The sequence below is a fragment of the Oncorhynchus mykiss genome, chromosome 30 (assembly GCF_057628025.1).
Source record: "Oncorhynchus mykiss isolate SJ-2025 chromosome 30, ASM5762802v1, whole genome shotgun sequence".
Taxonomy (NCBI): Eukaryota; Metazoa; Chordata; class Actinopteri; order Salmoniformes; family Salmonidae; genus Oncorhynchus; species Oncorhynchus mykiss.
Window position 1 is genome coordinate 37,816,240 of NC_143051.1, and position 288,358 is coordinate 38,104,597.

The window sequence follows — 288,358 nt, forward strand, 5'->3', positions numbered from 1 at the left end:
CAGTCCTCAACCATTACAAGCATACCCATAACATGATGCAGCCACCACTATGCGTTGTATTGGTCTTGCTTCAAACATAACGCATTGCCACATTTTTACAGAATTACTTTCGTGCCTTATAATTTTTATTATGTACAGGCTTCACCACAATCAAAGAGATGGGATCTTCGTGGTTGAATCTGTTTGAAATTCATTGCTCAACTGAGGGACCTTAGAGACGAGGTAGTCATTCAAAACTCATGTTTAACACTAACAGTGACATGCTTACCCCATAATTTATTTAGGCTTTCCATAACAGAGGAGTTGAATACTTAATGACTTGAAAAACAACTCTACTTGACATTATTGGGGTATTGTGTATAAGCCAATGACAAAATCTCTATAATACATTTTTAATGCAGGCTGTAATAAAACGTGGAAAAAGTTGAGGGATGCGAACACTTTTGGTCCCCTAAAATTGGGGGATCAAATCAAATCAAATCAAATTTTATTTGTCACATTACACATGGTTAGCAGATGTTAATGCGAGTGTAGCGAAATGCTTGTGCTTCTAGTTCCGACAATGCAGTAATAACAAGTAATCTAACTAACAATTCCAAAACTACTGTCTTGTACACAGTGTAAGGGGATAAAGAATATGTACATAAGGATATATGAATGAGTGATGGTACAGAGCAGCATAGGCAAGATACAGTAGATGGTATCGGGTACAGTATGTACAAATGAGATGAGTATGTAAACAAAGTGGCATAGTTAAAGTGGCTAGTGATACATGTATTACATAAGGATACAATGTGCAAAAAGTGCTGTCATCTCTAAAAGTTTCACCCAAAATGTATGAGAATACCCTCAAATTAAAGTTGACGGTCTGCACTTTAACCTCAGTCGTTATATCATTTCAAATCCAAAATGCTGGATTAGGAGAGCCAAAACAAACAAAAAATGTCAGTCCCAATACTTTTGGAGATCACTAACTAATATCTAAAACAAGTGTCATTTATATTTACAATTCCCTTGTCCAAATGGATTACTCAGTTTATTAATATATCTTATCAAATTGTAAATTACAGTGCATGGAGAATGGTGTAATTTCTAATCAGGGAAAAAAATTAAGTAGATGCTTTTTCTACTTGGAACCGGTAGGTTTGATAGACCTTATTCGTGGTTTCCTCACGCTTAAAGGTGGTAGAATTAAGTTAAGATCAGAATACGATTTGTCTGTAGACATACACTACCGGTCAAAACTTTTACAACACCTACTCATTCAAGTTATTTTATTTTATTTGGACTTTCCTACATTGTAGAATAATAGTGAAGACAAACTATGAAATAGCACATATGGAATCATGTAGTAACCAAAAAATGTTTAAAAAAATCTAAATACATTATATTTAAAATTCAACAAATAGCCACCCTTTGCCTTGATGACAACTTTGCACACTCTCAACCAGCTTCACCTGGAATGCTTTTCCAACCGTCTTGAAGGAGTTCCCACAAATGCTGAACACTTCTTGGCTGCTTTTCCTTCACTCTGTGGTCCAACTCATCCCAAACGTTCTCAATTTGGTTGATGTTGGGGGATTGTGGAGGCCAGGTCATCTGATGCAGCACTCCATCTTGGTAAAATAGCCCTTACCCAGCCTGGAGGTGTGTTGGGTCATTGTCCTGTTGAAAAACAAATGATAGTCCCACTAAGTACAAACCAAACTGGGATGGCGTGTTGCTGCAGAATGCTGTGGTAGCCATGCTGGTTAATCGTGCCTTGATTTCTAAATAAGTCAGCGTCACCAGCAAAGCACCCCCACACCACCTCCTCCGAATGTATATTTCCAACTGTATGGAGCATGGAGATCTGTTCACCCACGTGTCTCATAAAGACAAGGATGTTGGAACCAAAAATCTCCAATTTGGACTCCAGACCAAAGGACAAATTTCCACTGGTCTAATGTCCATTGCTCGTGTTTCTTGGCCCAAGCAAGTCTCTTCATCTTATTGGTGTCCTTTAGTAGTGGTTTCTTTTGTAGCAATTCAACCATGAAGGCCTGATTGACAGTCTCCTCTGAACAGTTGATGTTGAGATGCGTCTGTTACTTGAACTCTGTGAAGCTGGTAACTTTAATGAACTTATCCTCTGCAGCAGAGAACTCTGGTTCTTCCATTCCTGTGGCGGTCCTCATGAGAGACAGTTTCATCATAGCGCTTGATGGTTTTTGCGACTGCACTTGAAGAAATGTTAAGTTCTTGACATTTTTCGTATGGACTTTCGTTTCGCAATGCTTATTTGAGCTGTTCTTGCCACAAGACTGACTTGGTCTTTTACCAAACTGAAATGCATTCCAGGTGACTACCTCATGAAGCTGGTTGAGAGAATGCCTTGATGACAGCTTTGCACACTCTTGGCAAAGGGTGGCTACTTGAAGAATCTAAAATATATTTTGATTTGTTTAACACATGTAATCAGTGTTATTTCATAGATTTGAAATCACTATTGTTCTAGAAAATAGTAAAAATAAAGAAAAACCCTTTTGACTGATAGTGTACCTCCGCTTTTTCGATCTCCACCCCAAATGAATAGCAGGTGAATAGAAAGCTAGTCTAATACTTAAGTTCAAGGTCAGAATACACAAAGTGCATAAAAAAGAATTACGTTCCATTCACAAGCGCTTAATTAACTTGGGTCAGAATCGGGCCCCAATTTGTGTTCTTGAATTACTAGGGATCGTGACCAGAACTACTGGAAATAATCCGATGCATGATTTTGATTAGAGTCCCCAGCACACCGAACTCAAGACAAGCGCAGGTATTGCTACAGTCAATATACATGATCACTGTCTGATGGGACTGGCGTTTCCAAAACAGGATAGTGACTGGCTTATTTGGAAGGATCTGCTCACAAATAGATATTATGAATGTGTGTACATTAATAAACATTTCACTGCAATGTATCCAAGAGCTTGAACCAAACTTCACTTGGGTAAAAAAAAACCTATGCAACACCATTTTATAACATACACGACATGGACAAAATGATGTGGATTTGGCTCTTTCAGCCAAACCCGTTGCTGACTGGTGTATAAAATTGAGCACACAGCCACGCAATCTCTATAGACAAGCATAGGCAGTAGTAGAATGGCCTGTACTCAGTGACTTTCAACGTGGTACCGTCGTAGGATGCCACCTTTCCAACAAGTCAGTTCATCAAATTTCTGCCCTGCTAGAGCCGTCCCGGTGAAGTGGAAACGTCTAGGAGCAACAACGGCTCAGCCGCAAAGTGGTAGGCCACACAAGCTCCCTCCTTGGTCGCAACACACACTACAGAGTTCCAAACGGTCTCTGGATGCAATGTCAGCACAAGAACTGTTCGTCGGGAGCTTCATGGTTTCCATGGCCTAGCAGCCGCACACAAGTCTAAGATCACCATGCGCAATGCCAAACGTCGGCTGGAGGGGTGTAAAGCTTGCCACCATTGGACTCTGGAGTGATGAATCACGTTTCTCTATCTGGCAGTGCGACAGACGAATCTGGGTTTGCCAGGAGAATGCATAGTGTCAACTGTAAAGTTTGGTGGGGGTGTTATTCTTGGTTCGAGCTAGTTCTTCCAGCGAAGGGAAATCTTAACGCTACAGAATACATTGACATTCTAAATGATTCTGTGCTTCCAACTTTGTGGCAACAGTTTGGGAAAGGTCCTTTCCTGTTTCACCATGACAATGCCTCCGTGCACAAAGCGAGGTCCATACAGAAATGGTTGTCGAGATCAATGTAGAAGAACTTGTGGCCTGCACAGAGCCCTGACCTCAATCCCATTGAACACCTTTAGGATGAATTGGAACGCTGACTGCGAGCCACGCCTAATATCAGTGCCTGACCTCACTAATGCTCGTGGCTTAAGTCCCCGCAGCAATGCTACAACATCTAGTGAGGAAAAAAATCCTTGAGGCTGTTATAGCAGCAAAGGGAGGGGAGTCCATATTAATGCCCATGATTTTGGATTGAGATGTTCGATGAGCACCTGTCCACATACTGTTGGCCATTTAGTGTAGGTTGAATAGGGTAGGGATTGGGACATTGCCAGGGCACATTTTTTTAGAACAAGACCAATCACAGTAAGCCTCGTCATAAAACGTTAAAACGCTCCCAAGTAACGAGTCAGTAAATGAAAATACAGAACAGCTGTAATTTGAAAGCTAGTGCTGCCATCGTGTGGTACATTTACATTCTCTGAACCCTCAGTTTACAGCGCCCTCCACTAATATATACCCTTGGTAAATATGTCTGCTGTTTATCCGCTTGGTCTTTCATTCAAAATATTCACAAAATCTAACCTTTTAATTGAAGTAGAAGGGTAGAGAAATATTTATTTTATTTCACAATTTTTCTCCAAAACATGTGCCACAATTATTGGCACCCATAGAAATCGTTGAGTAAAATCTAACTGAAGCGTATTTGTATTTTACTTTAAGTTCACCTGTGTGATAAGCCATTACTTTGTTTCAGTGGGGTATAAATGTGACACACAGGCCAAGTTCCCATCCATCACTATGGGAATGACACGAGAATACAGTAAATGTGACAAAAGGCTACGATCAGACGCCACCTACATAACCACAAGCTGCTTGGGATGGTTGCCATAAAAAAAATCCTTAGCTGTCAAACAAACTCAAGTACCTGCGGAACGTTACTGGAACTTTCAATGGGACAGGGTTCTATGGTCAGATGAGAACAGAGCGTAGGCAGAAAGATGGCCATGCAGAAAAGTACCTCATCCCCACTGAAGTATGTTGGTGGATTGGATGTTGTAGGGCTGTTTTTCTTTCCAAAGACCCTAGACAATGTGTTAGGATACATGATATCATGGCAGATATTAAAACAAAACCTGACTGCCCCTGCTAGGAAGCTTAAACTGGGCCTTGGCGGGAGCTTCCAGCAGGACAATGATCCAACGCACACCTCAAAATCAACACAAAAATGGTTCACTGACCACAGAATCAAGGTTTTGCCATGGTCGTCCCAGTCCGTTGACCTAAACGCCATAGAAAACCTGTGGGATGAGCTGAAGATGAGGCCACAAGCGTGGACCTTGGAATCTGAAGGACCTGGAGAGATTCTGCATGGAGGGATGGTCTCATATCTTGCCATGTGTTCACCAACCTCATTACACATTATAGGAGAAGACTCAGAGCGGTCATCTTGGCAAAGAGAGGTTGCACAAAGTATTAAATTAATAATTGTGGCACGCATATATTTGGGAAATTTGTTTTATGATAATAAAAAATAAAAAAATCCTTTCAATTGGTTTACTTTAATTAAAAAAGGTTCAATTTTTTTTGTTGAATGAAAGACCAAGAGGATAAACAAAGGTATTTGATCATATTTACCAAAGGGTGCCAATATTAGTGGAGGGCACTGTATACCCAGGCCTTTGACTGTTATAGATGAGAGAATTCCATGTAAAAAGGTGTTATGTGCTTTAGAATGCATTTCTATTGTATTGCACTTTAAAAAGTGGCCTTGTAATTCCCGTCTCACTGAATACATGCGTTTCCTGGAATTGCCTGAAGCCTCTGATCAACTTTAGTAAAACCAACCTGCCTAAAAAAATAAAAAAAAAAACCTAAGATACTATCATTGTAAGGTGTTTGCCTGAAGTAACACAATCGGGATAGTGAATAATTTGAGGACCAATTCTTCTTACAAAGTTGAATCTTTTATTTACTCTACATTTAAACATGTTAACTTGGAAGGTGAGGGGGACCAGGGTTGTTAGATTTAAAATAAAAAATAAAAATCAATGTAGTGGTGTGGCAGAGCGAGGAAGAGAAGGCGTTGAGAACCCAGAAGAGAAGTCCACCATCAACAATAAAACCAGACATAATAAACAAGGTAACAAGAGGGCGAACAACCTGTACACTTTCTATATCACATTAAGGCTCAATCCAATCCCTTCGTCTCCTCACACACATTGAAAATCTCTGATATAAGCAGTTTAACATAAGAGTTTCTCGAGTGTGTGTTTGAGCAAGGTCGATATGACGTATGGAGGGCCATTAAGTGAAAGCAGTGACACAATGCAGTCTTTCTCAGAGAAGCTCAAGACACGAACAACGCCATTTTTAATATCCAAAAAGGTGAAATGACATCACTTCTGTGTTTAAAGGAAACGCAAAATAAGTATCAAACAAGAGGTAAACTGTTGAGTGATTGAAGACGTCAATTAAATAACTCTGTATTCCTAGAAAGTTTGTGTGTAGACTGTCTGATCCCCCCCCTCCCCCAAACGATCCTTCAGTGTTCAACACAGGTTTTTAACAACAGGCCCAGTAGTGTTAACAGAGGGCACCACTGCTTTGTCCACTCACTGGCAGCCATCTTCAGCACTTCCCTGCATTACCCTACTCTTGGCTACATAAACTCAACAGCATAAACATGTGTATGTGGACAGGCAAAAATGACTATGAGAAGACAGATGGGCATACTAACGTGGTGATGAAGAGACCAGCAACGAGGCAATAGTCTCGCGGGGTGGAGGCCTCTTTATTAAATCACAACTTTTTTTATATATAGAATTGCTTACATTTTTAAACCTAGCAGCAGAATATACAATCTAAGCAATTTTTCAGGGGGGGGGGTTCTTAAATTCACATTCATTTTAAACAAAATCTCAAGTCCCTCCTAACGAGAATTATTGCATTCACTGTTCTAGCTGCTGCCATAAAAAAACATCAAAGTAAAGAGAAGAAATCTGCGTATTTAAAAAAAAATTACCACAAGAATCCAATATATTACAACCCTATCAGACATTATCTTTACATAACATATTTACATATTAGGCCTTTTACTTCCTAAAGAATTGTCTCGGTAACGACAAATTAGGGCCAAAACAAAATAATGATTAAAAGTAACCATCATCAGAAGTAAATCAGCTGGGCCTAGACAGTGGAATTCCTCCGTACGCGTGTCAGGAACATGTCCTCAATTCCCATGCTTCCTCACCCTCACAAAACACGTTTACATGTGCCAAGGAGCTAAATCAAGGGCTCTTTGGTGCAATTGCTCCCAGCCTCCTCAGTTTCCTTTCTTTGTTTTGTCCCCCTCTCTAGAATAACAGTTAAATGTACCACAAAATGTACGCTCACCCCGGTTTCAGCAGCTCAGTGCCTTGCCACACATTCAAGTACAAAGAAGAAGAAAAGAGCATGACAAAAGATCCTCTGGATAAAAACGGACAAAGGTTCTGGGGCTAGCCAGACATGACACTTCACCCTCCCCACCACAGGGGGTGCTGCACTCAGAGGACTAGCCCTTGAGGCTAAGTGCTCACATTCCATACAATGGGCATTCTTTTTCATTGGTAGTTTTCTTAGCTAGTTATTTTTTTTGTATTTTGTGTTGTGTCCGTCTTCATTGTTTCTTGTTTAGTTTCTTGCCTTTCTTCAGGACCAGCTTATTCCTGATGTGTCCTCGCTTCCTCTTAGCAGTCTGTGCAATAAAACAAACTTGATTTACAAATCCATTTTCAATTTGCAACTTGTTCCTACATATCTACTCATCTGAATTGGAGCACACATTAACAGTATGAAATAAAAGTGAGTCGGCTCACATTTTATGAACATTTCCTTTTGGTGGCTAAAATTTGAGAACAAATAGTCATATGTAAACTCACTCCGCCAGTATCAGATGTCTTACATTCATTAGCACAATGAATGCTGAGAGACATGGAAGCCTTGTACCTTTTTGGAGGTGTACTTCTGCCTGGGCACGATGCTGCGGAGCTTGTGCTCCAGCGGCTCCCTGTTCTCCAGCTTCTTCACCTTGTAGATGCGCACCAGCCAGTGCTCCGAGGTGAACGCCTCCTCAAGGTGCTTGAACTTGATGTCCTTGTTGCCGATCTCGGCGTTGCGGGTGCGGTCGAACCCAGGCGGTGTCCGGAAGTCCAGCTGAGAGATAAGGACAGCAGTAGGTGGGGTTGAGGGTGTTGACGAGGTCAGCTACTGACTGAGCAAAAGTGAGTATGGCGCTTGTGTAAAGGTTGATTCTACCTTCAAACAAGTGCTGTTTTTCCTCTTACTTCATTATCAGGCTCTTTCCCTGCTCTTTTAAAATCTGTGCATCACCTATCCCTCCCTCCACCTTCTGATATCTAATTCTGTCTTTCCAGTCTTGTCCTAGTCACTTCCTCAAAACCAACCTCTTTCCTTACCTTTATCCTGCTCTAAACCAGTCTCTCCATCTCCTCCATGGGTTAAGCCATGAGACAGAACTCTGCTTGCCTGGCTGTCTCTGGACACAACTGAAGCAGCCCACTGATCCTTCCTCCTCTTCACTGAGCTGCTGGCCAGGCAACACGCAGCTCCCTTTAAGTACCTGGCAGCTCATCTCGCTCATATCTCGCCTGTACCTGCCAAAGCCTGTGCATCTGAGCACTTTCCCTCCCACGCTTCTGTCAGCGCGTCCTTAAGCCCCTCTCGTCCGTTAGTGCTTACTGTAGCCTACTTTAGCTTCAGGTATTTCCCCACCGCTCACCTGCATCTCGCCGAAGCGGTAGTAGGACATCTTGTACATAAGGCAGTTGAGCAGGACAGGCGAGCCGGCCTTGTCCACGCGGAACTCTCCCTGAGGGGTGAAGTAGTCACTCTCCTGAAGGGCACAAGGAGGGAAGGCAGTGAGCGTGAGACACTTGGGGGGGTTCAGACCAAATCCCACATTTCTTTGAGGATACTTATTGATCTCATCAAATATGCACTTAATAGGGAATAAAAACTGAAACACTTTGCCAAATTGCCATCTACGATATGACGCAGTCTTACAACCCTCAATAGTTCAGTTCATCTCTGACATTCAAACTCGCATGGGGAAATAAATACATTTACAAATCTGCATTGGATATCGGACAATTTGTCCAACGACAAAGGGTCATTGACTAAAATAAACATTGCTAGGAACTGCAATGTCCTTGGGTTTGCCCCAGACAGATAGAGTGAAGTGTTTACCCAGGTTCCTCAGCATAACAAGGATCATAAATAGGAGTGAATGAAGGGCCCTTCTGTATCGTGTTGCAGTCTCAACCAGGCACTCACCCGAATGTCCTTGGGATGCTCTCCCTCCGCTATCCTGACCATCCACAGGAACTTGTTGATGTCGTCGCCCGAGTAACCAATCACGCCCCCGAAGATGATCAGCACGTAGTCCACGTCCAGACTCCTCATGATCTCGTACGCGGCACTCTCATTGGACGACATGGCTTTGCCCACCTACAGAAGAGAGAGGGAAGAACGGGAGTTTGTACAGAGGAGAGAGTAGAGGAAAGAAGAGATGCAGGTAGATAGAGTTGGTGGGAAAATGAGAGGGTGGTGTAAGTACTTGCTTTTCAAAGTCGTTGCCGGCTCTGGGAAAATCAATCAAGTCATAAGAGCAAAAATAATCCCACACATTACTGCAGCTCCTACAAGTGAATGTATTGAATTAATTGAGAAAGGTGAGAGCCAAGAAGCTGATCTACTTTGGAGCATGAGGTCTGCGTTGACTCGAAAACCCTCAAATCTTCAAACCTCCCCAATGCCCCCTTTTGATGTTGTGTGGCTCACCAGTGCTATATGACTGTTATTCCATGTGTTGTTGTCCACTAGGGTGGTTCGATTAGCCATGCCTGCTATCTGGTAGCCATAGTCCCACCAAGACATAACCCTCGCGTGCTCGTCTGTGTTCTGCCTCAGCCAATAGTAGGCCTCCCTGAAGTCATCCAGGATGTTCCTCGTCCTGTGGGGAGTGACAGAGTTGACGAGTTACGGAAAGGACAGTAACGGGAAGGACAGCCAGGCAAACATCGGTTCGGTAACTTAGGTGATCTATGAGACAGGGATGACGCAAATTGTATCCACCAATGTTCCCTTGAATATTTTCAGCATTTTCAGCTGAGAGAACGTGAACATTGTGAAAAGTCTGTGCAACTTCCAGCGTGTGTATACTGTGAACACTGAGGCTGTACCCGCTTTAAATTAGTTTTAACAGTTGCCAAGTAGGCTACTCTGGCTATCTGATCATAACGTAGACCTACCAGAGTGGCCTACCATCAAAAACAAATCCCATAACATTTGAACATCTGTCATTCAGTCTACAGTAGCAGCCAATGTGTGGTGTCCAATGTAGGCCTACATTCCATGAGACTTTTGGAAAAAAAACACCACTAGGGCTCGGCATTAAAACTTCTTATGGCTTGAATCCCGCTAACGGGATCGATATGACAACAGCCAGTGAAAGTACAGGGCGCCAAATTCAAAACAACAGAAATCTCATAATTAAAATTCCTCAAACATACAAGTATTTTAAAGATAAACTTGCTGTTAATCGCACCACAGTGTCCGATTTCAAAAAGGCTTTACGACGAAAGCACACCAAATGATTGACAGGTCTGCACAGTCACAGAAAAAGCCATTTTTCCAGCCAAAGAAAGGAGTCACAAAAGGCAGAAATAGAGATAAAATGAATCACAAACCTTTGATGGTCATCAGATGACACTCATAGGACAACATGTATGTTTTGTTCGATGAAGTTCATATTTATTTACAAAAATCTGAGTTTACATTGGCGCGTTCCAAAACATCCGGTGATTTTGCAGAGAGCCACATCAATTTACAGAAATACTCATAATAAACATTGATAAAAGATACAACTATTATGCATGGAATTATAGATACACTTCTCCTTGTTGCAACTGCTGTGTCAGATTTAAAAAAAAATATTTACCGAAAAAGCACAGCATGCAATAATCTGAGTACAGCGCTCAGATGACAAATCAAGACATACAGATATCCTCCATGTTGTGGAGTCAACAGAAGTCAGAAATAACATTATAAATATTCACTTACCTTTGATGATCTTCATCAGAATGCACTTGATAAAGTCCATCATTTATGTCCAAATACCTCCTTTTTGTTCGCGCGTTTAGCCCAGTAATCCAAATTCATGACGCGCAGGCCAGACGAAAGGTCAAAAAGTTCCGTTACAGTCCGTAGAAACATGTCAAACGATGTATAGAATCAATCTTTAGGATGTTTTTATCATAAATCTTCAATAATGTTCCAACCGGAGAATTCCTTTGTCTTCAGAAATGCAATGGAACGCAAGCTAACTCGCACGTGACCAGCTCATGCCACTGCCAGACCACTGACTCATTCAGCTCCCATTCCCCCCTCTGTCACAGTAGAAGCATCAAACGGTTCTAAGGTTCTAAAGACTGTTGACATCTAGTGGAAGCCTTAGGAAGTGCAATATGACCCCATAGACACTGTATATTCGATAGGCAAAGAGTTGTCAAACTACAAACCTCAGATTTCCCACTTCCTGGTTGGATTTTTTTCTCTCAGGTTTTTGCCTGCCATATGAGTTCTGTTATACTCAGACATCATTCTATCCAAATCTACTAATACTATGCATATATTAGCAACTGGGCCTGAGTAGCAGGCAGTTTACTCTGGGCACCTTAATTATCCAAGCTACTCAATACTGCCCCCAGCCATAAGAAGTTAACCTGTTATCCACTTGTACTTCAGACAAGGTGACTGAAAATGTTGTTTGATGTAAGAAACCATTTCACAAAATAAAATGCATTATTATTATTCTCATACCATTATTACAGAGAATAGGCCAAAGTATGCTACACTCTGCTTATTCAAGCCTGTCTCAAAATACAACACTGCCCCTTTAAGGCAAAAATAAATATCTTATTTTCAAAGACATCTAGAAATGTACACGTTTTGTGCTCTTGTAAGCAGCAATCACTCCCCCATTGCTGACTACAAATTATTTATAACTCAGCTAATAACTCACTAACTAGCAAAAGATATGAACAAAATGTGCACATGTTGCTATATGCAGTTCTTGATTTGATCTCAAAACAAGCACATCTACTCACGACCACAGCTTTAAACACAGTCCGGTTCAAAGTAAATGGCACTGATCCATATATGGCAATGTTGTATTTGCATATAGGCCTACTGCATCTCCAATTGGCTATGCCGCAGTGATCTGTGTAGAGTACGGCCTGAGTCATGCGCAATAGAATCCTAATCCTATGCGTACTGCCTACACATTTTTTTTACTTGTATGTTTGTTTTGTTTCAGTAAGTTGCATCGAAAGTGGCTAATATTGTGTTGATCATAATTTCCACAGTAAAAGGGAAACGTTGATAGTGTTAACTAACAGGGAAAACTCCAGGACGTGGAGTGAAGTTCAATCTCTCTGTGGGCTGATATTTCTGCACTCTGAGCAGAGGTCCTGGGGAGCTGTGTGGCAGTCTCGGGGATACTTTGCGCCCGCGCGCAGCTTCGAGGGAACATTGGTACCCAAATAAATATATGTATGAGGACTTAAGAGTCGAAGAGTTAGACTTTCTCCTACTTACGTGTCACTTCAATGTCTAAATCTCTAATTGGAAAATAAACAGCACACAAAGTCTTGCAAGCGCACACGTCATCTTCACATTGAAAGCATCGTACATTACACTTGGTAAATTATTGAAGACCGCTGTTAAGAGTTATGGGACAAGATGCAATAAAACAATGCAGAGTTACACAACAACACTCCGAGCTCATCAACATCACAGCTTTTACCTGATGCAATACGACTGTGGGCATTTCTGTGGGTATATGCGAGTGAGAAAGTGTGTGCCTGTGCCTTTGTGTTCCCCAATGCGTGCGAATGTACGCTGCTGTCAGAAATATGTGGAGCTACGCTTGTATGCGTGGAGTGTAATGTGTGCCTTAGTCTACATAACTGCATGGTAGTTTGAACATGTGTGGCTCAAAACAAAAATCGGTAGAGCAACGGCGCTTGCAACACCAAAGGTTGCGGGTTCGATTCCCATTGGGGCTCAGTGTCTGGCATGTAATTATTACATTGTTAGTCCTTACCCATCGTTGTTGTAGGAGGCCAGCACCACACTAGGACTGGAGTAGGCGTTGCTGGTGACCCATGTGCAGTGGACAGCGAACATCATAAGCAGCATCAACATCAGCATGGTCACGATACTCTTTATGTTGGGGCCCAGGCCCTCCTCTGCCTTCTCCTGCTCAGACACGTGCTTACGCACCTTTCCTGCCTGCAGAGGGAGACAAACGCACACCACATCAACACACTGGCCCACTAAAAACAGACGTATCAGAGTTGCAATACAAACAGAGTGAAATTGGACATTACTTTGTACCTCCTTACAGGAATATGTATATTGGCTGTTTACAGGTAACTGACAAAATAAAGGAGACACCAACATAGTGTGTGTTAATAGGGCGTTGGGCCACCAGGAGCCAGAACAGCTTCAAATAGATTCTACAAGTGTCTGGAACTTTAGTGGAGGGATGAGACACCAGTCTCCCCATGAGAAATCCATCATTTGTTGTTTTTTTTGTTGGTGGTGGAAAACACTCAGGCGCCGCTCCAGAATCTCCCATAAGTGTTCAATTGGTTTGAGATCTGGAGACAGCCACGGCATATGGTTTACATCAAACTAGTCAATGACCACTCGTGCATGTTTTCCCTCCTTTGAGAAAACTGAATTAAAAAAGGGGAGGGGGGAGATTTAGAAACACTTCTGCGCAATCACTTCGTTCCCACATTTTCTTGGGGGGGGGGGGTGCTAACTAACTGCTAACTAAATGGGAATCACAAAAACAGACAACTTCAGAAGTACAGGCCACTGAGGTACAATAAGAATTAGAAACTGCGTCTAAGATGTCCAACCGTTGTTCGAGGTAACTTACTCACGTTCGCAGACGCTGATTCATGTACGTCTATATCACGTCATCCAAAAAGATGGCAGACATCATAGGATGAATATAAAATGTTAATATCTTCATCTGTGATTGATCAAAACTAATATCAGCCTCAGCAACAATTTGAATAATTCAATGGATATTTTGTGCACCCTGGCCCCTTGATACAGACCCAGAAATCACCCTCTAGTGGCAAAAGTAAGAACTTCTGAAAATGCAGTCCGAGGAATATATATATATATATTTTGTAGAGGCATACTATGGCAAATGTGTGTAAACACAGTGCAGGAAATGGATTAAAATACTGAAAGTGAATGCTGGAATTAAACAATTAACTATGCACATCAGCAAAAACTGTGTGCATTAAGGAAATAGAAGCCTGGTTTGAATAGAAGCCCGTCTCTAATAAGTGCCTATTATGTTCAGTGATTTAAGCAAATGCCTGGGCTATTAATTGGAAGTTTTAGGGTACTTCAGTCACTAGAAGATGTGCGTACGCATGGTCTAAAGTTGGCATGGAGGAAAGGACATTTTCACTGCAAGTTCAGTTTTGATAACATTTCTGCAAGTACATATGCATAGCTGGCGCTGGATATAATTTATTTGACACATCTTCAATTTCTTATCGGCGTAGCACGCACCTCCGTGAGGAAAGGGTGCCCGCAACCCCCCCCAAAAAAGACCACCCCCCCGTTTTTTTTACAGTATTGAAAAGCATAATCGTCGGTATTTCAAAATATACAGTTTACACCATACCGGGGTATCGCCCAAGCCTATTAATGAATACGGGCCCTGGACTGTGACTCCTCCTGACCTTGTCATAGAGGTTCCCTGAGCTCCTTTTGTCATCCTCGTCACTGCTGTCCTCTACGGGAGGGTTCTCCCTCTTCATGTCATCCCCCAGGTAGTGCTCGAACACACTGGAGAAGGCAATGGCCGACAGCATGCACACCACCGGCGTCAAGGTCAGCATCAGGCGCACCATCACCCCGGCAAAGTAGACCGCGCTGATGGCATAGAGAGCCACTAGGGGGGGGGGGGGGCAGAGAGGCAAGAAAGATGAATTCAAATTAAAACAGCGTTTAACCCATGTCAAAAGTACACAGTGCACAACTCAGGTCTTCGGGGGTGTTTTTTTATACATTTATCTGAGACAGACTGATTTAGAGCTTGGTTATCAGTTGTGCAGGCTCTCGGGACAATCAATGACAATTGATCAATTAAAGGAAAACTAAATTTGGCATTTGTTTCATTAGTCCATTGTTGACATAAGCAAAACATTTTGGGACTTGTCAACAATTGACTAATGAAACAAATACCAATGGATGGTTTTTGGGTGGAGTTTTCCTTCCAGTTCAAGGGAAAAACAGAAACCACCTCAAGCGTAGCCCCTAATGCACTGGAGCAGTGGGATTCTGTTCAGAATTCCCTCTTCCACTCCAACTCCTAGGAACAGGTGTGTACAGTATATCAACAACATGGAGGATGCCCTTGCTTCAATGCATATTCCTCTCAAATCCCCAGATTCCCCTCCCAAATATTCCGATGTATTCAAATGATGTGTATGCATGTTGAGTATCGGTGTGTTTTAACGAGACCCGGTTTACCGAAGACGCGCTCGTCGTTGACATTCTTGATGCAGAACCAGAGGCCTGCTGGGAAGGTGCAGACCAGGATGTGGAGGTCAAAGAAGAATGACACCCAGGTGGTGGGTTGGTGCTCCGACACCGACGCGATGATGGGGATATGGATCTTAGCGTAGCTGGAAGAATAGAGGAGACAAACATCTGGTAATTCAGGGAATATGAAGATTCAAGAAACCAACTCAAAAAAGGGAACGGAAACGGAGAGCTAGAGTGCTGCTGTCAGCAAACAAACCGATTTATCATTGCTTAATGCAGAAATCAGACACGCTGCAGTTCATGTACAGAATGTAGCCTAAGTGTGTTTGGGAAGAAAAAGACAATGCTAGCATTTCCTTTGAGACTATGTATGGCGTAAGCCCTTTTGCAGACACACACGCACACACACACGTTCAATTCAACAACTGTTTCGTCGATAGGAAAGGTTAGCCGTGCTTACCCGGTGTCCCACAGAGAGTAGAATCGCCCACTCCACGGAGCGATGTAACCTAAATGAACCAACAATCAATCAATACACAGGACTGGGGAACTTGAACACACACATTATTGGTTATGACAGACTTTTTTTAGCATATGGTTGAAACTGGTGGGTGTCTGACAGTATGAGACAGTTTGCGTAGTGTACAAATATAATGACAAAGTGAAGAGGCCCTTGGGTGTAGGGCCATTCAATTATGGTCCTCAAGTTCCCAAAACGCTTCAGGTTTTCACTATCATCCATTCTAACCAGGGACTGATTCCAACCTGGGACACTCAATAAGCACAACTAACTACGAGGTAGAGAACCAATAATACATTTTATCCCCTCAGGACCGGAATTAAAATCGCCCTGTTTTAGTGGGTCAGGTATCTGTTCAGTAGTAGGGCATATGTGGGTCGGGACTCGAGTGGAATGTTGACCAGCGGAAAGTTAGCAATATGTTTATTGGGCAAGGGACATGAGTAACAAAGGGCACTCAACAGTACAAGCTAAAACGTGAAAGAGATAAAAACACTTCGCTATTATGGTATGAGGACTAGCTTGTGTAGTTGTACGTGTTAGTTGTTTATACCTGATCTACATGTACACAGGCATGTGCAACTATACAGGATACAGGGACCTGTTTGTGATAGTCAGGTGTATGAGTAACAGTGAGATATATATATATATATATAAGACACATCTGTGGTACACCTGATCTACATGTACACTATATACAAGTATGTGAGACACCCCTTCAAATTTGTGGATTCGGCTATTTCAGCCACACCCGTTGGAGTCAGCTGTATAAAATCGAGCACACAGCCATGCAATCTCCATAGACAAACATTGTCAGTAGAATGGCCTTACTGAAGCGCTCAGTGACTTTCAACATGGCACAGTCATATGATGCCACCTTTCCAACAAGTCAGTTCGTCAAATTTCTGCCCTGCTAGAGCTGCCCCCGGTCAACTGGAAGTGCTGTTATTGTGAAGGGGAAACGTCTAGGTGAAACAACGGCTCAGCCGCGAAGTGGTCGGCCACAAGCTCACAGAACGGGACCGCCGAGTGCTGAAGCGCATAGAGTATAAAAATAGTCTGACCTCGGTTGCAACACTCACTAGAGTTCCAGACTGATACTGGAAGCAACTTCAGCACAAAAACTGCTCGTCTGGAGCTTCATGAAATGGGTTTCCACGGCAGAGCAGCCGCACACAAGCCTAAGGTCACCATGCGCAATGCCATGGAGTAGTGTAAAGCTAGCTCGCTGCCATTGGACTCTGGAGCAGTAGAAACGCTTTCTCTGGAGTGATGAATCACACTTCATCATCTGGCAGTCTGACGAATGAATCTGGGTTTGGCGGATGCCAGGAGAACGCTACCTGCCCTAATGCATAGTGCCAACTGTAAAGTTTGGTAGAGGAGGAGGAATAATGGTCTGGGACTGTTTTTCATGGTTCGGGTCAAGCCCCTCAGATCCAGTGAAAGGAAATCTTAACGCTACACCATACAATGACATTCTAGATGATTCTGTGCTTCCAACTTTGGTGCAGGTCCTTTCCTGTTTCAGCATGAAAATGCCTCCGTGCACAAAGTGAGGTCCATACAGGAATGGTTTGTTGAGATCGGTGTGGAAAAACTTGACTGACCTGCACAGAGTCCTGACCTCAACCCTATCAAACACTGCCTGGATGAATTGGAACACCTGCAAGCCAAGTCTAATCACCCAACATCAGTGCCTGACCTCACTAATGCTCTTGTGGCTGAATGGAAGCAGGTCTCCACATCAATGTCCCAACATCTAGTGGAAAGCCTTCCCAGAAGAGTGGGAGCAATTCTATTAATGCCCATGATTGTGGAATGAGATGTTTGGCGAGCAGTCCACATGTCCACATACTTTTGGTCATGTAGTGTATGTTACTATATGGTATAGAAGAACTGGAACTTGTAGGTCAGGTGTATGTGTAAGTATATGGTATATGAGGATTTGGTTTTGAAAGCAAGGTGTATGTGCAATGTTGAGATATAGGGACTCACCTGTATATACCTGATACTACAGTATATATTGAGGAAGTCAGGTGTACGTGTAACTAACTACAGTGCCTTCAGAAAGTATTTATAGCTCCTTAACCTTTTCCACCTTTTTTGGTGTTCCAGCCTGAATTTAAAATGGATTACATTTAAATTTAGTGTCACTGGCCTACACACAATGCCTCTTCCTTTCAAAGTGGAATTATGTTTAGAACTGTTTCCAAGTTAACTAAAAATTTAAAGCTGAAATTCCTGGGGTCAATAAGTATTCAACCCCTTTGTTAAGGCAAGCCTAAAGTTCAGGCGTAAAAATGTGCTTAAGTCAAATAATAAATTGCATGGACTCACTGTGTGTAACAAGTGTTTAACAGGCTTTGAATGACTACCTCATCTCTGTACCCCACACATATAATTATAAAGTCCCTCAGTTGAGCAGTGAATTTCAAACACAGATTCAACCACAAAGACCAGGGAGGTTTTCCAATGCCTCGCAAAGGGCACCTATTAGTAGATGGGTAAAAAAAATAAAATAAAAAATAAAAAAAATATTACTGACAGAATATGCCTTTGAGCATGGTGACGTTATTAATTACACTTTGGATGGTGTATCAATACACCCAGTCACTACAAAGATACAGGGGTCCTTCTTAACCACTCAGGGATTTCATCACGAGGCCAATGATGAATTTAAAACAGAGTTTAATAATGGCTGTGATAGGAGAAAACTGAGGATGGATCAACATTGTAGTTACTAACCTGAGTGATAAAAGGAAGCTTGTACAGAATACAGATATTCCAAATCATGTATGACTTGCATAACATGACTTGCCTAGTTAAATAAAAGGTATCCTTTTTGCAATAAGGCATTAAAGTAAAACTCCCGAAAAATGTATAATCTAAGAAATTTACTTTATGTCCTGAATACAAAGCGTTATGTTTCAGACAAATCCAACATTGAGTACCACGCTTCATATTTTCAAGCATGGTGGTGGCTGCATCATGTTATGGGTATGCTTGTCATCTGCAAGGACTATTTTCTTTTTTTTATAAAAAGAAACAGCGCTAAGCACAGGCAACATCCTAGAGGAAAACCTGGCTCAGCCTGCTTTCCAAAAGACACCAGCAGACAAATTCACCTTTCAGCAGGAAATGAACCTAAAACACAAGGCCAAATCTACACTGGAGTTGCTTACCAAAACTACATTGAATGTTCGAGTGGCATAGTTAGTTTTGACTTAAAAATCGGCTTGAACATTTATGGCAAGACTTGAAAATGATTGTCTAGCAATGACCAACAACCAACTTGACAGAGCTTGAAGAATAATGTACAAATTTAGTACAATCCAGGTGTGCAAAGCCCTTACACAGAAAGACTCAACTGCAATCGCTGCCAAAAGGTGAGTCTAACATGTATTGACTCAGGAGTGTGATAGCTTATGTAAATATCTGTATTTAAATGTAATACATTTGCAAAAAAAAAATCTAAAAACATGTGTAGATGGGTGAGAAAACCCCCCAGATTTAATTCATTTTGAATTCAGACTAACAACAAAAAGTGGAACAAGTTTGAATACTTTCTGAAGGCCATGTGGTATAGGAGGACATGCTGCTCTGTAAGTCACGTGCATGTGTAATGGCATAGGAACTCACCGGTGTAGGTGAGATAGATGACGGTGAGGAACACCACCCCAGCAGCTAGCGACACCCCCAGGAAGAACAGGGTCTGGAACTCCTGCTTGGTGAGCCTGTCCTTCAGGTACTGCAGCAACGCATATGCCTGGAGCAGGGCAAACACGCCTGCAATCACAGAATCTCGGAGTTAGCACAGTATTACAACAACCTTAACCATTTGGGTCTCATGCGAGCAGGTTTGACGGTTGTCTTACTATAGATGTGCTTACACACTGATGCTGCAAATAACACAATATACCGGAATTGCAGGAACTGTTAAGACTGAAATGGGATCTCTGTTCTGTTATCTGATGTCGCTCTCTTGTGGAACTTCATGCTAATTGAACAAAGCCCTAGTTTCACAGGCAAAACAGAGGGGCACTTCCGATGTACGACCCCCCCCCAGCATTCCAAGGTCACAACTCCACCAGAACAATGTAAAAAAAAAAGCCCATCGCTCTGATGCTTTATTCTTCCCTTCCTGTCCCCGTCACGCTGGCTGTCGCTGTAGACACCGCCAGATGTTGCAAGCAGCTGCTGCCCGAAGCCAAACACGCCCAGACCTTTGAGAGAGTGACGGTGCTTTCCATTCCTCAAAGCCCACGTCGCTGCCGTGCTGTGCTGCCCCGGTCACCCGCATAACAAACACCACTTCAGAAATCAGACTGAAGCTACGTTAGACTAAGAGGAAGATAAAATGCATGCTTTAGAGGTACATCATCTTGTTACTAGTGATGTGACAAATTAAACGATAAGACAAATCCAGAAAAAGAAACATTAATTCACAATTCTGTTGCACTGCTGCAGGCAACAGTTTGGGTCGCATGGTGCGTCCCTTTCAGATGATTAAGCATTGCACCTGTACTACCAATGTGGTACCTAAATTCCACCTCCATAAAGTTTGCATTTCCCCACCTAATCACATGTCTTCCATACAGGACTTCACTGCTATCGCTTGACTTTCTCTGCCATTTTTCCAAGACTTTGTTCCAAAATAACTGATTCCTCGACTCCCATTTCTAAAAGCACGCAGAATCGACGCCTCAAATCCTCCGATTCAGTATTTTTTTAACAGACGAGACTGATAGGGGCACAATATAGGCAGGTCGGCCACCAGGCACTAGGCCTATCTATCGGCAATCAAAAGCTGTAGCTTCAGTAAAGCAGGGCCTATCATCAATGTGTATGCTAGCATATTCTACACGCAACAGACCGAAGGACGGAACACACGCTTGTCATTAGTGACGAGAAAGACCAGGCAAGCTAGCATGAGGGGGGAAAAGGGGCAGGCAGAAAGAACCGTGCACATATGTTTTGGAAATCTGTACATCGCAATGTCTTGTCGCCTGGCAAATACACCAAAGTATCATGAAGTTAATCTCTTCCTCTCTGGTTTTAAAGTGCAACACATAAATCGTTTTATTTGCGCATTGTAATTACGGAAAAATGTCCATAACATAGCTGGTGCAAATAGTGGAATGATGGTGTTTCACGCTTTAACTATTATTTTACCCGCCAGTGTTGTGATAGTCGTCTGTTGTCATCAATCCACTATTAGCGCCAGCTATGTGGACATTTTCTGAAATTAAAATGCAAAAATAAAACCCAGTGTAGCACATTAATAAACCCAGAGAGTAAGAGGCTAACTCTATGCTGCTTTGGTGAATTTGTGGTAATAGTGGAATGTTTCAGTCAAAATAAAGTTACTTTTGGTTCACCAGCTGGGACCGTTGGCGAGATGGGAACACAAACTGCATCAACGAAAATGATACAAAGGCACTGCCAATACAAGAGAACAACTGCTTGGTCATGGCCCAAGGTCTCTGTTGGAAATGTTTTTATTTTTTATTTTTTCTCTCAACGAGGTCATACCTGGTTAAAAAAATAAATAATTATAGAGCGGTTTGCGTCTCATAGCGAGTCGCGTCGCGAAGATCGCCCAGTAGACTAAAAGCGGGTGGGTGGGGCTTACCTGCTGCAGCCATGTGCTCACTGGTTCGAATTGGCTGGAAGCCCACAAAGGGGATCTGCATGGATAGCACCAGGCCCACGATGTAGAAAGTGCTATAAGCTGAAAGAGAGAAACAGAAAGAGGGAGATGAGATCAAACAAACAAAGTTGAACACAGATACGGTCCCATTCAAAAACCCAATCTCACTTCAGTTTGGGTTGTTAAGGAAAAGCGCCTTCTCTCTTTAGAGGTATTTAATGTGCATTGAGACTGAGTGGGAGTAAATACTAACGCCTCATCTGGAGAAATTTACTGAGAACATAGAAGTGGGCAAAGAAAAGTGCGGGGGGAGCCTAATGTGAGCCGACGGTGCAGTAAAACTACAGAACTCCCACCTTTGTAGCTGATCTGATCCTAAGGCATGTGCCCTAATTAAGATTTCATACTTTTCTGAACACTGGGGCTTTTGAAGTGACTGGCGAGCCCTGAGCACTCCTGACTCTGATTCATTTTTGCCTTATGACTGATGGAGGTAAGAGACGAAGAGATGAACTGTGTGAATTAGAGTTGTGAGTAACACTGACAACGCACTTTTGTTCAAGGACTCATTGTGCCAGCGCCGATGCCAATGAGGCATCTAGTTTTTTTTAGAAGAGCTTTCTCTATGGTATAACGAAGGAGAAAGGTTCAAACTAGATCAAAACGAGATGGTTGTGAAGCAAGGACTTACACAAGATGTCTGCTTGAAAATCAACGCAAATCCCTAATCTATTAAAGGGTGCTTGAAGTTGACAGCTTCTGCGAAGCATAAATATTTCGGAACAATTATTATTATTTTTTTTAAATGGAGAAAATGTTCTGCATTAACAAATGGTTCTTGTGGCAATATCTTTGCATTTTCCTCAAAGGATAATGGCAGTGCTTTAGTAGGCACTGCCAATATCCTTTGAGGAAAATGCAAAGAGATTGCGTATAACAGGGGGGTCAATGCCCTAAATTTTAAATAGGGACGTAATTTATTTTCAAAGCACCCAAGAACGGGGTACTGTTTACCTTGAGTAATATATATAATCAAGTGTAAACGATGCTTGATGCTAAACCATTTATCTTAACCCACCTAGCCTGCTGTTCCTTCAGCTTAGCTAAATATGTACTGCCTACGACGCTGCAGCATTTCTGCCTGTCTGACAATGATGTGATCTGTGTGAGCCTCAAGGACGAAAATAAGTCTGGTTCTTTTGATCATTGGTTTACTCAGAAATAGAAGCAATTTACAGTACGATATACGCAGTCAAATTCATAATTAAGCTCAGTTCTCAGTCACATTCCGGAGAGCAAACAAGTATTTGTGGCTGTTTTGAGGAAAACAGGTGTGTGGGGTCACATCTCTTTAGCAGATAGTTTATCTGATCGCAAACCTTGTGCGTGTACAAAACATCAGGAACACCTTCCTAATATTGATTTGCACCCCCCTTTGCCCTCAGGCCATGGACTCAACAAGGTGTTGAAAGCATTCCACAGGTACAGTGCCTTGCGAAAGTATTCGGCCCCCTTGAACTTTGCGACCTTTTGCCACATTTCAGGCTTCAAACATAAAGATATAAAACTGTATTTTTTTGTGAAGAATCAACAACAAGTGGGACACAATCATGAAGTGGAACGACATTTATTGGATATTTCAAACTTTTTTTAACAAATCAAAAACTGAAAAATTGGGCGTGCAAAATTATTCAGCCCCCTTAAGTTAATACTTTGTAGCGCCACCTTTTGCTGCGATTACAGCTGTAAGTCGCTTGGGGTATGTCTCTATCAGTTTTGCACATCGAGAGACTGAAATTTTTTCCCATTCCTCCTTGCAAAACAGCTCGAGCTCAGTGAGGTTGGATGGAGAGCATTTGTGAACAGCAGTTCAGTTCTTTCCACAGATTCTCGATTGGATTCAGGTCTGGACTTTGACTTGGCCATTCTAACACCTGGATATGTTTATTTTTGAACCATTCCATTGTAGATTTTCCTTTATGTTTTGGATCGTTGTCTTGTTGGAAGACAAATCTCCGTCCCAGTCTCAGGTCTTTTGCAGACTCCATCAGGTTTTCTTCCAGAATGGTCCTGTATTTGGCTCCATCCATCTTCCCATCAATTTTAACCATCTTCCCTGTCCCTGCTGAAGAAAAGCAGGCCCAAACCATGATGCTGCCACCACCATGTTTGACAGTGGGGATGGTGTGTTCAGCTGCGTTGCTTTTACGCCAAACATAACGTTTTGCATTGTTGCCAAAAAGTTCAATTTTGGTTACATCTGACCAGAGCACCTTCTTCCACATGTTTGGTGTGTCTCCCAGGTGTCTTGTGGCAAACTTTAAACAACACTTTTTATGGATATCTTTAAGAAATGGCTTTCTTCTTGCCACTCTTCCATAAAGGCCAGATTTGTGCAATATACGACTGATTGTTGTCCTATGGACAGAGTCTCCCACCTCAGCTGTAGATCTCTGCAGTTCATCCAGAGTGATCATGGGCCTCTTGGCTGCATCTCTGATCAGTCTTCTCCTTGTATGAGCTGAAAGTTTAGAGGGACGGCCAGGTCTTGGTAGATTTGCAGTGGTCTGATACTCCTTCCATTTCAATATTATCGCTTGCACAGTGCTCCTTGGGATGTTTAAAGCTTGGGAAATCTTTTTGTATCCAAATCCGGCTTTAAACTTCTTCACAACAGTATCTCGGACCTGCCTGGTGTGTTCCTTGTTCTTCACGACGCGCTCTGTGCTTTTAACGGACCTCAGACTATCACAGTGCAGGTGCATTTATACGGAGACTTGATTACACACAGGTGGATTGTATTTATCATCATTAGTCATTTAGGTCAACATTGGATCATTCAGAGATCCTCACTGAACTTCTGGAGAGAGTTTGCTGCACTGAAAGTAAAGGGGCTGAATAATTTTGCACGCCCAATTTTTCAGTTTTTGATTTGTTAAAAAAGTTTGAAATATCCAATAAATGTCGTTCCACTTCATGATTGTGTCCCACTTGTTGTTGATTCTTCACAAAAAAATACAGTTTTATATCTTTATGTTTGAAGCCTGAAATGTGGCAAAAGGTCGCAAAGTTCAAGGGGGCCGAATACTTTCGCAAGGCACTGTATGCTGGCCCATGTTGACTCCAATATTTCCCATAGTGGTGTCAAGTTGGCTGGATGTCCTTTGGGTGATGGACTATCCTTGATACACACAGGAAACTGTTGAGCGTGAAAAACCCAAGAGCGTTGCAGTTCTTTACAAACTCAACCCGGTTCGCCTGGCACCCACTACCATATCCCGTTCAAAGACACTCAAATCTTTTCTTGCCCATTCACCCTCCGAATGGCACAAATACACAATCCATGTCTCAAGGCTTAAAAATCCTTCTTTAACCCCTCTCCATCTACACCAGGTATTCCCAAACCGGGGTACGCATTACCCCCAGGGGTACGCGTAATGCCGTCGGGGGGGTACTCCAAACAAACATGTGATTCACATTTCCAAACCGTCCATTTAAGTTTTCCATCAGGGCTATATATATGATGTTTTTTTTCCTCGTCTGAGTAGCCTCGTTTCACTGCCAAAAACAATTAAACCATCTAGAGTTCAACGAAACAATGTCAAATACAGGTAGCCTAGTCAAATAATTGACATCCAATCACATTAACGCAGCTGCTGCTCATGTTGGTATTTGTACTGATGGCGCAAAAGACGGAGACATGGTGGAGTGGTAATGCGCATGCAAGCAGTTGCTCCCGACGCCACTTGGGTACACTGCAGCGTCCAAGAGGCTCTTGCTGCCAAGGGAATGCCTGACAGCTTGAAAGACGTTTTGGACACTACAGTGAAAATGGTTAACTTTGTTAAAGCAAGGCCCCTGAACGCTCGTGTATTTTCTGCACTATGCAATGATATGGACAGCGACCATGTAACGCTTTAATGACATGCTGGTTATCAAGGGGCAATGTATGGACATGTTTTTTGGAATTGAGTAACGAGCTTAACGTTTTTACTGACCATCATTTACACTTGTTTGACTGCTTTCATGATGAGTTTCTCACACGACTGGCCTATCTGGATGATGCCCCTCCCCCTCGCCCGAATGATCTGAATCTAGGATTACAGGGTCTCTCCGCAACTATATTCAATGTGCGGGACAAAATTGAGTCTATGATTAAGAAGTTGGAGCTCTATGTCTGCATTAGCAAGGACAACACAGGTCTGTCCATCATTGTAGGATTTTTTTGTGTGCAAATGAACTCAAGCTTACAGACAATGTCAAATGTAATATAGCGAAGCAGCTGAGTTGGGTGCGCAATTATGCAGGTACTTTCCTGAAACGGATGACAAACAGCTAGATTCGTTATCCCTTTCATGCCCTGCCTCCAGTCCACTTACCGATATCTGAACAAGGGAGCCTCATCGAAATTGCAACAAGCCGTTCTGTGAAAATGTTATTTAAATCAGAAGCAACTGCCAGATTTCTGGATTGGGCTGCGTTCTGAATATCCTGCCTTGGCAAATCGCGCTGTTAAGACACTGATGCCCTTTGCAACCACGTACCTATGTGAGAGTGGATTCTCGGCCCTCACTAGCATGAAAACTAAATACAGGCACAGACTGTGGAAAAAGATTTAAGACGGAGACTCTCCAATACAACATTGCAGTTATGTGCATCCTTTCAAGCACAACCTTCTCATTAACCTGTGGTGAGTTATTCCCCCATTTTCAATGAACAAATCAGGTTTTATATGTAAGACGGTTAAGAGCTAAATTATTGATGATTATTATTATATTATTATTTGTGCACTGGTTCTATAAGAGCTCTGTCACTTCCCACAAGCCGGGTTGTGACAAACTCACTCATTCTTATGTTTAATACATTTATTGTATGGTGTGTGTGTGGCAGGCTTACAGTGACAAAAAAAGAGAAAAACATTTGAAAGTGCTCTGACCCTGGTGCTAGAGGGGGGTACGCAGCTGGAGGTTGAACGTTTGAAGGGGTACGGGACTATAAAAAGTTTGGGAACCACTGATCGAAGTGAATTTAAACAAGTGACATCAATAAGGGAACTTCGCCTGGATTCACCTGGTCAGTTCATGTAATGTTCTTAATGGTTTTGTACACTCAGTGTAGGGGAGAGGGGGGGGGGGGTGTTTATGATCACATCTCTTTGGCAGATGAAAGTGTTTTGTGGTCACTCACCGATGTAGACCCTCCTGCTGTAGCGCTGCATGAGCAGCAGCACAAAGACATGCAAAGGGATCAGGTTGATGATGAAGACATATCCTCCCCATGCTGACACCTGCAACAAACACAGCCATCAGCAAAACACACTCGCACGCCACCAGGAACGCATGGGAATACGCAGTGGACCAATAGAAAACCAATGCAATCATGTTTAAACACTATGACCGCAAGGTAAAAATGCATCAATAACTTTAAAAGCTCCATGAAATGATGCGTCGACACTTTGTCTGACTTGGAACGTGAAACAAGGGGCCTATAAAATACTCTACAAAAAAACATCAACTCCAGTACGTAGGATGTGCAGAGCAGTCGGAGAGAGAAAGTACTCACACACACCTGCTTAGCCACACAATCACACATTTCATTCACAAATCACTCATCTACGATAAAAAATATGTTTTGCAATTACTGCTAATTGCGGGGGGGAGAGAGAGAGACTCAAGTTTGTTCAGGAGTGGTTAAGCGAAATTATCTTTTCAGCCATTTACATCTTTAGCTTCAGATGGTGAGAGCTAAATTAGGTGCAGTTGAAGCCTAACCTGAATGAATACGGAGACGACTCCCATTTTGAGCTACTTTTCTGTGATGACACAGCCGCAGTGGTTCTCTGTGAGAAGAGGTTGTTCATTGAAAACAACGCTGACGCAGAGGGACTGCTGGGGGGGTATCAGTGAGGAGAGAGTGAGGTTAGTATCAATGTGCGAGGGTCGCTTGACGCAGCCTCCCAGCCACAAAGTGTAATTTGACCAAACATCTCACACATGTACTGCTAATGACCTCATTGTTGTGTGTGTGTGTGTGTGTGTGTTACTGCCCCCACATGATTTTGAGGGTTGAATAAGCAACGAGCAATCTTCTGGAGTCACCGAGCCATATCAAACACAAAGCTTGAACCAACTCTTCACTCAGACTGAAATCTCTGCACCACCAAGCACAAAATATCTTGTTTACTACCAAAAAAGTCTGTTAACTTCTTGAGTGTAGGGGGCAGTATTTTGATGTTGGGATGAATAACGTACCCAAATGAAACTTCTCAGGCCCAGAATATGCATCTAATTGTCAGATTAGGATAGAAAACACTAAAGTTTCCAAAACTGTCAAAATATTGTCTGTGAGTATAACAGAACTGATATTGCAGACGAAAACCTGAGGAAAATCCAAAGAGGAAGTGCCTTCTATTTTGAAAGCTCCCTGTTCCATTGCATGCCTTCCCTCCATTTAAAGGGATATCAACCAGGCTCCTTTTCCTATGGCTTCCACATGGTCCGAACAGTCTTTAGACAGTTTGAGGCTTTTATTCTGAAAAATGAGCGAGAAATATCACATCACTGGATGGTGGATGGCTGGGTGCCAGAGTTTTACATGCGCGAGCAGCTTGGAGCAGACATTTTCTCGCTCTCCCTCTCTCTCCTATTGAAAAAGCTAGGGTCTAAATATTATCAATTATTTATTGTAAAAACAACCTGAGGATTGATTTTTTAAAAACTGACATGTTTCTACGAACTTTACGGATACTATTTGGAATTTGTCTGCCCCGTCGTGACCGCTTGAGCCTGTGGATTTCTGAACATAACACGCCAACCAAATGGAGGTATTTTGGATATAAAAATATTTTTTATGGAACAAAAGGAACATTTGTAACTGGGAGTCTCGTGAGTGCAAACATCCGAAGATCATCAAAAGTAAGCGATTCATTTTATTGCTCTTCTGACCAATCTACTTTGATGCTAGCTGTTTGTAATGTTTTGTCTGCTGAGCGAGATGTCCTTACATAAACGCTTGGTTTGCTTTCGCCTTTAAAAAAAAATATATATCTGACACGCCAGGTGGATTTACAACGAGATAAGCTATGTTTTGCTATATTGCACTTGTGATTTCATGAAAATTAAATATTTTTAGTAATTTCATTTGAATTTGGTGCTTTGCAATTCAGCGGATGTTGACGGAAATGATCCTGCTAAAGGGATCGGTGCACCACGAAGCTAAGAGACTGAGGTAGCTGAAAGAGCTGGTGCATACACTATCAATATGCCTGTTAGAGTAAATAAACTCAGCAAAAACTAAACTTCCGCACTGTCAACTGGAAATATTTTCAGCAAACAAAAATGTGTAAATATTTGTATGAACATAAATTTCAACAGACAAACTGAACAAGTCAAATCAAAAGTAAGTATCTGGTGTGGCCAACAGCTGCATCAAGTGCATCTCCTCCTCATGGACTGCACCACACCACATTTGCCAGTTCTTGCTGTGACATGTTGACCCACACTTCCACCAAGGCATCTGCAAGTTCCCGGACATTTGAGGGGAATGGCCCTAGCCCTCACCCTCTGGTCCAACAGGTCCCAGACGTGCTCAATGGGATTGAGATCCGGGCTCTTCACTGGCCATGGCAGAACACTGACATTCCTGTCTTGCAGGAAATCACACACAGAGCAAGCAGTATGGCTGGTGGGATTGTCATGAGGGTCATGTCAGGATGAGCCTGCAGGAAGGGTACCACATGAGGGAGGAGGATGTCTTCCCTGTAATGCACGGCGTTGAGATTGCCTGTTATGACAACAAGCTCAGTCCGATGATGCTGTGGCACACTGCCCCAGACCATGACGGACCGTCCACCTCCAAATCAATCCCGCTCCAGAGTACAGGCTTCGATGTAACGCTCATTCCTTCGACGATAAAAGCAAATCCGACCATCACCCCTGGTGAGACAAAATTGCAACTAGTCAGCGAAGAGCACTTTTTGCCAGTCCTGTCTGGTCCAGCGACAGCGGGTTTGTGCCCATAGGCAACGTTGTTGCCGGTGATGTCTGCCTTATACAACAGGCCTACAAGCCCTCAGTCCAGCCTCTCTCAGCCTATTGCAGACAGTCTGAGCACTGATGGAGGGATTGTGCATTCCTAGTGTAACTCGGGCAGTTGTTGCCATCCTGTACCTGTCCCGCAAGTGTGATGTTCGGATGTACCGATCCTGTGCAGGTGTTGTTACACGTGATCTGCCACTGCGAGGAAGATCAGCTGTCCATCCTGTCTCTCTGTAGCGCTGTCTTAGGCGTCTCACAGTACGTTACAATTTATTGCCCTGGCCACATCTGCAGTCCTCATGTCTCCTTGCAGCATGCCTAAGGCTTGTTCACACAGATGAGCAGGGACCCTGGGCATCTTTCTTTTTGTGTTTTTCCAGAGTCAGTAAAAAGGCCTCTTTAGGGCCCTAACTTTTCTCAACTGTGACCTTAATTGCCTACCGTCTGTAAGTTGTTAGTGTCTTAATGACCGTTCCACAAGTGTATGTTCATTAATTGTTTATGGTTCATTGAACAAGCATGGGAAACAGTGTTCAAACCCTTTACAATGAAGATCTGTGAAGTTATTTGGATTTCTACAAATTATCTTTGAAAGACAGGGTCCTGAAAAAGGGACGCTTCTTTTTACTGAGTTTATAATGTACTTATCGATATAGTTCAACTTTTAGCTGGAAACTTCACTTATCACAAAAAAGGCCACATCCTCATATCATCTGGGTGTATTGAAACATCTGAGTGACATCCTTGTAAGGCTTTCATGCCATGTTCTGACAGGATTTCTGAGAAGGGCAGTTGTCCTTCGAGAAGAGTCCCTTACAATTCAATGAGGAATAACTTTCTCAGTATGTTACAATACAACCAGGTGGACGAGCAGTTTGTTACAATACAACGAGGAGGAAGGGCTGTTACACTATGTTAGGGCTTCCTATGGGCCCAACGCTAACCTGTTAGTACATGTACTACAACAAGTGCATCTCAAGGTAGCATTTGGCCCTGTGACCCTAATGGACAGGTCTAACTGCTGTCATAATGGGGTCAGCAAAGAACCAGACACCATTCGACTTTAGCCATTCTCCTTTACTCACGCTCCACTGGTCTTATTTCTATCAAGCAGCATAGGGGGATGGAGGGTATTGCAGTGATAAAAGGGCATAGGGGTCTTGCTACGGGGCTAAATTCGATTGCCTCAGAAGGCGGCATAAAGAGGCTCAGGGACCTCTGCGGGGGGGGGGGGGGTAGAATGCGGGAAACAGAATAACCTGAGATGCTGTTGGTCACCTAAGGGGGTATCAGATAACATGAGTGAAGGATATAAGCTGGGACTGGAGCCTCAACTGAGAAAGAATGTTATTTGTGGGAGAAAGTTGTCTTGTTGAAAGTCAGGTGGGGCCCGGGTAGGTAGGTAAACCACTGCAAAGCTCTGCATAGGTTTCTTCACTGTATAGAAAAAGGGCCTCGAGTTGTGATTTTATCGCTCGACTTCTAATAATAACCTCCAGAAAGCAGTACGTCTTGCAATAATCACCTGAAGAGCTGAGTTGTGCTGCTGAGAATGCCTCATAAATACTTTATGAGTGAAAAGAACTTCAGAAGTGCTCCCATGATGCTCGTGGTTGGAGAGGGAGAAAGGGAGGTTCTGGCAGGGTAGGAGGCAGTCGTCACAGGAACTTAGGGAAAACACGATCTCTCCCGGGAGACATGAGAGGGAACGTCACGCAGCTCTCACAGTAGGGGTTTTCGCAGGTCTTGTCCATCATGACGTTTCAACTGAGCTTCCCCTCTCCCTCCCTGGCCTGATGACAGAGCTGAGCAGGGAATTTCTCACTGGGCATTGCAAATGTGTCATGTTCAATTAAGCCTCATGGATGAGTGAGTATCCTTAAAATCAACAGTGGGAGGGGAGAAACGATGGAGGGGGTAGATATTGCAGCTTGGTACTACTATCAAGTATTATTTGAAAAGGTCGGGTCATACAAATTTCCAAGGTGGCAAAGGTCCAGATGAATAATGTCATTTAAAAATTGGCGTACTAACAAACCCCCACCCCCGAAACTGTTCACACCCCTCTTGTTGGCGGGGGGAAAATGTTAGTTTTAAAGCCAGATTTCACACAGTTGAACACATTAAGCAGACAATTTGCTGTTTTAAAAGCTCATTTTTTGCAATTATACATATTGTTCCACGTCTTCTGTTTATATGATACCAGGTGTTGAAGCCGCGGTCCGTATTGACCCTCTTCTGGGTCCGGTTCCGGTTCGCTAGTTGAGTATGGAGGCCCAAGAGGGTAGTGAGAGTGTGAAAAAGTTGGGCTTGTCGTCTCACCAACAAACCCTGCAAACCCTGTTGGTGGGAGGGTAGAGCGGGGTTGTGACTAGAGGGAGTACACCTACAACCGGAAGTTAATTTTTGTAAAAGGTTATGATAGCATTTTAGCTTACCGTAACCGTAAATATTTTCCTAGCCTGCCATGTTAATGATTCTAACAAGCTACAAAAAAAAGTAACTTCCGGTCGTAGCTGTACTCCCTCTACTCAGAACCGTATGGAGGGGAAGGTCGAAATAGTCTCACTCCAGATCTTTGAGGAGCGAGAGAGAACGAGAGGGGCTTATAAAAATTGGTGTGGTTTCTCGCTGTAGAAAATCTCCCCGCTCTCATCTCTTTTCAAATGTGGTCATTAGTGGCTTGTGGCTTTCCCCTTCTCTCTTCCTGCGGAGCTTGGATGCTGGGCCTCGACATGATCGATGGGAGCTGGATGTCTATAATCCATTTCATTTGACATCTGTCTCTTCCCGAGCTGAGGGGAGATTTAACTGAAGATGCTGGAAGCAGAAGATAATTGCAGGCACTCAACATCACCAATCGTACACAAAAGAGACCTGTCTGGGAGGCAGTTGGCGCAGTTTCTCTTCTCTCTCTCCATCGACCAAAAGGTTTAACGCGCCGGTGCAGACTCCATTTTCATGTCAAAAGCGGTAACGAGCAGCGTCTACGATCGTACTCAACGCTATCTTAATGTAATCATGACTTCCAATTCCCAGAGATGGGATGCTACGTTAATGTAAATCAATGACACTGTTTGTGTGTTTCCGACTAACAATTAAGGCTCTTTGGACACTCACCATGTAGAAGTAGGAGAGGCAGCAGCCAATGGACCAGAACACCGAGCCGGTTTTGATCGACTTCACCTATGAGGGAGAGAACAGACAAACGGTTAAGGACTAGTAAACTGACAAAGCAAAAAACAGTTTAGAAATGTTTGCAAATGTCTCAAAACACTGAAAAGTTATATTTACATAAGTATTCAGACCCTTTATTCAGTACTTTGTGGAAGCACCTTTATGCAGCAATTACAGCCTGGAGTCTTCGTGGGTATGAAGCTACAAACTTGGCACACCTGTATTTGGGGAGTTTCTCCCATTCTTCTGTGCAGATCCTCTCAAGCTCTGTCAGGTTGGATGGGTGTGTCGCTACACAGCAATTTTCAGGTCTCTCCAGAGATGTTCCATCAGATTCAAGTCCGGGCTCTGGCTGAGCCACTCAAGGACATTGAGACTTGTCCCGAAGCCTCGTACTACTTTGTCTTGGCTGTGTGCTAAAGGGTCTTTGTCCTGTTGGAAGGTGAACCTTCGCCCCAATCTGAGGTCCTGAGCAGGTTGTTTTCATCAAGGATCTCTGTACTTTGCTCCATTGATCTTTCCCTCAATCCTGACTAATCTCCCAGTCCCTGCTGCTGAAAAACATCCCCACAGCATGCTGCCAATACCATGCATCACTATAGGGCTGGTGCCAGGTTTCTTCCAGACGTGACGCTTGGCATTCAGGCCAAAGAGTTCAATCTTGGTTTCATCAGACGAGAGAAACTAGTTTCTCATGGTCTGACAGTCTTGGTGCCATTTGGCAAACGCCAAGCGGGTTGTCATGGGCCTGATTTGTAGAGTGCTGCAGAGATGGGAAAACCTTCCTGAAGGACAACCATCTCCACAAAGGAACTCAGTGACCATTGGGTTTTTGGTTAACTCCCTGACCAAGGCCCTTCTACCCCAATTGCTCAGTTTGGCTGGGCAGCCAACTCTAGGAATAGTCTTGGTGGCTCCAAACCTCTTCCGTTTAAGAATGATAGAGGCCACTGTGTTCTTGAGGACCTTCAACGCTGCAGAAATATTTTGGTACCATTCCTCAGATCTGTGCCTCGGCACAATCCTGTCTCTGAGCTCTACAGACAATTCCTTCAACCTCATGGCTTGATTTTTGCACTAATATGCACAGTCAACTGTTGGATCTTATAGTCAGGTGTGTGCCTTTCCAAATCATTTCCAATCAATTGAATTTACCACAGGTGGCTTCCAATCAAGTTGTAGAAACATCAGGGATGCTCAATGGAAACAGGATGCACCTGAGCTCAATTTTGAGTCTCATAGAAAGGGTCTGAATACCTATGTAAATAAGGTTCCTGTTCATTTGTAATACATTTGTAAAAAAAAAAAAAGTAATTTTCACTTTGTCATTATGGGCTATTGTATGTAGATTTGTAGTCACGCATGAGTCACTGAATGTAATTTGAAAGAGGAAGTACTTTAAGGATATGTTTTCGTTTGTCTCCTCCATCTCCACTAACCCAAGCGAATTGTATGGATTTCTTTCCTAATAATAATGTAAAATTAACATCTGTACAGAAAGACTCATGTGAAGGCCAAATTCCAGAGGAGGAACTTCTTGATGGAATTAAAGCCTTTAAGGCTGGGAAAACTCCGGGGCTGGATGGCATACCCGTGTAAGTACACCAAACATTTTTTGATATACTCAGAGGACCATTATTAGCATGTTTTAACAACTCCTATATAAAATGGTAGATTATTGAACACACAAGGACATTCTCACTTGAAACAGGACCCAAGTGGTGTATATATAAAGATCCAGTCCATTTTAAAAAAGTGGGGGCCTCTTACACTTCAGTGTTGTGATGCAAAAAATCCTAGCAAAATGCTTGCCACATAGAATTTAAAAAATATTGTCAGATATTATTCCTCCTAATCAGACAGTTTTTTTTTTTTACATGGACAATACATTGGAGATAATAAAAGACAAGTAATGGAAACAATAGAATACTATGAAATATCAGGAACACCAGGCCTGGTTTTCATAGCTGATTTTGAAAAAGCTTTTGATAAAGTACGACTGGAGTTTATACAGTGGGGCAAAAAAGTATTTAGTCAGCCACCAATTGTGCAAGTTCTCCCACTTAAAAAGATGAGGCTTGTAATTTATCATCATAGGTACACTTCAACTATGACAGACAAAATGAGAAAAAAAAAATCCAGAAAATTACATTGTAGGATTTTTAATGAATTTATTTGCAAATTATGGTGTAAAATAAGTATATATGTAGATATCTACATAAAGGCAGGGTAAAATGACGAGGCATCAGGATAGATGAGTAAAATACAGAGTAGCAGCAGCATATGAGTGTGAAAGTGTGTGTATGTAGTGTGAGAGTTTGTGAGCGTGTCAGTGTATTGTGTGAGTGTTATACTGTATATGCACTTGCGAGTGTGCAGAGTCAGTTCAAGATTGGGTCACAATGCAGATAGTCTGGGTAATCAATTACAGTGCCTTCAGAAAGTATTAATACCCATTGACATATTCCTATGTTTCAGCCTGAAGTCAAAATTGATTAAATAGATTATTCCCCCACAAGTTAGCTTGGGTGCTTTGACTGCTGTTAGGGCAGTCAGATCAACCCTTAAAGAGATGGGTGGGGCTAAAGCTTAAGAGGGTGTGAACGATGCTAAATGGGTGTAGACCGAAGAGCTCTCCAGTAGGTTTACCAAAACATTCAAAGACCATTTTCTTAAAAGTGAGGTTACAAGTTATCAACTTTCAATGCAAAATTACTTTCCCATTGTTCCTCAAATGCCGTGTATAATATACAATTGTGTAGCTCGGTCTCCACTTTTATCAAATGTAATTAACACAATTTCAAATTTTGCTACATAAGACCAAATTAAGTAGGTCGGTCACATATGGAGAGTGGTACTCAGTAATGTGTTGTAACGGATTTGTCCAAAACATAACACTTTGTATGCAAGACAAAATGTATTGCTTTGCCACATTTTTTTGTAGTATTACTTTACTGACTTGTTGCAAACAGGATGCATGTTTTGGAATATTTTATTGTGTACAGGAGTCATTCTTTTCACTCAATTAGGTTAGTATTGTGGAGTAACTACAATGTTAATCCATCCTCAGTTTTGTCCCATCACAGCCATTATTAAACTCTGTTCTAAATTCACCATGGTGAAATCCCTGAGCGGTTGCCTTCCCTCTCTGGCAACAGAGTTAGGAAGGACGACTGTATCTTTGTAGTGACTGGGTGTATCGATACACCCTCCAAAGTGTAATTTAATAACTTTGCTGTGCTCAAAGGGATATTACATTTTTACCCATCTACTAACAGGTACCCTTCTTTGCGAGGCATTGGAAGCAAATTCTTACTCCTGAACTTATTTAGGCTTGACATAAAGGGATTGAATACTAATTGACTTGGTGTTTCAAATGTAATTCATTTGTAAAAATGTCACTAACAGCAGGTAGTGTGTGTAGTCCAGTGGACCCCCCCACAAAAATAATCAAGATGTATTCCATTTCCAATTCAGGCTAACAAAATGTGCACAAAAAAAAAAATCAAGGGGGTGTGAATACTTTGAAGGCACTGTAATTAACTCTTTAGCGGTCTTCTGGCTTGGAGTAAGAAGCCGTCTTGGAGCCTGTTGGTCCGAGAGTTGATGCACCAGTACCGTTTGCCGGACAGTAGCAGAGTGAACAGTCTTATGGCTTGGATGGCTGAAGTCTTTGGCAATGTATCAGACCTTCCTCTGATACCGCCTGATGGAGGTACTGGATGACCGGGAGTGATTTACTGATCCGTCCGTAACACCCTCTGTAGCGCTTTGAGTTAAAGGGCGGTGCATTTGCCATATCAAGCGGTGATTCGGCCAGTTAAGGTGCTCTCGATGGTGCAGCTGTACAACTTAGGATCTGAGGGCCCATGCCAAATCTTTTCAGCCTCCTGAAGGGGAAAAGTCACTCCACTACAGCCCCGTCGACGTGGATGAGGGTGGCCAATGGTGGCCAGTTTGAAACATGTTGGGATTACAGACTGGGACAAGGAGAGATTGAAAATGTCCGTGAAGACACTTGCCAGCTGGTCTGCCCATGCTCTGAGAATGCACCCTGTTATTGACTCAAGCCAAGTGGCCTTGCTAGTGTTTAAAGAGAGGGCTACCTAGCATATTAGTCTGCTCCTGACACACTAGCCGGGACTTCTGGATACCTGGTCTCATCCCACAGCCTGAGTCAACACATTAAAAAAGGGACCATGTCTGACAGATAGCCCCATTTTACCTTTCATGACACTGTGGGAAAGTGATGGAAGGGGTGCAGGGCAGGTGGGGGCACAGACTGTTTTATCGAACGCCGTCTGAGAGACACATTACAGTCACTTGACCTGCTGACGAGGATTGATTGATCAGCGGGGGAAAGCAGGCATGGTTCCGAATACCCACCAGAGCCTCAGCCGACCAGCGAAAGCCTCCATCCTCCCATCGATTTTTAAAACCAACCCAAAACAGTTACCATGTCACGCGCCGACGAGGCGCCATCTGGTTTTGACCCAAGTGTGAAACTACACATCTCCTCACAGGTAATATTGAGGGAACTGATAAAGATGTAGGCAACTGAGGAACACTAGAAGCCTTTTTTTAGCCTTCTCAGTGCCACAGACAATTAAAAGGGAGCTAGCATAGAACCTACCAGGGCCCGAGACTACCACGCAGAGCATTTGCATGTCAGGTCGAAATACGTCTCTACTCCTCACACGGCCATGTGATCGCTCATGTTCAAATACATCTCTCGTTTACTTCCCTCACACAGCGATACAGGCGGGGCTAATTAAATGTGAGCCTGGAGAAACTGTGAAATTAGTGTGACAACAATGTAAGCACAGTGGAGAGGGGTTAGGGGAGGGTAGCGGGGAGTGCTAGTGTTAAAAGGGGCAGGTCTCTGGGGTGCGAGAGGATTCAATTATAGATTAGGGAGGGAGGGGGGGGGGGCAGATTAAGCAGCTGGAGTTGAATGGGTTATTAGCAGATAAAATGAAGGAGAGGGATAATGAAGATTGGAGAAGAAGCCTGGGAGAGGCTCCTATTTCAGCCTGCGAGGAGGGATCGGCTAAAGAGAAAGAGAGAGAGGGTGAAAGCACTAAGATAAAAGTGGGTAAATGAGACTTATAATGGAAAGCAGTGACGCGTAGCCAGGATGATAGTTTTTTCGGGGCTCTTGCCGGTGGGGGCCACTTGGAACACTCATTGTCTGCATTCCAAATCATGGCACCCTATTCCCTATAGTGCGCACTACTTTTGCCCAGGGCCCATAGGGCTCTGGTTAACAAAAGTGCACTATATAGGAAGTAGGATGCCATTTGGGATGCACTTGTCGTGTTGGTTCGTTTTAAAGACAGACGTGGTCCATGTGAAATGACAATTAAAAGCCCTTAAGACACTGCAGATGCAAAAGCTCTGCCTAAACCAAATAGAAAAATGATCCGTATCTAATCATTGTGAAATTATGACAGAGAAGGCGGCTTATGACAAGGAAAACACTTCATCACAAGCAGACACTGCAGGTTCCCAAGTAAATCATACTAGCATTAAAAAGACAATGTCCCCAGTAGCGTTTTAGCAGTACGCAAGTAAATGCATAATATTGAGCAAACTAATAAATATTGAGCAAATTATACATTGTCTGTCTGCGTTTCATATCACAACAGTGGTGGAGCCCCCCTGGGTCAGGAGCCAGTCATGACTGACAATCACACCAATAATGTGGGAGGTTCTCTGTGGCACAACTCCAGGGTGTGTGGCTGGTTGATGAAAGCCGAGGCTCTTCAAACCAAGTGGAGTTGTCAGCTCAGTCACACTCGCTTGAGTTAACGTGACACTCCAGAGGCATGACATGGAAGCAACCTTTGGGGTCTTAAGTCCCCTCGGGAGTTCAATATGTCCGTACTTCGTTGGTCAAGTGTCAAGCTGAAAGAAATCTACTGACTGATAAATGCAGAGACGGAGAAGTTCAGGAACAACACACAGAGTCCTGCAGAGCTTGCCACTGGTGACAAAAAAAACAAGTGAAGCATGGTGGGAGAGAGCACGCGCCACATTTACCTGAGTGAATGCCGGTGTGTCCTTGGGAGGAGGGAAGGAAAAAATTAAAATAAATAAAAAGTCGCTCCCCGTTTGTTAGGAGCGCTGTTCAGTTTTAACCCTGAAAAATCCTTGAGGATGACTTGGTGTGGAGGGGATCCTTACGATTCTCAGCTTGTCTGGAGAGGCTTAAATGCCACCCGAGTGAAATTAATCGAGGGAACTGATGGGGAGCCAGGCGCCCCCTGCCAAGGTCGACTTTGATAAGGGGGGGAAACAAATGCTGATTAATGCCGAATTTGCCCATTTACAATGCACTTCAATTTAATCTGTGGGTATAAGTTGCACGCACCTGCCTCGGCCTCAAGTCATCAGGGAGCATAATGTACAAAATGTGGGAGGGAGTAGAGCGGTGTGTGTGAGGCTGTGACTATATTGTGATTGAAGGGAGAGGACATGCACTGAGGGCAAATAATGTGAATATGGGAGATTCTTTTGCCTAGAATCCTCCTACAGCAGATGGTCCATTTCCATGGTGTCTTAAGCCATTGTGCTCATAATCCTTTCACCTCGTGTACGTTAGCTTATCCAATGTCTGGTCATATTCTCCGACATTCCGCTAAGCCTATCAGGGCAGTTTTTTGGGTGATGAGAGAAAATAAAAAAAGGGGTTACTGTTCAAGTGAATGGACTGTTCAAGTATGGTAAATAAATGCATTTCACCTCCAACCTTAAATATCTCTGTATTTTTAAGATCACCGGCAGCGACTGAAACCAGACAGTCAGGAGACTGAGTGAAGGTTCACAGTGTAGCAATAATTTAACCACGCCAAAGCAGCTATTAGCGCATTGACTGCAAATCTTGTCAAATAGAACGTCCCTCTTCACATCAAATGGGCCATGGGTATACAAAATCGAAAAACACACTGAGAAACATCAAGAGACAGTTTTCCCAGACACAGATGTAGCCTAGTTCTGGACTAAAAACATATTTATTATGGAGATCCTCCATTGAACTTGTTTTTTATAGTCCAGGACTAGGCTTAATCTGTGCCTGGGAAACCGACCGCTAAATGTAGGACGTTTCTCTAAATGCATACTATCTTTCTCCGAGCACGCAAATTTAGTCAGAGTACGAGTCCAAATCAAAGTAGGTGAAACGGAGCACGCTTCACGAATGCGCACTCCGTTTGTACATATTTTGAAACAAATATGACGTAACCACGTCAAATTACGCAACATTTTTGGGAAATTAATGGTGGCCATTATTTGAGCTGAAAGCGAGAGAAAATACACTCCGACTTTGGAATGAAATGTTGCCTATTCACATCTCATATATTTATCTTGATATGTTAATACATGCTGTGTGAATTTTGGGATGCTTTTTGGGATGCTTATCTGTCTACAATACCTACTGTAGTGTGTGTAGATTGCAAGTCAATAGCTAGCTAGTTACCCACGAAGAATCAACCTTGCATAATTCGTTTTAGGACATTTTTTGCCTGTTAATCTGGTTAGTTACATTATTATGATTCACATATAGCTAGCTAACTGATAGTATTGAAGTCAAACGTTTGCTTTGTGTATATCTCCTCTATTGCCATTGCCCTGGCTGGGAAAAAATGCTCAGTGAACGGGGCGGAGCAGCGTGAGGTAATACAGTATGGGGAGTGCGAGTGCATCTCAAATGCAATGTTTTACGCATTCTCCACACTGTCGTCCTCACAAGAACGTACTCAAGAGAACAGCCTCAGAGAGCATGAGAGTGGGGCACACGGTAGTACCCATATTGAGAAACACCCACAGCCATAAAGGATCTCAAAGGGGTTTCTAAAGGATGGAAGTTCAAACCGGAAGAGGCAGGCTTACCCAAAGGTAGTAGGTGAACTGGAGGGCGAAGATGGCAATGCCCTCGTTGTCAAAGGAGCCGGCCACCGAGCGGGAGATGTACCCGGGAACAATGGCGATAAAGCAGGCAGCCAGAAGCCCCGCCCCCTGGTTCCACAGTTCCCGCGTCAGCAGAAAGGTGGAGATGGATGTCAGGCCACTGAACACGGGCGCCAGGAAGACGCACACATCCCGGATGTGCACCGTCAAGTGGAGCAGGTTCAGTACGTAGTGTATAAGGCCTGCGGTGACCATCAAACCTGGATATACCTAGAGAGAGAGAGAGAGAGAGAGACAAGATAAGAGGGGCTGTAATGGAACATTTATGGCACCTTCACGCATATGGATGGGATACTTGCATTTTATATCCAGGATAAGACAACACACTGGGAATAAACTTTTAAAATCAACCATAATGTACTGTAACTTATCCATCGAGCAGTTAGTTGGAACTCCACAGGTCAGGCAGGAGAGTGATACGTCAAGTAAGTGTTGGCTTGCTGCATCCACATGCTTGAAATACCACAAGAGTGAGTCAAGTTAATTGAATCTGCTCTGGATTTACAATTGGGAAAACCAGGTAAGGCGATCTTCTCCACCGAAATACTGACTAATTGCCCAGTTCAAAGCTTACAGCTCTCTGCCTATAAACTCATGAGACCCGGGCCTAATTAGGCTCGTGTGAAACCTTTCTGAAGTCAGAGGGGCTGTGTCTAAGTGTGAGTGATGCCCTGATGTATGCTATACGCCAGGCAGAGACAAGTCCAGCGGACTTTGGCTCGTCTCTGCCTGACGTGCTTCTCGTTTTTAATTAGCTAGTCGTAGCCTAGGCGTGCTAAACTTTATCGACCATAGTCTTATTGCACCTCTCTCCCAAATCATCCAACCCAGTTTCCCTGACCTGGAGATTGAGCTAGAGCCTCGGCTAACTCTACTTCGGTTAAAACAAACGCTGAAGTAATCACTGTTTGGTTGCCCCCAGAACAGATGCTGGGCTCTCTGTAGTCTGCACCCCCCCGCCCCCCCCCCACCCCACCCCACATATAGCGTCACATTTAGGCCCGTCAGCGTAAAAAAATGTGCCTGGTCCATTTCTCTACAGTAACAAAGGGCAGTTTATTGGCTTGACAGAGCCCTATGGTTAAGCAGTGTCACATTTATTCAGCCCTCAAAATCTTATCTACGACTCTGGAGAGGGAGCGGCTGGCAGATATCCCCCTTGAGAGTGGGAGAGAAAAGACAAGGGATCCGCAGAGAGGCACTCACTGACGACATTTACCGAGACCTGCTCCTCCCTCTCCAAACGGTGTGACCCATCATGTGCAAAAGGGGGACCTGTGTTATCATACACAATTAATGAGGGCTGTCAAGACTCATTTGAAGCCGACTGAAGAGGGGAGAGAAGGCGAGCTGATGATGGCGGGGTGGGATAAAGGAGACAGAGGTGGGGCGCGGCACACTGCTTAGGATCCCTGTTCGGAGACTCGGAGAGGTGCTACAATTACTGCAGACTAGCGAAAATGTTTTTTGTTGTTGTTGAATACCACTGAAGAAAAAGGCAGAGTGACACACTATTCAGGTGTTGAAGTGGTTCTGGAATGCCTGCGAAAGTCAGGAAACCCTTGGGTGAGCTTCACCAACTGCACGGAATGGATTCCATTTGATATTGTCAAGATGCACGACATGATCCAAATCATTAGGAGATTGTAATGTAACTCAGTTATTCCTTCCGGGGATTTGTCATGCATAGGGGCTGTGGCAGTCATGAAACTATCAGCCGGTTATTGTCATGCAATTGACTTCCAGTCTTACGGTAACTAACAGACACGTTGAGCATCTCCAGGCCGCCACACACATGGAACATATACATTTGAAAAAGTCTAATAAACAGCACAACACTGCAGCCATTATTTATTTTAGGCAGGTCTAAAGAAACAAACAGTCTGAAGATTTTTTTTCTACGGAAGAACAGAATACGAGTCGACCAACTATGTTCTCTGGCCTATGCTCCATGCTTGTTCATTTATGCTTAAATCCAGTGCTATTATTTTATAGTAAGAAGAATAAAAACAGAAAGGATACTTTTTCCCCTGTGTCAGCTAGAGAGTGTGCATATGAAGTGGCTATGTTGAGCACAAAAGTGATTATTTGAAACAGATCCTATACGCTAGATTTAGAGTTATTTGGCAACTTTAGGTGGGAATGAGACAAACCCTTAGAATGTCTTAGAAATCAAAAACACATGGGCTGCATGGTGCGACTATAGTCGATTGTTTATTTGAGAAAGTAGCTAAAAAAAGTTTGCGCTCTGTTCCTTGCCTCAGGTTGCACACGTTCTCTCATCAAGTGATCATGTTTTCACCCAATCAAACGAGTCTACATTTTCTTGTCTTTACTAATATGTAACATTTGTTTAGATATTGAATGGCCCATCAAATGTGCAGGAACAGGGTCAAAATGAGTTGTTAGCCGTATGCACTTGAATAGCGAATGGAGGCCACTTTCCCACAATTCATTTGTCAACCATGCCAGGTAGGCTACTCCGGTTTTACAGCCAAGCATGTTCTTAATATCAGCAGCAGAGAAATATAGTAGCAGCTGGGATCCTCTTTGTTAGTGACAACTATCAAAACTCTGCTTTCACACAGGATTGCATATAGAAATGTCTCAACTTATAAAGAACACTTCTTTCAACTCACACGTCAACCACTGAGGAGCAGGCAACCTCTCGCTGCGCAACAAGTGGTATTCCACCCAAACTCACTATGCCATGGCTCTCCAACCCCGTTCTGGTTTTTCACAACAAAACCAGTCATGAAATTGTTGAACACCCCTCTGCGCATTCAGGAACACTCAGGAACTCCAGCGTGGTCTTGGCTGTGTGCTTAGGGTCGCTGTCCTGTTGGAAGGTGAACCTTCACACCAGTCGGAGGTCCTGAGCGCTCTGGAGCAGGATCTCTATTTCTCTGCTCATCTTTACATCGAACCTGACTAGTCTCCCAGTTCCTGCCGCTGACAAAACATCCACACAGCATGATGCCGCCACCACCACCTCCACCGAGGAAGTCTGGAGCTCTGTCAGACTGACCATCGGGTTCTTGTTCACTTCCCTGACCAAGGCCCTTCTCCCCCGATTGTTCAGTTTGGCCGGGCGGCCAGCTCTAGGAAGAGTCTTGGTTTCAAACTTCTTCAATTTAAGAACAATGGATGCCACTGTGTTCTTGGGACCTTCAATGCTGCAGAAAGGTTTTTGCTACCCTTCCCCAGATCTGTGCCTTGACACAATCCTGTCTGAGCTCTACGGACAATTCCTTCAAACTCATTGCTTTGTTTTTTTGCTCTGGCATGCACTGTCAACTGTGGGGGGGGGGGGGGGGTCTGTATACTTTCCAAATTAAATGTATAGGCCTAATAGAGCTCTCTCTAATATGTCTATGGGTGTTCTGAATTAAATCACCTTAGAACGCGCTGTCCATTTCTTTGTTTGGCTTTGAAACCTCCAATGTTTTCCACTCAGTTTCAACCTGTTCAAATTGATTGATCACAGTGAGCTGAGTTTTAAAATGATTACAATGTACAGTACATTATGGCATGATACTCTTGCATTTGCATTGTTGTCAGTGTTGAGGGACAATAGCGCGCTGAGCACAAGGACATTAGCGAGTTGGGTCCTGCCAACGCTTGTCCAGAGCGCAAGAGCAGATGACCGTGACCCGCCGTTCACGTACAATTTGACTGCGGTCATGACTCATGGACTGCCGGTATGGCTGTAATACGGTCACCGCAAAAGCAATAGCCATGCATTGTGTAGGACTGCATTCCCTATATTCTCTTTAACTGTCATAGACAAAGAGTGTGAGCTTATTTGCTTCTACTCTACAGTATTCCCACAACTGGTGTGATTTCTGACAAGGACTTCATAGACCAGTGTGTTCAGAAGAGGTGATTTGTAACATTCCATTAGCGATCCAGGTTTGAGGACCATTAAGGCTGCCTGATAAAATTCAAAGGCCCTTCATACCTCATAGCCTGTAAGTATTATCAGGACAGCTGAGAGAAGCACTTCACCTTCTTTGCGTAATCATGTGGTGATGGTGGTGGGGGCGGGGGTCTAGAGATAAAAACAGAATTTGAGCCAGGTAGCTGACACATGGCAAAAATTTTGCAGCAGCAGAGGCACTGTACCTGGATCTTCCCTCGCTTTGCATGTTGCTGGGCATTTGTATTCTGTGTACCCAGCATCTGACACACCTGCTGGCTAAACCCTGGCACACGGAGCAGCAGTACTGTCCACTGCCTACAGATATAGACATGTTAGGATGTAGGTTAGGAAGTTCGGATCCCTTGTGCAGATTGACTGAATCCATTGCTGCTAAACAGCAACACCTGCAACTGCTGCTAGCCTATTTTCCGACAGGGCAATATCTGCTGCTGCTAAAACGACTGACGACAGTACTGAGTGCAGGCATGTCTGGCTGTCTTAAATGCTCTGTGCTTCTCTCCCACCACCCTGGACTAAGTACACAACAGGGAACAGAGTGAAACTTCAGATGCCAACCTAGGTGGGAAAGTGACGAGATAACACAGGGAGCCATTTTAAAAGGTTTTCCTGTAACAAGGCTGGTAAAAAAAAAAATTGCCCCATTAAGCATCTGATTACAGTACAGAGAGATATGTCGGGAGCTGTGAGGAAGAGCAGGGTAGTATTTTATTCACAGCACTTCAGTGCACAGTTTACAGGGCGGGCAGCCCCCCCCCCCCCCCCAAAGAATGAGGCTCCGCCGAGAGAGGAGCGTGGGCGATAAATCTTACAGAATCGGCAGGTAGTAACTCACGGTGAAAGAGGTTGTGATTTCAACAGCAGGTCCTGTTGGTAAACCGTATGATCATTGGCAGTCATGTGGAATCCCTCAAGTTAAAAGCACACTGGTTGCTGCCGATGCATGACAGACCGGAGAGCGCTGGGGAGGCTTATGAAACGGTACGGTCCATGGTGCTTTCTCATCTAACCCCCCAACCACTAGAACACCAGAGTCTAGGCCTATATCTACAGTGCATTCAGAAAGCATTCAGATCCCTTCCCATTTTCCACATTTAATTACAGCCTTATTCTACAACGGATTAAATAAAAAAAAAAGAGAAGCAATGAGGTCTAAGAAATTGTCCATAGCGCTCCAAGACAGGATTGCGTTGAGACACAGATCTGGGGAAGGGTACCATGAAGTGTCGGCAGCATTTTAGGTCCCCAAGAACACAGTGGCCTCCATTATATTTAAACTGAAAAAGTTTGGAACCACCAAGACACTTCCTAGAGCTGGCCGCTCATACAAACAGCCATCCAGGGAGAAGAGCCTTGGTCAGGGAGCTAGCCAAGAACCCAATGGTCACTGACAGAGCTCCAGAGTTCATCTGTGGAGATGGAGAACCTTCCAGAAGGACAACCATCTCTACAGAACTCCACCAATTAAGCCTTTTTCGTAGATTGGCCAGACAGAAGCCACTCAAAGTAAAAGACACAACACAGCCCGACTGGAGTTTGCTGAAAGTCACAGAGAGATCCTTGATGGAAACCTGCACCAGAGCTCTTAGGACCTCAGACTGGGGTGAAGGTTCAGCTTCCAACAGGACAATGACCCTAAGCACATAGCCAAGACACAGGAGTAGCTTCGGGACAAGTCTCTAAATGTCCTTCAGTGGCCTAGCCAGAGCCCAGACTTGAACCCGATCGAACATCTCTGGAGAGACCTGAAAATACCTGTACAGCGACACGCCAAGTCCAACCTGACAGATTAAGAGGATCTACAGGCAAGAATGGGAGAAACTCCCCAAATACAGGTGTGCCAAGCTTGTAGTGTCATACCCAAGAAGTATGAGTACTAAGTAAAGGGTCAGAATACTTAAGTAATCCTGATATTTCTGGGGGGGGGGGGGGCAACGACTATTTAATCCATTGTAGAATAAGGATGTAATGTAACAAAATGTGTAAAAGGTCAAGGGGTCTGAATACTTTCCGAAAGCACTGTATATGCAATGTGTTTTTCCCACCTGGTTGGTTTTCAAATTGGGATGATTTAAGCTTGATCACAGCAGGGAATATGTTAAACTTACTGTGCCCCCCACGATCCTCCCCAAGGGGTACCATGACCGCTCGTCAAACCAGTTGAGGAACTCGTAAAACCCATTTGTGGTCAGGTGATGTGTTGACCTGTAGTTGAACCTGTGGAGAGAGAAGATGGCTTAAGTTGGTACCAAGGCAAATAACAGTGGCACAAAGCAGGCAGCTAGTACAAATATCTCAGACATTTGTTGAATGTGCAAACAAATATTCATTTTGAAAGAATAGCCTTATTATTTCCATATTCTACAAAAAAAGGCAGCCAATGTCCCAGCCCAAAGAGTTAAGTGACAACAGAAAGCAGGTAGGCCTAGACCTACCTGTTACATCCTTGAAGAGTCCACTGCTAGTACAAGAATGGACAATTCCCAACCATCTGACACTACCGAGACATCCCAAACATCCAACCAGAACATAGTTGGATTGGTTTGCTTGACATCTCAACTCTTGAAACATCTAGTTCACATTTAATTCTCCCAAAAAAAAGGATGGTGAAATGTCTGCTCAAAGCCACGTTTCGTGCATACAGATTAATACGTGGTTGCTTGCTTAGATTCCATGCTAGGCCATGAGTTAGAATAATATCTGAAATCTATCTATGGCTCAGCGTGATAGTGCAAGGCAGTGGTTTTAGATGAAGTGAAAAACAAAAACTGTTTTATATGTAGGGGACAGTTGATGTAACCAGAGTGAAATACACTTCATGAGTCATTGTTGTGCAATCAATGTGATGCACCCGTGGCTCTGAAATAAGCACATCCATCCTTGTGATAGATCACGCTTGTCTGCAGAAACAGCCCTGACACGGGTATGTCAGCAATCCCCAAGCACAATAAATAGCAGCATCCTTCCCTAATACTGCCTCCATAGCAGATGATTCAAGAGGCAAGAGATTTGAGTGGAGGGGGGAGGATGATGGCCAGCACACAGTCACTGAACTGTTGGGAGACACGAGCAGCTCACAGACTCACACAAATGTCTGGCGTGTGGAGAAGCTCATTAAAATCACTGCAAGGTGCGTTTTCCTTTTACACAACTCACCTGAAGGACATGTATCTGCAGGTGAGGAAAGGAGAAGGCCAACATCATTTCCTTTAATAAAGCACTTGGTGGCCTAATTCTAGGTTCCCATGCAACCTTTCTACGCAAGTAAAGTTAATGTCGGACATAAATGTCATTACAGGGCTAATGGAAACAGAGCAAACGTTGGTATAATTGTCAAAAAAGCGACAAAAAACAAAATACACGACACAAGGTGGGATATCAAAGTAAATCATCATAGCAAAGTAAACTTGGGAGTCACACAACGACGTGTAGTCCTCCCACTATGACTTGACAGGAAAGCATGCAGTTTATTAGGTTACAGATTTAATCAAATTACGATGAACTTTACAGGGTGGTGAAAGTGCAAGGTTATGAGCTTGATGCTCCTTTCCAATAAATATCGAGGGTCTTATTCTGGTGACATGATGTCCATAACAATCTCATGTAGGCTACACATGCGCTGTTGGCTAGACTGTACATGCCAATAGCAAGGTGGGCACACTCGCTACATAACGCAATAAGTGTGAGGGAACTTTCAGTAGAGTTGAAAATGCGATTGAAACCCATTTAACTTAAATAATATTTCGGTACATGGAACTGTAACCGCAAAGGGTATTTTTGTGCACAACATCGTCACACACAGCCTTTTATCTGCAACAAGTCAATTTGAAGGAAACATAGCTAGCGTATTTTCTGGGTTTGTGTTTTAAAAAAATCTTTTATCATCTTCTCTGTTTGGACACATGGGAGATTTAACGTTTTGGCGCTTCTACATGGATTTCTGGTATTGAGGAAAGAGGCTTTGAACAGTATGACAAAAGCCAGTGAGGAACAAAGAAGAAAAAGGATGTAAACGAACACTATTCATACTCGCAGGGCTGGTGCACTCCCTGTCGCAGCTTCACTTTCAAGTAGAATATGACATGCCCTCGCTTATGGCTCATTCACATCACTCACTGACTGACAAGTTCAGTGAGACCAAGCTACTGGTGCGCACGCACACACACACACACACACACACCTATTGCAGTGAACGTAATGACCATTGACAAGCTGGCTCATTCACAGTGAGGAACTAAGACTGCTTGAGCCACAGGGATAAACATTCCGATCACATTACTCCATAACCCGGACTCGTGAGGTCTAAGACCCGACACGAGCAGCTCACACAAACATCCCAAAATGGCTGGCATGTGGAGGAGCTCAAAAATCGCTCCGTGGCGCTTTTTCTTCTACACGATTCACCTGAATGTCTGCAGATGGGGAAAGGAGGCGCCAAAATCCTTTGCTAAAAGTGCCTGGTGGCCAAATTCTAGTTAATAACCAGGTTTCCGTGCAACCTTTTTTTTGTGTGGCTCAAGCATTCAGATCACATTACTCGATAACCTTGAACTCAGCGTGAGGTCCGAGACCAGACTTCTTCACAAGTTTGTCCAGCTGGAACAAAAATCACAACACTGAGCAATAGCCAGCAAAACCAGTGTTTCTTTCTCCAACGTTGGTGCAGGGAGAGACCAGAATGGGTCAAATGCAGCCAGGTAAAAAGAGCAACCCAGCAGAGAGCCCGTATCGCCGCAAGTTAACCACTCATTCCCCACTCAGAAAACCTATTGTTTGTCAACTGTCAAAGCGCAGAGGCGGAAATAAAGAGAACCACAGAAAGCACTTAAAATACTTCACCCGCTGCCTCGCCTTCGTCACAAAAACACATTTTCCAATGAGCTCATTGAGAGCAGATCCGAGCTTGTCACTTTGATGAGGATAATGTGGCCGGCCAAGCGCATTAGCAATTTAATGCATAATTGCCTAGTCGGTCCCGGCTGACAGAACATCACTGCATCACAAACTAGTGAGCAGGTGAGCGTCAAAAAACACCTACCATTTAAATTCCTTCTGGCCTCAGGATTTTGTCTAACGTGTCAACTCTGGAGCAAATCTCATTGTAAAATGAAAATTACTCACAGCATCTTGTGCATTTGAGGATGCCCTCAAGGGTCAAAACTCATTTTGAGGTTACCCATTGTTACAAAGCCCCCATTCACTGCAAGAAAAACATGGAATCCTTTGTGATTTATGACCCGGTAATGCCTCGCACTTTGGTAACCACAATCAAATGCATCATTGGTTTTCCTGCCCTGCTCCTGGGTAAATGACCAAACTGACTTTAGTTCCAGGAGTGCACTTGCCACCTTGTCTAGGCCTAGTGTGACAGTTTAGGGAATTAACCACACAGTGGTACCAAATACCAACTTCACACACCTATGGCAGGTATTTTGTAATTTCAGATAGACAGAAAGGGGGGGGGCATTGTATTGGGTGAGAAATGCAAATAAATGCCCCATAGAATTCATATGGACCAACAAATCCATACTTGTATTCTGACTCCTGCATAAGAGTGACAGGCCTTCAAAACAGATAGAGAAAATGAGGTTAGGAGTAATATTCTGAGAGTTGCCACCTAAAGTTGCCACCTAAAGTAGCCAGGGTGCCTGGCCCACCATCATTTGAATAACAGAATTACAACTATGTACAGTTGAAGTCAGAAGATTACATACACCTTAGCCAAATACATTTAAACTCAGTTTCACAATTCCTGACATTTAATCCTAGTACAAATTCCTGTCTCAGGTCAGTGAGGGTCACCACTATTTTAAGAATGTGAAATGTCAGAAAAATTGTAGAATGATTTCAGCTTTTATTTCTTTCATCACATTCCCAGTGGGTCAGAAGTTTACGTTGAGTGTTTGGTAGCACTGCCTTTAAATTGTTTAACTTGGGTCAAACGTTTTGAGTAGCCTTCCACAAGCTTTCCACAATAAGTTGGGTGAATTTTGGCCCATTCCTCGTGACAGAGCTGGTGTAATTGAGTCAGGTTTGTAGGCCTCCTTGCTCGCACATGCTTTTTCAGTTCTGCCCACAAATGTTCTATTGGATTGAGGTCAGGGCTTTGTGATGGCCACGCCAATACCTTGACTGTTGTCCTTAAGCCATTTTGCCACAACTTTGGAAGTATGCATGGGGTCATTGTCCATTTGGAAGACCCATTTGCGACCAAGCTTTTAACTTCCTAAATCAAATCAAATCAAATTTTATTTGTCACATACACATGGTTAGCAGATGTTAATGCGAGTGTAGCGAAATGCTTGTGCTTCTAGTTCCGACAATGCAGTAATAACAAGTAATCTAACTAACAATTCCAAAACTACTGTCTTGTACACAGTGTAAGGGGATAAAGAATATGTACATAAGGATATATGAATGAGTGATGGTACAGAGCAGCATAGGCAAGATACAGTAGATGGTATCGGGTACAGTATGTACAAATGAGATGAGTATGTAAACAAAGTGGCATAGTATAGTATAAAGTGGCTAGTGATACATGTATTACATAAGGATACCGTCGATGATATAGAGTACAGTATATACGTATGCATATGAGATGAATAATGTAGGGTAAGTAACATTTATATAAGGTAGCATTGTTTAAAGTGGCTAGTGATATATTTACATCATTTCCCATCAATTCCCATTATTAAAGTGGCTGGAGTTGAGTCAGTGTCAGTGTGTTGGCAGCAGCCACTCAGTGTTAGTGGTGGCTGTTTAACAGTCTGATGGCCTTGAGATAGAAGCTGTTTTTCAGTCTCTCGGTCCCAGCTTTGATGCACCTGTACTGACCTCGCCTTCTGGATGATAGCGGGGTGAACAGGCAGTGGCTCGGGTGGTTGATGTCCTTGATGATCTTTATGGCCTTCCTGTGACATCGGGTGGTGTAGGTGTCCTGGAGGGCAGGTAGTTTGCCCCCGGTGATGCGTTGTGCAGACCTCACTACCCTCTGGAGAGCCTTACGGTTGAGGAATTTCTTCAGCCTCCTGAGGTTGAAGAGGCGCTGCTGCGCCTTCTTCACGATGCTGTCTGTGTGAGTGGACCAATTCAGTTTGTCTGTGATGTGTATGCCGAGGAACTTAAAACTTGCTACCCTCTCCACTACTGTTCCATCGATGTGGATAGGGGGGTGTTCCCTCTGCTGTTTCCTGAAGTCCACAATCATCTCCTTAGTTTTGTTGACGTTGAGTGTGAGGTTGTTTTCCTGACACCACACTCCGAGGGCCCTCACCTCCTCCCTGTAGGCCGTCTCATCGTTGTTGGTAATCAAGCCTACCACTGTTGTGTCGTCCGCAAACTTGATGATTGAGTTGGAGGCGTGCGTGGCCACGCAGTCGTGGGTGAACAGGGAGTACAGGAGAGGGCTCAGAACGCAACCTTGTGGGGCCCCAGTGTTGAGGATCAGCGGGGAGGAGATGTTGTTGCCTACCCTCACCACCTGGGGGCGGCCCGTCAGGAAGTCCAGTACCCAGTTGCACAGGGCGGGGTCGAGACCCAGGGTCTCGAGCTTGATGACGAGCTTGGAGGGTACTATGGTGTTGAATGCCGAGCTGTAGTCGATGAACAGCATTCTCACATAGGTATTCCTCTTGTCCAGATGGGTTAGGGCAGTGTGCAGTGTGGTTGAGATTGCATCGTCTGTGGACCTATTTGGGCGGTAAGCAAATTGGAGTGGGTCTAGGGTGTCAGGTAGGGTGGAGGTGATATGGTCCTTGACTAGTCTCTCAAAGCACTTCATGATGACGGATGTGAGTGCTACGGGGCGGTAGTCATTTAGCTCAGTTACCTTAGCTTTCTTGGGAACAGGAACAATGGTGGCCCTCTTGAAGCATGTGGGAACAGCAGACTGGTATAGGGATTGATTGAATATGTCCGTAAACACACCGGCCAGCTGGTCTGCGCATGCTCTGAGGGCGCGGCTGGGGATGCCATCTGGGCCTGCAGCCTTGCGAGGGTTAACACGTTTAAATGTCTTACTCACCTCGGCTGCAGTGAAGGAGAGACCGCATGTTTTCGTTGCAGGCCGTGTCAGTGGCACTGTATTGTCCTCAAAGCGGGCAAAAAAGTTATTTAGTCTGCCTGGGAGCAAGACATCCTGGTCCGTGACTGGGCTGGGTTTCTTCCTGTAGTCCGTGATTGACTGTAGACCCTGCCACATGCCTCTTGTGTCTGAGCCGTTGAATTGAGATTCTACTTTGTCTCTGTACTGGCGCTTAGCTTGTTTGATAGCCTTGCGGAGGGAATAGCTGCACTGTTTGTATTCGGTCATGTTACCAGACACCTTGCCCTGATTAAAAGCAGTGGTTCGCGCTTTCAGTTTCACACGAATGCTGCCATCAATCCACGGTTTCTGGTTAGGGAATGTTTTAATCGTTGCTATGGGAACGACATCTTCAACGCACGTTCTAATGAACTCGCACACCGAATCAGCGTATTCGTCAATGTTGTTATCTGACGCAATACGAAACATCTCCCAGTCCACGTGATGGAAGCAGTCTTGGAGTGTGGAGTCAGCTTGGTCGGACCAGCGTTGGACAGACCTCAGCGTGGGAGCCTCTTGTTTTAGTTTCTGTCTGTAGGCAGGGATCAACAAAATGGAGTCGTGGTCAGCTTTTCCGAAAGGGGGGCGGGGCAGGGCCTTATATGCGTCGCGGAAGTTAGAGTAACAATGGTCCAAGGTCTTTCCTCCCCTGGTTGCGCAATCGATATGCTGATAAAATTTGGGGAGTCTTGTTTTCAGATTAGCCTTGTTAAAATCCCCAGCTACAATGAATGCAGCCTCCGGATAAATTGTTTCCAGTTTGCAGAGAGTTAAATAAAGTTCGTTCAGAGCCATCGATGTGTCTGCTTGGGGGGGGATATATACGGCTGTGATTATAATCGAAGAGAATTCTCTTGGTAGATAATGCGGTCTACATTTGATTGTGAGGAATTCTAAATCAGGTGAACAGAAGGATTTGAGTTCCTGTATGTTTCTTTCATCGCACCATGTCACGTTAGTCATAAGGCATACGCCCCCGCCCCTCTTTTTACCAGAAAGATGTTTTTTCCTGTCTGCGCGATGCGTGGAGAAACCTGTTGGCTGCACCACTTCGGATAGCGTCTCTCCAGTAAGCCACGTTTCCGTGAAGCAAAGAACGTTACAGTCTCTGATGTCCCTCTGGAATGCTACCCTTGCTCGGATTTCATCAACCTTGTTGTCAAGAGACTGGACATTGGCAAGAAGAATGCTAGGGAGTGGTGCGCGCTGTGCCCGTCTCCGGAGTCTGACCAGAAGACCGCCTCGTTTCCCTCTCTTTCGGAGTCGTTTTTTTGGGTCGCTGCATAGGATCCACTCCGTTGTCCTGTTTGTAAGGCAGAACACAGGATCCGCGTCGCGAAAAACATATTCTTGGTCGTACTGATGGTGAGTTGATGCTGATCTTATATTCAGTAGTTCTTCTCGACTGTATGTAATGAAACCTAAGATGACCTGGGGTACTAATGTAAGAAATAACACGTAAAAAAACAAAAAACTGCATAGTTTCCTAGGAACGCGAAGCGAGGCGGCCATCTCTGTCGGCGCCGGAAGTCAGTTACTGACTAATGTCTTGAGATATTGTGGATATATATTGAAGCAACTTCTCTCCCTCATGATGCCATCTATTTTGTGAAGTGCACCATTCCGTCCTGCAGCAAAGCACCCCCACAACATGATGCTGCCACCCCCATGCTTCACGGTTGGGATGGTGTTCTTCGGCTTGCAAGCTGCCCCCTTTTTCCTCCAAACATAACGATGGTCATTACGCCAAAGAGTTCTATTTTTGTTTCATCAGACCAGAGGACATTTCTCCAAAGTACAATATTTGTCCCCATGTGCAGTTGCAAACTGTAGTCAGGATTTTTTTTAATGGTGGTTTTGGAGCAGTGGCTTCTTCCTTGCTGAGCGGCCTTTCAGTCAGTGTATGTCAATATAGGACTCGTTTTACTGTGGATATATATACTTTTGTACCCGTTTCCTCCAGCATCTTCACAAGGTCCTTTGCTGTTGCTCTGGGATTGATTTGCACTTTGCGCACCAAAGTACGTTCATCTCTAGGAGGCGAAACGCATCTCCTTCCTGAGCGGTATGACGGCTGCGTGGTCCCATGGTGTTTATACTTGCGTACCATTGTTTGTACAGATGAACGTGGTACCTTCAGGCATTTGGAAATTGCTCCCAAGAATGAACCAGACTCTGAGGTCAATTTCTTTTTCCTGAGGTCTTAGCTGATTTCTTTTGATTGTGGAATCCTTACAGTAGGCTCTAAGAGACCCATGGGCGATTAAGGACCGCCAGGCAAGGCTCATGCAGTGGACCCAGTCTTGGCTACTTTCCATCCGACTCAATGGCACTCGGGGATGCCCCACCCGCTAGTCAGGACTGTGCACATACAGCCTGTTCCCCTTCTGACCGCATGCTCACATGACCATGCTGGTGGAAGAGGGTGGCACTGGTTTACTGGACAAGAGCCAAAACTAATAATACTGTAGTGTCCAACAGATACGACAGAAGCAGGACAAGAAGACGTTTTGGTGAATGATGAGGGATATTCCTATAGTTTCACATGACATGGTTAAATTACTGAGCTCCGTGCTCTTTGACCGATTAAATAATTGCATTGTGGAAGTTTGATGGCAATATCGTGCAGATGCTACAAGAAATTAGTTAATTCTGGATTTAAAATGTTAGCTGTAATTACTTAATCAAGCCTGTATACTGGTGAGCAAGTTAAGTCACTGCTGATGTAGTGGTGTTTACATGAACAAGAGCAGGAAAGAAAAAAATATTACGAGGGCTCGACAATAGTCAGACAAGAATATAGGTAAAAGTTGTCAGAATGGCCAAGTCATTTTAAATAAAATTCACAAACAAATTAGGCTACTCGGATCTGAATTGCCGGTTGTAAAACTGTACATCTCAAGCGCTCAGAATTAGTTAGGCTTCTCCTCTATCATATACTGGCCATGTAAAATATTCCTAGAAATGTGTTTACATCCCTGTTAGTGATTATTTCTTCTTTGCCAAGATAATCCAGCGACCTGACAGGTGTGGCATATCAAGCTGATTAAACGGCATTAACATTATAGGTGCACCTTGTGCTGGGAACAATTCTAAAATGTGCAATTGCTTGCAATAGGCATGCTGACTGCAGAAATGTCCAGAAAATGTAATGTTCATTTCTCAAACAAGTCGCCTCAAACATTTTTTTTTGTTCCGGAATAGGCAGTACATTCAACCATCCTCACAACCACAGACCACGTGTATGGCATCGTGTGGGCGTGTTTTCTGATGTCAACGTTGTGAAAAGAGCGGCCCATGGTAGAGGTGGGGTTACGGTATGGGCCAGCATAAGCTACGAACACCACAACTGCATTTTACTGATGGCAAATTGAACGCAGAGATACCATGACACGATCCTGGGGCCCATTGTCGTGCCATTCATCTGCCGCCATCACCTCATGTTTCAGCATGATAATGCAAGGCCCCATGTTGTAAGGATAACCCACTGAGCATGTTTGGAATGCTTTGGATCGACGTATACGACAGGGTGTCCGAGTTCCCGCCAATATCCAGCAACTTCGCACAGCCATTGAAGAGGAGTGGGACAACATTCCACAGGCCCCAATCAACAGCCTGATCAAATCTATGCAAAGGAGAGATCGCACCGCATGAGGCAAATGGTGGTCACATCAGGTACTGACCGGTTTTCTGATCCACGCGTTAACCTATTTTTAAAATCTGTGACCAACAGATGCATATCTGTATTCCCAGTAATGTGAAATCCATAGATTAGGGCCTAATGAATTTGAATGACTTCCATACATGAACTCAGTAAAATCTTTGAAAATGTTGTGTTGACATTTTTGTTCAGTATAGATAATCTTAGCTACATTGCCCACCTTAGCAATTTGATTCCTGGTTCATTGAATGAGGGAATTATTTTATAAAGAGAAAAAGTAAATTGTTTGAAATTGTAATGTTGCAGGGTGGCAAACCATCCCCCAGGAGAGCTACTGTATAATGCATACAACGACAAGTGCCTTGAACTTTCAGACAAGTATATAAAATAAAAATGTAATTAAAAAAAGTGGCTCATGAAGATCAGTATGTGATGAATAGGGCTGTTGCGTTGTTCGTATTTCCAACACACTGGCAGTCATGAGTCATGAATGCAATCTCGTTTTATGCATTCTGGACATGCTTTGGTAGTACCCAACCTGTTATCCTATTAGGCTGGTACTCAGGGCTTCATTGTCCCTCTAACAGAGTACATTTGGAAAGCTTTCATACCGTTTGATTTTACACATTGTTATGTTACAGCCTTATTCTAAAATGTACTAAATTGTCCCCCCACAAATCAAAAACAGGCTTTTAGAAATGTTTGCTAATTTATTAAATAAAACACTGACAAATCACATTGTTACTTATACTGTGCTCAGTACTTTGTTGAAGCACATTTGGCAGGGATTACAGCCTTGAATCTTGGGTAAGACGCACACCTGTATTTGGGGAGTTTCTCCCATTCTTCTCTGCAGATCCTCTCAAGCGCTGTCAGGTTGGACAACTGCACAGCTATTTTTAGGACGCTTGGAATTCAGGCCAAAGAGTTCAATCTTGTTTCCATCAGACCAGAATCTTGTTTCATGGTCCGAGTCTTTAGGTGCCTTTTGGCAAACGCCAAGAGAGTGGTCATGTGACTGAGGAGTTACTTACGCCTGGCCACTATCTTAAAGGCCTGATTGGTGGAGTGCTGCAGAGATGGTTCTCCTATCTCAAAGGAACAAAGTGACCGTCGGGTTCTTGGTCACCTCCCTGACCAAGGCTATTCTCCTCCGATTGCCATGCGGCTAGCTCGAGGAAGAGTCTAGGTGGTTCCAAACATCTTCCATTTAAGAATGATGAGGCCACTGTGTTCTTGGGGACCTTCAAACGCTGCAGAAATGTTTTGAGACCCTCCCCCAGATCTGTGCCTCGACACAATCCTGTCTCAAGAGTTCTACAGACAATTCCTTCAACCTCGTGGCTTGGTTTTTGCACTGTCAACTGTGGGACCTTCTATGTAGACAGGTGTGTGCCTTTTAAAAATACATTTTAGAAGGCTTTAATGTAACAAAATGTGTGTGTGTGGGGGGGAATTCTGAATACTTCCCGAATGCACTGTATGCAAATGCACTTATGCACAGGCTTATGAGCACAGGCCAGAGAGAAGGGAAAAAAGCTGAATTAAAATGATGATTGTGCATTGTGTGTTATACATTGCACAGCCTACCAAATATTAGGCATGGCAGAAAAAACTGATTTAAGATACCTTTGCTACATAATTGGTCTAGCCTATACTTTAAAATTAAATACATTTGAGTAATGAATGTGGACTATTAAATTATGCATACTGGATGGACTGGTTACCTTGTGCTAAGCTCCAAAATGTATATCCACGAGTCTGGGAGAGAACATAGGCGATGCTTTTGGTTCATTGATTGTGCAGGGTGGCTTACAATTAGCCCATCATTAATGAATTTGTATTAGATTTAGAATTGCCTAGTAATAGGGAACTTTTTACATTTTCATAATAATTGGGTGACTACCTTCGGCTATACAGAAGCGCACAGTGGTGTGATTAAATCTCCTCCTCTCTTCCCTTTATTTCATTCTCGAGCGTGCAGAGGGGATGTCAACATTTAGTGAAATGTTTTTTGTTTGCGAAAGCATATTGCTATCGATGTTGGCAAACAAATTTCACTTGGTTTTCCCAAATGAAGCACTGGGTAGCAGCAGGAACAGGGTTGGAGAGTCCATGGCATACAGAGCCTGGGCAGAATATCACCTGTCGCACAGTGAGAGCGTGCTCCTCAAAACAGTAATTATTGCATAGAGTGAAAACCTAGGTTGACTAATTGGCATCATTGAAAAATGGAACAGTGGGGAAGTGCACGCCTTCGAGTGAATACGGATGTCATGACTCCCTTTAAAATCTAGCATATAGGTCATATTTCAAATGAAAACTTAAGCTCACCATAGCCATTTCATATGCGCCCTCGCTCAAGAACGGGAAACATACCCTTCCCATTTTATTCAGCCACGGTCAAATTATATTCTTCTTACTGTAAAATCCGATATAAAATAGGCATATCCTGTCAGGTAAATGAACAATCCTACAGCCTATGGCATGGCGCATAGCCAGATAACATACAGTAGGCAAACACCATACTCTGTTCTTCTGCAAAATGTTTTAGATTATTTTTATTTATGTAGATGTTCCAAAGGCTCCCATCAGCGGCTTGTATGCAGCCTGCATGCCTGGACTCCGTGGAGGCCTGGAGATGTTAAACCTGTTTGTTAATTAACAGTCCAATTATTGTGAGACCACCACAGCCCTAGTGATGAATATCAAATGGCGCTAATGATTCAAACATTTCAGGCCATACATACATACATACATACAGACATACAGACATACAGACATACAGACATACAGACATACATACATACATACATACACATACATACACATATATACATACACACATATACATATACACACATATACATACATATACGTATATACACACATATACGTATATACACACACATATATGTATATACATATATGTGTGTATATATACATATATGTGTGTATATATACACACATATATGTATATACACACATATATGTATATATACACACATATATGTATATATACACACATATATGTATATATACACACATATATGTATATATACACACATATATGTATATACACACATATATGTATATACACACATATATGTATATACACACATATATGTATATACACACATATATGTATATACACACATATATGTATATACACACATATATGTATATACACACATATATGTATATACACACATATATGTATATACACACATATATGTATATACACACATATATGTATATACACACATATATGTATATACACACATATATGTATATACACACATATATGTATATACACACATATATGTATATACACACATATACATATACACACATATATGTATATACACACACATATATGTATATACACACACATATATGTATATACACACACATATATGTATATACACACACATATATGTGTATATACACATATATGTATATACACACATATGTGTATATACACACATATATGTATATACACACATATATGTATATACACACATATATGTATATACACACATATATGTATATACACACATATATGTATATACACACATATATGTATATACACACATATATGTATATACACACATATATGTATATACACACATATATGTATATACACACATATATGTATATACACACATATATGTATATACACACATATATGTATATACACACATATATGTATATACACACATACACACACACACATACATATATACATGTATGTATGTATGTATGTATGTATATATGTATATATGTATATATACATATATACATGTATGTATGTATGTATGTATGTATGTATGTATGTATGTATGTATGTATGTATGTATGTATGTATATATGTATATATACATATATACATGTATGTATGTATGTATGTACGTACATACATACATACATACATATGTATGTGTACGTACGTATGTGTACACACACACACACACGTATATGTGTATACATATGTATACATACATATATATATATACATACATATATACACATATGTATTTATGTATACATACACACACACATACATACACACTCAAAATACGGATCAACAATTTACGTTGTTACATCATGCAAAACAGAACGAGGGTATTAACGAGAAAATACTAAAACATTTTTAAAAATCAAGTAATAAAAAATAAAATAAACAATTCTGGTGCAATTGTAGTCACTGAAAAAATCTTAATGATTCAGGAAAATGTTATTCTTGTTGTTATTCACTAGGGTTAATGTTTTAATAAAATAGTTAAATTCAATCAAAAAAAGTGTCATTTTGGAATTGTTGCTTGTGTATAAAGTATTTGGCCACAATAAAAACATTCACGATCATTTCAATGGTCATGTTATCATTGCAATAGTAACATATTATATCCTTCATCTCAAAAACATATGTAGTGTTCATAATGGTAAATAAGTATTTTGCAAGGTTCCCAAAATTCTGACAAATTTACATTCAAAGAACGTGAGAAAGTGAGACAGATTCTCACCTTTTTCACAGAATAAAACATTATCATCAATAGCCACAAATGTGGATATCATAGAATTACATGGATAGATCTTACGTAAAATTTTAAAGTGCACTTCCTTAACTTTGTTTGGTATACAATAATTGTAAGGCCTTATCCATGCATTTTTCCAGACAATGTCAGGAATAAGCATGTTCCAGAAAAATGCATCTCTGTGTAAGTTGGTTTTGTGAATGAAGAATTTGTCTTATATATTTATTACAAGATTTCTCATGTAAGCTCACGCCTTCCAAACTGAGTTCTGGATAAACTGTGTGATCATTACCAAAGCTAAGATGAGTTTTCATTAGTGTAGTTAGACCACCGGGAACAGCTTTGATCACAGAAATAAACTCTGAAAGATATTGGAAACTCTTTCAATGTTATAAATTGTTCATGTGTGAGAATATTACCCTTGTTGTCGAAAATATCAAGAACAAAGTCAATGCTATCTACTATCGTATAGCTTTGGAATCGTGGCATTACATACTTGAGGAAAATAGGCAAGATGATATATACACCGACTTTGAGAAGAGATTGCGTGACAATTAGCTTAGCAACCACGTGACACAGCATGACAACGTGAACGCAATTGGTTGATAGTCTGCTGGGTGGGGCATTATACGTTTCTAATTTATTGGATTCCCATCTCCTTTCTATAATATCTCAGGCAACAGCACCATGCAATGTACCCTGGACTAAAGAGGCAGACAAAATTGGTAAAATGTGGTAAATGTGGTTTTTCACAATCTAAAAGTTGTATTCCTATTACCTTTCAGTGTAGCGAGAGGGACTTTTTCACAGTGCTACGTCATACCGGCCGGATTTCTGCCTGCTTAAACGCTATTAACTCAGAAACGTGAAATAAACCAGGGAATCGATGGAACATCACTCAAAGATGCACAGAAACAATATAACATTCAAAATGGGTGAACCTTCCCTTTAATACCACGAAAAACCTACTATCAATTTATCAACGAAACACGTTAATTTCCTCACATTAAAAGCCTAACTAATGTCACCATTTTTTACTTTTCAAAACAAGCCAGCTGGCTGAGTTGTTGGGAAACTAACAGATGGCTGCTGCTTCAGTTCCTAGTTGGGGCACACTGCCATCATGTCAATAAGCAAGTAACTTAACAGTCTATTCAAATCAATACATGACAAGCTATGTAAAGCAGTCTGCTGAGCACAGACATAACTATGACAGAAATAGACACATTGAAAGAAAGCTGTTTGAAATGGCATTGAAAAATGTCTGCATCCCAACTGTCGTGTTTCCCCAATTCTTTTGTCCTTGCAAATTGTCCTTTGAATGGAGCTCCCTCAATACCAGATTTTCAACTTTCTACCCAACAAAAAAGGCAACAGAAAAGAGCTGTTCAACATTGATTTGCTCGACACAGCTCCAGATTGACAGAATGAAGACAAAGAGCAAATAAAAAACAGTGTGCCTGTAAATGGCTGCTAGGGCAATTTTAAAGTGGGGCACAGTCTGATAAAAGACTTCCCTCGATTCTTATTGCCGTAGCCCCAAGCCAAGTAAAGGAAGTAATGGACAGGAGTGCGGCGTAGTAGTTGACGGTTTCAAACCTTTCCTGGAAAAGACAACTTAAGACACTAGATTACACTTTACTTTCAATTCAGTGTTATTACTAAAAGGCCCACTTATGCTAATACTAAAACGCTTTAATGTTCAAGTAAGGATTTTAATATATGCACAATTCTCAGAAACTTACACAGGAGGCAGACTTCGAAAGCTAATGCCTGACACACCAGCTGTCTGTCTTTGAGTATGCCATCGAATCAGTGCGTTATCACTCCCTGCATGGTTTTACTTTGCCTCTCAGCAGAAACAGAACTATGAGCTCAGTCATGGACAATGCACACAAGGAACAGTTCAGCAGTATCCTGGCCCAATGAGAGAGACAGACTGGGGGGGGGGGGGGGGGGTGCTTGCTAACCATGTTCAGGACCTCTAGAGGTCAGGCTGGTTCTAAAACAAAGAAACGCAAAACCTTACAAGAGTTCCGAATATTGCTCAGCAAGTCTCCGCACTGCATGACCAAACTCTAAACAAAATGTGTACACAGCTTCTGACAAAGAAAACGGTGGTTGTTTAGCCTCATGGTACAGGCATCAGCGGCTGGCAGTGGAGCGAGCACAGCTGGTGAGCTCTATTAAAACACTTTAAAGAGGGTGTGTGGTGCAGAAGTCCATTTCACACTCGATAGATTGCGGTTTTTCAGATACAAAAACAGAAATTGGAATATGAATAAAGCAGTTGCCAAGTGTGTTGTGGCCCTTCCTTTGATCAGGTGAAGGAAAGCAAAGTGAGCAGCCAGTCCCACTCAATGGACGCCAGCTCATCTAGACTCCTTACTGACACTCAAGGAAACCAGAAATCAGTCAGTGGACAAAAATAAAGTATTTCCACTTAGGAGGTATTTATTACAGATGCACAATATCAAGGCAGAAGCAGCCAGCAGCCTGCTCTGTGATAAAATCTGCTTTACCATCGGTTGGGTTATTAAAATGTGTGACCTATGGGACGGTTTATGTAGACTGAAAAATACATTTAATTGGAGGCAATGACCAATTCATTGTCAGATTGAATAATTCAGTTTAATAACAAACCTTTCTACTTAGATCCCTGCAGAAGAAAAGGGTTTAACCACAGGGTAAATAAGCAGCTTGCTCACAGCTTTAAGGAAGAAAAAGTTGATTTTGAAATGCTCTCGCTTTTGTGCTATAACCTTTGTTGCGAAATCCTCAGTAAGACTGTTAAATCACATAATGGAACCTCCTTGGCAAACCTCACCGTAGACTTCAAGGAGCCGTTTTGAAACGAGCATGAAACATGAGATGGGGGAAGAGTGGGAAGAGGTTGTCTGAGACGCTAAGTCAAAGACTAAAAACAGTCCTTAAATAACATCCGTACAAGAGTATGTGAGCGGAGCGAGGAGCGGAGCGTGCCCAATTTGACTGGAGCAAGTTTGCCAAAGGCTGGAGGGTCGGCCTTCTCGCCCACTCCAAATTACTTTCTAATGGCACTCACCTCACAAGCTCAGGGCAGCATGCATTTGTAATCTACTTGTGTGCTGCTATATTCCATTGCTTTAGTTACTGTCATCAAGTATGTTAAATATTTTCATAAAGAAACTGATCATATATAACCAAGAGTGCGATGATGTAGTGTCCACTGCTTAAAAAGCATGGTGCACTTACTACGTGCACATGCTAACAGAAAGGAATAAGATGGGTAGCTAGCTAAGTGTGTCATTGTAGCAAAGTATTTATAAAACAAACAAAAAACAAATCAAATCTTGAGTTGTTCATTTTTGTTCTATTATTTATACAAATTGGCCATCAATGATTTTTCACCCCAATAGGCCTGGCATATTGCCTCTTTCAAGGAGCTTTCTGTTTTGATAGACTTATTTTACCTAAAAATCCTTTAGGCCTACTTACAGAAATAAAATAAATTCATCCTGCACACCAGCCAAGAGTGGCCCAAAGGGTGTTCTGCATCTCTAGTGGCTTCGCAAGTGTGGCGAGGGTAATCTTTCGCTGCTGGCCTGCTCTCCAGGCACCATCACATGAGCCTGAAGACACTCTGGCCAAACTAGTGTTTCTAAAAATGAATTCAAAGACAGTGCAGACTGAGCCTACTAAGGCCTTTGTTTCATTTGTATTTCATTTTAAGTAAAGTCACAGCCTATATGCAGAATTTATAGACTATGATTAAATATAACTAAATGTTGTTTAAATGCTGAGCCTCAATGTCCCTGACAGCCTAGTGTGTTACACTCGCAAATCCATCTCTTTGTAGGCTATAGGCCTTGAAATAATATTACCTAAATAATTCATTTCTGGTCCTTCTTAGGCTCCCTATCTAGTTCTTGACTTATTTAGTGTATTTATATGCTGTTTAATAAGACATGTAGCCTATTTGAAATGATGAGTGCTATATCAGTCACCTTTTCCTGTTTATTAAAATACTTTCCATTCAAATCAGTAATTTAAAACCAAATGGTAGGTTCAGGTAGTCAAAAATTGATGGGTGTTGGTTAAATTGTGATTTTAATGAATGGCGCAAATTTGGAGCTGCAGTTTTTTCCCCCCTGTGAGCGAGGACCGGTTTTTAGCAGAGCCACTCCATGAGCAATGAGCAGAATTTGCTACCGCTCAACTCCGCTCACATCCAAAGGCTGAATGATTATAGCATCCATGTAATGGTTGGTGTTTTCTAATACCCTTTTTACCAGAATAATTATGTAAATAGTTTAATAAATAAATTGTGCTAACAGGTTGACGTGAGACGTTGGCATATGCCAACGTCTCACGTCAACCTGTTAGCACAATTTATTTATTAAACTATTTACATAATTATTCTGGTAAAATTCGTCAGAGCAGAGGACATTTCTCCAAATAGTACTATCTTTGTCCCCATGTGCAGTTGCAAACCGTAGTCGGGCTTTTTTATGGCGGTTTTGGAGCAGTGGCGTCTTCCTTGCTGAGCGGCCTTTCAGGTTATGTCGATATAGAACTCGTTTTACTGTGGATATAGACACTCTTGTACCCGTTTCCTACAGCATATTCACAAGGTCCATTGCTGTTGTTCTGGGATTGATTTGCACATTTCGCACCAAAGTATGTTCATCACTAGGAGACAGAAAGCGTCTCCTTCCTGAGCGGTATGACGGCTGCGTGGTCCCATGGTGTTTATACTTGCATACTATTATTGTTTGTACAGATGAACGTGGTACCTTCAGGCGTTTGGAAATTGCTCCCAAGGATGAACCAGACTTGTGGAGGTCTACAATTTGTTTCTGAGGTCTTAGCTGACTTCTTTTGATTTTCCCATGATGTCAAGCAAAGAGGCAATGAGTTTGAAGGTAGGCCTTGAAATACATCCACAGGTACACCTCCAATTGACTCAGATGTCACTTAGCCTATCAGAAGCTTCTAAAGCCATGACATAATTTTCCAGGCTGTTTAAAAGGCACAGTCAACTTTGTTGGAAAAATGACTTGTCATTCACAAAGTAGATGCCCTAACCGACTTGCCAAGGCGATAGTTTGTTAAGAAATTTGTGGAGTGGTTTAAAAATGAGTTTCATTGACTCCAACCTAAGCGCATGTAAACCTCCGACTTCAACTGTACCCACGTGCCATCTCCTCATTGGTTATACCCACATAGGTGATTGAAAGATGAACTGTCGGTTGTGGTAACACACCTTATTATGAAAGTTAGATGCCAATTGCCATTTAAAGTCCAAAGAAAAAGCCTGGAAAGAGGAGAGATGACTAGAAACAAGTAGAGGACCTTTTGCATTTCAGGTAAACTAACAACTCAACGTTTATAACCCAGGACAAATTAGCTAGCAACAGCAAGCTAGCCTGCTGTAAATGCTTTTCGATCGGTCCCCAAATTAATATAATTGGTTCAGAGTTTTTGATATTCCAACCTACGTGTCCTGATCGCGTTTGGTGTGGGGGGACAAAAATCAATTTGAGCAAGCCTTCGGTTTGGGCATGGAGTTAGCCTCCATCTCCCCATCTAAGCAGACATGACATTTGAACAAAGCAGAGGTGATTAAAAACAACAGAGATGCCTCTCTGTGGATTGTAAACAATCAAATAGAAAGCACCTACAGCACTATGCTGAAGGAGCCAGTGAACAAACCCAACCAACCAGAAGGATAATTCCCAGTTTGGCACAGTAACCAACCCCATTACAAAAAAGCAGGTCTCCTGAGCTGGCATTCCAATCTTCAGACTTCAGCAGCTTCTTTTAAGGAGTACACCAGAGGCATTCTTCATCTCCCAGAAGAAGGAATGTTAGACTTGAGGGGGCAGAAAGGAAACAAATAGTGGTTATGGGTGTTTGTGGGATACATCTGTGGGGGAACATGGCGTTACAGCAGCAGCACTGGAGGAGAACACGCCACACTTGGCTAGTGAAATGGAGCTGGGTTTTAAAACCATGTCCAATGGCTCAAAAAAAGCCTTTTTACACATCACAACAACAACCTGCCAGACACTAAATAAATCCTAAGACAAATTGAGCCCATAATACCCAACCTAAAATTGAGACGCCTTAAGAAATTCTGGATTGACGCTCATCTGCAAACAGTGAAGTGCACATATTGTGGGGGAACGTCAAAGTCAACGAATTTGATGGTCAAATGAATCTCGCTGAAAGGATCATTTACAACATTACGCTGAAGGACATCCTCAAAGGCTGTTGTTGAAGCTATGTCCGTGTATGACCAAGTGTTAGTTGTGCCGTTTGCCCTCAATAAATTGGACTACACAACAAAACCAAAATCATAAGAGCGAGCCTGTTTTGTGGCAATACATTTTTTTTTTTATACTTGAACGGTTCCCAAAAGCATGCATCTGTTGAATTGCAGTAGTTCGAGTAAAAGCAAGTGCATAAAGAGATGGTGATTTGATATATACCCAAGGAGTTCAGAGGGAAGAAACCTGGGCTCCTCTATCAAAACCCACTGTTTTTGATTACTCATTAGGCATGGCATTGAGGACAGCCATGGAAAAGTCACAAATCAAACATATTGGTCACATGCATGTGTTTAGCAGATGTTATTGCGGGTGTCTAGCTCCGACAGTGCAGGAATATCTAACAGAGACTAAGATACAGTAGAATAGTACAGTTTATACATATGAGATTGGCATTATTAAAGTGGCTGGTGTTTCATTCCCTTTACGTGTCCAGAAATGGCTCATTTATGTCTATAGGCAGCAGCCTCTGATGTGCTGGAGATGGCTGTTTAACAGTCAGTGGTGTAGTATGGAATACGGTATATACATTAGGAGACGGGTGATGCAATATTTACACACAATTAAAGTGAGTAAAATACTGTAGAATAGTGTGGAGTGCAGTTTATACATATGAGATGAGTAATGCTGGAAATGGAAACATAATCAAAGTGGCTAGTGATCCATTTCTAAAAGTGGCCAGTGATCCCTAAGCTATGTCTATAGGCAGCTGCCTCTGACAGAGCGTCCTGTCATAACTGCTCACTAATCAATGCGAGTTAGCAAACAGTACGGACAGTGGTAATTACAATCATGTTTAAAATCACCACGTTGAATACCTTTTGACACCTCAATGAATAGGCAAACAACAGGTCTGTGATTTGGATAAGACTTTCAGTCTCCCCTCTCCTCGTTCTTCAATTAGGTAAAAAAATAAAAAAAATTCAAACTGCCTGCTCATGATGACTTCATATCGCCAACTTTTCTGGTTCTACCACCCAAAACACAATTATGCATGAAATTCTTCCTCGTTCAGTCTTCTCCTGATGTGGCAGTTTAATCAGAACTTGACCAGGTCTGCTCAGTCTTAAGGTGCAAGTCAGTAGAAAAGGCCTTAAGCTTTCAGAGCATGCTGGCAAAGCTTGGAGCTGCTGAACCCCCCACCACACAATCTTACATTCTGACGCTTCTGGCAGAACTACCTGCATTGTGGCTAAACTGAGGGCAACTACCCACATACCTAAAGCTTTTAAATCTGACCGGTTTCACCTCTTACTCACCTTTCTAAAGCTGAAATTGTCAATTCAATGTTGATTGGTAAAAAATAAAATAAAAATCTAACAATAAAAAATGTCAAACTACACAAATGTCTAAGGTGGGCAAGGTAGTTAAGATGAGTCTATACTGAACAAAGAAAATGTACAAAATGCCACATGCAACAATTAAGGTTTTTACAGAGTTACAGTTCATAAGGAAATCAGTCAATTTAAATAATTTCAATAAAGCCTAATCTATGAATTTCACATGACTGGGATTACAGATACACATCGGTTGGTCACACACAGACAGCTTTTAAAAAATAAGTAGGGGCGTGGATCAGAACCAGTCAGTATAATGATCATGCTGTTTAATCAAACTCTTGATATGTCACACCTGTCAGGTGGGTGGATTATTTTGGCTAAGGAGAAATGCTCACAAACAGGGATGTTAACAAATTTGTGCACAAAATTGGAGCGAAATAAGCTTTTTATGCGTATGGGACATTTCTGGGATGTTTTATTTCAGCTCATTAAACATGAGCCCAACACTTTACATGTTGAGTTTATATTTTTGTTCAGTGTACTACGAAATAAAATAAAGTGGGTGTTCGGAGCAAGAGCTTCATTTCAAAAACCTGTCGGCCTACTAATATGTGGAGTAAAGGGTGTTAGAAACAACTGTGCACAATTAGGCTAGTCTCTCAAAATGCAATTATTTCCTCATAGACAAAGCATCATTATCATACTGCCGTAGATCAGAATTACGATCCTACCCTAAGGGGGACCGATAGCAACGACTGTCTGTAAGACATGCACGCCTCATTGGCTCAAACATCAACCAGGCGGTCAATGAAGCGCCAGTCAAGATAGTACACACATTACAGCGAGCGTAGCGCTCGCTCCTTGGCAAACTTGCTAATCAGAGACAGTTAAGATACCATTGGCCCAGTGACACCAGGTCCAGATGAGAGGAGCATCACAAATTCCACAAGCCTGGGGGTCAGAGAATTTACAGCCAGGGGCCACAGTAATTACACTGTACACCCTCAACCCTTCATTATTTCCAAATACATGGCTGCTACTACATATTCTATAGCTGTGAGATAAATGGGCAAATGGAGGGGGTGTCGCCACTGTGCTGGAGGGAGGCGATTCATCCTTCGGAGGGGAGACTTTACAGGCATAAAATCCACATCTTTACTGGCCTCAGCACCATTTTCCCTTGACTGTATCTCTGTGAATGAGTCGAGCGGGGCACGGGCCATCTGTGGGGCTCAAATTTCTCCCTGCGACAATGTGCCTACTAATAAATGAGGCTAAGGATTAAGACAAGGTCGTCCAGGGGGACTGGAAAGTATCAAAAAGCAAAGATTTTTCATTTGTGTGCAAACGTAAAATAACGTAAAGTTCGAGGAAATTTTGAGTCTACTCTGCCTGATCTTCTTGCAGACGGCAAACGAGGCCTAAGACTTACCTAGCGGTACATACGTTAGCTACTTGATACTATTATTATCCTATAACACTCCTGGCTCGTTTCAGTCAACAGGTTGAAAGTAGCTACTCATTTTTCTTCATGTCACAAAACGTCCTTGATGGTTAAGAGGGATTGAAACTCCGCGTGGCAACGTTATTATCCAATCTGGACCAGACAATGACACTTGAGATCCTTAGCATTCTCAATGTTAATGATCAACAGCTCTCCACAATGCTCAATTGTTCCTAGCCACAACCATCAGAGCCACATTTAACCAGCAAATAAAAGACTAGGGAAATAACACAACTGGGGGACCTTGGCAATTGCTATGGAAGCGAATTTAGTTTAGAATACAATGAGGACCGAGTGACTGAGGCATTTATTATAATTGGCAGACAGCGCAAATGCTCACTGAATACTGAGCTACTACACAGACCTAATTTGAGTGCTCCCAATTGAGTACATTATTCCCTCCCTCAAAAGTTTACCCGACTATAGATCTTACCGTGCAACTGACAAAGTAAACGTCTCAGCAATTAAAAGCCATTTCGAGTGCGATGTGGGAAATGAGTGCACAAACTTGAGTGAGGACGACTCCGCATTTGAATACGGACGGAAGGAAATTAGGCTAAATCAACTGAGAATTGCTCAATGGATTTGGCTCCACTGCCACAACAACTCCCTTTCCGCTCCCAAATAATTAGACTGATGTTCAAACTCTTCAAAAGACCTAGGCAACAACCGACGGCCATTTTGTGCCCATTTGCACAAGCTAGGTGATAGTAACTATTCTGAATGGGCTCTGCTTAGACATGCATAAGAAAACCAATGCGCTATGTAGAGTGGCATTTGTTTGATGTACAGGCTCTTCTTAATGAGACAAACTATTTAAATGAGTAACCAATGCTGGATACAAAAATTACTACAGGGGGTAGTGGACTGTAAAATACATAAAAATCCAATCTGTTTTACTGGATGTGACTGTGCATGAATAGTTAGTGAGATTTGGGCTTAATTGCTGCTCTAATTTCCAGGAGAAGGAAGACAAGACAACGGGCCTTACGTTTCCCCTCAAATTAAATAACACCCCAGACATACTTCCGCATCCGCAGCCCAGTGTCATCACTGCAGAAATGAAAGACTGCCATCACTCTGTGCTGCAGGAGGTTCCAGTATGTGCTCAACGAAGGAGAACCCACTATAGCACCTTCGGAGGGTATTCAGACCACTTAACTTTCCACATTTTGTTACAGCCTTATTCTACACCCATATACTACCCACCACTGCGCCCTGTATGCTCTCGTTGGCTTGCCCTCGCTTCATATTCGTCGCCAAACTCACTGGATCCAGGTCATCTATAAAGTCTCTGCTAGGTAAAGCCCAGCCTTCTCAGCTCACTGGTCACCATAGCAGCACCCAACCGTAGCACGCACTCACACAGCAGGTAAATTTCACTGGTCATCCCCAAAGCCAATTCTTCCTTTGGCCGCCTTTCCTTCCAGTTCTCTGCTGCCAATGACTGGAACGAACTGCAAAAATCACTGAAGCTGGAGACTCATCTCTCTCACTAGCTTTAAGTACCAGCTGTCAGAGCAGCTCACAGATCCCTGTACATAGAACATCTGTAAATAGCCCCATCCAAACTACCTCATCCCCATACTGTTATTCATTTTATTCCTTTTGCGCCTTTGCACCCCAGCATCTCTACTTGCACATTCATCTTCTGCACATTATCACACCAGTGTTTAATTGCTATATTGTAATTATTTCGTCACTATGGCCTATTTATTGCCTCACCTCCCTTATTTGCACACTTTTTCTATTGTATTGTTGATTCCATGTGTAACTCTGTTGTTTGACACACTGCTTTGCTTTATCTTGGCCAGGTCACAGTTGTAAATGAGAACTTGTTCTCAACTAGCCTACCTGGTTAAATAAAGGAAAACTGCAACGTTCAGATAGTATATTTCTATGTAGAACAAACATGCCTCCGACATGTGGTATTTCCATCTGCAACGTTAGAGAACGTTATGCAACTGAACATGGGCCTGGTAACATTACCAGTAGCCTATATGCAAACATTTTGTGGCACAGAGAGAAAAGAAAAAGGATAGCAAACAATGACAAAAATTCCTCTTGCCACTACACATGAATGGGTAAATACCTTTATTTTGTGTTAATGAGGACCCAGTGACTCCAACTTGAGCACGTCGACCAGGACATGAGCCATAGGGACTTCAGCCATTGGTGACTGACTAAGACTCAAGCACAGGGGACTTGGGACTCGAGTGGGACTCAATATGTAGGGACTCCACTACGTCCCTGGGCAGAACAGTGATTAGCTCCTGTTCAAAGTCTTTAGCCGCCATTCTATTCTGAACAAAAACATGCAACAGTTCATAAGGAAATCAGTCAATTGAAATAAATTAATTTGGCTCTAATCTATGGTTTTCACATGACCGGGCAGGGGTGCAGGCATGGTTGGTCCTGGGAGAGCATAGACCCACCCACTTGGGAGCCAGCCCCAGCCTATCAGAATGAGTTTTTCCCCACAAAATGGCTTTATTACAGACATAAATACTCCTCAGTTTCATCAGCTGTCCAGCTGGCTGGTCTCAGACGATCCCGCAGGTGAAGAAGCCAGATGTGGTCCTGGACTGGCGAGGTAACACGTGGTATGCGGTTGTGAGGCTGGTTGGAAGTACTGCCAAATTCTCTAAAATATTGGAGGTGGCTTATGGTAGAGAAATTAACATTAAATTCTCTGGCAACAGCTCTGGTGGACATGCCAATTGCACGCTCCCTCAAATCATCTGTGGCATTGTGTTGTGACAAAACTGCACATTTTAGAGAGTGGCCTTTTATTGTCCCAAGCACAAGATGCACCTGTGTAACGATCATGCTGTTTAATCAGCTTCTTGATATGCCACACCTGTCAGGTGGATGGATTATTTTAGTAAAGGAGAAATGCTCACTAACAGGGATGTAGTAAAGTTTGTGCACAATATCGGAGAGAAATAAGCTTTGTGCACATGGACCATTTCTGGGATATTTTATTTCAGCTCATGAAACATGGGACTAACTTTACATGTTGCATTTATATTTTTGTTCAGTATAATTGGACACCAACGTGGCTGCGGCATGTGTGGAACGTCGACAACAAATGGCATTGGCCTTCCGAGTGATGCAAACCATACCACTTCGCGCCATCATTTGGTGATTGTGCTACTCCCTCTCTCTGCACTTGGGTGTGCATGTTTGTTTTGTATATAATGTGCCATCTCTATATAGTCTGAATTAGGAATTTACATTGCTAGCAAATTATTATATACACACAGTATGTTTTGTTATTTTTCTGCTGTTGGGAAGAGAATAGAATGTTATTCAGAAAAATATTTTGGTAGGACAAGGCTGTGTGCGTTTGTGCACATGGAAGTCAGTGATGTTTATTATAGGTTATATCAGGCCATACAAATGTGATCACTCAAATGAAAAAGGGCATTTAGCTGACGAAAACAGCCCAATGTTGTGAATTTTACAATAGACTCCATCATTATTCAACTGACAAAAATTGGACTAAGGCATAATGATTTTAGTCTAAAGTAATACTGCTCCACACACAGCCCCATACAAAGGGAAAATGGCACCAAGATGCCTTTTAGGAATTCACAGACTGACATTCATGTCCGAGTGTCATTCCTGTCTTCCTTTCACTCTAATAAAGGCCAAAATGTCAGGCCGTCAAATAGCTTTTCCTCCCCCTTTAGTACAACTAAAACTCACCATTTAAGCGAGTTATCAAAAATGACATTTTATTGGGGTGTCTTACAAAATGGCAGAGGAAGACTGAGCAATTGGATTTACACCAGTGTGTGACAGTTTCATGCCCCCTTTTTGGGGATCCCGTTGGCAGTCACTGACAGTAGGTGCCAAGCTCACACACACCTCAGCATGTAAAGGCACAGAGGACTAATAAAGCAATCAAGTGGCTTTACAATAACGAATGAAACGAAGTGAGGACCAGCCAACAGTCAGATCCCAGTTCAAGAGACAACTCACTTGGAGAGTTAAAGCCTTTGTTGAAAGACGAGAATGTTGAAAGACTGAACGTGCGAAAGCAAACATGACTGAAGAAAGTAAACTTCACGGCCAATAGGAGCAGAGCATATTTCAAGGTCACCCATAAGCAGTAATAGTAAATTACAGTCTAATGACGATGGTAATTGTAAAGACTGTTCTGTTCTTTCGAAAGGGAAATGGAGTCTGAAGTCACTCATCCCAGTCAGAGAAAATGCATCAAGTGCCTAATGATTCAGGCTACTTCATATATTCCAATGAAGCCGAGGATATATTTTAATGAAAGGGGTCCGGCTTGATCCGAGAGAAGTTCATGCCAAAGTGTCGAACACATCCCTTGATCTCTAACAAGTGCCACAACAGTGGCTCAGGAAAGAGTGCTTTGAAGATCTCATCCCAAGTGAAGCTGCGAAGATAATACTGCCACAAGGGCTTTACAGCCTTTGATTGCAGTGCCTTATATATATATAAAACACACACATATATAGGCTGGGTGGGGGATGGGCACAAACAGCAAAAGGAAACCAGGGAAAATGTTGCATTTGAAAACGTGCCATGAGATGATGTAATCAAGTAACATACAACGAGTAATGACTAAAGTATCAATGGGGTTTTAAATTCGGGAAGATTTGATTTTGAAACCCATTCCAGTCAGGCAAACATACAGGGGGACACGTTGCACAATGATGGTGCTTACAGAACCCGTTTTGGCCGAGTTAAATAAAATGTCCTGTGTTGATTAGCTTAACAAAAAGAAGACTTTTGCAGCACTCAAGACCTTTGTAAGCGGGGAATAGAGTCTTGCGACAGCGAGTACGGTTACATGCGCACAATAATGCGATTGCGTATAGTCCAATAAATATAAAATAGATCCAAATGTTTACATGCTTTGCGAGAAGAACGATTTCACTAATAATCCTGTTTACATGGACACGTCTGAAATCAGGCTACACCGGTGGCTCTTTGATAAATGCGGGAAACCCCAATCAAAACCACAAACGTGATTTTTGGGAAGCATATGTGATTGAGTTCGATGTGCTAAAAAAAAAAAAAGGGTTTTAATAAAAAATAAAAGCTGAAATATTTAAACGGAAGACAAAAGATGAAAAGAAACTGAAATAAAAAAAATACATCCTGAAAGGAAAAGCATAGCCAAAAGCGATCGTAAAACATGTCCACAGTTTCAGACCCCCCTCAGGTTGTCTGGCAGGCTATTCCAGAGGCCGGGGGCATAATAACTAAATGTTACCTCTCCATCCTAGGCTTTGGGATAGTTAAAAAGGCCAGTGCCAGAGGACCTGAGGGACCTACTGAGTACATAACTTAAAATCATGTCTGACATGTATTGTGTAGCACAATTGTGGATTGATTTAAATACCAATAGAAGACCATATATATATATATAATTAATTAATTTTAACTCAGACAGCCAGTGCAAAAATATTAAAACCAGTGTAAATGTGTGCTCTCCGTCTGGTCTTGGTCAGTACCCACGCTGCAACATTCTGTTTTTTTTGCAGTTGACCAATGGCTTCCAATCAAGTTGTAGAAACATCTCAAGGATGATCAATTGAAACAGGATGCAATGGAGCTCAATTTCAAGTCTCACAGCAAAGGGCCTGAATACTTATGTAAATAAGGTATTTCTGTTTTTTTTAAGTGTAAAAACCTGTTCTCGCTTTCTCATTATGGGATATTGCGTGATGAGGGGAAAACAATTTAATCCATTTTAGAATAAGGCTGTAACGTAACAAAATGTGGAAAAAGTCAAAGGGTGTGAATACTTTCAGAATAGACCGTCTGCCAGCTTGCTCTCTGAATATCATAACGGACCTGCAACTGACTTCCTCCACTTCCGCTCTGCCTTTCTGCAATCTCTTTAAAAAGTCATTTGTTTCTTCACAAATCCAAGGTGCTCTCTGTTCGGATGTGACTTTTCTCAACCACGGGATCAACGGTTGCCCTTAATTTGGTATTAAAGTGAACTAAAATCACCACAAGAAGGAAGGCATACACTGAATAAAAATAAAAAAAACGTATAATAAAATAATAATAATAAAATACACTTGGTCATACACTCAATAAAAACCTGTAGAGGTAAGGTTGGGTAATACTGAACGCATTATTATGGAACACTGTGCTATGGGCAACAAGGTAGTAAAAAATAAATAGTGGTGATCAGATAAAGCAACATCAGTAAGAGTGGCGTTACAGGCTGATGACAGCCATGTTTCGGTGAGAAACATGCAAGCAACTTTGCGCTCGGTAATGAGGTCATTCACAAAAAAGGTATTACTTTTGGTTGCTCTAAAATTTTTAAAAATAAATACAAAATAAATAGTGTCATATTCAATGAGTGTGGGCCACTGCCCCTGGAGCATCTGCCTCGAGGTAACCAACGGAATAACAACCAAATGATTAACGTTACAACCACGTTTTTTGACCATCTCCAATCTATCAGAATGGTAGGCGATGTCAGTGTATAAACTCACTAGAAGGTGGAGTTAAAGGAACATAAAGTTTGTTATTGTGAGTCACCTACATTTGTGTGAAAACAATTTCTAAAGACGCATACATTTCAGTCTTTCCGAACTCACTTCACTCACACTAAAGATGGAGGCTTGCTTGGCTTGAAACCACACACACACACACAGCCAATCAAAAGGGTCAGTCCATCCTATGGAGTTGGAAACCGTAGAGGGGTCATTGCAGGCACAGGGATTATGAAACTTGGGGCATTGATTAGCATTTGGAAAGCAAATACATCTCAAAGACAAATGAAATTGAAGAACTGGCCGAGCATTTAATGTTATTTATTAATTTCAGAAAATCTATTTCAGGCTGCAGAGAAAGTGGCAAAATAAAATGGACATTAAGTAGGTGTTTCTGCTTGTAAAAGAGATATCAAAACTAAGACAGTCAGAAAGACCGAACTGTTTAAAAATAAATTTGAGATATATATATAAGAGATTGCAGCCAGGGGAAACGAATTATGATAAATAAACCTTGAGAAAAATAGAACAAATATGTTTATTGAAAACAAAGCAAGAACTTGCTGATTTGTGGCCATATTTGCACGTTCCCCAGGGGGTATGCTCAATGCCGTCGGGGGTACGCCAAATGTTTATTTATATTTCCCGCCCAAGTAGCCTCATTTCAGTGCCAAAAATTAAACCATCTAGTGTTCAGTGAAATAACACCAATGTCCAATACAGATAGCCTAGTCAAATAATTAACCGTTACTCTTGCGGGAATTCCACTAACGGAACGTATGTAGCCAAATGTAGCTGCTGCTCGTGTTGATATTTGTAGCTCCTGCCCATTCAGTTTGCTCAAAAATTTATAAATTGTTTTTAAAAAGTAAGGCCCGCATTCAGAGACACATACCAGCAGCACTACACAAGTTCTGCTTCCACAAGCACATCCAATGCTAGCAACAGTAATTCTACATGTTGTTAGCCCAACTAGCATGGACACTGATAGTTGGCTACGGTCTTGGATTACCTTTTGATTTTCCCATGTCAAGAAAAGAGGCACTGGGTTTAAGGGTGGGCCTTGAAATACATCCACAGGTACACCTCCAATTGACTCAAATGATGCCAATTAGCCTATCATTTTCAGGAATTTTCCAAGCGGTTTAAAGCCACAGTCAACTTGGTGCATGTAAACTTCTGACCCACTGGAATTGTGATACAGTGAATAATAAGTGAAATAATCTGTCTAAACAATTGTTGGAAAAATTACTTGTGTCATGCAAAGTGGATGTCCTAACCGACTTGCCAAAGCTATAGTTTGTCAACAAGACATTTGTGGAGTGCTTGAAAAACAAGTTAATGACTCCAACCTATGTAAACTTCAACTGTATGTGTGTGTATTTGTTACATTTATGGGAGGTCAATTAAGGAAGACATCCTCTTCTGCAAACCACTGGAAACAAGGACAACAGGAGAGGATATTTTTAAAGTACTGAACAGCCTTGTGACATCAAATGGACTTTGGCTGGTCAAGATGTGTTGGTATCTGTACTGATGGCGCAAAAGCCATGACAGGGAGACATAGTGGAGTGGTAACGCAAGCAGTTGCTCCCGACGCCACTTAGGTACACTGCAGCATCCACCGAGAGGCTCTTGCTGCCAATGGAATGCCTGACAGATTGAAAGACACTATAGTGAAAATGGTTAACTTTGTTAAAGCAAGGCCCCTGAACGCTCGTGTATTTTCTGCACTACGCAATGATATGGGCAGCGACCATGTAACGATTTCACAACAGCTGGTTATCAGGCGGCAAAGTATTTACACATTTTTGGGAATTGAGAGACGAGCTTAAAGTTTTTACTGAACATTTTCACTTGTCTGACCACTTTCATGATGACAAGTTTCTCACACGACTGGCTTATCTGGGTGATGTTTTTTCCTCACCTGAATGATCTGAATCTAGGACTACAGGGACTCTCCGCAACTATTTAATGTGCTCTAGATACATGAGCACTCAATGATCCTGCCAACCAAGGATCCATGTGCTCTGTTGACCAGAGCTCTCTGCCTGTCTGCTCCCCGCCTGCCTTGGTCTGCCTCTCCCATTATTGTAGAGATGCCCTCACCACTTTCTCTCTCTCTCCCTAGACCTTTGGTCATCTACATCGCAGATTTTTATTTTGATCAGCGGATGAATTATTTGATTAGTGACTTTTAGGGCATTTACCAAACATGATGCCGTTGTTCATTTTGCTGGTGTCTACCCTTGGCTTTTACAATGTTGGCTATACTTTTAGAGCCCGTTGCACTGTGAATGGGGATATATGATTGTTTCTCCCTCGGGTATTGTGAGAAACCCCACGCTTGCTCCGGAAATGCACATGAGAACTATGCACATTTCTCCCGAACAATATGGGAGAAATCGGACTCTTGCGCTTACATGTCAGGACTGTTCTCTTGGTACTTAACCATGTCTCTTGACTTTACATATCCCCTGAAATATGTGGTGTTAGAGACTCTGGTGACTATGGATTCTTGTTCAAGTGCCGTCTGTAACTCCAAATGTTGTAACCCTCAATGTAGACTTACCATTATCTTACTGCTTCTTTTGTCTGGAAATGTCCAGTCTAATCCAGGTCCTGACATTCTTAACCCTGCCCAAATTAAGTAGTCAGAGTGGCCTGAAGTTTTTGCATATGAATGTAAGAAGTCTTCTGCCGAAGCTTGACAGTTTGTGATTATATGGATAAAAACTGCCGACCCGGATGTATTTATGCTTTCTGAAACCTGGCTTTAAAAAATCTATTAGACAAAAATATTGGCATAAATGGTTACAATGTTTTTCGTACAGATCGTAAATCTAAGGATGGTGGTGTTGCTGTATATGTGAAAGACAAGTTCTCGGTGGTCGTTCTGCCTTCTGTTACTAAACCTAAGCAATTTGAATATCTGTCTTTGAACCTTGGCTCATCTTTAAATATGGTTGTATCTTGTTGTTATAGACCCTTATCTGCTACTGTTGGCTCCCTGGATTGTATTTTTTAATTGCCATCACAGAATGTCAATTATGAGTTTGTCCTGATGGGTGATCTGAATCAGGACTTTCTAGCATCTATCTCTGATCAACTTAAAATTCTGTGCAATACATGCAATCTCACTCAGATTGTCAACAGTGTAACTAGGTTGAATATAAAATATCCTCTGAAATCCTCTTTGATTGATTTGATCTTAACCTATACTCATAATTTTAACCTCTTTCAGCTAGGGGTTACTATTTTTATGTTTGGAAAAATAACGTTCCCAAAGTAAACGCCCTATTTCTCAGGCCCATATGCTAGAATGTGCATATAATTGACAGATTAGGATAGAAAACACGAAAGTTTCCAAAACTGTCAAAATATTGTCTGAGTATAACAGAACTGATATTGCAGGCGAAAACCTGAGGAAAATCCAACCAGGAAGTGGCTGCTATTTTGAAAGCTCCATGTTCCATAGCCTGCCTTCGCTCCATTTAAAGGGATATCAACCAGATTCCTTTTGATATCGCTTCCTCAAGGTGTCCACAGTCTTTAGACAGTTTCAGGCTTTTATTTTGAAAAATGAGCGAGAAAGATATCGCGTCAGGTGTCCGCATGAGTTTTGCTTGCGCAACAGAGCTTGGGCAGCCATTGTCTTTCCCTCTCCTACTGAAAGACAGTCGCAGTTGATATATTATCGATTATATATTTTAAAAACAACCTGACGATTGATTATAAAAAATGTTTGACATGTTTCTGTGGACATTACGGATACTATTTGGAATTTTCGTCTGAGTTGTCGAGACCTCTCAAGCCTGTGGATTTCTGAATATAACGCGCCAAACAAATAGGTATTTTGGATATGAAAATAATCTTTATGGAACAAAATGAACATTTATTGTGTAACTGGGAGTCTCGTGAGTGAAAACATCTGAAGATCAGCGATTAATTTTATTGCTTTTCTGATTTGTGACTAGGTGTTCATAATGTTTTGTCTAGTGATCGATAAACTTAAAAGCTTGGATTGCTTTCGCTGTAAAGCATATTTTCTAAATCTGACACGACAACTGGATTAACAAAAAGCTACGCTGTGTATTGCCATTTTGCACTTGTGATTTCATGAATATAAATATTTGTAGTAATGTTATTTGAATGTGGCACTCTGCAATTCAGCGGTTGTTGATGACGGGATGGGTAGCGTCAAGAACTTAATGCTTCTGGTATTTTTGCAAATGACATAAGTGATCACGGTGCTATTGCCTGTGTGAGAGACGGTAAAATTTCAAAAAAAATCTCCACGTGTTAATACAAAAAGAAACTGGAAGCGGCTTGATATTCAAGGTTTTTTACATGATGTATCTAGCATTGAATGGAATGGGATTAATCCCTGATGTTGAACTAGCCTTTTCTTACTTCCACAACACATTCCAGGATGTATGCAATAGGCATGCCCCTTTTTAAAAATGCAGGATTAAGGGCAGAGAGAACCCTTGGTTTACTAAGGAACTTACAAGAATCATAAGGGAACGAAATGCTATGCGGTCTAAAGCAAGAGGGACTGGTTTGGCAGATGATTGGAAGGCTAACTTTTTATGGCTGCAGGGGCAGTATTGAGTAGCTTGGATGAAAAGGTGCCCATATCAAACAGCCTGCTCCTCAGTCATAGTTGCTAATATTTGCATATTATTATTATTATTATTATTAGTATTGGACAGAAAACACTCTGGAGTTTCTAAAACTGTTTGAATGATGTCTGTGAGTATAACAGAACTCATATTGGCAGGCAAAATCCTGAGTTGAAATCAAAACAGGAAGTCAGAAATCTGAGCTTGTATGTATACAATGAAATCCCCTTGGATATATGAATGATGTTGCACTGCCTAGGGGTTCCACTATATGTCAACCATCAATAGATACTATAATGGGGCTTCTATGTTGTTGTGGGAGTGAATGAGAGCAGAATATATCAGCTGTCCATCAAGCTGCTATTTTGTGATCCCACTTTTTCCTCATGGTAGTCACTTGCGTTCCATTGCTCACGAAGACAAGAAAGAATACTCCGGTAGGAACTTTATTGAAGCTATATGTTAAAAACATCCTAATGATTGATTCTGTACTTAGTTTGAAATGTTTCTTCGACCGGTAATGTTTCTTCGACCAAAGTTTTTGTCCGATATAACGCTGACCAGAATTAGCGTTTGGATATGTTTACCAAACGCTCTAACAAAAGAAGGTATTTGGACATAAATAACAAACATTTTCAAACAAAACAAACATTTATTGTGGACCTGGGATTCCTGGAGTGCTTTCTGATATAGATCAAAAGGGAATATTTATCATGTAATTTCTGGTTTATGTTGACACCATTTTTGCAGCTGTGGTGTTTTTAAATTGAGCGCCGTCTCAGATTATGGCATGCATTTCTTTTTCCGTAAAGTTTTTTTGAAACCTGACACAGCGGTTGCATTAAGGAGAGGTATATCTATAATTCCATGTGTATAACTATATTATCATCTACATTTATGAGTATTTCTGTTGAATGATGTGGCTAGTGAATCTAACGCGCCAATGTAAACTCAGATTTTTTTTAATATAAATATGAACTTTATCAAACAAAACATGAATGTATTGTGTAACATGAGTGTCATCTGATGAAGATAATTCAAGGTTAGTGATTAATTTTCTTTATTTCTGGTTTTTGTGAAGGCTATATTTTGCTGGAAAATGGCTGTGCTTATTGTGGTTTGGTGGAGACCTAACAATCGTTTGTAGTGCTTTCGCTGAAAAGCCTATTTGAAATCAGACACTGGTGGGATTAACAACGAAAAAAGATTTAAAATTATATAAAGACACATGTATGTTTTAGGAATTGTAATTATGAGATTTCTGTGGTTTGAATTTTGGAGCCCTCTTTTCACTGGTAGTTGTCATATCGATCCCTGTATCGGGATTGCAGCTATAACAGGTTAAGGGGAGCAATGATGTCTGCGGCTAGGTATAAGAGGCGGGGGTCTAGTTCATCAGGGCCAGGGGATTTTTAAATCAATTTCTTTCAGGGCTTTACACAATTCTGAAACAGAAGGATGGAAAGGAGATCCTGGTGAAGGATTGCACAGGGGTGTCAGGTAAATTTATAGGGGGCTCAATTATACCTTTGACCTTTTCAAATAAACTGCCTGCATCTAAAGAATGATGGTTCAAGGCTTTCAGAATGGTGGTTCTCTCAGTTGCAATCTGTGTGTCGACTAACAATTGTTTAGGAAGCTGTGTATCTTTTCTGCACTCCAAACCTTTCACTACTTGCCAAAATTTGGCTGGATTATTAAAATTGTGTTTAGTAGATTTCAGGTAGTGGTCTGCTTTCAATTTACGGATCATTGCCACACCCATATTTCAAAAACGTTTAACATGTATTTTTAACCTTATGCTTGATGTTAAGGAAATCCCCAAGTTATGGTATTCTGCATTTGTACTGCCTCTACTGAAAGGTGGAGATCCCTCGCTACTTGACAACTATTGACCCATATCAAAATTCTCTGTACTGTCAAAAGGTACTTGAGTCCTTAGTAGGCAGCTAAATACCTACTTCCAAGAAAGCATCTTAAGTGGAATGCAATCAGGTTTTAGGTCTGGCCACAGCACTGTTTCATCAACATTCAAGGTTTTAAATGACATCCACTGTGCTCTTGATAAGAAGTTAGATTGGGTGTCTGTTTTTATTGATTTGTCAAAGGCTTTTGACACCGTGGACCATGCTGTGTTAGTGCAAAGGTTAAAATGTTGTGGAATTACTGGTCATGCTCTAGATTGGTTTATATATTACCTATCAAATCGTACACAATGTGTAATGGCGGATGGTTGTAAATCTGAGTCCATAGAGGTGTGCTCAGGTGTTCCGCAAGGTTCTATTTTAGGCCCACAGTTCATTTTGTATATCAACAACATTGGGGATCTTATTGAAACAGCGGATGTTCATTTTTATGCAGATGATACTGTTCTTTATTCAAGTGGTAGTAGTTTATCTTTAGCTTTTGAAAATGCCCAAAGAGCATTTAACATACAACAGAATCCGTATGATTTTAAGCTGATTCTAAATTCAGGTAAAACAAAATGCATGGTATTTTCAAATGCCAGGCATGTTACTATAAGGCAAGTTAAAGTGTACAAATATTTGGGTGTGGGTTGATAAGCTGAGGTTCACTGTGCATGTAGAGAACTTGAGGAAGCTCAAGCTGAAAATAGGATTTTATTACCGGCATAAGGCATGTGTTTTTCTTTTGAGGCCAGGAAGGAGCTGGTACGATGTACATTACTGTCTATTAGATAGATAGATCATTGTGATCTCTACAGCGCTGTTGGCTGGTCACTGACCTTGCGGTCACTGACCTCACGTAGGCTTAAACACTGGTATACACTGATTTAAGGCCATATTGGGTCAAATGCCATTCTCTGTTCTTTTTTAGTCAGGTCAGTAAATAAATATCAATTACAGTCCCATTCTGATTTGCTTCTAACAGTACCAAAAATTAGAACAGGTCATGGTAGAAATAGTTTTAGTTACTTAGCACCGTAGTCCTGGAATTCTCTCCTGAACATTTTAAAATGTGATCTAGTTTTGCTGGTGGAGTAATATATATATATATATATATATAAATAATAGAAGAGTGTAATTGTTTTTAGGCCAGCTGTTTTTAGTCAAGATGTGTGTTTTGAATGTAAAATGTGTTGTACCGTATGTGTGTTTATAGTTTTGTTGAATGTTGTTAGTGTATGTAAGTTGTTTTGTCTGAAACGTTGTTCCCTCTGCTGCTATTGAACCTGGTCTCTCTTGGAAAAGAGATATTATCTTAATGAGAAAAAACCTGTAAATAAAAGGTCAAATAAAAAAAATATTCAATGTGCAGGACAAAATTGAGGCTATGATTAAGAAGTTGGAGCTAATGTGTCTGCATTACCAAGGACAATACACAGGTCTTTCCATTATTGATTTGTGTGCAAATGAACTCAAGCTTACAGACAACGTCAAATGGGATTAGGCAAAGCACCGGAGTTAGGTGCCCAATTATGCAGGTACTTTCCCGAAACAGATGACGAACTGGATTCGTTATCCCTTTCATGCCCTGCCTCCAGTCCACTTACCATCACCATCATCACCATCATCTGAACACCACCATCTGAACAAGAGAGCCTCATCAAAATTGCAACAAGAGGTTCGGTGAAAATTTCAATCAGAAGCCACTGCCAAATTTCTGGATTGGGCTGCGTTAAGAATACCCTGCCTTGGCAAATCGCGCTGTTAAGACACTGATGCCCTTTGCAACCACGTACCTATGTGAGAGTGGATTCTTGGCCCTCACTAGCAAGAACACTAAATACAGGCACAGACTGTGGAAAAAGATTTAAGACGGAGACTCTCCAATACAACATTGCAGTTATGTGCATCCTTTCAAGCACAACCTTCTCATTAACCTGTGGTGAGTTATTCACCATTTTCGATTAACAAATCAGGCATTATATGTAAGATAGTTAAATAAAGAGCAAAATGATTGATTATTATTATTATTATTATTATTATTATTATGTGCCCTGGTCCTATAAGAGCTGTCACTTCCCACGAGCCAGGTTGTGACAAACTCACTCCATCTTATGTTTAATAAATGTATTGTCTAGTGTGTGTGTGTGTGTGTGTGTGTGTTGCAGGCTTACAATGACGTCAAAAAACATTATAGAGCACGCTGACCCTGGTGCTAGAAGGGGTACACAGCTGGAGGTTGAACGTTTGAAGGGGTACAGGACTAAAAGGTTTGGGAACCACTGCTATAGAAGATCTGTGGCACTGACAGTCATTAGGAGCAAGTCACAAGGAGACAATTTACTTTCCGTTTGCTTTTCAAAGGACAGGATGAGAAGAGAAATGTGGCAGTTCAGGGCACTGATTAAAACCTACACAATTGCAAACACCAAGAAAGAAGCCGGTGAATATCAAAAAGGAGATATACATTTTATACAGCAGTCTGAACTAACCTATTGTAAAATGTAGTGAACAGCATAAAAAAGTGATATCATTGAAGGAAGGCTATTAAAATCAAACAAAACATTCAAATTGGATATTAAATAGCCTCTTGTGGATTTGAGGGGCTCGTCTTCAGTGTTAATTCATTGCTAGTGATAATTGTTTTGCTCGGACACCCATTTCCTTTCACCTCTGAAGTCTGGAAGGCGAATGTCAAGCACACCCCTCCCTCCTGTTCCCATCATCCTTTACTCACTGCCCTCTACCTCTCCTTCCATCTGGATGTCCTATGAGGGCTGATGACTATCCTGGGTGACCATGTCCTTGAGTGTCTGTCAATGTTTTGTCAACCTGAAACAAAGACGTGACGTGAAAGACGCGACGTTCTATAATGCCATGGGTTGCAATGAAGCCATCTCTGTTCAATGCATTTGGGAAGGAACTGGAACACACTACTTGAACAGTAGCGGAGGTTGGACTGAACACGAGGCAGTGGCAGAGCTAAAATGGGCAAGGCACCTCTATAGCCGTGCCAAGAGGATACTGTGTGCATACAGACAGCAGCACAAACTGAGACGGTACCCATCTCCAGAGAACATAGTACATCAGCCCCCATAAAAATCTCCCTGCCTCTGCCATACCTCGGGCGGCAGGACCAGATATGCCAAGCAGCCAGCTGGCCAATCAGCTTGTCAGGGAACCCGCCAAAGGGCCTATCAACAACCCCAGAGAATCAGTAAGCTAATCTGCTAGCAAAATCCACCAGTCACTAGGGCGGAATCCAGATTTTCATACGGTCATACCGTTTCTGTACCATACCAGGGTATATGGTATTACTGGAAGTGCACACGAGGGACGCCATTTCAAAGAAACAGTGCATTTGGAAATTATTCAGACCCCTTGACTTCTTCCACATTGTTATGTTACAGCCTTATTCTAAAAGAGATGTAATTGCCACCCCAATCTACACACAAATGTATTAAATAAAGCATTTCCATAAGTATTCAGACCCTTTAGTCAGTACTTTATTGAAGCACCTTTGGCAGTGATTACAGCCAAGTTCTTGGGTGTGACACTACTAGCTGGGACCTTATATAGACAGGTGTGTGCCTTTCCAAATCATGTCCAAACAATTTAATTTACCACAGGTGGACTCCAATCAAGTTGTAGAAACATCAAGGCTGATCAATGGAAACAGGATGCATCGGAGCTCAATTTCTGGTCTCATAGCAAAGAGTCTGAATACTGTATGTAAATAAAAAGGTCTGTTAAATGTTTCATAAATTTGCTAGAATTTCTAAAAAACCTCTTTTCACGTCATCATTAGAGAGTATTGTGTATAGATTGATGAGGGAAAACTATTGAATCCATCTTACAATAAAGCTGTAACATAAAATGTGGAAAAGGGGAAGGGGTCTGTATACTTTCCAAATGCACTGTATAATAGAAAAGCAAAAAAATAAATACAATTTTAAAAAGTGGCGGTGGGACAAAATGGCGCCGTAGAGAACACTTTCAGCGAGCTCCCGTTTCATTAATTAATTTATGTTTATATTCATTTTCTTGCCTACAATAAGTCTGGACGGCTATTTCTCAAATTTCTGACAGCAGAACTACTAAGAACTCGACCAAAACCACCACCCCTGTAGATGTTCAGGAGGAGCTAACTAAAGTTAGCGAAGCTAACATCATTGCGGATTCAGGCACAATGGACCTGGTGATTCAAAGGATGACGGATAACTAGGGATGCACAATATACTGTAGCGGTAGATATTAGATAAAAATGCCTAGTTTAACGCTGATGTTAAAAGCCGAGGTCAAAGCTACCGTGCATACCTATATAAAATGTAGGTACATGACGTAACGATGCCACGTAAAATTTTGCCCACACAATGTCTGCTGTGTGGATCGAGCAGTCAAAAGTCAAACAGTCATTTGAAAAGGGTAAGAAAATGTCAAGATAATGGACTTCATTGCCCTTGACAATCAACCGTTCTGTCGTGAGCGGTGTTGGCTTTCGCCGACTGGTCGAGCAACTGTACACACTACCAAGTGTGCTATTTTTCAGATGTTGCCCTACTGGAGTTACAGTAATAGGCCCTCATTAAGGGCCGCAAGTCATGCAACAATGTCAGGCGGCTTCATAAAATGCTATTCAAGCCCATCAGCGAAGTGCTATGTATGGTATTGTGCTCTCTCTAGATGCTGAGAAAGCATTTGACCGTGTGGAGTGGTCCTACCCATTCTTTGCTCTGACTAAAATTTGGTCTAGGGGACAATTTAATAAAATGTGTTAAAGTTTTATATGATGACCCTCAGGCTGCTGTCCTTACTAATGGGTTACGGTCAAATAGCTTCTCTGCACACAGAGTTACCGGACATGGCTGCCTTTTGTCCCCTCTCCTATTTGCACTCGCTATGGAAACACTGGCTGAGGCCATCGGCGTAATGCCTGCTATACAGGGCCTGCTCATTGGTGACGTTCGTCAAAAAATAAGCTTGTCCACTGAGGATACTCTGATATTCATCTCTAGACCCGAGACTTCAATTACATCTCTTGTTAATATTAAATGATTTAGTGAATTCTCAGGCTACAAGATTAACTTAACTAAAATCAGAGGCTGTGCCACTTGGTAGCCTTCATTCTGTACCCATTACCTCTACCCCCCCTTTCCTTTTAAAATGGTCTCCCTCGGGTTTCATGTATCTGGGTATATTTGTAACTCCTAAATTCCAGCAAATGTACAAAGCCAATTTTGTTCCCTTGTTTGATACAATAACACAGGATATGGAGCACAGGAACTATGCTGATTTCTTGGTTGGGTAGAATATCCCTCTTGAAAATGAACATTTTACCTAGACTACTTCACCCAATCCAAATGATCCCAGTCTGACTCTTCAATAAGGTAGCAAAATATGTCATTGGCTGGCTAAGTTTCCTCATGTGGAGTAAATGCAAGCCAAGACTTAAGATGGCAGTTTTGCAGCTGCCAGGCTCTGGGGGTGGGGGGGCTTGAATCTGCCTAATAGTAGGTTTTATCAGTGGTGTGCCCACCTGTTATATTTCTGACTGGATCACAAATGACTCCTCTATTCGTTTAGACATTGAAACTTCTCTTTCAAAATACCCCTTACAGGATCTTTTATCTTTATCTTTTCTTTCACTGCAATAACCCCATTATGCTTAACACACTGAAATCATGGATGTAAGTTCAACGTTTTTGGGAAGGTCCAAACTAACCTCTGCTCTTACCCCAATTCTTAACAACCCCGATTTTGGTCCAGGATTGCTGGATGTTGGCTTTTAACTTAATAGGGGCATACGCAGACTAAATGGTTTATTTGATGATAAGATTGTCATTTGAGCAGATGGTTGAGAAATATCGACTCCCAAAGCAGGACTTTTTCCCGCTTTCTACAAGTAAGACATATTTTGAAGAGGACCACCTTGATTGACAGCCCTGATGTGTCCGTCATTGAAAGAAAGACATTTTCCTTTGTGGGGAAAAAAAAAGCTAAGTTTGTTTTGAGGTCCTTTTCTACTGTTGACACAGAGGGTGAAACGAGTGTGGGAGAAATAATTGTCTGTTACTATTGACGAAGAGATGTGGGAGGACATTTGGAGATTTACAGATATTGTTTTTGCATCCGTACCAGAGCAATCCAGTTCTTCCAGGTCTTCCAGTTCTTCCAGGTCTTCGAAAGCCAAGTCAACAAACAGATTACCGACCATTTCGAATCTCACCATACCTTGTCCGAGGTGCAATCTGGTTTCAGAGCTGGTCATGGGTGCACCTCAGCCACGCGCAAGGTCCTAAACGATATCTTAACCACCATCGATAAGAAACATTACTGTGCAGCCGTATTCATTGATCTGGCCAAGGCTTTCGACTCTGTCAATCACCACATCCTCATCGGCAGACTCGACAGCCTTGGTTTCTCAAATGATTGCCTCGCCTGGTTCACCAACTACTTATCTGATGGAGTTCAGTGTGTCAAATCGGAGGGTCTGCTGTCCGGACCTCTGGCAGTCTCTATGGGGGTGCCACAGGGTTCAATTCTTGGACCGACTCTCTTCTCTGTATACATCAATGATGTCGCTCTTGCTGCTGGTGAGTCTCTGATCCACCTCTACGCAGACGGCACCATTCTGTATACTTCTGGCCCTTCTTTGGACACTGTTAACAACCCTCCAGGCAAGCTTCAATGCCATACAACTCTCCTTCCGTGGCATCCAATTGCTTTTAAATACAAGTAAAACTAAATGCATGCTCTTCAACCGATCGCTACCTGCACCTGCCCGCCTGTCCAACATCACTACTCTGGACGGCTCTGACTTGGAATACGTGGACAACTACAAATGCTTAGGTGTCTGGTTAGACTGTAGGCTCTCCTTCCAGACCCATATCAGGCATCTCCAATCCAGAGTTAAATCTAGAATTGGCTTCCTATTTCGCAACAAAGCATCCTTCACTCATGCTGCCAAACATACCCTTGTAAAACTGACCATCCTACCAATCCTCGACTTTGGCGATGTCATTTACAAAATGGCCTCCAATATCCTGCTCAACAAATTGGATGCAGTCTATCACAGTGCAATCCGTTTTGTCACCAAAGCCCCATATACTACCCACCATTGCGACCTGTACGCTCTCGTTGGCTGGCCCTCGCTTCATACTCGTTGCCAAACCCACTGGCTCCATGTCATCTACAAGACCCTGCTAGGTAAAGTCCCCCCTTATCTCAGCTCGCTGGTCACCATAGCATCTCCCACCTGTAGCACACGCTCCAGCAGGTATATCATATCTCTCTAGTCACCCCCAAAACCAATTCTTTCTTTGGCCGCCTCTTCTTCCAGTACTCTGCAGCCAATGACTGGAACGAACTACAAAAATCTCTGAAACTGGAAACACTTATCTCCCTCACTAGCTTTAAGCGCCAACTGTCAGAGCAGCTCACAGATTACTGCACCTATACATAGCCCACCTATAATTTAGCCCAAACAACTACCTCTTTCCCTACTGTATTTAATTATTTAGCTCCTTTGCACCCCATTATTTGTATTTCTACTTTGCACATTCTTCCACTGCAAATCTACCATTCCAGTGTTTTACTTGCTATATTGTATTTACTTTGCCACCATGGACTTTTTTTGCCTTTACCTCCCTTATCTCACCTCATTTGCTCACATCGTATATAGACTTGTTTATACTGTATTATTGACTGTTTTACGCCATGTGTAACTGTGTTGTTGTATGCGTCGAACTGCTTTGCTTTATCTTAGCCAGGTCGAAATTGTAAATGAGAACTTGTTCTCAACTTGCCTACCTGGTTAAATAAAGGTGAAATAAATAAAAAATAAATAAAAATACACAGATTGCATATAACCCCAAATCACAGACTTGCTTTCAGACCCTCTTCCTCCTCACCTCAGTGTTTTAAATGTAAGACTGATATAGGTACCCTAACACATTGTTTACAGTCATGTTCCAAATGTTTAAAAAGATACTGGTCTAGTGTTCTGGATTTTCTTTGGGGGGGTGGGGGGGGGGGGGGGGGGGTTCTTTACTGCCAGGTCTCCCTAGTAGACATTCTACGTCTATGGGTAAAAGGAGGCTTTACATCATCCTTACTTTTGCAGCGAGGAAAAACATCCTCTTACAGCGGATTAGTGAGAGGGTCCGCTCTATTAAAGATTGGCATAAGATACTATTTGAATGGGTGTCCCTGGAATATCTGACATGTACATTGAATTCTAAAACAGATCGGTTCTACAAAGTATGGGAACCTTCTCTAAATGATAAGAAGCTGATTTATCAGCTATTATGTTGAAAGGATTTTCTTGGAACGTATATTGTAATTCTGAAACAGATCACCACATTTGTGTGTTGGACCTAACTTCTTTATTTGAACTGAGCTTGTTTAATTTCTGTCTGTATGTTCATTTAAAATGTATGTATTGAGAGATGCAATGACGGGGATGGGACGAGAATGGCGGGGAGAGGAAGATTGTATACATGTATGCGGGTGTGTGTTGTTTCTTTTTGCTCTGTCATCTCAATATGGGTGAAAACTGAAATTCCAATAAATAAATAAAAATACTGTTACAAAAAACAATTGTGACGCACAAAACAATTTAGGCAACATGGATCTTGATCCAAGAGGGGATAGAATGGTACCCAGACAAGAGTCTTTAGCCAGCATTCCACTCCGTGTCATTGCTGAAAGGCAAGTCTCTTTGGCAATCTCAATGTTCAATATGCAGCTGGATTTGCGGCAGAGTAGCTCATTGGTTGTTGGAAATAACATTATTAACAGCGTGGAGCCTCAAAGAGAGGCAAGTTTCATTTTGAGGCTTAAAAGCCAAGCAAAAGAGAGAGGTTGTGGTTGGAATTGCAATATTTAGATGTAACCTGGTAACTTGACACGGACTGGTTTAGTCTGGACAAAAAAAAATGCTTGCCTAGCAATATTTGCATAATCTTTGTGAATGAAAGATAGCCGTGAGGGTTATCAAATCAGGATCAACTCCTCAAGCTCATTAATGATAGAAATGTTCATATTTCAAGATGGCAGAAAATCCAGTCACTTTGCAATGACAAGGAGTGGAATGTTAGCTAAAGATACTGGTACTTCGGCTAGAATGTCTTTGCTGTAACCAAGAAGCTTGACATCTAGCAAGTTGGCAAACCAAATGCAAAGCTATAGCCCTGAGCTGGATATCATTTGACACATCTTAGATTTCTTATAGTTACGGTGGCGGTTTTTGCCCCCAACCCAAAAACAGTATTGAAAATCATACCGTCGGTATTTCAAAGAGAAACCATGGCCTAACCTTCACAATAATCCTTGCATTCACAGTCCGTTGATCAACCTTAAAACTCAAAACAGCAGCCTAAGGCCTTCCACTAGCAAGTTTGTAAGAAGTTACAGAATAGCTGTAGGCTAATATGAAAATGGATGAAAGACTGAAACAAAACACGCTTAAGCGCTCAGCTTTTTTAACTTCTCAGCCAAGATAGATTAAACACTTGATCTTATTAAAAGCAGCTCTGCTCTAACTAGGCAACCCCATCGGCCTTCCAAGAAATTCAATATTAATCTTATAACTTCAGAAAATAACTCCCACTGGATTCCCAGCCCAATGAAGAAAAAAAGTAAAAATTCAAAAACATATGCCAATTAGTTTTTTGGACAATTGATTTTCTTTGACCCCTCCACTACCTCCTCCAGCCTGGTTGAATGGCTGTAGACAACTTTTTTTTTCTCTTCTTCCTTCCCCCTCGCTCCATGAAGGTGCGCTCTCCCACAGCGAAACTGCTGACTCTTGTCAGTAAGTGAAGGTGCCCTTCTGCCCCCACCGACCGATGGCTGTCAGAACTTCTAGCACAATCAGGCCTCCGCCCATCAAGTCCATCCCAGAGAGATGAGCAATATCCCGGATAAAAACGCAAACGCAGTTGACACTTTTTTTTATTTTTTTAAAGCTGTTGTGGATGTCAAATCCACCGCAAGGTTAATTATTCAGCACTGCGAGAATACTAACCATCCTCTCAGGGAGCAACGGGAGAATGAAATCCTATCGCCTGGCAACGAGGGACTTGCGTTTTGTTGTACATCAGCAGATTAGGTCCCTTAGATTCTGACCATCATTCATGCCCTAGATTCTTGCAGTTTCTCTTCACCGGGATGTAAAGGCCAAAGCGAGGTGGAGGCAAAAGTTGAAGCGTAACATTGACAAGCCAGGCGTGCACTCACACTACCGAAACTAAGCAATCATTCTGAGAGGATCTCACCTAGGACGGCATATCGGCCAGGACCTGATCTTAATTTATAGACAAAATCAGAAGAGATTCCATATCAAAATGATACCATGCCAGGTTGGAGAGGATTGGCCCATTGTCCATTTGACACAACATTAGAACATAGGCCTCAGAGCCAGAACCTTGGTTGACTGCTGTTGAATAGTTAATGAAGTCAGACACATCCAACCTTCGAAGACATTTTTTTTTTTTTTGACGAAGTGCCATAGCCTACAGCGCTCAACACCCCGCGCATCTAGCAATGAGCTGCTCAAGCATCAAAAAGGACAGATGGAAAGAGAGGTAGAACATTTAAATAGACAAAGTTAGCAAAACAATTGCTTATAAAGCCCCTTTTTACATCAGCAGATATCACAAAGTGCTATACAGAAACCCAGCCTAATCATTAGCAAACACTCCAGCTATTAGGTAAAGTGGATCTACATAAAAATAAAAAAGACAACAAAAATCTGAAAATGACTGTAGGTCTATTTAAAATAGTTTTGGAAGTAATTCAACATTTTCGTTATGGTCTTCAACCATAACCGTCAGTAACACTGTTATTCAATTACGTCACAGCCCTACCTGTGGGTAGGAAGACTACACACACACACACACACAGAGACAGAGAGAGCGGGAGAAAGAACTGACCGGGGAGCACAGCAATTGTGAGCCGTTTAAAATGGCAGTTAAAAGTCCAGCAAGTGTGTGTAGGGAGACGATGTAAAAGAAAAACAAGCCTGGGGATTTCTTGGCAGAATACTCCCATACATGTTTTGCAAGCGATACGTTTTATCCCATTGCACTAGGTCAGTAACCCCCCCCCCCCCAACCGCATAAATTAACCCGAACAGCCACACAGAGACCTCTAAAAGTCTACAGCTTCATCTCCCTCACCCCATGATGCTGGTCTTCTCCAGGCTGACACTGATATTTAAGGCCACTTGTGCTTAGAGATAAGCAATCAATCAGATTAACAAATACTTCAGCGCACAGTTGTCCTCCATCGCGGCAAAATTGCATGGCAGCTGGGCTGTTGACAGGAAGAGGCTCTCGTTAGGCAGCCTCCGCAGCACACTTTCAGAATCACACCATTAGGTACGCCTATGTATATTTAAATTTGTATAGCAATGGGGGGGGGGGGGGGGGGGAGGACGTCAGCGATTGCCAATTCCGTGCAATTAACTCAACCACAACCCCCATCCCGGCTGTGCATAGCGTCAACCATCCTCATGAACTGCAATGAGGGTCGTATGGATGGGAGGACCTTGTTGCTGTCTGTAGCCAAGAACGACTCCAAAAAACCCGTTCTAACACTAGTCGCATTCGTAACAAAAATAAAAACAGCAAGAGGCTTACTAAATGAGACAGAAGTTGAGGTAGAAATCAACAAAAACAGGAATGCATGTGCTTTGTAGTGAGTTGCCAGATTCCGCAGTGTATATGTGAATGGAATAACCCAAAAACAAACAAATGTTTATATGCCAGCAGAGCTTTTTGTGTTCCCCGATGGCTCCCCTGAGCTCTAAGCTCCTTCCTGCCAGCTCAGCGCCTACGCGTGCTGCCACAACCGCATACGTCAGCAAATTCTCCTCACCCAACGCCCCTGCCCATGGGTACATGGAGGTTAATTATGAGCCTAGCATCAAGGGCCATGATTGAAGACAATAGGAAAATAAAGTGGTGTATTTGGTCATTACCTCTGTATTGGGTGTGTGATATGAATTTGGTTATGCCTGGGACTGGAGTCTAACGGAAGCCAGAACAGCGCCTTCGGCATTGGAAATGTGCTTCACAGAAACACACAGCGATCTCACAAAGCTGCCCGTCTTCAATTCAGGAGTGTAGTCCAATAAAAGGTTCCTTTTCACATGTCAATTCAATGATCATCAGGATGAATCTGTGATTTTTATTCAATGAGTCACTTCCAAGAGGTTGGGTAGAGTGATCCAATGCGAAGAACACTAAAGATTCTGAAGCGGTAAAGATTCTTTCAACATGAGCACTCACTATCCAGTGTTTAAATGACGCTTTTAATCACACACAAAAAAAAAAAAATCTATCTCCTTGGTTAATTACCCATTTCTTGAGGTATATGCAATTCTGGCCTCTGGCTGCATTTGATGATGTAGGCTAAACTCAACTGGAACTCAAGAGCCACAGCTCCGGTAGGCCTAAATTCATTGCCGGGCATCAAATCAAGCCTCCTGCCCTGTGCTCCAAACAATGCATTATAGGGATTCTGAACATTTGTTGTACAAAGTTTGCCACCCACTGCAGTTAAATCGGGCACTGCATATTTCATTACCTGTTGGACAGATGGCTGCGGCGGAGATGCTGCAAGGAATAAAACGTAGGTTTTGGGATACTCTTCAGCCAAGCCTCTATTCGATGCATCTATCAGAATCAGATCCTCACCACATAACGCATTAGAGTAACTGTTCACGGGGAGTTGCACTCTCCCTGCTTCAAGCAATTTGCTTTGATACATGTACGATGGGGGGGGGGGGGAACACATTGATGACTAAGCCAATAATGAGATCGAATAGCTTGACGAAACAACTCCATTTGGCATATTGTCTGCTGCCGAGGGGGACCTTGAAAACAGGTTCTACCTAGACAGCTCAGAGGCCATTAAAATTGCATGATACATTTGTATAAAGAAAATGTTGTGCGTTAGGCTGTGTCATATAAGAAATGTGAGCACCAGGGTGCATCTTTATTTATGACTTATGATGCAATGGGGGATCACTAAACACCGTCAACGGAGTGATTTAGAGGACATCTGAAAAGTAGCATCGCTGTTGGCCTTTGTCGCATATTTCAAAGAGAAAAGGTAGATAGAAGGGTGATCTAAAGGCTACTCTTTGTAATACCAATTATCACTGATGACTTCTGCCGCTCTCACTGCAGCTGGCCTATACACCAACATGAGATTGCTAGAGTGCTCAGAAAGCATTGCTTCAGTTTAATCCACCTATGAGATCTTCATTCTGGAGGGTAATGAAAGGGTAAAGCTGTGGCCTAAGGCCCGAGTGATTCACCCATATAACCTGGGCACATCTGTCCTGGCAGAAGAGGGATTGCCGCCTGGCAATAGAGGTGTCATTTCCCCAAAAAGTGTGTGTTGGCCATCGCTTGGACTGCAACCTTGTGGTTTGAGTTTCAGTAGGCTCAATGACGCGCTTGCAATCCCCTCAGTCAGTCAATGCAGCATCTTGACAAGTGAGATGTGCTGTAATTGTTTAAATGATCCAAGGGATGTTTTGGCAGCTGCAATCAATAAAAACATGACACGAGCTTCTAGACGAAACATGACACTGATTGACGTGGCCTGGTGTTTGAAAACGGTAGCCTATGGACCAGATAAGGCAAATAAAATTGACTATACTATATCTGAAATAACCTGGTCTTAGAGAGCAGGGATGAAGATAACATTCTTGTCATGCCACTCACTGTTCCATCACAAACAATGTTTGCATATTTCAATATTAGCTTGGCACGCTGCTGACAAATCCAATCTCCGCATTCCGTTCTCGCTGTCGAGTAAAATGCTCTTGGTGATGTATCGATCACAAGCATTTGGATGCCACATTTTTTTTTTTAATATATATATATATATATATATATATATATATATATATATATATATATATAAATAAAATGTGGCATCCAAATGCTTGTGATATACACACACACAGTGCCTTGCGAAAGTATTCGGCCCCCTTGAACTTTGCGACCTTTTGCCACATTTCAGGCTTCAAACATAAAGATATAAAAATGTATTTTTTTGTGAAGAATCAACAACAAGTGGGACACAATCATGAAGTGGAACGACATTTATTGGATATTTCAAACTTTTTTAACAAATCAAAAACTGAAAAATTGGGCGTGCAAAATTATTCAGCCCCCTTAAGTTAATACTTTGTAGCGCCACCTGGAGAGCATTTGTGAACAGCAGTTTTCAGTTCTTTCCACAGATTCTCGATTGGATTCAGGTCTGGACTTTGACTTGGCCATTCTAACACCTGGATATGTTTATTTTTGAACCATTCCATTGTAGATTTTGCTTTATGTTTTGGATCATTGTCTTGTTGGAAGACAAATCTCCGTCCCAGGTCTTTTGCAGACTCCATCAGGTTCTTCCAGAATGGTCCTGTATTTGGCTCCATCCATCTTCCCATCAATTTTAACCATCTTCCCTGTCCCTGCTGAAGAAAAGCAGGCCCAAACCATGATGCTGCCACCACCATGTTTGACAGTGGGGATGGTGTGTTCAGCTGTGTTGCTTTTACGCCAAACATAACGTTTTGCATTGTTGCCAAAAAGTTCAATTTTGGTTTCATCTACCCAGAGCACCTTCTTCCACATGTTTGGTGTGTCTCCCAGGTGGCTTGTGGCAAACTTTAAACGACACTTTTTATGGATATCTTTAAGAAATGGCTTTCTTGCCACTCTTCCATAAAGGCCAGATTTGTGCAATATACGACTGATTGTTGTCCTATGGACAGAGTCTCCCACCTCAGCTGTAGATCTCTGCAGTTCATCCAGAGTGATCATGGGCCTCTTGGCTGCATCTCTGATCAGTCTTCTCCTTGTATGAGCTGAAAGTTTAGAGGGACGGCCAGGTCTTGGTAGATTTGCAGTGGTCTGATACTCCTTCCATTTCAATATTATCGCTTGCACAGTGCTCCTTGGGATGTTTAAAGCTTGGGAAATCTTTTTGTATCCAAATCCGGCTTTAAACTTCTTCACAACAGTATCTCGGACCTGCCTGGTGTGTTCCTTGTTCTTCATGATGCTATCTGCGCTTTTAACGGACCTCTGAGACTATCACAGTGCAGGTGCATTTATACGGAGACTTGACTACACACAGGTGGATTGTATTTATCATCATTAGTCATTTAGGTCAACATTGGATCATTCAGAGATCTTCACTGAACTTCTGGAGAGAGTTTGCTGCACTGAAAGTAAAGGGGCTGAATAATTTTGCACGCCCAATTTTTCAGTTTTTGATTTGTTAAAAAAGTTTGAAATATCCAATAAATGTCGTTCCACTTCATGATTGTGTCCCACTTGTTGTTGATTCTTCACAAAAAAATACAGTTTTATATCTTTATGTTTGAAGCCTGAAATGTGGCAAAAGGTCGCAAAGTTCAAGGGGGCCGAATACTTTCGCAAGGCACTGTGTGTGTGTGTGTATATATATATATTTATGTATTTTTTAAACAGAACAAGGCTCAACACAAACTTGATGTCATGCAAGATAATTGATTTGAGGAAAACTCTGAATGAACCCTCTAAGAATAGCAAGAGGGTTACAAAAAAAGCTGCTGCTTCAAATAAGACATCCGGAAGAGCTTGATAGATGGGTTAATAATCTTCCCACCGTCCTCAGGTTACCTAGTAAACCACACAGCTAGCTAACCATTTACCATGGAGAGGCTGGGGAACCATGTGACCACCCAAGGTAGTCCGTCAGGCAGCATATCAGACATATGCCAAAACAATGCAATCCTGTTACATTGGACTTGTCCCAAATGGCACCCTTTTCCCGATATAGTGCACTACTTTTGACCAGGGCCCATAGGGTGTCATTCGGGGCTCACCACAATTCTGCATTGAGTCTCCTTGTAATTTTGCTGAGGAAGTCCTCTGGAGCTATACTTGAAGGTAGTTGATACATACAACACACACATAGGTCTAGGCAAAGTCTGGTACTTAGTGTGGGAGAGGAATAATGGTAGTTGTGTGAAAAGTGCAACATTAGCCCAGGGTCTACCAATTATCCTTGCTTGTTAACATAGCATACAGGCAAATACCCATAGACTCCAAGTCACTGTCCTTACATTGGCTTGCGAAACTACCTCTAACTTCCTTCATACTGGACACAGACAAAAATGGTATCCACAAGTGCATCTGACTCTGGGGAAGTAAATACAGGGCTCATTGCCAAAATCCCTTTAAAAGAGAAGTGCACACTAACACTGCCTAGGCAGAGTAACATGCACTTAATCTAAGGTAATGCATTAACTCAGACGTTTCACTTCAGTAGGGGCATTATTGCACATTGTGCAATCATGTACACTACTAACCAATACTTAATGGTGCCACTACAGGAACAACAGTGTGGGTTATTAGCCTATACTCAACATGAAATAAAAGCACATCAGCTGTGGTTTTTGAATGGGACACTGCAATGCTGATAAAAAAAAAAATGGCAGGGCAGGCAGCCGTTTGGACAGATAGGATTATTCTGCTATTGTGTGTAGAGATACAAAGAACAAACCGAGGGGGGACACCCCCTGGCTTCCGGATTTTAATCCTGCTGTCATAAAATGTGTCACGTTAACTTGATTTGTATTATAAATTGGCAGTGCCCACATATTCAAGCTGGCCAGTGGCCACATATTCATGTTAGGAGGCCAATAAATTTGTAAAGAGCTGTACTTGCATGTATATGCTAAAGTATCGATAATTACCACAAACGTCGGATGTTTTGAGGCTATAAATAAAACTCTAAAAACCTGAGACGCAGATCAACATAGTTGGCAATGTTGTACCCAAAGTGAGAAGTGGCACTGACTGTCCTCTTGGAGCCACGATAACCTCGACTTTGACTAGGATACCCGACTTTGATGAGTGAGTGAATAAAATAATGAGTGAATGAATGACAAGAAAGTTAAAGTTCTAGGCCTATTCCTCGAGGAAATGTCCAGGAAGTTCTGACTTCAGGACATGGCTTGCCTAGCTAATTCAGCTGGCTAACAATCTGTCAGCTTATTCATCACACTGAGCAAATTGTTGATTTGCAGGTTGTCCCGTGTTAGCTATATAACGTTAGCTGGTTCGTTATTAGCTAGCTCATAATTTTTCAAAGACGGTCCGGGGGAAAGCAGGGAAAGTTTTTACAACCGGGAAGTTGTGCGCCATGAAAGTTGGCTACAAAAACAGCATTATGAGGTCAGGGAGACACCGATCACGAGACATTACCATACAGTCAATGAAGCTAGGCATCAACCCATCTAGAACAGCAGCAAACATGACTCCGCTTCTGGCTAGCAATCCTATTGACTAACGCAACCAACGTTAGCTTTGGCTCGCTAGCTAATACTGCAGTTTGCTAACGTTACTTACCATGGATCGAACTCGTGGATGATGCTCTCGAACCGGATCACTGCAAAAAGTCTAGAACTGAAGCCTGCCAACCAGGCCAGAAAAAGAATAGTAAACGAGAGTAAGGACTGCCACCCCGCTGGCTGTGCCAGTCCGCCAGAGAGGCCTCCTTTCCCCCCTCCACCCACGGCGTTGGGTCGGCTGTTACCATGCACCGATCCTCCGGCATTCGGAGACGCTTTGTGCTTGCCGTCCGTGGCTGTGTGCTGCTCCGCCATATTCTGCGTGGTTTGCGGCATCGGTCGCGTTTGAAAGAGTAGTGAGCACCCTCCTGTCACGCTCCCCTATCTCCCGCTATTCCCGTACAGCGCCCAAGGTTTTTTGACGTGGTTTAGTCTCCTTATCTTCACTGTGTCCACCGGCTTTTTTTAATTCACATTCGTCAGTGACAACCACCATTACATCGCACACGCTCTTGTAAAATGTAATCAGATGGGAGGGAATGGGCGGGACAATAGAAAACCCTGACAGCCTCTCACAGAACGACAGGTACAACAAGGCGGAGCCAAAGACTGCTGAGCGGTTGGATATTCAAAAACCAATCCCGCGCAAGTACTATGATAACAGACCGATTTGATTACCAATGGAATATCAGAACCTACGTAAGAACGTTGAAAACCCTGGAAATGTATTTTTTTTTATTTTTATTATTCATATTACAAAAATCAACTTACATTGTTACATCAAACACGTCTAACAAAACAAAACACAGGTATTAACAAGAAAATACTCAAACATACAAAAAATATCAATAAAATCATTTAAAAAATAAACAATTTTAGTGCAATTGTATTCACTCCGAAAAAAACGAATTCAAATGATTCAGGAAGGTGTTAATATAGTTGTTGTTTACTAGGGATAATATCTTAACAAGATAATTAAATTCAATCAAAACAAATGTGTAATTTTGGGATAGAATTTTTGAATTTTTGTTTATGTATGAAGTATTTGGCAACAATAATTTAAAAAAATCACAAACATGGAACCATGGAAATGTATTTTTTTTATTTTATTAAATAGCGAAACATAAACAGAACAGACAGAGGGATTCCACAAAAAAATAAGAGAACAAAAAAGACAAAAACAAAAAATCCACATTATATCAATTCAAATACAGACATGTAAGCGAATATTTTTTTTTTGCATTTTGTTTTGTATACTTTTTAATGACTCTAAATAGTTGTCCAAATCAGATTTTAAAAAATAAGAAAAGGGGCCTTTTCTTAATAAATTTTGATTTGTGTATGATCATTTTTCCTAATAAAATTAAGAGATTTATGACATACTCACGTTCAATTGCGGAATCAGTGTGGTATATGTCAAACTTAGAATTGTCAAAGGTTGTACGCATTTTGTGGCCAAGATATTATATTATCAGTCCAGAACACTTCACTATGTAAACAATGACATAATAAATGTTCAATAGATTCAGTTTCTAGTTCACAAAAACTGCATTCACTGGTAACGTCAGGTATATATTTAGAAAACAAGCCATTACACGAATAGAATCTATGGATAATCTTAAAGGAGATCTCCTTTACTTTATTGATCACCATAAATGTGTGTGGAGTGAGCCGAGCATGGCGCCAGTTTACATCAAACGATGAAGCCCAACAAAATATCAAAGAGGGAATAGACTTCCTGTAGAAAATATCCCTTAATAAACGATTGTTGAATTTCGTATCTAGTAGACCTATGCCATTCACCTGGATATCGCTTACAATAGGAGATATTCCAAAATATGCATTATTCTGAAGTAAAGTTTTTATCCCACTGATAGGATAGGTTAGGTTAAAAGGAATGGAATGGGTTGTCTTGTCTTGTAGACAAGCGAGAGACCGTAAGATTGTGAAGATGAATCATTTTTAATGTGAAGTGATATTTCTATTGCCCTTGGATGTTCTCTGCTGGGGCATGGGTATTAATGAAGATCAAATCAAATTGTATTGGCCACATACACATGTTTAGCAGATGTTATTGCTGGTGTAGTGAAATGCTTGTGTTTCTAGCTCCAACAGTGCAGTGATATCTAACAATTTCACAACAATACACACAATACATACAAATCTTAAGTAAATAAATGGAATTAAAAATATATAAATATTTGGACAAGCAATGTCGGAGCGGCATAGATTAAAATACAATAGAATAGAACACAGTATATACATATGAGATGAGTAATGGAAAATATGTAAGCACTATTAAAGTGACTTGTGTTCCATTATTAAAGTGGCCAGTGAATTTAAGTCCACTGGCCATGTGTTCTCATCACTATCTGTCCGCCAGCAAAGACATCATTGTGTAACTTAGGTATACAGTGCATTTGGAAAGTATTCAGACCCCTTGACTTTTTCCAAGCTTTGTTACGTTCCAGCCTTATTCTAAAATGGATTGAATAGTTTTCCTCATCAATCTACACACAATACCCCATAATGACAAAGAAAAAACAGGTTTTTAGACATTTTTGCAAACGTATTAAAATGAATAAACTGAAATAACACATTTACATAACTATTCAGACCCAGCGATTACAGCCTTGAGTTTTCTTGGGTATGACGCTACAAGCTTGGCACACCTGTATTTGGGGAGTTTCTTGATTTCTTCTCTGCAGATCCTCTCAAGCTCTGTCGGGTTGGATGGGGTGCGTTGCTGCACAGCTATTTCCAGGTCTCTCCAGAGATGTTCGATCGGGTTCAAGTCCGGGCTCTAGCTGGGCCACTAAAGGACATTCAGAGACTCCCTAAGCCACTCCTGCATTGTCTTGGCTGTGTACTTAGGGTCATTTTATTTTACCTTTATTTAACTAGGCAAGTCAGTTAAGACCAAATTCTTATTTACAATGAGGGCCTACCAAAAGGCAAAAGGCCTCCTGCGTGGACGGGGGCTGGGATTAAAAATATCAAATATAAAACAAAACACACATCACGACAAGAGAGACACCACAACACTACATAAAGAGAGACCTAAGACAACAACAAAGTATGGCAGCAACACAACATGACAACAACATGGTAGCAACACGGCATGGCAGCAGCACAACATGGTACAAACATTATTGGGCACAGACAACAGCAAAAAGGTAGAAGCAAGAATACATCAAGCGAAGCAGACACAACTGTCAGTAAGAGTGTCCATGATTGAGTCTTTGAATGAAGAGATGGAGATAAAATTGTCCAGTTTGAGTGTTTGTTGCAGCTCGTTCCAGTCGCTAGCTGCAGCGAACTGAAAAGACGAGCGACCCAGAGATGTGTGTGCTTTGGGGACCTTTAACAGAATGTGACTGGCAGAAGGGGTTTTGTGTGTGGAGGATGAGGGCTGCAGTAGATATCTCAGATACGGGGAGAGTAAGGCCTAAGAGAGTTTTATAAATAAGCAACAACCCGTCTTGCGACGGGTATACAGAGATGACCAGTTTACAGAGGAGTATAGAGTGCGGTGATGTGTCCTATTAGGAGCATTGATGGCAAATCTGATGGCCGAATGATAATGTCCATCTAGCTGCTCGAGAGCACCCTTACCTTCCGATCTATAAATTACATCTCCGTAATCTAGCATGGGTAGGATGGTCATCTGAATCAGGGTTAATTTGGCAGATGGGGTGAAAGAGGAGTGACTACGATAGAAGAAGCCAAGTAAAGATTTAACTTTAGCCTGCAGCTTTGATATGTGCTCAGAGAAGGACAGTGTACCATCTAGCCATACTCCCAAGTACTTGAATGAGGTGACTGCCTCAAGCGCTAAACCCTCAGAAGTAGTAATCACATCGGTGGGGAGAGGGGCATTCTCATTGTCCTGTTGGAAGGGGAACCTTCGCCCTAGTCTGAGATCCTGAGTGCTTTGGAGCATGTTTTCATCAAAGATCTCTCTGTACTTTGCTCTGTTCATCTTCACCTCAATCCCTCCCAGTCCCTAACGCTAAAAAACATCCATACAGCATGATGCTGCCACCACCATGCCTCACCGTATGGATGATGCCAGGTTTCCTCCAGACGGGATGCTTGGCATTCAGGCCAAAGAGTTCTTGGTTTCATCAGACGAGAGAATCTTGTTTCCAATGGTCTGAGAGTCCTTTAGGTGCCTTTTGGCAAACTCAAGTGGGCTGTCATGTGCCTTTTACTGAGGAGTCGCTTCCGTCTGGCCGCTCTACCATAAAAGCCTGATTGGTGGAGTGCTGCAGAGATGGTTGTCCTTCTGGTAGATTCTCCCATCTCCACAGAAGAACTCTGGAGCTCTATCAGAGTGACCATCAGGTTCTTGGCCACCTCCCTGACCAAGGCCCTTCTCCCCAGATTGCTCAGTTTGGCTGGGTGGCCAGCTCTAGGAAGAGTCTTGGTGGTTCCAAACTTCTTCCATTATAGAATGACGGAGGCCACTGTGCTGTTGGGGACCTGCAATGCTGCAGAAATGTTTTGGTACCCTTCACTAGATCTGTGCCTCCACACAATCCTGTCTCTGAGCTTTACAGACAATTCCTTTGACCTCATGCCTTGGTTTTTGCTCTGACATGCACTGTCTACTGTGGGACCTTATATAGTCAGGTGTGTGCCTTTCCAAATCATGTCCAATCAATTGAATTTACCACAGGTGGACTCCAAGTTGTAGAAACATCTCAAGAATGATCAATGGAAACAGGATGCACCTGCACTCAATTTCGAGTCTCTTACGAAGGGTCTGAATACTTATGTAAATGGGGTATTTCTGTTTAAAAATTTTATACATTTGCAAACCTTTCTATAAAAACCTGTTATTGGGTATTGTGTGTAGATTGATGAGGAACCAAATGTATTTCATCAATTTTAGAATAAGGCTGTAACGTAACAAAACGTGGGAAAATCGGAATAGTTTCCGAATGCACTGTAGCTCTCTGGATAGTACAGTTTACAGTTTTTATTCTACACTTTTTACACAAGGAGGCATCAACAGAGAAAATGGGTGAGTTTCTTTAATTGAGTGTGATACGATTGATTGAAGATCAATAGATTTAATGATTTAAAGGCTATAATATTGGATATAACATTGTGCAAAATCAAACACATTCATCACAATATTTTCCATGAGACAAGAAAGACTCATGGGTAGTTTACATCCCTGGAGGGAAAACTAATGTGGGTATTATAACAGTACTTATTACTATAATGCATACCACTTTATATTCAACTGATATAAATAAATCCAAAAAAAAGTTAAACTTGACACGTTGCTGGAATAGAGTATATGTTGCATACTGTTATGTTTACATTAGGTTCATAATTCAAGTCAAAATACACAGTCCTTGCCCTTGAAAATATCTCTTCACAGCATTTTACCCCAGAACAATAACGAAGTAGGCTTGTCTACGAAATACAAGGCCATTGAATATCATTTTTTAAACCGTGATCTTGAGAAACATCGAATGTTAATAGATATAAAGAAGAATACGATGTGAACATAATTCAATAGATAGCCTATCTAACAATAATTTTATTCAACTCACTTCCCTCCAATGCAACATCTGTGTTGCCTCAGTGTGGTATACGTTACTGACTGTAAACGTTGATAGCCTCTTATGTGTTCATTGTGCTGTTGTGTTATACCTTAGAACAACAACAAGACAATGAACACATAAGAGTCTATCAACTTTCACAGTCAATGTACAGAACAAGTGACCATTGGGTCACATAGAAAATGGGAAGGATATTCATTGTAGAACATTGGTGGGTAATTGAATCTTGGGCCAGCTTAACAGTGAGCCTGTATAGAGAGAGATAAGAGGGGGATAAAGAGAAGCAGATGAAGGATGGAGGGAAAGACAGGCACAGATTTAAGAGGGGAATTCAAGGAATGAACAAAGCAGCAAGATTGTATAGGCTGAGACAGGATAAAGAATAATAGACTAAGAGAGAACAGTATTGAAGAAAGAGTGATAGTGTGATGCCTTGCAGGTAGACCAGAATCGGATTAGGTCCGTAATACAGACAAACCACTGCATAAGTGTGCTATTATTGCAGCTCAGAGCCAAAGGGCCGAATTCAGCCAGAGAAAGTGTCTCTCATTCATCACAAATGCCTGCATATTCCACAACAGTAACATTAGCCTCCATAAAATCTATGAAAAAATACAATGCTGTGAAGATAGTTTCAATGGCATTGTCACAGCACAGATGAAAACAAGCTGCTTTGGGTCCAGATGCCGCACAGGGCAGATTCGCTTGCTTCTGTCTCCTGAGAGAGAGCCTTGAGTGTCTGTTTGTTCCTCTCTGTCTTTCATTGTTTCTTGTTTACTGGCTTTGCATACGAAGATTCAAGATGGCGGGAGTTCAGCTGGGCCTTCGCTCTTCCGCTTCCTTTTGGAAGCTTTTCTTGGTAAGCCATTCTCGTTCAAGATGGCGGTTTGGGGGCTTAAAATTGAGTGAGCAATCTGAGGTTCATAACTTACTTGTCATGGCTCACATGTGTACACAAGTAGGCATAAACAGGGGGGCAAAAAGGCCCCCTTTGCTCTTGGCTCTCGAGCAAAACACAAAGATGTACAGTCATCGGTGGTGAGCAACATTAGGTTGAAAATAGTCATGATCCTCTATTTGTCTGTTGGCTCATAAGGGATAAGCAGGGTCTGCTCTGAGGTTGAGAAGATAAAGAGGCCTGCTGGTGGTACCACAATACCATCCAAATGAATGGGTATTTGAAACAGACATAGTCTGTCTGAGAGCTTTGGAGTAGAAGTCCCATTCTTTACATCTATCGATCGGCTCAATCAATTTGTCGGGGTTTCACACAGTAGGCCTCCGATCATCTCAAATCACTCAAAATTGTGCTTCTTCTCCTTATGTAAGCTGGGGCAAGTCGCGGATACGTATTTTGCAATGTGCTTTTTAACGATGCCTCCAATTTCATGCAGATGGCGTGTGAATCGTAGTGTAGAGTGTTATTTGGTGGCACAATCTGTTATACTAGTTGGAAATCAAGAGGATTCAGAAAAGCAAACACATGAAGTTCCAGCGTTAACCACTTGCCTTGCCTTGCCTTGCCTTGCACAATAACCTAAAGAAGCTACTGCATAAAAGCCAGGGCAAGCGACTTACCAAACGATCATTTAAAAAGGATAATAATTTAACCTACATCACTTGCATGTTAAAAACACAGAGACAGGATGTTTTTGTCCCCATTGGTTTATAACAAAGTCAGATGTTTAGTCTATTCTTTAGAATCTTTTTAGCAGCTTCGTTCTCTTATTATACAAGCTCGACAATTTACCAAATCGAGTTGGAGACTATTTCAATGTTTATGTATGAAAGCAGGGACTTTTAACAGTATAATGGGCTAAGCAGCATGCGTTGCTCCAGAGCCTGCACGCGTTGACTCTCTACCTATTCTAACAGGGGTACAACCTCTGGAACGGCACAGCATATGCAGCTGTGCATCACAGTCACTAGTGGAAAATAGGCCTACAAGGTTGCAATTGTAAAAGTATCTCTATTTATGCTGACCGAAGACACCGTATTTTATCAAGAAAACAAATAAAAAATGTAAAAAACAGAAAACAGACCTGGAAAGCCTATAGTACTCTACAAGGTAAAAATGCATCAAATAGAGACGGACACAACAGAAAAATGCAAGCCATTGTTGTGTCCTCTTCAACACGTTCACATAGCCAACCTACAGTTGGGTTCTACTCACGTATTACAAAGGTAGGAGCAGGTTCAAAAAAATAAATACAAGTGTATTAATGCTCTATTAATCCTGCCCAAATGAAAATCACGTTTCTATGGCAACTTAATACCTAATTCAATTTCGCCAAAGCATTGTTCATTTCCTTTTAACACAAACAACCTTTGGTTCTGCGAAGTGGTGTTAACGGGCGCAGGAAGCCAAAGGAGCTCTGGTGTTAATATGTGGGTATCAACTGTCTTAACCCTGTTTGGCAGCTTTCATTCATTCACTCAACCGTAAGCGGGCAAATTTGCTCTGAAAGTGTGTTTGTCTGAGAGTGAGTCACTTTGACTATAGTCTCACTTGGACAGATTTACAGCACTTTGCATAGTAGTAGGCCGACAATGTGAGACTACGGACTCTGGCTTGCCCGACATGCCAAGACATACTTGCAATATCATATCAGCCATCCCCAAAATGGGTTGTGTTAGTTCGGAGTACTATACGCTCTTAGAAAAAAAGGCTTCCAAAAGACCACGATTGAGGACTGAAAAGATCTGAGAAGCTTTACTTTTCAATTGTAATGTCCTTTAAACAATTTGTTCTGGTCAAGATCAATCATGTAACTGCATTTCAAACTATATCAATAATAACACAGCTAGTCAGGGCAAATGAAACAAAAACACAGCTGATGCTTCAAAGAACGAGGACACTACAGAGCACAGCTATTAACAAAAAGCCTTCCTATACTAAAAGGTCTTTAGGACCTAGCTGCTTCCCATGATGCCTCCTGTGGTTGATGGCCTGCAATTCAGGAATGAGAAACGTTACATGTGAAAAACAGTTGAACTTCGCCTGACATCATTCCACGGACAAAACTAGGATTCAGATGTTGAAAACAAGTGTGCCTCCCAATTTCCAAGCTGCCTCGGCTGACAAATAGCCTCGCTCTGACATTCTTGAGCTTCCAAACGCTTGCCGTTTAATTTGAAAAACAACAGATTGATGGGGTGTTACTTGGGTGACACCCCCAAAACTAGACATCAATATTCTGGCAGCAATATTCTATACAAGAAGAGCAGAAGTCTGCTCCACTGAATTACATCAATCATGATGACCAATGATCCAAACAGGTTCCATGTCGGTTTTAAAGGGGCAGTGCAATTAAAACATGATTTTCCTGTTTTTTCATGATATTTCCACACTCTAACCAAGTTTCCACAGGTTTTATGCGAGTAAAGTCATACCACATAAATAAAATCACGACAGCTGTGACGGAAACAGGAAGTTTTGCTACACTTTTATAAATGCCTACAGATCGTTTGTTCGTTCGACATAGTGGGAACCTTTTGTGTCTGTCAAATTAATTACGCGAGAAATGGCGGTGGAATCGCCTTTATGAGCAAATATTGATATAACCACCATCATATCGACGTAAACTTGGAGTCCCGCGATGACACAGTGTGTGGTCCTCCCACTACGACTTGGAAAACCATGCAGTGTAGTAGGCTACAGCTGAAATAAGTTATGATGAACTTCACAGGGTGGTGAAAGTGCACAGTGATCTTGATGCTCCTTTCCAACAAATAACGAGGGTCTTCTGATGATTGGTGGTTGATGCTTGACTGCCGTTTGACAAATACAAATATTCTCGCTCTTATTCATAGTAATCTCATCATGTAGACTATCCAACCTGCACAGCCTACCTGCACTGGATCTGAGAGCTGACCAGAGTAGGCACATTCGCTATTTCACGCATATGTTTTTGTGACAAAACTAGAGTTGAAAATGCGATGGAAACACATTGAACTTTAGATTTTTATTCGGTACATGAAAACTTAAGCGAAAAAGTCAATTTTGTGTGCACTCAGATTGTTATCTGCAACAAGTCAGTTTGGTGGAAACACACCACTGGTGGGAAAATGCAAACATGTTTCTGCAGATTTCTAATATTCCCATGAAAACCTTTCTCCAATTGGATGGAAACCTAGTTCGAAATGTAAAAATTCTGATAAGGTCCTTTTTATGTAATAAATATCTGTTTTATGTAAAAAATCTGGAATTTCAGCCTGTTCAGGTGGGATTGTCACACTCATCTGTTTCACCAGTCTGGTGCTGTCACGTTCATTATAAGGATCGGACCAAGGCGCAGCGTGGTATGCGTACATTCTTATTTATTTAAAGAATGAAACACTGAACAAACTAACAAAATAACAAAGCGTGAAGCTATACAAACGAGTGCTGACAGGCAACTACACATAGACAAGATCCCACCAACACCAAAGAGAAATGGCTCCCTAAATATGATCCCCAATCAGAGACAACGATAAACAGCTGCCTCTGATTGGGAACCATATCAGGCCACCATAGACACCCCTAGTCACACCCTGACCTAACCAAAATATAAAGATAACAGAGGTATCTCAGGTCAGGGCGTGACAGTACCCCCCCCCCCCCCCCCCCCCCTCGGTGGCGGCTCCGGTTCCGTCGTTGGAGGTTCCGGACTGTGGACCGTCGTTGGAGTTTCCGGACTGTGGCCCGTCATTGGAAGTTCCGGACTGTGGCCCATTGTTGGAGGTTCCGGACTGTGGCCCGTCGTTGGAGGTTCCGGACTGTGAAACGTCGATGGAAGCTCTGGACTGGGAACTGTCTCCGGAAGCTCTGGATTGGGAACTGTCGCCGGAAGCTCTGGATTGGGAACTCTCGCCGTAAGTTCTGGACTGGGAACTGTCGCCGGAAGCTCTGGACTGGGAACTCTCGCCGGAAGCTCTGGACTGGGAACTGTCGCCGGAAGCTCTGGACTGGGAACTGTCTTCGGAAGCTCTGGATTGGGAACTCTCACAGGACGTACTGGATTGTGGAGGCGCACAGGAGGTCTGGTGCGTGGTACTGGCACTGGTGGCACCGGGCTGAAGACACGCACCTCAGGGCGAGTGCGGGGAGGAGGCACAGGACGTACTGGACTGTGGAGGCACACTGGAGGTCTGGAGCATGGTGCCGGCACTGGTGGTACCGGGCTGGTGACATGCACCTCAGGGCGAGTGCGGGGAGGAGGCACATGACGTACTGGACTGTGGAGGTGCACTGGAGATCTGGAGCGTAGAGCTGGCACAATGCGTCCTGGCTGGATGTTCACTTGAGCCCGGCAATTGTGGGGCGCTAGCACAGGACGCACTGGGCTGTGCAGACACACCGGAGACACAGTACGCAGAGCTGACGCAGGATATCCTGGTCCAAGGAGGTGTACTGGAGACCAGGAGCGCTGAGCCGGCACCATCCATCCTGGCTGGATGCCCATTCTAGTCCGGCAAATGCCAGGAGCTGGAATAGAGCGCACCGGGCTATGAATGCGAACTGGAGACACCATGCGCATCACTGCGTCACACAGTGTCTGACCAGTCACACGCTCCCCACGGTAAGCACGAGGAGTTGGCTCAGGTCTCCAACCTGACTCAGCCAATCTCCCCGTGTGCCCCCTCCAAATGTTTTATGGGGCTGCCTCTGATGCTTGTCTCGTTGGTACAACTCCTCGTAATATCGCCATTCTGCTTTCGCTGCCTCTATCTCCTCCTTAGGACTGCGATACTCCCCAGCCTGCGTCCAGGGTCCTGCTCCATTCAAAATCTCCTCCCAGGTCCATTCCTCCTGAACACGCTGCTTCTGTCACGTTCATTAAAAGGATCGGTCCAAGGCGCAGCGTGGTATGCGTACATTCATATTTATTTAAAGAATGAACACTGAACAAACTAACAAAACGAACAATACAAACAAGTGCTGACAGGCAACTACACATAGACAAGATCCCACCAACACCAAAGGGAAATGGCTACCTAAATATGATCCCCAATCAGAGACAACGATAAACAGCTGCCTCTGATTGGGAACCATATCAGGCCACCATAGACATACAAATCACCTAGAGCTACAAAAACCCAAGACATACAAAAACCCCTATACAATACAAAAACTAGCGTAGCCACCCTAGTCATACCCTGACCTAACCAAACTATAAAGAAAACAGAGATATCTCAGGTCAGGGCGTGACAGGTGCTTGTGTCCACCCCCCTCCAAGTGTCGCCCATTTGCCCCATTGTCCCCTGTGCATTTATACCTGTGTTTTCTGTGTGTTTCGTCAAGCCTATTAGCGTTATTCCCGTACTCCTGTCTTTCCTCTCTAGTCCCTGTTTTCTAGTTTTCTCGGTTTTGACCATTCTGCCTGCCGTTCTGTATATTGTGACACTGCCCTGGATTACTGACCTCTGTCTGCCCTGACCTTGAGCCTGCCTGTTGTTCTGTACCTTGTGACACTGCTCTGGATTACTGACCTCTGCCTGCCCTTGACCTGTCATTTGTCTGCCCCCTGTTTTTGTAATAAACTTTTATGACTTTCGAACGGTCTGCATCTGGGTCTTATCCTGAGGTCTGATAGGGATGGAACATTTGGCCCACATCATGATGTCACAATGAGATCTGATTATAATAGACCGATAACTGTTCATTTGGGTAAGGGGGTGGTCTCTAGACCATCCTATCAGCCAATCAGGGCTGTGTATGTACAGTACCAGTCATAAGTTTGGACACTCATTCAAGGGTTTATCTTTATGTTTTACTATTTTCTACATTGTAGAATAATATTGAAGACATCAAAACTATAAAATAACACATATGGAATCATGTAGTGACCAAAAAAGTGATAAACAAATAAAAATATAATTTATATTTGAGATTCTTCAAGGTAGCCACTTTTTGCCTTGATGACAACTTTGCACACTCTTGGCATTCTCTCAACCAGCTTCATGAGGTAGTCACCTTTACATGATTTAAATTAACAGGCGTGCCTTGTCAAAATAAATTTGTATGCGTTTGAGGCAATAAGTTGTGTTGTGACAAGGTAGGGATAGTATACAGAAGATAGCCCTATTTGGTAAAAGACCAAGTCCATGTTATGGCAAGAACAGCTCAAATAAGCAAAGAGAAACGACAGTCCATCATTACTTTAAGACATGAAGGTCAGTCAATACAGTTTCTTCAAGTGCCCAAAAACCATCAAGCGCTATGATGAAACTGACTCTCATGAGGACCGCCACAGGAAAGGAAGACCCAGAGTTACCTCTGCTGTAGAGGATAATTTCATTAGAGTTAACTGCACCTCTGGGGAAAAAACACTACTAAAGGACACCAATAATAAGAAGAGACTTGCTTGGGCCAAGAAACACGAGCAATGGACATTAGACCGGTGAAAATCTGTCCTTTGGTCTGATGAGTCCGAATTTTAGATTTTTGGTTCCAACCGCTGTGTCTTTGTGAGATGCACAGTAGGTGAACGGATGATCTCTGCATGCGTGGTTCCCACCGTGAAGCATGGAGGAGGAGGTGTTATGTGTGAGGGTTCTTTGCTGGTGACACTGTCTGGGATTTATTTAGAATTCAAGGCACACTGAACCAGCATGGCTGCCAGCATTCTGCAGCGATATGCCATCCCATCTGGTTTGCACTTAGTGGGAATATAATTTGTTTTTCAACAGGACAATGACCCAAAACACACCTCCTGGCTGTGTAAGGGCTATTTGACCAATAAGGAGAGTGATGGTGCTGCATCAGATGACCTGGCCTCCACAGTCACCCGATCTCAACCCAATTGAGATGGTTAAGGATGAGTTGGAAGGAAAAGCAGCCAACAAGTGCTCAGCATATGTGGGAACTCCTTCAAGACTGTTGGAAAAGCGTTCCTCATAAAGTTGGTTGAGAGAATGCCAAGATTGTGCAAAGCTGTCGTCAAGGCAAAAAGTGGCCACTTTGAAGAATCTCAAATATAAAATATATTTCGATTTGTTTAACACTTTTTTGGTTACTACATGATTTCAAATGTGTTATTTCACAGTTTTCATTTCTTCACTATTGTTCTACAATGTAGAAAATATTAAAAATAAAGAAAAACCCTTGAATGAGTAGGTGTGTCCAAAATTTTGACTGGTACTGCAAATATATTCACATTTGTTTCCTAATGCCCACAAGGTCAGAATGAGCATTTCAAGGGCCAAAGGAGGCTCAGGGATATAAATGATTGTATAGTTATTCTCATTAAATGAACACATACAGTGATTTATTAGACATATAGTGATGATAAAAAAAATGGAATTACAAAGACTGCATGGGGGCCTTAAGGTCAAATTTCACCCTAAAGTCAATGTCAATGATATAGAAAAAGAATGTGAATGAATGATAGCATTGTCAGCTAACATGTAATTGACCTCAGACATTTAATCAGTAGGATATCACAAACCAGACTGTTAGCAAGAGGTGGAAGCAAGGTTGTTAGTGAAGGTGTATTGACCGTAATGAAACAGAGATAACTGCAGGAGCCAGAAGGCAATAAGCAATTTGTGTGCAAGTGTATTGTATTGGGGTAGTTACCTGTGTTAGGAACGCATAATATTTAAGTGGCCACAAGGGGGCCCCTTCAGGCCATTCTAGAGGTCAAAGAGAATAATACATAGCAAAGACACAATACATGAATGAACCCTTCAGCCTACTTTTCATCTTCCTTTCCTCTGTCTTTCCTTAGCTGACAGTGAAAGAATGTGTCATGTGCCTTCCCATAATGATACAAAATGTAGGATTGTAGAGGTTAATTCAAGGTTCAAATTCACAATACATTCTTGAAACCGACCACTCCTCTTCCAGGTTTCTAATAAAACAGTCTTCTCACGATTTGTAGTCAGAATAACCTGCAGGCCTGGGTCTGTAAAAAAAAAAAAAAAAGTGTTATCAAAAAGCCATGCAACAACTGAGACTCAATACCGAGCAGCCCTTGGCCCAGACCGTGCCACAATGGCCTTGCTGTGTCTAATCATTTCTTCCCCGGTTGCCCTAGCTCCGTCGTCTCACAGTGCACCATTCACATCTCTGAAATGAAGTTAAACTGAGCCGGCCTCATGGAGAAAATGAGGGAGGGAGAGATGGAAAGTAGAAGGGCGGGGGGAGGGAGGGGGGGGGTAGGCTGTCTGCCAACAAGGCTGGCTGCTAGGCAGTGAATTCACCAGTGACTATGCGTCTGTGACACGAGAACGCAGTGGCCGATAGTGATAACATGATACCATTCACTCACAGCAGTGCTGCTGTGTCACCTGCTTGTAGACTATGGGTGCATTTAATTAACGATGCAACAACTGTGTTCTTGGTAAGTCCTTCCTCTATTCAAGTGACTGGACAAGCCACATTAACTTGATAGTCCACACAGACAGAGGAAGTGGGGGCAGCACTCTCTCTCTTCTTCTCCTTCATCCCTCCATCCTCTGACCCCATTCAAACAAAGAGACATGTCTGAAACGAAGAACTGGGCTTATGGCTCTTAATTCTGTAGAATCATCTGTTTCGCATCTCTGTTTCTCCTGGGTTCGGGCTGACTGGGAGTCTTATCCTAATGGCAAATCAACTAACTTATGATTTGTAGCTTTTCTACTTAACTGACTTTGCACTGCTACAGCAGCACAAGCCTGAGGCAATGACTAGAAGAGCATCAACTAAACATCATATGATCCTATAGCTATGGGGAGATCATATTATTAATATTATTAATTATCATCTTATTTCTAAACTTTCTTGCCTAGTTAAAATATTAGAGGGATTCATTCTCAGCTAATTATCTTTTAAATGTTTTCTAAATGTACAGTATCAGTCTACATTGTAAAATAATGGTGAAGACATCAAAACTATGAAATAATACATATGGAATCATGTAGCAAAAGTGTTTAAACAAATCAGAATATATTTGAGATTTTAAATTGAGATGATTTGGGATGAGTTGGACTGCAGAGTGAAGGAAAAGCAGCCAACAAGTGCTAAGGATATGTGGGAACTTCTTCAAGACTGTTGGAAAAGCATTCCAGGTGAAGCTAGTTGAGAGAATGCCAAGAGTGTGCAAAGCTGTCATCAATGTAAAGGGTGGCTACTTTGAAGAATCTCAAATATAAAATATATTTAGATTTGGTTAACACTATTTTGGTTACTACATTTTATTTATTTATCTGTTATTTTACCAGGTAAATTGACTGAGAATACGTTCTAATTTGCAGCAACGACCTGGGGAATAGTTACAGGGGAGAGGAGGGGGATGAATGAGCCAATTGTAAACTGGGGATTATTAGGTGACTGTGATGGTTTGAGGGCCAGATTGGGAATTGAGCCAGGACACCGGGGTTAACACCCCTACTCTTACGATAAGTGCCATGGGATCTTTAATGAGCTCAGAGAGTCAGGACACTTGTTTAACGTCCCATTCGAAAGACGGCACCCCTACACAGGGCAGTGTCCCCAATCACTGCCCTGGGGAATTGGGATATTTGTTTAGACCAGAGGAAAGAGTGCATGCCATTGGCCCTCCAACACCACTTCCAGCAGCATCTGGTCTCCCATCCAGGAACTGACCAGGACCAATCCTGCATAGCTTCAAAGCAAGCCAGCAGTGGTATGCAGGGTGGTATGCTGCTGGCAAACATGATTCCATATGTTTTATTTCATAGTTTTGATGCATTCACTATTATTCTACAATGTAGAAACTGGTAAAAATAAAGAAAAACCCTTGAATAAGTTGGTGTCCAAACTTTTGATTGGTACTGCACATCAGTCGGGTTTTCTACCAGGTCATAGCACTATCTCTGCTGCTAGTTGTAAATTATGTGGTTAACTGTATGGATAAAAGGCAACATTGCGCTGCCTTCTTCATTGACCTGTCAAAGTATTTTGATAGTGTTGATCACTCACTGCTAACTCAATTGGCCTAGACCAGGCTGCATGTAACTACTTAAAAAATTACTTGACAGATAAAACTCAATGTGTATCTACTGGTGGTGTTAAATCAGGTTTCCTGGATATTACCAAATGTGTCCCGCAGGGGTCGATTCGTCCTTTACTTTTTTACATCAACAATATCGACTTGTCTGTGACAAATTGTATCTTGCAGTTGTATGCCGATAATACTGTTGTGTGCTAATGCCTCCAGGGTTGACCAGGCTCTATCTGAACTACAGTCTGCCTTAATTGTATTACAGAAAAACTTTATTGACCTGAAATGAGTATTGAATGCAAGTAAGACTAAGTATATGTTGTGCTCTAGAGCACACAAAAATAACTCTGATGATTTAAGTATACACAGTGCATTCGGAAAGTAGTCAGAACCCTTCCTTTTTTCCACATTTTTTTACGTTACAGCCATATTCTACAATTTATCAAATAAAATATGTTCCTCATCAATCTACATGCAATACTCCATAAGGACAAAGCGAAAACAAGTTTTTAGAAATGTTTGCAAATGTATTACAAATAAAAAACCTTAATACCTTATTTACAAATGGTCGCCAAAAAGTCGCCAAGAACACAGTGGCCTCCAGTTTGGAACCACCAAGACTCATCCTAGAGCTGGCCACCCAGCCAAACTGAGCAATCGGGGGAGAAGGGCTTTAGTCAGGGAGGTGACCAAGAACCCGATGGTCACTCTGACAGAGCTCCAGAGTTCTTCTGTGGAGATGGGAGAACCTTCCAGAAGGACAACCATCTCTGCAGCACTCCACCAATCAGGCCTTTATGGTAGAGTGGCCAGAAGGAAACCACGTCTCAGTGAAGGGCACATGACGGCCCGCTTGGAGTTTCCCAAAAGGCACCTAAAGGACTCTCAGACAATGAGAAACAAGATTCTCTGGTCTGATGAAACCAAGGTTGAACTCTTTGGCCTGAATGCCAAGCGTCACGTTTGGAGAAAACCTGGCACCATCCCTACGGTGAATCATGGTAGTGGCTGCATCATGCTGTGGGTATGTTATTCGGTGGCAGGGACTGGGAGACTAGTCAGGATCAAGGGAAAGATGAAGGGAGGAAAGTGCAGAGAGATCTTTGATGAAAACCTACTCCAGAGTGCTCAGGACCTCAGACTGGGGTGACGGTTCACCTTCCAACAGGACAACGACCCTAAGCACACAGCCAAGACAACGTAGGAGTGGCTTCGGGACAAGTCTCTGAATGTCCTTGGGTGGCCCAGAAAAATCCCGGACTTGAACTCGATCTAACATTTCTGGAGAGACCTGAGAATAGCTGTGCAGCGACGCTTCCCATCCAACCTGACAGAGCTTCAGAGGATTTGCAGAGAAGAATGGGAGAAACTCCCCAAATACAGGTGTGCCAAGCTTGAAGCATCATACCCAAGAAGACTTGAGGCTGTCATCGCTGCCAAAGGTGTTTCAACAAAGTACTGAGTAAAGGGTCTGAATTTTTATGTATTTATGTGATATTTAAGTTTTTTGTTTTTCATAAATTTGCAAACATTTCTAAAAACCTGTTTTTGCTATGTCATTATGGGATATTGTGTGTGGATTGATGAGTGAAACCCACCCCGATTTAATCAATTTTAGAGTATGGCTGTAACGTAAGAAAATGTGGAAAAAGTCAAGAGGTCTGAATACTTTCCAAAAGCACTGTATACTTTGGATGGTGTCCAAATATCTGGGCATCTGGATAGATGAAAAGCTGTCTTTTATAAATCGTAGATGATGGGTTGGTTAAGAAGCTGAGACTAAAAATGGGCTTCTTCCTTAGAAATAGGTCCTGCCACTCGCTAAAAAGTAGATTATTCAGTCGACGTTCCTATCGGTCCTAGCCTACGGCGACATCATCGATATGAACACAGCTACCACTTCATTAAAGCCGTTAAATGCAGTTTATCATAGCGCACTGTGCTTGATTACGGGCGACAATTTTAGTACTCATCACTGCATTCTCTACCAGAAAGTTGGTTGGCCCTCTTTGATGTCATTTAGGTTGATACATTGCTATGTTTTCATTTATAAACCTTTTACAAAAAAAGTCCCACTGGACCTAACATCTTTACTAAACATACGCGCTACCACACCTGGTCTCAGGGATGGTTAACTCTGGAAATTCCTTTGGTCTCTCCTGGGTTAGATAAATCCGCTTTTCTTGCACCTTATTTGTGGGACAATCTTCAAAATGTTCATAAGTGTGTTGTTTTTGTGCCTTTAGGGAAATTCAGAAAGCTAAATGATTTTATTACTGATGAGGTGTTTGTTTTTTATGACTGTGTTTTCGCTTTCTGCTTGCATTTCTGTATTTTCTGTAATGTATGTAATTTAGGGCTCATCTATAAAATAGACCTTAGTCTCAGTAGGACAACCTGATAAAATAAAGGTAAAATACAGTGGGGAGAACAAGTATTTGATACACTGCCGATTTTGCAGGCTTTCCTACTTACAAAGCATGTAGAGGTCTGTAATTTTTATCATAGGTACACTTCAACTGTGAGAGACGGAATCTAAAACAAAATTCCAGAAAATCACATTGTATGATTTTTAAGTAATTAATTTGCATTTTATTGCATGACATAAGTATTTGATACATCAGAAAAGCAGAACTTAATATTTGGTACAGAAACCTTTGTTTGCAATTACAGAGATGATACGTTTCCTGTAGTTCTTGACCAGGTTTGCACACACTGCAGCAGGGATTTTGGCCCACTCCTCCATACAGACCTTCTCCAGGTCCTTCAGGTTTCGGGGCTGTCACTGGGCAATACGGACTTTCAGCTCCCTCCAAAGATTTTCTATTGGGTTCAGGTTTGGAGACTGGCTAGGCCACTCCAGGACCTTGAGATGCTTCTTATGGAGCTACTCCTTAGTTGCCCTGGCTGTGTGTTTCGGGTCGTTGTCATGCTGGAAGACCCAGCCACGACCCATCTTCAATGCTCTTACTGAGGGATGGAGGTTGTTGGCCAAGATCTCATGATACATGGCCCCATCCATCCTCCCCTCAATACGGTGCAGTCGTCCTGTCCCCTTTGCAGAAAAGCATCCCCAAAGAATGAGGTTTCCACCTCCATGCTTCACGGTTGGGATGGTGTTCTTGGGATTGTACTCATCCGTCTTCTTCCTCCAAACACGGCGAGTGGAGTTTAGACCAAAAAGCTATATTTTTGTCTCATCAGACCATATGACCTTCTCCCATTCCTCCTCTGGATCATCCAGATGGTCATTGGCAAACTTCAGACGGGCTTGGACATGCGCTGGCTTGAGCAGGGGGACCTTGCATGCGCTGCAGGATTTTAATCCATGACGGCGTAGTGTGTTACTAATGGTTTTCTTTGAGACTGTGGTCACAGCTCTCTTCAGGTCATTGACCAGGTCCTGCCGTGTAGTTCTGGGCTGATCCCTCACCTTCGTCATGATCATTGATGCCCCACGAGGTGAGATCTTGCATGGAGCCCCAGACTGAGGGTGATTGACTGTCATCTTGAACTTTTTCCATTTTCTAATAATTGCGCCAACAGTTGTTGCCTTCTCACCAAGCTGCTTGCCTATTGTCCTGTAGCCCATCCCAGCCGTGTGCAGGTCTACAATTGTATCCCTGACGTCCTTATACAGCTCTCTGGTCTTGGCCGTCGTGGAGAGGTTGGAGTCTGTTTGATTGAGTGTGTGGACAGGTGTATTTTATACAGGCAACGAGTTCAAACAGGTGCAGTTAATATAGGTAATGAGTGGAGAACAGGAGGGCTTCTTAAAGAAAAACTAACAGGTCTGTGAGAGCCGGAATTCTTACTGGTTGGTAGGTGATCAAATACTTATGTCATGCAATAAAATGCAAATTAATTACTTAAAAATCATACAATGTGATTTTCTGAATTTTTGTTTTAGATTCTGTCTCTCACAGTTGAAGTGTACCTATGATAAAAATTACATACCTCTACATGCTTTGTAAGTAGGAAAACCTGCAAAATCGGCAGTGTATCAAATACTTGTTCTCCCCACTGTATATAAAATATCAGTCTCACTCGTTTTATTGACTGAGCAGCTGAAAGCTGAGTTGATATTCAGTTGTACTGTGCTATAATTATTTGTGTACGCTGTCCTACCCACTCTTGATCGAGCTTCACTGCGGTTGTTTGTTACTCTCACCAACACATACAGTACATCAGCTTCCTATGACAGATGATGTACAACGAGTTGCCATGGTAACCCCATGTCTGGATGATAGCCGATTTGGCCTTAGCTTGTTTCCTGCTGTGCTTGGCATTACATCAGCAGAAATGTGAAGAAATTGTGTTTTGGCCGAGTGTTTGTTTCCATGCCCTCTCTTGCCACCCACTCAAAGGGTTAATCGGGTTAGTGAACACTGTGATTGGAGGGCTGGGAGTATAGAGTGATGGGTTTCGTATTTCAGCAACTCTTATGCAGAGTTATCATGCGTTTATGTGAAATATTATACTGTGCCCGGTAGCAATGTTAAAGGGTAAGTGGAATTGCATGGTGATGTAATACTGAAAAAAACAGTGTCCCTCTCTGTGTGTGTGTGTGTGTGTGTGTGTGTGTGTGTGTGTGTGTGTGTGTGTGTGTGTGTGTGTGTGTGTTTACATCAGTATGTGCCAAAGGGTGCCATTCCAATTATGACTCACCAGGACACAGAATGACTCCAGTGTTTGTTTGGTTGGTCAGTGGCTGAGTAAGACATTTAGAATTGAAAACGTCTTTCATTTCTCTCTACCTCAGCCCCTACGTTAATACTAATTCATGAGACATATGCAAGTCATGAAAATGCACACAATGCCGTATACAAACAGGATACAGTTATTTTATTTTCCTGACAATTAATGAGGCATGTACTACTGTGTTTAAACAACATCTTCTGCCAATGCTTTAGATATTTGGAAATGTCTAATAGGACAACTGTGCCCTCTATTGGGTGAAATACACATTACAAGAAGAATATCCTCAATCAAATTTCATAATGAAATAATTATACTTGCTATGAATATTGCATTGATTAATGTCCTGCATCGATTTCTGCATTATATAGAAGCACATTTACATGTTTTTTATTATTCTCACTATGAAAGTCCTCAGTCAGTGAAGGCTTTGAGCTACTTCAACATGTTTCGTGAATGTGGTACAGAAAAAATGTGTGATGCTGATTGATAAAGGGACACATAAAGTAATATTCATATGATAAAGCATAGGGTGCAAAGAGTATTTCATATCTCGCTGAGTCATCGCTTCCAAATGTTTCCCTTCATTGCTAGGTTGCTATCTTTCATAGTTTGGTTAGGTTTGTTGCACACACTGGCGCACAGAACTATTTGCACGTTCGTGGGCCATCCATTTTCGTCAACCCAATATTACCCTGATACATGATCGACTAGCTGTAGGCCTATTCAGCCTAAAATTACCATTGCTTTTGTCTGCTGGCCAGACTATAGACGGCAAAGTTTGTGAACACAGATCTCAAAACAAGGTGCCGGGAGCAACTAAATAAAGCTGCTCTGATATGTCAAACAAAATGCCCTTTGAATGCAATGGTTTATGCCGTATTATTTTGGCATTCCTCATTCCGGTACATGTGTTTCTTAAAAAATATATGCAGCTCGGTTACTCATGCATTTTTGAGTCATTCATTTCGGCATATGACGTCACGCTATTGAAAATGTATATATTGTTTTGTTAATAGAATTACTCATTCAAATAATTTAATAGGATCTCTATGGTTTTGTTACTCATAACTCATAACTCAAAACTGCTTGCCTGCCTTACTGGCAACTGTTCAGACTATTTAGCAACAGAAAATAGATTGACATAGTATATTTAAAAATATATATACATATATATACATTTGTATTAAAGCACATGTGTTTATTTTTTACATTAGTTAACATGAGGAATAGATAGATATAGATAGGTAAGTTATAGGGTTCAACAATAGTTACTTGCAAACAAACCATATTATTTTATAATTTTAAAGCATAAAAGGAGCCAAGGAGGCCGAAATGTTAAAATATGAATGAAACTTTTTTTTGCCAGTATAAAGTGCAAAACAAAAAGGGAACACTCATTTCGGTTCAGCACTTTATTTCACTCTTCACTGACACTTTTTGTATTCTTTAAGTATGTAACTGGCTGGTGGACTAAGTAAGGGTCATGGTTACGGTTAAGGGGAAACTTGGACATAAATAGCTTGCGCCTCATTTTTGATAAATGAACAAGTGAATGAATGAATGAATGAATACTTTATTGTCCCATAGGGAAATGTGTCTGGCAACAACACAGGCATTCAAATTTCCCTATGGGACAATGACGTGTTCATTCATTCGTTCATTCATTCATTCGTTCATCCATTCATAATTAAGTGCAAGCTATTTAAGTCCAAGCATCTCCTTAACCGTAACTCTTATTTAGTCTATCAGCCAGTTCCATACTAAAAAGAATACAAAGCCCTATAACAAATACGGCATCAAACACCTTTGCTGCAGTAAAGTTAAGACAGTTTCCCATAAAGCATCAATCAACACAGTACCGTCAATAGATCCTCTTCTCAGGGCAGCATGCCAACTTCGAGATGTAGCCAGTAACAAGGCAGACACGTGCAGCAGGTTTCACTGACTCAAAGAAGTCTTCATGTTGATGGACCAAGCAACACACACGGGGGTGAGAGGATTTACTTCAGAAATAGTCGGCATCCCAAAGAGCTCTGGTCAACAGTAGTGCACTATATGGGGAATATGATGCTATTTGGGATGCGCTCTGACCGAAGGAGATGCTTAGCAACTTTCCCAGAACCAGACAGTGAGGGAGTGTACCATTCTAGATGTTATGGCTGTTTTTCTCCCCAGCCGAACATAATTGTTCTGGGGATCCATGCCAATACTCTGTGGCTCATGAGGTAAAGAGTAAAAGCTTATTTGGACCTGGCACTAAATCAAAGAGGTTCCTTTCCCCCCCCTTTGGTAAGATAAACAAATGTTTTTGTCAGTGGGAAAAACATCCTCTTTAGTCTTTTAGTGGCTCAGACTGTATTTTTAAGCTCCAGAGAGGATTGTGTTCACCTGCCTCAGTGCCTCAGCATATTTAGCATAGCATACATTATTTTGATATTGAAAAATGCATGCTAAACTTACGTTTGGGTTCCATCTGGCCCATTCTTAATGAAAAACAGTTAATCATTTGTCATCTGTGTAATAGCCTCAGGCTTAGTCCAGATTCCAATTTGTAATGTCTGTAGTTCAGCCCACACTGTGACAGTGCCAGGGGTGCTATATAACATTCACAGAAACACACCCAATAAACAGAGGGTCTAGGAATATAAATGTTCTTCGGAGGCCGTCCAACTGCATTCCCACTGAGCACAGACGTCAATTCAACGTCTATTCCACATTGGTTCAATGTTTTGTCATTGAAATGACGTGGATACAACGTTGATTCAACCAGTGTGTGTCCAGTCAGTTCATTTCACAGCTCTATACATTTTTCAGTAGGCCTTTTACTCAGCCTGTATGTAAATGTATTTTGGAGGGAGAATTTAGCCTGGCCTCCATTTATATAGCTTAAATATAATAGGACTGCACTTCAAAGCTACGAGTTCTCACTTGCCAATTTCTAATTGATAGCTTGAGAGTAGAGGCTTCTAACCTTGAATTTAGCAAGGCGGCGGCTGTGAACACACCCCGCCCTCCGCCTCTTCGTTGGTGCTATAGCAGATAATTCACGTGCATTCCCCAATTAGAGATGATTTGTAGGGGAGTCCGGGCAGTGAGCTCCTTGTTGGCGGTTCTTGTCTTGGCAGGGGAGCTTGTTTTCAACCGCAATGCTAGGGGACGCGGGGAACAGCAGACATACGTTAGGTTAAACCAGGGCAGTTGCTGCGGAGGCCCGGGCAGAGACATACCTGCACTGTCTGACGGAGTCTATTGGCTGGGAATGGGATCAAAGGTCAAAGGTCTGTCAGCGCTAGGAAGGTTTCAGTGCTCTAAACCTGCTCTAACCTAACAAACAGCTCCCAAACACCAAGGAGTCATGGATAAGGAACTGTCTGTCACACATTCACAGTGTGGTTCTACAGAGGTGCAGACATGCAATTTTATATTCAGTGAAAGGCAATGTAGTTTAAACAGGCAGGGGATAAATCATGAATTGGAGGTCACCTGTTTTTCATGTTTACTGCTGTTGAAATGAGCTTTGGCAATATTCAAGTACCAGCATACAGCCTCCAAAAACATGTCCTGATATGACCTAAAGGTTGAGCCAAATTAAGAGAGCCTTGTGTTACAGTCTGGTAGACCAGTGACAGCATTGGAAACTCTGACGAGAGGAAATAGAACTCCACTTCAGAGTGGCAGTGAAATGAACTAACATGTTACTGTAATGCGGTTTGACTGAATATTCTGTCCGGCAGTAGTACACACATTGGAGTAGTCCACACACTGTGAGCCTTCAACACTGTGGGTAGAGATCAAGCTGAAGACACGATATCCCTTTGGCTAAAAGAGAATGGACGTGCCCTGCCTGAGGTTATTCAATCAAACCGCAGACCTAAAGTTAGGTCGAGGTGAATAACAAGACAGCAAGAAAAAGAGAAACATTTAATCCTACGCCAAGAAAATGAAAAGACGCCATCTTTAAAAGAGTAGAATACTGAAAATCTTTAATGAAGGCTTTTAATATTATACATAGACAGGGTTTAGAGATCTTTAATTGAGAAAGGATCAAGTTCCCTTCCTTGTCATTATATTTAAATGTCTTGTATCAGTTACTGCTGGGCAGTACTTCCAGTTCAGTCCTTTTGTTATGATAGCTTGATTCCCTTTATCATTCTCCGTTGATTAAATACACTTTATTTTATAGCTCCGGGTTCCTCTGAGTAAAATATCTCTATTCCCCTTTTTCTCATCTAGGGCTTGAATTCAGTCTTTCGTTTACAGTTCATAGTCCTTGGGATATGATATCAGCATTTCCCCCTGGGCTTATTGGCCTGGAATCCATTTCTATTTCGTAGCTCGGCCCTTTTTATCATTTCCCTGAAATGAAACTTTCACCGTGTTTTTTTTTTTATATTGCGCGATCCTCCAGTCCCTTTTGTCATCCAATGCCACCTTTAAAAATGTCAAAAACACCCAGTCCGAAAACTGGCTAAGATGTTATTAGTGTTACCAGTATTGACTGCTCTCTCACTTTTCCACATTGGCAACCCTCTTTCCTATAACTGCACTGTATTATCATCACGAATATACAGTAACGGAATATACACAGTTTGGTATGCATAGCTATTAATAAAGTGCAAACAGCATTTAGTTACGAGAGCTGTATATTTTCCCCAGTCCAGTCATGGCTTTGATCAGTCTTTGGAGCAGCTGCTGTAAATCTTTAAAAACACGATCACTTCCTTTCTGATTGGTCGGTTCCGTTTTGTTACCTTTTACATGCATGACCCACCACATCCAATCTGTTTGCTCCTCGGAGTCACAAGCAGGACAAATACACAGAGCACATACACAGACTCTCCACTTGAATCTCTCTCAGCTGCTTGGTTGCTTGTAGTTATCAGCCTCCCCAGCAGGGGGCATTGTAGTTTCTGAGGCATACTTCCTACTTCTCAATCTCTTCAATCTCCGTCACAGACACATCCTGGGGGATCTTCTCCTCGGAATTGCTGCGTCCAGACAGCTTGTCTGGGTGCTCCATGTCGTTGAAGCGTTCGGCCACACACTGAGCAGTCAGCCTGGCCTCGGGGTCGTGGTCCCAGCACTCGTCTATGGTGCCGCACACCACCTGGATGCCCTGAGGGAGGCGCAGTGGAGCACAGAGACACACAGTCAGCAGTAGTAGACAGAAACTGGAGTAGGTAGAGAGAGAGAGAAGTTGGCCCTAATCACAGATCTAAGATCAGATTATACTATGAAAAAAATTGCTGAACCTGTATCCGTGATTGGAGCAACTTCGACTTTATCCTCGTTATAGTTTAAAAAAAAAAAGAAGAAGAAGAATGCGCAAGTAAATTATGCAATAATTATTCTGCGCTTGTGTGCATCATGCACCTGCAGTATGTGCGTGTGTGTGTTTGTGTGTTTGCGTATTTAGTCCTATGTGTGCGTAAGGATGCGTCAGTGAGTGCATAATGAAAGCAGGCCTTGTTACTTACTGGGTGATTGATCCAGCTGTTGGGGATCTCTGGCCTCCCTCTGTCTCTGAGAACGCTGTCCTTCATACTCTCCACACACGGGTGCTCCCTCACCTTACCGAAGGGCGGCTCGTAGTCCTTCACCTCTGTGCACAAACACACACAGATATGTACAATTAAGACAGGAGCCAGAGAGATACAGATGTCAAAATATGCATATGATACAGTTTAATGGAGGTAGGTTCAGAAACATACACACACACACAGAGCCATGTATTGTTTTGTTTATATTCAAATGTAGCTCTACCCTCACTATATGATTTTCCATGAAAGTCGACAATAAGGTTTGTATACGCAAACAGAAACAGAGAGACACAGACGTCCAAAAGGTACATATGTCATAGGTTTATAGGATGAGGGGCCAGGGAAAACTGTGGGAGGAAAAACAGTCAATATTATTGCATTTGGGCTCGTTGAGAATGTGCTTGAAACAACTTACCAACTCAGCGTCGGCTTAGTGTCAGCTATCTTATAACGCGGCATCCAAGATACTCGTCAAGCCCTATGCCGGTATACAGTTTACTCGGGGAAATTATTTAAGAGTTGGTTTGGGATGATGCAGAGAACTATTTATCTTTAGATAGATCTGATCTGTCCATTGGGTAGAGCAACAAATCAAACTCAAGAGTGCTATGAAGAGTGGATAAAGAGTGCTATGAAGAGTGGCTCTTGTATAAAAAAAATTGTTTCAGAAAGTCCAAAAGGGGTAATTAAAGTAGCTTGACGGAAACTGTGTGAGAACCTCGAGCACTGAAACGGAACTAAAAGTCATTTTCCAGGGAGATTTCCGACGATAAAAAAAATGGTACGCGAGTAAGTCAATTATCCTCAATAGCGCCATATCGCAAAAACATTCCTGTACAATGACATGGAACAGGCGTGAGACAGAGCCAACTGAAAACAACACGGTTATTCAGGGGCCAATAGGCACTGTGGTATTAAGAAATATTTCCACAATGAATACCTGTACTGTAACTATTGTTTCACTTTTGCATTAGTTTAGTAATGCCTTCGTGAATAGAATGAAGACATGGAAATACAGTAGTATATGGATCCTAATGAAAACCTTTCCCATCGCTTAACACAATCCCACAATCAATCAAACCAATGATGAGTTGACCTGTTAAGAAACTGAAAGGCCCAGTGCAGACAAAAACGTGATTTTCCTGTGTTTTATATATATTTACACACTATGAGGTTGGAATAATACTGTGAAATTGTGAAAATTATGATATTGCCCTTTTAGTGTAAGAGCTGTTTGGAAAGACCTCCTGAAATGTCTGCCTGTTTTGGTCGGACAGAGCTCAGGCCAGCTACTTTTGTTTCTTTTTGACCATTTTAATTGAAAACAATCACAGTAACGTACTTAATTATTAACCAGAAATGATTTGATATTGAGATAAAAATTGCTGCATTGGCCCTTTAAAGCTGATGAGCCGTTTCCCTGTACAGTTCTGTAATAGTGTTCAATTCTGAGTGAATTCTGTCTGACAGCTGAGAAACGGGCGGTCCCTGCCCAGAAGAGAGGCCTCGCAGGAAGTCCAGATGCACACAGACAGGAATTGGACGCTAGGTCACGGCTTGGGCCAACAGCTGACTCCACAGGCATGAGCATCCTGTTTTGACAAGAAGACTTCCCTCGTTTCAGTGTTTAAGAAAAATACACCCATCCATCCACCCGCCCGCCCATCTGTCATTATTTAAGCGAGTAAAGGAATAACGTTAGAGGTTCTGGGTACTGTAACGAGTGCACGAGGTGGGAGCCAATTTCTAAAACAATTGTGCAATTTTGTTTATCGTCTTAATGCTAAAACAGTAGCTCCCAAAATATGCCATATGAATCACTAAGTCCACACCCTTTATTTATCTGGGTAGCCGGAGAGTAGAGCATTTCAGAAGTCTAATGCTTTTGTCACATCTAGATTAGACTACCGCAATGCTCTATTTTCCGGCTATCCGGATAAAGCAACTAAATACACTTCAGTTAGTGCTAAATACGGCTGCTGGAATCTTGACTAGAACCCAAAAAGTTGATTATATTACTCTCTACACTGGCTTCCTGTTAAGGCTAGGGCTGATTTCAAGGTTTTACTGCTAACCTACAAAGCATTGCATGGACTTGCTCCTACCTATCTCTCCGATTTGGTCCTGCCCCTACATACCTACACGTATGCTACGGTCACAAGACGCAGGCCCTAGAATTTCTAAACAAACAGTGGGAGGCAGGGCTTTCTCCTATAGAGGTCAATTTTTATGGAATGGTCTGCCTATCCATGTGAGAGACAAAGACTCGGTCTCGACCTTTAAGTCTTTACTGAAGACGCATCTCTTCAGTAGGTCCTATGATTGAGTGTAATCTGGCCCAGGGGTGCGAAGGTGAATGGCAATGCACTGGAGTGACTACTGTCTCTGCCTGGCCAGCTCCCCTCTCTCCACTGGGATACTCTGCCTCTGACCATATTATCGGGGCTGAGTCACTGGCTTACTAGTGCTCTTCCATGCCATCCCTAGAAGGGGTGCGACACGTCGTGCCAGGTTTTTTTCCCTCTATACTCGGCTTGAGTGGGTTGAGTCACTGACGTGATCTTCTTGTTCGGTTTTGCGTACCCTCAGGCTTGTGCGGTGGAGGAGATCTTTGTGGGCTATACTCAGCTTTGACTAAGGGTAGTAAGTTTGTGGTCCCTCGAGTGGTGTGGGGGCTGCTTTGGCAAAGTGGGCGGGGTTATATCCTGCCTGGTTGGTCCCGTCGGACAGGGCCCCCCCTTGTCTCAGCCTCCAGTATCGATGCTGCAATAGTCTATGTGCTGCGGGGCTAGGGTCAGTCTGTCCTATCTGGTGAAATTCTCCTGTCTTATCTGGTGTAATTCTCCTGTCTTATCTGGTGCCCTGTGTGACCTTAAGTATGCTCCTTCTAATTCTCCCTATTGACATGAATGTGGTGTCATATAAAAGAAGAGGTTGTGCTCTTTAAAAGTACGTTAACTTGTCATTGTCACGTGTTCTTTGTTTTTGAGCTATGTCTGTTTGTTTGAAATGTGTGAGAAAATGAGTTTTACCTCGAAAATTCTCAGAAACTACAGCAGCATTCTAGAATTCTATTGGGGTCTAAAGGGTTAAAGCATATCCCTTTCCTATTGACTCACTTACCTGTATTAGAACTGTTAATAACACCTTTAATGATAACTGACATGTTGTCTGTATCGCTCACTGTGAGTTGTCACAGGACGTGAGAAAAGTCTGAAATAGTCTCAACAAGTGAATCAAGAAAATGTCTCAACATTCCCGCTCTGGTGTTTCCCACTGACTTCCTCTTGCTGGTTTGTAATGTTAATACAGTACATTTTTGGCAGCTCAGACATGTTTCCATAGGTTTAGACTCATGGCCAGACTGTTGTGTCTTTATTGGATCTCATCACCACACTGCCTCTCTCTCCCTCATGCTATTAACCATCAGGTCTCAGTCTGGTTTCCTGGTTCAGAGCCTGACCTGTTTAAGTTACTGTGCAGCCCCAGTCATATGTTTGTTATTATGGCTCATTCTAGAGACTTCTGTTCAAACTGTACCCTGTGGTTGAGCAAGCATGCCACCACCTGAGTATATCTGAACCGCCTGAGTATATCTGAACCACCTGAGTATATCTGAACCACCTGAGTATATCTGAACCACCGGAGTATATCTGAACCACCTGAGTATATCTGAACCACCTGAGTATGTCTGAACCACCTGAGTATATCTAAATAACCTGAGTATATCTGAATAACCTGAGTATATCTGAACCATCTGAGTATATCTGGACCACCTGAGTATATCTGAACCACCTGAGTATATCTGAACCACGTGAGTATATCTGAATAACCTGAGTATATGTGAACCACCTGAGTATATCTGAATAACCTGAGTATATCTGAACCATCTGAGTATATCTGGACCACCTGAGTATATCTGAACCACCTGAGTATATCTGGACCACCTGAGTATATCTGGACCACCTGAGTATATCTGAACCACCTGAGTATATCTGGACCACCTGAGTATATCTGAACCACCTGAGTATATCTGAATAACCTGAGTATATGTGAACCACCTGAGTATATCTGAATAACCTGAGTATATCTGAACCACATGAGTATATCTGAACCACCGGAGCATATCTGAATAACCTGAGTATATCTGAACCACCTAAGTATATCTGAACCACCTGAGTATATCTGAACCACCTGAGTATATCTGAATAACCTGAGTATATCTGAACCATCTGAGTATATCTGAACAACTTAAGTATATCTGAACCACCTGAGTATATCTGAATAACCTGAGTATATTTGAACCACCTAAGTATATCTGAACCACCTGAGTATATCTGAACCACCTGAGTATATCTGAACCACTTGAGTATATCTGAATAACCTGAGTATATCTGAACCACCTTATTACAGTGCCTTGCAAAAGTATTCATCCCCCTTGGCGTTTTTCCTATTTTGTTGCATTAGAACCTGTAACTTAAATATATTTTTATTTGGATTTCATGTAATGGACATACAAAAATAGTCCAAATTGGTGAAGTGAAATTTTAAAAATGACTTGTTTCAAAAAATAAAAAATAATAAACGGAAAAGCGGGGCATGCATATGTATTCACCCCCTTTGCTATGAAGCCCCTAAATAAGATCTGGTGCAACCAATTACCTTCAGAAGTCACATAATTAGTTAAATAAAGTCCACCTGTATGCAATCTAAGTGTCACATGATCTGTCACAAGATCTCATTATATATACACCTGTTCTGAAAGGCCCCAGAGTCTGCAACACCACTAAGCAAGAGGCACCACCAAGCAGGCGGCACCATGAAGACCAAGGAGCTCTCCAAACAGGTCAGGGACAAAGTTGTGGAGAAGTACAGATCAGGGTTGGGTTATAAAAAAATATACACAATTTTGAACATCCCACGGAGCACCATTAAATCCATTTAAAGAATATGGCACCACAACAAACATGCCAAGAGAGGGCCGCCCACCAAAACTCACAGACTAGGCAAGGAGGGCGTTAAATCAGACAGGCAAGAAAGACACCAAAGATAACCTTGAAGGAGCTGCAAAGCTCCACCGCGGAGATTGGAGTATCTGTCCATAGGACCACTTTAAGCCGTACACTCCAAAGTGCTGGGCTTTATGGAAGAGTGGCCATTAAAAATACATTGCTTAAGAAAGAAATAACCAAACACATTTGGTGTTCGCCAAAAGGCATGTGGGAGACTCCATAACATATGGAAGAAGGTACTCTGGTCAGATGAGACTAAAATTAAGCTTTTTGGCCATCAAGGAAAACGATATGTCTGGCACAAACCCAACACCTCTCATCACCCCGAGAACACCATACAATGAAGCATGGTGGTGGCAGCATCATGCTGTGGGGATGTTTTTCATCGTCAGGGACTGGGAAACTGGTGGGAATGATGGATAACGCTAAATACAGGGAAATTCTTGAGGGAAACCTGTTTCAGTCGTCAAGAGATTTGAGACTGGGACGGAGGTTCACCTTTCAGCAGGACAATTACCCTAAGCATACTGCTAAAGTAACACTCGAGTGGTTTAAGGGGAAACATTTTAAATGTCTTAAAAGGCCCGACCTCAATCCAATTGAGAATCTGTAGTATGACTTAAAGATTGCTGTACACCAGCGGAACCCATCTGAATTTAAGGCGCTGGAGCAGTTTTGCCTTGATGAATTGGCAAAAATCCCAGTGGCTAGATGAGCCAAGCTTATAGAGACATACCATAAGAGACAGCTGTAATTGCTGCAAAAGGTGGCTCTCTCTTGATTTTGGGGGGGTGAATAGTTATGTACGCTCAAGTTTTCTGTTTTTTTGTGTCTTATTTCTTGTTAGTTTCACAATAAAAAATATTTAGCTTTTTCAAAGTGGTAGGCATGTTGTTTAAATCAAATGATACAACCCCCCCCCCCCCCCCAAAAAAATTTTTTAATTCCAGGTTGTAAGGCAACAAAATCGGACAAATGCCAAGGGGGTGAATACTTTCACAAGCCACTGTATATCTGAACCAACTGAGTGTATCTGAACCACCTGAGTGTATCTGAACCACCGGAGTGTATCTGAACCACCTGAGTGTATCTGAACCACTGGAGTGTATCTGAACCACCTGAGTGTATCTGAACCACCGGAGTGTATCTGAACCACCTGAGTGTATCTGAACCACCTGAGTGTATCTGAACCACCGGAGTGTATCTGAACCACCGGAGTGTATCTGAACCACCGGAGTGTATCTGAACCACCTGAGTGTATCTGAACCACCTGAGTGTATCTGAACCACCGGAGTGTATCTGAACCACCGGAGTGTATCTGAACCACCTGAGTGTATCTGAACCAGAACATGCCAGTTCACATCAAAGTTGAACTAAGATAAAGAAAAAGGGAAGAGAGAATGACCAATGTAAACCCACAGACATACAGTACCCCTCAGGCACATAGGAATGTGGTATTCATCATACAGTACTTTGTTGTGGTTAATTTCTTGTGCACTATCTGGTAGATATTAGGATTTCCGTCATCTTAAATAATTCAAGAAAACAGATCCTCATAGGGCTAACAAAAGTCTGCTTCCCAATCTGAAGCCAACACAGCAGCAGGAATCGGTTTGAGATGCTGTAGTCTCAATAAGAGTCACAGTTTGACAATCCAGTTTGACACTCTCTCCCTCCCTCTTGGAGAACGATAATCTATTCTATTATACTCCTCTCCTCTGATGGTTTTGATTAAGATGAAAGCCTGTGGCGATGGCTCTGACACTTGTTTTCTGTTCCTCACAGGTTGTTAAAGCCCTGGGTGACAGACAGAAAACCAGCCAGCAAGCCAGACAGACAGAAAGACATACCCTTACGGGTAAAAAAAAAAAAAACATGAATTTCACATGAACACGTGAAGTGTTCCAAAAACACGTTTTCATGTGATCACATGCTCTTACATGTATGTGAAGTTAAGGTGATAACATGTGACAACATTTAAAGTAAGATGTGATAACACAAAACGACACGCGAAAAGTGTTCCAAAAACACGTTTTTACATGAGTTCACAGTTGAAATTTCATGTGAAATCATGTGGTTTTTCTGTAAGGGTAAGGACAGACCGAAAAGACAGACAGACAGTTTGCCAGACAGCTAGCCAGGCAGACAGACACGTGGGGCCCATTCAGGCTTGAGGTGAGGCCATGACATCTGGATAGCAGCCGCCCTCCTCTACTCTACTCTACTCTACTCTAACCCTGTCTTCTCCCTCAGGGGAGTGAAGGCATTTCTCCTATAGTGGGATGGTCAACACCACCGTTCCTCCCTGACCCCGCCTGGGAACACCCTCCTGTCTTTCCTGCTCCTAATTCCAGCCCTGCAAATTATATGGGAGAGACATTTCGGGAAAAGAGACGGCCCCAGGACGCTGTCTTTATTACTTTCTTTCAGAGTTTCTCTTTTTACTTGTCCTTACTTTTACTTTAGAGGATAAAGAGTGCATTGTGTTGGCTGCTGCTGCCTCCTTGGAGGCTGCGACTGGCCCTGTTGACAGACAGGCACGTTCGTACCGCGTGACAGACAGCGTGACAGATCCCAGATTATACAAAAGGCCCCGAAACTGTGACAAAGTGGCTGACTGACTGCCTGTGTTATGTGGCAGTCTGCCAGGCAAGGCAGTGAGACGACAGGAACTGTTGTGACATCTGTCTGGCGGTGGCGGCTGAGGCAGGGAAGCCAACGCGACAGACAGGGAAGCCAACGCGGCTTCACCTCCCAACTCATTATAATGATGCACTGAGATGTGTCAGTCTGACTGTGTGTGGGGAAGAGGGAAGTGTGTGTGTTTTCTCAGTTGAGAGGAGTTGCATGCCATCGGGTGTGTGTGTGTGTTCTCAGGTGAGCAGAGTTTTATGCCATCAAGATTGACTCACCGAGCTGGGATGATAGCATGGGAAGCTTTTATTGAACGGATGACAAGTGGCACAAAAATGAATGTGCTGTGGTTATGCGAGTGCCACTTTCGCTGACATAGATAGAAGATTTGATAAGATAGTCATTCTAACTCTGCAAACATTTAGCCCCCAAGGGAATATCCAAACAAACGGTCAGTGCGGCACAGGAACGCTTTTACACAAGATAAGGCAGCTTGCTGTATCAAAGTGGGAGACTAGCTAAATGCATGGTGGATGTATGTAATGTAATCATGCGGTGGGGGGGGGGGTTATTTATTACTGTAGAGTATATGCTTCAGCACAAGAGACTGCTGAGAGAGAGAGAGAGAGAGAGAGAGAGAGAGAGAGAGAGAGAGAGAGGAAGGGAGAGAGAGAGAGAGACTCTGTGCCCTAGATAAAGGAGGCCTGAGGACATAGTGACCGACCTGGGTCTGTAAAGAATGTCTACTGCCTTGAAGCTGAAACGAGAGAGAGGTTTTTGGACACAATAACGACTGAATAGCTGAATGTTTGGAGAGAGATAAGTGAATGAATGAATGAGTTCATGAATGGATGAGCGAGTGAACAAATGAATGAACGAACATAAAAATATAACCACTCATGCGGTTTCTGAGTTGTCCTACTCAGTGGAATGCCTTGCTCTGTAGGACCAATGTAACCATAAGCCACTACGCATTTTTGCCAATCATGGGCCTAGATTCCCTTAAAACTCATCATCATCACCACAAATATGCTTTCTACTCCAGCAAGACACCAGCTAGGCTAAGCACATCCTCATGTAAACAAGACCAATATTGCCCCTCCATGGAACTGAATATAGTACTTTCAATATGTGTGTGTGTGTGTGCATTGCTCATTCCATGCAAAACAGGAAATTAACTATTTTCATTTCAGAGGTGTACCCACAGGGCACACATATTCTTCACCCCCTGCCAATGGAGGAAAAGGTGAAAGGGTCTAACAGGCCGGACCATTCCGCAATGTTGTCCTTTAGAGGGCTTTGGGGCAGCGCTACTGCTCTGACGGTGTTCAAGGGACCACTAGGGACCAAAGGGAAAACAGGAAATGGCCACGCTGGAAGCAGGCGAGCACCAACACTAACATTTGATCGATCAACGTTCTGACACAATGATCAAACAGGATCACCGGCAAGACCAAGTAGACCACAGAGACACAGAGTGGATTGAAAATATGAAATATGGCCATGTGGCTTGCCGTAGGATGCCCATTGGATAGTCACCCAATTATATTAATTTCTCATATCCTGTCCGGGTTGTTCAGAGAGATGGCAAACAGGAAGAAGGGTCATTAGATAAGGGAAGGCTGTTGTTCATTTATGAACTACCTGAGGATGAATTGTGTTTTTGACACAATTTGTTTTCTCTGAAATGGTTCCCACACCACATTTGTTTTATTATCCTTATTTTACCAGGTAAGTTGACTGAGAACACATTCTCATTTACAGCAATGACCTGGGGAATAGTTACAGGGGAAAGGAGGGGGGATGAATGAGCCAATTGGAAGCTGGGGATGATTAGGTGGCCATGATGGTATGAGGGCCAGGTTACAATAGGTGCAATGGTATTTTTAGTGACCACAGAGAATCAGGACACCCGTTTAACGTCCCATTCGAAAGACAGCACCCTACACAGGGCAATGTTCCCAATAACTGCCCTTGGGGAATTGGGATATTCTTTTGTTCTATGTACTCCCCACCCGTTTTGGTAAAAAGCTAAGGGATGGGACTGGAGAAATGTAACGACTCCTAAATTCGTAGAAAGACCTATGGATGCAAGGACTGACCACTTTTTAGGCTATATAGTGTTTGTTTACATTAACTTGTTTACAAACATTGGAGTAAAACAAGTTTATAAATTTGGCTTGTTGAACTACGCTCATGAGACATAAGTCATATTCTTCAAGAATCAATGGGTAAAATGGATGTAGCGATTGCCGATTGCCCCTTTAAGCAGTCATGAGTAGTGCTGTGGACATCATGACATTTTGTCAGCCGGTGATTGTCAAGCAAATAACTGCTGGTCTCAAGGTCATTTACCATTAATTAACATAAACAAATGTAGCATCTCCTGGCTTCCACGCACAGCCTACAAGCCACTGATGCAGACCTTTGGAACATCTACATTTTAAAAAGTCTTAATAAATCCATGAAATATAGCCTACACCATCACAATGAATCCCTTATTTATTTTAGACTAGTCTGAAGAAATATGATATGAAGAAAATGTAGTCTATTATAGAAGAACAGAATAGCATATTCTGAGTTGTCCTTATGTTAGGCCCTGATCTGGCTATACCATATGGCTGTGGGCTATACTAGTTAATCATTTAGCAGGCAAGATTTGCTTAGAATTCCATGGCATTGGCCTCCCGAGTGGTGCAGCGGTCTAAGGCACTGCTTGAGGCGTCACTACAGACCCGGGTTTGATCCCGGGCTGTGTCACAACCGGCCGTGACCGTGAGTCCCATAGGGCGGCTCACAATTGGCCCACAGTCGTCTGTGTTAGTGGAGGGGGCCGAGGGGGCTTTACTTGGCTCAGTGCGTTCTAGCGACTCCTTGTGGCGGGCCGGGTGCCTGCAGGATGATTACGTTGTCAGTTGAACAGTGCTTCCTCCGACACATTGGTGCGGCTGGCTTCCGGGTTAAGGAGCGCGGTTTGGCGGGTCATGTTTCGGAGGAGACATGACTCAACCTTCACCTCTCCCAAGCCCGTTGGGGAGTTGCAGCAATGAGTCAACATTGAAAAAGGGGTACAAGAATATAAATACAAATCTGTGCCATTATTTTATAGTATGAAGAATACAATTTCTCCAAACTATTTGAGGGCGGCTATTCTGTGTTGAGCAGATAACAAAGAAACAGGTAGTTCTACATGCTTCATTTAGAGTTATTTATGTCACTTTAGTTGTACACGGCCGTAGGCTATAAGTGCAACTGTTCCATTAGCAGGAAAACACCATTCTAAAAAGTGAGTGCAAATGCAATTATGCATGTAATGATTTTATTATAAAGGTGCATATTTATGGTGAATTTTTTTCCCCCCAAACGTAATACTCACCAGTTAGGCTCTAAACCCGTTGTAAAGCAGATGAATGTGTTTAATTTTAAGAAGTTATCAAAACATATAGGCCGATGGACTAGGCTACATGAGGTGTGTGACTCTGCTGTTGGATCTGACAATTCATCTTGATGGTTGTACAGTTGTCTCAAATAAAACTTTGAAGGACCTCGGCATTACTCTGGACCCTGATCTCTCTTTTGACGAACATACCAAGAACATTTTAAGGACAGCTTTTCCATCTTTGTAACATTGCAAAAATCGCAAACTTTTTTTTACAAAAATGATGCAGAAAGCTAATCCATGTTTTTGTCACTTCTAGATTAGACTACTGCAATGCTCTACTCTTCAGGATAAAACACTAAATAAACTTCAGTTAGTGCTAAATGCTGCTGCTAGAATCTTGACTAGAACCCACAAAATGTGATTATATTAATCCAGTGCTAGCCTCTCAACCCTGGCTTCCTGTTGAGGCTTGGGCTGATTTCAAGGTAGCATTGCTTTTAAATTGTTTAACTTGGGTCAAACGTTTCAGGAAGCCTCCCACAAGCTTCCCACAATAAGTTGGGGGAATTTTGGCCCATTCCTCCAGAGCTGGTTCATCCTTGGGAGCAATTTCCAAATGCCTGAAGGTACCACGTTCATTTGTACAAACAATAGTATGCTCACGCTTTTTCAGTTATGCCCACAAATTTTCTATGGGATTGAGGTCAGGGTTTTGTGACGGCCACTCCAATACCTTGACTTTGTTGTCCTTAAGCCATTTTGCCACAACTTTGGAAGTATGCTTGGGGTCATTGTCCATTTGGAAGACCCATTTGCGACCAAGCTTTAAATTTCTGACTGATGTCTTGAGATGTTGCTTCAATATATCCACATAATTTTCCTACCTCATGATGCCATCTATTTTGTGAAGTGCACCAGTCCCTCCTGCAGCAAAGCACCCCCACAACATGATGCTGCCACCCCCATGCTTCACGGTTGGGATGGTGTCCTTTGGCTTGCAAGCATCCCCCTTTTTCCTCCAAACATAACGATGGTCATTATGGCCAAACAGTTCTATTTGTGTTTCATCAGACCAGAGGACTTTTCTCCAAAAAGTAAGATCTTTGTCCCCATGTGCAGTTGCAAACCATAGTCTGGCTTTTTTATGGCGGTTTTTGAGCAGTGGCTTCTTCCTTGCTGAGCGGCCTTTCAGGTTATGTCAATATAGGACTTGTTTTACTGTGGATATAGATACTTTTGTACCAGTTTCCACCAGCATCTTCACAAGGTCCTGTGCTGTTGTTCTGGGATTGATTTGCACTTTTCGCCCCAAAGTACGTTCATCTCTAGGAGACAGAATGCGTCTCCTTCCTGAGCGGTATGACAGCTGCGTGGTCCCATGGTGTTTATACTTGTGTACTATTGTTTGTACAGATGATCGTGGTACCTTCAGGCATTTGGAAATTGCTCCCAAGGATGAACCAGGTCTACAGGTCTACAGTTTTTTTTCTTAGGTCTTGGCTGATTTCTTTTGATTGTCCCATGATGTCAAGCAAAGAGGCACTGAGTTTGAAGGTAGGCCTTGAAATACATCCACAGGCACACCTCCAATTGACTCAAATGATATCAATTAGCCTATCAGAAGCTTCTAAAGCCTTGACATAATTTTCTGGAATTTTCCAATCTGTTTAACTTCTTATGGCTGGGGGCAGTATTGAGTAGCTTGGATGGATAAGGTGCCCAGAGTAAACTGCCTGCTTCTCAGGCCCAGTTGCTAATATATGCAACTTATTAGTATTAGATTTGGATAGGAAACACTCTGAAGTTTCTAAACCTGTTTGAATGATGTCTGTGAGTATAACAGAACTCATATGGCAGGCAAAAACCTGACAAAAAAATCCAACCAGGAAGTGGGAAACCTGAGGTTTGTAGTTTTTCAAGTCATTGCCTGTCGAATATACACTGTCTATGGGGTCATATTGCACTTCCAAAGGCTTCCACTAGATGTCAACAGTCTTTAGAACGTTGTTTGAGGCTTCTAGTGTGAAGGAGGGGGGAATGAGAGCTGATTGAGTCAGGGATCTGGCAGAGTGCCATGAGCTGATCACACGCGCTCACGTGAGAGCGACCTGCATTCCATTGCATTTCTACAGACAAAGGAATTCTCCGGTTTGAAACATTATTGAAGATTTATGATAACAACATCCTAAAGATTGATTCTGTACTTCGTTTGACATGTTTCTACGAACTGTAACATGACTTTTCGTCTGAACTTTCGTCTGGACTTGCTCGCACCTCGTGAGTTTGGATTGTGCACTAAACGCGCAAACAAAAAGGAGGTATTTGGACATAAATGATGGACTTTATTGAACAAATCAAACATTTATTGTGGAACTGGGATTCCTGGGAGTGCATTCTGATGAAGATCATCAAAGGTAAGTGAATATTTATAATGCTATTTCTGACCTCTGTTGACTCCATAACATGGCGGATATCTGTATGGCTTGTTTTGGTCTCTGAGCGCTGTACTCAGATTATTGCATGGTGTGCTTTTTCCGTAAAGCTTTTTTGAAATCTGACACAGCGGTTGCATTAAGGAGAAGTTTATCTAAAGTTCCATGCATAACACTTGTATTTTCATCAACATTTATGATGAGTATTTCTGTAAATTGATGTGGCTCTCTGCAAAATCACCGGATGTTTTGGAAGCAAAACATTACTGAACGTAACGCGCCAATGTAAACTGAGATTTTTGAATATAAATATGAACTTTATCGAACAAAACATACATGTATTGTGTAACATGAAGTCCTATGAGTGTCATCTGATGAAGAACATCAAAGGTTAGCGATTAATTTTATCTCAATTTCTGCTTTTTGTGACTCCTCTCTTTGGCTGGAAAAATGTCTGTGTTTTTCTGTGACTCGGTGCAGACCTAACATAATGTGCTTTCGTCGTAAATCCTTTTTGAAATAGGACACTGTGGTGGGATTAACAACAAGTGTATCTTTAAAATGGTGTAAAATACTTGTATGTTTGAGGAATTTTAATTATGAGATTTCTGTTGTTTTGAATTTGGCGCCCTGCACTTTCACTGGCTGTTGTCATATCGATCCCGTTAGCAGGATCTAAGCCATAAGAAGTTTTAAAGGCACAGTCAACTTAGTGTATGTAAACTTCTGACACACTGGAATTGTGATAGGGTGAATTGTGAAATAATCTGTCTGTAAACAATTGTTGGAAAACTTACTTGTGTCATGCACAAAGTAGATGTCCTAACCGACTTGCCAAAACTAGAGTTTGTTAACAAGAAATTTGTGGAGTGGTTGAAAAATGAGTTTTAATGACTGCAAACCTAAGTGTATGTAAACTTCCAACTTCAACTGTATCTCTCCGATTTGTTCCTGCCGTACATACCTACACGTATGCTACGATCACAAGACACAGGCCTCTTTATTTTCCCTATAATTTCTAAGCAAACAGCTGGAGGCAGGGCTTTCTCCTATAGAGCTCAATTTTTATGGAATGGTCTGCCTGTCCATGTGAGAGACGCAGAAGTCTTTACTGAAGACTCATCTCTTCAGTAGGTCCTAGTGTAGTCTGGTCCAGGGGTACGAAGGTGAAAGGAAAGGCCCTGGAGTGACAAACCACCTTGCGTTCTCTGCCTGGCCAGCTCCCCTCTCTCCACTGGGATTCACTGCCTCTGACCCTATTACAGGGGCTGAGTCACTGGCTTACTAGTGCTCTTCCATGCTGTCCCTAGGAGGGGTGTGACACTTGAGTGGGTTGAGTCACTGACGTGATCATCATGTCCGGTTTTGCACCCCCTCGGGCTCGTGCAGTGGGGGAGATATTAGTGGGCTATACTCATCCTTGTCTCAGGGTAGTAAGTTGGTGGTCTGTTGATATCCCTCGAGTGGTGTGGGAACTGTGATTTGGCAAAGTGGGTGGGCTTATATCCTGCCGGATTGGCCCGGTCCGGGGGTATCGTTGGACGGGGCCCTATTCTCCCGACCCCCCCTGTCTCAGCCTCCAGTATCTATGCTGCAATAGTCTATGTGCCTAAGGGCTAGGGTCAGTCTGTTATATCTAGTGTAATTCCCCTGTCTTATCTGGTTTCCTGTGTGACCTTAATTATGCTCCCTATAATTCTTTCTCTCTCTCTTCCTCTCTCACTCCCTCCCAGAGGACCTGAGCCCTAGGATCATGGCTCCTGGGTGTCCCCGGGTCCACCTGGCCGTGCTGCTGCTCAAGTTTCAACTGTTCATAATGCGGCTACGGAACACTGACCTGTTCACAGGATGTGCTACCTTGTCCCGGACCTGTTGTTTTCGGCTCTCTCTCTACCACACCTGCTGTCTTGACCTCTGAATGCTCGGCTATGAAAAGCTAACTGACATTTACTCCTGAGGTGCTGACCTGTTGCACCCTCTAGAACCACTATGATTATTATTTAACCCTGCTGGTAATCTATCAACGTTTGAACATCTTGAAGAACAATCTGGAATTAATGGCCATGTAGAGGACTGGCCACCCCTCAGAGCCTAGAGCTTTCTTCCTAGGTTCCTGCCTTTCTAGAGAGTTTTTCCTAGCCAGAGGAAAAACATCTACATCTGCATTGGGTTTCTGTATATGACTTCTACTGATTTTGATTTGAAAAAGTTGCAAAACAAAGGCATGCGCTGTTCCTTGCCTTAAGCTGGACATCATTCACAAGGGATAATATATCATCCACAAGTGACAGGCTAATATTGTGACCCATCAGACTATTCTTGATTTAATCTTGTCTTTACATATACTAAACGATATATGAGGGAAATTGATTTAGAATGGACCATTATCATGTACTTCTCTATCATGCACCTACAGTATATTTAAATAGTGAATGGAGGACACTATTCCCACAGTTTATTTTCATGCCAGCCAGGTAGGCTGCACTCCTGTTGTAAAGAGAAGCAATGTGCTTCATATTAGGAAAGTTGAGAAAGAAATATAGTACGCCTAGCCTATTGAAAGTTGATGGGATCCTCCTCTTTTTAATGAAGGCCATCCCTCTGTTTCCTCACGCAATTGCATAGCCTATAGAAATGTTGCGCAACATGAGCTCATGGGACGTCATTAATTCGATTTTCGACTACATTTTCATTGGTGTCAGAGTGATTAGAGGGACAATAGAGTGCTGGGTACTTGGCAGTTAGCAAGTTTGGTCATTAGTAACCTACCATCGGCAGCATCAGAGCTTGGAGAAGCCTAATTACCGTGACAAAACGGTTATGTGGAATTTGACTGCCGCCCTGACTTGTGATTGCCGGTGTGGTGATAATACGGTCACCGTAACAGCCCTAGCCATGAATAACTTCAAATAAACAAACCTGTGATTATTTAACAGTGAACACCTGTATTTTTTACAAACATTTTGTCAAGGTCCTGAAGGACTTTCAGGAATGTGTGTCTACAATTGCGGGCACCTTTTACGGAGAAGTACACCTACTCTATATCACTTACACAAGGTCACAAATTAAAATCAATTGGCTACAGTTTAAAGCAGCTCAGTCACATGATTGGTCAGACGTCATGTGGTGTTACTTTACCTCCAATGGCATTGCACCTGGAGGTGATCTCCCACAGTACCAGGGCCATGGAGTAAACGTCTGTCTGCTTGAACGACTCAATGTTTTCCAGGTTGATTCTGGACTCCAGCACCTCAGGGGCCATGTACCTGGCAGTGCCCACCTGTAGGGTAAGACCAACAAGGACAAGATGTTAGCCTATTCAGTGGATCATTATCAAAACTGTTCTGTTCTATTCTATTATTTTCTATTCTACTCTGTTTTGTTCTGTTCTATTGTATTCTATTCTGTTATATTCTACTCTATTCTAATGCTATTTACAGTAGAATATGCATGATTGCTTCCAGAGGTAGTACTGTACAGTACCATGTACCACTACAATTCAACTGCAATTTTAACTGACAGCCTGGTTGGATACATGTCTTCCCTGTTTCTTTCCCCCACTGTATTATAAGACACTATGAAGAGACAATGGGTGCATTAGACACCAAAGGGGCACCCTCTAAAGAAGCTCACGATGACCCTGTCCTACTGCTGTACAACAGTCTAATGGTTCTATTAGAACTCCATCAGGCCTGCTTGCCTAGTTACTGTAATAAAACAAAAAGGCTGAGCAGCACTTGCTCTATGGATATTACTAATCTGTTGTCCAGGAGAGGAGCCCCCGTGAGTAAGTAAGCCAGTCTGAAATGGCACCCTATTCCCTATATAGTGCACTAATCATAGGCAATATGGTACCATTTTGGATGCACCGTGAGTTGAAAGGAGAGACAGGAGGGAAGAACCTGTACCTGTCCACTGTTGGCTAGCTCGTCCACGGACAGCGAGTTGTCCAGACGCAGACCCAGTCCGAAGTCACACAGGACACAGGTGAGGTCCCCCTTCACCAGGATGTTGGAGCTCTTGATGTCCCGGTGGACGATGGGCACCTTGTAGCGTCCACACAACGTGTGGTCACTATGTAGGTGGGCCACGCCCCTTGCCAGCGACCCGCCCAGCACCCACAGGTCGTCCCAGCTGATGACGTGGCGCGTCAGGTACTCCTGGAGGTTGCCCCGGGGGTGGTAGGCCGTGATCAGCCAATACTGTTTCTCCACCTTGTGGTCCTCTGCGGTCAGGAAGTGCAGGACGTTCTCGTGGCGCAGGTCGGCGTCCGAGAAGATGTCCTTCTCGTTCTTCCACGAGGCATATTCCTCGTCTGCAAAAATTTTGACGGCGACGGTCTCGAAGTGTTCGCCAGCCCCCGTGGCGCCCTGCTTCAGCTTGGCCTTGTAGACCTCGGCGAAGCGGCCCTTTCCCACCTGGGCGTCCAGCTCGATGGGGAGGAGCTCCGTGTTGTGGTTAAGGTTGTTGGCGTGCGTGGAGCTGCTGTCCGAGCCGTCGTCGTCCATCATGATGGCGTGGGCATCACTGAAGTCGAGCGGCGTCTTCTTGCGCTTGGCACCGGCGCGGCGCTGGTGGTAGATGCGGTACCAATAGAAGGATGTGATGACCAGCACCGCCAGAACCAGCAGAGGAACCAGGCTGACCAGGATCACCGACACCACCTGGGAGTCTAGGGAGTCTAGGGTGGAGAGGAAAGACGAGAGAAAAAGAGACAACAAGGTAGATGTTATAGATTAGTTATACAATACATTGCCTATTCAGTATAAATATTGTAGAATATACCTATTCTGTAACATACAGTAGGCCCACCCCCTAGTTAGGTATATTCTACAATACTTTTACAATTTCCACCTCTACAATTATTAGAAGTCTTCAGCCATCATAATCTACTCTAAAACCTGAGCATATTTTCACAATTACCTTTTCACTCACTATGAGTAGCTGGACTGGCCATGAAGGTGAAGATCAAAGAATTGTCTGTTTGTTTATTGAACTTAAGAGCCCACTGCATAAAAAACAATGACCACAAAGGACTATATGGGATACATGATGTGTGCAGTAGCCTATACTTTGACGTTTGACATTTCAGTTGCACTTGAACGTCATACTGTACATTACACTCCAACTCCTTTAGCACTAGGAAATCAATAGGAAGTAGCCAAGTAGCTATATCGTCTCAGAGCATCTTGCTACGCGCAACGTAGCCTGCCCCTTCCCAGCAAAGCAGAGGAACCTAACATTTCCATGAGGAATGTCAGTAAGCATCTCGAAGCTACGAAGCTGAAGTTAGCTTGCTGGTCTGTTAAACACACAAATAGGCTGAACCATGCCCCAGTCAACCACATATTGTGTTCCCTTTATAGACCTAGTCTATGTCTGATTCTTATACTTTTAAGGAGTGATGTCGGTGTCTGCTAGACAGAGTAATCTGGTGAACGTTTATGTTTATGCTATGTTTATGATCCTATTTCTGGGGATGGCAGAAGTCTCGTAAAAACATAATAAAACACAACATGTCAAGAGCAATTCCAGATCCCAGATCAGTTAGGATTTAAAGGGTCGTAAATGAGTCCTTAACACGTTGTCTGAACAGGCAGACTGTGACAAGTGCTGCTGGGGTTCTATAAATACAGACAGAGATATTAGGAACATGTTTGGCAGTGGAGGATTGTGTGTGTGTGTGCGCGCGTTTGTGTGTGCGCGTGCATTTGTGTGTGTTTGTATGTCTACGAATGTTTCTGTGCATACAGAACAGCAAGTACCCGTCAAGCCCTCACTCACTCGCTCCTTTTTGTTTCAGACAGGAAACCACATGTCTGAAATCTTCCAACGTGGCCTCAGCGGAGTTTGTTTTCTTTTTCGAAGAGCGAGAGAGAGGAGATCCGTCACAACAAACCTGTCCCTGTGCCGCAGCCATCTCTCAGTAGATACGGGCCCACAAAGGAAAGCTACCTAGTTACTAACCCCACTTAGGGCCAGGTTTGAGAATATCAATTGTATTAATACATGCACGAGCTGTTTTTCACCATTCATTGTTATGTGGTGAACATGAAGTTAGACCGTGTGCAGCAGAGCTATCCATCTTCCGCAGTGAGGGGAAATGTATTTCCATGACATCGATGTTCCCGGTGTGCGGGATGCTTTTAACTTTGGGCTCCGGAAAGTAAAGTCTGGAAAATGTATCTCTGTGTTATTACTGCTTGGATGCTGTAGTCAAAATACATTTGATTCCAAAATTGTAACGAAAGACTACAGCCAAAAGGCCTCGGCGATGCAAAACCTGTTTGCAATCTTGTATTTGGTGGGTGTACAACAGTACACACATGTCAGCACTCATGTGTGACACCTTACATGACAACCTAATAAGGAATTGCATAAGCGTTTATTACAACATATGGTAGAAGAACATGTGTGAGTTACGTCAAAAGTGCTGGTAAACTATATGATCAATTGTAATAGCTAGCCTACATAACACAATCAGCCATGACATAACAGGTGGCATAGCATCACATAGGGACTCACAGAAGGTGAAGAAGACACGTTTGTTGCACTCGTTTGACCAATCATAATGCCAACAAAAGGCATGACATAACAGGTGACATAGCACTGCACAACAGGTGACATAACCCTACATAGGGACTCACAGGGGGTGAAGAAGAGGTGGTCGTTGCACTCGTCCTCGGAGCAGGAGCAGATGAAGAACTGGGAGCCCATGTTATTCCTCTCCCTCATCTCACACTTGCTGTTGTTATAGTCCTCCAGCACCAGACCATGTAGCTTATGGGCTGGGTTGTGGCATATCGTGTCTATGGTGACGTTGTCGTCTTTCTTCCTCCTGGAAACAAGACAACAGGAGCAATTAGTTCCACTCCAATTCATTTTTATTAAACAGAGACTAAATTTAAGCTAGTGATAAATACAGTAATAACTGGGAAAATAACTTTTAAAAACTAACAAACCACAGTCTAAGCATTATGGTAATGATTTGATACAGGGGTCAGGTTAGGTTGTACAGAATGTATCCCCCAGTTACAAAATACCACCGTACACGTGCAGTGAATAATCCTGAAGGTGCAAAAATGGACCTACAAATGGGATACTCAGGTCTCCTGCTGGGTGGTGTGGAGCGTATGTCGTGAAAGCCTTTTTAAGAGGTGTTGCTGTGAACATGGCATTAGGAGTTCAGCTGACTTCAGCTCCGAATGCTATAAATGTAATGAGATAATGTGGCACTGCCTTCAGCTTCGAACAGGAGGCCAAATCTAGTTCTCCCCTTTTTTTTACATTCACAAGGCAAATTTCACACGATATTTGGTGGGGTTTGTTGGTGGGGCACTTTTGGGTTTAGCTACTTAAATAAACCTTGTTCACAGCAAATTTAGTTTTTAAATGACAAAGAAAGATGATTAATTTATGCTCTGTCACACATTAACATGCTCCTAGTGTGTCACTGTACCCACTACCCAGCATGCTCTCCTAAAGTCAAGTTTAAAGGTCATTCCAACTCCCAACGAGAGAGGATGAGGAGCGCTGTAGTCACTCACCAGATGCTGACACACACGTCCTCTGGATGGGGGCAGATGGATGTGATGCTACAGTCGGCCATACAGTTCCCTGTGCCCGTACAGCTGGTAGACTCAACGTCACAGAACTTACACAGAAGCTTCAGCTTCAGCATAGTCATTGATGAGGCCACTGAGGTGGAGACACAAAGAGATACGGGGAAAGACATTAGATTGAACGTTTATAAAGGTATATGGTTACGTACAGCAGTCAATAGTTTGTCCATTTAGGTTAGTCATGTGTCGTCAAATATGTTCAATCTTCACTGCAGCTCTTTACTTCCCTATTCCAAATGAATACAGGTCACTTTGACGGTCTAAAACACAAGATAAGACATTTGACCGGGATTCGAGGTAAACGCCGCAGATGTTGGCTCAAATGGAAATTACCTTTAAATGTTTTGGATTGAACCTCGGGCCATTGTTCGCTTTCATATACGGGCCTAAACTGTATTGACCCAACGAAGATGATAACTTTGCTCAACTTAGGAAACTGACATTTCCCTCCAATTACACAGACAAACAAAAGGCTGCAAACATCAGAAAGGCGAACTCTCTCATCTAATGTATTCAATATTAATATGAACCTTTCCTACACTGGAAGAGTATGGCCTGTTGAACATCAGTGAGTACAGTGAAACATTAACCTCACGTCTCAGTCCAGACTACGTGAAGGAATTTATCATTAGTGAGAGACTTGACAATTTCCCTTTGGAAAGAATGTGTGAAACAGACAAAAGGAATGTTCCCTTCGGTACTAGGTCTCTAAGTATAACTATTCCAAAAGACAGTTTTCAAAGCAAGTGATACATTTGTGTGCATGTGTTCTTCTCCAATTCATTCATTACAGTGTAACATGTACATCCATTTTTCAACCATATGTAAACTATTTCCCTCAAGCGCAAATTCTACCAGGTGAACAATCAGCACATTCTGCAGTGCCATCTATCTACTATGGTCGTGTTCAGACTTGACTCAGACTCAGTGGTGTGATGAGTGCCTGTGTGTGCTTGATAGTCATCTCTACTGAGACAACCACTAGACAGACAACAAAAAAAACAAGCAAAGGGAACATTGAACATCAGTATGTCTTTCAGTCGAGTAGTCTCTAATTTGCAAATTTGATTAGTTGCCGTCTTGCCAATTCACTTTGTGAACATCAAAAAGCAGGAGATAATGTCAGAGTGTGTGTTTGTGAGTGAGAGAAACAGCGAAAGAGATAACTAATAGGGTGTATAAATGTGTGTGTGCGCATGTGTGTGTTTAAAGTCTAGGAGCGCTCCTAGCGGCAGATAACTTTAATGCAGTCAAACTTAAATCAGTTTTACCAAATTTTTACCAGCACGTCACATGTGCAACCAGACAAAAACTAATCCTAGACCACCTTTACTCCACACACAGAGATGCATACAAAGCTCTCCACTGCCCTCATTTGGCAAATCTGACCATAATTCTGTCCTCCTGATTCCTGTTTACAAGCAAAAACTAAAGCAGGAAGTACCAGTGACTCGCTCAATACGGAAGTGGTCAGATAACGCGGATGCTACACTACAGAATTGTTTTGCTAGCACAGACTGGAATATGTTCATCCAATGGCATTGAGGAGTACACCTCTTCAGTCATCGGCTTCATCAATAAGTGTATTGACGACGTCGTCCCCACAGTGACTGTACATACATATCCCAACCAGAAGACATGGACTATAGGCAACATCCACATTGAGTTAAAGGCTAGAGATGCCGCTTTCAAGGAGCGGGACACTAATCCAGATGTTTATAAGAAATCCCGCTATACCCTCAGACAAACCATCAAACAAGCAAAGCGTCAATACAGGATTAAGATTGAAACCTACTACTCCGGCTCTTACGCTTGTGGGATGTGGCAGGGCTTGAAAAGTATTACGGACTACAAAGGGAAACCCAGACGTGAGCTGTCCAGTGACGAGAGCCTACCAGACGAGCTAAATGTATTTTATGCATGCTTCGAGGCAAGCAACACTGAAGCATGCACGAGAACACCAGCTGTTCTGCATGACTGTGTGATAACGCTCTCGGTAGCCGAAGTGAACAAAACCGGTCAACATTCACCAAGCAGCTGGGCCAGACGGATTACCAGAACATGTACTCAAAACATGCGCAGACCAACTGTCAAGAGTCTTCACTGACATTTTCAACCTCTCCCTGACCGAGTCTGTAATACCTACATCTTTCAAGCAGACCACCATAGTCCCTGCGCCCGAGGAAACAAATGTAACCCGCCTCGATGACTACCGCCCCGTGGCACTCACATCGGTAGCCATGAAGTCGGTAGCTGCCGCCAGGTGGTAAGGGTAGGCAACAACACGTCTGCCACGCTGATCCTTAACACGGAGGCCCCTCTGGGTTGTGTACTTAGTCCCCTCCTGTATTCCCTGTTCATCCACGACTGCGTGGCCAAACACGACTTCAACACCATCATTAAGTTTGCTGACGACACAACAGTGATCACCAACAACGATGAGACGGAAGGAGCTGATCGTGGACTACAGGAAAAGGCGGGCCGAACAGGCCCCTATTAACATCAACGGGGCTGTAGTGAAGCGGGTTGACAGTTTCAAGTTCCTTGATGTCCACATCACCAACGAACTATCATGGTCCAAACATACCAAGACAGTCGTGAAGAGGGCACGACAAAATTTGGCATGGGTCCCCAGATCCTCAAAAGCTTCTCCAGCTGCACCATCGAGAGCACCCTGACTGGTTGCATCACCACCTGGTATGGCAACTGCTCGGCATCTGACCGTAAGATTCTACAGAAGGTAGTGCGAACAGTCCAGTACATCACTGGGGCCAAGCTTTCTGCCATCCAGGACCTATATAATAGGCGGTGTCAGAGGAAAGCCTATAAAATTGTCAGAGACTCCAGTGACCCAAGTCATAGACCCCCCCCCACCCCCCTCCCTTTTGTAAACTGCTGCTACTCACTGTTTGTTATCTATGCATAGTTACTTCACCCCCAACAACATGTACAGATTACCTCAATTAGCCTGTATCCCTGCACACTGAATCTGTACCCGGTGCCCCCTGTATATAGCCTCATTATTGTTATTCTTATTGTGTTTGTTTTTATTATTACTTTTTATTTTAGTCTACTTGGTAAATATTTTCTCAACTCTTCTTGAACTGCACTGTTGGTTAAGGGCTTGTAAGAGAAGCCTTTCACGGTAAAGTCTACACTTGTTGTATTCGGCGCATGTGACAAATAAAGTTTGATTTGATTTGCGTGTGTGTGTGTGCGTGCTCATGTTTTACTCCCAAATAAATTATATTGGTTATCTACCTGTCCTTGCACTGCGTGTGCTGCTCCTGATAACCATTAGACTGTATGCTACTGTTTGGCTGATGTAAGAGAATACAAATCTCAGACACATGGCAACAACTGGAATCTAACTCTTCCAATCGCAATGAGTATGAGGGAATTATGTTTTCACTGCAATCACCATAGTGAAGTATGTGGGAACAGGGATCTTTTGGCTGCGAGATGGGGAGAGGACATCTCTATCTCTAGGGCTCCCGAGTGGTGCAGCGGTCTAAGGCACTGCATCTCAGTGCAAGAGGTGTCATTACAGTCCCTGGTTCGATTCCAGGCTGTATCACATCCGGCTGTGATCGGGAGTCCCGTGGGACGGCGCAAAATTGGTCCGGTTTGGCTGGGGTAGGATGTGATTGTAAATAAGAATGTGTTATTAACTGACTTGTCTAGTTAAATTAAAAAATCTCTCTTCGACTTTATCTATGTGTGCAAGCATTATTCAGTCCCAACCCCACAGGGGTCGTGTTATCATATGAAGACTTGGTCCAACTTTACACACTGTCTGCGTGTGAAATGGCATCCTATTCACTATATAGTACACTACTTTTGACCAGGGCCCATAGGGTTCTGGTCAAAAGTAGTGCACTATAAAGGGTGTACATGGTGCCATTTTGGACACGCTTCCGTTCTCTTTAGTGAATAGCCATACTGTATCGTTGGTGAGAGGAACATGGTCCCTTCCAGCAAAAATGTGTAATTTACTATTGCTGGGTTATGTTTGTCCACCTGTTACAAAAGCTAATCATAATTCAGAGAGTTTTGCTTTGGAGGGCTCCAGTGAACGGTTGATTACCTTACATCAATGTTTCTCTGTAGTTACTTAATTGTCGCAATAACATGTGGACAGCACATTTTGAACATAAAATCAACTATAGCCCCAAAACAGTCCACTTTGGTAAGGTAGGAAGGATCCAACAATCTTCAGGACTTTCTCACCGAGGGGTTGGAAAGTGAGAGCAAGAGAGAAAGAAAACGCAAGAGGAAGAGAAAGATGTTGCACCCAACTGCCAGATCACTCCCTTTTTTTCCCTCCATTTGCTCTCCTTCCAGACCTTTATGGAGTGTCTTTAGCATGTATAAAACCAGAAACGGACCAAAATCAGATGCTCCTAATTGTTAAAACAGAGATGAGGTGAAATGAAGTGAAAAGAGACGGAGGGAGAGATCTTACACACTGAATGACGTCACTACCACATAACCACAAGTCTAAGTATGATAGACTGCACAAATAGGAAGAGAAAGCTCAACCTTTTACTTGCATCAGCAGCGTCCTCGTGACACAACCGATAGTGAAAATGCATTATTGACCGTCATCTAGGCCTGTCTGCATGTGCAGCTCGGGGATTTCCTCTTGAAGAATTCCAGTCGCCGAGAGCTAAGTTCAGCCAAGCGAAATGGGTGAGGATTGGGTCTGTGTTCAAAACGACAGCTTATTACCCATATAAAGCACTAATTTTGAGCAGGCAATGGTCAAAAGTAGTTTGCTATATAGAGAATAGGGCACCATTTGACCGCACTTGGGTCTCCGCTGTGTTTGACCGGCTGGCAGGGGGTGAACCTGATAGAGCCACTTTGTCAGGTCACGTGACCAACCATGTTAAAATAATCAACCTTCTCTCTCTCTCTCCTCAGTAGAGGAGAGAGAGCAAATACGGTTCTCTTCCCTCCAACTTCCTCACAGTGCAGTAGTATACTGTATTACTCTATGCCAGAGAATATCAAGGCTACTGACTTAGGAGAGAATGTTGTACTCCTGTACCAGGACAAAACACCTACTGTAGCTGTTCCCAATCTGCAGGGTGGAGTAGAGCTGTGGCTTAATGCAACAGAAATACAACCTGCAAGTCTGAAAACCAGGGTAAATGGAGCAGATCATACAACCTGCAAGTCTGAAAACCAGGGTAACTGGAGCAGATCATTCAACCTGCAAGTCTGAAAACCAGGGTAACTGGAGCAGATCATTCAACCTGCAAGTCTGAAAACCAGGGTAACTGGAGCAGATCATTCAACCTGCAAGTCTGAAAACCAGGGTAACTGGAGCAGATCATTCAACCTGCAAGTCTGAAAACCAGGGTAACTGGAGCAGATCATACAACCTGCAAGTCTGAAAACCAGGGTAACTGGATCAGATCATACAACCTGCAAGTCTGAAAACCAGGGTAACTGGAGCAGATCATACAACCTGCAAGTCTGAAAACCAGGGTAACTGGAGCAGATCATACAACCTGCAAGTCTGAAAACCAGGGTAACTGGAGCAGATCATACAACCTGCAAGTCTGAAAACCAGGGTAACTGGAGCAGATCATTCAACCTGCAAGTCTGAAAACCAGAGTAACTGGAGCAGATCATTCAACCTGCAAGTCTGAAAACCAGGGTAACTGGAGCAGATCATACAACCTGCAAGTCTGAAAACCAGAGTAACTGGAGCAGATCATTCAACCTGCAAGTCTGAAAACCAGGGTAACTGGAGCAGATCATTCAACCTGCAAGTCTGAAAACCAGGGTAACTGGAGCAGATCATTCAACCTGCAAGTCTGAAAACCAGGGTAACTGGAGCAGATCATTCAACCTGCAAGTCTGAAAACCAGGGTAACTGGAGCAGATCATTCAACCTGCAAGTCTGAAAACCAGGGTAACTGGAGCAGATCATACAACCTGCAAGTCTGAAAACCAGGGTAACTGGAGCAGATCATTCAACCTGCAAGTCTGAAAACCAGGGTAACTGGAGCAGATCATTCAACCTGCAAGTCTGAAAACCAGGGTAACTGGAGCAGATCATACAACCTGCAAGTCTGAAAACCAGGGTAACTGGAGCAGATCATTCAACCTGCAAGTCTGAAAACCAGGGTAACTGGAGCAGATCATTCAACCTGCAAGTCTGAAAACCAGAGTAACTGGAGCAGATTATACAACCTGCAAGTCTGAAAACCAGGGTAACTGGAGCAGATCTAGGGAAGCCACATCCACTGCAGCTGGCAACATTCATAAGGCAGTACAGCCAGTGAAGTAAACATGGTGTCAGGATATTGCAGAGGGATACTAGGCTATATTCTGTTATTGCTATTTCTAGGGTGCCTGACATGTCTGACTTGCTAAATCTTAAGCAAACAAATAAAGGCATTACAGTTAAGTTCTGCAGAGGAGTACAATTTTGAATTTGGCCTGAAGTGGTTTGTAGTGTGTTATAGAGTTATAACAGAACAGCTAAGAATTAACTTGGGCTGAGAGCTGGTAGTAGAGTGAGAGGTGGTAGAGTTAGGAGTAATTATATCATTAGAAAAACTCCTCTCAAAGTGTATGTTATTTAAGCCCAAGGAGGCGGGCTATGGTGTGGATGAATGCTGGTAATTGTCACCCAGGGCAAAATATAATTGCAGATGTGGGGGAGAGAGGATTATAAGAAGTCAAAGCTGTTTGGTACCATTGGGACATGTTTGGAGTTGGAGACAGAGGCAATAGATGACAATTTATGATATGTCTACCTTGCAAATGATAGACCAAATATAATTCCAACATCCAGTGTCAACAACGCACATCAGAATGAAAAGTCCCATTGGTCGGACGACCATGCATGTTTTCTCCTGCAACAGGTGGTGTAGCTAAACCTCCTCCCACTGTGTTAAGCAACCCCTTCAACACACAACATATACTGTACCTACTTCCTCTTTACAAAAACATCATTCTACACACTCAAATGCTTTTCTGATGTGAGTTCCTCTTGGAAAATACTAGTGCTCACTTGAATCATTGAACATAGACATTATGTTCATACATTCCAACCCCACTTTAGTACAAAAATGAGGATTTGGGTATAAACGTACCACCGTTCCTGAATTCCTGATATTGAACAACACTGACTGCGTAGTTTGTATACATTAAATACTTCTATGCATACAAATTGCAGTAACACCAGCTAATATATTTGCGAGTTTTAGCTCAAATGAGCTGAAAATGTCGCCTTCCACTAAAATGTATAGTTTTATGGCTGGATTATGTTTGACCACCTGCTACAAAAAAAACTGAATGACAATTTTGAAGAAACTAGTGTCAACGTTCGTTACAACAACCTCATAAATGTTTCAATAATTACTTGACCTCGATAACACTAACCAACCACCAACATTCATAGGTTACTTTAAATAAATAAACGTAAAACTCACTTTTCTGTTCTAGCTGAATACTACCAAACATTATCGTTCCCCACCAGAAAGCGGAAAAACGAAGTAGCTCCATTTAGAAACGGACTATAAACTCCTCTTCTTTTCATTTACTAAAGCCTTGATAAAAGTAAATATCCAGACTTTAATTCGAGACGTTCTTCGTGGGGTTTCTTCGGGTCTGCCTGTTGCTCTCATGCGTCTCTCAAGCAGCGTCCGGTTAGAAAAGTAAATAGTGCAGGCAGAACTTGCCGTATATGAGTCAGACAGTATGTATGCACTTTTCATGAAACAGGAAATCTTCAGAAAGGGCAGGACTGTTTTTTTCTTCTTCTCTGGGCTACTTCTGAACTTCTGGGCTTGTGGCTCACTGGTCTTGAAACATGTTATTATGGCCACAAAACCTATAGCAAGGCAAAACTTGAAATGACACGCTCCAAAATAGTTGGCAATGACTTCAAAAGAAGTTAGGATAAGTACACATCCAAACAAAACATAAGAATTTAACACCTCTCTACTTACAATTCTGCAACATTCTTGACGTTTTTACACACTTCACTGTGCCATTTACCATAACACACAAACGATTGATCAGCCAAAATACAGCTGTGTCTATCAGCAAATGAATGACAACATTACATAACTTCTTTACTTGCTTTACTAGCACTTTTTCACATGGACCCCTGATACATTGTCCCCCTCCTGCATATCTCTCTTCCTGAGGAAAGCTATTATTCATCAGAGGGGGGACAGTTAGAGGTGGTGAGTGGCCTGGGTGAGTGCTCCTTGATGTTCCCCTGTGTTGGTTTGATGGGTGGTACTCAGGGGTTAAGTCCACTGTTAACACCCATAAATTACTGGTTTATTACTGGGCTTCGCCAGCATATGTTTTCGCTTGGAATACTCAAGCCATGATGTCAGGCTTCAGACCTGACCTTATGAACTCTCTACAGATGTCGTCTCTACCTCTCTACACGATAGGGTATGGCTGCCTTTCATTGCAGTGCTATAAAAGTCACATAATATACTCATAATAGTTATTTTTCTGTGTTTATCCCATTGACGAGATTTTCTGTATAAAATATGATTTGTTTATAGTGTGCAAACCTTTACGTTTTGTGGCGAGTGTCTGTTTTTGTCTGTGTGCATTTGTGTGTGTGTGAACATGCATGAATTTTTATTTATTTAAATTTTTAATTGAAACTTTCTTTAACTAGGCAAGTCAGTTAAGAACAAATTCTTATTTACAATGACAGCCTACCCCGGCCAAACCCGATGACGCTGGGCCAATTATGTAACGTAAAAAAAACGGTTGCAGGTTGGAGGGCCAACTAACAAATGTAGATCGGAGGGCCGTCAAACAAAATAGATCAATGAAGCACGGGTAAACTGCGCGAGTATCTACAACTCTCTGAGGGCTGGATATAGTAGGGGCCATAGGGCACCTATGGGCAGGTGCGTAGGCCGCGTCGTTACACGTGCATGCATATGTGTGCATGTGTATGAGCGTGTATACTGTGTTAAAAATATGACATACACACACACACTTACACATACACCACACATGCACGCAGCACTCGCTTGCACAAGGCCGGCTTTAGCCTTTTGGGTGCCCTAAGCAAGATCTGCAAAACATTTCAGTGGCCACCTCTTGACGGAGGAGAGAAAAAAAAAAATCATTTTTTTATGTTAATTTCCTGAAATTCTATACATTTTGCCATGGGGCGTAGAGAAAATGTTGTAGTTTTAAAGAAAGTTTTCTACATTTCTACACATTTTGCCAATGACGGAGAGAAAACTTTGCAATTTCATAACACATTTCCTGCAATTTTACTCATTTTGCAATGGGCACAGAGAAGAAATGTGCAGTTTTACAGCACATTTCCTACAATTATACCCATTATGCCATTGGGTGGAGAGAAATGTTTACACTTTTAAAGCAAATTTCCTGCAAATGTATACATTTTGTAACAACTTAGGCAATGTTAATATGATATCTTAGTGAGAATAACTAACACCCAGGAGGTTTGCCCCTTAGACAAACAACACTGTTAAAATTAAGTGCTTTGAAATACTAAAACTAGTGGCAACTGAGCTGCCACCACCTTAAAGGAGACAGAACCTTAACTTTGCTGTATTGAAACACATGGGTGTGAGGGTATTGGGACAGATTTAAAGGGACATTTCAACATTTTCATAATCTCCAGCACCACCCCAACATCAACATATGTGAAAATGTTTCCATGTTTTGTAGTGAAAAATATAGAGGAAGATAAGTGTTTCCAATGACATCATCAACCAATTAATAGACAATTAGGAGGCAATTAGTAGGCAAGGCCTACTCCTATTTGGTTAAAATAACATGATGCTTACTGATGATGTCTTGGAAACACTCATCTTCCTCTATCTTTTTTACTACAAAACACACAAACACAATTTTCACACATGTTGATGTTTGGGTGGTGCTGGAGATGATGAATATGACATTGACATTTTTTTTACAATTTCTCTTTATGGTGTACTGAAACATTCATCCTGAGGTGTTCTGAAACATGACGTGGTATGTTGTAACGCCACTTAATCAAGTGTTGTGCAACACCTTGCCAGAGACTTGGAGCACTAACCCAGAAAAGGTTGAAAACACTATTATGGTGTTTTGAGTCCTGTGTAGTGCAGAATTAAATATCTTCTCTTTTAGTGTTGTTTACACTCTCTAAAGCTCCTAAACACGATGATGGTGTTTCGAGTCTTGTCTAGTGCAGAATTAAATATATTATATTTTAGTGTTGTTTACACTCTCTAAAGTTCCTAAACACGATGATGGTGTTTCGAGTCTTGTCTAGTGCAGAATTAGATCCCTTCTTCTAGAGTTTCCAAATACTGTAATTACTGATTAACTCCTCATTGGTAATTCCAATAGGTCCAATGCTCAGTATAATGCTCAAACAAAGAACAAGTGAAAATATCGTTTTGTGAAAATACTATTTAATACATTTGTCCAGGATAATAATTATTGAGGACAAAACGACTTTTTCAAGACATGATTTGAAGCTTGAAATGCTTTCTCTTTTCTTTGCAACTGATCAAATGACAACAAAACGTTTACAGGTCTTTCGCATTTTCTATATCTACAAAGTAAGACAGTTCCAAGATCTGTGAGGTACAGTATTTATTATATTAGTAGTCTTCCAAATGAATGGAAATATGGCATTATATTTCACATTCATGGAAAAACAATACAGGCAGCGACTGCCAATGTTAGCAGTAGCACATACAAAACGTGTACAAAATTTCACTCCACGGCTCAACGCAATCCACCAGTCATCCATCATGCGAATGCATCTGACCTGAGTCTTTATATTCAGATGATGGTACATGGCATGCTAAGTTGTTCATTTGATTGCGCTCGAATACAGCAATGTTACCGTGTTCGTGGCGATCGCATTCGAGGTAAACGCTGCATTACCTTTAAATGTTTTGGCTTGAACCCCAGTCATTATTTGCTTTCTTAAATGGGCCTAAACTGTATTGACCTAGAGAAGATGATAACTTTGCTTGACTTAGGAAACTGACAGTTCCCTCCAAATACACAGACAAACAAAAGGCCAACAAACATCAGAAAGGCGAACTCTCTCATCTAATATATTACATATTAATATGAACATTTCCTACACTGGAAGAGTATGGCCTGTTGAACATCAGTGAGTACAGTGAAACATTAACCTCACGTCTCAGTCCAGACTACGTGAAGGAATTTATCATTAGTGAGAGACTTGACAATTTCACTTTGAAAAGCATGTGTGAAACAGACAAAAGGAATGTTCCCTTCGGTATTGTCGTGAAAAATTACACAATAGTCATGCTATCCTGTGTTTTACTGTTTAAAGAATTGTCTCTTGTTATATGCTAGTGTTTTTTCTAACCTGATACAAACTGGCCTCGTGCTATCTTAAATCTGCACAGACAACTAATTGCCTTTTATATGCTGTCTGCTGACTGCCATGTATAAAAAAGGATGTATTTTTCTATAAAATCAGAGATCTGACTATGTTTGTGAAGGTTTCAACTCTGAAACATTCTTGGTGAAGGTTGGTTGCTTCATTTTCAAAAATCTTTAAAAATGTTGGTTTGAAAGAATCTGCAGTCTCCCTCTTCCTATAGAATTGCTAAATTGCTAAATAAACAGAAAAAGGGGAACAAATGGGATCAGTGGCAGCTAATAGGCCGGTGACGACGACCGCCAAGCGCCACCCGAACAGGAAGGGGAGCCAGCTTCGGTAGGAGTCGTGACACCCAGGCCAAACACAGAAATCCAAAACATTGAAAATGAACATAGAATGCCCACCCTAGTCACACCCTGGCCTAACCAAAATAGAGAATAAAAAGCTCTCTATGGCCAGGGCGTGACATACGGATGAAACTGATTTTCTTTTAAACATGATAGAAAATCCTGTTCTAAGAACAGTTTTTTTTTGTAGCAAAAACACCCCTAGTTAGAAATGTTATTGTTGTAGAGTTATTTCTGAATAGGGGATGTCCTAGAAGTAATTATAGGGCAAACATCATTTTGAAGCAGCGTGACTCTGTAGGAGCAGGGGACATCTCTGATTGGGATCTTTCCAGAAGTATCCTGGATAGAGACAGGGGTTGTGATACTCTGTTGAAGCAGAGAAGCGGCCATGGATGATATGATACAACTACGAGTCAAATGATTCCATGGCACAATCCTGAGATAGACAAACATAAATATTCCTGCAGATTTGATATATATATGTGAAATTTAAAAAAACATTCTACAAGAAAATGTATTGTACTGCTAAACAGTTGGTTATGATTGGGAAACTAGATATAAATGTAAACCCTACACGGAAACGTGCATTGGAGGAACTACCATATGGGTACAACATTTAAAATGACATAGATTAATTCAAAAGTATTCTGATGGAGAAGAATTTACTCTTTTCAAATTATAAGAAAGGAATGACGTTCCTAACCATATACTGTTCATTTTGTGTGTTTGTTTTTGTTTTCTGAGTGTGTGTATTAACGAGAGATTTAAATTATGGACGGACGATGGACCCTATCGGCCTGACTGGCTGCACTGTGTGATTGAATAAAGGAACACATATTCTCCAGTAGTAAATTGGCAGACATTCCAGCATTGGTTCTAATACAAGGTATCAAAACCTTTACCAATTAAAAGGCTCAAATACCACAACTACTCTCTGGGGAAGTGGGTATCACTAGCTTGGAAAATTGTTAAATTGGCATATATTAGAGCCGTGAGTGAGTAAATCTAAACACTCTGACCACGGTCAGGAAGAGGTCAACTGTAGCAAAGCCATAGATGCACTAAAAGAAGTGCACAAGTCTTCTATCAATTCGGCTCAAATATGAAAAAATCCAATCATGGATAAATTTGGCAGCATTTCCCCGCTGACGGGAAATATACGAGAGCCGATACAAATTCATTGTTTCAAATAATTATGACAATTTGTTAGTTACACTAACCTTATGAACCGCATAGCATATCATTATAGCAGTATTTACTGGTATTATATGTTAGCTAGCTACCTAACATTAGTTGGCTACTAATACATCAAACTTGCCTGTATATTAACTCTATGCAATCTAACTACCCAACATTTATTGACTTGATTATTCACGTCATTCTCAGATCAACCCTGCTCCTCGGCCAGAGTGGCCAGTGTACACTCTGAACCGTCTGAATTTTCAAAAAGTAATTTGTTAACAAGCTAGCAAGAGGCTGCATAGCAACAGCATCAACTTCCGGGTAGACATGCAAAGCTCAGCTGAAAGGTTACCGTTTGTTTACAGTATACTAAAATGAACTAATAGTATATATTATGAAGTATATACTCATTGAGTATGTGTTATATAGTATATTAGTATGGATATTTGTACACAGCTTGGGTATGTGAGGATATTGATAAAATGTGTATGTATGTTTTGATTGCAGGTTTTAAACCTGCTATCAAAATGGATATTGAGGGGGTAGCGGAAAAATAAGGAAAAGTGAGTGTAGGGGCAATATTGGCAAAATGTATAACAGGAAAGTATTATATTTATTGGGGACACAGGAAGAATCGAAAGCGATATGACTACTACCCATGTTACTGATTATTAGCATGAAAAGATAAAGAAACTCATATGCCAGACATCACCACATTAGTAAACTATTTGGTAGAGCAGGGTCACAAGGCAGCATAAAACAAGAGATAACATATTTGGGGGTTTGTATTTCTGAAGGCCCGAATCACATTACACGTGATCGAGTGGGAACAATACGTTCTTTGGCAAAACCAAACAGTCCTTGTAGACTTGAGAAAACCCTAGGGGTTTTAATCTTGTGAGACACTTTATTCCGTCTTCTTCTAAAATAGATTTATACAATTGACGAAAGGGACGAGGGGTCACGAGTAATTAATGTGGTCTCCCTGTGGACAGAAGTTATCATGTTTGTTTGACTGTAATTTAAAACTTTTTGTTCACCTGGTAAAGTAAACGTTGGTCGGAAAGACAGAGGTATAGTAGAGATTATGAGGGCTTCTGAGTTAAAGTAAACAGAACCCAACTCCTCATCTCTCAGCCACCACTACTTATGCTGCAATAGTTTATGTGTTGGAGGGCTAAGGTCAGTCTGTTATATCTGGAGTATTTCTCCTGTCCTGTCCGATGTCCAGTGTTAATTTAAGTACTCTCTCTCTCTCTCTCTCTCTCTCTCTCTCTCTCTCTCTGTGAGGATTTGAGCCCTAGGACCATACGTCAGGACTAGCGATCAAACGATTAATCGGCAGGGCCGATTTCAAGTTTTCATAACAATCGGTAATCAGCCTTTTTGGAAGCCGATTACAATGCAATCCACGCGGAAACTGCGTGGCAGGCTGACCACCTGTTGTGCGGGTGCAGTGTCAAAAGGATCTTGTGGCTGCAAGGAGCCAAGGTAAGTTGCTAGCTAGCATTAAACTTATCTTTTAAAAAACAATCAATCTTAACATAATCACTAGTTAATTACACATGGTTGATGATATTACTAGGTTAACTGGCTTGTCCTACATTACATATAGTCAATGCGGTGCCTGTTAATTCATCATCAAATCACAGCCTACTTCAACTTTGCCAAACAGGTGATGATTTCACAAAAGTGCATTTGCAAAAAATGTATCTAACCATAAACATCAATGCCTTTCTTAAAAATATTTTGTTAAAAGAAATTCATGTTAGCAGGCAATATTAACTAGGGGAATTTGGCACTTCTCTTGCGTTCAGTGCAAGCAGAGTCAGGGTATATGCAACAGTTTGGGCCGCCTGGCTCATTGCGAACTATGAACTAATTTGCCAGAATTTTATATAATTATAACATTGAAGGTTGTGCAATGTAAGAGCAATATTTAGACTTAGGGTTGCCACCCGTTCGAGAAATTACAGAACGGTTCCATATTTCACTGAAAGAATAAACTTTTTGTTATCGAAATTATGGTTTCCGGATTTGACCATATTAATTAATGACCAAAGGCTCGTTTTTCTGTGTTTATTGTATTAGAATTAAGTCAATGATTTGATATTTGATAGAGCAGTCTGACTGAGCGGAGGTAGGCAGCAGCAGACTCGTAAGCATTCATTCAAACAGCTCTTTACTGCGTTTTGTCACGTTCTGACCTTTATTTCCTTTGTTTTGTCTTTATTTAGTATGGTCAGGGCGTGAGTTGGGGCGGGCAGTCTATGTTTGTTTTTCTATGTTTGGTTTCTGTTTCGGCCTAGTATGGTTCTCAATCAGAGGCAGGTGTCGTTAGTTGTCTCTGATTGAGAATCATACTTAGGTAGCCTGGGTTTCACTTTTGAGTTGTGGCTGTTTGTTTTCCGTGTGAGTGTTTGGTCCTCACGGTACTGTTTCGGTTTTCGTTCGTTCACTTGATTGTTTTGTATTTCAGTGTTCAGTCACGCTTTGGTCCTCCGATCCTTCTCGCTTCTCCTCCTCAGAATAGGAGGAGGAATTCCTTTACAGAAACACCCACCAACAAAGGACCAAGCAGCAGCAGGAGAGGCAGCGATACCTGGAGAACTGGACTTGGGAGGAGATTCTGGACGGTAAAGGACCCTGGAAACAGCCAGGGGAATATCGCCGCCCCAAAGCAGAGCTGGAGGCAGCGAAAGCAGAGAGGCGGCATTATGAGGAGCTAGCATGGCAGCGCGGTTGGAAGCCTGAGAGGCAGCCCCAAAAATGTCTTGGGGGTGGCACACGGGGAGTGTGGCGAGTTCAGGTAGTAGACCTGCGGCAACTTCCCGTGCTTACCGGAGAGTGAGAGGGACCGGGGCAGGCACCGTGTTATGCGGTGGAGCGCACAGTGTCCCCGATGCGTGTGCATAGCCCGGTGCGGTACATTCCAGCTCCTCGTATCGGCCGGGCTAGAGTGGGCATCGAGCCAGGTGCCATGAAGCCGGCTCTACGCATCTGGTCTCCAGTGCGTCTCCTTGGGCCGGCGTACATGGCACCAGCCTTACGCATGGTGTCCCCGGTTCGCCAGCACAGCCCAGTGTGGGCTATTCCACCTCGCCACACTGGCCTGGCTACAGGGAGCATTCAACCAGGTAAGGTTGGGCAGGATCGGTGCTCAAGAGCTCCAGTGCGCCTGCACGGTCCGGTCTATCCGGTGCCACCTCCACGCACCAGCCCTCCGGTGGCAGCCCCCCGCACCACGCTGTTTCTCCGTCTTCTGCCTACAGGTGTTCCCGCCTGTCCAGCGCTGCTAGAGCCTTTCTCCTGTCCTGCGATGCCAGAGTCTCCCGTCTGTCCTGAGTCGCCAGAGTCTCTCGTCTGTCCTGAGCCGCCAGAGTCTCCCATCTGTCCTGAGCCGCCAGAGTCTCCCGTCTATCCTGAGCCGCCAGAGCCGGCAGAGCCGCCAGAGCCGTCAGTCTGCCAGGAGATGCCAGAATCGCCCTTCACTCCGGAGCTGCCTGAGTCTCCCGCCTGTCCAGCGCTGCCGGAGTCTCCCGTCCGTCCGGCGCTGCCGGAATCTCCCGTCCATTCGGGACCCATGGCTAGGGTCCCCAGTCGGAGGTCGGGGGCGAGGATCGCTACTTATAAGAGGCCACGGGGGTGGTTGAGGAGGCAGACAAAAACTGTGGTGAAGTGGGGTCCACGTCCCACGCCACAGCCGCCACCGAGGACAGACGCCCACCCAGACCCTCCCCTATAGGTTCAGGTTGTGCGGCCGGAGTCTGCACCTTTGGGGGGGTACTGTCACGTTCTGACCTTTATTTAATTTGTTTTGTCTTTATTTAGTATGGTCAGGGCGTGAGTTGGGGTGGGCAGTCTATGTTTGTTTTTCTATGTTTGGTTTCTGTTTCGGCCTAGTATGGTTCTCAATCAGAGGCAGGTGTCGTTAGTTGTCTCTGATTGAGAATCATACTTAGGTAGCCTGGGTTTCACTTTTGAGTTGTGGCTGTTTGTTTTCCATGTGAGTGTTTGGTCCACACGGTACTGTTTCGGTTTTCGTTCGTTCACTTTATTGTTTTGTATTTCAGTGTTCAGTTCGTTTCATTAAATAATACATCATGAACACTTACCACGCTATGCTTTGGTCCTCCGATCCTTCTCGCTTCTCCTCCTCAGAAGAGGAGGAGGAATGCCGTTACACGTTTTGCCAGCAGCTCTTAGCAACGCTTGAAGCACATCGCTGTTTATGACTTCAAGCCTACCAACTCCCGGGATTAGACTGGCAATACAAAAGTGCCTATAAGAACATCCAATAGGTACAGTTGAAGTCAGAAGTTTACATACACCTTTGCCAAATATATTTAAACTCAGATTTTCATAATTCCTGACATTTAATCCTAGTAAAAATTCCATGTCTTAGGTCAGTTAGGATCACCACTTTATTTTAAGAATGTGAAATGTCAGAATAATAGTAGAGAGAATGATTTATTTATTTAATCACATTCCCAGTGGGTCAGAAGTTTACATACACTCAATTAGTCTTTGGTGGCATTGCCTTTAAATTGTTTAACTTGGGTCAAACGTCTCGGGTAGCCTTCCACAAGATTCCCACAATAAGTTGGGTGAATTTTGGCCCATTCCTCCTGACAGAGCTGGTGTAACTGAGTCAGGTTTGTAGACCTCCTTGATCGCACATGCTTTTTCAGTTATGCCCACAAATTGTCTATGGGATTGAGGTCAGGGCTTTGTGATGGCCACTCCAATACCTTGAATGTGTTGTCCTGAAGCCATTTTGCCACAACTTTGGAAGTATGCTTGGGGTCATTGTCCATTTGGAAGATCCATTTGTGACCAAGCATTAACTTCATGACAGAAGGCTTCGAGATGTTGCTTCAATATATCCCTCATGATGCCATCTATTTTGTGAAGTTCACCTGTCCCTCCTGCAGCAAAGCACCTCCACAACATGATGCTGCCACCCCCATGCTTCACGGTTGGGATGGTGTTCTTCGACATGTTAGCATCCCCCTTTTTCCTAAAAACATAATGATGGTCATTATGGCCAAATAGTTCTATTTTTGTTTCGTCAGACCAGAGGACATTTTTCCCAAAATTTAAATCTTTGTCCCCACGTGCAGATGCAAACCATAGTCTGGCTTTTTTTATGGCGGTTTTGGAGCAGCGGCTTCTTCCTTGCTGAACGGCCTTTCAGGTTATGTCGATATAGGACTCGTTTTACTGTGGATATATATACTTTTCACCTGTTTCCTCCAGCATCTTCACAAGGTCCTTTACTGTTGTTCTGGGATTGATTTGCACCTTTCGCACCAAAGTACGTTCATCCCTAGGAGACAGAGCACATGTCCTTCCTGACAGCGGACAGCTGCATGGTTCCTTGGTGTTTATACTTGCGTACTATTGTTTATACAGATGAATGTGGTACCTTCAGGTGTTTGGAAATTGCTCCCAAAGATGAAGCAGACTTGTGGAGGTCTACAATTTGTCTTCTGAGGGCTTGGCTGATTTCTTTTGATTGTCCCATGATGTCAAGCAAAGAGGCACTGAGTTTGAAATACATCCACAGGTACACCTCCAATTGACTCAAATCATGTCAATTAGCCTATCAGAAGCTTCTAAAGCCATGACATAATTTTCAGGAACGTTCCAAGCTGTTTAAAGGCACAGTCAACTTAGTGTATGTAAACTTCTGACCCACTGGAATTGTGATATAGTGAATAATAAGTAAAATAATCTGTCTGTAAACAATTGTTGGAAAAATACTTGTGTCATGTGTAACAGTATAACTTTAGACCGTCCCCTCGCCCATACCCGGGCGCGAACCAGGGACCCTCTGCACACATCAACAACAGTCACCCACGAAGCATCGTTACCCATCGCTCCACAAAAGCCGCGGCCCTTGCAGAGCAAGGGGAACAACTACTTCAAGGTCTCAGAGCAAGTGACGTCACCGATTGAAACGCTATTTAGCGCGCACCACCGCTAACTAGCTAGCTATTTCACATCCGTTACACATGCACAAAGTAGATGTTCTAACCAACTTGCCATAACTATAGTTTGTTAACAAGAAATTTGTGGAGTGGTTGAAAAACAAGTTTTAATGACTCCAACCTAAGTGTATTTAAACTTCCGACTTCAACTGTATATGAAATTCAAATGGTATAGAGAGAAATAGTCGACACGTCACAATTCCTAAAACTTCTTAACTGGAAATTTTGAAGAACTGGGAATATTGAACCACCAGCTTTCATATGTTATCATGTTCTGACCAAGGAATATAAATGTTAGCTTTTTTATATGGCACATATTGCACTTTTACTTTCTTCTCCAGCACTGTGTTTTTGCATTACTTAAACCAAATTGAACATGTTTCATTATTTATTTATTTGAGACTAAATAGATTTTATTTATGTGTTATATTAAGTTAAAATAAAAGTGTTCATTGTTCATTCAGTATTGTTGTAATTGTCATTATTACAAATATATATATTTGTATAAAAATCGGTATCGGGTTTTTTTGGTCCTCCAATAATCGGTATTGATATCGCCGTTGAAAAATGATTATCGGTCAACCTCTACTCAGGACTACCTGGCCTGACAAAAAAGAGAAATAGTAGAGAAGTTTAAAAATAAATAGTAAAATAATAACACAAGGAATAAATACACAATGGGTAACAATAATTTGGCTATATACACAGGATACCAGTACTGAGGAAATGTGCAGGGGCACGAGGTAATTGAGGCAAATTGGGGTACATATAGGTATGGATAAAGTGACAGATAGATAATTAACAGTAACAGCAGCGTATGTGGGCTAGCACTAAATAAACTTTAGTTTGTGCTAAACATGGCTGCTAGAATCTTGACTAGAACCAAAACAAATCCCGGGGGACCTGAGCCCTAGGATCATGCTTCAGGACTACCTGGCCAGATGACTCCGGGCTGTCCCCAGTCCACCTGGTCGTGCTGCTGCTCCAGTTTCAACTGTTCTGCCTGCCCTGACCTGTTCACTGGACGTGCTTCCTTGTGCCAGACCTACTGTTTTCAACTCTCTGGAAACAGCCGGTGGGGTAGAGATACTATGAATGATCTATGAAAAGCCAACTGACATTTACTCCTGAGGTGCTGATCTGTTGCACCCTCTACAACAACTGTGATTATTAATATCTGACCCTGCTGGTCATCTATGAACATTTGAGCATCTTGGCCATGTTCTGTTGTAATCTCCACCCGGCACAGCCAGAAGAGTTCTGCCCCCACCCCCCATAGCCTGGTTCCTCTCTAGGTTTTGGCCTTTCTAGGGACTTTTTCCTAGCCATCGTGCTTCTACACCTGCATTGCTTGCTGTTTGGGGTTTTAGGCTCGGTTTCTGTACAGCACTTTGTGACATCATCTGATGTAAGAAGGGCTTTATAAATACATGTACATTTGATTGATTGATTGAAGGAAACAAAGGAAATGGCAAGTTAATTGGAAAGTAAGAATTTCTAATTTGAATTGTTTGGTACTGATTAAGATTTAGCAAAATGAAAACTAAGGAAATGTTAAAATGTTTCCGAGGTTGTTGCCTTGGGAGAGTAGTTAGTGAAATACTACATTTTTATAAAAATATCAGATACGGCCTTAGAGGTAGCTCCCAAATAAGTAAGGCCTGGCTATTGGTTTGTTTGTTTTGCCCTACATATTACCAGCACACACGCACACGCACACACACACACACACACACACACACACACACACACACACACACACACACACACACACACACACACACACACACAACCCACCGGTTATGAATATTTGTTAGTGGTGTTAATACCGAGTTTGATGTATTGTGTGGGGTCTTTTTTAATTTGGTTGTAAACCAGGTAAGTGGAATGATGGCAGTATTTGAAATGTTTTAATTTGGTTTTTTAAGACCAGGGAAAGAAAAGAGAAAGAAAATACTTAATAAGGCTGACTGACCTATAACCTCTGTTCTGGCTTCCTGGTGAGGCCTGATCACATTGGGTGAGATTTAAATGGGTTATGTAAACACTAATAATTAGTAAGAAATGTATATTTTCGCAATAGTCCTATGTGTGACCATGAGAAGGAGAGCGAGAGAGCACTGTCCCTGAATGAGGGACACCTGTCTCTAGTCTATTTACCATTACCTTATGGGATACAATTATTTCTTTATGGAGTTATAAAGAGTTGTAATTCTAATTTGATTTGTTATTTTTTTTGTTTATTTTTGTTTATTTTTCGATTTTGTTTTTTAATTACCGGTCCCCTGGGGCCTTTGGTAAATATGCTAATGTGTTTCTTCACATGTCTGGCTATAAAAGGAAGAAGTGCATTGATGTTGTTTGTTTGTTGTTGTCTTGCTTCCATAACAAATCTCATCAGATTGGGTGTGCTGTAGGGTCAGGATGTCTCCCTAAGGATTGGCCTCCCTGACCCTGTAACTTTGTAGTGAGATCGCCAAGATGATAGGCCCAATTTCGGATGGAAATGGTTTAAACTGCATTCTTATTCTCTTTGAGATTTGTTTTAGAAATCTGACAATGGCGTTCAGTACGGTCCTGCACCACTACTACCGTGTGCAACATGAGTGTCACGCACGGACCTTAGTATTCTTTGTTTTCTTTATTATTTTGGTTAGGTCAGGGTGTGACAAGGGTGATTTATGTGTTTTTGTCTTGTCTAGGGGTTTGGTAGTGTTTAATAGTCTAGGTGTTATGTACAGTGGGGAGAACAAGTATTTGATACACTGCCGATTTTGCAGGTTTTCCTACTTACAAAGCATGTAGAGGTCTGTAATTTTTTATCATAGGTACATTTCAACTGTGAGAGATGGAATCTAAAACAAAAATCCAGAAATCACATTGTATGATTTTTAAGTAATTTATTGCATGACATAAGTATTTGAATACCTACCAACCAGTAAGAATTCCGTCTCTAACAGACCTGTTAGTTTTCCTGAAATTCTTGAAATGTACCTATGATAAAAAATTACAGACCTCTACATGCTTTGTAAGTAGGAAAACCTGCAAAATCGGCAGTGTATCAAATACTTGTTCTCCCCACTGTACATAACACCCCCATCAACATGCCAAATCCCTAGACAAGACAAAAACACATAAATCACCCTTGTCACACCCTGACCTAAACAAAATAATAAAGAAAACAACGAATACTAAGGTCAGGGCGTGACACTCATGTTGCACTCGGTAGGAATAGTGCAAGACTGTACTGAATGACAATTTTGAAGAAGCGCGTGTCAACGTTCATTACAACAACCTCATAAATGTTTCAATAATGACTTGATTACCTCGATAACACTAACCAACCACCAACATTCATAGGTTACTTTAAATAAACATATAACTCACTTTTCTGTTATAACAGAATACTACCAAACATTATCGTTCCCCACCAGAAAGCGGAAAAGCGAAGTAGCTCCATTTAAAAACGGACTATAAACTCCTCTTCTTTTCATTTACTAAAGCCTTGATAACAGTAAATATCCAGACTTTAATTTGAGACGTTCTTCGTGGGGTTTCTTCGGGTCTGCTTGTTGTTCTCACGTGTCTCAAGCAGCGTCCGGTTTGAAAAGTAAATAGTGCAGGCAGAACTTGCCGTATATGAGTCAGACAGTATGTATGCACTTTTCATGAAACAGGAAATCTTCAGAAAGGGCAGGACTGTTTTTTTCTTCTTCTCTGGGCTACTTCTGAACTTCTGGGCTTGTGGCTCACTGGTCTTGAAACATGTTATTATGGCCACAAAACCTATATAGCAAGGCAAAACTTGAAATGACACGCTCCAAAATAGATGGCAATGACTTCAAAAGAAGTTAGGATAAGTACACATCCAAACAAAACATAAGAATTTAACACCTCTCTACTTACAATTCTGCAACATTCTTGACGTTTTTACACACTTCACTGTGCCATTTACCATAACACACAAACGATTGATCAGCCAAAATACAGCTGTGTCTGTCAGCAAATGAATGACAACATTACATAACTTCTTTACTTGCTTTACTAGCACTTTTTCACATGGACCCCTGATACATTGTCCCCCTCCTGCATATCTCTCTTCCTGAGGAAAGCTATTATTCATCAGAGGGGGGACAGTTAGAGGTGGTGAGTGGCCTGGGTGAGTGCTCCTTGATGTTCCCCTGTGTTGGTTTGATGGGTGGTACTCAGGGGTTAAGTCCACTATTAACACTATAAATTACTGGTTTATTACTGGGCTTCGCCAGCATATGTTTTCGCTTGGAATACTCAAGCCATGATGTCAGGCTTCAGACCTGACCTTATGAACTCTCCACAGATGTCGTCTCTACCTCTCTACACAATAAGGTATGGGTGCCTTTCATTGCAGTGCAGATAATGAGTGGGTCTATTTGAGCAAGTCAGTCTGTGTTGGTAATCCTGTCGAACGCAGCTAATGTATTTTGTAGTGGAGCTGCATAAGTGTTGCTCTCCACGTTCTTGAGGATCAAGTTTTGAAATCAGTGGAATTAGAGTATGATAGCTAAAGAAATGGAGAAAACATCTGTCTCAGGATTACATCTTCAAACTAAAGGCAACCGTGGCATGGCATTCATGACAGGGAGACGCATCCATCATGCATGTTGTATACAGGTAAGATAGTCTAGCGTTAGCTAGCGACATTTTCCAATATTATACATTTCTAATTTTGACAGAAAGTGGTTTAATTTCAAGATAAAGTGTAGCCAGCTAGCTAACGTTAGCTGGCTGGCTATTAGCGAACATTACGTGACATGTGTGGTCTTACACTTACCTAGCTAGGTTTATTGTTTACGTAGCTAGCTAGCTACATGTCTTAAGCTAAAGTGTACTGTTAGCTTGCTAGCTAACGTTAGTTGGCTGGCTCCCTAGCTGACATTATTATTCGTATCCCAGGGCCGTTTGCTTATCTAGTTAGAGTTAGCTAACGTTGAACCTGGTTGGTAAGTTCCAGCACTGTGGCATTGTTGGCACTGTGTTCATTGTTGTTTAACTGGCTAAGGTTAGCTGGCTGGCTCATTAGCCAACGTTATGTGACGTGTGTACAACACCCATTGAATATGGCCAGTGTCAATAAATATCTGCAAAAAAGCGTAATGAAATTGTTGCCAGCAGAACTGGTTAGGCTGTTTTCATGTTATCCAGAGGTAAACAAATCATCAGCCAGAGCATCAACTGTTCGTTCTGAATGCTCCGAGAGCGAAACGAGATGGGTGGGGCTAAAGCTTAAGAGGGTGTGAATGATGCTGAATGGGTATAAACAAAGAAGAGCTCTTCACTAGATACCAAAACATTCAAAGGCCATTTTCTCAAAAGTGCGTTTACGAGTTTATCAAATTTTAAAGCAGAATTACTTTCCCATTGTTCCTCAAATGCAGTGTATGATATACCATTTTGTAGCTCTGAGTCTCTAATTTTATCCAATGTAAAAAACATCATTTCAAATTTTGCTACATTAGACCGAATCCAGGTGGTGAGTCATATATGTGAAAATGGCATGTTTCTATGTTTTGTAGTGAAAAATATAGAGGAAGATAAGTGTCTCCAATGACATCTTCAACCAATTAATAGACAATTAGTAGGCAATGCATGGAGAGGTCTGTAATTTGTATCATAGGTACACTTCAACTGTGAGAGACGGAATCTAAAACAAAAATCCAGAAAATCACATTGTATGATTTTTAAGTAATTAATTTTTATTTTATTGCATGACATAAGTATTTGATACATCAGAAAAGCAGAACTTAATATTTGGTACAGAATCCTTTGTTTGCAATTACAGAGATCATACGTTTCTTGTAGTTCTTGACCAGGTTTGCACATGTTTATCTTGCATACTGTATAACTGTAGTAATACAGAAGATCAAAGAGAGCCCCCCCCCCCCCCCCTCTCCCACCAGAGAGGAAGTGTGGGAAGTGGGCCGGTCTTATGACTTTAATGACCGGTCGTATACTCTCTCTGGACCTGCAGTGTTGAACAAAGGAATCTGATGTGTGTAGAGAGAGAATCTCTTGCCAAAACTTCAAACATCAAAAGATTGGATATTGGAACATTAGTTTTCAAATCCAAACATCTGTAATGGTTGATGGGGATCCAAACAATAAATCCTGTCAAAAGTTTGTTTTGTGATCTCATTAAGAAAGGTATAACTAAATAACTGTAACTCTACAAATGTATACATCCCATTTATCAGATTTACATCTAACTGTTGTAAAACTTATATGATTAAATACGAAACTATTTGTGAGAAGATGAAATGTGATTTTAGCCTTCTAAATGAGATAATTGTTGTTGTATAAAGTTTACCCAGTCAGTAACCACGCCTACGAGCACATGCATTATGCCATTAGGATGGAACACCCCTTTTTCCAGAGAGCATAAAAGGACTGCTAACGAAATGTACATTAGATCAGAAAGCGTGGAGCGGTGGCTACACGTTGAAATGGTTTAAAATTCAAGACCAGTAGACATGTGCTATGAGCTGAATACTTTGAAATGGGTGCAATTTAAATTGAGACCAGAAAATGGTAAGACCCTCAAACTCCTGACGAGTGAAGGTGAAGACTAGACAGTCACAGTCTGCAGCTATATATGTAAAATAGTCTAGGAAACTCGACTGAAGACAAAAGAAGAAGATTTCGCTATCATCACCACTGTGGTACATTTCTGATGTATCCATCTAACGAACACTTCCAGAAAAAAGAAAGCCTACAGCTTAAAAGGACATCGTAACCTCTGGTGGACAACCAAAGACTTTCTGTCAAACTATTCGTCACAGACGGAGCAAGTGGTTTCAACAGAGAGACAACAGACAAAACAACTAAGCGTAAAAATATGTTGCATTTCAAAATCCGAATGAGTGGTTGTTAGGATGCTAAATATCCATATTTATGGTGAGCGTATTATTCAACTGTTTGTACAATAGTTGAATTCCTTTGTCTCTCCCTCTCCCGCTCTTGCTTTCTCCACCCCTTTTCATTGTGTAACAAGCCGTCATATCGGATTAGTCCACTAGGGACTTTTCATTGCATTATGTTAGTAATCAATAATCTATATTGTGTGTGTGTTTATGTAATTCTGTGTGAGTATTTAGTTAGTTAGAAAATAAATAACTAAGCCAATTTGTGTATCGCTGAATCATCATTTGACTAGGGTTTCATGCAGATATCCAAGAATTTTGCGATGTTCAGAATGAGACTGATGAGGTAATAATAATTAATGGATGACTGGTATGATAACGATATATTCTGATATATTGTTAAGTTAATTCAGGAAGTGGTAACTCATTTAACAAACCTTTTCCCTGCTGCCCCAAGTTACTAATAAGTTAATAACTTCTTTGGGATAGGGGGCAGCATTTTCACTTTTGGATGAAAAGCATGCCCAGAGTAAACTGCCTCCTACTCAGTCCCAGATGCTAATAAATGCATTTTATTATTAATATTGGATAGAAAACAAAGTTTCTAAAACTGTTTGAATGATGGCTGTGAGTACAACAGAACTCATATGGCAGGCAAAAACCTGAGAAAAAATCCAAACAGGAAGTGGGAAATCTGAGGTTAGTCGTTTTTTAACTCAGCCCCTATCGAATACACAGTGGGATATGGGTCATTGTGCACTTCCTAAGGCTTCCACTAGATGTCAACCATGTTTAGAACGTTGTTTCAGGCTTCTACTGTGAAGGGGGCCGAATGAGAGCTGATTGAGTTAGAGGTCTGGCAGCAGCCTCGATCTCAGTCACGCGCATTCACATGAGATTTAGCTCTCGTTCCATTGCTTTTCTACAGACAATGGAATTCTCCGTTTGGAACCTTATTGAACATTTATGATAAAAACATTCTAAAGATTGATTCTATACTTAGTTTGACAAGTTTCTACGACCTGTAATATAACTTTTTGAACTTTTTGTCAGACGTTCGGTTGGACCTGAATGCGCGTTTGGATTTGTTTACCAAACGCGCTAACAAAAGAAGCTATTTGGACATAAATGATTAACTTTATCGAACAAATCAAACATTTATTGTGGAACTGGGATTCCTGGGAGTGCATTCTGATGAAGATCAACAAAGGTAAGTGAATATGTATAATGCTATTTCTGACTAATGTTGACTGCGCAACATGGCAGATATTTATTTTGGCTGTTTTGGGCTCTAAAGCGGTTGCATTAAGGAGAAGTTTATCTATATTTCCTTGTCATCAACATTTATAATGAGTATTTCTGTAAATTGATATGGCTCTCTGCAAAATCACTGCATGTTTTGGAACTACTGAACATGACACGCCAATGTAAAATTAGATTTTTTGAAATAAATATGAACTTTACCGAACAAAACATACATGTATTGTATAACATGAAGTCCTATGAGTGTCATCTGATGAAGATATGTATTTGGCTCCCTGCAATTTCATTGGCTGTTGGCGAGGGGTTCCGCTAGCAGAACGGGGTTCCACTAGTAGAACCCCGTTCCCAGAAAGGTTCATTGTTACACGATTAATTTAATTGCGTAATAATTAAACATAGTTATTGATTTGATAAAATAGTCGTCATCACATGGAGAATGGAGAAGAAAGTGAAAGTGCAATATGTGCCATGTAAAAAAGCTAACATTTAAGTTCCTTGCTCAGAACATGAGAACATATGAAAGTTGGTGGTTCCTTTTAACATGAGACTTCAATATTCCAAAGTAAGAGGTTTTAGGTTGTAGTTATTATAGGAATTATAGGACTATTTCTCTCTATACCATTTGTATTTTATATACCTTTGACTATTGGGTGTTCTTATAGGCACTTTAGTATTGCCAGTGTAACAGTTTAGCTTTCGTCCCTCTCCTCGCTCCTCCCTGGGCTCAAACCAGGAACACATCGACAACAAGCAGCGTTACCCATGCAGAGCAAGGGAAACAACCACCCCAAGGCTCAGAGCGAGTGAAGTTTGAAACGCTATTAGTGCGCGCTAACTAGCAAGCCATTTCACTTCGGTTGCACCAGCCTCATCTCGGGAGTTGATAGTGTATTCATGAAGTATTCAGAACCCTTCACTTTTTCCACATTTTGTTACATTACAGCCTTATTCTAAAATGGATTAAATTGCTTTTTCCCCACATCAATCTACACACAATACCCCATAATGCCGAAGCAAAAACTAGTTTTTAGAAATGTTTGAAAATGAGTTAAAAACACAAAACTGAAAGGTCACATTTACATAAGTATTCAGACCCTTTACTCAGTACTTTGTTGAAGCACCTTTGACTTTGATTACAGAAGGGGCGTTTTCTTGGGTACGACGCTGCAAGCTTGGTACACCTATATTTCTCTGCATATCCTCTCAAGCTCTGTCATGTTGGATGGGGAGCGGGCTCTGGCTGGGCCACTCAAGGACATTCAGAGACTTGTCCCGAAGCCACTCCTGCATTGTCTTGGCTGTGTGCTTAGGGTTTATTGTCCTGTTGGAAGGTGATCCTTCGCCCCAGTCTGAGGTCCTGAGTGCTCAGGAGCAGGTTTTCATCAAGGATCTCTCTGTACTTTGCTCCGGTCATCTTTGCCTTGATCCTGACTAGTCTCCCAGTCTCTGCTGATGAAAAACATCCCCACAGCATGATACTGCCACCACCATGCTTCACCGTAGGGAGGGCGCCAGGTTTCCTCCAGATGTGATGCTTGGTATTCAGGCCAAAGAGTTCAATCTTGGTTTCATCAGACCAGAGAATCTTGTTTCTCATTGTCTGAGAGTCCTTTAGCTGCCTTTTGGCAAAGTCCAAGAGGGCCGTCATATGCCTTTTATTGAGAATTGGCTTCCATCTGGCCACTCTACCAAGAAGGCCTGATTGGTGGAGTGCTGCAGTGATGGTTGTCCTTCTGGAAGGTTCTCCCATCTCCACAGAGGAACTCCATGGCTCTATCAGAGAGACCATCGGGTTCTTGGTCACTTTCCTGACCAAGGCCCTTCTCGACTTGATTGCTAAGTTTGGCTGGGTGGCCAGGTCTAGGAAGAGTCTTGGTGGTTCCATACTTCTTCCATTTAAGAATTATGAGGCTACTGTGTTCTTGAGGAATTTCAATGCTGCAGACAATTTTTGGTACGCTTGCCTCGACACAATCCTGTCTCTGAGCTCTATGGACAATTCATTTGACCTCATGGTTTGGTTTTTGGTCTGACATGCACTGTCATCTGTGCTATTTAGACAGGTGTGCCTTTACAAATAATTTCCAATCAATTGAATTTACCACAGGTGGACTCCAACCAAGTTGTAGAAACATCTCAAGATTGATCAATGGAAACAGGATCCACCTGAGCTCAAATTTGAGTCCCATAGCAAAGGGTCTGAATATGAATGTAATGGTGCCGACAGAGGGGGCTGCCTCGCTTCTAGTCCTTAAAAAACAAAATACTGCAAAGTTTCCTAAGTGTTATTTCTTATATTGTTAGCCCATAAAATATTAAGTGTTATTGCATACAGCCGGGAAGAACTATTGGATATCAGAGCGACGTCAACTTACCATCACTATGACCAGGAATACGACGTTCCCGAAGCGGATCCTTTTTCCAAACCACCCAGGGGATTTGAACTGATTTCAGAGTCAGCCAGAACAACGCCGCCATAGAAGAGGCAGACGGAGCGGTCTTCTTGTCAGACTTCAGCGGCGCGTACACAACCCACAGCTTCCGAGTATATTACTCGCTAATGTCCAGTCTCCGCATAACACGCCCTGACCTTAGTTATCTTTGTTTTCTTTATTATTTTGGTTAGGTCAGGGTGTGACAAGGGTGGTTAGTTTAGTTTTTGTATTGTCTAGGTGTTTTTCTCCTGTCAAGGGTTTTTGTATATCTATGGGGTTTTAGTATGTATATGTAGGTCTATGGTGGCCTGAATTGGTTCCCAATCAGAGACAGCTGTTTATCGTTGTCTCTGATTGGGGGTCCTATTTAGGTTGCCATTTTCCATTTTGGTTTTGTGGGTTATTGTCTATGTGTAGTTGCATATCAGCACTTGTTGTATTAGCTTCACGTTCGTTTTGTTATTTTTTTTGTTTGTTTAGTGTTCTTTGGTTATTAAAGAAGAATGTATTCATATCACGCTGCGCCTTGGTCTCCTCGTTATGACGAACGTGACAGAATAACCCACCAAACAAGGACCAAGCAGCATGAAAAGGAGGAACAGCGCTTAATGGGGAGATGGACCTGGGAGGAGATATTAGATGGAGCAGGACCCTGGACACAGCCGGGGGAGTATCACCGTCCTAAGGAGGAGTTAGAGGCACCGAAAGTGGAATGGCGATACTACTGGAGAAATACAGGAGAATAGAGGAACATCGAAGATATGAAGGTACACGGCTAGTACGGAAGCCCGAGAGGCAGCCCCAAGATTTTTTGGGGGTTAGGGGGAGCACACAAGGAGATTGGCTGAGTCAGGTAGGAGACCTGAGCCAACTCCTCGTGCTTACCGCGGGGAGCGTGTAACTGGTCAGGCACCGTGTTATGCGCACGGTGTCTCCAGTGCACTATTCTAGCCCGGTGCGCTCTATTCCAGCTCCAGCTCCTTTGCCGGGCTAGAATGGGCATTCAGCCAGGACGTATTGAGCCAGCTCTATGTACTGGATCTCCAATGCGTCTCCACAGTATCCTGTGCCTCCTCCCCGCACTCGCCCTGAGGTGCATGTCACCAGCCCAGTATCACCAGTGCCGGCACCAAGCACCAGGCCTCCAGTGCGCCTCCAGGGTCAAGTGCGCCCTGTTCCTGCTCCTCGCACTCGCCTTGAGGTGCATGTACCCAGCCCGGTAACACCAGTGCCGGCACCACTCACCAGGCCTATAGTGCGCTTCGGCAGTCCAGTACGCCCTGTTCCTGCTCCTCACACTCGCTCTGAGGTGCGTGTCCCCAGCCCGGTACCACAAGTGCCGGCACAACACACCAGGCCTACAGTGCGCCTCGGCAGTCCAGAACATCCAGCGACAGTACCCAGTCCAGAGCATCCGGCGGCAGTACCCAGTCCAGAGCGTCCGGCGACAGTACCCAGTCCAGAGCGTCAGGCGACAGTACCCAGTCCAGAGCCTCCGGCGACAGTACCCAGTCCAGAGCTTCCGGCGACAGTTCACAGACCGGAACCTCCAACGACGGGCCACAGTCCGGAACCTCCAACGACGGGCCACAGTCCGGAACCTCCAACGACGGGCCACAGTCCGGGGCCTCCAACGACGGTCCCCAGCCCTGGGCCTCCAACGACGGTCCCCAGCCCTGGGTCTCCAGCGACGGTCCCCAGTCCGGGGCCTCAACGACGGGCCACAGTCCGGAACCTCCAACGACGGGCCACAGAGCCTCCAACGACGGGCCACAGTCCGGGGCCTCCAACGACGGTCCCCAGCCCTGGGCCTCCAGCGACGGTCCCCAGTCCAGAACATCCGGCAATGATCCACACAGTGAGGGTCCTCAGCCCGGGACCTACAGCGAGGATCCGCAGTCCAGAGCCTCCGACGATGACCCAAGACCAGAGCCGCCCCCTTTCTTTACACTGACCCTTGAGAACCAGAGAACCGAGGTTAGATGCCCACCCAGACCCTCCCATATAGGTTTAGGTTTGCGGCCGGGAGTCCGCACCTTTGGGGGGGGGGGGGGGACTGTCACACCCTGACCTTAGTTATCTTTGTTTTCTTTATTATTTTGGTTAGGGGTGGTTGGTTTAGTTTTTGTATTGTCTAGGATTTTTCGCCTGTCTAGGGTTTTTGTATACAGTGGGGCAAAAAAGTATTTAGTCAGTCACCAATTGTGCAAGTTCTCCCACTTAAAAAGATGAGAGAGGCCTGTAATTTTCATCATAGGTACACTTAAACTATGACAGACAAAATGAGAAAAAACAATCCAGAAAATCACATTGTAGGATTTTTTTATTAATTTATTTGCAAATGATGGTGGAAAATAAGTATTTGGTCAATAACAAAAGTTTATCTCAATACTTTGTTACATACCCTTTGTTGGCAATGACAGAGGTCAAATGTTTTCTGTAAGTCTTCACAAGGTTTTCACACACTGTTGCTGGTATTTTGGCCCATTCCTCCATGCAGATCTCCTCTAGAGCAGTGATGTTTTGGGGCTGTTGCTGGGCAACATGGACTTTCAACTCCCTCCAAAGATGTTCTATGGGGTTGAGATCTGGAGACTGGCTAGGCCACTCCAGGACCTTGAAATGCTTCTTACGAAGCCACTCCTTCGTTGCCCGGGCGGTGTGTTTGGGATCATTGTCATGCTGAAAGACCCAGCCACGTTTCATCTTCAATGCCCTTGCTGATGGAAGGAGGTTTTCACTCAAAATCTCACGATACATGGCCCCATTCATTCTTTCCTTTACACGGATCAGTCGTCCTGGTCCCTTTGCAGAAAAACAGCCCCAAAGCATGATGTTTCCACCCCCATGCTTCACAGTAGGTATGGTGTTCTTTGGATGCAACTCAGCATTCTTTGTCCTCCAAACACGACGAGTTGAGTTTATACTGATAACAAGTTCAAACAGGTGCCATTAATACAGGTAACGAGTGGAGGACAGAGGAGCCTCTTAAAGATGAAGTTACAGGTCTGTGAGAGCCAAAGCTGCTTACAAAGTATTGACTCAAGGGTGTGAATACTTATGTAAATGAGATATTTCTGACTTTCACCTTCTGTAAATTTGCTAAATTTTCTAATTCTAAATTATTTAATCCATTTTGAATTCTGGCTGTATCACAACAAAATATGAAATAAGTCGAGGGATATGAATAATTTCTGAAGGCACTGTATGTTCCCTCGACCGCATGGCATTCACTGGAATTATGCCATATAGATTACAGGAACATTAAGGAACTCTTTAGACAACCAACCTCTCAGGCCAAGGGGAGCTGACATACATATAATTAGTTAGTGTAACATGCATTGCTGCTCCTCCTACCGTCAAGATGAATCAACAGTATGAACCTCCACATTTTGTATGTAAACCTCTCTTGGGTAGCGGCCAGTATTTTTACCTTTGGATGACAAACATGCCCAAAATAAACTGCCTGTTACTCAAGCCCAGAAGCTAGGATATGCATATGCATGGTAGTATTGGTGTTACGGTTTTCTTTCGGTGAAGGAGAGTCGGACCAAAATGCAGCGTGGTATTCTTGATACATATTTAATGATGCTGAAAAAACGAACAATACAAAAACAACAAACGTAACGTGAAAACCTATACCGCCTATCTGGTGCAAACAAACCTCAGAGACAGGAACAATCACCCACGAAACACTCAAAGAATATGGCTGCCTAAATATGGTTCCCAATCAGAGACAACGATAATCACCTGCCTCTGATTGAGAACCGCCTCAGGCAACCATAGACTTTTCTAGACAACCCTACTAAGCCACAATCCCAATACCTACTAAAACCCCAATACAAAAACACACCACAAAATAAACCCATGTCACACCCTGGCCTGACCAAATAAATAAAGAAAACACAAAATACTAAGACCAGGGCGTGACAATTGGATAGAAAACACTCTGAAGTTTCTAAAACTGTTAAGATAATGTCTGTGAGTATAGCAGAACTGATATGTCAGGCAAAAACCCAAGGAAAATCCATCCAGGAAGTAGGATTTTTTTTACGTGAGTTGTTTTCCATTGAATGCCTGTTGACTATGTTATGGGTTAGGGCCCAGATTGCAGTTCCTATGGCTTCCACTAGATGTCAATAGTCTTTAGACATGCTTTCAGGCTTGTATTTTGAAAAACGACGAGTAAAAACACATTTTGGTCAGTGGACAAGGAAGTGCTGGATTGGGCGCATGACCGTGAACACGCCGTTTGTTGTTTTTCCTTTCTATTGAAAACGCTACTCTCCGGTTGAAATATTATTGATTATTTAGACAATAGATAACCTGAGGATTAATTATACACATAGTTTGACATATTTTGACAAACTTTACCGGTACTATTAGGATTTATTTGTCTGCATGTTTCGCCCTGGAGCCAGTGGATTACTGAACAAAACGTGCCAACAAAACTGAGTTTTTGGGACATAAAAGAGGGACTTTATCGAACAAAACAAACATGTATTGTGTAACAGGGATTGTTGATAGTGCAACCATATGAAGATCATCAAAGGTAAGTGATTAATTTTATCGCTATTTCTGACTTTTGTGTCTCCTTTACTTGGCTGCAAAATGTTTGTATGTTTTTGTAAGCTGGGCGCTGTCTTCAGATAATCGCATGGTATGCTTTCGCCGTAAAGCCTTTTTGAAATCTGACACAGCGGCTGGATCAACTAGAAGTTTATCTTTAAGCCAATGTATAACACTTGTATATTTTATGAATGTTTATTATGAGTATTTCTGTATTTTGAATTTGGCGCTCTGCAATTTCACCGGATGTTGGCCAGGTGGGACACTACTGTCCCACCTGCCCATAAGAAGCTTTAATCGATATTTAAAGCACATGACAACTCTGGAGAAAAGTACATTACAAACGTGACAGTAAAAGTTTGGAAAATGTCCTGAACTCCCTATTTTGTCTCACTGTTTGTAGTAGATAATTATTATGAATGCCAGAAGAGGACGTAACAAGGTAATAACACTCACATAACCTCTTAGGTCTTAAATCTGCTCTAGGGACTGCACCCACACCCTTACATTAACTCCCTTAGGACTTCATCTTGCCCACACAGCAACAGTGTAACCATGAGATGGTAATAACACCCCTGTAACAACTCAAAGGAAAAGTGATTCACCAAAACACTACCATCCATTGGGCGGCTCCCGAGTGGCGCAGCAGTCTAAGGCACTGCATCTCAGTACTAGAGGTGTCACTACACACCCTGGTTCGATTCCAGGCTGTGATTGGGAGTCCTATAGTGTGGCGCACTATTGGCCCAGCGTCGTCCGGGTTAGGGTTTGGCCGGGGTAGGCCGTCATTGTAAATAATCATTTGTTCTTAACTGACTTGCCTGGTTACATATATGTCACACCAATGAACACTGCTTGCAGTGACAGAAAACTCTGCAGAGTACAACCAGTCAAACAGTTGACTGAAATGTGACAGGGTATTGGTTCATGATACAATTCCCTATTGCTATACAGTATGTTCTTCACGCCACTCGTGAAGAGGGCACGACAAAGCCTATTCCCTCAGAGGACTGAAAAGATTTGGCATGGGTCCTCAGATCCTCAAAAGGTTCTACAGCTGCACCATCGAGAACATCCTGACTGGTTGCATCACTGCCTGGTATGGCAACTGCTCGGCCTCCGACCGCAAGGCACTACAGAGGGTAGTGCGTACGGCCCAGTACATCACTGGGGCCAAGCTTTCTGTTATCTAGGACATCTATACCAGGCGGTGTCAGAGGAAGGCTCTAAAAATGGTCATGTACTCCAGCCACCCTAGGCATTGACTGTTCTCTCTGCTACCGCACGGCAAGCGGTACCGGAGCACCAAGTTGACGTCCAAAAGGCTTCTTAACAGCTTCTGACCCCATGCCATAAGACCCCTGAACAGCAAATGGCTACCCAGGCCCCTCTTTTACGCTGCTGCTACTCTCTGTTATTAATCTATGCATAGTCACTTTAACTCTACCTACATATACATATTACCTCGACTAACCGGTGCCCCTGCACATTGACTCTGTACTGGTACCCCCTGTATATAGCCTCGCTTGTTATTTTACTGCTGCTGTTTAATTATTTGTTACTTTTATTTTCTATTTTCCAATTTTTTATGTATCCATTTTTTACTTAACACATATTTTTTGAAATTGTTTTCTTAACTTCTTAAAGCATTGTTGGTTAAGGGCTTGTACAGTAAATTAGTATTTCACTGTATTGCGCATGTGACAAATGCATTTGGATTTGATCACGCCTGGTCCATGACACTGACCAGACAAGCACACCTTTAATTAGCAAACCATAATGCAAGTGTGATCTAGACAGAAACCAGCTTTTCTCTCTCCACTGCCCCGTTTTGGATATGACGTAGCAGCCTCAAGAAAACTTGACCATACCAAGCTCAATTTACATATGCAGATATCACACACACACATACGATGTACAATATCCTGGCTGCATTATACATCACTGAGAACCGTTTTTGTGTGCCATACTGACATTGAAACAGTAAAATGTATTCTCACGTATTGCACCATGGGTTTGCTGTGAATGGGAAGGATGGAGGAAGGGAAGTCCCATAGAGTGAACGCTAACAACACACTCACTATCTTCTGTTGCTGTCCCGAAATGCTTTGTCTCGACATCAATCACACCGAAGGAAGGGCCCGTTTATCAGGACCACTCCAAAACGCTGCCACCATATCACAACATTCTTTAGGCCATTGTTCTTCAGGGGAAAACTGGGAGATGTCCAAAAAAGCCCTAGCTTTTGACTGGAAATGTATTAGTGGAGAGAACGCTGAGCCTGGCAGCAGGCTCCTGTCGCTGGAAATATGACTCCCCCAAAAATATTTGCCTCCGTTTTTATGGTTAGTGATCCAAACACCATGAATGCGGTCAAGGGTGATGTTAAAAAGCAACCCAGGTCAATGTTTGAAAACGGTTGAAAACTGTAGCTACAGTGCCTTGCGAAAGTATTCGGCCCCCTTGAACTTTGCGACCTTTTGCCACATTTCAGGCTTCAAACATAAAGATATAAAACTGTATTTTTTTGTGAAGAATCAACAACAAGTGGGACACAATCAATCCCTTTACTTTCAGTGCAGCAAACTCTCTCCAGAAGTTCAGTGAGGATCTCTGAATGATCCAATGTTGACCTAAATGACTAATGATGATAAATACAATCCACCTGTGTGTAATCAAGTCTCCGTATAAATGCACCTGCACTGTGATAGTCTCAGAGGTCCATTAAAAGCGCAGAGAGCATCATGAAGAACAAGGAACACACCAGGCAGGTTCGAGATACTGTTGTGAAGAAGTTTAAAGCCGGATTTGGATACAAAAAGATTTCCCAAGCTTTAAACATCCCAAGGAGCACTGTGCAAGCGATAATATTGAAATGGAAGGAGTATCAGACCACTGCAAATCTACCAAGACCTGGCCGTCCCTCTAAACTTTCAGCTCATTACAAGGAGAAGACTGATCAGAGATGCAGCCAAGAGGCCCATGATCACTCTGGATGAACTGCAGAGATCTACAGCCGAGGTGGGAGACTCTGTCCATAGGACAACAATCAGTCGTATATTGCACAAATCTGGCCTTTATGGAAGAGTGGCAAGAAGAAAGCCATTTCTTAAAGATATCCATAAAAAGTGTTGTTTAAAGTTTGCCACAAGCCACCTGGGAGACACACCAAACATGTGGAAGAAGGTGCTCTGGGTAGATGAAACCAAAATTGAACTTTTTGGCAACAATGCAAAACGTTATGTTTGGCGTAAAAGCAACACAGCTGAACACACCATCCCCACTGTCAAACATGGTGGTGGCAGCATCATGGTTTGGGCCTGCTTTTCTTCAGCAGGGACAGGGAAGATGGTTAAAATTTATGGGAAGATGGATGGAGCCAAATACAGGACCATTCTGGAAAAAAACCTGATGGAGTCTGCAAAAGACCTGAGACTGGGACCGAGATTTGTCTTCCAACAAAACAATGATCCAAAACATAAAGCAAAATCTACAATGGAATGGTTCAAAAATAAACATATCCAGGTGTTAGAATGGCCAAGTCAAAGTCCAGACCTGAATCCAATCGAGAATCTGTGGAAAGAACTGAAAACTACTGTTCACAAATGCTCTCCATCCAACTTCACTGAGCTTGAGCTGTTTTGCAAGGAGGAATGGGAAAAAATGTCAGTCTCTCGATGTGCAAAACTGATAGAGACATACCCCAAGCGACTTACAGCTGTAATCGCAGCAAAAGGTGGCGCTACAAAGTATTAACTTAAGGGGGCTGAATAATTTTGCACGCCCAATTTTTCAGTTTTTGATTTGTTAAAAAAGTTTGAAATATTCAATAAATGTCGTTCCACTTCATGATTGTGTCCCACTTGTTGTTGATTCTTCACAAAAAAATACAGTTTTATATCTTTATGTTTGAAGCTTGAAATGTGGCAAAAGGTCGCAAAGTTCAAGGGGGCCGAATACTTTCGCAAGGCACTGTAAATCACAATGCCATGTTGCCATTGATAAGAGCAATAGTGAAAAAAAAAAAAAAAACAGAACACAAAAATGAAAGAATTTGAAGTATGTTTATTCCCTTCTACTCAGGAAAGCATTTTATTTGAATATTTTGTTTCTACACTCTAAAAAAGAAAAGATCCCTGGAATATCCTTTAGGGGTTCTTTTAGTGGATCCTCAAAGAACCCTTTGAAGAACCTGTCGGGGTTCATTTTTGAAATACCCCCTCTCCCCTATTATTATGAATGAATACTAATCATTTGCATAACAATAACAACACTAACACCATATTTTAGTTGCCAGTGTTTATTATGATTTTAGTGGCAAAGCAGAATTACAACATCCAAATATGAGGTAAACTCCCAGCAGAGCCCCAAGTCCAATGAGTACGTCCTCTGGCATGTTGATGATCACTTGTTGATGTTCTCCATAGCCAGAATGTTCTCCATAGCCAGAATGATTTTTGAGGTGCGTGGTAATTGAACAGGTTTCCTGTTATATTCATCAGAGGTGTAGAGAGAGTGAAGTCTGTGAATCCAAAATATGTTCATTATACAGATGATTAAAAGTATTCATACCTTGGTTCTTGTGGTAAATGTGAATGAAAAAAAAAAACGGTTGATAAGAGGTAAGGGAGCAGAATGGGGAATGTGATGTGCATAACACACCAATACCAATTGACGTACCTTTGTGTGCCTCCTCGTCTGTATACCTGCAGACACAGACACAAAAGTGAGCAGTTCAGTCATCTGCACCCAATACAGCTAGCCTTTAGCGTATTCTTATAGCCTACATACTCTAACCTCTTTGTCGATTGGTATCCATAGAATTTTGTAAATGTTCTGTTTTAGAAAGATTTGCACAAACTTGAAAAGATAGATGGTGTCGTCATACAACAAAATCCATTTAGATCATACAAGGGACAAACCTTACCCTAAATGGAGACCTTTATATTTTTTAGTTAAGTTCCTGCACCTGCTGTCCTTTCAAATGAACATGCAAATATTTCAATTGGGCATTTAGATTCCTGCAAGAACCCCCACCAACTGAGGAGGTCAATGAACCCACCTCCTATAGGTTCTTGGAAGAACCGTTTGGGAGAAATGTTCAGTGCCAAGAACTTTAAGGTTCTTCGTAGAATTTTGAGGATCTTAGAAAAAACCTTTTTGAACTCATCATTTTTAGGGTGTAGTTTCAAAATTTGAACATCAATTTGATAATTTCACAAGAACCCACATCATCATTCATCTTCCAGCATCCCAGAGACCCACAAAGGCCAATAACCACCTCTTCTTATATCCTCAAGCAAACGAGGGTGGTTTACGAGAAATGTGGATTATAGAAGAATTATCTGGTCGGGCCTAATTGCTTCAAGAGGATTATCTCTGTGTGCATGTAAAGTTTGGTTGGACCCAGTCCTGTTATTTCCGCCCAGCCTGTCATTATTTGATGTCTGTGGGGAGAGGAGAGTAGAGGGTGGTCATACCACTCTCCAAGCCCAGACTATCTGGAACTGCCACAGCCAGAAAGGTGGAGAGAGCCCTCTCTTTTTCTCTGGATGAAAACAATTCAATATGCATAACACAACCACATTCAAAAATACTATAGTATTCATTTGAGTGTTTTTGCTGACAATACTGTAGTATTTACTGTAGTATTTACAGTTAACTGTAGTATATATATTGTAGTATCCTGTATTATTTACTGTTGTGCTTTTGCAGTCTGTAGTATACTGTAGTATTTACTGTAGTGTTCTTCGCAAATTGTAGTATACTGTAGTATTTACTGTGGTGTTTTTGCCGATTGTAATATACTGTACTATTTACTGTAGTGTTTTTGCGGACATTACTGTAGTATTTACTGTTTTTTGTTTTATTGTCTTTGACACAGAAGTGGATGCTTTCTCCTTGAGGAAACCTACTGGAGAATTAATAAAAATAACATTTGCCAAAACCTGTTGGACTGGGGTCTGAACGGATAGTTCAGCTTCAGCTTCTGCCCTTTTCTCTAACCTGTGTGGAGCACAATAGGGTATATACTTGGCATGTAGGTTTCTCACTAATGGGTGGTACAAACTGGGATATGGGGGATGGGAATCTGCAGGGTATACTCAAATGAAATACTGTAATATTTACTATTGTTAAAAAAGCATAGTGTTTTTACGGACTGTTGTCACGCCCTGGTCGAAGTATTTTGTGTTTATCTTTATTTATTTGGTCAGGCCAGGGTGTGGCATGGGTTTTTGTATGTGGTGTGTATGTATGGGGATTGTAGCTAGTGGGGTGTTCTAGTTAAGTCTATGGCTGTCTGAAGTGGTTCTCAATCAGAGGCAGGTGTTTATCGTTGTCTCTGATTGGGAACCATATTTAGGCAGCCATATTCTTTGAGTTTGTCGTGGGTGATTGTCCTTAGTGTCTTGATGTCCTTATTCGGTGTTAGTTTACACTAGTATAGGCTGTTTCGGTTTTCGTTACGTTTATTGTTTTGTAGTGTTTGTATTTAGATTCGTGTTTTGTTTGTTTGAATAAACATGGATCGCAATCTACACGCTGCATTTTGGTCCGACTCTCCTTCACACCTAGAAAACCGTTACAACTGTAGTGTTTTTGCGGACATTACTGTAGAATTTACTACAGTGTTTATTTGTGGATAATACTGTAGTATATACTATAGTATTCTACAGTATACTATAACATTCTATAGTAAGTATTACACAAGATCGATGGGTTACTACAGTGTGTAATGTAATATAAACAGTATACTACACTTTACTGCAGAATTCTATAGTAAGTACTGTAGTATTCTATAGTAAACTGAAAAAAAAAATCTATGGGGATATGAAGAAGATCATTTGCTTTAAGACACATAATGATCAGATCTTCATTCAAGCTGGTTGTCATCATTTGATGCTTGTTTGATGAGAACATGCGTTTCTTCCGTGGCAATGAGAGTAAAGGAAGGATCGCAAGCAGCATAAGTAACCGCACTGTAACATAGAGTGGTATTACTCATATGAATGTTGCAATTAAGAAGTAACCAGGAATCTGGATCTGGATTTAATAGTACAAAATAGGACCACTTCCTCTATCAGGTCCATAGAAAACACTTAGGCCCCGATTCCGACCCGAGTTAAGCGTGCGTAAGTGGAACGTTATGCCCCTTTAATGACACATCTCTCTATGCGTATTCTGACCTTGAACTTAAGCATGAGAATAGCATGCTATTCACCTGCTATTCGTTTGGGGTGGAGACCAAAGAAAGGAAGGTGTGACGGAGGTGTGATACGCCGTATTCTGACCTTGACTTAATTCATTCTTAATTCCACCACCCTTATGTGAGAGGAAACTATGAATACAGTTGAGCAAACCTGCCAGTTCCCGAATGGAAACAGCATCTACTTTCTTTTTTCAGGTAGAAATAACAGCATTGTAAATGCGGAGGGGATTGTAAATATAAATGACACTTGTTTTAGATCTATTTTTAGATCTATTTTTACCTTATAATTGAGACAAATGTGAAACCAGTCATATGGCAGCAAACTGAAGCATTTCAACAAATGAACTTTCCCACAAAGTTGATGAAATGCTGTGACATTAAGCTAAATTTATACTGAATGAAATATAAACGCAACATGTACAGTGTTGGTTCCATGTTTCATGAGCTGAAATAACAGATCCCAGACATTTTCCACATGCACAAAAAACATATTTCTCTCCAATTTTTGGCACAAATTGGTTTACATCCCTGTTAGTGAGCATTTCTTCTTGGCCAAGATAATCCATCCACCTGACAGGTGTAGCATATCAAGAATCTGATTAAATAGCATGATCATTACACATGCGCACCTTGTGCTGGGGACAATAAAAGGCCACTCTAAAATCTGCAGTTTTTCCACACAACACAATGCCACAGATGTCCCAAGTTTTGATGGAGCGTGCAATGGCATGCTCATTGCAGGAATGTCCACCAGAGCTGTTGACAGAATTATTCTCCTACCATAATTTCTCTACTATGTCGTTTTAGAGAATTTGGCAGTACGTCTAACCGGCCCCACAACTGCAGACCACAAGTAACCCTGCCAGCCCAGGCCCTCCACATTCGGCTTCTTCACCTGCGCGAATCATCTGAGACCAGCCACCCGGACAGCTGATGAATCGGAAGAGTATTTCTGTCTAAAATAAAGCCCTTTTGTGGGGAAAAATTCATTCTGATCGGCTGAGCCTGGCTCCCCAGTAGGTTGGCCTGGCTCCCAAATGGGTGGGCATATGCCCTCCCACGCCCACCAATGACTGCGCCCCTGCCCAGTCATGTGAAATCCATAGATTAGGACAAAATGTATTTATCTCAATTGACTGATTCCCTTATATGAACTATAACTCCGTAAAATAATTGAAATTGTTGCATGTTCCGTTTATATTTTTTAATTCAGTATAAATTGTACTGCCTTTGAACTTGCAGGGATGGGAACTATCAAATCTTTTAATTATAGGCTACCCCGACTTTCTCTGTTTCCTATTTCTTTCATGTTAAATATTAGTCACTATCAGCATCAACAGTCGATAGGCCTAATAACAACACATATCCAACTGCCAATTTACTGTTAGTTCCATTCAGTTGGTATAGTCTACATTATCATTCCATTTAATGACATTGCTTTCGTTTACCTTCATTAGCTTCCTCTATAAACGCCGTCACGGCCATGTGGTTGTTGCTGAGAACCATTAGTAACAGTTGATAATTAAAAAAAGACATGTAGGCATTTTCAATCATATGGAGCGGAGCGCAGGCCAAGCCGTAACAGTTTGAGCCTGAAGCATGGCACAATACTTTGCTGTGTCATCGCGCAGATCCATGGTTAGTGCAGGCAATATAATTATATGTACAGGAATATTCCAACATGACCATGGGTTAAACAACTACACTACCGGTCAACGGTTTTTGAACACCTACTCATTCAAGGGTTTTTCTTTATTTTCGGTGAAGACATCAAAACTATGAAATAACACACATGGAATCATGCCAACAGTGAAATAACACATATGGAATCATGCCAAGAGTGTGCAAAGCTGTCGTCAAGGCAAAGGGTGGCTATTTGAAGAATCTCAAATATAAAATATATTTCGATTTGGTTACTACATGATTCCATATGTGTTATTTCATAGTTTTGATGTCTTCACTGTTATTCTACAATTCCTGCAGTCAATGACCAAAAGTGCCCTCTTTGGCCTCATGAGTGTCATTAATATTTTTCCTAATTAATAAATATTATTTTAAAAACCTGTCTAAAATCCAGTGTTTGTATGTCAAACGGTTTTGTTATATTTCAGTCTTGTGTGATGTGTATAAAGTGAAATATTGGAATGCAAACTCAACAACATTTCATCTCTATATCTGACATGGTACAGGTGTCTTTTTTTTAAAAGCCCATAACCACGAGTGTGAGGTGTATATTTTTGTTTCAAAACAGATTTGTTTAAGACTATCAAGAAACCCTCTGTGTGACCCTGATTTAGCCCACTGCGGTAAAAGGTTCATGCCTATCGATTTCCACAGAGGACGCGTTGTAAGAGCAAGATGTGATGATGTGGTGGGTATGTGGGTGTGTACTCTGAAAGTAAATCTGTCAGGACATCCAAGATGCCATGCTCCACATATATTCAGGCCAGCCCTGTGATCACAGTCTTCCGAAGAACCCACTTCTAATAAACACTCAACATCAGTTGTGTCTGAAAGCCTCCGTGGTCCCCTCAAGGGCCACTGGCGTATTTACACACATCCGCAGATTCCCTCTGACGAGACCAAAGATTCCTTGCTGCAATTCCCATGGGAAAGAACTCAAGGCGCAATGGATGAAATGAGATTTTGACCAAATAAGGCTCCTCGCCAGAATAAAAATGGGACATACAGTCGGGTCCAAAATGATTGACAACCTTGATAAAAAATGAGCTGTATCATAATTTCCAACTTGTGCAATATATTTTCCTTAATTATAAATAAAACCTTAAAAACATTTTTTTTTAAAGGCTCATAATTATTGACTGTTTTCAATACTTTGTACACCCTCCCCTTGCGAGGATAACGCCACTGAGCCTTTTTCTATAATGCTGTATGAGATTGGAAAACACATTGAGAGGTATCTTCAACCATTCCTTTGTGCAGAATCTTTCCAGATCCTTGATATCCTTCGTTCTGCGCTTATGGACAGACCTCTTCAATTCAGACCACATGTTTTCAATTGGGTTCAAGTCCAGAGACTAAAATGGCCATTCCAAAATGTTGATTTTGTGTTCAATTAACAATTTCTTTGTGCACTTTGATATCATTGCCTGGCTGGAAGATCAACTTGCTGCTAAGTTTCAGCCCCCTGGCAGACACAAACAGGTTTTTGGCTAAAATGTCCCATACTTGGTAGAGTTCACGATGCCATTGACCTTAATAAAGGCCCCAGGACCAGTGGAAGCAAATTAGCCCCATAATATCATAGATTCACCACCATATTTCACAGTAGGTATGAGGTTATTTTCTGCATATGCTTTTTTCTTTCGATGCCAAACACACAGAGCTACATTTTTGTCTCATTTGACTATTGTACCTGGTTCCAATCCAAGTGACAATGCTGTTCAGCAAACTCCACGAGTTTATGTTTGTTGTTTGCTCTCAATAAAGGCATTTTTTTCTGGCAACAATTCCAAATAGCCTGTTTGATTGTAGATTTAGAGACTTTCGGATCTATTCAATCCGTATCACGGAAGTTCAGCGCTACATGCGTTAGCGGAGACTGCATTCACGGTAAACGCTGCATATGTCGCTCTATCGGAAATTACCTTTAAATGACTTGCAATCTGTAACGCTTTAAAAATACAGGTTGAATAGAACCCCTTGTGACCCCAAGATGTGACCCCCATGCCCTGTAATTCTCCAACTGTGACCCTTGTATTCTTCTTTGCTTGGTGGTGAAGGTAGGAAACAACACCCTCCGCTGATCCTCAACACAGGGGTCCCACAAGGGTGCGTGCTCAGCCCCCTCCTGTACTCCTTGTTCACCCATGACTACATGGCCAAGCATGCCTCCAACTCAATCATCAAGTTTGCAGAAAACACAACAGTAGAAGGCCTGATTACCAACAATGACAAGACAGCCTACAGAGTGGTGTCAGGAAAATAATCTCTCCCTCAACATCAACAAAATGAAGGAGCTGATTGTGGACTTCAGGAAACAGCAGAGGGAGCACACCTCCATACAGATTGACTAGACCGTAGTGGAGAAGGTGTTGAATGTCAAGTTCCTCTGCAAACACAACATTGACAATCTAATGGTCCCTCCCACACAGACAGCGTGGTGAACAAGGTGGAACAGGAGGCTGAAGAAATTCAACTTGGCCCCTAAGAACCTCACACATTTTTACAGATGCACAATCGAGAGAACCCTGTCGGGCTGCATCACCGCCTGGTACTGCAACTGCACTGCCCGCAACTGTAAGGTTCTCCAGAGGATGGTGCGGTCTTCCCAACGCATCACAGGCACACCGCCTGCCCTCCATGACACCTATAACACCTGATGTCACAGGAAGGCCAAATAGATCATCAATGTCATCAACCACATGAGCCACGGCCTGTTCACCTCGCTATCATCCAGAACAGAACATCAAACTTGGGACCGAGAGACTGAAAAACAGCTTCTATCTCAAGGCCATCAGATTGTTAAATAGCCATCACTACCCAGCTTCCACCTGGTTACTCAACCCTGCACCTTAGAGGCTGCTGCCCTATGTAGTACATAGACATAATAATGTTTACATACTGTTTTACTCATTTCATATGTATATACTGTGTTCTACTGTATTTTGGTCAATACCACTCTGACATTGCTCATCCTAATATTTATTATTTTACTTTTAGATGTGTGTATTGTTGTGAATTGTTTAGATACTACTGCACTGTTGGAGCTACAGTAGGAACACAAGCATTTCGCTACACCCGCAATAACTTCTGCTAAATATGTGTACGTGACCAATAACATTTGATTTTATTTGAAAAAAGACCATCTTCCTCACTGTGCGTGGGGACAAGATACACTTGCGTCCTCTTGGCAGGCAATTTGACCAGTTTCAGTGGTTTTAAACTTTTAAAAAAATGTATTCCCCTAATAGTGCCAGTTGGTACATTCTGTTTTTTTTGCTATTTGTTTATATCCACTTCCTGATTTATGAAGTTTAACAACCAGTTGTCTCTTTTGTGAGTTCTTTGCCATCCCCTATGTTGATGGATGACAAATGGAATGGATGTGTATAGCCCAATGAAACAGCAAGTCATGATAAACCAGAATACAGTTCCTTAAACTGAAAAAAATTATGCAGATTTAATTGTTTGATTTTATTTATAATATTTTTTGGGGGGGTGTCAATCATTTTAACCCCTAACTTTTTGAGAAAATAACATTGCTTGTTATACAAAATATATTTCTCTGAGCAATTGTACTAGAATAAAATGATAGAATTATATTGAACATACAACATAGCTCAGTATTTGAATGATGTATTTTATATTCTATTTTATATGCTATTTTTTGCTCATCCTTTTCAAGGGTGTCGTTCATTTCGAACCGGAGTGTACATTAAATCACTGTAGACTGAAGAGATATTTTCTTTAAGATCAAAGCAGTCTTTTTGTGAGGTTGGGACACAAATTCGGAAAAGAAAACTTCAAAATGGCCCCCTCCTTCTTCACTGCTGCACATGTGGTTTTTGAAAGGAACACAGAAATTAGCCTCTCACACTCTGAGATTGAGTCTACTTCCTGCTATGTTGGGACTTGGGAGGAGGTTAACCAAAGCAAAGATAAAAGTGCAGCCCAAAATGTACGTTCTATGTATACTGAACAAAAAATATAAACAATGCAACAATTTCTAAGATTTTACTGAGTTACAGTTCATATACTGTAAGGCAATTGAAATAAATAAATTAGGCCCTAATCTATGGATTTCACATGACTGGGAATACAGATATATACATACATATCTGTCCGTTGCATAACATTGATCGGGCTGTGGATTTGTGGCCTGTGGAATGTTGTCCCACTTCTCTTCAATGGCTGTGAAAAGTTGCTGGATAATGGCGGGAACTGGAATAAGTTGTTGTACACGTCGATCCAGAACATCTCAAACGTGCTCACTGGGTGACATGTCTGGTGAGTATGCAGGCCATGGAAGAACTTATCATGCTGAAACATGAGGTGATGGTAGCGGATGACTGGGCCTCAGGACCTCTTCACTGTATCTCTGTGCACTCAAATTGCCATCGATAAAATGCAACTGTGTTCGTTGTTTGTAGCTTATGCCTGCCCGTACCATAATCCCACCGCCACCATGGGGCACTCTGTTCACAACTTTGACGTCAGCAAACCGTTTGCCCACATGACGGTTGGTGTAGAAATTCTGTGGTTGTGCAAACCCACAATTTCATCTGCTGTCCGGGTGGCTGGTCTCAAACGATCCAGCAGGTGAAAAGGCCGGAGGTGGAGGTCCTGTGCTGGCGTGGATACACGTGGTCTGCAGTTGGACGTACTGCCAAATTCTCTAAAACTACGTAAAAAAATATCTGGCAACAGCTCTGTTGGACATTCCTGCAGTCTGCATGCCAATTGCACGCTTTCCTCAAAACTTGAGACATCTGTGGCATTGTGGCATTTTAGAGTGGCCTTTTATTGTCCCCCAGCACAAGGTGCACCTGTGTAATGATCGTACTGTTTTATCAACTTCTTGATATGCCACACCTGTCAGGTGGATGGATTAGCTTGGCCAAGAAGAAATTCTCACTAACAGGGATGTAAACAAATTTGTGAACAAAGTTCCCTTTAGTCTCGTCTCGTCTCCTCCCGTCTCCTCCAGTCTCCCCTTCCCTTCCCTTTCTTTCCGAAGCCACCATTGGATCTATAGCTGAAAGAAAAACAGTGTGCGACGTCTAAATGTGTCCTCTACCTCCAGTGGAGCGTGGTCTGTGTGGATGTGTGGATGCACCAGGGTGTGAGAGAGAGGCTGCGTACAGCAAAAAGAGGTTGGGTGGTGGTGCTATGTTTTGGGTGTTCCAGCCGAGGCAGGAAGCAGCACTCATCCTGTGCCACCTTCTGCTCTTGGTGCGGGCAGGAAATACCACGGCAACCCACCGCTGATAAGACCAAGGAGCTGAGGGACAGCCACGTGGAAAACAATACCAAACAAAGGAGAGAAACCACACACCGTGTGTGTTTTTGTGTGTGTGCATGCATGTGTGTGACACACACAGAGGGAGAAAAATAAAAGAGAGAGTAATGTGTGAACAGTATCTATTGAGTAGGAACACAATGCACGTTTGTGTGAGCAGGAAATAAGAATACCGTTTCTGTTTGAGCAGGAATACAGGGTGCGTTTGAGTTCCTGTGGTCCTTTTGTGTGTGTCTGCGTGCGTTCGGTCATGCATGCATGTGTATATGTGTGCCACTATCTTCAGAGTGTGTGGAAGCATGCTTTTATCACTGTGTGTTTGTACAAGAATGGACCACATGTTATTGGGTGTGAGTGTGTACAAGTCTTGATCAATGTCAGTAAAACTACCTATAAGGTCAGCCAGCAAATCTGACATTTTCTCTTGACTTAGTGGAAACTATGTCAAGAGCAGATGTCAAGAGCAGATGTCAAGAGCAGATGTGGTTAAAAGGGCTAATATCTGTGACATCAATGGGTTTTCCTCAAGGGGAGGAGTGATTTCCCCTCGCTGCTTGGCAAATTTACAGTGAACGTGAACATGCGTGTCCACTCTTTCAGCTGAAGTCCGTGCAATTACTTTGATCATGAAGGGAAAACCAGGACAGGTTCTCTTTAATTTCCCCTTATGCAAGAGAGGGTCTATAAATTAGCCTCGTAATTACCAGACTGATTACCGCTATCGAACATTGAAAGGTGAATTTGTTAATACAATAATTGAAACCTGAAAAAGGTATCTTGGTAGAAAACAGCATGTAACAGTCTAAAGGGTTTAATGCCTCAAATGATGAAAACTCACGGCCAAATGTTTTACTCTGCCCTCAGCTCGCGAACCACACTACTTCCTGAAATAATGTTTTCAGTTGGACAAGGTCATACATTTTACATTAATCATCGATTCTAATGAAGGCTGAATTCAATATGCCTCAGGAGTCGGTGCTCTTCAGAGATTTCGACGGCTTTATCCAAACAGATGGCCTGCCAACTTTCTCGCTGTGAGGTATTTCCTGACACAGAATACTCCCACCTCCTCCCTCTTTCCCTGGACAGGGAGATGATTTAGATGTATTAGGAAATCAGACTTAGGCAGCACGGTCCAGCTCAGCTCGATTGCCATGGAGACTAAGGTGCAGCACCAGTTTTGTTTTAGTTATATCTCAAGTTCAAAACCTGAATTATGGTTTGTCTCAAGTGAGCTATAATCATTTGGTTGAACGCTTGGACAAATGAACCGTTTGCTGTGTGTTTTCCCACCTTAGTGAGATTTCAACAAAACAACACGAAGAATTGACTGGACCCACATAGTACTGGTATTTCCCATTTTTTTGCAACAAGTATAAGAATAAGATTTACAGTAAACTGAAACAGATAGATAGCCAAGCAGACATAGCCAGGCTGGAATGAAACAGAGAAACTTACCTGTCAGGTAACTAACTACCAGTACTCACCATTTCAAACTCCATTTCCTCTCAATGTGTCCAAGTCCTTCTGAATGTGATTGCACTCGCCCTTATATGGACGAAGGACAAGATATGAGGGATAAGGAATGAGGGATGGGAGGGAGAAACACTGTTCATCACATGCTAACAAACGGGCATCATTTGTTGTCAACTGCTGGGGGAGCAATGGTAATATTGTGAGTGATGTGTCGCCTTTTCCCTTTCATTGAAATGATGTAGGCCTCAAATCAAATGTAGAATTTACCTGGGAATGCTTGCTTAGTTAACTAATAATAATAGTAAAAAGAAAAATAGTGACACAAATATACAAAAATAGAAGTCATTGGTTCATTGTGCCCAGTGGCCGAATCACATGGCTCGAATCAGTTCAGTAGGAAAATCTCAGCAGGATAAGCCTAGATGAGCCAACACTTACTCACACTCGAATCCATCTTATCAGATATAAGACGTTCACCCCGTTCAACCTCAAACAATACTCCTGCACGGAGGTCACTCACTGCTGCCCTGGAGGAGAGGAAATTCATCTGATCCACCAGATGCACTAAAAACAAAGGACCTGGGCTGCAACTGGGGCTGGTGGAGAGCCGGAGATTGAGCCATAATGGAAATGGGCTTTAAGGAGACTGGACTATAGGGCTATGCCAGAGCTCCTGGAAATAGATGCATTGTTGTCCATTTCCTGTGGTGATGTTCAGGACATGGCCTCTCTTGGGCGGTGGACATAAAAATGGACTGCTGTGTTAAAAAATAGCTTTTTTAGTGGAACACACAATGGGCCAGCCAGAATAAACATGCTGAATAGATATATTAACAGTGGTCTGTGCTACAAGCCCATCTAAAAGTTACATTTTGGTTCAACAAAAGTACATTTTTAGGAAAGCAGTCTAATTGCCGTTTGACTTTACGAAAGACGGACTACAAGGAAAGTCTTAAGCAAATAAGGGGTGAAATTGATGCAAAGGAAAGTAGGCCTAAAGTAAATGAATAGAGCAAACCAAAATGGATTGACAATAACATATAGATAAATCCACACTATTTTTGCTACTGGATAACAGAAAGAAACTGTTGAAACAGTAGTTTATTGTTCTATCATTGGTAGAGAGAGCAGAGCTACTCTGTTTTTTTATTTTGCTCTTATTGTCGACCCGGATGCCTGGTCACTTTACCCTGCCTTTATGTACACATCTACCTCAAATATCTCGTACCCCTGCACATTGAGCTGGTACTGGGGGGGGGGGGGGGGGGGGGGGGGGAAGGAAGGACAACTAAACCTTAAAGACCAACCTACGCACGCAGAGCTAAGAACGCAGAAATATCTCACTTATTTCAAAGAATGTCCGATTAGAATAGGAACTGGGAAAAAAGGTCCCGACAGATTGGTAATGCTGTACATGTATATGCCAATGGGGTTCCTGTACTTACTGTAGAGAAAGGGTAGTCTACAGCTTTATATGAGAATCCCATTCCAGTATATACGACAGCCGTTAAAAAGGACAAATAACTTGGGTCCTTTCCCCAAGCCGCTAAATATCCTATTCTAGACCAAAGTACCACTGCCTAAGGACACACATATCACAAATACAAATGAGAGTTTGATTTGAAATAGGAACAACCCCAATCCAGTCCCCAGTGCAGTCACAGCTGCAGTATCCCCACTATCTACAGTATATTCAGCCTCCTCTCCCAGTCATTCCTCCACGGCTGGATTGAATGGATGTGCGGAATGTCCTGGCGAAGCAGGACAGCGCCGTTTGCCACCGCAGCTCCCTTCCCTCCCGCCGCGTTGGCCCTCACCTGCTGTACGTCTTAATCTTTACCACTGTGTACACTTGTTGTCGAACGAGTCGCCATGGCAACCGGGCCCCAATTCGCAGGCCTCTGGTATCTGGAGACAGTCAGACAGGGGGAAAAGCAATGAGTGTTAAAACGCCAGGCCAGGAAGCCAATCGAAAGTAGTCCAGGGAAGTGAAATACTGGAGCCAACGTTGATGGATAGTGGGCAAGCCGTTACAATAACGTGCTGTTGATCTTGGCTTGTTCATCTCCTGCTGTGCCGGAGTTAAGGCAAAGCCTCGTAGCCCATCATTAGCTCTTTACTTTGAGCCACAACGGATAGTTGATGGAAGGCAGAATTAGCTCAATCTGACATAGACTTTATTTATTAATGAAATACAGTACATTTCATTCACTGTTGCGCAATGAAAAACACAGCTCATTAGTCACAGCAACGCATAGCCGTTGTAAATAGTGCTGAAGAGATGTGTCCGGCTCGGTCTCTGTCCCTGGGATGGGCGGCAGAGGGAATGCGTCAAGGCTGGGTTTAGATGGCTCTCCCTTAGCTTGTCCTAAGTCAAAATGTGTCACCAGGCCCTCACCAATACAACATAGCATAACCCACACATCCCTGTGGTAGGTATGTGCCCCTTTGTCAACCCCAGATAAGAGCCTTAGCCTCACCATGTGGAAAGCACAAAAAACAGGCCTGGATTGTGAGTCTGTGAATGTAGTGTACTCCAGATCCCAGGTCAGTTTGTGAGAGGGTCCTGTGACGTGCTGCAGCATCTCCAGGCTTATCTCCTCCTGATGGTCGTTTCGCGGTGTTGTGTCGTCGCCCATAGCCACGCAGAGCCGCGGTTTCCCTGGCACTACCTCCACATGTGGGAGCGTTTAAGCCCCAGGCCCCCCTCCAGCTCCCCTCCAGCAGGCAGACCCAGGCCCCAATCACCTATGTCTGCCGGATTCCTTTGTAGTTCAACCACGGGTTAGCCTACCGTAGCCATAACATGTGCAATGTACCGGTGACACTGGGGAGAAAGTAAAAAGAGAGGAAAATGCTGCTTGACTGAATTCAAGGAGGCAAAATATCAAAATGGTCCAGACTATAATATGTGTTTGTGTACATCTCAGTCTTCTCCGGCAGTGGCCACCGTTGACCCAGGATAAGCAAGTCATTCTCCTCTGCCCTCTGGCCCACAGAGTCAGTTCCCCCTGGGGCCTCTTAATTCATAGGGCCAGGGATCTCACTCAGCCACTGCAGACCTTTCAAAGGCACTACCAGAGCGGTTCCACAGTATTTTTTTCTGCATGGCATTTCCCCACATGCCCAGTCCCCATCCACCGTCCATTGTTACTGTTATTGGAGAGGGCATGACATTTACCGTATGTGCAGCACTCTTTCAGTACGTTCCCATAACACAAGTCTTTATGAGGGCACGTGGTTAGAACTGGGAGAAGATGAGGTGGAAAACAGAGGCTACGATTCCTGCGATTTAGAACTTGGAGCTACGAAATAGGAGGCGAAGCCAGTGCAGGTGTTGTAGCTACAGTGTAACACAAAGTGACCCTCAACAACGCAACACATCTCCTGAGTTGATTTGTTTTGTCGTCTCTCAGAGCATTCTTCGATGGCATCAACAATATTTTACTTAACCGGGAAAAGACTGATTGCAGACTATACCTAATTGAATTTTTTCAAAATTGAAAATGTTTTAAATGCCTCTGAGACATACAATGTGTGCAAAGTTGTGCAAAGTTAATTATTCTGCTCTCCCTTCGCTCAAACTGTAGGAAACCATCAAGGCAGCTTGGTGCGAAGAGCCTCACCTGAAGTCTTCAGGGAGCTGTGTGTTATGGCCACACGCCGCTCACGCACGCTCAAATAACAATCCCACAAATCTTCAGGGGCCACACGTTGGCAACCCCAGCCTGTGTGGTCCTCTGTCCGTTCTCAGATCTGGGTTTAACCTAGCTACATCGCTGTGATCTGTGTAGCTCATGTCTACATCTGAAGTCCTAATGTTTCAAAAAAGACGGAGGGTGAATTCCTAAATCTCTCGCTCTCTCTTGGCTTGGCCTAAGCTGTATCTCTCTGGGTAAACTGCTTGTTTGGCCATAAACGCTGTCCTCCCCCTCTTTCTTCTCCACCCTTTCTTCTCCCTTTCTCTCTTTATCGCGGGGGCTCGCGTGGGATGAGGATGGTTTACATGCTGCTAGGAAGAGAGTGGATAAGAGGATCTAAGGGTTGTTATACCGCAACAAAAAAAATAGATGTGTTTGTTCCTGCTGCCAACTAAAGGATCCTGGTGCGTATATCCCCGGAGACGGGTGATTCTGCCAGCTAAATTACTGGTTTCAGTGGGTCATTTTCCAATTTCATGCTGTCAGTATACTGGTAGTATAGTCGATTTGATTTGACAGTCACAACAAATACACGGTTTCGATGTAGATGTTAGAGCCCATCGAGGCTAATCAAACACAATACAAAGACATCGAACATGGTTTCGGACTTACATATAGAACCTATGAATTATAGGCTCGCTGTGCCTGCAATATATTACATCATTAAGGACTACTGTAACTAATCTCACGCAACGGGAGCAATTGAGCCTGGGAACAAGGTTATATTGTAGCCTAAGTGTACAAAAAAGATGGACAATCACTTCAAGTTGAGTCAGTCAAGTGTGAGAAGAGCTGTTGGATGTCCATTGGGTGACTAGTTGGCCCGAGCCTGCCTGCCTGCCTGCCTGCCTGCTGGCAGCCAGCCAGCCAGCCAGCCAGCCAGCCAGCCAGCCAGCCAGCCAGCCAGTTGATGTTGGCAGTCAGAACTCCTCTGCTATGGGACTGGGAGTGATGAGGAAGTCCAAAGTTCCACAACTGAGACCAGAACATCTGAGCGTAACGGAGCAGATAACTGTGCTCTTAACAAGGGCTATGGCTTGGAAGAATACGGTAGAGGTCAATGGCCAATAAGAACTGTAGACTGGCGAGCGCATCACTACTGTGGTTCACTTTAAGACCTCCCTTCAGACATCCAACGTGATCAACTAATCCAGTGATGTGCACGCCCTCGACGAGGAAGACGATGGGTTTGTTCCCGGAGTCTATGAATTGATATTGAATGGGCAAAATGATGAATCAACAGTTTGAGCTTCTTCTTGTGCAGATTCAAACGCTTGTTATCAACCCCTCAGGTAAAGGTGAACTATAGTAATTCCTGCCTCATATCTCTGCACCAGCGGAGGCAACTAGTCTTTGCTAAGGACAACACCATACGGGGACATTCATGTAAAAACCATAGACGGCATTGGCAATGCTTTTATTCCCATCCTCAATAATCACCCATTGTCATCTGTGTTGATAGCAGCTAAGGGCCCTTGGCACACAGTACCACCTTGGGACTAGAAAGGCCTGTGTTCGGCGTGACTCCCACAAGATTCAATTGTTCCTCTAATGTCATTGTGAACTTCAATGTGGCTGGCTATGCTCCCAATTCCTGCGATACAATGGTCACAATTCTTCGTGGGAATATTGAAACGGAGCGATCTGTCTGCTTTAAGGCCACGGGGCAGTATGAGTTATTTGGAACTGTCAAAGTTGGGGCTCATATTTTCATTGTCGACGTGGGTATGACAGCGTGTTATTTGTCCTCCTGTCTCAGATGCAGCGTTCGTTTCGCACCTTGTTTATCAATTAGAGCCTTTGGTAAGGCTCATTCTGTGGGCAGGACAATGGGTGGTCAAGTCGAGCACTACTGTCATAATTCAACGTTTCCGTGTTAGCTCGGAGCGCGTCTGGACTAGGTTAGTTACGCAATACTGTGTGAGTTTCATTACCCTGTGTGGATAACATGAAAGAATGAAAAATCCATTGAACTGAAATTAGCATAGTGCTGTGCATGCAAGCTTGGTTGGCTAAGCTTCACCCACTCCTTGACACACACAAAAAAATGGCTGCTAACATAATGAGCGCCAAACCCCATGTCAGCTTGTGTCTTTTGGGATAGTCTGTTGGTTTTGGTTGTAGCTCAGCGTTAGATTCCCTCCGAATTAGCTTTCTTACTGGGATGCCAGTTTATTTGGGAGCACCAGGTGCAAATCAGCTGCGTGCTGAGTTTTACAGATTATTGATTGGATTTCCACTGATGTGCACCTGGAAGACTAGGGTCATTAGATTCCCGTCTGGTCCAACCCAATTGTCCAGCTTCCCTTATTCCATTAAGCTGTGTGTAAATCAATTGTGCTCAACTAGCCTCAACACAAAACAGCAAAGCAAGACTCCCCTATCCCCCTTACCTAGGCCCATTCCCCATTGAACAGAAGACCATAGGCAAGGAACAGACAGATTGCCAAGCTTGCTAGAATAAAGGGCTGGGAGGCTATTTGAAGCCCAGTTGAAAGTGCAGTAGTTACTACGTTGTACAGCAGAAAGCCCTGTTCTGCACGCCCACTTCTATATTCATTATGGTCCTATAAACACAAACGTAAACCTATCAGCCAGGAGTGCTTGTTGCGTTTCTTTTCGATTTGCCTCACAAACCGTGGCACGCTTGTCACACATCAAGGCAGTCCAAAAAAAAAAAAACATGTCCAAGGTAATCTAACAGTTTCACAGTATGATAGATCCTCTCTCCCTTGATCCAACCCGAATGTATTTACACGTACCTCTATATCATCTCTATACATTCAGAAGATCACCATAACAGTAAGCTGCATAATTCTCTCTCAGTGGCGATGTCCTTTCATTTGATTCCAGGGAGTCCCTCCCCTGATGTATCCTCCTCAGTCAGATAACATCTGTGTTCGTCTGCTGCACCCTTGTGGTGCTCGGCTGGAAGGAACGTCCCTTCATTACACCAGATAAGAGTGGACTGTGGAGCCGAGTTTAAACAGGCAGCCCAATTCGGATCTTTTTATCGCGATTGGTCTTACCACCAAATCAGATCTGATCTTTTGCCAAGATCAGGATTGGGCTGCCTGTGTAAACACAGCCGTTATCTAAGAAATGCAGACTAATACAGAGATTAAAATGGACAGTCAACAGTTAGCCTCTCGCCTTCCACATTGAGTGTACACATAAACAAAGCAGATCAGAACCTATGTGAATGCAGGTCCAAAGGAGGGCGGCACACTCCCATTCTCTTTTCACTGTTCTCTAACATACACACACCAGCCAATTATTCTCTATGAAGACATCCTTTGTCTTGAGGGGCCTTGAGCTACTAGATGTCTTGGCTCAAAACTCAATAAAAAAAAGGAAACCAGGCTACAACGCTCTTCTATCATTGGCAGTGAATGTCCCTAGGAGTTGACAAGGAGAGCCATCGATTGGCCTAAATGAGAGTGAAGAGCCTGATTGACCCGCATTGATTCCTTTCCCTGAAGCCGGCTTCTCTGCCTTTGATTATGACCACTTTACGCCCAATCAGGCAGCTGCTCTTTTTTATGGGGAATCCCATTAATGGGTGTTAACTCCATTTCTGAGACCTATAATGGGAGGATGTATTGGCTGGAGGTCACTTCAATGGCAGGTGGCAGATTAGATGGAAGTAATTTAGAGGTAAGTATTTCATATTTCAATTGGACCCCACCGCATTGCACCCAATTACATACAGTGCATTCGGAAAGTATTCAGACCCCTTGACTTTGTCCACATTTAGATACATTACAGTCTTATTCTAAAATTGATTACATTGTTTTCTACACACAATACCCCATAATGGCAAAGTGAAGTCAGTTCTTCAGTAATGTTTGCAAATGTATAAAAAAAAAAATGAAATATCACATTTACATAAGTATTCGGACCCTTTACTCAGTACTTTGTTGAAGCACCTTTGGCAGCGATTACAGCCTCGAGTCTTCTTGGGAATGACGCTACAAGCTTTGCACACCTGTATTTGGGGAGTTTCTTCCATTCTATCTGCCAATCCTTTCAAGCTCTGTCGGGTTGGATGGGGAGCGTCGCTGCACAGCTATTTTCAGGTCTCTCCAGAGATGTTTGATCAGGTTCAAGTCCAGGCTCTGGCTGGGCCACTCAAGGACATTCAATGTCTTGTCCCGAAGCCACTCCTGCATTGGCTTGGCTGTTTGCTTAGGGTCGTTGTCCTGTTGGAAGGTGAACCTTCGACCCAGTCTGAGGTCCTGAGCGCTCTGGAGCAGGTTTTCATCAAGGATCAGTCTGTACTTTGCTCCGTTCATCTTTGCCTCGATCCAGACTAGTCTCCCAGTCCCAGAGAATGTTGTCTCTCATGGTCTGAGAGTCCATTAGGTGCCTTTTGACAAACTTTTTACTGAGGAGTGGCTTCCGTCTACCATAAAGGCCTGATTGATGGAGTGCTGCAGAAATGGTTTTCCTTCTGGAATGTTCTATCTCCACAGAGGAACTCTGTAGCTCTGTCAGAGTGACCATCGGGTTCTTGGTCACCTCCCTGACCAAGGCCCTCCTAGGAAGGGCGGCCAGCTCTAGGAAGAATCTTGGTGGTTCCAAACTTCTTCCATTTAGGAATGGTGAAGGCCACTGTGTTCTTCAGGACCTTCAATGTTGCAGAATTTTGCCTTGACACAATCCTGTCTGCGAGCTCTATGGACAATTTCTTATACCTCACGGCATAGTTTTTGCTTTGACTTGCACTATCGAATGTGGGACCTTATATAGACAGGTGTGTGCCTTTCCAAATCATGTCCAATCAATTGAATTTACCACAACGTAGACTCCAATCAAGTTGTAGAAACATCTCAACGATGATTGGATGCACCTGAGCTCAATTTTGAGTCTCATAAGGGGTCTGAATACTTGTGTAAATATGGTATTTCAGTGTTTTATTTGTAATACATTTGCAAAAAACTCTAAAAACCTGTTTTCACTGTGTCATTATGGGGTATTGTGTGTGGGTTGATAAGGCTGTAACGTAACAAAATTTGGAAAAAGTCAAGGGGTCTGAATACTTTCCGAATGCACTGTGCAGAATACTGTATAGAGGCCAGGAGTCTGGTGTATGAGTATGGGAGGGGAGGTGTTTTGATAAAGTTAGTAGTTGCCAAGATGGTGTCTACCAAAAGCACTAAAAAGAGTACATAAAAAAAGCATGTTTGGCAGTTACAGGGATTGAAACAGTGTAAAATAATAAGGCAAATTATTTTTTTACACATTTTTTTATTGAAAGCTTCATCAGAGAAAAAAAACAACTCATTAAAATTGAAGTTTAATCTTAACATCCACAGATGTACAGATATTTCTCAAGGATCACACACACACTGAGTGGCGTGAGTGAGGCATGACCACGTCCTCCTTTGCGCTTTACCCCCCTCCCAAATAGAAAACAAAAACAAAAAACAGAACTAAACAAAAACATCAAAGAACCGCTCTACTGTCCAAATAAATATTCCTTTTTTTATTTTATCTTTAATAATACTCCTGACGCCTAATGCAAGTTCTGTAGGTTTCTCTAGCAAATTTGGTTGGCCATTTCTAATGATTGTTACTCAATAGTGTTTGATGTCTCTGGGAGCCATTTCATTCCGGGAAAGGTGTGTGTTCGGTTAGCTGAGCTCCTGGGGAAGTGTGGCCAATCGATGGCTCCCATCAAAGGTGAACCGGAGCATCAATTAAAAAAGCGTGGGCCACATTTTTTTGTGTGAGTGGGCGTTTGAGCAATTTCCCCACTGAATTACGTGGTGGTAAGAGCTGAAAGAGCGTTGAGTTATATCGAGCCCGGAGCGCTCCTGTCACACTTCACTGTGGGAGACGTTATGTCGAGGTGAGGCCTAACTCTGAGACACTGTTTGTCTTCACACAGTGCAGTGGTGCACTGTATGGGGAATAGGGTGCCAAAATAGGACACAATATCCCCTATACAAGAATAGGGTGCCATTTCGGACACAGACCCGTCTTTTCTAAACCACTGTCTTGTCACAATGGGGGGAATTCACAAGAAGCCCATGACAATGGGGTATGGACATTGAACCACTTGGAACGCCATTGTGGTGAATATGTTCCTAGTACTAGAAATATGGTAGATAGATATGACCGACTGGCTTGATATCTGGACGGAGGCAGTGAGACAGACGTGGGACCGATTGGAGAAGTGGACGGCGTTAAAAACAGGCAGTGAACTGAAGCACCTCTGTAGCCCAACTTGGATGGATACAGTAGACTGAAACGGAACACTACTGTTCTGATACCGAAGACATCGGGGCGAATCCCGACTTCCACTAAGAGTCAGTGTTTTAGTTAGTTGATGTCAACGGGAGACTAAGTGAACATTTTACTGAAGTGGAAGTTAGGATTGACCCCTTAGAGCCTACCTAGATTAAGTGAGACTCTATGATAGTAAGCAATGGAGAACAGAGGTTTCGTCTCTCAGTGATAACCTTACTCTGATGAACAGATGATGAGAAGACTAACACACTCTGTGTGTGTGTGTGTGTGTGTCTGTCTGTGGTTGTGGTAGAGCATGCTTCCAATCAGTAACTTTCTCCCCTCAGTGCGAGCGTGAGGTCCAGCTGGTTACAGACCTGCAATGGATGGACAGACGGACTGAACTGAGTCTCTCTCACAGTGCTGCATGAGGTGGAGCTGCTCAACACTCTGCGCTTTGACAACTTCTGCCTGGCAACAGGAGCTAATGACCCTATCTGGCTGTGGCTTGTGCTGAGACATAGGCTAGCTAGCTATCAGAGCTATCCTCCATCAAAATAGATTCCTTAACTGTAGCACGCCAAAACGTAGTGGCATTTTACCAGGCCAAGTTTGCCATTGTGCTACAACTAGTGTAGAATGAGACAGAAGTCGAGTCAGCCATGATAATGCCATTTCAATTATGTAATGACCTCATTGATGGGCGATGAAAGATTCACAAGGATATTTATCTTACCCAATCGAGGAAAACCTCTAGTCACTTCAACGTTTTGTCTTTCTTGAATCTCAAGCAGCAATTCGGAGCCCACGCGGTGCGGTTGTGCGATTCTTTGTGAGCTCTATTTGTAAACCAATTTCCTTTTAAGTCATTTACCATTGAATCGTAGAAGGTAACAATATTTGTAAGAGCACTGAGCTTTGCAATCAAAGGTGATTGCGGTCAGATTCCTACAGTTAATCAAAGGTTTCCTCTTTTATTCTGTCTCTTAAAGTAGCAGCTGTAAGAGTGGTTTATGATGCAGAGAACCTGGCTGCGGTTACAGATTGAACACCATAGAGGGTGAGGAGCAAACAGCAACCTCGACCGAAGGTCTAGCTTAAGTTCTGGACACCTCAATACTGTAGCAGCTAGCCTGCTCACGCGTGGCAGGAGAGGGAAAAAACAACACAGCGAAAACAATGTTATTACCCAAGAGCGATGTGCAAGAAATGTGGACGGTTGTTGTCAGTGGTGTGAAAAGGTCGAGCCGTTTCGGATTTGTTGGTCTGTCGCAATTAAAAAGTGGGTGATTTTGGCGCGTATATAGCCTACACTCCAGAGTTAACGATTATCTTGTAATCAAAAGTTCTCTGTAATCGGAAAGCAGAGGATGAGGGGAAGTGACAGGATGAGTGTAAAGAGGAAAGGAAGAGATGTGTGGGACAGTGAGCAGCTGAGTAGCTCCGGTGTTGGTAGATTGGCACAGTAACATTTGATCACTGACCGGTCATTGGATGGAAGACATGAGGGGTGAACGTTTTATGGGACAACAAAAAGGTTGAATGGTTATATTTTCTCTGGTTTTATTGCCTGTGTTTCTGACAAGAACAATATGGCGGCCGTGATGCCAGCTCACTATGTGGACGATGTAGTTCACTATGTGCCTGTTTTCACTTGGTTTTAAAAAGCACAACCCAATAGGGAAGAGCAATTGTAGTAAACTCATGTTGATCAAATGATCAAGAATGGCCAGTGCATCACAGTCCAATGGACACAAAAGCAGGCAACATGCCCAAGACAGCTTCCACTGCAGCACCTTAGAGTAGGTTGTACATTTCTAGTATTTTCATTAGCACAACCTGTTAAAAAAATCAACGGTTCCCTTATATAAGATAGCTTTTCCATGTGCTTTTTTTCTATCCTGTAGATATTGGAATCATTTGGAAGCTTTGTTAAAAGGCACTCGATAAACAATGACATTGTTACAGACATTGCTATGTGTGATGTCATAGCGCGACCTATGACGTCACTGCAGTCTTTCCCAGAATGCAATGCACAGCCTGCCTTTGAGTCACACGAACTGCTGGATCTCAATATGCGCAATTTCTTTTCTCGAAAGGGGCTTTCAGAGACACTGGAGTGGATCCCAATGCCCTAAGGGGAGACAAATTGGGCCCCGTCAAGACTCATTGAGAATGTGACTAAAATTGGTTTGTGGTTCATGTCCTGCGCTGTCCAATAAAGAGGGAACACCTCACAGGGAGAGAGAGGAGAGAGTGAAGCCTAGTCACATTAGTGGTGCCAGAGGTACACAAAGAGCACTGAAAAACAAGAGGCTTTTTAGGGCTCTAACACCACAGCGGGCAGGCATACAGGGACACAGAGGCTTGCGTCAGGAATGGCACCCTATTCCTTATATAGTGCACTACTTTTGACCAGAGCCCTTACGACCTGGTCAAATGTAGTGCACTATATATGGAATAGGATGCCATTTCAGACACAGCCAGACACTCAGCCACTCCAACAGGGTACCGTAATGGGGACAGAGACACACAGTGCTCCAGAACAGGGCACTTTAATGGAAATAGCGCGCCTGCCATCCCACAGACACAAGCCCATTTATTATGGGACAATCTTCGGAGATGAAGTCATCGAAAAAAATCTCTAATGGCAATGGATATGGTATTGATGGGAGGCTGAAAGGGGTGAGGCGGAGACGTTTACAGGCTAAAGAGGCTAATTGGGGACAAAAGGCTGACAACAGAGGCTTTTTAGGCTTGGTTGAAAGGTTACCGTCAACATGTTGTAGTGTACTATTCTGGCTAGAAAAGAACCCATTAGGTCAGAGTACAGTAGTGTTTACCCAGCCCGTAAAAATGGAATCTAATAGGGTTCATTATCAGATGGATCTTGAAGAGAGATAACGTTTGCTAAAGCCGATAACACTATGCTTCCATATGTTGGTTCGGTATGTTCAACATTCAGATGTTAAACAAAGAAGCACACCAGATGCTAACGTGTCAACGCTAGTCGGGAATTTAGTTCCTGTCCTAATAGTGCTGAGCGATTAGTGCTTTTTGAGATTGGTTTGGTTTTGGGTCGATTATAAAAAGGACTAAAATCACAGTGTACAATTTCTCTATATATTTTTTGTTGATTAAATGCACTCTGAATTATGTGGGTTGAATGCTGTAACAACACAGAATAATACAATTATTAAAAGTCCAATGATGGTAATGACTACCAATTACTGCTTATCACTTATTATAAACTGGGTGGTTCAACCCCTGAATGCTGATTGGCTGACAGCTGTGGTATATCAGACCGTAAATCACGGGTATGACAAAACATTTATTTTTACTGCTCTAATTATGTTGGTTACCAGTTTATAATAGCAAAAAGGCACCTCGGGTTTGTTTTGGAAAATCGCCAATGTACTGTGCATTCAGGAAGTATTCAGACCCCTTGACCTTTTCCACATTGTGTTACGTTACAGCCTTATTCTAAAATGGATTAAATTGTTTTCCCCCCTCATCAATCTTCACACATTACCCCATAATGACAAAGCAAAAACAGGTTTTTAGAAATGTTAGCCAATGAATAAAAATACAACAAACTGAAATATCACATATACATAAGTATTCGGACCCTTTACTCAGTATTTTGTTGAAGCACCTTTGGCAGCGATTACAGCCTCGAGTCTTCTTGGGTATGATGCTACAAGCTTTGCACATCTGTATTTGGGGAGTTTCTTCCATTCTTTTCTGCAGATCCTTTCAAGCTCTGTCAGGTTGGATGGGGAGCATCTCTACACATATATTTTAAGGGTCTCTCAACAGACGTTCAATTGAGTTCAAGTCCGGGCTCTGACTGGGCCACTCAAGGACATTCAGAGACTTGTCCTGAAGCCATTCCTGGGTTGTTTTGGCTGTGTGCTTAGGGTCGTTGTCCTGTTGGAAGGTGAACCTTCGCCCCTGTCAGAGGTTCTGAGCGCTCTGGAGCAGGTTTTCATCAAGGATCTCTCTGTGCGTTGCTCCGTTCATCTTTCCCTCTATCCTGGCTAGTCTCCCAGTCCCTGCTGCTGAAAAACATACCCACAGCATGATGCTGCCACCACCATTGCTTCACCATAGGGATGGTGCCTAGTTTCCTCCAGACGTGACGCTTGGCATTCAGGACAAAGAGTTCAATCTTGGTTTAATCAGACCAGAGAATCTTGTTTCTCATGGTCTGAGATTCCTTTAGGTGCCTTTTGGCAAACTCCAAGTGTGCTGTCATGTGCCTTTTTACTGAGGAGTGGCTTCCGTCTGGCCACTGTATCATAACGGCCTGATTGGTGGAGTGCTGCAGAGATGGTTGTCCTTCTGGAAGGTTCTCCCATCTCAGCAGAGGAACTCTAGAACTCTGTCAGGGTGACCATTGGGTTCATGGTCACCTTCCTGACCAAGGCCCTTCTCCCCCGATTACTCAGTTTGGCCAGGCAGACAGCTCTAGAAGAGTCTTGGTGGTTCCAAACTTTTTCCATGAAAGAATGACGGAGGCAAATGTGTTCTTGGGGACCTTCAATGCTGCAGAAATGTTTTGGTACCTTTGCCCAGATCTGTGCCTCGACACAATCCTGTCTCGGGACTCAACGGACAATTCCTTCAACCTCATGGCTTGGTTTTTGCTCTGACATGCACTGTCAGCTGTGGGACCTTATATAGGCAAGTGTGTGCCTTTCCAAATCATGTCAAATCAATTGAATTTACCACAGGTGGACTCCAAGTTGTAGAAACATCTCAAGGATGATCAATGGAAGAAGGATGCACCTGAGCCTAATTTCGAGTCTCATAGCAAAAGGTCTGAATACTTATGTAAATAAGCTATCGCTGTTTTTTTAGTTTTTTTAATACATTTGCAAAAATGTCTAAAAACCTGTTTTCACTTTGTCATTATGGGTTATTGTGTGTAGATTGATGATGTTTTATTTCATCCATTTTAGAATAAGGCAAAAACGTAACAAAATTTGCTAAAAGTCAAGGGGTCTGAATATTTTCCCGAACGCACTGTACCACAGCTAAGGGCTGTATCCAGGCACTCCGCGTTGCATCGTGATTAAGAACAGCCCTTAGCCATGGTATATTGGCCATACACCACACCTCCTCGTGTCTTATTGCTTAATTAACCCATGTGACCTACTTGTGTGTATGTACTGACATGTAAATTGGAAAGTCTTTTTTTTGTGTCTGTAATGTATTTTTCGTTATGTGTCGCGACCTCACTAAGACTAGCTGTCGCCATTTGCGTCGGCTAATGAGGATCCTAATGAATCAAACCATCATTTATTCACATTACTTTAGTATAATACAATATTTCAGTTGTGTATATTACATTTGTTTTATTTGATGACTTTATTGTTTCATTTCAAGTCATCATCTCGTCTCTATAGAGCTGCTGCCTATACTGTTTGACAAAAACACAATTTTGTAGTTCCTCAAAGTAAATATGGCATCATTTTTTACGAGTGCTGAATATCAACTATCAATCACTTAGATCATGTATTTTCAGGTAGAGATACCTCACGAAGCAACAGCTGCTCTCTATATCACCTCACGATTGCACATTCATCTCTCTTCCCTAGCAGGCGTAAAAGAAACAGACTGGAATAGTAGATGTGCAATGGATTATGGTCATTGTAGTTAACTACCACATTTTATGCGCTTAACTATGTAGAATATTGGTCTGTTGGAAATTCCAATCCCTATTTCATCGCACAGTTCAGGCTAGATCCGATTTATCTCCAGATAAATGTGCGCATTGAGCTCACAAATCATTTTACCAATTAGTTGTTTAAAAACGAAACATGTATCTACATTTCAGTTAATTGCTCAGCACTACTTAGGACATAGCGCCTAGGGGAGCAGGACATGTTTTACGTCAACACATACAGTTTTGGTGTTTGTTGTTTGTATAACAGGAGGGGGATGTAGGGCAACATTGATGAGACTCCCTGGGAGGGAATACATTTTTTAAAATCAGTTTCATTCCGTTATCATTGATTCAATGAGATAAAGAGACAACGCAGAGGCAGAAATCAGTGAGCCCAAAAAAAACAGAGGCGTCGCATCAATGACCAAGTAGGAGCAGGCTGCAACATTCCACAATTCTTCCTATAGTGTTTTGTCTATTGTTGACGAGTGGAATGCCCGCATGGCTGGCGAAAGTGTTGTGGAGCACGACAGTTGAGAGACGGAAAGACAATTGAAGTGGTGGAGAGGGACATTAGGTCGGACTGCCACTAGTTGCATCACACGTCCAAATACTGTTTGACGTCAGCGTGATAGTTTCGACAACCGTGGAAGTTAGCTTAAACCAACAAAAAAAATAATAATCGGAAACGGAAGGAAAAGTAAAGACTGGTCCGGCCATCAAGGTCAAATTAAAAACAACCATGACAACAGCAACAACAACAACAACAATAACAAACATCAACAACAAAATCAAACTGAAAAACTAAAAAACTCTGGATCAGAGTGTCTCTTCATCTTTGGTATAAAAATGGCCATCCTTGGGCTGCATTTGATCCACAACTAGGAAAGACTACAGAAATTGTCAACAATTTCTTCTATTGCTTCTGCTCTGATTGGTTTAAACCGTAAGCTCCTGCTGTAGGCTATCTACGAAGTATAATCACTGCAAGCATTTTTTCCACAGTTTTTTTTGTGTGTTTGTTTTAGACTTTTTTTCTTCTTAATTCTTTTTTTGTTGTTGCAGTGTGACAAGCAAAGCGGGCTAAAAACATCTGAAAGCTCATAAAAAAAGGTCAAAGGTTGCAGATAAAAAGCGCTAACGTCATCAACGGCAATCTTGCCATAAAATTATATAATTATGATCATAAAAAACAAGTTCAGCATTTGCAACAGACTGCCTTTTCTACAATGCAGTGTCTTTTTTCCCCTCCTAATTCTGAATAATCTCTTCAAAGCTTTATCTTCTCCCCCTCTTTTCCTCTGCAGACATTTCGTTTTTTCTCTAACACTCAGTTACCTCTGACATAATTATTTATCAAAGTTTTCTTCTAATGAAGAAAAGAAAAAAACTCTTCTCTATTAAATCTGTACAGTTTATGTGATAGATCTTCTTCTTTTTTTATGTCTCTAGCTCAACTCCGGCAGTGTCTTGTACCATCACAGTGGTCCAAGAGACTGATTTAGTTTGCTTTTTATTTTCAACGAGACGCCAGACTTAACTCTCTGTAAAAAGTCCTCTGACACCCTTAAAATTAAGGCCATGAAGATTCAAGAAAGAAAAGCAGTTGTTTTGAATATATCTAGAAAACTAAAATTTTACACGAGAAATCCCAAAAAAAAGAGTGAAAAGAAATCGTAGCTTAATATCTGAGGAAGACAATCTCTGTGTATCTCAAACTTTGACTCCCCTTTTTCTAATTACAAAATAAACCTCATCACCTACCTGCGCGTTCAACATTTCAATTCGTTTTTGTATTTTTTTGTACTTTTTTTTCAGTTGAGAAATTTCTTGAAGAAACAACTCAAGCTCAAGCCCAGTCCACCAGGCATGTTCTCAGACTAAACATTTTCACCACTTTGCACTGTGCCCAGCGACTCCACCCCCACCCCTCCTCTCTTCCAGGTATGAAATGGAAAAAAAGTGTCTATTTTTTGGTGCCTGGGCAATCTGGAAGCAATCCCTCTTCTCTCCGCATTCTCAGTGCAGCCAACCCCTCTGTTTCAAGGCAACGCTGTCACAGGAATATTCTCTGCGCCGGTCGCTATCTAATGAGGAAGAGAAGAACCACAACGAGAGAGAATAAAGGGACAATTCACCCAAATTGAATTATTAATTAAAAATGACATATTGAATTACCGTGTAGAATAAACAGTCTATGGACACGGTATGACAGCATTTGAACCAGTGTCCAGGTAAACTAAACCAAAGCACAGATTGTACCCTGTCCATAGACTGCTTAGCGAGTAAGGAAACTAATATATAATTTGTAATTTGGGAAAACTATCCCTTTTAAAGGAGTCAACAGCTATAAAAACTCAATGTAAAAGAACAAAGCAGCAATTAGTCAGCTATAATATGGCAAAATAGCAGACAATGACAGCATAATACATGACAGCTATTAGTCATGATGTCAGCAGTACTCACTTGGACTGGTATGAGTAAGCAGTAACAAGGTCACTGGAGCCATCCACCTGGATCTGCTGCTGCTGCACACTCACATCCTGCGATGAGGGGGCCACCGACTGAGGAGAAGCATCCGTGACCACTCCCTATGGGGACAAGAAGTGGGTGTGAGACAACAGGAAGTGACATCTTCCGTGTAACTCAATGTAACCTTTTTTTTGTAATATATTTTGTATGACATCACATTTTACGTACGCTAGCGTTCAAAAGTTTGGGGTCAATGAGAAATTAAAATGACATCAAATTGATCAGAAATGCAGTGTAGACATTGTTAATGTTGTAAACATAGACTATTGTAGTTGGAAACGGCTGATTTTTAATGGAATATCTACATAGGCGTACAGAAGCCCATTATCAGCAACGTTCCAATGGCACGTTGTGTTAGCTTATCAAGTTATAGAACCCACAAATGCTGACGCTCCAGATACTCAACCAGTCTAAAGGCCAGTTTTATTGATTCTTTAAATCAGGACAACAGTTTTCAGCTGTGCTAACATAATTGCAAAAGGGTTTTCTAATGATCAATTAGCCTTTGAAAATGATAAACTTGGATTAGCTAACAGAACGTGCCATTGGAACACAGGAGTGATGGTTGCTGATAATGGGTCTCTGTACGCCTATGTAGAAATTCCATAAAAAATCTGCCGTTTCCAGCTACAATAGTCATTTACAACATTAACAATGTCTACACTGTATTTCTGATAAATTTGATGTTATTTTAATGGACCAAAAAAAATAGCTTTAAACTTTTGAACGGTAGTGTATGTCTCTGCGTAATTATGTACCAAGCTGTTTAAATAAACCTAAACATATGGATCTTCGTGAACGATTTCCTGAGTAATACTACAGTAACCTTGAGAGAGAGAGAAAAAAAGAAAAACTCTTTTAAAGTCACAAGACTACATGTGAAAGGATATGGGCTTCAATTCCGTATGTACTTTAACCTTACTGATCGTCGGCCATCACGGTCTCATCTCCATCACGTTAACAAGACTCCAAGGATGCTCCCAACACCATGTTAATACATCACCCTCCGAGATACTCCTTGTCTGCAGCTCATCTCAACAGTACAGATATATGATGGCGGCATTGAGGATGGAATAGGTCGAGAGGCAGCAAGAGAACCCCTGGGCTTGGGCTCTCTCTCTCTCTCTCTCTCTCTCTCTCTCTCTCTCTCTCTCTCTCTCTCTCGTGACTTTATGAAGGGCAGCTATCTCCTGATTATCTTCTCCTGTCTGGAGCTGGGGGAGATGGATGGTGGTGTCAGGGCGTTGTCGGCTGGGCAGCCACTCGCTAACCAGAGGCCTGGGGCTGAGGAATGTGTGTGATGAGCACACGGGCCATCCGGGAGAGGGACAGCACCGCCGGCAGTGTGTCTCACTTCAGCGCCTGCCATCTGACACACGACTGATACTCCATTTGAATGGGCCGGACCTGTCAGCCCTCCACACTCGTCATTTCTCAACGTGTGCCCGCCCGCTCTGAACTGCACGCTCGGCACACTCAACAGTAGCCGTGGCAACGTGTGCGTGGAAGTTTTTAAATCGAGCGGATGTTGCCGTGTCAGTGTGTGTGTTTGTGCGTGTCTATCTGTGTGTGTGTGTGTGAGAGTGTGTATGCATTCCTGCCCTTAGGAGTGTATGTGTGTGTGCATCCAGTGTGAGTATGTACATGCAATCTATGTGTAGATCTATGTATATGTGTGTGTGTGTGTATCCGTGTGTGTGTATCCATGTATCTCTGCGTCTGTTTTTTTTTTGTTGGTTTCATTATCCTTGTGGGTACCAGAAGTCTTCACAAGGATAGTAAAACAAGGGAAAAATCGGACAAGTGGGGACATTTCGCCAGTCCCCAACAAGGATAAAAAGGCCATTTTAGGCTTAGGGGTTAGGTTTAATGTTAGGGAAAATAGGATCTCGAATGGGAATCAATTGTTTGGTCCCCACGAGGATGTTAAAACAGACTGTGGCTCACTTACTTCAACGGGGACGGCTGTCTGAGGCACAGGAGTGTACTGAGGAATGTAGGTCCCTTGCATAGGCGCCCCGGCAGCCGCAGCAGTCATGTACTGGAACACACACACATCAACAACCTGTCATGTCTTGTCCTTGTCCTAACTTCAACAACAATCAATTGATCACAGGGAACAGAAACAATCATCGATGCGGGTTCGGTTTATTAACAATCATGCCAGACTGTCGCGATCCAAGTGACTGAACGTTATGGATGACACGCTATGGGTTAAAGAATCATTTTGAAGCCTTGAGACAATTGAGAAATGGATTGTGTGCCACTCAGAGGGTGAATGGGCAAGACAAAAGATTTAAGTGGCTTTGAATGGGGTATGGTATTTATTTATTGTATTTATATTTAATTTAACTGGGCAAGTCAGTTAAGAACAAATTCTTATTTACAATGACGGCCTACCCCGCGCAAACTCTAACCCAGACGACGCTGAGCCAATTGTGCGTCGCCTTATGGGACTCCCAATCACGGCCGGTGGTGAGACAGCCTTGAAGTAGGTGCCAGGCACACCGGATTGTGTCAAGAACTGCAACGCTGCTGGGTTTTTCCACACTCAACCGTTTCCAGAGTGTATCAAGAATGGTCCACCATCCAAAGAAAATACAACCAACTTGACACAACTGTGGGAAGCATTGGAGTCAAAATGGGCCAGTTTCCCTGTGGAATGCTTTCGACACCTTGTCCATGCCCCGATGAATTGAGGCTGTTCTGAGGGCAAAGGGGGGTTGCAACTCAATATTAGGAAGGTGCTCCTAATGTTTGGTATACTCAGTATATATATATAATGTCATTGTAATTCCCTTTCCATCCTTAGGAGGGCGCTGTGAGACATACATATGTGTTTTTACCAGAGCTGTCTGACTATGGAAGGCTAGTGAGAAGGGAACCGAGAGGAGAAAGCAGAGACACCCTGCTGATCCTGGACTTCACAGGCAGGCAAATGCCCCCTCCTAAGTGGGAGAGAGAGCAGAAACCAGAGGAGAGAAAAACAGAGCACTCAGATCACCCTGAGTGCGCGCTACACGTGTGTTTTGGTGTGCGTGCGCACGAACTGTGTATGTGTGTATGTGTGTACGTGCATGTGTGTGCACCCCATGGCCTATATTCCATACCAGACCTTTTAACAGAGCTGCAGGATGGCCATTTTACAGACGTCCTACATGCTGGGTTGGATGACAGCCACATGGCTTTCTCATGCAAAATAAATGGAGGCTAGTGGGCCTTTGTGTGTGTGTATGTGTGTGTGTGTGTGTTTGATTTGACAGTCTATGCTTTTTAATCATCACATGCTTGTGTGTAGGATGTCTACACAATATGCAGATCAATCTAATCTCTCCCCTCTCCAGTGTACAGTACATGTGTGTTCGTGTGAGAGAGAGAGAGGCTTTTAGCAATAACGCCTGAAAATCCCTCATAATAAAAACCCAGCCGGGTTGCCTCGCCTCTTCCTGTTTCTGTTTTTCACAGGAAAAGGAAGGACAATTCCTTTCTCTTTCTCCCTCCTTTCCCTCGTTCCTTTGCCTCCCTCCCAGTGATGAAACGCGTGGCCGTGGCCCGGCGCCGGTGGAGTGTCATTACCGGCAGCGACGCTAATGGATCGGGTACGGCTCCGCTGCGCAGCGCTAATGAGAGGAGTTAAAGGCCACGGACACGGGTGATTAACTTACCCCTCTCCTCTCCCTGCTGCACAGGGCCACCGACACCCTGGGAGGACGGGTGCGGAGGGAGAGGAAGATGGTAAGGGGAGGAAGGGGGAGGGATGGGGAAGGTGAGGGGGAGATGATAGGGGAAGGGAGGGGAAGATGGTAGGGGGAGGGAGGTGGAAGGTGATGGGGAGATGGTAGTGGGAGGGAGGGGAAGATGGTAGTGGGAGGGAGGGTGAGATGGTAGTGGGAGGGACGGGAAGATGGTAGTGGGAGGGAGGGGGAGATGGTAGTGGGAGGGAGGGGGAGATGGTAGGGGGAGGGAGGTGGAGGGGGTGAGGTGGCACGTCTGACTTCCTGACTCTGTAAGACTCTCTCTTGGTTGTCCCCTCTCTCTCTCCCTCCCTCTCACTCTTTCCCTCATTCTCTCTGTCCTTCTCTTTCAGTCCAGAATCCGCTAGAAGAGGGCTATCACATTCCCTGTGTGACCTTCTCTGCTCTGGCGAATGGCACCCCGTTGCATACCAATTCCTCAGGGCCTTTTGTCCCTCCCCGTAATCCATTAGTTATTCCACTAACTCACCTGTGAAGACTGGCATGAAAGCAAATGGAGGGAAGCGGAACTTAATTAGCGATATCAAAACCGATGTGTCAAGCAGAGACAGGCTTTTGAAATGGTATATCTCTCTGTAGCTTGATAAGGGGGCTTAACAAAGGAACGTCTTCAGCCTCCCTGACCTTTCCGCTAACCCATTTACATGACCCTGACTTTACAGTCCCCAGCGCCCTGACATGTCAGGGGTTGACAGGGAGAGCTGACAGCGCGTGTAAAGTTGGTGGAATAATTGGCTGAAACGAGCAAGATCATTTTGGCCAGTTCATTTTGGCATTACCGCTCGCGGGGGTCATGTCTAGGCCAAATGAAGGTCCTCTAATTGTAGTATAGATAGTAGTATAGATAGTAGATAGTACACACACGAGATAACGAGTGTGCACGCGCGCACACACACACACACACACACACACACACACACAAAAAGCCTCGAGCAGATGGCATGTTTGATGAGCGCGAGGTGGCCTCGGCCTGTGTTCTTAACGAGGGTGGCGTGAGTGGACTCCGTAAGGATCCCTCTCACTGCACTATCCACACAGCCAAGAGCACCAGTGGGGTGCAGGGAAGACAACTCCCTCTCTATCTGTCCGTCTACAGTACATACCGGGTTCCGGCAGCAACTCGCTGTAGGTAATTAATGGTGGCACAGCATCAGAATGGATACTGATGAGTTCCACTTTAGAGATATTCATAAGATTTGCATCTTCCCTGCGGGGCATTACTAGCCTGATGGAACCAGCCGGCTTGCGGCATTCACCATTCTATTTCACTTCACGTATACGCCTGGGCCTAATACAACAGATACTCTCTCTGCATTTGTATGCAGAGAGAGTGACACTTGTGGTCATCCATACAGAGATGGATGTTTAACTGAAGAATAAAGGAGGACATATGCTATGGAAATGTCTTGCTGGGCAATGACGCAGTACTCCTGTCACACCATGCAAGGCCCTATGAGACCAGGCGGAAAAAAATATATACCATACAAACTCGATCCATTACTATTACAGTCACACTGTACAACAGGATGCCCACTCGTATCCATGCTCATACAACGTCTATGAGGGATGAGGGCTCAGACTAGCCTTGCTTCATCACTGTTATCCACATAGACATAGAATTACTAGACCGGGAATCCATTTCTTCGCTTGTTTCCATTTATCCAGAACGACTTCCAGTTAGTGCATTCACCTTAAGATAGCTAGGTGAAACAACCACATCCTCAGTCCTATTAGGAAAGTCAGTGCTAGTAAGAAAAGCTGTGTGGAGGATGGGTTCTAGCAGCAGCCTGTCTGGTTCTCCAGTCTGATCCAGTGTTAACCTGTAGGAGGGTGAGCCTAAGAACCCGTCGCCCGGAGGGACATCGCTGCTCCCAGGGAGGATAAAAAGGGACAGCGTGGTGCGCTAATCCCTCTTTACTGGGGACGAGTCCACTGAGTTGACCAACAACCTGTCTGTCAGCCACTGTCGCCATGACGACCAGAGCTGGATGTGAAGGATAGCTTAGGGGGAAGGAAGGTCACCTCTTGTCATGTCCCAACTGTGTCACTGTGCTGAAGGCACTGTCGGATTTAAATACGAAGGGCAGAATCTAACAAACGGGTGAGGGCCATTGGCATAATATACATGAAAAGTAGCAACATCAAGCATTTGAAACAATATCTAGGAATGCCAACTGAAAACAAGAACAAGACAATAACGTTGTCAAAGTGAGTTGAGGTTACCGCCACATTTTGATAGCGGAGTAGAACTGTGTTGACCTTCAAAGCCGTTTCGTAACGAGGAACTTTCCTCACCACCGTTTAACGGGTGCCGACATTCCTATACTCATTCTTTACCGTAAAAATACGTCTGTATTCTCGGAAACCTACGGTCACCGCTCCTGGGGCAGAATGGGAACACTTAGTTATTTCCTTTGGGAGAAAAGAAAAAAGCCACAGCCATGTCACCACAGGGACTTTGAGAACAGCCAAAAGTATTCTGAGGTGTGGCGGCCATTTTGGTTGTTGACTGTGAGGACAGACAGGTGCTGACTGAGGCTTTCCTAGGACAGAGCAGCATGAATGACATGACGTAAAACAGCTCACCATATGTAAACACTCCATGTTAAAATCATACGAATATACCTAGTCATAACCTGTTTCCACAGGTTCTTCCTATGAGGCAACCATAAAGGGGCTTTCCCATCTGGCTCCGAACCGCATGATAAGAAGACACATGGCTTCTTCCCAATAGATTATCAGGGCATTGCATGCTATATGCAGCACACATAATAGTCTACATACAGTGTAGTGCCTCGGGGCTGTAGTCGGGTAGAAAGGAGCTTTTCATTTATATTCATCACACATCAAAACCCATCAACGTAGATTCACTCGCTCCAATCCTGCCTGTTAGCACAGCTGGGAGAGATTAGGGTCATTCTTTCATCCCAGAGCCAACATGGCGTCGCAGTTGCTGACAACTCACCTGGAAACACATGGCGCCGGCGGTAACTGTACAATGCAGCACTGTTTCAATCACGCGATTACACTCAAGACCCAGTGCTGGAGTAAACTAAGCCCCCTCTGCCCCTGGAGACATAGGGTTAGAGCAGGAAGTGGAAGACTGGATAGTGTGTGACACCTCTAAATCTCCTGACACAAGGGGGGAGGGAGGGGGGGGGGGGTCCCTTTCTAAAAGGGGGAAAGCAGGAAGCTGGTTGGAGTGATATGGTTGATGTGTGATTCAGCGGGTTAGAGGAGTCATCATATCGCCTGGCGTTCACAGTGAGGCTCGTTGTTCTAGTCAATGGGAAATCTGTTCAACTTTGGGATATTAAAGGAGATACGCTTGTCAAACATCTTGCTGTTCACACACACCAAGTGACGGATTTTCCATGTTGGACATGGAGACACTTTCAGAGATATATCCACACATTTCATTTAGGTAAACGCAGAAAGAATTTAATTCACCGGTGCCATTGTCTGACCCTTAGACATAGATATTGCTGCTGTAGATACGGCACTGACCGTAGAATCCTGTACTATTAGGTAAGGACATGAACACTACGGTGAAGCTACGGTGGAACCAAATCTGCCGCCGATACTGTTCAAGTACAGAGTTGAGAGTGAGACTACCGTATGTGGCTTGAGTCGATGTAAAGATATAAGCTATGCCCCTGATTACAGTCCGTGAAAGGTAGTGTTTTCCTTGAGTAGAGATGCAGGCTTTCAGAGAAATATGATTTCAGGCAGAATGTACCGCACACCCAGAGCTGATTGGTGAAGGTGTTGGAGGCAGAAGGCAAAACTGGAGAAACAAGAAAAATGATCTGAGGAAGGTCGACTGACCGAAACCTCATCCACAATTAAAGAGACCTTTTCCTGTTTCTCCAGAGAATATTAGTAGATACGGTCCTATGTGACTCGGTCGGTAGAGCACGACTCTTACAACACCAAAGGGGGTTCGCGGGTTCGACTTCTGCTGGGGCCACCCATACGAAAACAATCTATGCACGCGTGACCGTAAGGACGCCTTGGATGAAATCATCTGCTATTTATATATTAGATACAGGAGGCATGGTAGGAAAGATAGCTGCCGTCTCGGAGTGATATTATTGGACGTGAATAGGACATACAACGGTGCATTCTCAAAGTGATATGATTTAGCTCAAGTAGACCCAGTATGGAGGGGTCCATGGATGGTACAGTACTCACACTTCCTGTAGTGCCCAGGGACAGATGGTTCATCTGCTGGGAGAGCGGGCCCATCATGTTGGCAGGCTGCATGGACATGGTGTGGTCCATGGCTGGGGTGATCACTGCACCCTGAGGGAGGGGAGAGGGGGAAAGGGGGGGGGGGGGTAGAGGGCATGTTAAGGCAATAGTGCCAATCGGTGGGCGGAGAACAAAGTGGCAATTTATACATCAATGGGTTGTTGAGCGTTGGCGCAGCAGAGCATCAGAGAAACAATACCCGCTGTTATACCTGTTGATGTTGCCGATGTGCTGTACGCGACTGGTTCATTGATTGTCTGTGGTCGGCACACATCTCTTCCCCTCATGCTATTGCGACACGTGTAGCCCTAACAGGCGGATCAGTAGCGGTAACGTGTTCTTTTTCATAAAGCGCTCTGGATGGAACAAGAGGGAATGTGAAGAATTCATGGCTGCTCTTTCATCGCCTCGTCACGAAGCGAGTTGCTTCTCGCTTCTCTCTACCAGCCAAACCTCTGGAGTGAGGCATTCAGAAACAAAGCCTTTTTCCTGGGCTCCGACTCTTTCCTCTTTTACTCGCTTTTCCCTCGCTAATTTGTCTACTGTGTCTGTCTTCCTGTGTGTGTGTGTGTGTGTGTGTGCACACCCTGCTGGTGACTGTGTGGGACGATTGGAGAACAAACTGAGCAGACATGGCCTGTCAGAATCGCTGAGGCTGTCTCCTCCCTGGCGTTCAGAACACTGCTGCTGTGTGGCAGGCCGCTCTCTTTCTCCCCCTCTCTCTCTTTCTCGCTTCCTCTCTCCCATCACTCTCTCTCTCTTCCCTCACTTTCATTTTCTCTCTCTTTTGTTTTCCCTGTCTCTTTTGTTTTCTCTTTATCTCTCTCCTATTTTTCTCTCTCTCTCCTGCCTCTCTCTCGCCTGTCTTTCTCTCTCTTGCCCATCTCTCCACTCCCCCCCTCTGCACGCATGTAAGGCCCAATCCCTCCCGGAGTTTCATCTCAGCAAAAAAGAAGGGAAGGCGGGCTGGAGAGAGGAGGGTGGAAGAGGGTAATGGAAAAGCGGGTGACAGCAGAGAGAGAGATTGGGAGATAAGGGAGAGGGATAGACAGAGAGAGAGAGATGGGGGATAGAGGAGTGGGGGAGTTAGATGGATATTGGGAGACAGAAAAAGGTGAAGAAGATGGATTGAGGGAGAGACAGGACAGAGCTAAGGATACCTGTAACCGATTCAGCGGCTGACAATGCTTTTATAATGGGAAACGGAGAGTAACGGAAGGGCTTAATTCACAGATGTGTCGGGGAGAGTTAAGCCGATTTATGATTTCGATTTTCTGTGTTTGCGAGAGTGTGTGTGTGTGAGTCTGTCTGTCTGTCTGACTGTCTGTGTGTGTGTGTGTGTGTGTGTTTGTCTTTGTGAGTCCAAGGAGAGCCAGCAAAAGAGGTGAGAATGATTTGTCTAGTTTGTGTGTGTGTGTGTGTGTTTAAGAATGATATACTAGATAATATATATTCATGAGATTCTGATATGTATGAGGACGTGTTTTTGAGTCTATATTCAATTACTGTTTGTGTCGGCATGTGTGTATGTCATACTGACTGTGTATGTCATACGGAGTGTGTGTGTGTATGTCATACTGAGTGTGTATGACATACACACACACACACACACACTCAGTATGACATACACATACACACTCAGTATGACACACAGACATACTGTTTGTGTCGGTGTGTGTGTATGTCATACTGAGTGTGTGTGTGTATGTCATACTGAGTGTGTATGGGTCATACTGAGTGTGTATGGGTCATACTGAGTGTGTATGTCATACTGAGTGTGTGTGTGTGTCATATTGAGTGTGTGTATGTCATACTGTGTATGTCATTCTGAGTGTGTGTCTGTGTGTCATACTGAGTGTGTATGTGTATGTCATGCTGAGTGTGTGTGTGTGTCATACTGAGTGTGTGTGTGTCATACTGAGTGTGTATGTGTATGTCATACTGAGTGTGTGTGTATAATATACTGAGTGTGTGTGTGTGTATCATACTGAGTGTGTGTGTGTGTATCATACTGAGTGTGTGTGTGTATGTCAGACTGATTGTGTGTGTATGTCATACTGAGTGTGTGTGTGTGTGTCATACTGAGTGTGTGTGTGTGTCATACTGAGTGTGTGTGTGTATGTCATACTGAGTGTGTGTGTGTGTGTATCACACTGAGTGTGTGTGTGTATCATACTGAGAGAGTGTGTGTGTATCATACTGAGTGTGTGTGTGTATGTCAGACTGATTGTGTGTGTGTGTCATACTGAGTGTGTGTGTGTGTGTCATACTGAGTGTGTGTGTGTGTGTCATACTGAGTGTGTGTGTGTATGTCATACTGAGTGTGTGTGTGTATCACACTGAGTGTGTGTGTGTATCATACTGAGTGTGTGTGTGTATCATACTGAGTGTGTGTGTGTGTGTGTGTGTCATACCGAGTGTGTGTGTGTATCATACTGAGTGTGTGTGTATGTCAGACTGATTGTGTGTGTATGTCATATTGATTGTGTGTGTGTGTCATACTAAGTGTGTATGTGTATGTCATACTGAGTGTGTATGTGTATGTCATACTGAGTGTGTGTGTGTGTGTCATACTGAGTGTGTGTGTGTGTCATACTGAGTGTGTGTGTGTATGTCATACTGAGTGTGTGTGTGTGTGTGCATGTCATACTGAGTGTGTATGTCATACTGAGTGTGTGTGTGTATGTCATACTGAGTGTGTGTGTGTGTATGTCATACTGAGTGCGTGTGTGTATGTCATACTGAGTGTGTGTGTGTGTGCATGTCATACTGAGTGTGTATGTCATACTGAGTGTGTGTGTGTATGTCATACTGAGTGCGTGTGTGTATGTCATACTGAGTGTGTGTGTGTATCATACTGAGTGTGTGTGTATGGCATACTAAGTGTGTGTGTATGTCATACTGATTGTGTGTGTATGTCATACTGATTGTGTGTGTGTGTGTGTGTATGTCATACTGAGTGTGTGTATCATACTGAGTGTGTGTGTGTATCATACTGAGTGTGTGTCTATGTCATACTGAGTGTGTATGTGTATGTCATACTGAGTGTGTGTGTGTGTGTCATACTGAGTGTGTGTGTGTGTCATACTGAGTGTGTGTGTGTATGTCATACTGAGTGTGTGTGTGTGTGTGCATGTCATACTGAGTGTGTATGTCATACTGAGTGTGTGTGTGTATGTCATACTGAGTGTGTGTGTGTGTGTCATACTGATTGTGTGTGTGTGTGTGTATGTCATACTGAGTGTGTGTGTGTGTATCATACTGAGTGTGTGTATCATACTGAGTGTGTGTGTGTATTATACTAAGTGTGTGTGTATGTCGTACTGAGTGTGTGTGTGTATCATACTGAGTGTGTGTGTATGTCATACTGACTGTGTGTGTATACTGAGTGTGTGTGGGTTGCTAACAGGAGAAGCAGATAAACTGTAGCTAGTTAGTTAAAGACGGCGAGATGTCAGACATCAAGGCTGTTAGACGGGCTGTAATGCCCTCGGTCTGATGTGAAGCGGGCTTTACAGACAACCCCCTGATTGAGCTGGCTAACTGTAGAGGCACTGGGCCCCTAATACCAGGATTGCCCACCTTCATAATGTATGTATTGTGCACCACCACCAAAGCACCCGCAGAGGGAAAAAAGGAGGTTAGGCTACTAGTGTTCGGGAAATTGCACAAGTCATTCAGTGTTAGTGTGTGTGTGTTTATGGTGAGCAGCATGCTATTTCAGATAGTCTTTGTGTGCTGCCTTCCATAGCTGCACCAGGTTCCAAGGCCTCGGGCACCTTTCCAGGCTTGTAAGCCCTAAGACGGGAGGCTGGATTGTGGAGTCTATTTCTCTAATCCACAACATGAATCCCACCTAGGGCTGACAGACAGACAGACAGACAGACAGACGTCTGCCCTTGCTTTGCAGCAGCCTGCCTACAAGACCCCACGTGGTGAAGGCTAAGACACAAGTCTGAGGTACAACAATGACCCACTGTGACAGGATGTGTTGGATTTTTTTTCTTTTGACTACGCCTAGAGATCCCCCTATCTCGTTTTACCAGACGGTCCTTAACGAACAAAAACGCAGAGAGGGACCCAAGTGAAACAAAAAGAGACGACGAGACAAACTGAGACACTAAGCATTTCTAAAAGATCTTCACACGATACACTACAGCAGTGGGGCTGTATCACACTAAATGATGTGTTATAGCGGACACGTCGATGACCCCACAAGTGAACAACAGCCCACACTGTGGCTGTGATATGCTCTGCTGAGACTACCTCACCTCCCCAGATGTCAGCCGCCCTGACCGTCACAGCACTTTTACGACACGTCTCTGACTGTCTCACTGTCCCATGTGAGTGCCTGGAAACTCTGGCGTGGTGATTTACAACGTCGGGGGGGGGGGGGGGGTGGCAGCGGTCGCCATGGTAACGGGTACCAAAAAAACAAAACGCTGGCCCGGCGTTCCCTGAAGCAGCCTCCAGAATCTGTGAGGGACAAGGATTGTGTGGGATTTGATTTGAATCTATGTCAGAGCAGTTGATGTTTTATTGAGGTGAGGAAATAGCATGGGGGAATGAACACATTTCTCCAAATTGATCTTGTAGAATCAAAATGAAATGTACTGTAAGCGACTCTGACAAAACTGCATTCCACACTACAAGCCAGTAAAACATCAATATCACTAATAATATCAATACTAATCTGATCCCAGATCCGTTTGTGCTTTTGCCTATACACCATTGTCATTATCAAACCAAATGTTCAGCATGACAATTCCATTAGGAGTTGGCAAGAGAGCAAAAACAGATTGGCACCCAGGCTATATCTGTACATCTTCTATACGCCAAACCAACAGTCTACAACTCAGAACAGACATCAACCTTTGTAACCATATTGGCTGGCAGTGACACAGTAGCTGAAGGGAAAACCAGCAGAGCCATTTTACAGAATGGGCGCGCACACAATGAGAGCAGCTCGAGGACAACCGGAGACCAAGCCGAGGCCCAGGCTCTAATTCTGCCAAACGAATCAAATTCATAACATAAACGTTCTCCCCCTGAACCAAAGTGTATCATACAGTGGGATGATTCCGTGCTTCCCATGAAGGGAGATAGTTGAGGTTTAAAGTCGCTGCAAGAAAGACCAACTATGGTACCATGCAGAGGAATTCAGTGAATATGGTGTAACTTCTACTGAACAAACATGAAAGACATACTAAAACAGCACACTGGAGTGAGCACATATATCAAGGGTGCATTCTGCACATCAGTCACTTGGGAAAAACAACAATGTTGCACTTGGCTAGTTTATCTGCTGCAGTAGTTTGGCAGAGTGGAGTGTGTGTGTTTGCCTGTGTGCATCTTAATGTGTGTTTGCTGGAGCAGGGGCCATGTGAAGCTGGCTAGGGTTCTAAAGTGCATAAAAAATTAAAATAAATCCTAAATAAATATATCCTACCGTTAGTGTCAGTTAGTCAAATTTCTGCTCTGCTAGAGCTAGAGCTGCCCCGGTCAACTGTAAGTGCTGTTATTTTTTGAAGTAGAAACGTCTAGGAGCGACAGCGGCTCAGCCACTAATTGGTAGGCCACACAAGCTCACAGAACGGGGCTGCCGAATGCTGAAGCGCGTAGGGAGTTAAAATCGTCTATCCTTGGATGCAATACTCACTACCAAGTTCCAAACTGCCTCTGAAAGCAACTTCAGCACAAGAACTGTTCGTTGGGAGCTTCAAGAAATGGGATTCCATGGCTGAGCAGCCGCACACAAGCCTAAGATCCCCATGTGCAATGTCAAGCGTCGGCTGGAGTGGTGTAAAGCTCGCCGCCATTGGACTCTGGAGCAGTGGAAATGCGTTCTTTGGAGTGATGAATCACGCTTCGCCGTCTGGCAGTACGACGGACAAATCTGGGTTTGGCGGATGCCAAGAGAACACTACTTGCCCCAATGCACAGTGCCAACTGTAAAGTTTGGTGGATGAGGAATAATGCTATGGGGCTGTTTTTCATGGTTTCTGGCTAGTGAAGGGAAATATTAACGCTACAGCATACAATGACATTCTAGACGATTCTGTGATTCCAACTTTGTGGCAACAGTTTGGGGAAGGCCCTTTCCTGTTTCAGCATGACAATGTGCCCGTGCACAAAGTGAGGCCCATACAGAAATGGTTTGTATAGATTGGAGTGGAAGAACTTGACTGGCTTGCACAGAGCCCTAACCTCAACCCCATCAAAATCCTTTGGGAATAATTGGAATGCCGACTGCGAGTCAGGCCTAATCGCCCAACATCAGTCCCCGACCTCACTGATGCTCTTGTGGCTGAATGGAAGCAAGTAACCGCAGAAATGTCCCAACATCTAGTGGAAAGCCTTCCCAGAAGAGTGGCTATTATAGATGCAAAGGGGGGGACCAACTCCATATTAATGGTCATGATGTTGGAATGAGATGTTTGACGAGCAGGTGTCCACATACTTTTGGTCATGTAGTGTATCTCATTGCACTGGCAGACAATTTTGATTATTTAAACAAAACCAATAATAAGACATCTTACCAAGACAAATTATCTTAGTGCTCTGGCAGATCATTTTACTTAATTAAAAAAAGGCTTGAAAAAGGCTTGAAGTCAGAATATCTTAGAACAATACAAATGATCTTGATGTATTTTCCGGGTAAGCTATGTCAACTAAAAACTAGTAAATGCCTTTTCTTGGCGAGTGCGATGAACTCAACTCAATCAATTTTAACTTCATTATCTCAATACAATAACATCTAGGTAACACTAACATTGTTTGCAGTGTAGTCTACTCAACTATCCCAGGTCTGCTGCTGACTGATCTACTGCAGGCATTACCTCACAGCCCAAGTACTGCTGGCAACACCACCCTCCCAGCTGGCATGTACACCACAGCTTCAAAGAACCTCAGTACTGGAAGGGACAGGTGAGAGAGAGAGAGAGAGAGAGAGAGAGATGAAGAAAGAAAGAAAGAGAGAGAGAGAGAGAGAGCGAAAGAGAGAGAGAGAGAGAGAGAGAGAGAGCGAGAGAGAAAGAGAGAGAGAGAGAAAGAGAGAGAGAGATGAAGAAAGAAAGAGAGAGAGAGAGAGAGAGAGAGAGAGTGAGAGAGAGAGCGAGAGAAAGAGAGAGAGAGCGAGAGAGAGGAGACGGAGTGAGACAGGAGAAGGAGAAGAGAGAGAGGAGGAGACTGTGAGAGAGAATGATACAGGGAAAGATAAACAGAGAGAGAGAGAAAAAGTGAAGGACTGGGAGAGAAAGAAGCGAGTTGAAGCCGTTTTTTTTAACGGCAATTGAAAACAAGCTGTCATTTTTCTTTTGAAGTTTTCGCTCTAAGCACTTCTCGTCCAAGGATACACACATTTCTGCAAACTGTTTGTCTTTTCATTTTTCTCTCTCTCCCCATCTCCTAACAAAGCGCAACGCTGACGGATAGAGCACTCAGGCTACGGTTGTCAAACTCAATCTAGTGAGATAAACAAGATACACTGCTGTTTCTACCATGTAACAGCAGCCTGCAAACTCTTGCTCAAAGAACACTTTCAATTCTCACTTATCATGTTAACTCCTTCAAAATTCAAACTGCCACCGACAAGCAGCACACTAGCATACCCGGGTTCACATAGTATTCAAAATCATTTTGTCTAATGTCGTCTGGCCCAGGGGTGCAAAAACTGAAGTGACGAACCACCCTTGCTGTCTCTGCCTGCCTAGCCGGCTCCCCTCTCTCCACTGGGATACTCTGCCTCTGACCCTATTACGGGGGCTGAGTCACTGGCTGACTAGTGCTCTTCCATGCCGACCCTAGGAGGGGTGCATCACACCGTGACAGATCTTTTGCGCTATACTTGACTTGAGTGGGTTGAATCTGTGACGTGATCTTCTTCAGCAGTTTTGCACCCCCTTGAGCTCGTGCGGTGGAGGAGAGCTTTGTGGGCTTTACTCAGCCTTGTCTCAGGGTAGTACGTTGGTGGTCTGTTGATATCCTTGTAGTGGTGTGGGGGCGGTGCTTTGGCAAAGTGGGTGGGGTTATATCCTGCCTGGTTTGCCCTGTCTGGGGGCATCGTTGGACGGGGCCACAGTGTCCGCTGACCCCCAACGTCTCAGCCTCCATTATCTATGCTGCAATAGTCTCTGTGCCAGGAGGCTGGAGTCAGTCATGCTCGGTTATGAAAAGCCAACTGACAATTTACTCCTGAGCTACTGACCTATTGCAACAAGTGTGATTATTATTTGACCCTGCTGGTCATCTATGAACGTTTTGACATCTTGAAGAACGATCTGGCCTTAATGGCCGTGTACTCTTGTAATGTCCACCCCGGCACAGCCAGAATAGGAACCCAGGTCTGCGCTCTGACGAAGTCATTCTGATTGGCTGTGGCAATGTCCTCTCCCTTTACCATGCTCCGCCGCCTCCATATTGCGCCAGACACCAGGAGAACACTCCCCCCAGAATGGCCCATTGGTTAAACATGCTGTGCACGCCAACAGCCCCAAATTGCAGCACAATCAATTGTTTTAATACTTGGAAGTAGCCCCTGAACGCTAGGCTAGCACGCGCCGCTAGTTTAATGTGTTTCATTGGATCGGCAGCACGGGGGGGGGGGGGGGGGCCCACAATGTGGCCATTGTACAGGTAGAATATAAGTGCAGACATAAGGAGACAGGTTGGGTGGTGGTCGAGTGGAGGGAGGTTGAAGGGGGGGGGCAGCTGAGGTTAGGGCATACGGGGCGGTCTGGTGGATTGTGGATGCAGCGCCATTGGAACAAGGCCATACGGACAGAGAGAGAGAGAAAGACACACTGGTCTATAGGGAGGGAGCAGAAGGGACGCTACTGTATTTAAACTGTTTTATTTTTATTTAACCGAACTTATATATACAGGTTTTTCTCATTGAGATAACATCTCTTTTCCAAGAGACACCAGGTCCAATAGCAGCACCTATTCTATTTAATAAACACATACGGTGCAGTAAACAGCATAAACCACAGACACTAATATAGCACACCTAACCAATCCAATACACACACACACACACACACACACACACACACACACACACACACACACACACACACACACGCTTTGATCCTCTCCTCTCTGCAGCATCTGTAGCACCAGGGACTCCCGTCCCGTCATGGCGGTTGACTGGCTTGGAGAGGGAAGGAGAGGAGCTGGCTGGGAGGCTGGTGGAGTGGTGCCCCGCTGGGGCCAGATTACATGTTGCTTGTCTCCCAGCGTGGGGGTAACTGAGACGGGGAGGCTAGGTGGTAACGGTCGCAGCAGGGAGTAGCAGTAGGGTAGTAGGTGGTAGGAGGGCTTCTCTATGGATAGTGGTGTTGGTTTTGGTGGTAGATCAGGAACTATAGTGTTGCATTGTTCCGGCTTGGCCGGCATCACATATGTACAGTAGTCGTCTTTGATACTGCCTGTGTGTAAATTATCTCACTCACTAGGACCCCTAAATGCTCTAAGTCTAAGATATGGCTCTGGAGGACCCACACAGTGCCTTAGGTATGATGTAGTGTATGAAGACCAGTGGGATGGTAGTCCTGTGTAGTTCAGTTGGTAGAGCACGGCGCTTGCAACGCCAGGGTTGTGGGTTTGATTCCCACGGGGAACAAGTATGAAAAAATACTGAAAATGTATGCACTCACAACCCTGGTAAGTTGCTCTGGATAGGAGTGTCTGCTAAATGACCGTAATGTAAATGGATGGCTTGGGGATAGATCTTTCTTCAGATCCTCCAGCTGTCCAAGATGGCGCCGGAGGGTAGGCCTGCCATCTTATCAGCTCTTAACCAACCATGCTATTTTGTTAGTTTTTTTCCGCATTGTTCATAACCTGTTATGTTCATAATGTTGCTGCTACAGTCTCTTATGAATGAAAAGAGCTTCTGGACATCCGAACTGGGAATACTCAACTCAAAATGGATGAGGAGTTCTTCTTCAATGAGTGGGACGCGAGGGATATACTACGGACACTCAACCAGGCCCAGATCCCCGGAATTCACTGGAAAAAGAAACATAGGTTTCGCGGAAAGAGACCAGGATGCCTTGTGAGGATCAGGCGAAGAGTGGCTAATCTGCCCCTTGCCTTCCGTTCTGCTAGCTAACGTTCAATCGCTGGGAAATAAATGGGACGAACTGAAAGCACGTATATCCTACCAACGGGACATTAAAAACGGTAATAATCTTGTGTTTCACCGAGTTGTGGCTGAATGACGACATTAAGAACATACAGCTGGCGGGTTATACACTAACGGCAGGACAGAACAGCATCATCTGGTAAGGCACATTTGTAAACAATAGCTGGTGCACAATATCTAAGGAAGTCACAGGATTTTGCTCGCCTGAGGTAGAGTATCTCATGATAAGCTGTAGACCACACTATCTACCTAGAGAGTTTATCATCTGTATTTTTCGTAGCCGTCTACATACCACCACAGATCGAGGCTGGTACTAAAACCGCACTCAATGAGCTGTATTCCGCCATAAGCAAACAGGAAAACGCTCATCCAGAGGCAGTGCTCCTAGTGGCCGGGGACTTTAATGCAGGGAAACGTAAATCAGTTTACCTCATTTCTATCAGCATGTTAAATGTGCAACCATTCGGGAAAAAAATTCTAGACCACCTTTACTCCACACACAGACGCGTACAAAGCTCTCCCTCGCCCTCCATTTGGCAAATCTGACCATAACTCCATAACTCTATCCGACTGATTCCTACTAACAAACACAAATTAAAGCAGGAAGCACCAGTGACTCGGTCTATAAAGAAGTGTTCAGATGAAGCAGATGCTAAACTACAGGACTGTTTTACTAGCACATACTGGAATATGTTCCGGGATTCTTCCGATGGCATTGAGGAGTACACCACATCAGTCACTGGCTTTATCAATAAGTGCATTGAGGACGTCGTCCCCATAGTGACTGTACGTACATACCACAACCAGAAGCTATGGATTACAGGCAACATTCGCACTGAGCTAAAGGGTAGAGCTGCCGCTTTCAAGGAGCGGGACTCTAACCTGGAAGCGTATAAGAAATCCCGCTATGCCCTCCGATGAACCATCAAACAGGATAAAGCGTCAATACAGGACTAAGATCGAATCGTACTACACCGGCTCCAACGCTCGTTGGATGTGGCAGGGCTTGCAAACTATTACATACTACAAAGGGAAGTACAGCCGAGAGCTGCCCAGTGACACGAGCCTACCAGACGAGCTAAATAACTTATTCTAAGTAGCACTGAAACATGCATGAGAGCATCAGCTGTTCCGGACGACTGTGTGATCATGCTCTCTGCAGCCAATGTGAGTAAGACCTTTAAACAGGTCAACATTCACAAGGCCGCTGAGCATGTGCTGACCAACTAGAAAGTGTCTTCACTGACATTTTCAAACTCTCCCTGTCTGAGTCTGTAATACCTACATGTTTCAAGCAGACCACCATTGCCCCTGTGCCAAAGAACACTAAGGTAACCTGCCTAAATGACTACTGACCCGTAGCACTCACATCTGTAGCCATGAAATGCTTTGAAATGCTGGTCATGGCTCACATCAACACCATTATTCCAGAAACCCTAGACCCCCACCAATTTGCATACCGCACCAACAGATCCACAGATGATGCAATCACTATTGCACTCCACACTGCTCTGTCCCACCTGGACAAAAGGTACACCTATGTGAGAATACTATTCATTGACTACAGCTCAGTGTTCAACACCGTAGGGCCCTCAAAGCTCATCACTAAGCTAAGGACCCTGGGACTAAACACCTCCCTCTGCAACTGGATCCTGGACTTCCCGACACGCCACCCCCAAGTGGTAAGGGTAGGTAACAACACATCCGCCACACTGATCCCCCACACAGGGGCCCCTCAGGGGTGTGTGCTCAGTCCCCTCCTGTACTCCCTGTTCACTCATGACTGCATGGCCAGGCACAACTCCAACACCATCATTAAGTTTGCTGATGACACAACAGTGGTAGCCCTGATCACCGACAACAATGAGACAGCCTATAGGGAGGAGGTCAGACAACCTCTCACTCAACATGATTAAGATGATAGAGATGATGTGGACTACAGGAAAAGGAGGACCGAGCACGCCCCCATTCTCATCGAAAGGGCTGTAGTGGAGTAAATTTAGAGCTTCATGGTCCTTGGCGTCCACATCACCAACAAATTAACATGGTCCAAGCACACCAAGACAGCCGTGAAGAGGGCACGACAAAACCTATTCCCTCTCAGGAGACTGAAAAGATTTGGCATGGATTCTCAGATCCTCAAAAGGTTTTACAGCTGCACCATCGAGAGCATCCTGACGGGTTGCATCACTGCCTGGTATGGCAACTACATAATTACATCAACACCGGTGCCCCCCGCACATTGACACATTGACTCTGTACCGATACCCCCTGTATATAGCCCCGCTATTGTTATTTACTGCTGCTCTTTAATTATTTGTATTCTTATCTCTTACTTTTTTTAGGAATTTTCTTAAAACTGCATTGTTTTTTAAGGGCTTGTATAAGTGAGCATTTCACTGTAAGGTCTACTACACCTGTTGTATTCGGCGCATGTGACCTATAAAATTTGATTTGACTTGAATATCCCTAGTCTGTCACACCCTGATCCGTTTCACCTGTCTTTGTGCTTGTTTCCACCCGCCTCCAGGTGTCGCCCATCTTCCCCATTATCCCCTGTGTATTTATACCTGTGTTCTCTGTTTGTCTGTTGCCAGTTCGTTTTGTTTATGAAACCTACCAGCATTTGTTCCCCTGCTCCTGTCTGTTTCTTGCTCCTGTTTCCTAGTCCTTCTTGGTTTTGACTCTTCTGCCTGCCCTGACCCTGCCTGCCATTCTGGACCCTATGCACCCTACCCGCTCTGGATTACTGACCCCTGCCTGCCTTTAACCTGTCGTTTGCCTGCCCCTGTATTAGAAATAAACTTTTATTTCCCCGACACTGTCTGCATCTGGGTCATACCCGAAACCTGATATACTCTCTGCAAAACACAAGGCTGCATTTTCAGTCCCTCACATTAGTGCAATATTGATAACATGGCAATAGCCTAACACATCACAATGACACCAGTATAAAAAGCTACATACTGCAGTAAAGCTCAGGGCCAGGATGGGAGATTGGATGCAACAGCAGCAGAACCATTAGGAGCTCTGAAAGCATCAGCTCTCATGAACAACTCATACAGGCTGCTCTAATGCACGAGACCAACTAATTGCCTCTTGCCTAAACAAGAGACTAAGTTGTCCTAAGTGGGAATCAGTCGGTTGCAATAAAGTATGTGCTATTATAATGTTATTATTAGCTACTCTGTGTGAAAAATGCATGAAACCAAATGAATGAAACAAAAACAACTATATACACTAGTAGTTAGGTATAATTGAGGTTGTATTCTAGCTAGAATGGTTGAGTTTGAGATCTGCTGAACTTGTGGATGATAAACATTTACGGGTTAATATGACATGAAACGCCGGTCCTGTGTAGCTCAGTTGGTAGAACATGGCATTTGCAACGGCAGAATAGTTGGCTTGATTCCCAGGACCACCCACATGTAAAATGTATGCACACATGACTGTAAGTCACGTTGGATAAAAGGGTCTGCTAAATGGCATATATTATTATTATAGCATTTTTTCAGAATTTAGCAGATGCTCTTAACCAGAGCGACTTACAGTAGTGAGTACATACATCTTTGTACTGGCCCCTCGTGGGAATCGAAACCCACAACCCTGGCATTGCAGCACCAGAGCCACATGGGATCTATTAGTAATGTAGGATTAATATAACATGAAACGCTGACTGATATAATTAGTATTGCAGTACTATTGCAGAATTGAGTGCTGGTGGCCTGGTGTGTTGCAGAGATAGATTGAGCAGAGATAGATTGAGCAGGCTAGCTGGTGTTCTGCTTTGCTAGTTAAATTCTGCTGAGTCACACTACAGTCCACCAAGACCCATAAACTCTGTGTGTTCCCAACCAGAAACACATGTCTGAACACCTAAGAAAGAGCGAATGGACATCCAAGTGGTTATCACGATGGAACGACCAACTTTCATACATCGTTTCCGGTGATTCAAGACAGCAGCGCAGGAATCATTTAGCTATCAGCGATACAATTCGGTTCGGTGCTCGAGTCTGTGGGTGAGTTCCGGCGGTGGTCTGAAAGTGGACTTGCCACAGGAGGAGTTTGAAGATGGAGCATCTACTTTACCAATTCCAATGCTGCCTGATATTAGCTCTAAACACATAGAAAGTGCCTTGGAGGTTGCAACATTCTGAAAGAGTCATAACATTCTGTCCAAAGCGCTCGTAACTCTTCTGGTGAGTTAACCGAATGGCACTGTGAATTTACCGCAAGTGAAAGTAGACATCAGGCATCTGTCGACCTCTAACCCAAAAGGTCAAAGGTCCACGTGGGACTGCTAGAGCACACACAGTAAATCACATGACAGAGAGAATGGAATTGCACTTACTGTAGGTTGCATAACGTATTGTTGATGAGGCATCCATGACGTACTCTGGACCTATGAGGGAGACATCAAATGAAACGTCATTATTGACTTAAGGTTACCCATGCCACCTCTTTTCCCTTACAATCAACAGTGTGCAATAACTGGTTTTCTATTGTCACGCTATTTCTCTGCATGCTTGTGCCCTGTCCTTTCCCACTGTTACTTCCGTGCCTGGGAAGTGTGGGCGTGTCGAGGTAAGACGAAGCTAACGAGCCTCGGGCCAGTTGAAAACACACAGGCCTTGAATTTGCAGAATTAGGCACAGCGTGTCACGCCACAGGACAAGATGGCTCAACCCAGCTTGAGTCGACAGTGGCAATCCGAATATCGAGGGACAAGAACCCACAAACTAACCCTGAAACAGAAAAATATCTACTGCTCTATTGGACTGAGTGGGCCATTCAGTTCAACAGAATTCCTGCTGTCGACCGTGAGAGAAGCCACAGTTGAAGAAATGGACCATTTAGATTTGCTGGTGAGGAGTATTAGACAGCTAGTGAGACACACACACACACACACACACACACACACACACACACACACACACACACACACACACACACACACACACACACACACACGTCTGCCCATTGATCCTTGGGGAAATGATTGGACTCAACAAAGACAAACAGATGCTAATCTTCCATAAGAACGCCAATCCTCTGAGCTCGTTAAAGCCCATGATTTGGGGCTTGCCTAAACAAGTGAGGGGTTTTTATTGTATAGCACAGAGCCATGATTGTTTGTTTCCTCCTCACGATGTTTGTTCTCGAGACAACAGGAAGAAAAAAAGAGAGATGAGACAAAGCTTTGTTCCCTAATCGTCCATCTTTAGAATATTTCCACGTGACATCAACAAGATTAAACCTGCGTGTGCTTTTAAATGTTTTGACTTGAGATTGATTTTTGTAAAAACATTTTTTAACTAATTATTATTATGGATGCATTAGTAGCAGCAGTGATGACTTAATAAGAAGCAGGTACATTGTGTGACTGACTATGTTGTCCAGTGGTCTAGTCTGAGGATGTCTGTCTACCTCTGGCAGACCGCATGGCTAGACCAGGAAGTGGATGGATTGTCCACTGTCATGTGACAAAGTAATCCGGATGTTTTCCCAGCGTACACAGTCCAAAGACAGACAGTCCAAAGAAAAACTGTTTACAATGGGCATTTGGCGAATTAGCCATCGTTTTAGTTTGTTTGTTATTTCCAGTAAATAAATACAATTGTAAAAGACACAATTCAATAAACAATAAATGATCTGCATCTGAGCAGATTATATGTAATAGTAGCCAATAAAAAAAGTGCAAAAGGCTTCATATTTTCTACCACAAAGAACTGAAATAATATAATTTTGGCCACAAGTGATTCCTTTGTCTCATACCGTATGCTTTGCTTCCTGCCTGCTCTACTCTTTGTACTTGAGCAGAAGATGGAGGACTCACCTTGCCTGTAGCTGCCTGGCTGAAGGGCAATATTATCAGGAAGTGGTCGTGGCCAATATTGAAACTGTGAGGATTAATATTCCTCAAAAGCCAGGCCATTGTTTTTGATAAATCAATTTGGGAAGCCTTCGGAACGCGGATTAGCGCAGCGCTCCAGCCCACTTCTCACCCCAGCACTGGACCTGAGTTTTAATCAGACATTTCTGAAAGGCGGACAAGCCAACCTTCACCAACCAACCCCCTTCCCTCTCTCTTTCCTTCTCCGTCTTTATCTCTCTCTCTCTCTCTCCCTATCACTCTCTCTCCAGCGCTCTCGCTATCTTGCTCTCTCACTCTCTCATTCCATCTCTCTCACTCTCTCGTTCCATCTCTCTCTCCCTGTTGCTCTCCCTCTTTCTGCATTCTAATCAGCCTCAATGATAAACAGCGAGTGCTCTCGGGGGAAAGTGGAGGTGAACTGAACAGTGTCTCTTCCCTTCTGCTTGTTGCAGTCAAACATCTGGAGGTGCTTGAAATTGTGCGTGTTTAGAAATGGAAACGCTCTGTTTCACATGGTTCCAGGGATCAACTGGGATGCAAAGTGTGGAATTCAGTTAGCAGGAAAAAGGGATGTAAAATTACTATGAAAGGTATGACAGCTTCAAAAAACTTGAAAAGCACAACAGGGTCAGGACAGCGAGGGAGAAACTGTTTGTTTTTTCCCAACACTCTAATTCCTAACGGGCGTTGCTTTTCTCTTTCCCCCCCCCTCAGTGTATTTCCTGCTCATTTTTCAGTCGAGACTTTCCGTCTGTTGTGTTTTCATCCCAGCGTTGTTGGCAAACCAATGAGGAAAGCTTCAAAGTTACGAATCTCCGAGAGCCTCTTGCTGTTTTCCAGCCCCACAGCTTGCCCATCTCCCAGCCAGTCTCCAGCCGCCCCGCGGTTATCTCCCTCTGGGTACACTCCAGTACACCACTCACCTGATATGTGGAGACGGGGGAAGCAGCGATGAAGGGCGTGATGGACGTCTGTGCGATCATGCGGTTGGTGGCGATACTGTAAGGCGAGGTGTAGAACCTGAGGAGGAGAGAGGAAACAGAGCAGGTGAAAGGGAGGTCAGACCCTGGGTACTGGATGACACTATAGATCTCCATGCATTACAACTGTTTGCATTGAAATATCGGGGATGATCATGGTTATTAAGTGCCTATTAAGGTTTAATTAAAATGATAGGTTAGGGAACTACTGTTTCCAAAAGCTGATTGGGAATTAACATTCATTTATAGACACCAATATGTGAGGACATTTTTGTGTGTTTCCGCCTTAGGCTTTTTATGTACTAACCTCTAATTGAACCATATGAAATCTTTTCCACACATATTCCTCGAGCCAGTCCATCTCCACATAAGGACTGGAATGAACCCATACAACAGATAACACTCTCTCTACTAAAATACCTTTTATGTCCATTGATCCACGCACACCAATAAACACACCCACATAGTCGTCTATGGTCAGCCTTTGAGGGCCGTACAGACAGAGCTTCCTACATGTGGGTATAGCTCTTCATTGTCTTGTTTCATCCTTTTGCCTGCTCAAATCAAACACCACGCAATATATTGTGTTTCGTGGGGGCGCATAAAAGTTTCACGAAGTGTCTTATGGCTTCTCGATTGAAAAGTCTGGTTTTATCAGGTCAAAAATGGAGCTTTGTCGTCGCATAAAAAATGTGTGTCTGTGTTTTCGCCCCGAGCAATAAGGCCATATACCATGTTGGCTGGCTTAGACTGATGGCTGACTTCAATCCACAGTGTTTGGGAAAACTCAATGCATTTAAAGAAGGCTATTCCAAAGTGTTGAGTTTGGCTCTTGGGGAAAGAGCTGGCGGGCTACTTTAACATCCCTGGGTGTCATTTTTATCCCCTCGCTGGTTAAGTGCAATGTTATACCACTCCTCTGTTGGTAGAGTGTGGTGCTTGCAACGCCAGAATATGGGGTTTGATTCATGGGACCAAGTACCCTTCTGTAAAATGTAAGTCACTTTGGATAAAGGTGTTTGCTAAATGGCATATATTACAATTATATATTATGATTCAACTATCATGTTTGGGCTTTGTACAAAGGCTACATATACAGTACCAGTCAAAAGTTTGGACACACCTACTCATTCAAGGGTTTTTCTTTAGTTTTACTATTCTCCACATTGTAGAATAATAGTGAAGACATCAAAACTATGAAAAAACACATGGAATCAGTTAATAACCAAAAAAGTATTACAAATAAATATATATATTTTAGATTCTTCAAAGTAGCCACCCTTTGCCTTGATGACAGCTTTGCCCACTCTTGGCATTCTCTCAACCAGCTTCATGAGGAATGCTTTTCCAACAGACTTGAAGGAATTCCCACATATGCTAAGCACTGGTTGGCTGCTTTTCCTTCACTCTGCAGTCCAACTAATCCCAAACCATCTCAATTGGGTTGAGGTCGGGTGATTGTGGAGGCCAGGTCATCTGATGCAGCACCATCACTCTCCTTCTTGGTCAAATAGCTCTTACACAGCCTGGATGTGTGATTTGGGTCATTGTTGGGTTGAAAAACAAATGATAGTCCCACTAAGCGCAAACCCGTAGGGATGGCGTATCGCTGCAGAATGCTGTGGTAGCCTTGCTGGTTAAGTGTGCCTTGAATTCTAAATAAATCACAGACAGTGTCACCAGCAAAGCACCCCCACATCATCACACCTCCTCCTCCATGCTTCACAGGAACTGCACATATGGAGATCATACGTTCACCTATTCTGCGTCTCACAAAGACACAGCAGTTGGAACCAAAAAAGGACAGATTTCCACTGGTCTAATGTCCATTGCTCATGTTTTTTGGCCCAAGCAAGTCTCTTCTTCTTAATGGTGTACTTTAGTAGTGGTTTCTTTGCGGCAATTCAACTATTCACCTAATTCACACAATCCTATCTGAACAGTTGATGTTGAGAAGTGTCTGTTACTTGAACTGTGAAGCATTTATTTGGGCTGCAATATGAGGTGCAATTAACTCTAATGAACTTATCCTCTGCAGCAGAGGTAACTCTGGGACCTTCCTTTCCTGTGGCGGTCCTCATGAGAGCCAGTTTTATCATAGCGCTTGATGGTTTTTGCGACTGCACTTGAAGAAACTTTCAAAGTTCTTGAAATGTTCCGGATTGACCTTCATGTCTTAAAGTAATGATGGACTATTGCTTCTATTTGCTTATTTGAGCTGTTCTTGCCATAATTTTTATTTGACCAAATAGGGCTAACTTCTGTAAACCACCCCTACCATGTCCCAACACAACTGATTGGCTCAAACACATTAAGAAGGAAAGAAATTCCACAAATTAACTTTTAACAAGGCACACCTGTTAATTGAAATGCATTCCAGGTGACTGCCTCATGAAGCTGGTTGAGAGAATGCCAATAGTATGCAAAGCTTTCAAGGCAAAGGGTGGCTAATTTGAAGAATCTCAAATATAATATATATTGTGATTTGTTCAACACTTTTTTGGTTACTACATAATTCCATATGTATTATTTCAGAATTTTGATGTCTTTATTATTATTTTACAATGTAGAAAAAAATAAAAAAATAAAGAAAAACCCTGGAATGAGTAGCTGTGTCCAAACTTTTGACTGGTACTGTAATTATAAAATTGAAAAGCCTTCCTTACAGTAGATTCTGTATTGCTATCTTCAACACTATTCCTGAATACATTTTATGCGTTTGAAATCTTGGATTAAAATTACTGACAATGACTTGAACTAGAGGTGGAATAAAAAAACATGACCTCACGAAACAATGTTGGTGTGTTGTTTCTCCAGCTGTTAATATTTGTCTGAAAATGCCAAGGAAATACAGGCTTTAAAAGGCCCAGTGCAGACAAACACTTTTCCTGTGCTTCAGCCACACCCTTTGCTGACAGGTGTATAAAATTGAGCACACCGCCATTCAATCTCCATAGACAAACATTATATACAGTGCCTTGCGAAAGTATTCGGCCCCCTTGAACTTTGCGACCTTTTGCCACATTTCAGGCTTCAAACATAAAGATATAAAACTGTATTTTTTTTGTGAAGAATCAACAACAAGTGGGACACAATCATGAAGTGGAATGACATTTATTAGATATTTCAAACTTTTTTAACAAATCAAAAACTGAAAAATTGGGCGTGCAAAATTATTCAGCCCCCTTAAGTTAATACTTTGTAGCGCCACCTTTTGCTGCGATTACAGCTGTAAGTCGCTTGGGGTATGTCTCTATCAGTTTTGCACATCGAGAGACTGACATTTTTTCCCATTCCTCCTTGCAAAACAGCTCGAGCTCAGTGAGGTTGGATGGAGAGCATTTGTGAACAGCAGTTTTCAGTTCTTTCCACAGATTCTCGATTGGATTCAGGTCTGGACTTTGACTTGGCCATTCTAACACCTGGATATGTTTATTTTTGAACCATTGCATTGTAGATTTTGCTTTATGTTTTGGATCATTGTCTTGTTGGGAGACAAATCTCCGTCCCAGTCTCAGGTCTTTTGCAGACTCCATCAGGTTTTCTTCCAGAATGGTCCTGTATTTGGCTCCATCCATCTTCCCATCAATTTTAACCATCTTCCCTGTCCCTGCTGAAGAAAAGCAGGCCCAAACCATGATGCTGCCACCACCATGTTTGACAGTGGGGATGGTGTGTTCAGCTGTGTTGCTTTTACGCCAAACATAACGTTTTGCATTGTTGCCAAAAAGTTCAATTTTGGTTTCATCTGACCAGAGCACCTTATTCCACATGTTTGGTGTGTCTCCCAGGTGGCTTGTGGCAAACTTTAACTACACTTTTTATGGATATCTTTAAGAAATGGCTTTCTTCTTGCCACTCTTCCATAAAGGCCAGATTTGTGCAATATACGACTGATTGTTGTCCTATGGACAGAGTCTCCCACCTCAGCTGTAGATCTCTGCAGTTCATCCAGAGTGATCATGGGCCTCTTGGCTGCATCTCTGATCAGTCTTCTCCTTGTATGAGCTGAAAGTTTAGAGGGACGGCCAGGTCTTGGTAGATTTGCAGTGGTCTGATACTCCTTCCATTTCAATATTATCGCTTGCACAGTGCTCCTTGGGATGTTTAAAGCTTGGGAAATCTTTTTGTATACAAATCCGGCTTTAAACTTCTTCACAACAGTATCTCGGACCTGCCTGGTGTGTTCCTTGTTCTTCATGATGCTCTCTGCGCTTTTAACGGACCTCTGAGACTATCACAGTGAAGTTGCATTTATACGGAGACTTGATTACACACAGGTGGATTGTATTTATCATCATTAGTCATTTAGGTCAACATTGGATCATTCAGAGATCCTCACTGAACTTCTGGAGAGAGTTTGCTGCACTGAAAGTAAAGGGGCTGAATAATTTTGCACGCCCAATTTTTCAGTTTTTGATTTGTTAAAAAAGTTAGAAATATCCAATAAATGTCGTTCCACTTCATGATTGTGTCCCACTTGTTGTTGATTCTTCACAAAAAAATACAGTTTTATATCTTTATGTTTGAAGCCTGAAATGTGGCAAAAGGTCGCAAAGTTCAAGGGGGCCGAATACTTTCGCAAGGCACTGTAGGTGGCACCGTCATAGGATTCCACCTATCCAACAAGTCAGTTCGTCAAATTTCTGCCCTGCTAGGGCTGCCCCGGTCAACTGTAAGTGCTGCTATTGTGAAGTGGAAAGGTCAAGGAGCAACAACTGCTCTGCGAAGTGGTAGGCCACAAACGCTCACAGAACGGGACTGCCGAGTGCTGAAGCATGTAGCGCGTAAAAAATAATCTGTCCTCGGTTGCAACTCCCACTACCATGTTCCAAACTGCCTCTGGAAGCAACGTCAGCACAATAACTGTTTGTCTGGAGTTTCATGAAATTGGTTTCCATGGCCGAGCTCGCCGCCATTGGACTCTGGAGCAGTGGAAAAGCGGTCTCTGGAGTGATGAATCACGCTTCACCGTCTGGCAGTCCGACAGACGAATCTGGGTTTGGCAGATGACAAGAGAACGCTACCTGCCCCAATGCATAGTGCCAACTGTAAAGTGGAGGAGGAATAATGGTATATATAATAGTGGTGGTGGAGGAGGAATAATGCTCTGGGGTTGTTTTTCATGGTTCGGGCTAGGCCCCTTAGTTTCGGTGAAGGGAAATCTTAACGCTACAGCATACAATGACCTTCTAGACGATTGTGTGCATCCAACTTTTTGGGCAACAGTTTGGGGAAGGCCCTTTCCTGTTTCAGCATGACAATGCCCTTATGCGTAAAGCAAGGTCCATACAGAAATGTTTTGTCAAGATCAGTGTGGAAGAACTTGACTGGCATGCACAGAGCCCTAACCTCAACCCCATCAAACACCTTTGGGATGAATTGGAACGCCGACTGCGAGCCAGGCCCAATCGCTTAACATCAGTGCCCGACCTCACTAACGCTCGTGGCTGAATGGAAGCATGTCCCAACAGCAATGTTCCAACATCTAGTGGAAAGCCTTCACAGATGTGGCTGTTATAGCAGAAAAGGGGGACCAACTACATATTAATGAACCATGATTTTGGAATGTGATGTTCGACGAGCGGGTGTTCACATACTTTTGGTTATTATTAGCGGCTTGTGTCTTTTTTGATATCAAGGAGTATTTTCACTTTCTCTGGTCATAGGTGTAACAACATTAATTGGTGCATGAGGCAGAAATAACACAGTGTGACTTGAGTTTCGCCATCAGCTGGAAGACTGTGTCCCCATTTCTCAGCGGAGGGAGGGAGAGCAGAGGGAGGGTGAGTCGGGTGAGAGGCAGCCTCACCACTGATCCCTCCCTCCCTCAGACTGACCATCAGATGCAGGCCACCAGTCCAGTAAGAAAAAATAAGCAAATGATTGTGCTCACTCAGCTGTGCCTCACAAGTAACACAACAAATTATCTATTACCAGTGTGATCATATACCAACATTGGCAGGGCAATATGCAGTGATAATGTATTGGGCCTATAGCCTACTGCACAAACCGCATTGCTTCAGAACTGTTTTTAATTGTTTAATGTGGCATAGACTTATGTTATTTAAGTCATGTCACAAAAAAAACTGAGCGGTAGATCTCGGCTTGCATTATGACTCGAGAAAGTGATCTCGACTCAGACAAGGTTGGTGACCACTGACATAGAACTATTGTCACTGACAAGTCTTGAAGTCTTGAAGTAATCTCAACATACTGCAATCATACAGTATATTCTCTATCTACACACCACTCTTGCATATCTACTAAATGGTCACTGTGCTATTCTCCATGTTCCCTCTAACTTAAACGTTGATGTCGGGCCTCATAATTACAGCGTACCGTTACGGTTCTAAAATGGCCAGTGCTCTATCTAATGAGATGCTATTCATTCACCCAGTCTTATTCCAGGGTCATTGAGATAAGTGCTTCAGGAAGCAGGGAGTGAGGGAGAAGCTTCCTGTCACAGACTGAGGCCACATTGAGATAGGACGGAACTCAAGGCTCTCCTCCCCTTCCTGTTACAGCACACAGCGAAAAATAGAACACTTTGTTAGGCCATTCATTTCCATGGCACCCCTTAGTACACCGACACGGAAGGCACGCATACACATACAATCAGAGTCACAGACAAAGGGACAGGAACACACGCAGGCAACCAGGCATGAAAGCATGCAGGCACGCACGGACAAACACCTGAGACCTATCACCACTGCATCTCTTAAAGATTCTTTAAATAGATTGACTCTTACCCATTCTGCATAGCAGCAGGATCATATGTTAACTGCATACCAGTCTGCAACACAAGAGAGACGAGACATATCACAGGTTAATCATTGAATTTCAAATGCAAGTCAGCATAATGAACAGGTTTTGAGAGATAGGAAACAGAAAGGGATTTCGATACACTTTATGCATGTGGGACAATGATCGATGCAAGCCTTTTAGAGACAGAGAGGTGGAGACAGAGAGACAGAAGAGAGGAATGATGGTGAGTGTAAGCATGAAAGTGTGTGAGGTCCTTGTATTTCTTCCTCTTTCTCACCCTCTCTCGTTTCGTTCCCATCTCTCTCTTTTCTCTCCCTCTCTCCCTGCAACCTGTCATCTGCATTCCTGAAGCCTCTCTCCCAGAGGAGGCCTAATCCCATTTATTTTAACTGGAACCTGCTGACGACAGCAGATTTCATCAGCACGCTTTCCAGCTCTCTCCCTGTCCCCATCTCTCTCGCTCTCTCTCTCATTCTCCCCCCCTCTCTCTCTTTCTCTCCCTACCTCTTTCTCTCTATACCTCTTACTCCCTCATTCCTTCAGGAGGGTTGTGTGAGCTAAAAGACAGGAATGACCCTCAGGAACTAGGGGGGGTGGGGTGGGGGGGGGGTGGGGGGGATCAGTGTACATGGACATCACCCACGTGAGTGAGGGAGAAACAGAGATCCAATGAACACAACATCGGATGCATAAGCCCTTAGTGACACGGCCACTACGGATGTGTGCGGTATTAGTATTATATACAGTAGGCCTGTGTGTGGTCATTCATGTGAGTGTGTTTGAGTGTGAGTATGAGTGTTGGCATTTGAGAGATGTTTGAATTGGGGGGGGGGGGGGGGGGGGGTCTGCATTTGATAGTATGCATGTGCACATATATACAGTTAAAGTCGGAAGTTTACATACACCTTAGCCAAATACATTTAAACTCAGTTTTCCATAATTCCTGACATTGAGTAAAAATTCCCTGTCATAGGTCAGTTAGGACTTAATTTTAAGAACATTAAATGTCAGAATAATAGTAGAGATAATGATTTATTTCAGCTTTTATTTCTTTCATCACATTCCCAGTGGGCCAGAAGTTTACATACACTCAATTAGTACTAGGTAGCATTGCCTTTAAATTGTTTAACTTGGGTCAAATGTTTCGGGTAGCCTTTCACAAGCTTCCCACAACAAGTTGGGTGAATTTTGGCCTATTCTTCCTGACAGAGCTGCTGTAACTGAGTCAGGTTTGTAGGCCTACTTGCTCGCACATGCTTTTCAGGTCTGCCCACAAATGTTCTATAGGATTGAGGTCAGGGCTTTGTGATGGCCACTCCAATACCTTGATGTTGTTGTCCTTAAGCTATTTTGCCACAACTTTGGAAGTATGCTTGGGGTTATTGTCTATTTGGAAGACCCACATAGCCTGGTTCCTCTCTAGGTTTCTTCCTAGGTTTTGGCCTTTCTAGGGAGGTTTTCCTAGCCACCGTGCTTCTACACCTGCATTGCTTGCTGTTTGGGGTTTTAGGCTGGGTTTCTGTACAGCACTTTGAGATATCAGCTGATGTACGAAGGGCTATATAAATAAATTTGATTTGATTTGACCCATTTGCGACCAAGCTTTAACTTCCTGACTGATGTCTTGAGATGTTGCTTCAATATTTCCACATACTTTCCCTCCTCATGATGCCATCTAGTTTGTGAAGTGCACCAGTCCCTCCTGAAGCAAAGCACCTCCACAACATGATGCTGCCACCCCCGTGCTTCACGGTTGGGATGGTGTTCTTCGGCTTGCAAGCCTCCCCTTTTTCCTTCAAACATAACGATGGTCATTATGGCCAAACAGTTCTATTTGTGTTTCATCAGACCAGAGGACATTTCTCCAAAAAGTACAATATTTGTCTCCATATGCAGTTGCAAACCGTAGTTTGGCTTTTTTATGACCGTTTTGGAGCAGGGGCTTCTTCCTTGCTGAGCGGCCTTTCAGGTTATGTCAATATAGGACTCGTTTTACTGTGGATATAGATACTTTTGTACCTGTTTCCTCCAGCATCTTCACAAGGTCCTTTGCAGTTGTTTTTATTTTATTTGCACTTTTCACACCAAAGTACGTTCATCTCTAGGAGACAGAACGCATCTCCATCCTGAGCGGTATGACGGCTGCATGGTCCCATGGTGTTTACACTTGCGTACTATTGTTTGTACAGATGAAAGTGGTACCTTCAGGCATTTGGAAATGGCTCCCAAGGATGAACCAGACTTGTGGAGGTCTACAATTGTTTTTCTGAGGTCTTGGCTGATTTTTTTTAGATTTTCCCATGATGTGAAGCAAAGAGGTACTGAGTTAGAAGATAAGCCTTGAAATACAGCTCCAAATCAAATGAAAGTGTATTTGTCACGTGCGCCGAATGCAACAGGTGTCGACCTTACAGTGAAATGCTTACTTACAGGCTCCAACCAATAGTGAAAAAAGGTAATAGGTGAACAATAGGTAAGTAAAGAAATAAAACAACAGTAAAAAGACAGGCTATATACAGTAGCGAGGCTATAAAAGTAGCGTGGCTGCATACAGACACTGGTTAGTCAGGCTGACTGAGGTAGTATGTACATGTAGATATGGTTAAAGTGACTATGCATATATGATGAACAGAGAGTAGCAGTAGCGTAAAAGAGGGGTTGGCAGGTGGTGGGTCGCGGGACACAATGTAGATAGCCCGGTTAGCCAATGTGCGGGAGCAATGGTTGGTCGGCCCAATTGAGGTAGTATGTACATGAATGTATAGTTAAAGTGACTATGCATATATGATAAACAGAGAGTAGCAGCAGCGTAAAAGAGGGGTTGGGGGGGGCACACGATGCAAATAGTTCGGGTAGCCATTTGATTACCTGTTCAGGAGTCTTATGGCTTGGGGGTAAAAACTGTTGAGAAGCCTTTTTGTCCTAGACTTGACACTCTGGTGCCACTTGCCATGCGGTAGTAGAGAGATGACTGGGGTCTAAGGTGCCTGCCATCCCCAGTGATGTACTGGGCCGTACGCACTACCCTCTGTAGTGCCTTGCAGTCAGAGGCCGAGCAATTGCCGTACCAAGCAGTGATGCAACTAGTCCAATTGACTCAAATTATGTCAATTAGCCTAACAGAAGCTTCTAAAGCCATGACATAATTTTCTGGAATTTTCCAAGCTGTTTAAAGGCACGGTCAACTTAGTGCATGTAAACTTCTGACCCACTGGAATTGTGATACAGTGAATTATAAGTGAAATAATCTATCTGTAAACAATTGCTAGAAAAATTACTTGTGTCATGCTCAAAGTAGATGTCCTAACCGACTTGCCAAAACTATAGTTTGTTAACAATACATTTGTGGAGTGGTTGAAAAATGGGTTTTAATGACTCCAACCTAAGTGTATGTAAACGTCCGACTTCAACTGTATTTACAGTACCAGTCAAAAGTTTGGACACAACTCCAGGGTTTTCTTTATTTTTACTATTTTCTACATTGTAGATTACAGCCTCGAGTCTTCTTGGGTATGACGCTACAACCTTGGCACACCTATATTTGGAGAGTTCCTCCCATTCTTCCCAGTTCCTCCCATTCTCTGCAGATCCTCTCAAGCTCTGTTAGATTGAATGGGGAGCGTCACTGCACAGCTATTGTCAGGTCTCTCCAGAGATGTTAGATCGAGTTCAAGTCCGGGCTTTAGCTGGACCACTCAAAGACATTCAGAGACTTGTCCCGAAGCCACTCCGACATTGTCTTGGCTGTTTGCTTAGGGTCGTTGTCCTGTTGGAAGGTGAACCTTCACCCCAGTCTGGGGTCCTGAGCATTCAGGAGCAGGTTTTCATCAAGGATCTCTCAGTACTTTGTTCCGTTCATCTTTCCCTTGATCCTGACTAGTCTCCCAGTCCTTGCCGCTGAAAAACACCCTCACAGCATGATGCTGCCACCACCATGCTTCACTGTAGGGATGGTGCAAGATTTCCTGTAGACGTGATGCTTGGCGTTCAGACCAAAGAGTTCAATCTTGGTTTCAACAGAACAGAGAATCTTGTTTCTCATGGTCTGAGAGTCTTTAGGTGCTTTTGGCAAACTTCTAGTGGGCTGTCATGTGCCTTTTTACTGAGGAGCGTCTTCTGTCTGGCCACTCTACCATAAAGGCCAGATTGGTGGAGTGCTGCAGAGATGGTTGTCCTTCTGGAAGGTGTTTTCATCTTCACAGAGGAACTCTGGAGCTCTGTCAGAGTGACCATCGGGTTCTTGGTCACCTCACTGACCAAGGCCCTTCTCGACCTCATGGCTTAGTTTCTGTGGGACATTATATAAACAGGTGTGTGCCTGTTTATATAATGATGTCCAACCAATTGAATTTACCACAGGTAGACTCCAATCAAGTTGTAGAAACAACTCAAGGATGATAAATGGAAACAGGATGCATTTTGAGTCTCATAGCAAAAGGTCTGAATACTTATGTAAATTAGATATGTTTTATTTTTAATACATTTGCTAAAATGTCTAAAAACCTGTTTTTGCTTTGTCATTATGGGATATTGTGTGTAGATTAATGAGGAAATACAATTATTTTATCCATTTTAGAATAAGGCTGTAACGTAACAAAATGTGGAAAAGGTAAAGGGGTTTGAATACTTTACAAATGCACTGTGTATACAGTATACATACGCTGGACACAAATGTAACAATTTCAACGATTTCTACTGATTTAAAGTTCATATAAGAAAATCATTTAATTTAAATACATTTATTAAGCGCAGTCATGGGTGGGCTTGGGAGTGCATAAGCCCACCTACTGGGGAGCCAGGCCCAGCCAATCAGAATGAGTATTTCCCCACAAAAGGGCTTTATTACAGAAATAAATACTCCTGCTATCCGTGTGGCTGGTCTCAGATGATCCCACAGGTAAAGAAGCCAGGTAAATTTCACTGAAAATCTTTATACTCTCTTTGGATAATTCATTCCAATCATTTAAAAGTTAACAGCAGGTATTTTGCATGTAAGTTTAAGTATTTTGATATGTTCACAAATCTACAAAACAGCTTGAGGTCCTGGGCTGGTGTGGTTACACATGGTCTACGGTTGTGAGGCCAGTTGGATGTACTGGCAAATTCTCTAATACAATGTTGGAGGTGGGTTATGGTAGAGAAATTAACATTAAATTATCTGGCAACAGCTTGGTTGGACATTCCTGCAGTTAGCATGCCAATTGCACGCTTCCTCAAAACTTGAGACATCTGTGGCATTGTGACAGAACTGCACATTTTAGAGTGGCCTTTTATTGTCCCCAGCACAATGTGCACCTGTGTAATGATCATGCTGTTTAATGAGCTTCTTGATATGCCACACCTGACAAGTGGATAGATTATATTGGCAAAGGAGAAATGCTCACTAACAGGGTTATAAACAAATTTGAGAGAATTAAGCTTTAATTTCAGCTCATGAAACATGGGACCAACACTTTACATGTTGTGTTTATATTTTTGTTCAGTATATGTGCCTGTATGTTCCACTGACAGGGAGTCTGTGTACTGGTATGTGTCTGAGTTAGGGTTGAATATTTTCCCAGTATTTTACAAATGTTCCATCCTGAGAATAAATAATTTTTCTCCCGGGTAACCCAGTATTTCCCGCCAAAACCGGAAGTGTCATTCAAAGCATTATAAAGCGTATAAATAGACTTATGTCTGGATTAGAGGTTGACCGATTATGATTTTTCAACGCCGATACCGATTATTGGAGGACCAAAAAAAGGCGATAACGATTAATCGGCCAATTTTTTAAAATGTATTTGTAATAATGACAATTACAACAATACTGAAACAACACTTATTTTTAACTTAATATAATACATCAATAAAAATCCATTTAGCCTCAAATAAACATGTTCAATTTGGTTTAAAAAAATGAAAAAACAAAGTGTTAGAGAAGTAAAAGTGCAATATGTGCCATGTAAAAAAGCTAACGTTTGAGTTCCTTGCTCAGAACATGAGACTTCAATATTCCAAGGTAAGAAGTTTTAGGTTGTAGTTATTATAGGACTAATTCTCTCCATACCATTTGTATTTCATATACCTTTGACTATTGGATGTTCTTATAGGCACTTTAGTATTGCCAGTGTAACAGTATATCTTCCGTCCCTCTCCTCGCCCCTACATGGGCTCGAACCAGGAACACATCGACAACAACCACACTCGAAGCAGCGTTACCCATCGCTCCACAAAGCCGCGGCCCTTGCAGAGCAAGGGGAACAACTACTCCAAGTCTCAGAGCGAGTGACGTTTGAAACGCTGTTAGCGCGCACCCCGCTAACTAGCTAGCCATTTCACATCGGTTACACCAGCCATTAGGCTGATAGGCTTGCGAAGAGCTGCTGTCACGAAAGCGCCATTTGAATGAATGCTTACGAGCCTGCTGCTGCCTACACCGCTCAGTCAGACTGCTCTATCAAATCATAGACTTAATTATAACATAATAACACACAGAAATAAGAGCCTTCGGTCATTAATATGGTCGAATCCGGAAACTATCATTTCGAAAATAAAACGTTTATTATTTCAGTGAAATACAGAACCGTTCGGTATTTTATCTAACGGGTGGCATCTAAATATTCTTGTTACATTGCACAACTTTCAATGTTATCTCATAATTACGTAAAATTCTGGCAAATTAGTTCGCAATGAGCCAGGCAGGTGGTTAGAGCGTTGGACTAGTTAACTGTAAGGTTGCAAGATTGGATCCCCCGAGCTGACAAGGTGAAAATCTGTCTTTCTGCCCCTGAACAAGGCAGTTAACCCACTGTTCTTAACTGACTTGCCTAGTTAAATAAAAGGTATAAAAATAAATATATATATTTTTTAAATCGTCAAAATCGGAGCCCAAAAATACAGATTTCCGATAGTTATGAAAACTTGAAATCGGCCCTAATTAATCGGCCATTCGACCTCTAGTCTGGATTTGATTACAGCGTTGATAAAAAATGTAAGCCTGATGCTACTGGAGCCTGATGAGCCATACATTAAATACATTTTATGAGCCCTACATTTAAGACATTTAACGTGCGCAAGCCCAAAAAAGAGCAAATGATTGTGCCATTATCCAATACATACAGTATATGATAGGCTCCTACTGCACATTAAACATGACAACAAAACATTAGATAGAACATAAGATAGATGTAGCTAGTTATATGCTCTATTGGGTAAATGAACGAAACTAGCACTCGTAGACTAATCTATTTGAGTGTAAACTGTATTACCGTACGGTATTGTATTATACTGTACTATTTGGACTGGAAGTACACACATTGTTCACGCCATGATAAAGCAGGGAGAGAACATGCTGAATTCCATACTGAGACGGCTGTCTTGTCCCCACCCTGAGCGTTGATAATTCATCACGCAGAGGCCGCAGAGAAGCCAGATTTAGACATTGCATATAATTTAACAGTTCCATTTCACACCATGCTGTTCATATACATCATTTATTGTAATTTAAGGGTTTCTGGCAGTTTTTCATCCTGGGAAAAGAGAGTGGTTTTGGGTGGTAAATCCCAGTAAATCTTGGTTCCCGCCATTCAACCCTAGTCTGAGTGTATGCATCTGCATGTGCATCACGGTATGTAAATGCACTGCATGGTTCACTGTGTGCCTGAGTCTATATGTCTGTGTGTGTATGCGTCTGCCTCTGTCTGCATGTTCAAGTCTATGTGTCTGCATCTGTCTGCATGCCCAGGTCTATGTGTCTGCATCTGTCTGCATGCCCAGGTCTATGTGTCTGCATCTGTCTGCATGTCCAAGTCTATGTGTCTGCATCTGTCTGCATGCCCAGGTCTATGTGTCTGCATCTGTGCATGTGCTTCAGTGTGTCTATGTGTTTATATTTGTGGGCCATCACAAAGTATTCACACCCCTTGACTTTTCCCACATTTTGTTGTGTTACAGACTGAATTTAAAAACAGAGATGTTGTATCACCCCACACAACACCCCATAATGTCAAATTGGAATTCTGTTTTTAGAAACAAGTATTCTACTCTTTTGTTATGGCAAGCCTAAAAAAAGCTTCAGGAGAAGTCACATACCACGTTGCATGGACTCACTCTGTGTGCAATAATAGTGTGTCACATGATTTTTTTGAATGACTACCTCATCTCTGTACCTCAAACATGAAATAATCTGTAAGGTCCCTCAGTAGAGCAGTGAATTTCAAACACAGATTCAACCACAACAACCGGGAAGGGCACCTATTGGTAGATGGGTAAAAAGAAGAAGAAATGAACTTTATGTCTTGAATACAAAGCGTTATTGCTTGGAGCAAATACAACACATCACTGACTACAACTCTTCATATTTTCAAGCGTAGTTGTGGATGTTATGGATATGCTTGTGAAGGGCAAGGACTAGGGAGTTTTTTTTGTAGGATAAAAATAAACGGAACAGAGCTAAGAACAGGCAAAATCCAAGAGGAAAACTTGGCTCAGCCTGCTTTTCCAACAGACACTGGGAGACAAATTCACCTTTCAGCAGGACAAGAACCTAAAAGACAAGGCCAAATATACACTGGAGCTGCTTACCAAGACGACATTGAATGTTCCTGAGTGGCCTAGTTACAGTTTAGACTTAAATCCGCTTGAAAATCTATGGCCAGACTTGAAAATGGCTGTCAAGCAATGATCAACAGCCAACTTGACAGAGCTTGAAGAATTTTATAAAGAATAATGTGCAAATATTGTACAATCCAGGTGTGCAAAGCTCTTCGAGACTTACCCAGAAAGACCCACAGCTGTAATCGCTGCCAAAAAGGTGGTTGAAACATGTAATGACTTAGGGGTTGTGATACCTTATGTAAATTAGATATTGCTGTATTTCATCTCAATACATTTGCAAAACTTTCTAAAAACATGTTTTCACTTTGTCATTACAGGATATCGTGTGTAAACGGGTGAGAGAAAAAACAACAACATATATTTAATACATTCTGAATTCAGGCTGTAACACAACAAAATGTGGATTAAGTCAAAGGGCATGAATACTTTCTGAAGGCACTGTACGTGATAATGGCCATCCCAGACATGGCCAGCTGTCTGGTGAGGCTGATAAGTCCCATGCGTGGTGCCCTTACTTCCATGTGTTAATGAATTCCACACCATAGCTGCCTGGCTCACACAGACAGTCCCCCATAAGGGTCGGCTGCATCGCCATGACTGATTACGCATGCTGTTGGCGTGTCCGGTACAAAGAGAGAGAGAGCAAGGGAATGTGTGTGTAAAGAAAAAGAACGTGAGATGAAGAGGAGAGAGAAAAAAAAAAGTGTATGTGAAAAAGAATATGTGTCTGAGTACGTGTGGGAAAGACAAATAAATGTACGAGAGAAAATTTGAGTATGTGAGAAAGAGAGTATGTGAGGGAGAGAAAGTGAGAGTGTCTTGGAGAGGAAGTTGGAGCATGTGAGGGAGAGAAAGTAACAGTATGTGTTTTGGAGAGGAAGTTGGAGCATGTGAGGGAGAGAAAGTGACAGTACGTGAGGGAGAGAAAGTGACAGTACGTGAGGGAGAGAAAGTGACAGTATGTGTTTTGGAGAGGAAGTTGGAGCATGTGAGGGAGAGAAAGTGACAGTATGTGTCTTGGAGAGGAAGTTGGAGCATGTGAGGGAGAGAAAGTGACCATGCGTGAGGGAGAGAAAGTGACAGTGCATGAGGGAGAGAAAGTGACAGTACGTGAGGGAGAGAAAGTGACAGTATGTGTTTTGGAGAGGAAGTTGGAGCATGTGAGGGAGAGAAAGTGACAGTATGTGTCTTGGAGAGGAAGTTGGAGCATGTGAGGGAGAGAAAGTGACCGTGCGTGAGGGAGAGAAAGTGACAGTGCGTGAGGGAGAGAAAGTGACAGTACGTGAGGGAGAGAAAGTGACAGTATGTGTTTTGGAGAGGAAGTTGGAGCATGTGAGGGAAAGAAAGTGACAGTATGTGTCTTGGAGAGGAAGTTGGAGCATGTGAGGGAGAGAAAGTGACCGTGCGTGAGGGAGAGAAAGTGACAGTGCATGAGGGAGAGAAAGTGACAGTACGTGAGGGAGAGAAAGTGACAGTACGTGAGGGAGTGAAAGTGACAGTACGTGAGGGAGTGAAAGTGACAGTATGTGTTTTGGAGAGGAAGTTGGAGCATGTGAGGGAGAGAAAGTGACAGTAAGTGAGGGAGAGAAAGTGACAGTACGTGAGGGAGAGAAAGTGACAGTGCATGAGGGAGAGAAAGTGACAGTATGTGTCTTGGAGAGGAAGTTGGAGCATGTGCGGGAGAGAAAGTGACAGAACGTGAGGGAGAGAAAGTGACAGTATGTGTCTTGGAGAGGAAGTTGGAGCATGTGAGGGAGAGAAAGTGACAGAACGTGAGGGAGAGAATGTGACAGTATGTGTCTTGGAGAGGAAGTTGGAGCATGTGAGGGAGAGAAAGTGACCGTGCATGAGGGAGAGAAAGTGACAGTGCATGAGGGAGAGAAAGTGACAACACGTGAGGGAGTGAAAGTGACAGTACGTGAGGGAGAGAAAGTGACAGTACGTGAGGGAGCGAAAGTGACAGTACGTGAGGAGACAGTACGTGAGGGAGTGAAAGGGACAGTACGTGAGGGAGTGAAAGGGACAGTACGTGAGGGAGAGAAAGTGACAGTACGTGAGGGAGAGAAAGTGACAGTACGTGAGGGAGAGAAAGTGACAGTACGTGAGGGAGTGAAAGTGACAGTACGTGAGGGAGTGAAAGTGACAGTATGTGAGGGAGTGAAAGTGACAGTACGTGAGGGAGTGAAAGTGACAGTACGTGAGGGAGTGAAAGTGACAGTACGTGAGGGAGTGAAAGTGACAGTACGTGAGGGAAAGAAAGTGACAGTACGCGAGGGAGAGAAAGTGACAGTACGCGAGGGAGAGAAAGTGACAGTACGCGAGGGAGAGAAAGTGACAGTACGCGAGGGAGAGAAAGTGACAGTACGTGAGGGAGAGAAAGTGACAGTACGTGAGGGAGAGAAAGTGACAGTATGTGAGGGAGTGAAAGTGACAGTGCGTGAGGGAGAGAAAGTGACAATACGTGAGGGAGAGAAAGTGACAGTACGTGAGGAGACAGTACGTGAGGGAGTGAAAGTGGCAGTACGTGAGGGAGAGAAAGTGACAGTACATGAGGGAGTGAAAGTGACAGTACGTGAGGGAGTGAAAGTGACAGTGCGTGAGGGAGAGAAAGTGACAGTACGTGAGGGAGAGAAAGTGACAGTGCGTGAGGGAGAGAAAGTGACAGTACGTGAGGGAGTGAAAGTGACAGTACGTGAGGAGACAGTACGTGAGGGAGTGAAAGGGACAGTACGTGAGGGAGTGAAAGTGACAGTACGTGAGGGAGAGAAAGTGACAGTACGCGAGGGAGAGAAAGTGACAGTACGCGAGGGAGAGAAAGTGACAGTACGTGAGGGAGAGAAAGTGACAGTACGTGAGGGAGAGAAAGTGACAGTACGTGAGGGAGTGAAAGTGACAGTACGTGAGGGAGAGAAAGTGACAGTACTTGAGGGAGAGAAAGTGACAGTACGTGAGGGAGTGAAAGTGACAGTGCGTGAGGGAGAGAAAGTGACAGTACGTGAGGGAGTGAAAGTGACAGTGCGTGAGGGAGAGAAAGTGACAATACGTGAGGGAGAGAAAGTGACAGTACGTGAGGGAGAGAAAGTCGGCCCCTCTGGCAGCTGGAAGGACACCTGTACTGGACTTGGTGTCCGGCTGTAGGTCACACAGACACAAATACACACATACACGCACACACAGACACACCCTCTCTCCCAAAAACATCAGTCAGGCTTCCTTTCACACAGGGGAGAACTGGGTTGTTTTGCCATTAACACTTTCCCCAAAGAGAAAGCACTTGAGCTAGTGTGATGTTGTGAGACTGTGTGTGTGTGTGTGTGTGTGTGTTAACGATTCATGGTGTGTGCGTATGAGTGTATGTTGTGTGTGCCCGTGTCCGTGTGAGCATGCGTGACTCAGACGAAGTACGTGTGCTTGAACCCAGGTGACTTTGCGTGTGTGTTTTGCATGTGTGTGTAAGACCCCATCGTTCGTAAGGTGTAACGCATGTTTGAGAGAGTGTTTGCATGCCTCATAGTCACTTAGAATAAACCTCCATTTGACTTCTGACCCCTTTTCAACGACTGACTAATCACTCTACAATGTGGTTGCTTGCTGCTCTACGGATGCTCTACTAGACCTACTGTGCTGCTGATCAATGACTGTGGGGGGCCTCGTTGACACGGACACACACACACACACACACACGAACAAACGTGCGCGCACACACATGAACGAACACACAAAGGCCCCAACAACACCAGCACTTAAGCCTCCACCAGCCACTCACTCATGTCCTTAACCAGAGTAATGGGAAGCAAGGAGGGAGGGAGGGAGGGAGGGATGCAAGACTCTTCCTAGCTGTTGAGCCTGAGGCCATGGGAGGGCCTTTTTACGGAGATAAAAACACGAACCATGTTGTTAATCTGCACGCGAGACGTAGTTGGGCGAGAGGCGAGCCTTTTAATCTAAGGAGGGCAGCAGATTTCATCAGCACGCTGTGTGGGGAGGAGAGGGGAGATGAGAGAGAGCCAGTGTTTTGGTGTATTCCGTCTATTCTCGTGATGTTGCCTCTCTTCTTTTCTCCTTTCTTCTCTCTTCCTCTTTCCAGATGCTGCACACACACACACACACACACACACCTCTCACCTCGCGTCAAGTGTAGCCAGCTAACCCTGTCAGTGTGTGAGGCTCTGTAGCAACATGGTGTTAGGGCAAACAGGCCTCACTGGGCTCGGCGTTTGGTCTGCTGAGTCTGTGATGGACACGCACACTAGCACACACACAGTATATTACACACAACCATTACACACACAACCAACAAAGCAGACAAACTGGAGGGTATGTTGTCTCTTGAAAGACACACAGTCAGGCCCATCTCCACAGAGAGCCTATATCTTGTTCTTTCCTTTCTACCTTGCAGCTTCAGCACAACTGTCAGCCCCTGCAAGTTCATATTCTCCGTAGTGCGGAGAATATGCAGGTTGCAGGTTGCTACTGCGGAATATGTTAGGTATCCAATTTCTAGGCCCAAACTACTAGGTGGAGCACCTATATGTTCGGCAGTCTTGGGAGGGCACTCATTCAACCTTGAAATGCAATTTATATTTCAACTCTTATTTTGAAGGTTTGAATCAATACTTAAAGTGCTTTTTTCAACCTTTTTTCACTGCCAGCGCCAACCTTAAACATGGGAGACAGACGGTCATGTTTTACATGGACCTAAATTACCCCTTATTAAGACTTCCATTACCTCAGTGGTTAAATGCCTGCCTTTGAGCCAAACGTCTTTCCAGTGCCATGAGTAGGTGGTATGTAATGCAGGGTTAATGGAAACTGCCGGATGGCTGTACCTGTGGAACCAAAATGGCAGCTGTAATGAGTCAGTGGCTTACCTCGCCTTCCCTGTGCCACGGCCGCCCGTTCTGTGGGTACTTGCTCTGGCTCTGGCGTTTCTTCTGCCCTCCGTCTGCGAATTTGCACAGCAAAGGCTCGTTGGGGGCTGCAGAGAGATAGAGAGGGAAGGGGTTAGTAAAAACAGAAATTAAGGACTAAAACAGTGACCCTTATGAAGAACCCGAGCCCCTTTGAAGTGTGTCTCCCTTTCTTTTTTCTGCCCCCTCCCTCCCTCCCTCCCTCCCTCCCTCCCTCCCTCCCTCCCTCCCTCCCTCCCTCCCTCCCTCCCTCCGAGTGCCTTGTGAAACTCCCAGACGCTCAGTCTTGGCAAGGCCATTCATTCCCCCAGCCACAGCCCCACTGGCAGCCCTTGAAAGAGCATAGCTGGGTATTGTTGAAATAATAATCAGAGTAATCGCTCTCGTAAATTGCTTAGAGACGGTAATGTTTCGGGAACTCTGTCAGCCAAAGCTAATTTCTGTAAGGCATTTCTCGTTCCCTCCTATACAATCCCCCCTATTTTTATAGAACAGCTTTTCTGTTCGACTTTTCACCTCAATGATTTTTTTCTCCCACTCTGCAACCAGCAAGGCTTCTCATCGGGCTACAAACATAAAAGTGTTTGGGTGAGAATGTTAGGACGAGTTGTTCTCTGAGTGACCACAGGAGGCAGTCTATCCATGTGCTCGCGCCAGCTGCGACAGTCAGGAAATAGGAATGGACAGAAACATTGTCAGTCACTTAGGGAGAAATATTACATAGGGTAACATAGCCATTCATCACCTTTGTTATTTAATATCAGATCCCACACATTCACCCAGGAAGTAGCCACAAAATATGAATGGACTATACGCACACACAAGAGGAGGAAAGGACTAAGATGAGCTAATTGCGGTTTATCAATTGACGGTTCATGGGATCTCAACTCCTCCATATAGTCCCTTATCGAGATAATTGCAGGAGCACCAAGATATAATTGCGATAACAAGTTATGTTGTGTTTCCTATGTGACACGTAGTTCTTAGAGACAACTCTCTAAAAGGCCATATTCTCACACTACTTCTGAAGCAGGTGCCCTTCAGACGATGATAAAACACCTTCTGAGGAAAGACAGAGCCACTGAGGGCTGGAATGAAAGGAGGGGAAGAAAGAAAAACAGAAGAAAAAGCCCTTCTTGAGCGGTTACTCGTGAGAAACGGGTGGCTCTTTTTGGTCGGGGATCGGGGGGGGGCTTCAGTGTGTCCATCCCCTTTTAGTTTTTTTTGTGCGTGTCAGCGAGATCGGTATCTCTGTGTAGAAGGGAACTGTAGAGATGAGAGGGAGAGAGAGAGAGAGAGAGAAGTAGAGTAAGCTAGCTGAAGGATCAATCGCAAGGGCTGCGCTGCGGGCCGACGTGAGCCAGCCTTGTTCAAACGCTGTTCCCTGCACCTGCAGCTGCCAAGCCGCGTGGACGGGCAGACGGGGCGACCTGTCATCGTGTACGCATTAGAGGCGTCCTGACGACACCGACGCAGGTGTCGTCTGTGGCGTGAGATGCTGGACAGTGAGGAAGTGACCTTTCAGCTCCCACTCCCGAATTTGACATAGACAGGAGCTTCATTGATGCTTTAATCTCAATTCCCCAGATGTTTGGGACTCAACAATAAAGTCCCTGTACACTGGAGGCAATTCAGTACACTGAGGACAAGGCCAACAACACCATGTGAACGAGAGCAACTAGTGTCCATATCAGGACAGTCTCGGTTGAGACTGACCCAATTACTGGCGAGACAGTGGCTGTCCTTCCAGTGGAAGGTTCCCTTTGTTCCATTTCGGCCATTACAATGGTCCTCCCCTCCACCAGCTTCCTCACTGTAACCTAGGTCAAGTGATGATGCAGCAGACTAACACACACAGAGGTATTATTTGTTTGCCTATTACATGAAGCGAGTGAAAAGTGGACGAGGGAGGAAAAGGTGCAAAAGAACAGGGGATTCGGGGAACAAACTCTTGAGACTTCAACCCACAGGGGTGGAGATGTTGCTGGGACAAACAAGAAAAAAGCTTCCGAAAACTCTCTCCGACCGTCCTCTCAGGGAGGTAATTAGCAGTCTGGCTAATGTAGTGGATCCGATATGCTGCAACGCTGACGTCCCATGAGCAGGCCTCCAGGTCCCTCCAGATCCCAGAGCACAACGGCCAATTTGTTGAAAAATCAAGGCCAAAATCTTCAGCCCCTCCTGGTCTTCCCTATGCGGAAAATTAAACAGAAGAGTGCATAAAGACCTACAGTACGCTGCCCATATTGTGGCTTTACTGGCTTATGGCTACAACGCTTAAATTGGCCGCCACCTCAGTGTGCAATTCTGAGACCCCAAAAAATCCTGCATCTACCAATTTAGCACTACATAATGACAAAAAAAAATGGAGGAAAGAGGAAAATAAATTGGTCCAAGTCAACAATTGACGCTAACAAGGCACTCTACAAGAACGCTTAATTGTTCTTTATGTGCGTCGCCATAGCAACGGGTCAACAGAATTGAGAAACACAACCCCCCTCCTCTCTCTCTCACACACACACGCATTAGGTTGCCAGCACTGCAAACAGCATGAGCAGCGATGGAGGAAACATTTCACCTGGAGTCAAGTGGCTGGATTAGAAATGACCTCACTAGCTTGGAGGCCGGCACATAGTCACACCAATGCTACTCTGCTTCGTTTACATCAGACACCCTGGTTTCCTACTCCTTAACCTTTTAATGCAGTGGACTAAATCAGGGTCACACAGAGAGATTCTTGGTGGTCTAAAACAAATCTACTTTGAAACTAAAGCATTCACCTCACACACATGGTTATGGGCTTAACAAAAAGAAGACACCTTTTTGAGTTTGCATCCCAATATTACACATCACAGAAAACCGAAATATAACAAACCGGTTTGACATAGAAGCACCGGATGTTCGTAAAGTTATTCATTATGAAAAATATTATTAACATTCCACCCATGAAGCCAAAAAGGGCGCTTTTGGTCATTGACTGCAGGAAAGGACTACTAAGTATTTACAGTACCAGTCAAATGTTTGGGCACACCTACTCATTCAAGGGTATTCCATTATTTTGATTATTTTCTACATTGTAGAATAATAGTGAAGACATCAAAACTATGAAATAACACATATGAAATCATGTAGTAACCAAAAAAGTGTTAAACAAATCAAAATATATATTATATTTGAGATTCTTCAAAGTAGCCACCCTTTGCCTTGATGACAGCTTTGCATACTGATGGCATTCTCTCAACCAGCTTCATGAGGTTGTCACCTGGAATTCATTTCAATTAACAGGTGTGCCTTGTTAAAAGTTAATTTGTGGAATTTCTTTCCTTCTTAATGCATTTGAGCCAATCGGTTGTGTTGTGACAAGGTAGGGGTGGTACACAGAAGATAGCCCTATTTGGTAAAAGACCAAGTCCAGATTATTGCAAGAATAGCTCACATAAGCAAAGAGAAACGACAGTCCATCATTACTATATGACATGAAGGTCAGTCATTGCGGAACATTCCAAGAACTTTCAAGTGCAGTCGCAAAAACCATCAAGCGCTATGATGAAACTGGCTCTCATGAGGACCGCCACAGGAAAGGAATACCCAGAGTTACCTCTGCTGCAGAGGATAAGTTCATTAGAGTTACCAACCTCAGAAATTGCAGCCCAAATAAATGCTTCAGGGTTCAAGAAACAGACACATTTCAACATCAACTGTTTAGAGGAGACTGCGTGAATCAGGCCTTTGTGGTCGAATTGCTGCAAAGAAACCACTACTAAAGGACACCATTAAGAAGAAGAAGAAGAGACTTCATGGGCCAAGAGACACGAGCAATGGACATTAGACTGGTAGAAATTTGAGATTTTTGGTTCCAACCAAATGATGATCTCTGCGTGTGTGGTCCCCACCGTGAAGCATGGAGGAGGAGGTGTGATGGTGCTTTGCTGGTGACACTGTCAGTGATTTATTTAGAATTCAAGGCACACTTAACCAGCATTGCTACCACAGCATTCTGCAGTGATACACCATCCCATCTGGTTTGCACTTAGTGGGACTATCATTTGTTTTTCAACAAGACAATGACCCCAAACACCTCCAGGCTGTGTAAGGGCTATTTGACCAATATGTGAATGAAGGAGTGCTGTATCAGATTACCTGGCCTCCACAATCACCCGACCTCAACCCAATTGAGATGGCTTGGGATGAGTTGGACCGCTGAGTGAAGGAAAAGCAGCCAGCAAGTGCTCAGCATATGTGGGAACTCCTTCAAGACCGTTGGAAAAGCATTCCAGGTGAAGCTGGTTGAGAGAATGTCAAGAGTGTGCAAAGCTGTCATCAAGGCGAAGGGTGGCTTTTTAAAAACTAGTTTAAGACTTTTTCGGTTACTACATGATTACATATGTGTTATTTCATACTTTTGATGTCTTCACTATTATTCTACAATGTAGAAAATAGTCAAAAATAAAGAAAAAGCCTTGAATGAGTAGGTGCCTAAACTTTTGACCGGTACTGAATTAATCATTCAACTCTAACCCCTGATCCAGTTCAGGACTAGACTCTTGGTTCAAACAGAGCAGTACGACCAAAACTCTTCGGTATTCCATATCACAGTGAATGTACAGTGTGCAGAAAATCTGTCAGCACTGTTACAATGAAAGCTTAAGCTACTTCCAACATCTTACGCTTCAGTTCCGTAAAACATTAACTGCTTTTTTTATGGACCGGCATCTTTAAACCAAAAACAACAGTCTTATTGGCTTTAAAATAATCTCTTGTGAATATCAATTCAGTATGCTACACGTCCGTCCTCCATTCTCCCTGTTATTCCTCTGAAGCATGTTGAACTGTACATCTGGCAGTCTGAATGGCAGAATCAATGCAGGAATGCCCAGAACTGTGTCAGGGTGGGGGCCCATTGAATCAAGCAGCTTTAAACCATCAAGCAAGTTACAAAAGAGGCCTCTCTCAAGGCAAATGCAGAGGGAAGAGGAGGCTTAGAGTCAAACCAGCATGGCCTTGTACTGTGCGGGTACAGCACTGTCAATGATAAATGGATAGAGGACTATTCATCTCTCCACAACATTATGTGCAGTTCACAGAATAGGATTCATTAAAATACAACTCTACAGTTCAACAACTCCCTCTTTTTCTCCCCAGTTCGTAACTACTATCTTGTCTCATCGCTGCCACTCCCCAACGGGCTCGGGAGAGGCGAAGTTCGAGTCGTGCGTCTTTCAAAAACATGACCCTCAAAGCTGTGCTGCTTCTTAACCCACTGCTTGCTTAACCCGGAAGCCAACCGCATCGATGTGTCGGAGGAAACACTGTTCAACTGACAACCGGAGTCAGCTTGCAGGCGCCCAGCCCGCCATAAAGACGACGTTGGGCCAATTGTGTGCCGCCCCAGTTCTGATTACTGCCTTTACTATTACTGCTTATTCGTATACATGAAAGACAATATAACTCCAGAATGAGGCTTCATTAGAATTCTGCTTCACGTTACTTCCTCCTTGCTCGGACGAATTTCTAATAGATGATTTAAAAATGGCCTAATTAGGATCAGAATGGTTGACCTATTGATTTCAGGGAGAGTTGAATGAATCACCATCATTTTGTCAAGAGACAGAGAAAAGAAAGACAGAAAGTAAGAGAGAGACAAAGAGAAATGGAAAGGCAGACAGAGAGACAAAGATGTCTGTCTGAGTAATAAGTCTACAAAGAGGGAGAAAATCCCTACTCAGTCTGGACACCAAGAGACAATCTGGTTGAATAGTGGGGATGTGGAGGGAAGTGGCAGAGCATAAATAAGCGACCAGACAATATCCCTCATATGTAGAGGTTAACATAAGCCCCCACCACCCAAATCCCTCCTCCTCACCACTCCCCCCACCTCGTGGGCTAGACGCAGGCGGCTCACCAGCCCGGCAGAAGAAGCGGCATCCCCTCTCAAAGGGTAGGGATTTGACGGCTCTGCGTCAATAGTGCTCACAACAACGGACTTTTCTGTCGGCCTTTTCACTGACAGCTGCGACGGGCAGCGCTCGGCGCTCGACTCAATGACATATCCTGATAAGCGGATGCAGCTAGAGCGAGAGAGAGAGAGAGGGGTCCATTTTTCCTGATCCATATTTTAGACGGGGAGGAGGACGAGGATGTCAACAAAGCTCTCTCCCTCTCTCTGAGCCAATATGGTTACACAGTGTATGGATATTGATCGCCCCCAGCGTTTTCCATAGGGGGCTCATGTGTTACGCCGCCAAGCCGTCCTGGTCTGAGATGTTATTATGGATTACGGGAAAGGACCCTCTCAATGCAGAGAGGTGGTAGGGGCTGATCAATGAGCTGTTGCACACTTAACAAGAGTAATGTAATGTAGTAGTCCCATCTCCCTCTCTTTCTCTCTGCATGGCTGAAGAGCAGACAGACTGGTCTCAGGACAGATTTGAGAGAAATAAACAAAGCTGATGGATGTTGGGCAGATGCTGTACTGCATCATGGCCCCCAGGTCTCAGGTCTGTCTGGTTTTAGTACATGATATATCAGTAATGGATGATGATGACCAGCTTTAGATATATGAGAGGGTTGGACACAGACAAAGACCACCTTCGGACTAGATAAATAGACGCACTCAGACAAAGGATGTGTGTGAAGACGAAGTGTCGTCAAGCTTACTAGCTTAGCATGGCGTTAAGATACAGCAGTATATCATAGAGTATATCATAGTGTATCCATGCTTTGAATAAGACTGTGGGTGTATTAGTATAGTCATACTGCAGGTGAAGCAGCTGGAAAGCTAAGTGGATGGGAGTTTTTCGGTCCCGAAAAGTAGAAAGCGCCTAGCTGCTTGCCTGTTGACATGGATGTCACACAGTGTAACAGTCTTAAACTGTTACACTAACTCACACTCACAGCACACTAAAAACTGAGCTGCCATTGAAACTGCTGAATTGGCACAGCCAGTAGGTTCATACCCCCAACATTTCAGAGGTGCACAGACCTTACCCACTATGCAGACCCACAAAGTACAGTAAAGACTTGCATGAGTGCTACCCTGGTAAAACAAAAATCCTATAGGATCCAAAAGAAAATCCTATCAGATTTAGAAAGCCATAGGATAGAATCTGCTGCATCTGCAACACATATTTAACGTAGTGTCAACTGCAACAACAATAGCTGTACCCACAAATGTATTTTCCTTCTACGTTTAATTTGCATAGTAAGCAATGTAAAGATGCTGTGAATCCCGGGAAAATCCCCCAAAACTGTGTGTTATTATAACATTTTATGTAGTATTGTACGTCATATTATAATGTCTAATTCAAAGACAAGCAGTTGCATGAATAAGAATCAAATTAAATAACTTGAGTATTTTGTTGAAAAAAGTGAACATACTGCAAATGAACTTGGTGTTCCCATATTGTGGTGGTGAATAAAACCGAAATATAGAACTGTTGTTTACGATCAATAAAAATGTTGCAATTAATGTTATATTTTACTGTAACAAATTACAACAAACTATAATTTAATGGGTTAAATTAGGAACAAAAAGTTATAATAGGATTCGGGTAGGAAAGTAGGCCTACAGTATGGCTATCCTTTAGCATGTTCTAGCAAAGTAGGCCTACAGTATGGCTATCCTTTAGCATGTTCTAGCAAAGTAGGCCTACAGTATGGTTATCCTTTAGCATGTTCTAGCAAAGTAGGCCTACAGTATGTTTAGCCTTTAGCATGTTCTAGCAAAGTAGGCCTACAGTATGGCTATCCTTTAGCATGTTCTAGCAAAGTAGGCCTACAGTATGTTTAGCCTTTAGCATGTTCTAGCAAAGTAGGCCTACAGTATGGCTATCCTTTAGCATGTTCTAGCAAAGTAGGCCTACAGTATGGTTATCCTTTAGCATGTTCTAGCAAAGTAGGCCTACAGTATGGCTATCCTTTAGCATGTTCTAGCAAAGTAGGCCTACAGTATGTTTAGCCTTTAGCATGTTCTAGCAAAGTAGGCCTACAGTGTGGTTATCCTTTAGCATGTTCTAGCAAAGTAGGCCTACAGTATGGCTATCCTTTAGCATGTTCTAGCAAAGTAGGCCTACAGTATGGTTATCCTTTAGCATGTTCTAGCAAAGTAGGCCTACAGTATGTTAGCCTTTAGCATGTTCTAGCAAAGTAGGCCTACAGTATGGTTATCCTTTAGCATGTTCTAGCAAAGTAGGCCTACAGTATGGTTATCCTTTAGCATGTTCTAGCAAAGTAGGCCTACAGTATGGTTATCCTTTAGCATGTTCTAGCAAAGTAGGCCTACAGTATGGTTATCCTTTAGCATGTTCTAGCAAAGTAGGCCTACAGTATGGTTAGCTTTTAGCATGTTCTAGCAAAGTAGGCCTACAGTATGTTAGCTTTTAGCATGTTCTAGCAAAGTAGACCTACAGTATGGTTAGCCTTTAGCATGTTCTAGCAAAGTAGGCCTACAGTATGGTTAGCCTTTAGCATGTTCTAGCAAAGTAGGCCTACAGTATGGTTAGCCTTTAGCATGTTCTAGCAAAGTAGGCCAACAACAGTGGTCACCAACGATCTCCAAGGCATTCCTTTTAAAAGGAAAACCATGATCAGAGAGAGACTCAACGAATACAACAAAGAGCTGCTGTTTTCACGAGTAAGTTCATGTTTAAGTTGTTATTCAGCACTGTTAACACTTTCATAACACATCAAATGCGTGTTGGGACGAGTGTTTGGACGCTCCCTTCAGACTGACCATCAGATGCAGGCCATCAGTCCAGTAAAAACAACTAATAAAACACATTTTTATGCTTACGTGGCTGTGCCTCAAAATATACAATAAATGATTTATTACCAGTGTGATCATATTTTTTTTAAATATATCATTTCAGAATGGTCTGAGAAGAACAACATTGGCAGGGCAATTCAGGCATAGCCAATATGCAGTGATAACGTATTGGGCCTATCGCCTACTGCACAAACCTCATTGCTACAGAACTGTTTTTAATTGGTTAATGTTTCAAAGGCTTATGTTTTTTTAAGTGATGTTTAAAAAAAATCTGAGCGGTAGATCTCGGTGCTAGCAAAGTAGGCTTACAGTATGACTTAGCCTTTAGCTTGAGTGTTCTAATAGGAATATTTTTGGGGTGACACAATCCTTCAAAACGTATAGGATTGCCAGGTGTAGCAGTGGTGGGACTCTGCTGTTGGGACAGCTTTATGTAGGCCCTAACAGTTTGTGGGCACCGTTTGTCATCGTTACAGTTCAATTAAATGTATTGTTTAGTATTTTGTTGTGTCGTGGCTTTGCTGGTATGCATCTCACATTTTTGGGGGGTTTGCTCCACCAAGATGTACATGCTAATATCGTCACTGTATAGGATTCTATTGAAAAAATCCCTAATCCTATAGGATTTCTTGACTAAGGTAGCAAAGTAAGCCTACAATATGGTTAGCCTTAGCGTGAGTGCTAGCAAAGTAGAAGCTACAGTAGGAATTAGCATTTAGCGTGAGTGCTAGCAACGTAAGCTTCGTCTTTATCTTGAGTGTTCGCACACAGCAACACTGACAGTGAGACTAGAGCGGGAAACTCCTGGGGCAAACATCTTTGAGGTACAAGGAAAACTGTTAGAGGAGAGCTTGAATTTAGCTTAACTGGATAATTCCCCTGGCCAACCAGCCACTCCAAACATTAACGTTACCAAGATAAATAAATAAACACGTCAGGGTGTAGAGGGGGAGGTGCCAAGTCTAATGGCGTGATCTCAATCCTCTAGTCGTACACATTTCAATAAGATGTATACAGCAGACAGCTCTCACCACGTTTATTTACAAACGGCATGGTTGAAGTGTTGCTTAGCTACAATTTAAATGTGGGTCCGAGACAGACGTTTCCAATGCTATGGGCTGTTAAGGGCGTGGCACTGTTCTGTTCTGCCAGTTCTCTCTCTGGTTCTGTCCTATAGGATCCAAACTTTGCCCAATAGGATTCCAATATGATTCTGATAGAGGTGACAAAAAACACATTTTGCCTTTACCGCTCCTCAGGCTCCATCTCTCGTGGTGGGAATAGGGCCTAGGTTTCCACTGCAGGCTTTCCAAGAAGTATGGACACAACAAAATGAAATTACAGGACAATACATTAATTATCAATGAGGGCCTCAATACTGTATTGGAGTAACAGTCAATACTCAGATACCCATTGGCTGAGGCAGGGAGCGACCAGCCAATCAATAGTGCCACCCGGGGTGATTGATGATCAATGCGGACACAGACGTTGATTTATGATCGATGGAGCCGGGCGTAGTATGACTAGCTGCTCAATACTGTCCCTTTGCTGTAACTGATGGGGGATCGATGAGGAGTGGCACTGTAGCTGATTAGAGATCAGGGCCTGTATTCAAAAAGCATTTCAGGAGTGCTGATCTAGGATCAGTTTTGCCTTGTCGGTAGATCATAATGAATAAGATAGCATGGACAGGGGCTTCCTGATCCTAGATCAGCACTCCTACTCGGAGACGATTTGGGTCGTTTCAGACGCAGGAAATGTACGCCTTTCCTACGCACGCCTTTCCTATGCACTTCTCAGAAGTTGGTATTCAGACTTAACTTATGCAGGTGCGCATGGTTCCCTTGCATGCGCTGAATAAATGTAATTCAATCGCTGAAAACTCTCCCAGTTGCTGGCCAACAGATTTCCTCGTGAAGTTTTCATTCAATAGCGTTTTCAATACTGTTAATTTAAAGTCATCCTTTTAAATTTGGTGTACCTTTAATTTGAATTAATGGAATATATGGAGAAAATGGTTCAGAATATTGGGGATAAATCAGTCTCCTTTTCAGCACCAATTGGTAGATTTAAAAACCATCCAATCGTGTATATTATTTAGGGTTAAAAAAGTATTTATGAATAAATTAAAAAAAGGTTTGGTGAATATATTGGTGAATCAAAAACACAGTCGTTTGATTTATCTGAAAGTTGCCATATTCAACTGTTCAAGCCATTAAACATTGGAAGGTAATAGGGGTTGAACAGTAGTCCTATAAATCTACCCTAATAATCTTCACTAATCATGGAACTGTTGTCATGAACAGGTTTAAACTGCTACGTATGGCCTGCATTCCAAAATGATTCAAATAGGCTATGTCACAAATGATTGCACAACCTTTAATACGTTAGCCTAATAGCGATCCTCAGGAACAGCCAAACGGACATGACAGAAGAAAGAAAGGTAAAACTACTGCTGTAATGGAATGATGCAAAATGTAAGGAAACAGACACTAGTGACAGTTATAAATGTATGTGAGTATAACTGACGCTGGCTACCTACAGTGGCTAATATTTAAAACCCGATATAAATTGTTTTAAAAAAAATACAGTATAAAGTCGGGAGATATAATTAAAACATTTTAGAAATCATAAATCAACTTGGTAGGTTTGACGCTATACTTTAATTTGGGCATGGCAACAGAAGCCTATAGCTTGGGTCACCAAATGTAATTCCTGCAAGTTATAAGGCCAGCATTTCATAAACTTCACTGTGGAAAAGGTGATATATCCTTCAGTTGGCTGCCATATGACAGGTTTTACATTTGTCTCCAGACATCAAAAGGTAAAATAGATCTAAAACATTTGTCATTTATATTCACAATCCCCTTATCCAAACAGCTTACTCATTTACCTAGCCCTTATCAACAGCTCTGATCAATTTGCAAATTACAGCGCATGAAGAATGGTGTTATTTCTATCTGAAAAAAATAAAGTACGGGTTCCACTTGGAACCGACAGTTTGCTCGACTTTATTCATCGTTTCATCGGTGGTGGAATTATGAGGGAATTAAGTCAAAGAATTAAGTCATCTTCATTTATCTGATCTCCACCCCAAATGAATAGCATGCTATTCTCATGCTTTAGATCAAGGTCCAAATACACGTAGAGAGTGTGGCAAAACCCTGCACAGAGCCTTCACCGTGCGCTGCCACTTTAAGAGCGCACCAGCTGTCAGGAAGGAGGAAGTACAGTAAATATGGCTATTCCGTCTCTGTGTGAGAGCTCGCAGTTGGCGCGGCAGTTTTGACTGTGTGTGCAAGTCTTTGCAGAAGTCATGCTTAGTTTGTAAAGTTTTAAGTCAAGTGTTATACCGCTCTACTTCGTGGTTGGAACGTGCGGGGACTGCTCTTGCCGTTGATTTACTGGATTACTGGCAACATTGTTACAAAGCTTCCACCAACAAACCAATGGGAGTATCGGACGGACAGACGGACAAGTGTAACTGTAAGCCAGAAGTTAACAGCTAAGACCATAGGCCTCTGTCCCTCTCTCTCTCTCCCTTTTTGTGTTCAGTGAGGTTGGGAACTGTAAATGCACTAGCATTGACATTTTCGTTAAAGGGAGTGTGTGTTCGAGTATATTGCTTATTATCTTTTTTTGGAACATTTTTGTTTTGAACTACACACACACCCATTAATGTAATAAATACAAATATTTGCAAATCATCTAATGATAACTGGGTTCTTTATTGTCTGGTACCTCTATGAAATTGCCTTGGAGTTGTTCTAATCCTTATTATTGTATGAAGCATTATTGGTTGGGTTATCCCTGTGCTGTGAGTTGTTATATGGCGTATCTTGTCCTTTCTCTCCACTGGCTATCTGGCAAACTGCCAAGAGTGTAGCCTGTCTCTTTTGCTGATGTGTGTGTGTGTCTTGTCGCAGTACCACCTCTCTCCTATTTCCATATCGGCAGTGTAATACCTGCCTGGACCCCGAACAAAAATCTTTATATTTCCCTCTCTCTAACAATACCACGACAGAATTGGCGCCTGATCAGGGATTCCCTAGGGACCTATGGAAAAAAGAACCCATGAACACACCACACACAAAGTTGTTGAATCATGTATTTTATTGGAACCCCACACTGTGTCAATGTGGACACGCCTAATGGTAATTATAACAAGCATTCTCTCATTGTGGAAGGACTAAATTGTGAAATGGAGGTGGAGATTATCCCCAGGCTTCTGGCTCGCCTATAACCTCTCCACCATTACCTTCCCCTCCAACTCCTCCTGTTACCCTTCCCAGACTGGAAGAGGTGACTCTGTGCTAAACTGGACAAATGGAACAACAATGGCCGCACACCAGTTACAGTTTGACCATGCAGGAGAATGCCATTCGCAAACTCAGTGTGGAGGCTCACCGGAAAGATGTGCAACTGAGGTCGACTCACCTCCCCCGTCAAATGGAGGAAAAGACTGAAATATTTTCAAGATTCTCTGAAACGGGGTGTTCAAGGGGGAAAATACAAACGTTTCAAAAACACTCATAGAAACGAACCATCATCTAGTCATGACCTGTCTTGAGCAGGAACAAAAATGAGAGCAGAGGAGTCAGGCCTCTGTTGTGAAGGAGGTGTGTGCTCACCTGAAAGATGTTATGGAGGACAGAAAGAGCTCTCGCACAGAGAAAATGCGATTTATGACTAGCAATCTTAAAAGGAGACATCTAATGAGATAGAAAACACACAGAAGGCCACAGCCCTTCAACTGGAGGAGCTGCACCAGGAGGTGATGCAGTGCTTTTCCCTTCTGGACAAACATCTGCACCTCCCTCAGTGTTTCCCGCTGCCACTGACTCTGCAATCAAGGGAATAGGAACAGATGGCTTTGGGAAAAAAACCTCGGAAGACAGTTAAACAACAGAACTCGAGTTTCATCAATACCCCCTGCCAATGTCATCCCTCATCTAAAGTGCTCCCTCCCTATCAAGCTCATTTCCCCCACTTTTGGCAGCCCAGAAGATGATGTTGATTCTCTGCTTTTTCTATCTAACCGTAATGATTTCCTTTCCCGCCGGCCCCTTACTGATCTGGAGATTCTTGCCACCCTCCGTAGTGTTCTTCATGGTACACCAAGAGACTGGTGGGAGATTGACATCTGTTCATTGGCTATCTGGGAGTAGTTTCAGAAACTGTTCTTCTCCGCCTTCCTCTCAGAGGGCTATGAGGATGAACTGGCAGAACGCGTTTGTAACAGAGTCCAGAGTGAAGCAGAGCCAATACAGGACTTTGCCTTCTCCTATTGATTACTGAGCAGGATATGGTTAAACTCATTCTTAAGAACATTATGCCCTGCCTTGCCAGTCAACTTTGCGAACGTGTGCATAATGTGGAGGATCTGGTGAGCCTTGGGACCCAGTTTGAGAAGGACTGGGAGCACTACCTACAAACACAAACCTGTGTTCCCTCATCCCGGTATCCCAATCGGGATGAGGGAACGGGGGTTAAATCATCTCATGGGTTTTTGCCTAAGAACCAAGGCAAAAGTCCAGTGATGTGCTCTAGGTGTAAGGGTCAACATCCTACAGGTTCCGTCCCTCTCTGTGGCCAGTGTCAGGATACAGAAAAAGGTTAGACAGAAGACAGACAGTCTTGACAGGCGTGGTGGCTTGCATTTGGTTAGGTCGGCCTCAGTGCCATCTATGAAACCTTCAGACAGCTCAATTAGCTGTCTAATTCATATTCCTCAACAACTGCTGGTCCCCCTGAAAGTTAGGAACTTCCGAGGGAAGGCCATAATGGACACAGGAGCAACTTACACCCTGATACAGGAGCCGCTGTGGAGAAAGATGGCATTACCGCATGAAGAAATTTGAACCCGGGAGGAAGGATCATTGTACTTGGCAAACGGAGAACCGACCAATCCCTTAGGCTGGACTGATATGGAAATTAAGCTGCATGATGAGGTTATTACCCTTCCTGTGGCTATTCTTGCAGATCCAAGCCTTGCATTTGCTGTAGTCCTTGGTCTGGACTTCAGTGGACTGACCATCTAGATGTCCAAACCATCCTATCGGCTGCGCTCTGACCCTTCCCAATCTCATCCATTTCAACCTGGAAATGCACTGATCTCGGGCTGAAGCCTGCAAACCTATCCAGAGTCCCGGTAAGGTAAAGACAAAGACGACAACAAAGACAGAGAAAATACAAATTCCACCAATGAAGGCAGAGAATCCGGCTATCACACTGATTACAGCCCCCCCCCCCCCCCCCCCCCCCCAGATGCTGGAGATGAATGGTGAGGTATGTACTTTTACACTTTTACACCCAGACTAACAACAACCTTCAAACAAAAAATAAGTAGCCGGCATGAAGTCCCTCATCAAACAACGTCCCTGAGGCTGTCTGCCGCCAAACTGGTGATTCTCAATGAACGGTTCAAGAGCATGTTAGCTAATGGCTTAGTGAAGCTTTGTTTTTCTGGGTGTGCTTCTCCGGTTCTCCTGATTCCAAAGAATGATGGTGGATATCGATTCTGTGTGGACTACAGGAAGCCACATGCCATAACAGAAAGCAATGCCTACCCTCTACCGAACAACAATAACTTACTGGACTCTCTGGCCGGAGCAACCATCTTCAATAATCTAGATCTAAAAAGCGGCTATTGGCAGGTGGCAATGGATCCCGCCAGCCAGGACCTGGTGCCTTTGTCACCCTGCTGGTTTGTTCTCCTTCAAAGTCCTGCCTTTTGGTTTGAAGAATGCTCTAGCAAGCTTTCAAAGCCTGATGGAGACTGTCCTGGGAGATCTAAGGGGGTGGGGGGAATTGTCTTGTGTACCTGTATGACATCATCATCTACTCCTCCTCTGTCTCTGCAAGACATACAGTCCATCTTTGACAGGCTGAAGGCTAAGGGTTTGACTCTGAACTTGAAGTGTCATTTCTGCTTGTCTGAATTCAAGTTCCTTGGTTAATGCAGAAGGTATCCATGCAGGCCTCCCGAGTGGCACCACTGAGCACTGCATCGCAGAAAAACAGGGTAACGTTTTTTTATTTTAAAGAAGGTTTCCATGCAGATCCAGCCAAAGTTGAAGCAGTGCAGGGGTTTCCAATTCACACATCCCTGAAGGCTGTTCAGCGCTTCCTGGGTATGGCTTGATGTTACCACAGGTTTGTGCCACTTAACCACCTTAAAAAGAAGGGGGTGGAGTTCCAATGGACTCCTGCATGCCATAGCGCATTTGAAACACTCAACAACAATCTCATCACTCCTCCAGTGCTTGGACATCCTTCCCTGAATGCTATTTTAATAGTGTACAGAGGTGCAAATCAAACAGGACTCAGAGCAGTCTTGGCTCAACAAACTTGTACCTGGAACAGAAGAGGTTCTTGCCTCTGCAAGTCGCACCGCAGAGAGGAATTATTCAACGACTGAACGGGAGTGCTTCGCTGTGGTCTGGGCTCTGGAGAAACGGAGCACCTACTTGGAGGCGAAGGTCTTCACTGTTGTCACATACCAGGCTGCTCTGCAGTGGGTTCTGGCATCAGGCAAGACCAACAGCTGTATCATTTGCTGTTCTATCAGACTCCAGATGTTTGACTTCATCATTGAGTACCGTAAAGGAAAACTACATTTTGTACCAGATGCCCTCTCTCGGATTACAGAGGCCTCCAATGTCTGTCCTCCATTGTGCAGCACTTTCACCACTGCAAAGTGTCTGGATGATTATTCCCCTCTGGATGATGAGTGTGTGGCGTGCACAGCAGAGTGCTGCCACCATCATGGAGATCCACAAGAGTTTGTCTGAGGAAGACTTGCCGATTCAGTGAGAAGTTCAGCATAATTCAGGAATTACATTTTTTTCTAACCTTTATTTAACTAGGCAAGTCAGTTAAGAACAAATTATTATTTACAATGATGGCCTAGGAACAGTGGGTTAACTGCCTTGTTCAGGGGCAGAACAACAGATTTTTACCTTGTCAGTTCGGGGATTTGATCTAGCAACCTTTCAGTTACTGGCCCAACACTCTAACCACTAGGCTACCTGTCACCCCAAAGGATAAAGTGTATCGAAAAACTCCAAGAGGAGATAGAACACACAGCACCGTGTCTATGTCCTCTCTACATTGACTGACCAGATGATCCAACCCCATGAGTGGCCATCTTGGAGTCTTCAAAACCCATCGAAGAGTATAGGAAGTGGTGTACTGGCCAGACATGTGGGTCGATAACAAGAAGTTTGTACAGCAGTGTGAAGTCCTCCAGAAATACAAACCAGACATTGGCAGACCTGCCGGGAAACTGCTGCAGACCACTGTGAACCATCTGAATGAAATGCTGGGAATTAACTTCATGGGGCTTTGTCCTCCCACCAGGGGACCCAGAATGAATTGTTATTGGTGGTAATGGACCACTACACACACTGCGTGGGGTTATTTCCAATCCGCAAAGCCACTGCATCAGCTACTTCTCCAATTCTGCAAAGTGAGATCTTTATACGATTTGGGATTCCAGACCAAATTCTCTCTGAACGAGGTCCACAGGAATCTACAAAGAGCTCTGTACCTACTGGGGAGTTGTTGCCAAGCTGACCACGGCCTACCATCCTCAGACGGTAATGGCAAGGTCCTTACCATGTGGCGCAGCAGTTGGGCCCGGTGAACTACTTGGTCTCTTTGGAGGCAGGACAGTGCATGCCCTGGTACCCTATGGCAGAAGAGCTGGATTGCAGGCAAATGCAACGCCTGCAGGGCCTCTTCTTGGAGGACCCTGATGAGGACTTCCCTGGTTCGGTCCTAACCTGCCAAAGCCTGCATCCGCTCTGTTTCTACAGGCTTTGTTTTTTCATGGGGGGGAGGAGTGTGGTGAAATCCTTCACGGAGCCTTCACCATGCACTGCCAAAAAGAGCGCACCAGCTGTCAGGAAGGAGGAAGTAAATATGGCACTTCTGTCTCTGTGTGAGAGCTCTTGGTTGGCAATTTTGACGGCGTGTGCCGCTGAAGTCATGTTTGTTTTCGGCGTGATTAGTTTGTAAAATTTTAAGTCAAGTGCTACCGCTCTACTTCGTGTTTGGAACCTGTGGGTACTGCTCTTGCCTTAGATTTACTGGATTACTGCCAACATTGTTGCAAAGCTTCAACCAACAAACCAACTAGTGTATCGGATGGACACTCTGTTGGCTCTCTGTCTCACTCCCGTTCCCTCTCTCACTCCCGTTCCCTCTCTAGTGCTTTAAATTTGAGCTTTTTTTGTGTTCAGTGCGGTTGGGAACTGTAAATTCAATGCTATTGACATGTTTGTTAAAGGGAGTGTGCATTTTGAGTATATTGCGTATTATTTTCTATTCTCTTTTTGGAACTGTATGGATGACTGATATATTGTGCATTGGCCTAAGAAACTTTGGGGACATTTAAAAGCCTTTTTTGTTGTTGTTTTGAACCCCACACACGCCCATTAATGTACCCAAGTCCCTTTTCACTCTGTGTAAGGAATACAGATATTTTGAAATCATCTAATGATAACCGGGTTCTTTATTGTCTGGTGCCTCTTTGAAATTGCCTCCGAGTTGCTGTAATCATTATTATTGTATGAAGTATTATTGGTTGGGTTATCCCTGTGCTGTGACTTGGTTACAGTGCATTCGGAAAGTATTCAGACCCCTTGACTGTTTCCACATTTTTGTTACATTACAACCTTATTCTAAAAATTGATTCAATTATTTCCCCCCCTCAATGTACACACAATACCACATAATGACGAAGCAAAAACATGTTTTTTTTCAAATGTAAAAATAAACTGTAAAAATTAAATATCACATTTACATACTGTAAGTGTTCAAACTCTTTACTCAGTACTTTGTTGAAGCACCGTTGGCAGCGATTACAGCCTCGAGTCTTCTTGGGTAAGACGCAACAAGCTTGGCGCACCTGTATTCGGGGAGTTTCTCCCATTCTTATCTGCAGATCCTCTCAAGCTCTACCAGGTTGGATGGGGAGCGTCACTGCACAGCTATTTTCAGGTCTCTCCAGAGATGTTTGAACGGGTTCAAGTCTGGGCTCTGGCTGTGCCACTAAATGACATTGAGACTTGTCCCGAAGCCACTCCTGCATTGTCTTGGCTGTGTGCTTAGGGTCATTGTCCTGTTGTAAGGTGAACCTTCGCCCCAGTCTGAGGTCCTGAGTGCTCTGGACCATATTTTCATCAATGATCCCTCTGTCCTTTGATCTGTGCATCTTTCCCTCGATCCTGACGAGTTTCCCAATCCCTGCCGCTGAAAAACATCCCCACAGCATGATGCCGCCACCACCAATAGGGATGATATTGGCCAGGTGATGAGCAGTGTCTGGTTTCCTCCAGATGTGACGCTTGGCATTCAGGCCAAAGAGTTCAATCTTGGTTTCATCAGACCCGAGAAGCTTGTTTCTCATGGTCTGAGAGTCCTTTAGGTGGCCTTTGGCAATCTCCTAGGGGGCTATCATGTGCCTTTTCCTGAGGAGTGGCTTCCATCTGACCACTCTACCATAAAGGCCTAATTGGTGGAGTGCTGCAGAGATAGTTATCCTTCTGGAAGGTACTCCCATTTCCACAGAGGAACTCTGGTGCTCTGTCAGAGTGATCATAGGGTTCTCTTGGTCACCTCTCTGACCAAGGCCATTCTCCAACGATTGCTCAGTTTGGCCTGGCGGCCAGCTCTAGGAAGAGTCTTGGTGGTTCCAAACTTCTTCCATTTAAGAATGATGGAAAACACTGTGTTCTTGGCGACCTTCAATGCCGCAGAAATGTTTTGGTACCCTTCCCAAAATCTGTGCCTTGACACAATCCTGTCTCGGACTACGGACTAATCCTTCGACCTCATGGTTTAGTTTTTGCTCTGACATGCACTGTAAACTGTGGAACCTTATATAGACAGGTGTGCGCCTTTCATAATCATCTCCAATCAATTGAATTTACCACAGGTGGACTCCAATCAAGTTGTAGAAACATCTCAAGGATAATAAATGGAAACAGGATGCACCTGAGCTCAATTTCAAGTCTCATAGCAAAGGGTCTGAATACTTGTGTAATAAGATATTTCAGTTATTTAAAAAAAAATATGTGCAAATATATTTAATTATGGGGTATTGTGTGTAGATTGATGAGGACATTTTTATTTATTTAATCCATTTTAGAATAAGGCTGTAACGTTTTTTTTAAAAATAAAAAAAGGTAAGGGGTCTGAATACTTTCCGAATGCATTGAATATGGTGTGTCTCATCCTCTCTCTCCACTGGCTATCTGGCAAAAAGGCTACACTCCAGGCAGTCTCTTCTGCTGATGTGTGTGTATCTGGTAGCAGTGCTCACACTCTCCTACTATTTTTATAATATCGGCAGTGTAATACCTGCCTGGACCTCGATCTTTACCCTTCTCTAACAATACCGCTACATGAGAAAAGTGCATAAAAAAGGAATTACATTCCATTTCCGCATGCTTAACTCGGGTCTGAATTCCTCCCTTTGTGAATACAGGCCCTGAGGAGTGGCTGGTTGAGGTGCCCGGTGGTGGAGGGGGAGGCCAGGGACCAGTAGGTGCTCTACTGTGTGAAGGGGGCAGTGTCCTGGGCTGTAATTAAGGCTCTGTTGACAAGAGCTTTCCACTAGTTTATAGAAGCAGCAGCAACAGCAGGTGCACTGCTCTCCCTCTCCAGCTTTTTTTCTCACACATTCTCTCTCTCGCCACATCTCTCATAGGCTACACATTCTCTGTCATCTCTTGCTTTCTCAGGCTCATACATCACCCCCCCCCCCCACACACACACGCAATCTCTCTGTCTCTCATCTCTCTCTCAATGTGATGTCCCATTGTTTTTCTGTAGCCTACGCTGGTGGCAGAAACTCCCTATCGCGGTAGGCCGATGCTCATAAGCCAACTGCATCACTCCCCTGAAACACTTCAAATATATATATTGTGTCTGTGTGTGGCCGTGTCTGGTATGCATTCTGTGAATCCCCGAGGAAAAGGCAGGCAGGATGAACAGAAATACAGCAGAATGGCTGTCCTGACGAGAAAAACCTTGAGTAAGCCCTTGCCTAAACGTCTCAGACGTGATGAAAGCACTTGTTTTTCTCATCCTCCGTTAATGGGCCCAGATCAATGGTGGAGAGAAGCTTTTCTCTCCCTCCATGCGTCGACCCAAGGGGAAACAGTCTAGATATCGATACAGCCATGCCTCACTAACAATGCGGTGATGGACAGAGGCTCCTCTGCTCAGTGTGAGAGGAGGGCCTAGTTGGGCGTAGAGAGGCAGCGAGTCCAAGGGCAGATGAAATGAGTGGGGGGAGACAGAAGAATTCAAATTAGATTTGCAATGGGAACACATTGATTAAAAAAAAATGTGTCTCAGTGTGTGTGACAGGCAACGAACGTCCCACAACATTTTGACAACTAGAACTACTGTGCTGAACACAAAAGGTAGCGGGCAGGAGAATCGGTATGGCGACCGTCGCCGACAACAACAGCCAGCCTGCCACATGCTGCAGCTTAATTGGGAGCGATGATGAAGGCAGCAAACGCTTATTGAATTCCTGGGCCTGTTATTTAGATAATACTGGAGAGAGGGCCCTTCTTCTCTTCCCTTTTGATCCATTCAGAGCCACAGCGGGGTCCAGTTGCCTAATCCTGCCTGTTTGTAATGGCGACTAGCGAGAAGGGGGGGGGGGATTTGGACCCTCTACCCGTCACTCCCTGGATCCTGTGTGTCTCTACCAAGTCCCTGTGTTGTTGCTTCTCTCCCAAATGAGCCTATTGGACGAGTTAACTTGATCCCGCTCCTTATTTTTGATCTTTGTCTGACGATTAGACTCAGAATAATTATTCTATTTCTTTTTTTGGGTGGGGGGGGGGGGGCTTTCCAAAAGCAATTACCACACTTCAAAATGACTTTGGGAGTGTGTGTTAGCCGCGTGTGTGCTTATGTGACGGGGAAGAGTGTTGTAGTTGAACAGAGCAGATGGCTAAATGGCATGAAGCGTACTTTTTAAACGTCTGCCGCCGAGTGGGTAAAGAAAAAGGTGACATAGGGACTGCCCGGAGTTGCTCACCGTGTGAGGCAACACATCAGCCTGTTCTACACAGGTTAGGAGGACTGTGTAGGATTTCAATGTCAAAATGTAAATTGCACAGCCAAACCTCAATACGGAAACTTTGGGTGACCGGGACCTCATCAGCTACTGTGGTGGTAATAAGATGCTAAAACAGGGTGGCCAATAGCAGCTTTACCACAGTTATAACCTACATAATGTAATACAGCCTAATTAGGGCTTTAAGAAGCTGTTGATCCTGAGAAAGTATTCACATTTTAGTACATACTTTATGCTTTATGTAACTGCAGTGGTTGTGCATCCTCCAATCAAACGCCCAGCTGTAGGAAAACACGGAGAATGTACTTATCTTTCTAGGTCCTAATTTCAACCACATAAAAATAGAATTCCTTTATAAGGAACCCCAGACCCCCATTTATGCCGGACCATTGGCAAAGCTTCAGATTGAGAGGTGATAGTGGTGATAGCACGGGTATTAACAGCAACATTTAGCAGCTTTAGAGAGAAAACGCAGCCCTGGGCTCACAGGGAGCCAACAGAATCATTAGCCAGCCGCTCTACTTAAAAATGTGCTGTATAATCCTTGATCTCCAACGCCATTTGCTTTTCAGCCTGAAATTGGAGACACTCCACATGCCCCCTCTCGCAGAAGGCCGAGTGCCCTTCCACAAATAAGACATCCTAAAAAAAAAAAAGTATTGTGGGGTACATTTGCGTCGAGATTATGTCTGGGGCTGAAAGACGGATATGAATTGCTTAATAAGGTCATTCATAAATGTGTATGAACTAGGTAATTTCAATGGAACAATTAGGTGGTGTTGTTATCATAACTACATCACTGTTATCAGTAATACTGAACGGCTTCTGCCCACAACCACTACTGCTATTTCTACAATTCAGCAAGAGCCATGAATAGGGCAGTGTATAGGCAATTAGCCAGCTACGCCGATAAGCCTACACAGTGAGCCACCTACATACACAGTCCATTGTTGTAAAGAAAGCAATACATACAATGGCTCTGCTTTTCAATCGATCAGATAAGACTAAAACAAGCATGTAAGCCACTTTGAGTCTCTCAGAGGCCTGATTCAGAACCCGATTCCCCCTCGGCACAGCACTGTGTCTTAAAGTGTCTGGCCTGCCTCCATGGGCAGTTACTGTTGTGTTTCCCCTATTACTAGTGTGTCCAGTGGGTGTAAGATCCACAGCCAGGAGAGCGGTGGAGCGGAGAGCTGCAGGGGTGGCCCCAGACACCACAGCTTCATATTTTCCGACCAGACGTGGAATGCCGGAGTATTGACTGACTGCAGAACAGAGGAAGGCTCTGGCAATTACTGTCCCACTGCAGTCCACAGTCAAGCCTTTCTCCGTGAGACAATCTCAGGTCCAGGCTGGAGGTAATCAAAGCAATGGACTTATAAGATGGGGGGGGGGGGGGGTTTGTGAGCAAGCGACACAGAGATAGACACACACACACACAATATATTTTTTTTACTCTATGTCTGTATCTGTCTGTGTGTGTGTGTGTGTGTGTGTGTAGGAAAGAGCGAGACAAAGAGCTGTAAGAGAAAAGGTAGTAAAAAAAAAAAGAGAAAGTGAGGGATAAGATGAGGTCTGATGCAGGTGTATTTCCACTAGGCTTGGGCAATATCCAGATTATCATACCTTCATACCGACCTTGTAACGTCCCGGGATATTCGGTAATACTGGCAGTGAACACAAGGGGAGCTATTTTCAAACCACACTGAGCCTCTGAGATCCGAGACAGCAAGGCTCTTGATCCAGGAGGGGATTCTCTGCTGTTACCAAGCAAATCTTGATTTTGCAAGAAGTTAAGCACTTAGCTAGATAGCTAACTAGCTACTAAATTAGCAAACCAAATGCACAACTGCAGAGCATTTAGCACATTTTAAGATGGCTAACTTAATAATTATAAGATGTCTAGCTGGCAAACATGTTGTTGTGAATCAACTGTCGTGCACAACAGTGAGTGACTCTTGTTGTTGTGTGCTTGTAAACAAACACCATGTGACCGGTGAAATGAGGAACGCAATCTTCTTTATCTCCTAATGTACTGCACAAGTCTATTGCACAGTGGTCTAAGGCACTGCATCTCAGTGCTAAAGGCGTCACTAAAGACTCTGGTTCAATCCCGGGCTGTATCACAACCGGCCGCGATTGGGAGTCCCATAGAGCGACGTACAATTGGCCCAGCATCGTCCAGGTTAGGGTTTGGCCGGGGTAGGCCGTCATTGTAAAATAAGAATTTGTTCTGAACTGACTTGCATAGTTAAATAAAAGGTTAAATAAAAAATAAAATACAAATAATACTGGTGCCAGAGGGGATTGGATGCTGTTTTACGGGCTCCTAACCAACTGTGCTATTTTGTTCATTTTTTCGCATTGTTTGTAACTTATCTTGTACATAAAGTTGCTACTACCGTCTCTCATGACCGAAAAGAGCTTCTGGACATCAGAACAGCGATTACTCACCTCGAACTGACAAATATTTGTTCTTTAATGAGTCAGACACAAAGGATATGCTGCTCTCCGGAGACCAGGGACAAATCCCTGTCATTTGCGTGAAGAAAAGGTAGAGATACAGAGGGAGAAGGTCGGGGTGCCTTGTTAGGATTCGTAGCCGATTGAGTAAATGGCAAATTACCATTGGTTGTAATGGCCAACGTGCATTCCCTGGAAAACAAACTTGATGATCTACGGTCGAGACTGTCCTAACAACGGGACATTTAAAACTGAAATATTAACTTATGTTTCACCGAGTCGTGGCTGAACGATGACACGGATAATATTCTGTGCATTGGCAGGAAAGAGTAGCTACGTCTGGTAATAACAGCTGGTGCGCAATGTCTAACATTTAAGAAGTCAAGGTATTGCTCGCCTGAGGTAGAGTACCTCATGATAATCTGTAGACTACACTATCAAGAGAGTTCTTATCTATATTATTTGTAGCCGTCTATTTACCACCACAAACCCATAGTGGCACTAAGACCGCACTCAACGAGCTGTATAAGGCCATAAGCAAACAAGAACATATTCAACCAGAAGTGGCGCTCCTAGTGGTCGGGGACTTTAATGCAGGCAAACTTAAATCCTTTTAACCTCATTTAATTTCTTTCTCATTTCAGCATGTCACATGTGCAACCAGAGGGAAAAAAAATTCGAGACCACCTTTACTCCACACACACAGACGCATACAAACCTCTCCCTCGCCCTCCATTTGGAAAATCTGACCATAATTCTATCCTCCTGATTCCTACTCACAAGCAAAAACTAAAGCAGGAAGTACCAGTGACTCGCTCAATACGGAAGTGGTCAGATGACGCAAATGCTACACTACAGGCCTGTTTTGCTAGCCATGGATTACAGGCAACATCAGCATCGAACTAAAGGCTAGAGCTGCCGCTTTAAAAGAGTGGAAGACTAATCCGGATGCTTATAAGAAATCCTTCCATGCCCTCAGACAAAACATCAAACAGACAAAGAGTAAATACAGGACTAAGATTGAATCCTACTACACCGGCTCTTACACTCGTCGGATGTGGCAGGGCTTGCCAACTATTTTGGACTACAAAGGGAAACACAGCCGCGAGTGACGTCAGTGACGTGAGCCTACCAGACGAGCTAAATGCCTTTTATGCTCCCTTCAAGGCAAGCAACACTGAAGCATGCATGAGAGCACCAACTGTTCCGGATGACTATGTGATCACACTCTCCATAGCCGATGTGAGCAAGACCTTTAAACAGGTCAACATTCACAAGGGCGCGGGGCCAGACGGATTACCAGTGCATGTACTCAGAGCATGCGCGGAACAACTGGCAAGTGTCTTCACTGACATTGGCAATCTCTCCCTTACTGAGTCTGTAATACCCACGTTTCAAGCAGACCACCATAGTCCCTGTGCCCAAGAATGCGAAATGACTACCGCCCCGTAGCACTCACGTTGTTAGCCGTGAAGTCCTTTGAAAGGCTGATCAATGGCTCACATCAACACCATCATCCCGGAAACCCTAGACCCACTCCAATTCGCATACCACCCAATATATCTACAGATGACGCAATCTCAATCGCACTCCACACTGCCCTTTCCTACCTAGACAAAAGGAACACCTATGTGAGAATGTTGTTCATTGCCTACAGCTCAGCATTCAACACTATAGGGCCCACAAAGCTCATCACTAAGCTAAGAACTCTGGGACTAAACACCTCCCTCTGCAACTGGATCCTGGACGTCCTGACGGGCCGCCCCCAGGTGGGAAGGGTAGGCAACAACACATCTGCTACACTGATCCTCAACAGTGTGGCCCCTCAGGGGTGTGTGCTTAGTCCTCTCCTGTACTCCCTGTTCACCCATGACTGTGTGGGTAAGCACGACTCCAACACCATCATTAAGTTTGCTGACAACACAACAGTGGTAGGCCTGATCACCGACAACGATGAAACAGCCTATAGTGAGGATGTCAGAGACCTGGCAGGGTGGTGCCAGGACAACAACCCCTCCCTCAATGTGAGCAAGACAAAGGAGATGATTGTGGACTACAAGAAAAGGAGGGCCGAACAGGCCCCCATTACAGCCCCATCGATTCGTGTCAAGGGTTTCAAGCTCCTTGGTGTCCACATCACCATCAAACTATCAGGGTCCAAATACACCAAGGCACTCGTGAAGACGGCACAACAACACATTTTCCCCCTCAGGAGACTGAAATTATTTGGCATGGGTCCCCAGGTCCTTAAAAAGTTCTACAGCTGCACCATCGAGAGCATCCTAACCGGTTGCATCATCGCCTGGTTTGGCAACTGCTCGACGTAAGCTGCCACAGTGTGTAGTGCGTACGGCCCAATACATCACTGGGGCCAAGCTTCTTGCCATCCAGGACCTATATACTAGGCGGTGTCAGAGGATGGACTGTTCTCACTGATACCGCACGGGAAGTGGTACCGGAGCGCCAAGTCTAGGTCCAAAAGGCTACTTAACAGCTTCTACCCCCAAGCCATAAGACTGCTGAACAATTAATCAAATGGCCATCCGGACTATTTACATTGACCCCCCCCCCC

The 288,358-nt window shown here is 43.0% G+C and overlaps 3 protein-coding genes and 1 long non-coding RNA gene across 15 annotated transcripts in view; all 4 read right to left on the minus strand.

Annotated features, from left to right (window-relative positions):
- Window positions 1–5,688: 5,688 nt before the first annotated feature.
- LOC110488472 (dolichyl-diphosphooligosaccharide--protein glycosyltransferase subunit STT3B) lies at window positions 5,689–101,101 on the minus strand. 2 transcript variants are annotated; one of them, XM_036970671.2, is made up of 16 exons: window positions 100,507–101,101; window positions 46,792–46,900; window positions 40,666–40,953; window positions 32,719–32,784; window positions 26,750–26,849; window positions 21,545–21,643; window positions 19,552–19,698; window positions 15,850–15,898; window positions 15,375–15,529; window positions 14,582–14,793; window positions 12,910–13,097; window positions 9,585–9,756; window positions 9,078–9,251; window positions 8,524–8,637; window positions 7,731–7,937; window positions 5,689–7,479 (listed from the first exon to the last, which is right to left on the minus strand). In XM_036970671.2, the coding sequence occupies exons 1-16, from the start codon at window positions 100,782–100,784 to the stop codon at window positions 7,402–7,404; spliced, it is 2,436 nt and encodes an 811-aa protein (XP_036826566.1). In that variant the 5' UTR covers window positions 100,785–101,101; the 3' UTR covers window positions 5,689–7,401. The 2 variants fall into 2 exon arrangements, with proteins under 2 accessions (XP_036826566.1, XP_090084338.1); XM_090228212.1 differs by lacking the exon at window positions 100,507–101,101 and adding an exon at window positions 47,119–47,227.
- Window positions 101,102–125,615: 24,514 nt separating this feature from the next.
- On the minus strand, window positions 125,616–170,818 carry tgfr2 (TGF receptor-2 precursor). 4 transcript variants are annotated; one of them, NM_001281369.1, is given in 8 exon segments: window positions 125,619–126,553; window positions 126,555–126,775; window positions 127,137–127,261; window positions 143,798–143,939; window positions 144,568–145,340; window positions 147,307–147,497; window positions 148,207–148,357; window positions 155,736–155,936. In NM_001281369.1, coding segments are annotated over 8 exon segments (1,716 nt in total). In that variant the 5' UTR covers window positions 155,809–155,936; the 3' UTR covers window positions 125,619–126,513.
- Window positions 170,819–186,645: 15,827 nt separating this feature from the next.
- On the minus strand, window positions 186,646–198,127 carry LOC149970292 (uncharacterized). Its single transcript, XR_016493666.1, has 3 exons — window positions 198,041–198,127; window positions 187,042–187,067; window positions 186,646–186,883 (listed from the first exon to the last, which is right to left on the minus strand). It is a non-coding gene; the product is annotated as an uncharacterized LOC149970292 (long non-coding RNA).
- An 8,889-nt stretch (window positions 198,128–207,016) lies between these two features.
- The window catches only part of LOC110488444 (RNA-binding motif, single-stranded-interacting protein 3), a 350,151-nt gene continuing 268,809 nt past the window's right edge, over window positions 207,017–288,358 (minus strand). For 3 of the 8 annotated variants that reach the window (XM_036970690.2, XM_036970694.2, XM_036970693.2), the window contains 8 exons: window positions 261,416–261,522; window positions 247,931–247,974; window positions 241,122–241,218; window positions 238,675–238,725; window positions 224,117–224,227; window positions 218,119–218,208; window positions 216,102–216,226; window positions 207,017–215,722 (listed from right to left, as the gene is read on the minus strand). In XM_036970690.2, the coding sequence (XP_036826585.1) occupies window positions 215,719–215,722; window positions 216,102–216,226; window positions 218,119–218,208; window positions 224,117–224,227; window positions 238,675–238,725; window positions 241,122–241,218; window positions 247,931–247,974; window positions 261,416–261,522 (629 nt within the window). In that variant the 3' untranslated portion in view covers window positions 207,017–215,718. Of the gene's footprint in view, window positions 215,723–216,097; window positions 216,227–218,118; window positions 218,209–224,116; window positions 224,228–238,674; window positions 238,726–241,121; window positions 241,219–247,930; window positions 247,975–261,415; window positions 261,523–288,358 lie in introns of those variants that run through there. The other 5 variants (XM_036970692.2, XM_090228215.1, XM_090228217.1 and 2 more) reach the window with 2 other exon arrangements.

What these genes read in the sequence shown, in the direction of transcription:
- LOC110488472 (XM_036970671.2), bottom strand. Translation starts at nt 100,784, where the DNA reads ATGCCGCAAACCACGCAGAATATGGCGGAGCAGCACACAGCCACGGAC. An exon ending in GCCTCTCCTACTTCTACATG is followed by an intron (nt 26,850 to 32,718) that starts GTGAGTGTCCAA and finishes TGTTTGTTGCAG; the next exon opens with GTGTCAGCATGGGGAGGATA. An exon ending in CAACGACGAGCGCGTCTTCG is followed by an intron (nt 14,794 to 15,374) that starts GTAAACCGGGTC and finishes CCCCCCCCCTAG; the next exon opens with TGGCTCTCTATGCCATCAGC.
- tgfr2 (XM_036970606.2), bottom strand. Translation starts at nt 155,808, where the DNA reads ATGGAGCTACTTCGTTTTTCCGCTTTCTGGTGGGGAACGATAATGTTT. An exon ending in CAGGTGCAATGCCATTGGAG is followed by an intron (nt 127,262 to 143,797) that starts GTAAAGTAACAC and finishes GTTTGTGCACAG; the next exon opens with AGGTGAAGGACTACGAGCCG. An exon ending in ACAGCTGGATCAATCACCCA is followed by an intron (nt 126,776 to 127,136) that starts GTAAGTAACAAG and finishes CGCCTCCCTCAG; the next exon opens with GGCATCCAGGTGGTGTGCGG.